The sequence below is a fragment of the Labrus mixtus genome, chromosome 18, assembly GCF_963584025.1.
Source record: "Labrus mixtus chromosome 18, fLabMix1.1, whole genome shotgun sequence".
Lineage (NCBI taxonomy): Eukaryota > Metazoa > Chordata > Actinopteri > Labriformes > Labridae > Labrus > Labrus mixtus.
Genome location: NC_083629.1, coordinates 238,563 through 478,588, shown reverse-complemented (window position 1 = coordinate 478,588; position 240,026 = coordinate 238,563). Strand labels below are relative to the sequence as shown.

The window sequence follows — 240,026 nt, the reverse complement described above, 5'->3', positions numbered from 1 at the left end:
AAGACATCTTTCCCATCATCCATCTCTTATTAGTTAAATTTATAGATTTATAATGTATAGTAAAAAAAAAGGCAGAGTTACAAAGTATGAGTATCTGCCAGACAGGCAGGATCCACAAATACTACCCGGTGTTTTAGATCTTCACACACATGTCAGTTTTGACATTTTTCTTTATTTGTCCCTTTTGAAAACCTATTGAAGAGCGATAGGGTATCATTTTGATTTTATTTACATGCTGCTCTTGTCCTTAGAAAATGCATGACTATGTGTGACTGTCTGGCTGTGACATTCAAACAAAGCTTTAATGGACAGCAGCATTTTCTTCTGGCTGTGATCACCTTTTGGATATTTTAATGTGTGCATGTGTTTGCTTCACTTAGTCATGTGTTTAATCTTTTAAATATCAGAATACAATCCAAACCATCTTATGTCTTAACTGTGTGTGTGTGTGTGTGCGTGCGCGCGTGCGCGTGTACGTGTGTACGTGTGTGTGTGTGTGTACTCACCATGAACTATGTTCTACTTTTGGTTCCATGCTAAGGTTTTGCATTTTTTATGTTTTGGCTGGAAAGGAAGAGCATATTGGCTGAGTGAAGAAGCAGAGAGCAGCACGTTTCCTTTGTGATGTCTGCAGTTAGAGTACAGCAGTGTCACCTGAGGAAGCCCCGACAGCACAGTGTGAGAGCCCCACTCAACTCTTTGCTTCTGCTTGCCTGGGCCGTTCATCAATTCTTATTTTTATTCCGCCTGCTGCACAAACTTGTCTTTGAAGTGATTTCTATTCCACATGTGACCACATTGTATTCACTATACAGAACCACGCGACATTAACATGAAAGCTGAATGAGTGACCAGTAGATGGGGTCAAAAACCTGTAACCCTTAAAATCAGATCCCAACAGCAAGATGTCCTGCTACTGAATTATAAAATAGACACGAGTAGAAAACATGTAATGTCATGAATAAACCAGAGATACTGAACAGCTTAAATTTCCTGTCTGTGCAAGCCCAGTGTGATTCAAGCTAATTCTTTCAAATCAACTGAATTTGAGATTGAGTAAATGAGTCAATGTGCATGTTAAATAAATATCTTGATGGATAGCTTAGTGTAGTTTAAATGCATAAAACGAGCAAACAGTTAAATTGACTCTGTCAAAAGCGCACTTTTAATCACTCTCATTAGTGTAAGTTGTGGTAACAGCTGCGCTTAGCTGAGAAATAGTCCAGCAACGGCAACATATGAATGCATTAAACAGTTGAGATAAAACTGGTTTATTATTGAGCTTTGGTGCTGTTAAGGACATTTGGTTAACCAGTCTTGCTATCTTTTTTTTCTTCTGAAAAGCAAAACTAAATGGCTGTTTGCTTCTTTGGTAGTGAGTTACGGTAAAGTATAAATGGACTGGTGCTTGCCGCTGGCTATGCCATCAAGAGACATTTAGGATTTAGTGTATTGCCCAAGGAGGGTTTGACTTCTTCAGAAGAGGATTGGCTCTGAAAAAAATTAATTTGGTTCTGACTATTTTTTTAGGATTCTGACTTTAATCAGGAGCTGGGGATTGAACCCTCGACCTTGCAGTTGAGTGACGACTCTACCAACTGAGCCACAGCCGCCCCCACCATTTAACTCCACATGAAAAAGTAAAGAAGCATATTTTCCAAAATGTTAAACAATGCTTTCACATATTGAACTGTAGAGTTGTGTATTACAAACATTTGGGCTCTATTCATCATTCCAAGTAGGAAACATTCAATATGCCTGTTCAATTTCAAAGAATCCAGTAATACTTAAAAAGGAATTCTCTTATCTTGATATTTGATTAATTTAGTAGAACTGACACGAATGTAACAAGTTAATTTTTCTTTCTTCCATTTCAAACAATTTCTTTGTAGGAATACAACAACACTCAAACCCTTTCGAAATATCAACTTGTTGTGAAAATCTCGATGAGCAGTATAATAGATATCAAGAACAAATGATACAAGTGTTCAAACCTCTGCCAGTCTAAGCATTGCCTCACAAAACTGCAATATGCCAACGCAGGACAACAGAGACTTGACTCCAATGGGTTAAATTGAGGACAAAGTTGTTTTTTAAAGATTAAATTTGACTTCTGAGAAGTGAAATATGGGGTTCACCAAATGGTCACAGGTCAGAAGTGAAACCAGGAAACAGAGCATGAGCTAAACCAACGCTCCAGAGATTTGTGTTACTTTTTAATTGAGTTTCTAATTGCTTGTCACACTCCATTAGCTTTACCTCAATTTAATAATGTTTTTCAAGTATATGACTGAAGTCCTGAAATGAGAATCTGGTAGCTACCATGTAGAATGGACCTCCTCCTCTGATATCGCTGCTGCTGCTCTGTTATGTATGATAGCAGTGTAGCAGGTTGGTTAACAATACAGGATGTTCAAAGCTGTCAAATCTTTTTAAAATACATCTTGTCGAGTAGGACTGTGAAAATAAATTGTTTCGTCTAGATCTGTGACTGTCAAATAATCCATGTAAAAAAACATGTATCAACACTGATTGATTGTGTGTAATTTTGTAGGATTATTGCTAACTACACACTAAAACATAGTCCTACAGTTTCATTCACTATCAGGGGCTTTCAGCCCATTGGTCTGCTTTTCTTGCAAAGGGAACCTGCACTCTTTTTTGCCACATGAAGGCACTCAAACACTGACTTTATTACACATGGTAGCATGTGTGAAGCTAATTTACCCGTCAAGCTTCACAAGACTCATGCTAAGTCGATCATCTCTCAACCAGAAGGTCAGGGTTTAGATCCCCAGCCCCTGTAGGTCCTCCTAACATGTCAAAGTGTCCTTGGGCAAGAGCTGTTTCGTCGACTGTGTATAAATGTTAATGAATGGGAGGAGTTAATACTGATGGCCGCTTTACAGCAGCCTCTACCATCAGTGTGTGAATGTGTATGAATGGATGAGTTAATACTGATGGCTGCTTTACAGCAGCCTCTACCATCAGTGTGTGAATGTGTATGAATGGATGAGTTAATACTGATGGACTCTTTACTCAGCAGCCTCTACCATCGGTGTGTGAATGTGTATGAATGGATGAGTTAATACTGATGGACTCTACTCAGCAGCCTCTACCACCAGTGTGTGATTGTGTATGAATGGATGAGTTAATACTGATGGACTCTTTACTCAGCAGCCTCTACCACCAGTGTGTGATTGTGTATGAATGGATGAGTTAATACTGATGGACTCTTTACTCAGCAGCCTCTACTATCAGTGTGTGAATGTGTATGAATGGATGAGTTAATACTGATGGACTCTACTCAGCAGCCTCTACCATCAGTGTGTGAATGTGTATGAATGGATGAATTAATACTGATGGACTCTTTACACAGCAGCCTCTACCATCAGTGTGTGAATGTGTATGAATGGATGAGTTAATACTGATGGACTCTTTACTCAGCAGCCTCTACCATCGGTGTGTGAATGTGTTGAATGGATGAGTTAATACTGATGGACTCTTTACTCAGCAGCCTCTACCATCGGTGTGTGAATGTGTATGAATGGATGAGTTAATACTGATGGACTCTTTACTCAGCAGCCTCTACCATCGGTGTGTGAATGTGTATGAATGGATGAGTTAATACTGATGGACTCTTTACTCAGCAGCCTCTACCACCGGTGTGTGATTGTGTATGAATGGATGAGTTAATACTGATGAACTCTTTACTCAGCAGCCTCTACCATCGGTGTGTGAATGTGTATGAATGGATGAGTTAATACTGATGGACTCTTTACTCAGCAGCCTCTACTATCGGTGTGTGAATGTGTATGAATGGATGAGTTAATACTGATGGACTCTTTACTCAGCAGCCTCTACCATCGGTGTGTGAATGTGTATGAATGGATGAGTTAATACTGATGGACTCTTTACTCAGCAGCCTCTACCATCAGTGTGTGAATGTGTATGAATGGATGAGTTAATACTGATGGACTCTACTCAGCAGCCTCTACTATCAGTGTGTGAATGTGTATGAATGGATGAGTTAATACTGATGGACTCTACTCAGCAGCCTCTACCACCAGTGTGTGATTGTGTATGAATAGATGAGTTAATACTGATGGACTCTTTACTCAGCAGCCTCTACCACCAGTGTGTGAATGTGTATGAATGGATGAGTTAATACTGATGGACTCTTTACTCAGCAGCCTCTACTATCGGTGTGTGAATGTGTATGAATGGATGAGTTAATACTGATGGACTCTTTACTCAGCAGCCTCTACCATCGGTGTGTGAATGTGTATGAATGGATGAGTTAATACTGATGGACTCTTTACTCAGCAGCCTCTACCATCAGTGTGTGAATGTGTATGAATGGATGAGTTAATACTGATGGACTCTTTACTCAGCAGCCTCTACCATCGGTGTGTGAATGTGTATGAATGGATGAGTTAATACTGATGGACTCTTTACTCAGCAGCCTCTACTATCAGTGTGTGAATGTGTATGAATGGATGAGTTAATACTGATGGACTCTACTCAGCAGCCTCTACCACCAGTGTGTGATTGTGTATGAATAGATGAGTTAATACTGATGGACTCTTTACTCAGCAGCCTCTACCATCAGTGTGTGAATGTGTATGAATGGATGAGTTAATACTGATGGTCTCTTTACACAGCAGCCTCTACCATCAGTGTGTGAATGTGTTGAATGGATGAGTTAATACTGATGGACTCTTTACTCAGCAGCCTCTACCATCAGTGTGTGATTGTGTATGAATGGATGAGTTAATACTAATGGACTCTTTACTCAGCAGCCTCTACCATCAGTGTGTGAATGTGTTGAATGGATGAGTTAATACTGATGGACACTTTACAGCAGCCTCTACCATCAGTGTGTGAATGTGTTGAATGGATGAGTTAATACTGATGGACACTTTACAGCAGCCTCTACCATCAGTGTGTGAATGTGTGACCTGAGGTGTATAAAGCGCTTTTAGTTGGAAGATTAGAAAAGCTCTAAACACACACAGCAATATCATTTAGTCTGAGTTATGACCACCTAACTAATGTAATTTAAAACAGTCTGTACTTTTAAACCAGCGTGGGTTTATCTGAATGTTTCAATGCATCTGTTTGAATTCAAAGCACGAGCCTAATTACTTGTTTTCATTCAAAAATGTCTGTAAAGGCAAATATCTACAGAGAATTGATCCCTTTGTTTTTTAGAGCCCTCAATTCTTTCATTTTTTAAAGTTTGCAGACACAGGAAGCAGATCCAGATGTTTCCCTCATGAGCAAGCGGAGATGAAAACTGATTTTCTTTTTAAAGGTGAATTTTCACTCACATTCAACGTGTATCCAACATCAATGTGTATATTGGCAGATACTGTTCCAATCCAGTCAATTCTTTCATCACCTTTCACCCAGGAGAATTGTAAAATGGTTTCACTGAAGTCATATGTTCACTCATTTCTGTTCCATTTGATTATGGCAGTTATATGTAATACAATCTTTATCTTTATATCAAGACAACTGCAGTTCCAGCCTCCCTTTGATTTATTCATAGAGACTAGTGTTTTAATAAAAAATAAAAGGTGTACTTCATGTCTGCTATCTCACAGCTTCTTTATTGATCCATCATAGTTAAGACTTATTTTAGAAATATAAGATGATTTTTCAAGCCAGCTATGTACCTTTTATAAGAGGGATACAAATAGACCGATTGAAATGCACCTTGGTGTGTGTGTTTTAAATTATTATTTATTCTCTACTTTTGACCAAACACCATCAGCTAAATGAACCCTAAATACAGGTATGTATGGCGAGTTAGAGGGCCCTATAATCATGATATGAATGGCTATAAGGCCTGTGTAACGGGTGTGCCTGTCCTGCTGAAGTTCTAAACTTCACTGGATGCACATCTGTTACTGGTCGTGATATCTGCGTTGTGTTCTGGTGTTGCGTTGAAAGAAGAAGTACTCGGACCACGATCTGCAACTGGTTTCTCATTTATTGTGAACCGTGCTGGCTGCTGCATCTGCACAAGTCAAAAAGAAATACAAAAGTCTCAGTAACATGCAGTCTCTCTCACACACACACGGGTCTCCAGTCCCCTTCTCTCAGTGAGCTTAGCGCGGACTGCCTTTTAATTTATACATGCAAATAATGCATTTTTAACAAATGTCAAATTCTGTTTTAAACATCATTAATGTCTTTAAATAAAATGTAACACTAAATGAAATGAAATTATTTCAATGCTAAATGCATTTGCAGCACATGAATTACAACCAGCATAATTATTTATGCAAACAGTGAACATATAAAACACACATAAAATGCACATACCTGCACAAGTCAAAAAGAAATACAAAAGTCTCAGTAACATGCAGTCTCTCTCTCACACGCGGGTCTCCAGTCCCCTGTTAGCAGATAAACACAAGGGAAACCCTGTAGAAACATGTGTCTGCTAATAAACTTCATAAAGTTAATTTACAAGTCTACATTTAAAACACAACTCTTCTGCATGTTCACCAACTTAAAGAGTAACCTCCAATTGCAAACTGCTGCATTTTACATTGTCTATAACAAGAAATAGTGCTAAACCATGAGCAGAACAAACTATCCTTACCTTCTCTCAGTGAGTTTAGCGTGGACTGAGAGAAGCACAACACATGACGTCACGCACACTGCGACCTCTTAAAGTGACAGTACAGGTATTAACAGTTGAACTTCAGTGAGCCACAAAACACACATTAAACATGTTAAAACGAATATTTCTTCAATGTTTATCAGGATTTGGTGAAGTTTCAAATATAAAATAATAATAATAATTTTAACCTGGTTACACCTGCTTGTCAACAAACTTAAATGATGTTTATAAAAATGACATAATGACATAACTGATGTTACAAATGATTATATACATTTTTGTGTAGAGCTGGTTGTTCCAACAAAGGAAATTTAAATTTACCCTAATAATAAATCATATGTCACTAGTGACATAAAGGCAGTCATAAATACAAGAAAAGTGGCTTTTAAAAATAAAAATCCTGGAGCACTAAAACTTGCAGAAAAAGAGTTGAGAATCAGACTGAGAGAAGCAAAAGTGGCACACAGACAGCTTCTTGAACAAGCCTTTAAAGCTAAAAACTCTAAAAGAGTGTGGGACACCATGAAAGCTATGACGGGCATGTCAACTCCAATCAAATCAATTGCGACAGACAATGAACTTAAATTTTCCAATGACCTTAACTCTTTTTTTACTAGATTTGAATCACAAGACGACCCTGCAAAATTCCCTGAAATACTCAGAACCATCATACCTGCAGCTTCAGACAGAATTATTATCACTGTTGAAGATGTAAGGAAAACATTTCAGGGTACAAATACAAAGAAAGCAGCGGGACCTGATAAGTGTAGCGGTTTTCTGCTAAAAAAAACTTTGCAGCTGAGTTGGCTCCAGTATGGCAACCAATTTTTCAGTCTTCAGTTGACACACACGAGGTCCCTATGTCATGGAAAACTTTGTACATAAACCCTTTACCTAAGATTCCATGTCCAAGGGATCATAAAGACTTCAGACCAATAGCTCTTACCTCAGTGATCATGAAATCTCTAGAAAGAATACTCCTCAAACATCTTGTTAGCGAAACAAATCACACACTTGATCCATACCAATTTGCTTATAAGCAAGGCTGTGGAACAGAGGATGCTGTTACCACTCTGGCCCATATCATCACCAAACATTTAGATAAGCCAAATACAAGAGCCCTCTTTCTAGACTTTTCATCAGCATCTTAGTATCAAAAATGATTCAACAAAAACTTAACCCCTACTTGACTCTTTGGTATGCTTCTTTTCTCACTAACAGAATCCAGTTTGTGAAGGTGAATAACACCCTTTCATCTGCTATCACAACTAATGTTGGCGCTCCCCAGGGTTGTGTGAGCTCAGCTGTGCTTTTCACTTTTTATACAGATGACTGTCGGTCTGATACACAAAATCAGTACACTCTGAAGTACTCTGACGATACAGCTCTGATTTCTCTGTTAAGTAACTCTGACGACCCTGGACTGCACCAACATGCTGTGAACAAAATGGTTATGTGGAGTGATAAACACGCTCTAGAGATCAATGCAAAGAAAACAGAGGAAATTGTATTTGGTTCACCGTCTGATGCTCATAAAGCTCCTATTCTCATTCATGATTAAAAAAATCAAGCAAGTGTCATCTTATAAATATCTGGGTATAATGATCGACCATCTGTTGTCCTGGAAAGATCACATCGATTACATCTGTAAAAAGACAAAACAAAGAATTGATTTCCTCCGCCGTCTGAGATCTTTTGGGGCGAGTCGACAGATTCTTCTTTTGTTCGTTACCTCTGTGATTCTAAGTGTCCTACAGTATTGTAACACCTCATGGTATATGTGTCTGTCCGCCACTCTGAAGTCTAAACTGCTCCAGCAGTTGAACATCTGCTCTAAGATTGTAGGCCAACCCATGCAAAGACTCTATGAATCGGCCTACAACAAAAGCATTTTAAGACTGGCTAACTGCATCGCCTCTGACCCTGACCACGCCCTGAACACAGAGTATGAACTATTACCATCAAACCGGAGATACAGGGTCCCACGTTTTAAGAAGGTCAGACTGAAACACTCTTTTGTTCACCAATCAATCCTAAAATTGAATGTGGAGCTGAATCCTCGACCAAAGCATGTTTAGGGCCTCTGGGCATTTGTTTGGCGTTTGAGTGTTGTTTCAAATGTTTGTATCTTGAGTGTTGTGCTGTGTCAAATGTTTGTATCTTTGTTTCCTGTCTTAATTGTTGTGACGCAAGGCAAATTTCAGACTACGTCTGACAATAAAGTATTATCTATCTATCTATCTATCTATCTATCAACCAGGAGATTGTTAAGTCTTACATATTTTAGACCTTAGTGCAGCTTTGAGATTTGATCATGAATTTTTAATCAACTCACAGAAACACTAAGGTGGATATCAATCAATCAATCAATCAATCAATTTTTATTTGTATAGCGTCAACTCATAACAAGTGTTATCTCGAGACACTTTACAAGAAGCAGGTAAAATACCTTACTCTTTTTCTGTTAACATTACAAAAGAGCAGGTAAAAAGACCTTACTCATTGTTATGTTACAAAAGAGCAGGTAAAAGACCTTACTCATTGTTATGTTACAAAGATCCGGCCTATCCATCATGAGCACTTTAGCAAAGCAGCAAAAGTTACAGTGGTAAGAAGAAAATTGCACTCAGTAGGCTACTGTGCTGTCTTAGAACTCACCTTTCTATTAGACCTTTGTCTTTGTCAATCCACCTCTCACAGGCAGACTGCTCATGAAAAGTCTGACAGCTCTCAATACACCATCCCATACATTTTTCTCTCTAAACTGTGCAGGCTCCCACTTAGACTTGTGTCTGAATAACTCTGCATTTCTCTCTATTGTAGGATAAACCATTGCTCTATTTAAGCTGCTACAATAAGGGTAAATGGACTTTAGCTTATTTAGCACTGTTCTAGTCTTTTGTATGGTAGCCGGTAGGGGTCACAAGCTCAGCAACTGATGGTGACCCCTACCGGCCACCGTACTTTTGACTACTCAAAGCACTTTTACACCGCATGTCACAACTACCCGTTCACACACTGATGTCAGAGGTTGATATTTCATTCCCAAACTCTCTCTCTTCTCATTTTCAGACTCTCCACTGTCCTCTCTGAACAAAAGCAATGAGCCCAAAATGAAATCTTAAAAAAAAAGGTGAAACATGTTTTTGTGACCTAAATGATCAGATAAAGAGTGCATGAGAGCCTCCCTTAAATTTGTATCAGGAATTAGCTTAGCTTAAAAAAGCTTGAATGCAGAGTGTGGAAGAAAGTTGTTATGATTGCAGTTTGTGAAAATGGGAGAAAATGGATTTTGAAGCCATGCTAGCAGCGTAGCCCAGGGTGCAGTTAACTCTGTTTCATGAAGTACAATAAGACACCAATAAGTCAGATTATTATTAATATGAATGTTTGCAGTGCTATTGTACCTGGAATAGGTGGGGAATAAGTCAAAATACCTACCTAGTTGTAGCAACATATATACAATACAGGAACAGATTCAGAAGACTTTACCAATCCAACACAGTTTTGTAAAGAACTTGGATCAGTCCATCTTCTTTTTCAAGATTCTGTTTTTGTAATGACCTCGTTTCTACTTGAGTAAATTATGTGTGTTATGCTATTTTCTAGAGTGGCAGAAGACTTTTAGTCTTAATTTGATCTATTTAAAAATAGTTTTTTAAGTAGTTTTTGTTTAAGTTAAGTAGTAATTAGATGTTGTGATCAATTAATCATTTAGCATCTGGACAGACAAATTCAATTATTCATGCACCCAATCCCCGTCTGGCAGTTTTTTTTTTGCCATCTAAAACAAGCCATGGTGTATCAGACATTCTGCTTTTCTGAAGAGCTATTTTTTTTTTGTAAGAAAATCCTCAGCAAAAAAGTGGTGTGCCAATTTGCAAAGACAGTCTGAAAAAAATCTAAGAAAGTATTCTGTAAAACCTTCGCTGAATTTAAGAGGAACCTTGCCCTCTAATTGTCTGCAGAGGATTACTTTCTGATGAGTTAACAACTTTAACAAAAAAAGGTTGTAAAGTCAGAGAAAGATAGACGCTGAATGAATCTGCAGCAGTGTCTTTAATGCACAGCAAAGAATTCAGCCACATAAAGGCTATATGCAAATATATAGAGGATTTTAAAAAGGGAGTTTGACAACTTGAACTAGGATAGCCCCTTAATTCTGGGTATTGTTCAAAATCCAGATTATTTAAAAAATGTATTAACTCACGTCCTCTAGAGGAAAACTTTAAAAATGACCTATATGTAAAATGTTTCCAGTTTGCTCTAAAGAACTCTGGCCTTGAAACAAATCTGGTATGTAACACAAAATCCTGGAAAAGTTAGCATTTTCAGATAACATGAGAATTTTTTTTTTTTTAAAGCATCACAGAAGTTCAAAATAAAAGAGAGTGAGGTCTAGTAATCTATCAACATGATACAAGTTTATGTTACACAAACTGATATGTTGCTGGTGTAACTAAAAGCTAATCTTCCTCATCTTGCCCCTAGTTTTATCTTACAACAAAGTTCAGACAGACAGAAGCGTGGAGGTACTATTCAGCATGAAGTGAGACAGTGAACAAGTCTGAGTTTTTTAAACTAATTTTCTTGAGTTGGCCCGATCACATAATCCCTTGAACTTTATTATAAGCCTTTGTCAAAAACGTATCAAAGCATTTACTGGTAATACTTTTTTAACCAATACAATACAATGAGGAAGGAGTGTCTGTCTCTTTCATGGTAAACAGCACTGAGTTTAGTATTTACAACAGAGATAATTACATAGGTTGCAATAAGGTCCTTGTTGTGAATTGCAGATGATGTGTTGCAATGTTAAGTCGGCAGACTATTTGACTTATCTTGTAAAAGCAAATTAAATAATTTGAAGTTCATTGAAAAGTAGCTCCCTTTATTAAAAGTACTTTTGATCAAAAATGCTGCCTCAGTCTACTGGTTCTGTTTAGTATAGCTTTTTAAATGAAGACAGAAGTGAACTTAAAAATGCAGGTTAAAAAAGATGATCACTATTCACTGGATGCACCTCTGTATAGGCTTTAAACAAGTTTTTTTTTTTAAAGTATGTGTAGTAATCATAAATGGAGGCATATGTTTTCTATGGCATTATACAAATGTGTTGTCTTCATTCTTTGAGTGGATAGTGTGTGGTAAACAATGTTTGCTTCTTGCTGTGGCTGTTTTTGCCTTTACGGCTCATTGCAGCTCTGCTCTGCCTCTGGAACTGTTAGATGAACTTAAACTCAAGGCTACACACTACATTCAACAATAAAAAATACATCAAAAGTACATCAATGATTAAAAATAAAACCACCTCTCAGGTGTTTGAGAGCAACTTTTTATAACCTCAGTTTATTAGAAACATATTTTGAACACGTCTATAGGCTGCATCTAAAAGCAAACTTCTGATGGTTGCAAAGCCTCAGACCACTTGTGTCAGTGGTAGAACTTGCTCACAAAATCTTTTCTGACACATCTGCCCTCCTTTAGGAAATATCCCATGTCCACATAACTCAATGTGTGCCAGGTTCCAAAGATGTACATGCTCAAGGAGGTAGCAATTTATAACTCCAAGATGTTCATGCTGATATTTTGTTTCTGCCAGAGGAAGCACTGACTCCATGGCAATGTTCTACATCCCACCTCTCCAGTGCTGCAAATGACAAGTTATGATACACAAACAAATAAACAAAAAAATATCCACACCTCATGCTGATACTGCCGTTCTAAGGTTTTAGGATTATAATAACAGAGCAGTGAATAGTTCATGTCCTGTGGTTTGACGCAGGAATGGTTAATAAGAGGACAGGCAGCAGGTGGAGAGACAGATGAGCAGCAGCAGAGGAGCCACTGAGCTGACAGGCTGAGACATCCAGAGAAGAATTACAACGATCGCCGTTTCTATTTCTGCCCTCTTATCAGGCAACATTGTTCATTTCATCATATAGGGGATATTTTAAAGTCATGGTTTCTCAGCCTTCCTCCCCCGTTTACTGGGATGCCGGCGACAAACACTTGCAGTCTGTGGCTGGGTGAAGGACTTGAGAAACTCCCCGTCGAAGTCAGCGGACAGAGCAAGCGGTTTAACGGGAAATGAATGAAACCGGGGAACATCAACCGGAGCTGATCGAGCGAGTCGACAGCCTTAAGGGTTCAACTTCGGCAAGTAAAGCATTCATTAAACATGAAATAGCATGGATGTAGCCTGGATCAGGTCACTTCACCACCATCCAATGCAGTGTTATATGCGTAGTGGCAGGTAGGCTATGAGAGCACATCATAGGCTGCATGCAGTTTGTTATTTGATGAAGAAGATACAGACTCTTTAAAAACGGAATGTTCACATTATGACTCATGATAAGTTTAGGGATAGGCTATATATTTTAAGATAGATGGGGTTTCTGCGCATGTCACAATATTAATAGCAACATTTGGTGTTTGTAACTGAAAATACGTTGCCTATAACTTTGAATAAAGGGCGCATAGCCTACTCTATCATTTGTAATTTGCTTCTTTATCGACCTACGTGTGCTTAGCTGCAAGTTTAGAACAATATTTGCTGAAAAAACGGCGTTGCTTAGTTTATCATTTTCCATTACGTATGCCGAATCCAATGGGGGACTTTACGAATTCCCCAAAACCCCTTTGTCCTGCTGACAAATGCATTTAAACTGACATAGAAGCAGGTTCAATTAAACTTATTGGTTTTTTGATTGCATACGCGTATTGCGTGGGCCAGTTGTATTAATTGAAGCGTGGTTTGATGGTTTGAGTGGTTGATCTTGATAGGCTACCTTTGTGATAGGCTATGCTTATTATTGTTTGTAGGCTACCATTATTTTCAGTTGACAGGGCATTCAGTTGATCTGGGATTTCTTAAGGAATTGTTTTTTATCAATTGATGTAACAAAAAAGACAGAAATTAAACACACATTTTGTTAGTTTTCTGAATAGCCTTGATTCAGTTTTCTATGTTTATGTGAAATTGTGGTTTTGTTGGAACATATATCCACCTGGGATTTAGCCCTGATATTTCCTCCATGCCAGCACCTTGAATTTCATCACTTCTGTGAGTCTTGCTTTGTGAGCACTTTTTGTTCAGAAAGCATTTCTTTCAAAACGGGATACCTACGCCTTGGGGGAGAGACGTCTGCTTGAATTTACTCAGTGTTCAGTTTTCACACTTCTCCATTTACCAGACTGAGCGCTAAAACTATACAGTAAGCAGAGTTTCTTTGTTTCAATAGGTTCTGTGGATAAATCAGTATCTGCATGGCTTTGAATCAACCCTGAGTGTTAAGTTAGTTTCTGTTTGCAAGTCCTTGACCAATAGTTAACCCGAAAGGCTTTAGTTATGCAAGTTAGAGGGTTGAATAAACATATACAAGATAAAACTGGTGGGTCATCAGTAGCCTATTGGTTAGAGTGCGTGTGATGTTTGTAAATCTGTTTCTTGATGACCCTGATGAACGCCACGAGTCGAAACGCGTCGGTCTAAATTGTTAATAAAGTTGATCTTCATACTACAAGTGTTGCTGGAACATTTTGACCTCTTCTGTGCGTGCCCCATATGCAGAAGCTGTGGACCTCCAAGCGGGTGGCCCGGGTTCAAATCCGACCTAAGGCTCCTTTCCCTTATGCCATTCCCCACTCTCTCTCCCTGATTTCTGACTCTATCTGCTGTCCTATCTCAAAGTAAAGGCTCATAAAGCCCCCAAATAAACCTTTGAAAAAGATAAAAAATGGTTAAATATTGATTTGTCTTGCTGTCGAATCTTCATGTATTGTATTTGCACTGCACACCCACCTCATGCTTTTTTTCCCCAAAGGATGTCTTGTAGTTTTAAGGGCAGAATTTCTGTATTCTTGACTTCCTGCTTTCAGTCTTCAAATTTATGTCAACTCTCATTTACTGGTTGTACTGGCCTCATGTTTTAGTCTGTTGCCCTTGGAATTGGCTTGTAGTCAAATTGTGTTAGCATAAAACCCTTTTAAATGGATCCTCAGTTTGGCTCTTTTAATGCAGATGAACTGAGATTTCAATAAGAAGGCAGCAGTAGAAACATATATCTGTCTACAGCATAAGCAATAGTGTGCAATGTGTTTGAATTTTATGTCATTGTATACTGTAAGTGAACCAGACAGGCATCATTTCTACCTTCCCTTTTGTAACTTATTGTAAATCTGTTACCAAGTGTGTTAAGATATCCCTAAGTTGGTATTGACTCTAACTAGGTTACACAATTTAGTTGTACATTAATACTTAGTTTGCACATTAATACTTAGTTTGCTTAATTTATTTATTTGGGATAATTTGCACGGTGGCCCACAAGAGAGTAAGAAAAAGTGGGCAGCTAATTCATAAATAATGCAAATTTAAAAAACTGAATTCATTAACAGCAAACATGCTGCTAGTCAATGTCACACAAAAATTCAACAAACATTAGAGGAAACTAAAGGCTCGCTCACACTAGCAAAGTTTAGATCAAGCACGATTGCACCCCCTCCCCATTCCCCGCTGGCCTGCACTCACACTGCTCCAGGACTAACCGGGCCTCAGCATGGTTACCTCTTAAGGTCGTAAAACAACACATGTCTGTACGTAGCCTAGTTACTGCATGAAGTGTGCTTAGTTTACAAGACAGGCGGACTCGAAAAAATATAAAGAACAAAAAAAAGACAGGCTGTCAGGTCCACGTCCACACCTCGGAGAAAAAGAAAGCTGACTTTGTGTCTTATATTGTGTCATGTTAGTCAGATACAGCCATAAAACTTCTGGATTTCTCCATAATGAAAGCTGTCCATGCTGTGTACCCGTGCTTGTGCTCCTGCATGAACTGTACCGTGCTGAAGCACACCTCTTTGAAGCGTGTCAGGGCGGAGGAAGTGTACCGTGCCTGAGCACTCACACTAGTCATAGAACTGGACTTTAGGGGTGAAGTGTGCTTGGGCACAGTACAGATTGCCTATAGTTTGAGTGCGCCCTAAGAGGAAAAGCTTTCTATAAGACATGAGAGAGAGAGGCAAAACATGCTGTGAATACTGACTGATCGGACCAGGTAATAATAGACTTTGCTAAACGATGAGATTTTAGGTTTGAAGTGTTCAAGTTTCTGTTTGTGCCAATTTGAACTGTGACAGCTGTTTGAGATTTAGTCTTAGTCTTTGGACGGAAATGTTCATTAGTTTAGTCACAATTCAGTCATTTTTACCCTCCAGTGTTTTGTTCTAGTTTATGTCGACAATAACTCAACATTTTTTATTCCAGTTTAGTCAATTAAAAGTAGGGCCAAATCGATATGAGGGGGCCAACATTGATATTGGGGAGAGGAAAAATGATCCATCGATATCCTTTTAGATCTATGTTCAATCTGTAGGGATAGGTAGATCTGCAGAACGAACACTTGTGGAAAAAGATATATGATGAAGACATGAGGGTCACACAACTGGAAAGTAACTTCACATGTATGTGCATCACTGCTTCACACTGGAGAGTGATGCTTGTTGTAATCCATATAGCGCCCTCTGCTGGTGAAAGAGAACTGCTAGTGTTATACAATGATGCCCAAATGAAATGCTGTTTGACTGGTGAATAAATCTAGTGATATCAGTGATATTTCTGCAACAACATTTGCTGATACTGATAGGCCTGGATATGCTAATATTGGCCGATATTATCGGCTGGCCCATTAATCGGTAGGGCTCTAATAAAAGTAATCATTAAGCCTTTTTCGCTCTTTTAAAATTATTCAATTTGCCTAATACAGGTATCAGAAACTGATGAGAGGTCTTATTAGCGTTTTTTCTAAACTCATAAACGCATTAAAAAAAACTTAAACACTTAAAGCATTCAAATGTAACATATTGTTAATGCAGTCTTTTATTCTGAAACACCCAAGGAACATATTACTGCATTATAATTACTTGAAGTATTTAAAACATATTGATATACTTTGAATTGACTTATACTTGTTGGAATATTTTCACAGTGCTGTAAGGGTACGTCTACCCCTGTCATGTTATCTAAAGATTGATGTAGTTTGACACAGTTAAACAATTTCTTCCTTTACTTTTTTCAATTTTTAGAAAGAATAAACTAAATCATTATGTACAGGTATCATTACTTGTCAGATGGCTTGACCGTAATCTCCATATGGCAAATTAACTAATGCCTGGAAGTCTGGGAACCCATGAGGGCTGTTAACAGACTCCAATGTTTTATCATAGATCAAGCTTTTTTAAAGCTCATAATGAGTCCCAGTAGGAAGTGCAAGGACACATAAGTTATACAGTATTATGCACAGTCATATTCAATTATTCAGCTACAAAACCAGGCAGTAATTAGAGGTTTATGTGGATGGCTTTGAATGTGTCATGAGAGTGTATAGTAACATACATTCTGATACATCAAAATAAGGTTGCAACTGTCAGTCTGGGATCTCAACTGAAATGTTTCCTAATTCAGTAGAAGGATACTCTGCATTTTAATAACCCCAATGTGTCATTAGCATATTTATTTAGATCCAAAGCAGAACACTTGTGCATTTTAATGACCCCATTTATTTCCATGTCTGATATGATTGTGAAGCTTGTCCCATTACCGGATTGTTGTGAACACTTTCATCAGACACTGAACGTAAACAAGATTAATCCTTCAAATTGGAATAAAAAGATTCATGGAAATATTGAATGTCTTAAAGTTGTTCCTACATTCGCCCCAAATCATGAAGTACTAACAAGAACACAAAATCACTGCTTATACCCAATATCATTCATTATTTGATTTTGTCTGTATGTGGTATGTTTGAGAGAGAGACACACAAACAATGAAAATAATATGCATTATAAGCAAATGTATTTTTTTTAACTGTGGCATTAGTATCCAGCAGTTCAAATGATTCACAGGCTGTCTGTTTTAGTTGAGACACTGACATGAATGTGTTGTTTCTGGCTGTGGCTCAGTTGGCAGAGTCGTTGTCGTCTCTCAATCAGAAAGTTGGGGGTTTGATCCCCAGCTCCTGCAGCCACATGTCTGGTGTGTCCTTTGGAAGGCTAAGTTACTCCTCCACAGTATTGGTGTTTACAGTATATGTTTTTTGGGAGTTGTTGGCCTACTCAGAGATTGTATGCACCAATGATTTTTTATGATACTTAAAATGCAGAAAAAATTGCAGAAAATCCTTTAAAATGTAATAAGCTGAAAATATAAAATAATTTCAATATTTGCAAATGTAATACATACAAATCTGCTTTTCCACAAGTTGAATGAACAAAAATAATATGTTTTGCTATCTAATTAATATTCCCGAAATTCCATATTAGAATATGCAGAAACACAAAGGCAGTCCTAAACATGGAACATTTTTTATCTGACAACTGCGTTCTTTTTTCTGTATTCAAAGCCAACAGTCTTGTCCTGTTTCTTAACTTTTGAGTGTCACTTTATGTAAAGCTATGCAGTTCAAAGCATGCAATCATTTTTTTTTCAATTACACACAAATTCAGACTCTCATAATGTCAAGCAAAACTAATGAACCAAAACATTGAGAAAAGAGGATTAACATGTTCATTGAGTACAGAATCGCTCAGCTTTGTAAATGCTCCTCTCACTTCTTACAGACAAAATCTGGGATTGCTTTGATGTACAATGAGGAGACCAACAATACCTATGATGTCTGCCTAAAACTGACCAAAGAGGTATTAACCATTCAGAAGATGGATGTGGTTTGCACAAGTGGAAGTGAACCCCAAGTAAATGTAAGTTTGCCAGAGACTTGCATTTACTCCAGAATACTGTTTCAATGTTCATGATTTCTTTTTGCCAATAAGAAACTCCCACTTTCTAAAGCACAGAACTGTTGTACTACGAAGACAGGCTTCTGGCAGTCTGGGCTTAAGCATCAAAGTAAGCAGATACTACTTTTATTATGGAGAGAATAAAGTGGATATGAAAAGGTTCTGGGTTACAGAGATGAGAAATCAGTTTTTCCAGAGAATTTCACAACAGACTTTCAACAATGTGGTTTTTTTTCTGTTTTATCTCTCCTTCTTCTCAGGGAGGGGCAGAGCACAAAGTGCCTGTGGTTATTTCAAAGATTTTCAAAGATCAAGTAGGTAAGAAAGTGTACTTTCAAACTACTCCAATTTGGTATTTGGGAAATATTTTGAATCCAACATGAAATGCAATTAACCAGGTTATTACTGACTTTGTGTCTTATTTTGAGTCATGTTAGTCAGATACAGCCATAAAACTTCTGGATTTCTCCATAATGAAGGCTGTCCACACTGTGTACCCGTGCTTGTGCTCCTGCATGAACTGTACCGTGCTGAAGCACACCATTTGAATGTTCAGCTTTTTCATTTTGTTATTCAATTATCTCTGAGTTAAAAAGAAAAAGACAAAAATAACGTAAAGCTGTAGAGCTACTTCTTTTCCCATTAATTAATTGTAGGTGTTGGTTTTAGATTTGTGGTCTAAAATAACCCTAAAGGCATCACCCATGCTGTTTTTTTAGCTGTTTGAAACACAGGAGATATAAACTATACTGAGTACTTCTCAGTATGATTAAAGCAGACTTCACTGGCACATGCACCAAAAACTGAGCTGATAAGATCTCTTTTATGTGAAATGATTAAACTAAATGAAACACTGCATTGAACAGTGGCTGGAGGGGCTTTACAAACTAGAAAGCCTTGCAGATGAGAAGTGAAGGGTCTTCAAAAAGTTCAACCAGGTCATGTCACCTTTTTGACACAAACGTAATACATATACCATTATGCACACTCAGGGGTAACTGATGGACTTAGAAGCTAAAGGTTTGAAATCTAATGCATTGTTTTCTATAATCCTTACTTTGTTAATAGGTGTGCAAGTTTCTTTCCCTCAGTAAAGAAACCAAAGTGGTAAACAGTGATTGGATTTAATAATGTGACCATTCTGCCAGCTAGATGGAGGAGAGTGTGCACACATATCTCTTGATACCTCCTCTAAAATTAGACTTTATATCTGTCTTTATATCCCTTGGGAAAAGAGCTTTCATTGTTTCCCCTGCAAATTAGTTTGTATCCCGATTAGATTTATGTTCTTCCTCTGAACTGTAGGATGTTGTCAGGGACATTGATTGCTATTTCGTCACCAGTACCAAGTTTGAAATGATCAATTATTTCCCAGTGTTGTCATTAACCTCTGATACTTGACATCTGACCCCTGCAGCCGATCAGACTGGGAAGCTATTCGTTGGGGATGCTGTGTTGCAGGTTGGTACATCAGTTTGTGACTTGCATGATTTGAAGTTGACTCAAGTCAATGCCAAGAGAAGAAACTTTTGAATCTTTATTTCACATTCCTACTCCAATTAAAATTCCTGTGGTAGTTAATTTATGAAGTCACCAAAAAAGAACAATTTCTGTTCATTAAAATACTAATACAGCACATCAGCCTTTCCCAAACTTAAGACTGTCGCGGCCCGCTTTGAAATACAAAATTATTTTGGGGTCCATAATTTTTTTTTTATGACTACAGCTATAACTTTCAGTAAGGGTAAATGATTGGACATTACAGCATGATATTATAGACACAAAGTTTACTGAACAATATACCATGAATAGTCATGACACGCCTTACTAATCACTTAGAGGGTTGACTCATGGTAAATCATCATTATTGTGATATTTCTTTTATTTTTAAAATTGGTGGAGGGCTTTTTGCGGCCCACCTGCAGTACCCACACGGCCCACCAGGGGGGCGCGGCCCACACTTTGGGAAGCACTGCAATACATAAATACAAAGATCCTATTAGTTGGAAATTGTTGAGGTAATTAGTAACAACTTGACTTCACACAAGAAATATTCAGAAGACTGATATGTCTTAAGTTGAAGAAAGTTTATATGTACAAGAATGCTCTGGAGGAGAGATGGAGTAACAAAACATGTCTGGTAGGGTGTCTTGCCATCCCAATTCTGCCAAACTCTTCCTCAGGCTCTTCATATACAAAATACGTTATTGATGCCTGGGTCATATTGACCCCCCTAAACTAGTCTGTGACGGCTAGGACACTAAGGCTGCCAAACATGCAGATATGAGGGACCCTTGGCACACTAAGCTGTCCTTGCTTCTCTAGTCACAGCTGAACTCTATCAGGTCTGACTGACATCAGAGAACAGTGAATAAAGAAAATGATGTCTGTACATTTCAATCTAAACAGGGACAGACATTCCACCACAGAAATTATACAAAGTTCAATTGAAGTTATCCGTTAGGTTTATTGGATTTTTAGAAAATAATATCAAGTGGATTCATTGGAAGCCAAGCAATATTATTGATCATAAGCTAAGATATTATGAATTATGTTATTATTTGAATAACTTCTGATTCAAACAAAAAATAATCCAATAGTTCACTATTGGATTATTTTTTGCCATGACCTGTTTGAATCGTCACGCTGCAGAGGATTGCATTCATTTTGAGCCATTGCAGGCAAATCAAGGGTTGGTTAAAATGCTTTCTTTTTTAATGTGAATAAAATCAATAGATAACAGCTATAACCTCAGCCCCTGAGAAGTTTAACACAAGACGCAGACATGCAAACCACCCCACCCCTACCCCAAAGGAGTCGGTCGTTTTGTGGGTCTTTTCTTTGTGATTGTTTGTTGTGTTAAAGGTATCGGGCATACGACTTTTTGTCGTAAAATGTATGACCTTGTTGTAGTTTTCTGTGTATTTGTGTTGTCTCTATTGAGTTCCTTTAAATGCCTCTGTTGTTTTTTAAATCTTTTATTGAAAAGCAATGTTTAGATATGAATTAAGTGTACACTTCTCCGCAATATATTTATGTTCTTGCCTTTCCATTCTCTCTGTTGATTTCTTTAGGTCAATGGCATAAATGTAGAGCCTTGTACTCATGACGAAGTTGTGAGTATATTTGTTATTAGCTGTTGTAAAAGCCAATACCCTCTTTATCCATCCATTGCTGTTCCATCCTTCTTCCCGGTATACCAGCAAATCCCAGAGGCTTTCAAAATGAAGATTCTATTTTCTGTGTTGTTTTCTTGGCAGGTTGCTGTTTTTGTTCCAAGTTGAAGCAATGACAAATCAAAAAATATTGAGAAGAAGGAGATTTGTACCAAATGTGACACAAAAAGGAGCTAATGGTTGACAGCAGTTTTATTCATGTCCCGTTTTAACAACTCAATTTTATTTTCAAATAATGTTTCTTGCTTTGTTGTGTATCCCTTCAGCCCCCCTGCACACACCCATACCCACAATCTTGCCTAGTCTGTCATTTCTTTCTCCTTGTGAAGCCTCATCAGCCGTTCCCTACATTCACCTCAGGAGCGTCAACACACATAATGAGCTGTTTCTCTTCAGAACTAAATGCAGTGCTTTTAATGAAAGGCTGTCACGCTCACACCAGATGCTAAGGCTAAAGTGACAAGGGCTACTACAAATGTTGGAGAGGATATTTAAGGATCAGATCTGAGGCTGGGATGCATTTGGGGTTGTTAGAGGTGACAGATTTGCTTTTTCATTAGACCTTGCCTTACATGAAATTAAAAAGGGTACAATTAGTACTTAAATCTTTTACTTCTCTGAAGGAACAATATGGCATATCTCAGAATCAATTCTGGCAGTATCTCCAAATAAGACATTTACTCAACCAGGCTGTTCCAGACCCTCGGGTGACTCTCTCAAAACCTGATATTCTTAAGGAGATACTTTATGCCTTTGGTAAGGGTAAGGAAGCCTCGAAATACTACTCTGCTTTGCTGGACAGGTCGGGAGATCACACAGGGAGCCTCAGGCAGACATGGGAGACTGACCTTAATAAGTTATTTAGTGATGATGAATGGAGTTCTATTCTGCAAAATCCCCCAAAATCTTCTGGAGATTAAGACCAGGTTAATACAATTTAAAATTCTAAATAGAGTTTATTGGACCCCTGCAAAATTAAATAAAGCGGGGTTAATGTAATGGTGGACAGCAATCCATGAGAACATTAAATCGGTCGTGGGGCAGGACATTCCATTCATACCTAGCCTATACATACTGGGGGACTCTACACCTTTAAGCGGGATCCCTCGATCTCAGGCGGGGTGGATCCATACGGCCATCATGCTGGGCTGGAAGCTCCTAGTTAGAGAATGGAAGGCGGCAGAACTCCCTCCGTCCAGCCTTTGGTTCAGTCAATTAAGTATAGTGGCAGCCTTTGATGAATTAACATATAGGATGGTAGACCGATTAGACTTATTCATTGCTAAATGGGGAAAATATATTAATGTTGTCACAGGATCTTAACTTCTCTGCTAAACAGCAGTCATCACTTCTCTCTTTTGACTGGAAATTATTAGCAGCGTGCCGCTGATCCACTAAGCCTAGCAGGCTTGACACATCTTGGTTTGGTGATGTAGGCTGACAGACCCCTGTAAATCTTATGGAAACACAATTTTCTGTAAAAGGTGGACAACTTAACACTTCCATGCAGCATAATCTGAAACAATCATGTTGTGGTTGTGGAATTTTGTTATTTTTAATTTTTACGTTTTTATTTATTTACATATATTTTATTCATCCTGCTTTATTCCTGCATTTAATTTAAGTTAATTATAATTTTTGTTTGACAGGTCTGTTTTTTTTTTGTCTTGCATTGATAGTATTACCCTTGTTGGGTATTGTTCTATATCATTTGTTGCCTGATATTGTACTGTTGTAAAACAATTTGAAAAACAATAAAAATGTTGGTCATAAAAAAAAAAATAAAAAAAAAGGGTACAATTAAAAGCAATCCTAGATACCTTTTCAGCACTGTAGCCAGGCTGACAGAGAGTCATGGCTCCATTGAGCCTTGTATTCCTTTAGCCCTCAGCAGTAATGATTTCCTGAGCTTTTTCAACAACAAAGTTCTAGACATCAGAGACAAAATTGGTAACCTCCTGCCCTTACCTGGTGCAGATACGTCTGATACGGCAGAGACAGTTCCAGGACCAGATATTAGTCTCGACTGTTTTTCTCCAATCGACCTTTCAGAGCTATATTCCATTTTTTCTGCATCAAAACCGTCAACCTGTCTTTTAGACCCAATCCCAACCAAGCTGTTTAAGGAGGTCTTTCCCTTAGTTAGCAACTCTATATTAGATATGATCAATTCGTCTATACTGACAAGCTACGTACCACAGGCATTTAAAGTAGTGGTAATCAAACCTCTACTTAAAAAGCCTACTCTAGATTCAGGAACTCTAGCTAACTATAGGCCTATATCCAACCTTCCTTTTATCTCAAAGATCCTGGAGAAGGTGGTAGCTAAACAGCTGTGTGACTTTCTCCATGACAACAGTTTATTTGAAGAGTTCCAGTCAGGATTTAGAGTCCACCATAGCACTGAGACTGCACTAGTTAAAGTTACAAACGATCTACTTCTAGCCTCAGACAGGGGACTTCTGTCTGTGCTCGTCTTGTTAGATCTTAGTGCTGCTTTTGACACCATTGACCATCAGATCCTATAATACAGACTAGAACATTTACTTGGAATTACAGGGACTGCTTTAAGTTGGTTTGAATCCTACTTATCAGACCGATCTCAGTTTGTACATGTTAATGATACAGTGTTTCCCCTAGGTTTACAGCGTTGGGGGGGGGGTACAAGCCGACATGCCGACACGATGACACAAACACTTGAAGGAATCTTGGTGTTCATGTGTTACTTTTAATGACAGCTGTCCTTTTCTATCGGAAAGGTATCCTTAAATGACTTCTTTCCCTGATTTCCAACTCTATCCACTATCCTATCTCTACAATAAAGGCACAAAAAGCCCAAAAATAAATCTTAAAAAAAAAAAAACCTTACTTATTTGTATAGCGTCAACTCATAGGATTGTTCTGGCAGGCCGTCAACCAACGATCTTGAGGAGCCTATATGGTAGGGGAAACACTCTGATAAGTCCTCTATGCACTCCAAAGGTTCAGTGCTTGGACCGATTCTCTTTACATTATACAGTATATGCTTCCTCTGGGTAATATAGAGAACAAACCATATGACGTATTTTTGTAGGCCAACCCGGAATTAGCATTGCCATGGGGTCTAACGAGAATTCGCCTATGGTTTTTTGCATTGGATTTTGGATCATTGCAGAAAATAAGCTCTGTGGTAAGCTCTTATATTGTCGGCTTTTTGTTTTGTCAGCCATCACTTTTCTGCAGCATGATAAAATTGAAACAATGGATTTTAAATTCTGTCTTTTATTACTCATGCATCTATATTGCTGTTTATCCATGTCTACTGCAAATGTCAGTTTTGATGTCTGTTTTACAGTGTTTTTGTATCACATGTATTATTTCCAAAAAGCCTAAACAGGGTCAAGGACTGCAAATTAGCCATGGCTAGAAGTCCATACATTTTGGCATATGTAACAATGCCAACATGTATGGTCCTCGACAAATAAACTGAAAATAAATAAAAGGCACTTCTATTATGCTTTACCGTATCATTATCCTCTTTAATCATCTTGTGATATTTTGTATATTTTCATGTGGCTTATTTTATTTATATTAGATTAAAATGTGTAATACATCATGTCTCATGATATTTCTCTCTTTTTCCCCCAAAGGTTCACCTGCTGCGCACTGCTGGAGATGAGGTCACCATCACTGTTCGGTACCTGCGAGAAGTTCCATCTTTCCTAAAATTGCCTCTAGGTTAGAGTTCAATAGTGTTAACACTAACAATTAATGCAATTTAATCAAGCGATAAAGCAATTTTATCATGCAGAGTTGCCTGAGCCAAGCAGAGTAAGTGTTGTGATCCCCTGCTAGTGACCATCAGCAGCTTGAAAAGATGAAAGAAAGACTCTGAAAAAAAGAACATCCCTGGGTTGCACCAGCTTTATGTAAGATCACACAAGAAGCCTAGTTTGAACATCATTTATAAATTAGGAAAGGGTTTACACCCAACTATCATTGAGGGTGTTGCACAAACTGAGATTGTTCCAACGTAGGCAGAATTCAAAACTCAAATCTTACTCCGAGCTCTTAGTAGAAGCAAAGTCCTCTGTAAAATATAGGTTTCACAGTGGATCTTAAAAGATCCCACTGTTTGGAATGGGCAATGAATACTCTGTGTTAATTTACATCCCCCAGAAATATATAATGACTTTGTTTTTAATTGTTTTTTTCTCCATAAGCAGAGGTACTGTAACTTCATCTGTTAAATGAAGGGTACAGTTAAATTAACTTGGTAGTCAATTTAATTTGACTAATTTAACTTTTTAGTTGAAGATTTCACCACTCAATGTCACTTGATGTTTTACTCTGGCTGTAGATTAAGGAAGTTGGCTTTATCACCTAACCATAAAGCTTTGTCATATTAAACATACATTTTCATATATAGCAGTTTAAATAAATCCAGCCTTGAAAATTGGACAATGAATATTATTTTGTTGCCTGTTGTTCCACTGGTTCAAGTCCATTTGTCTTTGAGCCATCCTTTGTTCTTTCATGACAGAAATCACAAACAGGACCTGCTTATTGATGGTAACCAAATCAGGAAGCAGGTCTTCTATCATCAAGCCAATTTCATATCAATGCAGAAGCATTTTGTTTGTTTTGGATGCTGTATATCTTGAAAACAAAGCACTAGAATGAAGTAAAAAAAAAAAAACCTCCAATTTTACACTTTGGATGCAACCATGGCTTGGTTGTTACTCTAATTCATTTTGATCCATTCATAAAAATCAGACACATGTAATGAAGGTCTAACTAAATGTAAAGTTATTACTCAGGACCTTTGAATAATGCAGTGATTCTATTTATCAGGTTCTCCTGGACTGTCCACTGATCACAGCCGGGTGTCCTGTCCTCTTTATGACATGGGCCTACACTTAAATGGAAATGGAAACTGCATAGTAAGAAAAAACTATTTGATTAATGTATAATGTTGATTTAATTGTGTTTGAATTATTTACAATATAGGGTTGTGCTTGTAAAACATCACAACTATGCCGTATACCTTTGTTAAACAGCTGTACTGAATTAAATCATTTACACATTCTGTGCAGACATATGAGCCTAATGGGCTGTCTGGACTTTGTAGCGTATTCTTTTACACATGTTAAAATCTCACTGGAGTGATGGATGTATTTATTGACTTTGTGTATTGTGATTGTTTTGTCTATATTGTTTGTTGTGTGTATGAATTGACCTGGGGGGTATTCCATCAACGTAGCTAAAGAAAGTCAAGCTCACTTGAAAATGTCTGACTGAAACTAACTCCATCTCCTGATTAAGCCTCAAGTCATTCCATGAACACAATCCAGCCTTAATGAATCAGGACTGACTCAAGTCAGACTTGCATAGTCTCGCTTTGTGCACGCACCCGAGGTTTACAAGAATCCCAAATGAATGGATGAATGAAAAGACGATCAAATGAGTCACGCAGAGGGGAGAGTTAGAGCGCCGTTTTTTTCAACAGCTAAACCGACGCTGCTGATTGAGCTGTTCGAAAAATGTACAGATTGTATTACTTAAAAAAAAGAACTGCAGATAATCCAGAGAGATGGCATGGTAGAAACATGCAGACAGACTAAATGTGCAAGTTATGCATGTTTCAGGTTTATGTGCATTTGACTTAATGCTAGATACTTAATTTAATTCTTTAAAAACCGGAAAGAAGTTGAAGCATCCAATAGCTGCTTATAAGATCTAACACCTGCAACAGCTCTCACACTCATGGTTTAATGATCATGAACTGATTTCACATCCTCTATCACAGTGGAACATTAAACATGCACAATTACCAATGATTACAACCTCATTACTGAACATTGACTTTAACGTTATTAACACACTTTTCTTAACTGGACACGAAACTTCCCATGAGCCTTTGCTCCACAATCAGATCTCAGAGCGACTATCCATTTGGGGTCTCTACAGTATAAAACCTTTACACAGATTAAAATGACATGTCCAATATCAGACCTCTGTTACAGCTGCACAGCATCAAGGTACAGCAGTGTCTGAATGGAGGTGGTGCACATTGAGTCTGTGCATAGCCTGCTTTAAGGTAACTGTTGTAATATATTATTATTAAGTATGCAACAACAGACTGTCTCTTTAAAACAGATGTGCAGCTGAAAATGATAGAAGTCCTTACCTATGTGAGTTTTTATGTAAAATAAAATGTTAAATTCCAATATTTATCAAAATAATAAATAAAAGGAGATGCCATTTATACGTGGGGTCCTTGTGGGATGTGAATTATTTATTAGTCTTTTTATAAAATCATGTTCTTTAAAGGCCTTTTTAAAAATGTTTTCTCACGTGTAGTTTCATTAGATGTGTGACTTTTACGATACAATTAATGTTTTTATTCATGATAGATTTTGAATAAAGCTGAGAGTTTTATGATCTTTATTATTATTATAACATGACATGAGTGATGTGAGCGCTGAAATTCACCAGACTGAACCATCTTTTATGAGTCTTTTTCTACACTTCGGACATTCTTTGACACACGGCTAAACTAAGTTTGACTGTTAGCCTGGTCCGGAGCACACTTGTTCACCAGCATAAGTTACCATGGTAACTCAGATAGGATTCATATAAGCTACGGTGATGGATCCAAACTCCCACTTAAATGAGCCAGATTTGAAGAAATAAGCAAGGATTCAGCTTATCCTGCTTCATGGAATGACCCCCTGGTGGCAAAAGAGTTTCCCCACTGGGGATTAATAAAGTTTTCTCATCTAACATTAGAATGCATTATTCATTGGCTGACTGATGCTAAGAAGAACATTTTGGTTTCAATCAATGTGGGCCTATTCCAGGTATTTAATAGAGGCAGGTGTTGGTGTAATCATTCAGGCAGTATCCTCATCAACCTCTATCCAGAGTTCCACTTAAGTATTAGTTTGTTATAGGGTGACATAAATGGAGCAAGTTATAAGAATTTTAGAATAGAAATGTAATAATTAGTGGTGAGAAATTGACTTGAATCAGCAATGACGTGTTCTACGCAATTTTTTTCTGCTGGTGATTTTTGAAATACATTTCATCCAGTGGCTTTTTTAAAACTCTGGAAATATGTTACCCTATTTTGATCTGAGGGAAAGGCAGTTGATTTTGTATATAATGAAACAGTAGCTACTGTACATGTTTGCCATCTTTTGGAGGAGTTCTGGGTTATTGTGGTGACAGATCGTCTCTCAGGAAGGATAACCTGTTGTTAAAGCTTTACTCATTTGAATGTTTTGTAACTCACTAGAATAGATAACATTTAATGTATCTTTTCTTCATCAAGTGATGTCATTTGAATTCAAATGTGGCCCAGTCAACACAATATGCCTCTGGAAAATGAGTGCTCAGGAGTCTCACTGGGACTTTGTTTAAATCAATTGTGAAGTATGAAATATATTAATTGTTTTTGCAACAATCCTGGCTTTCATACCAAAATAAATATAATGGAAATCAGTCATTGCTTCTTAGTAATATACACTACCACACTTTCCAAAAGTTTGAGTGTTTCATATAGCCGTGGTTATTCTAAATGCGGTTAAGCAATGTGCTCTTAAGTGACACTTAGTGACTTGATGTTGTTTTAGGCTGATTTCCATTATTTCAGTAAAGAACTGAAGTGACTTCACAATAGAAACAGTGTTTCTTTAAACCCTTCATAGACAAAACATATCAAGAGGGGCTGCAAGCTGCTGTCCACAATACCTTAGCTTGCTCTAGGTATTTTGCTCCTTTTAAAGAGGACATATCATCCCCCTCCTCCACCTTTTCAAACAGTCCCCTGTGGTCTAAATGAAACATCTGTGCTGTGCTTTGGTCAAAACATAACATGAATCAAGCACCAGAGGAGGTTTGTGACCCTGTATAAACCAGCTCTCTCAGAACGCTCCGTTTTGGTGTGTGTGTCTCTTTAAATGTAATAACTAAAAATAGCTCCTAAAAGATTCTTAATACTCTTACAAAAGGTGTTCACTGAAGCCCTGTAAATGGTTAATTGTAATCTATTACAACGTATACACCATGTATTTTAAACAGAGCCAATATGAATGAAACATATTAATATTCAAATGAATTTCATGTCTTTTAACAAAACAACTCGATTAAAATAGAGTGCTACAGCGAAGCAACTTATAATTAAATAATAAGTCACCTTTGAACCCAAGTCCTCATAAAATGTATTTCCAACCTTAACATTTATACACCCAAATATTATGAATACAAATGTAAACTGGTTAAAAACTTGTCACATATATTTAAAATATCCTGAATGCCATCCATGTATCTTTCAATGAGCATCAGTGGGAGGGATTTCAGAACAGCTACTGTGTTCTCTTTTTTAGATACTGTATATTGATTTATCAGTGGATGTGTAATGTGTTGTGTTAAACATGCACACACACAAGCACAAGCACACACACACACACACACACGCGCACACACACACACACACACACACACACACACACACATACAAGTGTACCTTACTTAAAGGGGACTATAAGTGTACACTGTTCAAGTGTGGCCTTGTCTTTCTGGTCATTTTAAAAATACAAAAAAGTAATACTACATTTACTTGTGATGTTTCCAACCATAATATTACTTCAAATTATTTTTTTTAAAGGAAGTTGCCAAGAGGGGCCTTGCAGGATTGAGCCATGTCTACATATCTAAGAGGGGTCAGTCATTCACTGCAGGGGGGGTTGTTCACTGCAAATCCACAAACACACACACATACACACACACACACACACACACACACACACACAGACAGACACACAGACACACACACACACACACACACACACACACACACACACACACACACACACACACACACACACACACACACACACAGACACACAGACACACACACACACACACACACACACACACACACACACACACAGACACACACACACACACACACACACACACACACACACACACACACACACACACACTGCCTCAGTAATTTAAGGCAGCAGCAATCAAAGAAAACGTGTAGATAATCCTGGAGGGTATACTATTTGTTGCAACATATTTCTTTGTTTACTTCCATGAACATGTTTTCTGTATTTGTACATGAAGTTTTGTGCCATGAGCTATATTCAACTTTCTATAGGGGAACATATTTGAGTGATAAGTTGGCACTTGGCTCAGTTGAGTCCTTTCAGTTCAGGTTTATGCACCTCAGTTTAACACACTACAGGTGCTGCTGTTGTGATATCAGCTTTCACTGAAAGCGTGCAGAGCCAGACTAACCTCTCTAAAGGAGACATCATTTTAGTTTGCAGAATATATTTTGTGGTATAATAAAACTTCTATGAGGGAATTATTATCATTATTTTCTAACAATTGAAATCTGTAAAGACATTTAACTTGAAATAGATCCAGTGAGTTTACCTCATTCTTATTAAAATGTGTTCAAGATGAGCAAATGTATAGATATGTTTTACAGCTCATAATATGATCTGATTTCTCTCCAGATTTTCAGTATTCATTGTATGTGAATCGTTAAGCTTTAACATGAAAACTGTTGCTCAAATTTGTAGGACTTAAACCTGGAACATAACAGTAAAACAAGATAACAACACTTGTGCTTCCCACATTAAGTGTGATGTCACTGCAACATGGCCACCATGGGAAAATGGTCTATAGCAACAATTGCAACAACATTGCTGCACAAAGCGTTATGCACTAGTGTCAAAGCAGCATACAGTTTAAAGTAATAAGACTGATTGCAACAAAGAGAAATGCGTCAGTTATGGAATCTTTTTATTATGTAAGTTGTTACAGTAAATTTAGCTGGCCTTATGAGTTTGTGGCCATATTGATGATATTGAGTGTTACAATACACTGTCACTGACTCTGTTTCTAAACTTTGTTAACTTTACAGAATTGATTATAGTTTATAGATTTATAAGATTTAAAAAACAGCATAAGCTGTATTATCAGTGAGCAGGTGAATTAAATCTAACTAAGGGACAGAGTGCAAACAGTAACCAATCAAGGGGGAGGGGAGAAAGGGGGAAACCAGGAAGTGTACTAAAGGAGGTGCAGTAGGCAAAGAGAGGAAGTGAAAGCAAACAAAATAGTGATCTTTACTTCAACATATCTGGATGGAAGCTATTCTTGGCTGTCTGTTCCATTATGAAACGATGTGCTTTTTTGTGCAAAAAACCCATGAGATAAAGGAAAGGAACTAAGCATATTGCTCAATAAATTAAGTTTTAGGATTATTTGATAGTTTATGTCACATAGAGAATTTCTTCATCGGTTTGATAAAAACGTTGAGGCTGCTGATGGTGCCATGAATTAGACATACCTTGCCACTGCTATTTGCCCTTTATCAAGGTCAGTTTCACAAAGCATATTGCAATACTCATATTTCAGAGCAAAAACATCCATAATATTTGCAGCTGGATTCAATTGCTTTCTGTCTGATTGTGGAGAAGTACTGTAAGCATCTAAACACTCAACTGAGGGACTTCTTTTAAAATATGAGCCCTAAGGGAGGGGCAGCTGTTTATTTAAAAATGTTTTTTTTTTATGGACCCCATATTTTGATATTCACAATGTATTTTTTAACAAGATGGATTTGTTGTGTATCACTGGAAAGTCTTGACATGACACCACTTAGAAATACTCTTCTTCAGATACCATGCACGCTCTGAAGATTCACATAATTTAATTTAACTGTGTCTGGCTATAAGTGCTTTCACAATTAAGCTCATTTTGGTCCAATTTTGCCCAAAATGTCTGCTTTGTTTTTCTGTCGTCAGTGTCATTGAAATGAAATCTTTGTTCATATTCATCATGCAAGTGTTGCATCAAGACCAGAACCTCTATCATAAATAGGACTTGAAGAGCTAATCGTCCTGTTCATATATTCCATGCAGGCTTCATCCCCTCCTTCGCCCTCAGCTAATGAACCAAAGTATGAGAAGCGCTGGCTGGATGCCATCTCCATACCCTTGATGATAGCAAGAGTCTCGAGATACAAAGCTGGCACAGATAAATTAAGGTAAGGGTTGTCAAGAATGATAAAACTCACCTCTTAGGTGCACAGTTCACCGACACATTTGTTGGCTAAGCAAGTACTTTTCATTTCCATGGAAGATTATAATGCCAATATCAGTGAACAGACAAATGTCTTAAAATGCAACTTTATGCAACCAATATTTATGTCCTGTGAAAATCCCTCCTGGAAAGCCAATGTGTCAGGACACTGGCAGCGGAACATGAGTTTGATAAGCATATTAGAAATACAGTATGGTCTTCACCAGAAGACCTTATCAATTTTTTTTGTTTGAGTAAAACACTGTCATTAACACAAGGTACACAAAGGAGATGATAGAATTATCTGCTTTTGTAAATGTTTAAAGCTGTGTTTTGATTGTATCTTTTAAAGGGATACTTTCAAATTCTTCATTCATTTCCTGGAGAAAAGAAGGTCGGAGGACAGTAACAACACTCAAATCTGTCTGATTGCCATTAGGAATTTGGCTTTGAACAAAAAAAAAAGCACAATTTCACAGCTGGCTCCATTCAGAAGAACATGTTTTTCCTACATGCTGGATTCTACTTTTCTGTGGCCCTCAATGTAATGGTCTTCTTAAACTTCTTTGTATGAATATGTTATAACAAGTCTACCTCTTTGTCCCACTATGCTCCTTAAACAGTCATACATTTAAACTTAAATGTAAAAGAGAGAAGTAGGGCCTTTTTTTAAACTATTCACAAGTAAACTAATACTAACTTTAAACCATCATTCTCAATTTTTGTGCATTGTGTGTCGTAGTGTCACTACTCACTAGGCCTGTCCTGATGATACCGCAACACTTTCTAAAGTCACAGTAGCATCCTGGGAGAAAGAATGAAAGATTGCTGAAAGGATATGTAAACAATGGCTGACGCTCATTCAGGCGTGAGCTTCCTTTCTCAGAAATGCCAGCATTACTTTCCCTCCTCAAAGTAAAGGACAACAATATACTTGTGAGTTGTAGTCTATATGATGGAAAGAAAACTTTTCCAACAGCAGAACAGTACTTCTAATCTCATAAAGGCCCTAACGAAACAACATTCTTAGAATAAACTAGTGGCTAGGTCACCTTTCGCTGCAAACGCTGGTGAAACCAGATGCAGCTCACATGAGCTCTGCCATCCGAGGAGGAGCCAATCCAGCCCCACAACCAAGGCTTGATTTGAAATGACAGAGAATGACTCTTTCTACTGCAGTGTTAAGCCTAGCTTTGATGCTAGTACTCTGTTACTTTTTCTCAACAAAGGGAGCCATGCTGACCGCCATATCCTGTGGAAAATACAGGTATTATTGACAGGTACCTTGTAAGGATGTCCGAGTGGCTCAAAAATGAGGAAAATTCGAAAATGTAGTCCAAGTGAATTTATTTAGAGGTAAACAAATCAAGTGCAGCAATAAGTAGAGTGCAGGCCTGGAGGAAAATGTAAAAATGTAAAATAATACTACAAAATGCAAAAAGTGACAAAAAATGTAAGAGACTGAGCTCCAGACAATATCAGTCTGGGCCCTTGCAGCTCTGTACACTCTTTGATAATTGTTAACAAATTGTCTAACACTGTGCCACTCCAACTCCAACCTCCAACAACCTGCAAGGCTCCTGCCAAAAGGGGTTGGAAATCAATTAACTCTCAGGAGAGTATTACATTCTGCATCAACACAAAATATCTGCAATGAGGCTAAAATCATATCAAAATACATTTTAGTTGAGTAAATAATTAAACAGTTATTTAAATAAGATATTTCATCTCAACAACCTTAACACCCCTCTACCTCTACCAAACACGGCGCTTTCCACTTTGCACACCCCCATATAAGCCCAAGGCAATGTTCAGCTCTATTTGACAGTTCCTGGTTGAGAAAGAGGAATGCAAGCAAGGCTGTGGAGCAATAGGTTACTAACAAAGCTACATATTGATGTGTAACAATGGATGAAATGCTTTAATGTAAAAATAGTCGATTTGTGTTTTCTTTGGCTTGAAAATACAATGAAGTCATTTGTCAGTGAGTTATTTTTTAATTATGTCAAAAGTCATTCACCCAAATATTATTTGCTAGTCATGCTAAGCTAACATTAGCACAGGCCTCTCAGCCGGCTTAATGTTACTTCAAGAGTGTCTGTTTAAACTGTCAATATGAATGGACAAAGCCTGAGTGACGTCAGCCCTCTGTTACTGCAGGGGTCTCCGGAGGCTCATCGCCAGCCTTCACGATGCTTGAAATCCTGTCTCAGCCTAACTTTCAGTCAGCCTAATGTCAGGCTTTGAGCCGGAGCTGAGGCGGGTTTTAAGCCTCTTGATGAACCGTTACATAAGCGCCCACCTGTCAATCATGTACGCTACGTGCCTTACTATGGATAACACGTATCGTTTTCAAAATCTTTGTCAAAGTATTTTGTCAAAGTATGCTTTAGGTAGAAAGTATTTGTGTAGTTATTTAAAACATACATCCCTAAAAAGGTACATTCCCTCTGAAAGGCCAAGCAGCAGGGCCCCTTCAAGGCATGCAAGTAGATGCACAGGTCTCTGTAATACTGCAAATTGGATTGGTTCATATCACTATAAAACTGTAAGGCTGAGTTTGCCAAGGCTCGCAGTACAAGGTTAAAATAATCTGGTAAAATTGGGAGGGCTCAGAGTAAGTTTCTGTGGCCTTAGGCCATGGAAAATGTTTATCCCTGATAATGGTGGTGTCTATGTTCTCATCTGTCTTGCAGAAGCATAAAATATTAGTTTCCCATTTTGTCAAACTTGCCCCTAACCATTTGAATGGAGCCAAGGTAGAATATACATGTCCTCTCTAACACTGTCAAAAACACTACATCTGTCAATGTTTCCATTTAATTAAAGCCATTAGCTGAGCCCTGCTATCTTGAAGAGAAATTAAGGTGTATAAAACAGTTGAAACCTTCAAAAATAGAATAAGGTTAGAGAATGATTGTCATGCAAATATGATGAGCATTCACACGATATGTAGGGGCTCATAATGTTCTTCTCCAGACTCTCTGTTTTGGAGGTAATTTGATAGGTGTAAAATGTTTGTCAAGATATTGAAAGAAAGAAACTGCTTCTTGAAATAAAGTACAAGTCTTCTTAAAGGGTATGACCCCAGAGTTTTGGTGCATCTGCCCTGGAATTTCAAAAAATACATACAGTACCACAACTGCCTTGTGATCAGAGTTTCAAACCTGTAGAGAGCAGTGTGTATTTCACTGTGTATATTTACAACACACAATGTATCATTTAAATACGTTACTCAAATGTCAAGAGTCTGACACTAATTGGTCAAAAACACTAGTAAATACCCATATTTGTATGGTTTCAGCTGGAAAAAAGTGTTCTCAGGGTTTAGTTTCTCTCAGAAAGAACTAACAGCTTCACTTTGTGCGATGTTGCCTGTCATCGTCTGCACATCTCATGTCTAATTTTGACCTCTCTGCTCCTCTAGGTCCAACTGTTTTGAAGTTTATGTCTTGGATGAAGACAGCACCAATATTCTTCAATTTTGTTCTGCAGCAGAAAGCACTGACTGGCTTCAAGCAATATCTACTAATATCAATGAGTTGAAACACGAGAATGTAAGTCCGTCTCTGAACATTAAAGGTTTGGTTGGGTTTCTCTGTCTGAAAGTCTGAAAATAAGGGGTACACAAAAAACTGAGAAAGGAGTCAGGGGATCAAAATAAGTGGAGTATTATTGACATCTTCCTTCAGATTTTCAGTTTTATTCAGCTTCCAGACCATAATGCAATAGTAGTGGTTTGTTATAATTGAAGCATGGGGCCCCTCCAAACATGTTATCTGTCACTGCCTGTAGGCATTCATTCTGGGTAAATATATTTCCTGGTGGAAGGGCGCTGACCATGTAGAAGTAAAAGGACTGAAAGGACCAGTAGGTGACCTGAGGTTTCTCCTTAATTGGTTTGTCTAAAATGTCCCACAGGATGCCTCCCCGGACACCTCCACTTTCATATGCAACACATTGGTATAATTGTAATTCAACTAGCCCATAAATGTAAATCAAGCTAACAAACTAAGATGTACAGATGGACCGGGGATTGTCTCTGGGAGAATAATGCAATGGGTACCAAAGGTCATCTTTTTAAAAAATAAATATGGATTTCAACCTAAGGTTGTTTTAATTGAACATGTTGATTAAAAACAATCACACAATTTCAGCTAGTGGCTTATATTATATTGTAGTGTGTCTAACATACAGTTCATATGTGTTGCTCCTTGTTTTTACCTTTGTATGCTAAAATTTAATTTTCATAGCCAGATGGAATACAGAGTGCTTTAGTGTTAATAGTCCTTTTCTGACAAACGATCATAAATGCACAGCAGTACTACTCATTTGCATTTCTCTCTAATTTCCTCTGATTCTCACACTGATGACTCTGTGCCTTTTTTATTAGGATGCAGAAATACTGAAGGCCAGTGCTCTTTGATAGTACAGCTGTCTTAAAAGTATGAATAATAAATTCCTCCATAACCTATTTAGAGGGGGAGTATAATAGCTAGCTAAATATAATATAATATATAAGTTATTGTTTTAGTTAGTTTAGTATTACCTAGAACCTTTGACTCTTTGAAACCCTATAGGGCCAACATATGTTTTGAAGCGTTCATCCAGTATGGTGGAGGATCACTTCATGCTATTTTGTAAGAGACACTAAATATATACAATAAGGATGCTTGTTGTTGTTTAATGCTTTTTAAGATTTAATGAGAAAGGATGTTGATAAGAACTTCCATTTGTTTGATTTAAGTATAGCCTCATTTCTGGATGTTGTTTTGTTTACTGACAAGGTTCAGACTCTTTTCCTCAGTCCCAGGGGGAGGGAAGCTTAGCAGTAACGAAGGTGTAGATGATAAAGAAATCCAGTTTGCTTTCTGGCCACACCATAAATCAATGTTTTGCCCTGAACAAAAGCAATATGTTTAAAAAAGCAGTTAATCTGCTGAAAACAGAATCTTTGCCCAGTAAGCTACCCTTGCCCACTCAGGATATTTCAGTTAAATATGATCTTGATGTGTATGCTCCTTTTGTCATGAAAGGTTTCCCTGTCAGAGGGGAACCTCACAGTCCATTTTTCTGGAAGGCATGCTGCTGTTTACTCTAAATCCTTGGTTTGTGGGTTATTTGTTATGCTGTTTGCGGGGGTACCATTACATGCTTTTCACCTTAAACCTGATTTGGTAAAGAGGCATATAGTGGCAGGAGTTAATCCACAGTGTCCCATTTTGGACAACTATTGGGCTAGAGGTTGTAGTGATTTAAAGCTGATCAAATATGAAAATAAGAAAACACAACATTTCCTCCTACCAAAATAATATGTTGTGTAAAAATATGCTTCTAATCAATGATTAACGATTTTGCATCGTTAGTAGTCCCACCTCCGTTGAGGAGGGAATCAAAGAAATGATCATTTGTTAATAATCAATCTCATTACCTTTGGTTGCTGTTTTGAAAAGTAATATCCAGAAAATGTCTTTGGTGATAGTGGAGAAGGTAGTAAAGTCTCTGGAGTTTAACTTTATATATAGGCAGGAGTGCAGGCACTGCTCCAGATGCTGGTTTTCAAAAGCTGTAGTTGGATGAACAGAAATCTTTACTAGAGTTGTCTGAGTGCCTCCAAAGTAATGCAGTTTGGCCTAACTTGCAGGTGCAAAAGATAAAAAAAAAACTGCTTGCGTTTCTGGTTCGTTTCACTGGAAGAAAAGTCCAAAACTAGTTCAAAAATAACAAAAAGGAAGATGTTTGAGCAGTGAAAAATGTGTCATAGAAAAATAGGAAAAATATCAAAGTTGCAAAAGTAAAACATAAGAGCTCAAACTTAAGAATTTATGAAAATATAAAAAGAAAAAGAAAAGAATGATATGAAGATAGAAAAGAAGAGGAGGTCAAGCAGACACTAGAATAGAGGAAGATGAGCACACCAGTTTATCTGAGACCTAAAAGGGGAGTTGCTGTTTCAGGTTGCATGTCTTCCATGTCTTCTGTGTCCATATGTTCATAGTTATATCAAATATCAAATCCATCCAATTGGGCTGTCATCACAAACACAATCACATTTCTTCACCACTATTAATGATTGTTTAATTACTAGTGATCAACATGAGAATACCCAACATTTCACTTCTCCGAACTATATAGAAGAAAGCATAAACACATCTTGATCTTTTTTTGTTTTGAAATGTATTCATTTGAATCATCACTGTTAATTATTCACTCAGAGTCTGATCATACTTCTGTAAAGTTCCCTTTGTGTTTAAGGGAGTTTAAGGGAGAAAAAAACATTTTTTGTTTTGCGCTCCTTTCGACTAGTTACCTTTAAATATCCATTCTTTGTTATCATTTTGCTTATTTGTTTTGTTCTAAATCAGATATGACTCCAGTAATGCCAGCACTGTTTATTTCCTGTTCGTATAGACTGACCCTAGTTTAGGGTTGTAATTCTTATTTTATTGTTGTCTCTTGTTCTTTTGGTTGGTCCTCTGTTTTTTTGTTGTTGTTTTATCTCTAGTGTGTTATGTATTGTCTTTTGTATTGCTGTGTTGAACTCTTTAGATGTTTGTTTGGGTGACACACCTCAATGGCTTTATCATGATATAATAAATTACATTTCAGATACATTCTCAGAGATTGTTCTCAGGGTGTGGCCCTCATTATTTCAACTGCAGAAAAGCTTATTTTAGACTTTGTATATTTTTGACAATCAGCTGTTGTGGGCTACTTATTCATCCTGGGAAACCACACACATGACAATTGTTCAAGTCTGAGTTAGTTTTGTCGAGACACGGGTTCTTTGGACAGGTTGAGGTTTAAGTGAGAGTTCCAATCCAATCCAATCCACTTTATTTATATAGCACAAGTTTAAACAAACACAAGGTTTCCAAAGTGCTGCACAAGAGAGTAAAATAGAGATAACAAATAAATAAAAATATATAAAAATATGCATGTGTACACATAAAACAAATACAGTCACATAAAACACATAAAATCAACATCATCAAAATCAAAAGAGTTGAAGCTAGTTGAAGCCAGCTTACTGAAGTCAGCTCAGTCTTTGTGAGCTGCTTTGATGGAGTAGGTTAGTCTACACATATCCAGTATGTTTGAGGCTGTCAGGAGTCCTTTGGCTTGAAACCTTGGGGAAGATGTAACAGTCAATAGTTTAAGTATTTGATGAAATAAAGGTTATTATTTGATTAAATGTCTGCGATTGGCAAAAATATAATGTCTGGTTTAACTAAAGTGATGAGTAAAGATTATTGTATATACATATTGTATGTTTGGTTGATTGAGAATATTTATATCTTTAATATCCTGATATTTGAAGGATATTTATATTAGTCTGGCAACCCATGTCTTGTTCAACTCTTATTTTTTCTTTTAGGGGGTCAGGATACCTTTTTGTTGTAGTATAATGTATATGATTGTGTTTTGCGATTATGTAACACTGATTTCTTTTTCTCTCATAGATACAATTAATCAACAAATACTGCTCATCAGATGATCAGGTGTGTCTACACTCACTCCACCTCATGAAATACCCCAAGCACAACAGTCATCTTATAGTATGTGTTAGATACATAAATAGCAGCAGGCCGTCCACACCAATGATCTAGGGGTGCATCCAGATTGTCCCTCCTATCTCCTTTCACTATCCACTTTACCTTAACCCCGGGGAAAACATCATGAGGTTAAGGAAAGATGTTAGGAGAATTCATAAAGGACTTAGGGAAAGGCGATCTCGTTGTTTTGATAATCCGACCGCATTTTCCACTAGGCCACGTCATTAAATGTGACGGGCCGGCGGAGGTTAATGACGTGGGTCCGCCGTGTTGAAACTACAATGTTCAGAAAATGGACTACAGAAAGCACATCTAAAAAACTTTCCCCTGTGTCTTCTTACCGGTGAAATAATCCTAATCACCACAAGGTTGGGATTGAAATAAAAGCTATATAGACTACCAGGCTACAAGTAAGAAAAGTGAAACCATCAGCTTCCTGTCCACTCAGAAATCAACATCAGAATAAATATGATTGTATGAAATTCATTGTTACATTTATAAAAGATATACATAATGTTTTATAAAAATGTACAACTGCACAAAGCATCCTTAAGTGAATGAAATATGTTGAATAAAACATCATCTGGTTTAAAATGTCTCTTATCTTTTTATCCCTTACATGATCTGTGTCACTTTACGATCATCGTTATTGTTCATGAACAGTCGGATGCGCGACTCGCTTTAAATGTTGCGGCCGCAAGGAATTGTGGGGCGGCATATCTCATCTCCTTTGGTAAAGGATGGTCCAGTGTATCCTATGCTAAAGGAGGTTATAAAGGAAGCATTCATCCACCTTTCCTTAGCTTTTAGAGAATTCGTACGGCTCTTATCATGGCCGCCACTTAAATGCTTCATTTCACTCAGTTAGGAACTTTGAAAAGTTGACAATTGGGACGCACCCCAGGACTTCCCAGGAAGATATTCAGTTTGTAACTTTAATGGTACATAAAGACTTACAGAAATTGACATGCAGTAATTTAACACCACAGGTCACACCCATTTACACCACATTCACACAAGGATGGCAGAGGCTGCTATGTAAAGTGTACTATAGTCCATGGATACATATTCACACACCAGCGAGGAAGAAGCGGGCCAGACTTGGAGGCTTGCCTAAGGACACATCAACATGTGGTTGAAGTAGCTGAGCATCAAACTCCTGACACACTGGTTGAGAGATGACTTACTTTACCACTGAGCTAAACAGAAAGGTAGTGCCTTGGTCTACTTAAAGACAACACATCTTCATTTGCTTTTTGGTATGACATGCAGAGCACCCATCTACACAATCCATTTTTAGGCACAGGGAACTCCTGCTCTGATGGTTGCATATTTGACAGCTATATGCTTTTCCCTCCTTGGTTACTTATTTGACCATTACATTTATCTTGGGTTTCCATTCACCTGTTTTTTCAGCATTCTCAATTCAAGTCTTTAAAATTGAAAATAGTAATTCTGAAAATTGGCAAAAAGTTGTTAAAAAGTCCATCATTTGGTTAAGTTGTTGGCCAGGAAAAATACAGGCTATCTTTGGTCAAATTCTTAAGCTTCCTTTTTCGTTTGTATTACAAACAACTATGTTTAAAAAATAATCTCTAAATAAAACTATAGAGTGTACTGGCTGACTCAGGTTTATTGAAGCTATATTCAGTGTGAGGGTGCTGGTACACAATCCATCTTTAGGTACTGCCGTCATTTGAAACTCAGCAGCCTTGTTCAATAAAGCTGCTGTAAGAAGTTATTTGCTTCAGTTTCTCAATTTAACCAATTGGGACATCAATTTGCAAAATGTATGTACTATGTTTAAAGGCTTTATATGTAGTATTTGTCACACTTAAATGTAATATAAATCAAGTATATCCTCTGAAAATAACTCTGTGAGTCATGACTGTCTACAATGGGTGTAACACCCGAGTCCCACTGTCTGTGATGTTTTCAGAGTTTTCAGAGTCCTATCTTCACTTTGTTTACATCGCCAGCACAGCCGGCTGACTCCTCCCCTCGTGTATAAAAGTTGTTTAATTGAGGGACTAGAGAAAAGAAGAATAACATACTGTACTCACTGCTTAACTGTGTTTCTAGATCACGATCATTTCAGGTAAATTTACATGCAGTGTGAAGATACGAGCATAATAAAGATCACTAGCATTAGCATGCTAACACAACAATGCAGCGCAAGTTGTTTTGGTTTCATGCTGGTGCTCAAGGGCGACATCTACTGGATCAAAAAAATCACATATTCTGCCTTTAAGAGTCCTCAACACCTTGCTTATGACCATGCATATTTTGCTGTTCAGGTCTGTTGATTGAGATCAGATTTCATATATGTATACTTTTTTAATCAAATAGTAAAATTGTGTAAAGGTGTTCCTCACATCTCTGCAGATTATTCACATGGGCTGGGCATGTGAAAGCCCAGAGGGTAGCGCCGCCAGAAGAACCTTGACATTCAAGTTCCTGGCGCTGAGAGGACCATATTTTCATATCTTCAGAAGACCACCGGTAATTTTTAATTTCATGATTAATTATACTTTAAATGTATCATTGTAATTTCTTTAAAACTTTTTAAAGAAATGAAAAGGAAATAAATGAAATAGGTGGGTTGAAAATATGAGGAACTAGTTTCACCCCCTCTAACCAAAGCAGCCTCCGATGACGCAAAATGATTTTTGCGTCATCGGAGGCTCCTTTTCAGAAAATAAATACAGATCTTTCCCATCTCAGGGGAAAACGAGGGCGGGATGCATGTGATGTTAAAAAAAAGATGTGGTAGTAGCGCTTGAAGCAACAGAGATCGCAATAATATGCCCTAATGACAATATTTACCTTTATATCAATGCTACATGTAGTTCAAGGGAATCACACTATCAACACAACAGAAAACCTAATGTTGTCATTAATGATGTGCACTGAGATCGTAGCGCTCACATGTATACACTTGGGACTGAGCAGCAGTCACAGTATATAAACGTCACTCCCACCTCACATTGGCGTGAGGTGAATTCTCCAGATGAATATCCTGCTCTGTTCTAACATCAGTGGTCTGGCAGGAGGAACTCAGGGTGAAGTCCTCCTACAAATATCAGGAGTTTTTCAGGAGTTTTATGCAAGTGTGAAAGCCTTATTCCTGTAGTTTGCTGCTTTGGCAGTTTCATCACATATATTACATGGCTGATGTTATTTACATTGTCAAGGTGTGGTGTTCACTGTCTATTGGCTCTTCCTGTCTGCTCTTTTAGACCTTCATCACCCTTTAACACTACTCTTCTCACCCTGTATTTTTGGGAGGAAGCTCAGTGGGCTTAATTCCTACTTGACCTAATTTTAGGTTCAGATTCCTAACAAACCAACATAGCAGATGGAAGACTACAGTATTTTATTAGACAGTATACGGAGCAATATACACAAGCAAAAGTCGATTTTAGAAATCAAAATCATTCAGTCCAACTCTTGATTGACCTGTGTGTCTGACTTACAGTAGTGAAGCCTGTTTCAGTAGAATTCTAGATTAAACAAGATTAAATGAAGCCCGTATAACACAATCCTATTCTAGGGGTTTTGTTCGGCATCTTGTCCACTGTCATGGCGGGATATTTAAATCAGTGTCTGCCCTGTCCCTACAAATTCAAAAATAATTCAACACTGCAGTATTTTTTCTTTGCTTTTAAACAATGCATATTATGCATGCCCATAAATGAATACGCTGCTCTGACTCCTGTTCTGCATTTGCCCTCTGGATCTGCTTTCCTCAGTTAAAATGAAATCTGGACACACTTATGAACACAATAACCAGTGAGGAGAAAATAATATTGCCCTTTGATATGGAGATAGAGGGTTTACCTTTACCAAGGCAAGAAATGGAGATACAGTTCACACCATTGTTTCTGCTGTTTCTGTTTTCAGAGTGAAAAAACAGCTGCTTCAGTGGGTCAGTCAGCAACAGCTGACTTTGTTTCTACAGTTCATGAAGACAAGAAAACAAAACACATGCCCAATGAGAAACTGCAACACCCAAACTGTTATGATCTCTCAGTAACAGAGGGATAGTAATAATGTCTTCTCATGCTTCTCCCTACTAATAGGTCCCTCCTCTTTAAACAGGAAAGCGTAGAAAGATGGCAAATATAATGAGAAAATGATTTGTCTCCAAAGATCCATCCATCCATTATCTTGTGCTTATCTGAGGCGAGGTCACATTGACTGCAGGGTAAGAAAGTTGCTCAAGACTTCCCTCTCGCCAGGGATCCCTAGGCCTTTCCAGGGCAGAATAAGCCCTCCAGAGAGCTCTGGGTCTACTCAAGGAAGCCTCCAAAAGGTGGCATCCTAATCAGATGCCTGAAACACCTTACTGTACTGTAATAGGATACTTTCGATGCGAAAGGAAAGTCATTTCAGTCACTTGTATCTGCGATCTCGCTCTTTTGGTCACTACCCACAAATTATGACAATAGATGAGGGTTGGAACGAAGATTGACTGGTAAATTGAAAGCAAACCGTCCAGCATCCCTCTGGCTATACTGCTCATGCTGCACCAATCCATCTGTTAATCTATGCAGATTTTAAACACAATTGTCATGATCCTGACCTTTAACTGTCTATTAGTAAAAGCCAACCCACCACTTGCAGACTAATAGCTAAACTAAAAGCAGGGCACAGTAGCTCCATGATGTATCTTATTGTTGCTGGGAAACCTCTTAGGAATGACAGAAAGCAAAACATAGCACATAAGGAAATGCCCTCTCATAAAACCTTGTTTGCTTCATTCTACCATATGGATAATTCTTCAAATTAAACCTTCTTCTCCATGCTTAAACAGTAGTAGGCGAACATGGTCTGCTGTGGACTAATGCAATGCATCTGCAGCTCTGTATTCCCCAGTTGACTCAAGTCTGTGGCCCACTAGGGATTTCCTTTGTGTACCATACTGTCAGAATGGCAGTTTGTGAGATTGGAGATGTTACTGCAGCTGTTTGTATTCATTAAAGAAACAAGTGTCAGGTATTGTAACAGCAGAAAGTGTCAAACTGAACTTGAAGATAGCAACAAGCAGGTATGGCAAGCTGAAAGAAAAATATCAATGTTACAGATCTTTCAACAGCATTATGGGCAATGCCTGCACTCTTTAAGGTAACAGATAGTCCTTCTTGTAAACTATCACCAACCTCCCTGAAAGGCAAAGGTTGAAATAAAGAAATGAACTTGCTATTGTACAAAGCTATTTATGAATGTTACAGTATCTAAATACCACCAAGAGGTTTTTAGTGCTCTAGATTTTCTTGAGAAAACAGTCAAACAACAAATGGAATTAAATAATAAACAAAATAAGTACATTAAGATTAAAATCAGTTCGCCCTCAACCAAGTCTGCTAGTCAGACAAACCATGCAGGATGTACTTTTGCCTTAGTTTCTTCAGAAAATTTTCAAAGTTGTACTTTCAATCTTTTAATTTGGGACACTTACATGGAATTAAATGTTTTTGTAGTTAAGTTCCAGATGTTTTCCTTCATAGCTGTATGGAAAACGTATTTCATATGCAGCCCTCTATTTAGGCACTTTAGTTTGTTTTGTTCCACAGAAATGCTACATAACTATTTCTTTACCTGTTATACTATTGGGACACCTGCATCTTTGTGGATAATACTGGTGTAACTTCCAGCACTGGTGTAACTGGTGCTTTCTCCATTTGCATTTAGTCTTTTTATTAGGAGGTGCTGCAAACAAGTGAAAGAGCTTGTTTTGATATGCTGTGTCTAACATTCCTTGATGGTTATTTCTCAGATAAGTGCTGCTGACTGGGGACAAGCTGAAACAACATATAACCTCTACGAGGTACTTTTCAAAGTCCACAAGGTAGGTTAAAGCAGCATGCTGATACTTTGCATATAAGCTGTTTAAAATTAGAGTTTTTCTCGTAGTATACATGGCTGTTTGTTTTTCTTATCTTTCTGGCAAATAGAAAATGTTTGTGTGAGACGACCTTTTTTTTCATTTAAACTGAGAACACCCACTGAATTAATCATTAAAATGTGGAGGGACAGAACATGTAATAATGAACATTTTTTGTGTTACAGCTGTGGTTGGTAGAGGACTGCTGGCTCCAGGCTAGGCTCTACTTGGGGCTCGAGCAATCCTCAGAGCAGCAGGACAATGAGTCTCTTTGCTTCAGTATCCTGGTCGGCCACGGCCAGAGCCACACCTTCAGGGTAGAGCTGGCCACTGACCTCGCTATCTGGGAGAAGTCCTTCCAAAGAGCTGTCTTCTTGGAAGTGCAGCGAATACAAGTGAGTATGTCCATATGTAACATGCCACATTTTTGACTTTTGCTAATTTAAATGCTTACCTAGCTGTTACACTACTCTTTGTGCTTTGTTTGGTTTAAGGCAGATAAGAAGTGCCAACAGGCCTTCGAGCTATAATGTATCGAAGGTCCCAAAATAGAAAATTATAAATTCATAATTTTTACAAATAATTTTAGACCTATTGTAGTGTATTTTATTTAGCTTTGCAGTAAGTTGTATATGGGGTCAAGACCAATGTCAACGTTTTGAAGTTATCAATGACAACACATCACACAATAGTTTCTTTAACATAGTCAATAACATACATAGATGTTATTATACTATAATTGCATTTACTCAATATGACAATGTATACAACATTTGATACAACAAAAAAACATATAATAACACTAATGCATGTATAATGTTCAAAATGATTTAAATAAAAAATGTCTTAAGGTCTTGGATATATTTGCATTGTTTGACATTGGAATGAATTTCATTGACAACTTAGCCGATATTTACATTAGCTTCCTTTTGTTGCTTTGTTTTATTATTAAAATGCATTAATATGCATGTGAGTAAAACAAAGAAATTAGTCCATACATCAATGAGCCACTAAATTGCCGTCCACTGGCCAAACCAACCCGCTCACTATAATTTCACCTGCTTATTACACGGCTTCTTACTTGAGAAATCACAAAATACTGATTTGGAAATTGTTTTATTGGTTTTAAAATGTTTGTTTCCTCTGCTAATCAAATAGTTAGAATCCACAGTTTGAGCTGGGACCATAGCATCTGTTAACTCTTTAGCCTTCTTTCTGCTGTTAGAGCCTCTTTTCTCCCTTACACATGAAACAGATAGACGTCAACCCAACCAAACTTCTGTCAGATGATATTAGTAAAGTAAGCCCTACAGAGGCTGCCATTGGAGCCATGTCCCTAGCAACTGCCTGCTCTGCATAGTTACTGTTTATGCCTCTAAGCAGTGGTCTAGTATCTCTTGATAGCAGACCATTGCTATGCATACTTGGCCAATCAGAATGAAGAATTAAATGAAGCTGTGTTATGGATTATGCTCAGGGTCTAAAATGTTTACTTTTGTTTTCGAAAAGTACCAGTGACATTCATTGGCCACTTTGGTCAGGCTGAAACAGAACTAAGTCATTAAGATGTTTTTATTGTAGCATTAGATAATAGTTAGCCCTGATGAGTCTGGAAGCCATTTTAAAGTTTAAAGACTGGTTTTCTAACTCCTAGCATTACCTGAAAATCTGTGATGAACAAAGAAGAATGTAACAAGTATGTGAAATGAAATTGTTGAAAACCCCTGTTAATCTGAGTGAAACCGAAGCTGACATCCACTTATCTTTGTAATTCTTGTTGTTTACTACTTTAGCTGCCATGAGTCAAATTGTTGAATTCAACTGAAACTACTTTAAGTAAATACCAGTTCTCTAAATGTACATCCTTGCATTAATGGTGAATTATTGTGATTAATTCAAAGCCTCCATGTTGGCTTAGCAGGCATACAAAATATATACTTTATGTGTTACTACAACACACTACATGGAATCCAGCAAAGTGGATAGCCTGAGGTCAGGTAAATCATTTGAGCCAAGCTGAACAACAAATATTCCCTATTCATTATATTAACATACGGACAAATGGATGTTTGCTTTTCTAAACCAAAAAACTGGTGAAGTAAATAACAGTAAAAAAAGGTCATAAAGCATATTTAACTTAGTCTTACTACTGTAGGAGAGATGAGTTGTTTTTTTACTGTGTATGTGTATTCAACAGCAGTACTGTGAAGACTGAGACACTCAATCATTATAGTTATACTTTAACAGAATAATATTATATTAATAATTCAAATGATCCTTTCAACAGAGTATATTAATAATTTAATCAATTAGTCATATTCATTTCTAGTCAACAGAGCAGTCAGCATGTCGACTGCAGGAGCAGGGGATTGGCTATAAAATAAAATTACATTCACTGTCGAACTGAATCATTTTCAGAGAGAGTGTGGGGGTGGGTGATCAGGGCTTCACTAACACTGTTATATTTCTTTTTTTCCACAGATTTCACCACTAAAATAAAGTGAAAGGTTTCATTTGTTTAACTTTAGACATGGATGAAACATTTAGGCTTTCAAATTTTGAAACAAGGGTGAACTTCTGTAAGTAATCTGAATCATGAACGTGGATGTGGGACCCTCCTTTGAGCTTTTAGAGCCTTAAGATATTCTCTCATTTCAAGATTTGAAAAAGTAAAAAAAAAGTATGGCACACACATTTCCACTCTCGACCAACCAACTAAAAAAAAAAAAAAATGCATCCAGCCTGAGGTCTTTGAGTAGTGACATTTGTAAATATTGTAAATCAAAGTACCTGTCAGAAGATATTTGTGTCACTGGCAGAGTGAATTCCTATATGGGTCAACATGGGGACCAAATATAATTAAATGTGTCCTATTTTTACCAGTTATTCTTCAAAGAGTGTATGAGTATTACAAGCATGCCTTGGTTGATTCTGGTGTAGTACACTGGATCTAGCAATGTCATCACCACTGCAACTTCTCCCTGTAGCCATAATGATACATAGAGGTGTTTGGGGTTTAATTGATAGTTAAACCAATCTTTGGAAAGATTATGTCATTTGTAAATTTGTTTGGGGACTGGTGAAAGTCTTCTGCCACTTGTAAATGTGTCTCAGCGTCTCTAGTTAAGTCTCGTTTGTTTCACAGACATTATCTGTCACTTTGCATCTTACTCTCATTTTGACTTGTCAAAAAACAGTGGATGTGTTTTTACTATATTTCAAACACGGGCCCCTGCTTTTCTTGATTTTAGCATTAGAGACTTTGTGAAAAATAATAATTTCATGTTACTTGGTCCCCCCAATAGTCACTACTCACTACAGTCCTACATGAAGTGACAGGAAGAAGTGGCTGGCCTACAACTGTTTTGTGAAATCCTACCTTTCCTTATTCACAGCACATTGCACTCTTGCTACAACCACTCATCATTATCTAAGTCAATATAAACACATTGGCTATTGTAAGCCTATGAGCCATATGCTCTTTATGATGTTTATGGTGTTGTTTAGAGGCTTTGATATTGTTTAAATAATTCTCCCTCCATTGCGTATTTTGAAGGACTAAATGCCAGTTTTGATGGTTTTTACAGAACAGTATACATGGCTAGGTTTTCTCGCTTACACTGAAAAATGCACCACAGTGATTTTATTCAAAAACAGTTATGTAAAAGAGAATATACGACTATCTTTTCTCTGTCAACAGTCCAAAAGCTACATGTGTAGCAGCCAAGGGACCATACTTTGCTTCACCATAGATTTTGGATCAGGCTTCACCTGTTCAGATGGCAGTTCAAAGGTGAAGTATTACAACATTCAAAATTGCTGTAGACATCCTAGTCATGTGTTGTTTTACTACATTATGTTTAATTATTATACATGATATATTGTCCTTATTCAATGTACTCTATAAAAGGTTCATTTGAGGTTATTTTTGTAACCTTGCTACGTGTTTAGTAAATGTCATTATCATTACAAGAGTGGTAAAGCACTGATTTAAAGGGTGCAGTCACACTGGCCATCCGTACCGTGCCATACTCAAGCACAATTTGGCCCCCCCACTGCGCCATTCCCACGCTGGCCGGCACGTCCCGTGGTCACACTACACAGGACTATCTGTGTTTAAGCACGATTACCTCTTGTACATAACGTCTTAATACAACACAGAGAACATGACAGCTACTTTGTGTCTTATATTGAGTCATGTTATTCAGATACAGACATGAAACTCTGGATTTCTCCATAATGAAGGCTGTCAGCGTTGTGTCTGCATGCTTGTGCTCGTGCATGAAGTGTACCGTGCTGAAGCACACCTCTCTGAAGTGTGCCAAAGCCAAGGAAGTGTACCGTGCCTGAGCACGATACGGAGCGGTCACACTGGTCAAACGAACTGGAGTTTAGGGTTGAAGCGTGCTTGGGCACGGTACGGATGGCCAGTGTGACCGCGCCCTCAAAGTACTTTTTTAATTGACTGTTTTTCCAGTTAATGGTATTCAAATGTTGTGTTTGTCTGTCCTCTCTCCTTTGAAGACTGTACTGTGGCAATATAAGTTCTCCCAACTTAAAGGCTCCTCTGATGATGGGAAAACCAGGGTCAAACTTATTTTCAAGAATGCTGAAAGCAAGCAAATAGAAATGAAGGTAAAATAGTTTTAAATTAGTTTTCATGATTAAATATGAAAAATATGGGATAACTTGAAGTTAAAGTGAAATGTCTTGTTAATTTCTAGACGACCTTGATGTTCTAATATCTCTCTCACTCATACTTCTGTCCTTGACTTGTTTTCTTTTAGGAACTAGAGTTTGCTAATCTAACAGCCGTCCTTCACTGTATACATTCATTCATCGCCGCCAAAGTGGCCTCAATGGACCCTCTCACTTCAGGCTGTCAAATTTTCCCTGGAAATAACATGGATGGTTGAAAGGACTCTTCCTTAACCTCATGTTTATACAGATTTATATATGTAAATCTGCATTTTGTGCACAGTGCCAATGGCTAAGTATATCGTGTTCTTCCTATTTTTGTATGAACTTCTGAACAATAAATATTTATAGAAGACAGTAGAGAGGTACATAGTGTATGAATCGTAATGTTTTTCTAAATGTATGGACTTATGGTTATACTGTGTCTTCAACATACCGCTACACCAACATGTAGTGAATATGAATATGACCACCGACCTTTGACAGATATTTTCTTCCCTTTCATTTCAAAGTTGAAAAGTAATAAAAATGTAAACCTCCTCTGTTTCCATTAAAATTTTTGAATTTAAGTAGTCATATTGGCATAAAATTATGAGTGATAGGGATTTCACGTGTCCCTTATATCGTCCAATGAAAGGGTTCCAGGCAGAATTTGCTGAATGGCTAATGTTTTATCCCCTGGTATGATGATTTAGTAATTGTGTCCTACCTTTGTGTCAAAAAAGGCAAATGTCCTGAAAGGTTTAGTGTAGCTCTATCTCAAATATCTGTTGCTGCAGAAAACAAAGTTGCTTGTGCAAAGGTCTTGGTTGTCTGGTTCATTTAAAGCCTGATCCAGTCATCAGTGATATTTGTAAAATTTGTTGAGCTCCAGTGCAAAACTCAACTTTTTTTTTTTTTTTTCAAATTTTATTTATTTGCATTTTTCAGAGAGGTTGTGGGTTCAACAAAGAGTTTGTGGAGTCCTTTTGCTCTCAACTGTCACTATTTATGGAGAAAATATTATTTTTCCCAAACTCCACATAGGCAGCCTGATGTTGGTGGTGATGTTGTTAGTGTTCCACAAAGATCTCAGCAGCTTGCTAAAAAAAACATCATGTTTTGTTACCAAATAATTAAACTTTGAAACTATTAACTGTGTGTCATTGTCAGTGTTTTTAAATTGTGTAGCATGGAAGCATGAACCTTTATGTCATAAATTACACAAGATGTGGCAAAAGAGATTATCATAACATTGCATTTTATTGTTCCGACAGTACTTTGAACAATGTTGGTGTCATCACAGTTTCTGTAAAATCAAAAATTGACACCACGTGATGTAATAGATAGTTGTATTTTTCTTTAGCGGTCACTTGCTTTAATTTTTATTCTGACATTTGTTAAAAAGTTTTAATTAGGTGCTGTGACGACAGGAGCACACAAAGAGATAAAACTTTTAGGACCTTTTGTACTGCCAGCGGCTCAAACAAAGCGTCATGAAGTTTCAAGCACCTGCTTAAGTATCAATGGTCCTTGACCCTTTACACACTGATGGCATTAGACTCTGAATGCTAACTTTCCAGGTGTCTTCAATCCTGCTGTCATTGTCTTTCTCAATGTTACTAAAGTCCAGAGTCTGAATCCAAAAGCAGTAAGAAGGGGGGAGGTCCCCAACAGGGTTGGCAGGGTGGGTTAAGACAGCCATAACAAAAATAATAAAACGTTTGTTACTGATATTAAAAGGCACATTATGGAATCTAACAGTATATGACTAATTAAAAAACTGTCTTAATTCATTACTTCTCTTGTTTATACTCTTCTTGTGTTAACAGAAGAACAGTAAACTTTAAACTTGCACATGTAAAACTCAACATCTTTTTAAGTAATGACAGGAATCCCATTAAACAGCTTAACACTTTTTCACACAGCATATTGATTAACAGCAGGCAAACACTTTTACCATTTAATATGCTACAGCAACCGATTCTATTTCTGTCTCAAATGATTTGGAATGGATCTATGTCAGCTACAAGGAAATTGGCCCTAATTAATTATTGCTGTTCAAATTTAACTTTTGTATGTTTAACAAAATGGGTTTTACTGTTAGAAGTGAGCTAGCCTCTCATGGCTTTGTACAGTCCACCAGTGTGTAGCTTAGTCCATGGCTTCTAAAACAAGTTTGACAGTTATTTCAGAACTGCAGTTCATTTGTTTGTATGATAAAAATAAAGAGGGACAATATACATACTGGACCACATTGTTTGGTGTTGACCAATTCATGTCCTAGTCTAAATATTGGAAGTCATGATGTATTATTAACATTTCTCTACAGGCATTTGGCATCAGGTTAAATAGTCATATGAACATAAAATATGAATGTGACAAACAGAAGGTTATCTTATGAACAGTTTGTCAAAGTCTGTCTTAGATAATAATAATAATAATAATAATAAATTAGATTTATATAGCGCTTTTCTAAATAATCAAAGACGCTTTGACAGGAAACAACAAAACAAACAAAGCAAAAACTAAGAGAACAATAGAACATAGAAATAGTGTCAAGGGAAGAGGATGAGAGTCAGTGGTTGTAGGCGGTGATGAAAAGATTAGTTTTTAGGGATTTCTTGTAGGAAGTGAGTGTGGGGGAGTCTCTGATGTTTTTAGGGAGAGAGTTCCAGAGGGTGGGAGCTGCAATGGAGAAAGCCCTGTCCCCCCAGGACCGAAGGTTGGTCCTGCAGGGGGGGGGACAGGAGGTTTGCATCCGCAGACCTGAGAGTGCGGGTGGGAGTGTGTCGGTGGAGGAGCTCAGACAGGTAGGGGGGAGCCAGGTTGTGGAGGGCTTTGTAGGTGATGATGAGGAGTTTGAAGTGGATACGCTGGGGGATGGGGAGACAGTGGAGGTCATGAAGAACAGGGGTGACGTGATCTCGGGTGTGGGAGTGTGTGAGGAGACGAGCAGCGGAGTTTTGAATGTATTGAAGTTTCTTGAGTGATTTGGATGGTGAACCATAGAGGAGACTGTTGCAATAGTCTAATCTGGAGGTGATGAATGCATGGGTGAGGGTCTCGGCAGCTGAGAATGAGAATGATGGGCGGAGGTGGAAAAAGGCTGTTTTGGTGATTTGTTTAATGTGTTTGTCGTGGGAGAGGGTTTGGTCCAAGATGACACCAAGGTTACGGATGTGGGGGGAAGGGAGCACTGTGGAGCCATCGATGGTTAGGGAGAAGTTGTTGGTGGATTTGATGAGGGATTTGGGGCCGATGATAATGACTTCTGATTTGTCGCAGTTGAGTTTGAGAAAGTTGATTTGAAGCTTTGCTAAAGTGCTCATGGTGGATAGGCCGGATCTTTGTAACATAACAATAAGTAAGGTCTTTTACCTGCTTTTTGTAACATAACAAAGAGTAAGGTCTTTGACCTGCTCTTTTGTAATGTTAACATAACAATAAGTAAGGTATTTTACCTGCTCTTTGTAACATAACAATAAGTAAGGTATTTTACCTGCTTTTTGTAACATAACAAAGAGTAAGGTCTTTTACCTGCTCTTTTGTAATGTTAACAGACAAAGAGTAAGGTATTTTACCTGCTAAGTGTCTCGAGATAACACTTGTTATGAGTTGACACTATACAAATAAAAATTGATTGATTGATTGATTGATTGATATCACTCCTGGTCACATTGACCCTACGGACTGGCAATTCAGTTGTTTTGTTAAGTTGTATGCTCTGGGCCATTATGGTCAGCCTACATCCCTGAAAGGATTTGATTTGAGTTGAAATGGTAAATGGACTTGAACTTGTGTAGCACCTTTCTGTCATCTAACCACTCAAAGTACTTTTCCATACACATTACATTCACACACTGATGGCAGATCAATATTCCATTTCCAGACTTTCATGAACTGCTGGCATAGCAGCGGTGGCAATTTGGGGTTCCATGTCTTGCCCAAGGACACTTCAACACGGACTGCAGAATCGGACCCCAAACTTTCGGGTGACGACTGACTCTACCACTTATCCACATCTGCTCCTATAAAAGTCAAATGGCTTTCTCATTCAATAGAAGCAAGATATACTATTGTACTGTGTTCTCTTTTTCTCTGGAACTGGAACTCCAGAGGGGGGGATGTGTTTTTTTTAACCAGTCAACCAAGGATAAGAGAAACCCTAAGAGTCTCTGAGATACTGTGAGCTTTTCTTAGTGTAGTGGGACAGGTCACACATCACTTGATTCTTTAACTAGCATGATCTTTGTGTTGTCTGAAAACTGCTCACAGAAATGTCTTCTTGTTTAAATGATTTTCTTCTTCTTATGCTTCTCTGTATTTTTGTTCCAAGTTTTCCAACAGATGAAGCCAAACATTTGAACTGTAAGTATATTTTCTTTCATGACTTTTTTAAGTGAGAAATTTTGATGTTAAATGTTTGAAAACTTACAGTAGTTTGTTTTTTTCAAAAAAGCAGTCATGATTTAATGCTGCAGGAGAAAGCATTTACTCAAACAATTCATTTAAACCTTAGTGAAATGTATTACTCATTTGCATTAATTCATAGAATCGAGAAAAAAAGATTAAAACATGTAAACTTCAGCAGGAAATTGAAAAGAAAAATTGCCATAACTTTTTTCAGCCCCTTTTAGAGCTTAGGTCATTCATCTTTTTATAACATGACTTAATGCATAAAATAATGAACTTGCTCAGAAAAACAATAATTACAATAACAATAAATTATGAACCATAATTTTAGATATCTTATTTTTTTAAAGCATTTTCCATAAAGAAATGTTCTTCAGCCAATGCTCTCCTATTTTTTTTTCTAGTTCTATTTTGCTTCAAAGCAACATATTTAAAACTAAAACTAATATTGTGATATACAAGTGAAAGTGTTACATATGAAGCCAAAGACACTCTGGCTCCTAAGGTTGTGTACTGCAACAACTGCTTCCTAGATACATTACAAATTAGTAACTTATTTGTGTACTTTCAGGTCATTTTGGTATAAAACACACATTCAATACAAAGTAAAAGAAAATGGCAAAACACTTGATTTAGATTAAAAGCTCTCTTCATTCAAAACCTTGTTCATATAAAAGCCAATATGATGTTACTCAATGGCTTAAGAAGTTTGATTTAATTAATTAATTAAACTAATGATATATCATGGACTTCTAAGTCATGCAATAATGGAAAAAGCATTTAGATATTTAACTTTTGTAAAAGAAGCAATACAAGATTCTCTACCAGTAAAAATCCTGCTTACAAGTAAAAGTGTTAGCTATAGGCATTTAACTGTATAGAGCTAAAAAGATCGCTTATCATGCAAGGGCATCAATTGAAAACATATAACATTACATCATCAGTTTACAAATTGTGATACATTAATGTGCAAATTACTTGATGTTGGTAATGAGAAGCTAATTCTATCACTTTTTATGCTGCTGGTTTGATTGTTAAATTCCAATGTGAATCTATTTTTTTAAATTCTAATTAGTTTTGAATGATTGATCAATATCTGCACAGAAAAATCATACTATACTGTATACTTATGGTGAAATAGACTTTATTTACTTCTGAAATGTAGTGCAGATAAAGCATAAAGTAATAGAATATGGAAATACTCAAGGAAAATACAATTACCTCATAGTTGTACTTAGGCATAGTTATGATTACATGTACTAATTTAATTTTACGTGACTAGAAAACACATGCTATGGGATCCTGATTAAAGTGTCAAAAGCAAAACTGATTGGGCTTTATACATTATTGGCTTGATAATGAAAATAAATTGTCATTCATCAAATTGTATCAAATTGTCAAGTGCTGTAAGAAACTAATAAAGTACATTAAACAATACTTTAATGAAAGCTTTAAGTACATTCCATCATGTTATACAGATGGTTCCAGTCTAATGAAAATATAATTGATTTGTATGATGATATATTATATTGTCTATATGTTCCAGCAACAACAGTTGGAGAACTACTTCTCCACTCATATGAAGAAAGCCTTCAGATTGTAAATGCAGCCGCGGTCCATTCCAGGCTACGGTAACAAATAGTCATGAAGTTAACAAATAACCTTTCTGTCTTCAAATCAACAGTTTATGTCCAGGAGAGGACATGAGATACCAAAATGTTTTTATGTGTATGGATCTCTCTGTGCCCAGGCAAAACACTCCCAGGCCTTCAAAAACCCTGTTTACATTCCATCGACAAACTGAGGCTGAAACCCTGAAGAGTTCACGAGCTGCAGAGATCTTTCAAACCACTCTGCAAGTCCTAAAAAGAAAAGCAAGACAAATACATACAAGGGATGTAATGAGATCAGGTAGGATTGTTTTCTACCATTAAATTCAGATAATATGACCCTGAGAGGAAAACTAGGTAAACAGACACCACGCAGTCACAACTTGACAAAATGTCTGGTCACCTCTCCTACCATTGTAATAGTATAGCACTATGCCAGATTATGTAGAATTCTTGCCTCCCTTGTACTCTTCAAAGATGGCATGATTCAATTCAAAGTTTATTCAAAGTTTTCTTTGAATAACTTTACTGTCACCATGCCAGGATTGCTCTCGTGGGAGGATGTGCAGCTGATTGCAGAGTTGTCTAAGTGTCCTCCTGCAACCCATCCATCCATCTGTCAGCACAGTCATCTCAACAAATACCGTTCAATATCTGGCCTCTGCAACAACAGGTACAGTAGCTAACTTCAACCTTTAAAATGTCAGAAAGGATCATATTTTCATGTTATCATTAACAGTTTTAGAACAAAGATTCCAAGCAGAGTTATTCAGCTTTTTGAAATATTTCATAAAATGGTTTAATTAGAAAAGAAAATGCAACATTTCTTTAGAGGTACAGCTGTTTCTTCTTGTTTTTGTCTCACTACAACAACTGCCAGCTGGTCTTGAATTTTAAATAAGACAAAAGTTAAGTGTATTATTCTAAACTAAAATTAAAGTTTCATCTTGGTGGTTAGGAGGTGGTTAGGAGGTATAACTTATGCGGTGTTTCCTTCTTAATTTGAGCAGAAATCATTTAATTTTAAAGATGATGAAAAAATGATGAAACCTGTCCCATTAGATTGTTAAATACTGTATACCACCAACTTGCAACAGAAAATACATTTTTAGAGGAAAAACTATGGAAGTGATTTTAATTACCTTTTCTGGCATCTCAAAAATGTATTCTGAACTTGGTAAAAAACTTCTTTGATGCTTTTGGTTTGTCATCATTTTTTTTGTTGCAACTTGTTTATTATGTAAAGATCATTGTCCACGGTGACATGGAGCAGAAGACAAGGAAGTGTTATGACATGAAATAGACCAAAATCATCTGTAACTTAGCTAGATGATTAACATTTAAATGATGGAATATGAAACCTGGGCACCTGTGTCATATTCCTACTTAGTGGCCTGTGTGGTTAAAAATGTGAACTGAGTTTGTCCTAAGAGGTAATGACTACTGACCGCACCTCTTAACCCCTTTACTATCAGTCATGATAAAGAGTAGCAGAGCTTTGTTGCAAAATCATAAATAAAAAATGTAGTATTTAAAACTCCTATGAACCTGAAGGAAATAAAATGATGGCCTCCCGGAGATATCCTATCTTGCACTGCAGTACTTTGGACACACTCCATTCATATTTTTGTCAGGCAAAATCCTCTCTGGGGAGCAAGCAACACTCCTTTGGTCAGATGGCTTCCAGCTGAATATGAAGATGGAGAAAGAGAACCAAAGGGTTGGAACAGAGGACTGCTTTATAATGGATACCAACTTCCCCAGGTAATCTGCAAGATGCTTGTCCGAAGAGTACAAAAGTCTTGATGAAAAAAAAGGATGAAGCAGCTTCAAGTTAATAAAGCTTTCCATTCATTTTTCTAACCCATCTTACAATATGTAAAAAAAAGGTGCCCATGCATACTTCAGGCAGGTAGACCACAAAGCTTCTGAAGACGTAACCTGCACCATCTCCCTTTATTTAATTTTTTACAAAATGGGACAAGTCTTGCTACTTTATGTAACACATTTGTTTTAATCATACAGTACTATAAAACAGTAATACGTGCTAACTCATCCCAGCCCCTTTTTGAGCTAAGGCCATTCATCTATTTATGTTCAGCTCCCAATGGGCAATTTTATTTAAACAAGGCAATGTTTGGATCAGATCTTGTAGACCAACATATTGCTCTGTTTAATTCATTGTCCTTTGGGAGCGGAACAGTGTGCAATCCTTTTTCAATTTTTTTTCCGGAGTTAGTCAAAGACCATTTTGCCTGGATGTACTCACACTAGTTTTCTCCCACTAATCTATTTATACCATGACTGAATTAATAAATGAATTAATAAGCTTAAAAAACATCAAAGCTATTCTCTTAACAGGACTGCATGATGGGTTTCAGGTGATATGAAATTAACATGTTTGATATTACACATAGTTTTACTATAATTACTGAAATTGTAGCTATTATCTTATCTATTGTTGTTGCTCGTGTTGCTCTGTTTGTCCCAATCCTTCTTCCTGCATCTCTCTGTTCCATTGTTCAAGCCCAACACAGTTCAGCAGATGGCTGTTCATCATCAGTCTGGTTCTGCTCGAGGTTTCTGCCTCTTAAAGGAACTTTTTTCCTTGCCACTGTAACTTTGCTAAAAGTGGCTTAGTGCTGTACTCATGGTAGATTAATGTTTAGTCTTTGTAGATAATATAACAATGAGTTAGGTCTTTTTCCTGCTTATTGTAAAGCGTCCTGAGATAACATTTTTCATTAATTGGCAATACAACTAATAAAGATTGATTGATTAATTTATCTGTTAATAATTAAATCCTAAACATTGACATGTCACTGTGGAGATTGGGGGTTGAAATAAAATTGCATATTCTAGTACTCATTGTAATTGAAAGTAACAAAGCACTCTGTTTCAACAGCCACGGGATGTCAGCAAAAGAATACTGAGGAGCACTTCTAAAGCGAAAGATGAAGACTATTCAAGCCTGCTGGTGGCATGGGGACAGTATATTGACCATGATATGACCTTTACCCCTCAAAGTACTGGAAGTGCTGCTTTTTGGACTGGCACAGACTGTTCGGATACTTGTGAAAATATGCATCCATGCTTTCCCATAATGGAGGTAAACTAGACACAAAACCGTCTTTGTGCATACTTTCTGAAGTATTTCTTAAGTATTGATGAATTATCGTGCTCCCCCCCACACTTTTTCCAACATAAATGCTTATCTAAGGTTACTGTCCACCAACATCATCATCATTGTATAGAGATTCCTTCAATCTTTTCATGTCTTTGATCATGAAAGCTGAAAACCACAACTCTCAAAATATCAGACTCCACTGTACTAAAATTAGTAAAAAAAGTTGTTGTTTTTTTTATCAAAAAAGTATCTGAAGCCTTTAATACAAAAATATATCTTCATATCTACATTTTATCTTCTTTTATCTACAGACTGGTAAACAGGACTGCAAGCCTTTCTTTCGCTCCCTTGCTGCCTGCTTTGTCAATTTTCGGTCTGATATTAGAGTCACCCTGCAGCGACAGCAGATGAATTCAATCACATCATTCATGGATGCTTCACAAGTGTATGGCCACAGCCCAAAACTGGAGAGAAATCTTCGTGACCTCTCTGGCCGTAATGGAAAACTTGCTGTCAACAAACAAGTCCAAGATGCCAATGGAAGAGCCTACCTCCCGTATGTCAGCACTCTGCCATCATCCTGCTTTCAGCATCCAGACGGAGAGAGAGTTGAATGTTTCAGTGCTGGAGACAATCGGGTCAATGAGGGTCTGCCCCTGACCACTTTACAGACACTCTGGCTTAGAGAACACAATCGGATTGCAGCGGCACTGAAACACATCAATGATCACTGGAGCCCAGAGACTATATACCAAGAAACTCGCAAGATAGTCGGAGCTCTGCACCAGGTATTTGACCATTGCTATATTTGATTAATTATAATTTGCATGTCAGAAATACACAGTAAACAAATATGATAATGGTATATTTGAACTTCTCTCCCGCTGGTATCCAGTTCAAACAGTCTTTCTGCTACAGTAAATGTTGTTATAGTTCTGCTGTGGTGAAGTGTGAGTTTTGCCTTCTATGATGATCCTCCTGAGCCACTGTACCTGACAGAGTGTGTTGTTGTTCATGCCGTGTGTGAGCAGCAGAATAAAGTCACACAGTTCACATTGTCTGGTTCATTAAGTTCTTTAGGTGGCACACACTCTTGGAGTTAAATGAGGTGCAGGGCGCACAGAGCTTGGATTAAGGCAATTGAATATACAGAGGTGTCTTTTGGACATAAAATGAATCAAACCAACCAGAGTGTTAGCTTCCGTTCCTTTGAAAAGCCACTTTGCTTTCACCTCCTTCAGTCTGGGAAAGGCAAAGTTACCTGTTGCTCCGTTTCTCTGAGAAAAAGACATGGGCACACACATATGCAGTAGGGTATCAGTATTTGAGTGTTTGCCCCTAAACATGCAGAACACACATAGGCCACAGCAAAATATATGATCACATATTGAAGCTGTATTGGCTGAAAAATTCTGCTATCAGAAGCAACACAACAGCATAAGACACAAAAGCGTAACTTAATTGATTAATATCTCCAGACAAGGAGACAGTATACTTTACAGGATATTCAGTGTGCTTAACATCAAAGACTGTTAACGTAACTAATCCAAAAGCATTTTCTTAACCACACCATATCGGCCTTATACAAGTAAAGATATAGAAATGTAAAATTGTCAGATGGAGAAAGCCCGCCAGCTCCTCGGCCTCTGTCCTTTAGAAACATATTTTAAATGTACTGGCTATGCTCTGATATCTTTTAAAACTACACCATGGGATACAATGAAATGAGCTATTTATTTTCAATGTAGGCACTGGGTTTGAAAATGACAACTGTGTTGGACAGACAAGTGCACTTTGCACTTTGTGCCAGGTGTAAGTTTTTGCCAAAAGAGTTGTAAATTCTAGACTCAAGCCCACCCCTTATCAGTCTGCAGACTAATCAGTATTTACTTTTATCAAAAGATGTTGAGTCTATCCTAGCCTCATCAAGTTCACATTGCACTAAAGGCAGACATTGTAACGTTGATATTTTCATAGCAGCACTGAAGTGTACTATGTACTATGTCTGGGGAGGATGTTGCTCAGTTGGTAAGTCAGTTGTCTCTAAACCGGAAGGTTCAATCCCCAGCTCCTGCAGCAACATATCCCATGTGTCCTTGGGCAAGAACACACCATCAGTGTGTGAATGTGTAGGTGTGAAAACACTTTGAGTAGTCAGAAGACTAGAAAAGTGTTGTACAAAGTCAAGTCCATTTACCATTACTGCTATGTGTGTTGAGTGTGTTTGGGCTAGTATGCATTTTTGCAGTGTTTTAGGATTGATGTAGTGAACCAAAGACTTTGTAAATGTTGCTGAGATCAGATTAATCTGCACCTCCTTTAAGCACCCCTCACCTCCTTTAAACATTCAAACGTGCATTCTAAGATCTGGGAAGGAGAGGACGCTGGCGTTGGCTGTTCGCCGCTTCTCCACCAGAAAAACCTAAGTATTACCTGGTTTTAGTACGGAATTTAATCCGCTCATGTTGTATAAAGTTTAAACATTTATACACGTTTTTAACTTCGAGCCTTTTTTGCACGGTTTGTACTGATCTGACGGTGGCTTTCCGACCCACTGTCATCTTTTTCAACACCGGCAAACTGCGAGTAAATCTTCTGCTGTCGGTAGACAACCCGGACCTTCCAGTTTCTGTTTAGAGCTACTTCTGTGAGGTTTCTCCCGAACAGCCTCGCAGATGGTTCCCCGAAGCAGATAGGCTCGCTACCTCGGACCGCTACCTCCACTGCCAGCTAGCCGAAAGCTACCAGTCAACGAGTGGCCGGTGGCTACGCGCTGACTCCAGGCTAACACCACCGGCGACCGGCATGAATCGCATGATGTTGACATATTCCATCCCGCAACTGTTGACACTCAACAATTGGACCACTCCAACATGCATCACAGCCATTAAACAACTTGGACTTCTGCGTCGGCCCCGTTACATCCACAGAAGCTCCCGTCAAAAGTTTGTGTACTTCAAGCCCGGTCACTCCATTCCATCCATCTGGTCCTCAGCCGAGTGCACCGTCACACGTGGAGATATCAATATCCACGTCAACACCCCCTCCAGCCACCCTGTAGCTGAGTTCTTAGAACTACTGGACTGTCTCAACCTAACACAACATGTTGATGTCCCCACTCACACCAGGAGGCACACGCTTGATCTGGTGATCACTCACTCTGCACCCATTACAAACGTATTAGCATACAAGCATGGAGCTGCCAGATTCACTTCAGAAATCTAAAAAACATTAACCTGGACTCACTAACACTAGACCTTCAACATCTCTCCTCTGCTAACTTCTCATCAACCAGTGAATCAGTGGAATTTTACAACAAATTCCTAAACAGTCTCCTGGATCTCCACGCCCCTCTCAAAACCAGAACAGTCACGTTCCCACACTCAGCCCCCTGGTACACCTCCGAGCTGCGGAATATGAAGGCGACTTGTCGTGTCCTTGAACGGCGTCTCAAGGTCTCAGGACTCACTGTGCACAGGCTAGCATATCGGGAACACCAAAAAGCCTACGCAAAGTCCCTCAGAAATTCCCGGTCACAGTTCTACTCAAATATCATAAATAATAGCCCCGGTAACTCAAAGCAACTTTTCTCTATCATAAACCATCTCCTAAATCCACCAATCCCCTTCCTCTCAGACCCCACAGAGGAGTGGTGCAATGATTGCATCGACTTTTTCAGAACAAAAGTTGACACCATCCGCTCTCTCCTCTTCAGCTCCGCCTCTCCACCTGTCCCGACTGCCGACCCACAGCCGGGGACCACCCAGCCTCTCTGCTGCCTCTCTGCAATTACACAGCGAGAGACTGAGGAGATCATCAAAAAATGAAACCTTCCACTTGCACCCTGGATCCCTTTCCCACAGCCCTGGTCAAATCAAACATCTCTGCCATAAGTCCCCTCATCACCAAAGTCGTAAATCACTCCATACAGACTGGCCATGTTCCATCTGCCTTGAAAACTGCTGTCATATCACCACTTCTCAACCGCCTTCACTCTGTCATCAGTCTTTCTGACTCAGCCCTAGACTGGTTCTGTTACCTCACTGGAAGAACCGAACATGTCTCCCTTGGAGTCAAAAAATCCTGGACTCACCTTGTCACCTGCGGTGTCCCTCAAGGATCAGTCCTCGGCCCCACCCTGTTCAATATCTACATGCTACCCCTTGGCCGCGTCATCAGCCAACATGGAATTTCATTCCATTGTTATGCTGATGACACTCAAATATACCTAAAAACAAATCAAATCCCCTCTGCACCCCTGCCATCATCAACACTGGCCACCTGCCTGGAGGAGATAGAGGTGTGGATGAAGAACAACTTTCTCAAGTTAAACAGCTCCAAAACAGAAGCTATTCTACTTGGCACCCCACACCAGATCACGTCATCCCCCATAACCACCATCACCTTTTCTGGCCAAGTCATCCACCTCTTTCCAACCGTCACAAATCTCGGCATCAAAATGGACCCTCAACTGAACTTTGAAGCCCACATTAAACATCTGTGCAAAAACTCATTCTACCACCTCAGAAACATTGCCAAACTCTGTCCTACACTCTCCCTGTCAGATGCTGAGAAACTTGTCCACGCCTTTGTCTCGTCCAGGCTGGACTACTGCAATGCACTCCTCATCGGGATCCCTAGCAAGAGCCTCCAGAAGCTCCAACATGTCCAGAACAGCGCTGCTAGGGTCCTGATGACAGTGAGTAAATATGAACACATCACACCCATCCTTCAGACACTACACTGGCTCCCTATTTCATTCAGGATTCAATACAAAGTCACCCTTCTCACCTACCAGTGCACCCATGGAAATGCCTCCCTCTATCTCAAAGAACTCCTCACCCCACAATCCTCCACACGAAGCCTCCGCTCTGGAAACACCAACCTCCTCCATCCCCCCAGGACTAAACTCCACACCATGGGTGACCGGGCCTTCTGCTCCTCTGCTCCCAGTCTGTGGAACGCTCTCCCCGAGCAGCTGAGGGCTCCACAGTCTGCTGACGCTTTTAAAAGGGCCCTAAAAACCCACCTTTTTAACAAAGCCTTCTGCTTGTGCTTTTAGTTTCGTTAGTTGATTAGTTGATTAAATTTGTTTTTATTTCTATTTTTTTTTTCCTGTAGCACTTTGACATTTTTTTGCAAAAATGTAAAGTGCGTTACAAATTAAATGTATTATTATTATTATTAGTAGTAGTAGTAGTAGTATTATTAGTATTATTATTATTAATAAACTGTTATGGATCAAATATGGAAAACATGTCCAAAGCACAGGATATTACAAAATACTAATCTCACTGGAAATTCTGCAACTTTGTACTGTAAGCTATGTACACATATTCAAAAGAAATTGAGAATCATTTCTGAGTAAAATATGCTGTGGTAAACTTTATTTTTCATTTAAATTGATACTTGTGTTCAAAGAGCATTCGTGTGATGCAAAAAACTCTCAAAAATGGCCGTCAAACTAATGAGATGTTCTGCTTGTTTATGATCCCTCTCTCTTCTTTAACTTTCAGATTATAACTATGAGAGATTATATTCCAAAAATAATCGGCACAGAATCTTTTGAACACTACATTGGACCCTATGGGGGATATGATCCAACTACTGACCCTTCAGCCTCCAATGTGTTTGCCACTGCTGCATTCAGGTTTGGCCACGGTACCATCACTCCCATTATCAGGAGACTTAATGAGAGCTTCCAGGAACATGAACTCTTCCCCTCATTGAAACTACATAACACGTTCTTCAGTCCATGGATAATAGTCAAAGGAGGTAAGTTCATTCTATTGAAGCTATTCTGTAAGCACAATAAAACACTATTCAAAGAATAATAATGATTATTGAAGGGTCTATAGCTTATCAAAATGTTGACCAAACTGGACACAGTTCTACTCCTTGTGCTTCTCAGTATTGCCCCCCAAGGCTGCTACATCTCTAGTCACTGACCATCTCACTCAATGGGCCTAACATCCTTTCTGAGAAATATGATTTACAGCACAGAATAAATATTACAAATAAAAAAATTATTTGTTCCGCACATGTCAAAACACACAACCTTCACAAAAAACAATTCACAAGTTTTTATCCCAATCCATGTTCAGAAAGGAGCAGGGAGAATAATAAATCTTATCTTGCCCCTCACTCAAAAAGAAAACAAGAAATATTGAGCTTGTCTGTTCAATTACAATCACTTGGCGACCAATACCACTGCAAAGGAAAAGGAGTCTTTGACTTCAGTCCCACATGGGAGGACACTGGCCTGTGAAGCTGCGTTTGTCTCCTGTTTTAAAAAGCGGAATAATATAAAAAATGTTCTAAATTCTTTTAAAATTTTGCATATTTTTGTGGAGCATTAAATCTTACCCCCAGCATGCACAGGCATTGTTTTTTTCTATGATTAAAAAACAAGAAGATTATTAAAAGAAATCACAGGATGACATAAAAACATGGTTGGTGATATCAAACGGAACAACATAAGCAAAGGCTAGAGAGAGCATCAGAAGTTTACCAAGTACTTGATTCTTGGAGTTCATTCTAGTACTACACCCTACTCAGTACCACTAATCTTGGGTAGATATTGCTCTCTTTATAAACATTGCCTCGCCAAGCATAGTAACCCTGAGCTCCTGAGGTCCTACCAATCCCTACTTCAATTCTCATCCCTGCTGCATTCTCTCTGTTATGTAGTCACAGAAAATAAGCATCTTCCTGCCTTTATACATTAACTATTGCATCCTCAGTAGTAGAAATATGAACTCCTTTCCCTGTTAGAAGTCAACCCAGAGCAGCCATTGGCTGTTAGCTGTAGTGCATTTTTTTTTCATCCTCCAGGCTGTAAAAAGCATTTTCCTAGCAGCTTATGCATTTTTCCTGATCCAACAACTGTGCCTCAATAAATAACACCTTCAATGCAGTTCACCTGAAGGGTCTATAGCTCGTCAAAATTTTGACCAAACTGGACACAGTTCTACTCCTTGTGCTTCTCAGTATTTTTTTTTTTTTTTTAATACTTTATTTTTCATTTTTGTTTTACAAGAAACACAGAACAAGTGAGGACTTGGGCAAGACAGTATGAATAAGATCAAATACAAGAATGTAAAAGGCACAGGTACAGTACATAATGTATGGTACATTCTAATGAAACAAGATATATTTACGAGTCTTTATCTTTGTATGAATCCCACTTTCTCCAATATTCTTCTCCCTTCTCCTTTTGAAGTCGCAGGACAAAAGTCATTTTTTCCATAAAGCTGATGGAATTCACAATGTTCCTCAAGAGTCTCATGGTAGGAGGGTTCCTCTGAAGCCAACATTTAGTAATCGCTTTTTTACTTGCCACCATAAGAATCTTTAAAAGGTATATGTCCTTTTTACCAAGACCTTCTGGAATTTTCCCGAGGTAGAGGGATGTGAAAGAGAAATCCAATGTAATGTTCAGAGTCTCTGCGATTAACAGTTTCACATCTTTCCAGAAGGGCTCAAGACCAAAAAACATGTACACAGTCTGCCAAGACCACTCCACATTCCCTCCAGCAAGAGGCTGGAGAACCACTAAATTTTGACTTCTGATTTGGGGTAATAAAAAATCTTATCAGATTTTTCCAGCAGAAGTCTCGTCAAAAAAAAGAATTTGTTGAAGTGTATTGATTTCTCCAAATCTGAAGCCATGCTTCTTGTGATATTAATACATTGGTCTCTTTTTCCCAGCGCTGTCTAACATAACCTGTTGTATCTTTGTTCATTAAGGTAAAACCTTTATAGAATTTGTCAGTTATGCCTTTGGTACTATTTGAATCATAAGCATCAATAAATATTTGTGTTATTATAGTGGGTTCGGCTAAATCTGGGATCTTTATTTCCTTCAGAAAAAAGTGTCGAATCTGTAGGTATCGGTAAAAATCCTCTTTACCCAACTCATAAGACTGATGCAGATCCTCAAAATTCTTTAGGTTTCCTTTTTGTATTATTCTACAGAAGGAGGTGATGCCTCGTTTAGTCCATTGTTTGTACTTATGGTCCTGTAATGTCGGGAGGAAGTGTGGATGGAATGCCGGCCAGCTTAATAGACCGATCTCCCTGCGAAGCTGAAATCTCTTAACTACTTCTGACCATATTTTCAAAGAGAAGCTTACACAGTGATTTTGTAGCTGGATCACTTCTTTAAATCTGTCAGGACAGCCCAACACTGACTGAATAGGTATATCTATTAAAGATAGCTCAATGTCTTTCCATTTAGCCTCATAGGTTGGGTTACACCAACACACCAAAGGTCTCAACTGAGCGGACACATAATAATCCTTAAGACAAGGTAGAGCCATGCCCCCCCTCTCCCCCGGCTGCTGCAGAGTGGAATATCTCACTCTTGGTCGTTTATTATTCCATATGAATCTTGAAAGGTGTTTATCCCACTCCCTAAATTGTTTAGCGGGGACCTCTATTGGCAGTGCTGTGAATAAGTATAGTAACCGTGGAAGAATGTTCATTTTGATTGTACGGATTCTACTGCCAAGGTCGAGGGGGAGCAGGCTCCACCTCCCCAGATCGTCATATATCCTCCTATTTAGCTGTTTGTAATTAACATCATATAGTTGTGAAAGATTTTTTGTTAAGAGGATACCAAGATATTTTATTTGCGGTTGATACCAATTCAATTGGTGCCTGTCCATCAATTGCTTTGAGGGAGCAAAGTGGAAGGTCAAAACTTGTGTTTTTTGGATGTTGAGCGTATAACCAGAGTATTGACCATATTTCTTCAGGATGTCCATAAGCAACGGAATACCAGATTCAGGATTTTTCATTGTTACAAGAACATCATCTGCGTACAGGCAAATTTTGTTTTCAACTCCACCTATGGTTATACCCTCCAGAGCGGTCTCCTCTCTAATAGCCTGGGCAAGCGGCTCTATAAAGAAATTAAATAGTAAGGGACTTAGTGGGCAGCATTGCCTACATCCTCATTGCAGAACTATTCGGTTCGAGAGACACCCGTTAACTTTTATCCTCGCCGTCGGAGAAGAATAGAGCATTCTTATGCATTGTATAAATATATCATTAAAACCAAATCTTTTCAAAACCTGAAATAGGAAGTCCCATCCTACAGAATCAAACGCCTTCTCAGCATCGAGGCTGAGAATGACTGCACTTAATGATTGATTGGAGATTTGATTAATGATATGGAGGGCTTAAAGCTAATTTGAAAATTCAAATGCATTAACAGAAATTCTTTTTAACTTTCAGAATATTAGTGTATTATTTGACTCAAAAATAAAATGATGATTAATTTATCTAATTTGAATTTTAGTTTTCAACTTTAAAAATGCACATTCTTTGACTAAATTAAAATGAAGAAAATGACATTTGCTTCATCATTTTCAAAAAATACCCCGCTAAATCTGTATCATAATTCAAATGAAAAAGCTATTTTTAAAATGAAAATACAGTAACAAAAACATGTTTAAATTTTCAGATCATAGGTGCATTATTTGACCTATATTTAAATCTACCCTCTTTGTCTTTATGTTCTGAGATTAGTTCAAAGCAAACTGAATTTGAAATAAGAATAGCTACTCCTCTTTTCTTCCCCGTACTGTGTGAGGAAAAAAAATAATTTCTAAAGCCCATTTTCTTTAACTTCTCATGTTCTGTGTTAGACAAATGGGTTTCCTGCAAAAAATCAACATTGATGTTTTCTCTTTTTAGTTTTGCAGCAATTTTGCTTCTTTTGATGGGATTGTTTATACCATTCACATTCAGAGACTGTATATTATAGTACTGCATGTGTATCATTCACCATAAACATATTTACCTGTACCTGTGAAAATCCAGTGCCAGTCCTCACACGAAAAACAAAACAAGATAAAACATTCACTGAACTTGTGAACAGAACCATCCTAATACCAAACAGGTCTTCCAGTTCAGAGGATTCCTTGCGACCTCTTTATGTGGAGGGGGGAAGGTCTCGTTGTCCGTCCTGTCACCATTATCACCTGTGCGCGTTTCGCTAGCATTGCCTTCGTGTCGAGTTTCGGGCTCGACGTAGCCCCGAGTCGTTGTTCTCCCCTTCTTAGTTTTGTCCCCACTCATCGTTCTTTGAGTTTAAATTACTTCAACCGTGTTAGAAACTTGAATTAAGAGGTATTATTACTCTCAATGCAGGAGCTCCTTCTTATGCTGCCATACTACTCGCCGGGCCACCGGAAGTCGTGCTTCTCAGTATTGCCCCCCAAGGTTGCTACATCTCTAGTCACTGACCATCTCACTCAATGGGCCTAACATCCTTTCTGAGAAATATGATTCATAGCACAGAATAAATAGACTAACAATGATTCCTGAGAAAGCAGCAAACCTTTGCCTGGAAGTGACTTAAATAAATTTATACTCAGTTTCACAAAACATTAAGGAAGACTGGTGAAAATTAGCAATTTTGTTGAAATTCAATTGTTTTCAAAAATCTATATTAGCTTGAAAATTATATTATATTATTATATTATATTATTATTATTATATCTTTCCGATATTGACTAAATAAAAGTAAGCTGTATTGCTTTTGTTTAAGGTGGAATTGAACCAATTCTGAGGGGTGTAATTGGAACCGCAGCCCGAACTGTAACTCCAGATAAGCTGTTGACAGAAGAGGTGACGGAGAGGCTGGTGGTCCTTAACGTTCCAAAACAAATGGACCTCGCATCACTGAACCTGCAAAGAGGACGAGATCACGCTCTTCCAGGTAAGTCCTGCACGTCAAGTTAGAGACAATACATTTAGAGCAGTTCCTTTGTCCTCTGCTTGATCAAAGCCCTCATGTTCATGATTCCAATTATAAACAATCTATCAAATATGGTATTAAAACATTTAAAATCTAAAAGCACAACACAATACATTACCACTATACAGCAGCATCACCATCCTCCACAATGACATAAACAATACATTATAAACCAATAAAAAGCTACAAAAACAGCTATACAACAAATCACTGTAAAGGAACATCATATGGAAGATAATTGTAAAAAGAATCCCAACGTGACAGAGGGATCTGCATCAAATCAGACAAACTGCTATCAGTGAAACTCATTACTCCCAACAAAAAAACAAATGTGAATGTGATCATATTATTTTTCAGGATACAATGATTGGAGAGCCTTCTGTGGACTGACATCAATTAACACACTTGATGATTTCACGAAGGTTATAAGGGTTTCCAGGATTGCTAAGAGGATACTGAAACTATACAAACATCCTGATAATATCGATGTGTGGCTTGGAGGACTGGTGGAAAGTTTGTTGCCAGGCTCAAGAACTGGTCCTCTCTTTGCCTGCCTGATCGGAAAGCAGATGAAAGCACTTCGTGATGGGGATAGGTACACTCAAATGAACTCAAATCAAAATATGTGTATCAGTATTATGTTCCTAACCGTTTGACCAAAATTCCAAATGTCTACTGAGATAAAAATGTCTTGGTGTACCTACAAAGATTTACAAATTTTCTGCGTTTTAAATAATCGATTGTCCATTGTTTTAGGTTCTGGTGGGAGGCTGAAGGAATATTCAGTCAACAACAGAAGGTTGAGCTTTTAAAAGGGTCTCTGTCTCGGATTATCTGTGACAACAGCAACATAAAGGAAGTCCTTGTTGATTCTTTTAGGTTCAGGAAATATCCCTCTGGTTACATCCCGTGTGAACATATACCATCAATGAACTTTGAAGCTTGGAGAGAGAAGAAGAGCCCAGGTATGTTTCAAACTCTGTCACATGTAGTCTATCTTCAAATGAACCCTTACAGCTTTTATTATTCAATTACAGAACTAAGGCGATGTGGCACTCCACGGGAGATACAGAATGGGGATTTTATTTTATCCTCTATGACTGGAAAACTTGTCGCTCTCTACTCCTGCTACCATGGTTTCAAGTTAAAGGGTGCTGCTGCAATTACCTGTGAAGGAAATCAATGGAGTGATCATCCCCCACAATGCACAGGTACATTAACTCTTCTCCTGTGGATGTGTTTTATAACATTTACTTCTTTGTTATATCTATGGGAACCTTGTTAGCATGGAAAGGAGATTCTGCTTACAACTAATCAATAGCATAAAAGCCTCATTAAATGAATTACTATGAATAGTTTATGGATCACCCTTTATGTGACCCACAGTAGTGGACATACACAACATGTCCGACTGGGATTAACTGCTGCTAGTGGTTCAAATGTTCAATCCGTTAATATAATTTAAATTCTGCTACTTTAGGACTCATAAAAGCTGCCAGAGAGTCCACGCCTCAGTAAAGTCATTTAATGGTATCTCCCAAATCTCACCCACATCAAACAGCACAAAGTCAGTCACACTTCATATGATGTACAGTATACTAGTTTCAAGCATCAATTGAAAAGAATAAGGCCTGGGATTTACTTGTTTTAACTTCAACTTTAAGTGCGCCTGACGGCTGTTTCACATCCCCTGCTTCTGTCAAAAGAAAAAGAGAAAAAAAAACACAAGATGCAGTATGGGCATGACTGGTAGGGGCAGTGTTTAGGCAGAGGGGGTGTGACAGGTTCAACAAGGTTCAAGGTTTTGAAGACAAGCCGATAGTATAAGTCTATAATTATCTACATCATGTGTCATTACCACAGCACAGCTCCATGTTAGTAGTTGATATGAAAACCTTCTAAATGGAAACAAGCACAGGACTGTTAGTGTGTGCAAAGAGGAAAATGGAGTATGTTATGTTATTAGCAGCTTCAATTTAGGGAAGAGGGAAATATGAATTTAAGATAGAATCAAAACTGTCAACAGGAAGTCTTGAAGAACATGGGATGCCTCAGGGGAATTTGACGAGACCAACTTCATTTTCTATAAAATACATTTTTGTAGATATTCCAATAAATACGGGGAGTTTTGGTTAAAGAGGGAGAAATGTTAAACACATAGGTGGAATAACTCAAGGTGTATAAAGGGAGGGGGGAATTGGAGCTGTGTTCTTTACTCACACTAAAACAAAGGAACAAAAAAAAGACTGGGCAGAAATAACTTAGTTATATATATGTTATATCAACTAATAGAAAGCATGTAATGTAAGTAGTCAAGTAATAAATATCATGAGGCTGTGTGAAACGGTTTTATGTTTTGCAAAATATATATTTATCAGTGGCAAAATCAGTTGTAACAGAACTTCTTGTTGTACAAAGTAAGGCTCTTAGAGAGTGTGTATAGTCTGTGCAATCAGAGTCAAGGCAGGTGAAATGTCTTAAAGCGTAATCAGGGCTAGTGTAAGCTGACAAGTAGAGAGCCACCTGAAAGAGGTGTTGTACAGTTTTGGAGACCAGGCAAAAAAATAATTGATGAAGGAGTTGTGCCCCCCAAGATTAAACAAAGTAATAAAAGATGTTATTTGTTGCTGCTTCAGACTCAGACACCTGGGGACAGACTATACCCAGACCATTCAGACATTTACACACAAACAGCAGACAAATGGGGGAGTGGGCAAGTGTCCAGGGCCCTGGTGAATGGGAGTCTTAACTTAATATTTATTATTATACCTTTATTCTTTATGTAAAGTAAAATATTGGACTAAATATTCTTAGCTCTCTTGCTTTCGTGGTTTTTCAGTAAAGGGAAGAGACAGTCAGAGAGAAAGAGAGAGGAATCTGAAAGCAGCAAACAACTCATTCTATGTGAACTATAATCTATTTTATACAAAAGGAATGAAGGGACAATAACTGTAATTTATAATATACAATAGGCTAAAGAATTTCCACATTTTGTTGACTGTTTTACCATAACATTGTGCTTCAAGTTAAAGTTTAACCACAGACAGCCATTATAGAATGATTCAACATTCAATTACAAAGGAATTCATGTGTTGCCCTGTGTTATTGTGTAACTAAACTATGCTTGGGGAGGACACACTGTGAGTATAATGTTTGTGTTATGTAGGTAGAGGTCCAAGGCAAGGGTCTGTGGTCATGATAACTGGTCCAGGAGCAGACAGGAATATGTCAGAGACAGTTATTTAATAAATCAGTACAAGAAGCTCACTGGCACCATGGCAGCATGTTGCCCCTCGATCAATGACACACATGTGCTGTTACTGATTTGACATTTCATTTGAATTTGACAAGTTGAATAACAGTATTAAGATAAAAAAGTGGACTGAACATCAGAAAGGTATAATGACACTAGTACTGTCAATGCCCTCCTGGCCCCCCATTGAAACTTTAAACACAGAACTAAAACTTAGACTATAAAGGCAGAGTATGGAAGCTAACAGAACAGTCTTTTTCATAAAATTAAATGCAATTGACTTGCTTCTTCTTCTTCTTCTTCTAAAAAATGAAAAATAACCATGTTTTGTTTTGTTTTTGTTTTGTTTATTTCTATTCTTTTTTTTTACAGGGAATAATCCTTAAGGCTTTGAAGTGTGACAGATCCTGAAATGAAGAAAAAGCACAAAGGAACATCGCCTAATTTCTGGAATTTGTTGCGTTTTTAATTTCTAACATGGAAACATTTCCTTTAAAATGAAATGTTTTGAGACTCTGTCTCTCTGAGACATTTATAAAAGAAATTATTTGTTGAATATTTTTCTTTATTATTTTTTAAATAAATGAGTCGACTAAGCTGTGAATCAAAGAACTTTTGTGATTCTTTCATTGAAAAAGAAAACATGCTACAAACCTTTCCAGGCTCATTTCAGTATGAAATGTAAACAAAATAGAAGAATTTTCGATGATACTGCTGTTTTTATTGCAAAGTGTTGTGTAAAGCATTATGTTTACCTCAGCAAAAATATTTGTAATGATATACAGTAGTAGCAACATGTGCTACTAAACCTGCAACAAAGATGAATGACCTTTTCCTCTTTAGAGCTGACTCATTCTCCTTCTGAAATTCTCACTTTAAACACGACTCCCCTCTTTTGCATTGCAGATTTGATAATTAACATACTGTTATTTTCTGTATTAAATATGTCTCTTTAAAGACGGACACAGACTAACAGGGGGTTGCTCCTGCACCTGTTGTATGGTTCATTTGGTTTGGAATGAGGGACATTTTGATCAGACATTAATTTATTTGAAATACTGGTTTAGACTACAACCTGAAACTAACATTGTCAATTTACCAAATGTAGTTTGATTGTACTGAAAGTGGAGCTGCACAGCATTTATAGAAACAACAAGTGATGGGATAAGGGTTTAACAATGTGGGAACTTAAACTAAATGATTATTTTATATACTTTATTAATCCCCAAGAGGATATTCTTGTTTTACACACATTATTATCAGAATGGGGCTGCTACACAGGGAACCAACCAGGGCTGTTGAAGGTTCAGTGCACTGCCCTTGGGCACATCAGCAATACTTGAAAAGTGCCCAGACCAACTTCAACACCTGGTCTGCAAAGGGATTTGAACAGGCAACCCTCCAGTCCTCAATCCAAATCCCTACAGACTGAGCTACTGCTAGATATCATACCAACTGTAATGTTTTTATTTTAGAGAAAAATAAAGTGTGCACATTATGGCAAAATACAGACAGGAGCAGGACAAGAAATTAAGTAACTGCAGAAAAAAGGGAACACTGTCTGGTGCTGAATTTTTTAAACAGGGCAATCTTTCGATCTATAAGATCTTCCTCAGGCAGATGTGGTAGGAGTGGAGTCTAGTGGGTAGCAATGATCAGAATTCATTATTACAGTACCTATTGAACAAAGAAAAAAAGGGACAATAAATATAAGCACCACAAGAGGGTGACATATAGCCTACCTAGGGAAGCAGATTAAACAGTAAAAATTTCTTAATCCTCTTTATTTTTTACAATGTAGCAAAAATATTTAAAAGAAATGTTTGAACTTGCAGACACATCTTATTCATCCACATACTGGTACAATACTCAAGGATAATGATCTGGGTTTTGACAAGAGAGAATCTCACAGGAAAAACAATACTCACAGGAGAACATAAGGTTTTTACTTTAGCCATGACCTTCATTGAGAGCCTTGCTGGCTGGTGTCACCACATTGAGAGAGAGCGAGAGAGTGGAATTGGCTTATTCTACTTACCATTAGATACACAATGACCTTAACCTTCAGGGTTGAAAAATGAAGCTGATGCAGAAGTGCAAAATTCCACAAACTCGAGTGTCAGCTTGAGGCAGGCTGCAGAAGCACCAGAAGTCATAAACACACATAACAACAGTTTTTACAGAAGAAATATTATTGTTTACAGCCTGGTTCCAAAGACTAAATGGGTCTGATCAGCTCATATCTGGATCAGCACACACAGTACGGGATCATTCATATATTGAATTTAACACACAGTAGATTAGAAACAGAAAACCAGTTTTTGAACAATGAAAACAAACAATATCAGTATACACATAGAACACAGAGTTTGGCTCAATTCAGCTTTTTAATGACGGTAACCTACCGCATGATTCTGTTCTTTTGAAGCGTTTGTTACCTTTTGGCCTGCTGCTTCTGTAGAGTTGTAAACTTGTTAATGGACCCAGTGGGGATTTGAGTGGGGCCCCTTGGGTGAAATTATTTGGGGGGCCATCCTACCAGTGTTCATTACCATTATGTCTGCAAGTGTCCGAATGCTTACTCCTCTTCCTCCTTTTTCCTGTTTTTTTTCTCTCTCCTATAGACGGATAATTCCTCTTCATTTTTCTTAGTTTAAAGATTACATGAAACAGATGACACAAACTTTGGTTTTCACTGCAATACTGCACACAACGCTTACCAGGGCAATGAGAGTGAGTGCTGTCAGATGGGGCCCCTTAGAGATCTCCTACTGTCATTGGAAAATGTGTTCATTTTGGGCCACTGCTTTGGTTTTAGTTTGTCAGCTTTCGGGGCCCCCTACTGGTCTGGGGTGCCCAGCAGTCATCTGACATGCTTGTTTACGACCAGCCCTGAATGGACCACAAACTCCAATTTTGACTTGACATCTTTAGTGGTGTATCTTCAAATACATCAATCATGCAAAGTTGATCTCATAATAAAATTTAAATTATTAAAATAAACAAACAAAAAAAAACATGAATTGAAAAAGACAAATGAAAGAGGGCGGTGCGCAGTTATCTCCTTTGATAATGGACCTGAGTAAGTCAAAGCTAGTTTTGGTTGTAATTTGCCACTATCTTGTGGAAACATTTTAGAATTACATCCCTTGGTCCTGCCTGCTAAATACACACCAGTGGGAAATACAAATAAGTAGTTTAAGCATCATAAAATTAGTAGCTTTAACACCATACAGCCTAAATATCTGGATAAATAAATGATGTTCCAACCTGAAACTAAACCTGCCATTACTCACCAATAAGCCTACTTCTTGCCTGCTTTTAAAAGTAGGCTAGGCAAGTTTTTAAAATCTGTACTTCTACTTAAGTAGGTTTCTTGTTAAGTATTGTAGGCCAACTTCACAACATTTTTAATCACATCTGTTACTGAGTAAAAGAATAGGCCTGCTCCTCTCCTGCTCTCAATGATTTCACCTCATCACACTGCTGAGAGGCAGAGGCCATTTTCTCTCTGTGCCACTTCAGCTAGTGCAGCAAGGATAAACTCCTCCATTACAGCGGGATTACCTGCTGAAGGTGTGTTTAAACTGATGTGTAATTTTCTTAAGTCCAAGATGATTAAACTAAGCAGGCTGTGACTCTGTGACTGCTGTTTCTCAACAGAGTTATCGAGAATCACCACTAAGTGCAGCTCCGCTGAAGCTCAGAGCAACAAATACATTTAATTCCAGAAAGTTCTTCACAATAAAAATCCCTTATTGTCATCTCTTTGAGGTGCTTTTATTTTGAAGCAGACGTATCAGGACATTAGGCGTTTTAAGCTGTAGCAATTTAATAGAACTCAGGCGTCTGAAAATCAAAACTTCAAACACAGATTCAGTTAGAAGCTTCAGCACACAGTGACTAAAAACATCTCATATAAACTCATACAGGCTCAATTTAAAACAATACATGGATTATTTTGCCTCTCAGGTTTAGTTGCAGCTAAATCAGCCTTTGAGGACACAGCTGCATTTGAAACTAACCAGCCTCAAAATAATGAACTAAAATCACTAACACAGTTTAAAGTGTGACTTTGTATTATCTTCAATTGTTGAGACACTTCACTTCATAAAACAGCCTACTACTTGAATTATACGTCTTCATTATTATACATCAGTAAACAATGCTGTTGGTTTAAAAAATGTATAATGTCTATGTTTATGTCCTATGGGCAAATAAAGAAAATATTTAATATATTTAATAATAACACTGTGCACAGTTTCTTGTTAAGTTTTGATGTTTTGTATTCAACATTAATTTGTTTTGTAAGTCACAACCTGTTTAACTGATAAACTGAACTACTAACCATTTTTAGAGTTTTAAAAGACGTTTTTGTAAATCGGCTACAACTTTTTGTCTTGTGCTACAAAACTGTCAACCTTTGCAGCACCAGCGCTATGAGCAAAAAAATGTATCCTTGACCTAAAGAAAAAAGTAAATAAAAAAATGACACATTATACCTCTCTAAGAGTATTAAATGTCCTGTGTCCACTTGTTCTATTTTATTATTTCACTTTAATTTGTGAATATTTGCCTTTAATTTGAAACAACCATTGAGATTTAAATCCTTGTGTCCTATTTGCACTACAGAGAGATCTATTGTTAAAAAAGTATTTAAGTCATTTTTAATTCAAGTCAATTTTAAACAAACTTATTTTTACTTTTACTTGAGTACATTTTGAAACTTGTACTTTTACTCATACATAAGTAAACGTTATCAAAGTAATAGTACTTTTACTTTAGTACTCTTTCCTCTGCTAGCACTAACGGTTGTGGAATTTCTTAAAATCTGGTTAATTTGTAAGAAGCTGTCCAGGAGACTTTGTTAAGCACACTTATTTATTGAAGCTTGGTGAAGGAAAACTGACATGTCAAACAGCAAAGTGATTCTCGTAATAAAGTCACCTCGATCTGGAAGACTCTCTTTATGTTGTCAGTTATTTAACCTGCTCTATGACATATGCAATGATCTTTAATGTGTGTAAGATAATTTTGTCAAAAGCATCTGGTACAGTTGTCTGCACCACTTTGACCCTGTTTCCTTGGAAACAGAGCTTTACTTTAGTCAAAATAAAAAAGATAGCGGAGACACCAGCCAGCAACAGAGGAGCCAGTGTCGGAGAAAATCTAAAATCCCCATCAGCCAGTATAATGATAGTGTTGTATAAAATAATGGAAAACCAAAGTGATTACATTTTGAGAAACATTGACGTGTAAACACAGTTTCAAGGTCTAATTCCAAAACTCTGGAGAACAACATCATGGTAATCTATACAGGGTTGATTATTGTAAAATGAGTTGGCTTAATTCCCTTGAATATATCTTTACTCCACATCCATATCCATGAGATATTTTTTGAGATACTTTAGCTTATGGAGGGACCAACCCCTGCATGGCTTATCAATGATAATTTCCACACAACAATAAAAGGATAAACGCTGGAACCCACATGAAATCAATGAAGCATCAGAGAGATTTAAAGTTGAGAAAGCCCTGTACCATAAGCTATACTTTCAGATGACTTGTTATAGTACACTTCATTAACTAGGGCTGTGACAACACATCATTAATGATTTGACAAAGTTTGTGTTTCTGATCTACTTCAGTGTTTAGGACAGCACTACACTCTCTATTCTCCTTCCAGCTTTGGGATTCAGGAAAGATTACATGAAACAGATGACACAGGTTTTGCTACACCCTTAACATGTGCCAAGACAGAAATCATTGCATACAAAAGCACATGCAAAAAATGCTTTCTTTGGAATCAATCCTGCAGATCATCTTCTGTGTGCCAGGTTAAGTGTACATCGAGAGGTACAGCCACTGAAAATAAATCATAAGTAGATTATTAACATGTTGAAATGTAGCTGTAGCACCAGTTCAAAAATTAATCACAGATAATCTAAAAGAAATCAAAAGATCCCACTGAACACACAAACAACAGACATTTGGCTTTAAGTTACAAATGCAAATGAGATACCTGCTCCCCCAGATATAAAGATTATCAAAAGATAAAACCTTAGGCTTTAACAAAATGTAGGAAATCAACACCAGCTCAGAATATTACCTCTGTTTCACTAAGATTCAAGGTCATGCCATCTGACAGCTGGCTGAAGATTTCTTTGGAGAAGGACACCAATGGTTAGAAAGGAAAATGTACATATGAAAGGTATTTTGTTGTAAAAGAAATATATATATTAGTTGGACCTGACCACGATGGACCACCAAAGTGATTTAAATGTCTCCCCGAGGGGAAGGGAATGTTAATGTGTGTACAACGCTGTGGATAATGGTTTGATCCTTGAGCCACAGTAACAACTAAAGTTTATCTAAAAAAGTAAGCAGACTTAATAAAAAAAAAAAATGTAGGATTATAATATATTTATTTTATTTTGTGCTTTAGTTCAATCAAATGTTTCTGCCAGCAGCAGCGTCCTGTTTGCAAGTAACACATTTTCAACGTGCACTTTCAGAACCTAAATCTTTCTATTTCAATTTCTTTACATCATGCCAATCATATTTCTTATGGGGAAAAATAATCCATACACTAATGCTAGAAGTTTTATTTTATTAACATGTCAGTGATTGCAGAAACATATATTTGATGTATATTTGTGTATTTGATGAGTTGAATCACCAAATCAGCTGGGGCATCCTGTTGCAACCTTGCATGGATTTTGTGTCTGATGAATGATCATAATAAATAATGCTCTGAACTGGATGAAAGTCAAGCTTGCACTCATACATATTGATTGTCTCAAAATAAATATCTTGAAGGAGTGCATGTGTAGGTATGAATGGGACAAGCATGTTAGCACAAAAACAACAAAAGAATGAATTATCCAAAGTATCTGAACTTGGCCAGTTCACCTTCTGCAGATGTGCATAAAACATTTAAAACATTTTTTAAACAAGGGACAAAAAATATTTGCTGACCACAGGAAAAAGACACAAACTCAACATTATTTATCAAATGAATATTTATATGTACTTTAATCATCTGCTTTCAAAATGTACTCTACTTACGGTTCATGCAGTCGAATCGCAGGACTAGACTGATGAAACTCTCCAGAGTCATGTGTCGAGAGGAGGAGCCATAACGCAGAGCCATCAAATTAAGCATCTCATCACTAAGCTTCTTTCCTAAACAATAAATGTAGGACAACAGATAAGGTATGATTTCAGAGTCATGTCCTTTTTGATTTATCTTCAGATTATTTTTCATCTCTTGAAACAATGACACTCTTTAACTCTTTATTGCTTATTGGAACATAAGAATAGGACAAAGTAGTTGTTAACATTCTATTTGTTATTATTGTATTTATCCTGATAATGTTATAGATTTCCTGTTTCATTTAGGTGATACAATGTGGAACCTTTTCTCTAATCTGTTTATCATTTTAACACAAAAAAACAGAAATACATCACAAAAGTATTCTTTAGGCTACAGACAATCAAGTTGTGCTATAAGTACTACTAGAATGAAATGCACAGGTAAGTACAGGTAATAAACTCCAAGCCAACAATACCTAACATGTCTTGAATGTATTTTGGCACGCTTGCAAAACTATTTTTTTGGCATACATCAGTAAAACAAAAACTTTTTCATAGGTGTATACTGCAGGCACAGATTGTATCTTGGGAGGAGCGGGATATTTGGCTTCAGGGTCTAATCGGCCAGCTGTGAGAAGTCAAAGAGATGAGCACGCAAACATTGTATAACCTGTTTGGGTTATTGTGCTTGGCGAGTTGCCATAGTATTTGTTATTATGTTTTTTTATTATTGCCGTACTGTGACTGCAGCGCTTGGTAGAATCTTACTTCATAGCGGCCCTTGCTTTTTGGTATAATACAGAATGGTATATGAAGGTGAATAAACAATGTGTTATACTGGTTTGTAGCGACTGGTTTAACTGACTGTTAAATGTAGAACTAGGGACAAAGTTAGCCTTCACAAATTCATGTGGAGGCCTGGGATGTAGTTAAACACCTTGATTCATGATCCCAGTCTGCCCCTGGGACACTGAAAACACAAAAGCAGTCTTTTTGCCAATCTTTTAATTTATATCATATATGTAATCACGTACTGTATACACATGCAGTCATCCCTCAAACTAATAGTTTTAAAACAAATACTCACTGTCTGTTTTTGTTTGACACTTAAATGTAAATGTTAATATAGTTGCTGTCTACCAGGCTCAGCTGTAATTACAGTCATTATGCCATGCTGGTATTATTGTATTGGCAGCACTATGGCATGTCGTCTGTTGGCTTACAACACTTCTATGTGTACATTTAAAGGAACATCAGGGACAATAATGTTTGTTTATTTTTTACCACCATTTATCACAAATGGAAAAAGGAACTTGGAAAGATTGTTCATTTTTTTCTTTCCCTCCTAACACAGGATGGTCGATCATAGCATGGACAAAAATAAACGGTTTATTATTTACCTGAAGCAGTAATTGCATTCCGGAGCTCACTCAGTGAGAGTGTTCCTGTTTGTGAAACATCCGTGCTAAAGAAAATGTCCTGGTTACAAAGAAGACAGTAATGTGAAACTTAAAACACACAAACAATGAAAACACAAGATCAAAATCTTTCATTAGGATGAACGCTCATCTGTCACTTTTAGTAAGTCATCCGTAATCTTTGTTTTATTTGAACATGCTTAACCTTCACTTGTTTTCTCTCACCTTGAATGTGCTGATCTTCTTCCACAAACGGACAAATTCCTCCCCGTTCAGTTTGCCAGTGATAGATGTCTGTAACCCATAATTAAGGGATTGAAGCAGTACATGTCATGAGATGTTCATGACCTTTAAATCATTCCAGAGTATTAACTCCATTAAAGGGCAGGCAGATTCTGGCATGTGTACAACTTACATGTTTTTATGTAACTTGATAACTGTGAAAAAAATCCTCCTCTTTCAATACTTGCACAAATACATTGAGACTTCCAGATAAGAGGATACATCCATCAGAGCAACCATGCTGCGACATGCGTCAATGCTGAAGCCTCCAGTTTTCAAGTCTCCTAAGTAACAATATAAAAAACACCTGGATCATTAGTTTGGGCTGAACAAATCAACATTGTAGTCCTAATCAAGATGAGTGTTTTATAAGCTCATTTAGCCTGTTTGAAATTTTACAATCCAAACCTTTCAGGATTTGCTGATTGAGAATTGTCTGGAGCTTTTCAGCATCAACCTCTTCATACTGTTGTAGAAAAGAGAATAAAGATTATTTTGGTATCTATGTAGTTGGTAATAACAGTAAGTTAGTGTAGCTGAACAACAACAACAAGAAATAACATTTGCCATACACTCTTTTCGATCTGCAGAGTCCCTCTTCACCTTTAAGAAAAAGCTAAAGACCCAGCTCTTTCATGAATACCTACTAACTTAATGATGATGGTCTCCATATCATTGATGATGATGATGGTAAAGACGATGGTTTTTGTTTGATAACGACGACTTACAAGATGGTTTCTATACTGATTAGAGCTCTCAAGAACTGCCCTCAATGTTGTGCTTTGCCTCTGGTCACTTCCTGTCAGCACCTGTGTGTCCAATCAGACTCAAAGCTGATCGTTTGCTCTTACTGACATTGTTCCCTTTTTTCTAGATCCTTGCTTGTGTTGTACTTACTCTCTGATGTACGTCACTTTGGATAAAAGAGTCTGCTAAGTGAATTGTAGAATTGTACCATCACCTCTAAAGCTCTCCTGTTTTGTGTGATTAATACAGAAACTAATTGTATCTAGATATAGCAGTTCTTAGTTGTGTAGGTGGTTGTGTGCATGACTCTTTCTGGGTCAGGAGCAGTAACCTCCTGAAGTCTACAAAGGTGGAGCCTTTAGCAGAACACATAAGTATATCATAAGTACGTTTAATATGTTGCACTATTCCTTAAAGGCAATTACCTTGTCAGAGTATTGACGGAACAATGTTCTCTTATTTTCTTCATCTGGTTCTTTTTTTGCTTTCATGGGCTGCAAAAAAATGGAGTGCTTTCAGATCCACAGATGAATGAATACACTGCACCATAGGTGTCATAAGTTTAACACACAGTTATCAACATGTATCTAGCAGTAATACCATGAAAATATGAACACTGATAATATGCTTCAATACATTACCTCTTCCACTTCCATATGTTCATGGTCATGGCCACTTGAGTTTTCACTGAGAAAAAAAAGACAAATGACATTAGTGACTTGTAGTCATTGTGTTATCTCTATAGTGGGATTTGAAATTTAGTAATGACATTCAAATTCCATTGTAAAAGTAAGCAAAATGGTGAGCTAATATAATTTTTGAACATCAATGGTTTTTGTCGACAACATTTATTTAATACATTTGATGGCTTACTATTCATGCTGAGATTAAAAAATAAAAAATATATATACATAATTAAATTGAACCCAGTATTAACTAGGAATGTGCACGATTAGCCGACATAATGTTTTAACTTCACCCTTCCTACAATGCACCAGAACTACTAGTTGGTTAAACAAATTAATATTATTTCTATATTGGCCCTCAATACAAATGTAAATGTAAACTAGGATAGTGACTTGAAGGCATCAACATAAGAGTCGTGCAACTGAGCAGGGTTTTGATCTAGAAAATTGCTTTAAGGCTGTCAGGTGAAATATGTAGCACAAATAGATAAACCCACGGCTGACATTGTTGAGCCATGCACACTGGTATCCTGCTCAATTTAAAAAGATCACAGATCAGCATAATAATAATAATAATAATGACTGACTGAGTCCCCTCAGCTTGAATATATTGTGTTGAATGTTGACAGTTTCCTAAGCGGTTTCATACCTTTAGACTAGTCAACTAATCTGAATCTAAATTTCCATTTAATCGACTAAGACTTTAGTGGCTATCCCTAACGATAAAGGCTGTGACTTAAAGGGGGCCCTATACATTTCTAGCAGTTGGAAGTAAGTTGGTTAAATTCAAATAATATTCAGAAAATGGAAACAAATCTGTGAATCAGGACAGTTCTTTCTACTTTGGTCTCACATTATTCCCTCAGAATTGTCTTATTAAGGTGGTCTCTCCAATACATTTAGAACAACTGCACTCAACTTGCTACAGATAAAATAAATTAAAATCCCAATGTGGCAACCACTACAGCATGAATTGTTACTATTCCTAAAAAGTGATTACAGTAATATTTTACAATTTTCATTAAGCTTGCTCAACACCACAAGTGTACTTTAGAAAAAGTGCTTTTAAAGGCTGGTCAGAGTGAGCTGGTCAGAGTGAGCTGGTCAGAGTGAGCTGGTCGGGGTGAGGTGGTCAGAGTGAGCAGGTCAGAGTGAGCTGGTCAGAGTGAGCTGGTCAGAGTGAGCTGGGTAGAGTGAGCTGGGTAGAGTGAGTTGGTCAGAGTGAGCTGGTCAGAGTGAGCTGGTCAGAGTGAGCTGGTCAGAGTGAGCTGGGTAGAGTGAGCTGGTCAGAGTGAGCTGGTCGGAGTGAGTCGGTCGGGGTGAGCTGGTCAGAGTGAGCTGGTCAGAGTGAGCTGGGTCGAGTGAGCCGGTCAGAGTGAGCTGGGTCGAGTGAACTGGTTAGAGTGAGCTGGTCAGAGTGAGCTGGTCAGAGTGAGCTGGGTAGAGTGAGCTGGTCAGAGTGAGTTGGTCAGAGTGAGCTGGTCAGAGTGAGCTGGTCAGAGTGAGCTGGTCAGAGTGAGCTGGTCAGAGTGAGTTGGTTGGGGTGAGCTGGGTAGAGTGAGCTGGGTCGAGTGAGCCGGTCAGAGTGAGCTGGGTCGAGTGAGCCGGTCAGAGTGAGCTGGTCAGAGTGAGCTGGGTCGAGTGAGCTGGTCAGAGTGAGCTGGTCAGAGTGAGTTGGTTGGGGTGAGTTGGTTGGGGTGAGCTGGGTAGAGTGAGCTGGGTCGAGTGAGCTGGTCAGAGTGAGCTGGTCAGAGTGAGTTGGTTGGGGTGAGCTGGGTAGAGTGAGCTGGGTCGAGTGAGCCGGTCAGAGTGAGCTGGGTCGAGTGAGCCGGTCAGAGTGAGCTGGGTCGAGTGAGCTGGTTAGAGTGAGCTGGTCGGGGTGAGTCACTTACTTGCCGTGGGTCTCTGCCTTGGAGAGAATGGTCAGGATGAAGGATGCTGTCTCATTGGGAGTGAAGGTAGACGGCACAATCAGGTATTCACCAGGCTCCAGACTCATCATCTCCATCACCTCACGAGCATTCATATAGCTCTTTGTTTGAGCCACAGCTTTGTTTCTGCTGAAGAAGGAGGCTGGGAACTTCCCCTTGTATGTTTCATGCTGTAAAACCATGACAAACAGATCATTTAAGTTCAAATCTATTTCCATAGCTACACTTGATGGGCTTATACTGTGCCTAAAGATTGTGTCAAAATGCTACTTACTTCTTTGGTCAGCTTTGAAGATGAGAAACGGGTAACAAAGGAGACAGATGAATATAACTCTGATTAATATGTCAAAATGAACACATATATACACAATGCAAATAAAAATCATGGAATTTACTGATCTTTAAAGGGGCTTAATAAAATATTTAATTTGATAAAATCTAGTTTAAGAAATCATCTTAAGGTGTCTTGTGAAAAAGAAATTGTTATACAGAAATATTCAGAAATCATAATTTAAAAACTGGAAGAACAACAAGAATAGCCACGTAGTCAGCCACGTAAAAAAATAATGGCGTTGTTGTTTTTTTCTTACCTTAAATATGGAGAATCCAATGTGGAGATTTTGGACCAGGCGTCTATTTCTCTTGTCAGGCTTTTGCATGAGAGACACGAGCATGCTGTTTTCCCCTTGTTTGGCAGAACACTCACCGAATAACTTCTCAACTGTGACCCGATACTGAGGATTAGTCCAGAAGCTCTCTACAAGGCAAAAAGGGTCGCAAATGTGAAAAGCAATATATGAACCAACAATCATTGGCTAGATGTATCATTTTGTCTATTTCTGTTTTCTCTTAAGGCTGTATGTCAGAATATACAATACTGTTCACATTTTTCATTAAAATATATCATTTGATTTGTATATAAAGTGTCCCATTACTTATTCCTTCTAAAATCATCAATCAATAATTAATGGTTCAGTTCAATCACTAAATTCATTTTTTAGAGGTTTTGAAAATTGTAACAGTGGTTTCTTGAAAGTCTTTCAGAGTTTTCTTTATCAGAGGTTTAGAAACATTAAAGTGCAGCTCCAGTAGTGGAAAAAGAGTTGAAGGAGAGGTGCAGAGGTGTTGTAATAAAGGGTAGTCGTGAAGATCTTTCAGAGTTATTCTTTTTCCTTTAATAAAGCTGTTATAAATCAAATGTTAATTGGATTAATTGAATGTGTAACAATCTATACATTTTGAATTTTTAGCAGTCAACAAATAGAGCTAGAAATATTTTGTAGATTTATAAATCCTGACAGTACCGAGGTTATTCATGCATCCTCCAGCAGTGGTTCCTGCAACCCATCTGCCATCGTAGAAAGAGGTTTTCCAGTGGCATGAAGAGGTTCCATCAAGGAAGTCAGGACAAAGGCAGCAGATGTCAAGATCTGAGTAAAACCTACAGAAGTCTTCCAGAGTCATCCTGTTGAAATTTATAATCAATTTAGACAATGCTTTTTAAAATTTGAGATGCATTGATCCATCAAAATTAATTTTACATACATAGATTTAATACATGTGTGATACATATAACTGTTATCAGGTGTTTCTGGAATAAAAACCAAAGTAATTTCAAATTAAGAAAAAATTAATAAATCCGCCGCACACTGTAACTGACTTTACTGCCACTTATTGTGAGTGATCAACCAATTTCTGCATGTAGCTCAGGTTTCCTCGCATATATTTAAATTACATTAAATCATTAACTGCATGTATTTTATATTTTAAATTGGGTTTTAAATGAAGAAAGTATTCAACCTGTTTAAAGAAGTAGAAATAGAGGAACATATACTTTATTAATCCAGCGAGGGGAAATTCACTTTTATACTCTTGCTACATGCTACACACACACACATAGTCTGAAATACACACACATGTACAAACAGGATCCTGTGGACATGCACTAATGAAGAGATGACAGAGTGAGGGGGCTGCCCACAGTGAGTGCTCCTGTGAGGGGTTTTGGTGCCTTGCTCAAGGGCACCTCGGCAGTGCTCAGGAAGTGAACTGGCACCTCTCCAGCTACCAGACCAACTTCCAGACTTGGTCTGCACCAGGACTTGAGCCGACAACCCTCCAGTTCCCAACCCAAGTCCCTACAGACTGAGCTACTGCAGTAGAATATGAATGATTAATTATGTTCTTACCAAAACTCCCCGTCATCAGCCACAGACAGACACATCTCACGATCTTCAGGACTAACGGTTTGCCAGAAAGGGGACCTGTAGAATGCAAATGTGTTATTATATGATGAGACAAGTTACATAGGCTAAAAGACATTTCATATAGTACCATGCATTCTGCACAAGACAAAAAGTATGCATGCATTTTTTACAATCATAAACCAACTTTGTTTGTTCTTACTTATCACTCCAGTCTCCTTTCCACTCCCCTTGACCCCAGGGGTTCCATACACGCACCAGGTTTACTGGTGTCCCTTGGCTCATCACCTGTTTCACACCAGTGACAGTGTAGGCATGGCCTTGGACCAATCCATTTGGTAGCACAGTGTTTTCAGACGTCTTCTAAAAGATTTAGATGGAATAAATATAGTCCATGAACATATAAATGAAGTTTAACAGAAGACAAAAACTATTCATTTATGTATTTTTGTTAGCCTACTTCCTCACCAAATGGAATCAGTTGACTCTATATGTAAGTACAACTGTACATAAAAAGGTGTCAAATAAACAATTGATAAGACCAAAGAGTTCAAACAGGGATCTAAATTGATTGTATTGTGTTGCACCTTGACATGCAATGCATTCACATCTGCTTTCTTGACCATAAAAAAACAAACTTTTCTTTACCTATCATAAAAAAAAATTCCAAGGTAGAACTGCATTCCAAGGTGAAGTGTAGTTAGTTTTGATTTACTTCTATACTACTACTTCTGGCATGTAAACTCAAACTAGTTATTTCATTCACAAACAGCTCCGACCGGGTAATTCTTTTTTGTTACTGCCAGAGAAGATAAATCAAATTAAAGCAGTTGTTAGTTTGTCTATTTTAATTACAATTCAAAGAAAATGTGCCTGTAGTTTTAAACTCAGCTGTCTTGTTAATCAAAGAGTAATGAATCAGTGGCAACCTGACATGTTGAAACTTCTCCAGCATTTCATTTCAAGAACAGAGAGACCTACATCTATTTTTAGTTTCCTGATTTAAAAACAAGAGTTGGCAGCTCAAAGGTTATTACATCTGTCATCAATCAATTCAGTAAGAAATATGGAGGCTGCTACTCGGGGGTAAAATATCAGAAATGTTTTTATCTCTTATTCTGCCTTTATTTATGAAGCTGACCTCCAAGTAGCATGATGCACATAAAATACATTGATCCAGCTAGTTTTGTATTTTTTTTCGTGATAAATCAATGCTTACATACCCCCTGGGGTGTACCGCAACCCATCAGTGACTTAGATTGACCAGCTCTGCACATCAGCTCCCACAGATTGGGGGGGGGGTCTGCCAGCTGGACACATACGTGAACACCACCAGTGAAGTCCACCATAGCCTCAGCAGGAGTTCCAGCATTCATGTCAGCGTAGGAACCACACACTCTATCACAAGTAGTTGTACATTTTACACATAATGTCAAAAAAAAAGTACAAATAAATTCTCAAATATGTGTGAGAAATAAAATACTATGTTACATACTTTGCATAGGCTTTCTCCAGCAAAGCAGGCCAGAACTCAGTCGGGTCCGTGGAGTGAACGAAGATTAGTCTGCCATCAATTGTTGGTAGCTTGTCGTCAATGACAACATCCACCCATCTTCCAAATCTCCAGAACTGTACTCATTAGCAATAATATGATACCAGTTTAATATCTAAGTGAGATATTGTGTGTAGCATTCATCAGAATGATTTATTCATTGGTAATAATTGCTGGTTCACCTTAAAGTGGAACAGGCCACAGTAGTCCTCTTCATACCTTTGCTGAAGAGGAACAACTTGCTCAAAGATATGAGTCTGGAATGTAAGTGCTCCAATAGATGCAAGAAACCAACAGTTACCTGGTAGGAAAAAATAGTTTCTTATGAGAAACTTATACTGAGGAAGATTAGTGATAAAAAATAAATGACAATTAGAATTCTAGGAGAGCCAACAGGGTAAAACACATATCTCTAATGTCTACTGTGCAGCGTGAAACTGTTATTATTATCAATGAAGTACATTTCTTACCAACTAGGCCTTGACCAAAGTCAAACCTGGAAACCCCATCAACAGTAAAAGATGGATTTGGAACAAGTTTCTAAAACAGAAATATACAATACAGAAATTGTCAAAGTCAAAGTCTCACCCCAGATATAACGTAAAGCACAGTAAAAAAAATCCATCAAAAAATCCCATCTTCAAAAATATATGAGGAAATATTTTATCATAAAATAGTATGGTTATGTGTGGTTGGTAGTTCTGTAACTGGGAATAGGCACCATACTGTGTAACACTAGTTAACAGTACATACGCTAAATACATTTACAAGGATCAAAACTATTGAGAGTTGAAAGTGTTTAATCATTTGCACCCAAAATATCCCAACAGTACAACCCAGAACTACAGCAAAAGAACATTTAATGGCTGACTTTTCCCTTTGTTTGCTTCATGTGTAATTAGCAATGAGGCAAAAAGGACTTGATGTGAGTTTTCGTATATTTCAAAAAACAGAAATGCTGGTTTACCACAGAAATCATTTCCAACTTAATACATTTAGATTTCTGCTGGTTTAGGATTATTAAAACAAAATGTAACCATTAACTCAAAGTAACAGCCAAAACTTACCCCCGGTCTCAGCCACACTACTCGAGCCATGTCAGTAGAGCTCAGTAGCCCTTCACCAATTGAGTTTCTATCGGGTGGGAACATATCATCAACAAATCTTACACGCCGGATGAGACAGTACTGTTTCAGCTGCTGGAAGTCTTGGTTGAGAAACTTCTCAGGGTTAACAGTAGTCCCATAACCGTCTTTCTTGCGACGTGCATTGATGATGTTCATACACACACCTGGAGGAGGCATGGCTGCAATGTTTCAGCTCTGTTCAGAAAAGGAGCAGAAAATAATCATGTATTTAAAAGATTTGTTTTTATTAAGTACAGAGTGTGAGAAAAACCAGCATGTACACATTCCATCATTAACAAATAACTCGCCTTGTGATGTGTTGCAGCTTTACTAGAGTTCAAATAACTAAAAGGAAATGTATGATGTGTGTTGATTTTTGTAAATTTAATAGTTTCTTATTTCCTTATTTAAATGTATTATCTTTCCTGAACATCACTTAATTTCCAACCAGTTCCATTCAGCCAAAGAGAGTAAACATTTTAGGTTCTACTAATACATTTTGCATAAAATATAGGCTCTCTCTTGACAATATTCTAGTTATTGGTATAGTTCATTGACATTTTTCAGCCCCTGAGATGTCTGCTCAGTTTCCCATGGAGTCTGTGGGTTTTTTTAAGAAGTCAACTCTAGGGCTTGCCTGGACAAGCTAGTGTCTCATAAAAACAAAATCTCACATGCTGATAACATGGGGTTTACTACTTCTTTACTTTTAAACAAATACAGCCCCTTTCCACTTATGCAACCATATGAAAGTGGCAGGAAGATGCCGTTATAACACGTTGCCTACCCAAGACTTAAAGTGTTAAAGTTTCTTACATTTAACACTGAGGCTTTTATACAATCAGTTTGTGTAGTTTTAATTAAAAAAAACAGATTAATTAAGCAATAGCAATCACACACACACACACACACACACACACACACACACACACACACTTATATGCATGCAGTTAATCAGGGTCATTCAAAGTTTGCAGTAACAGTAGTTTCCAGGGTCTCAAATCGTACACCCCCTTGGCCCCCTCCTCCCTAGAGTCCATATTGAGGACACTGAAGCTTCAGTGTTCAGCCAGCTCTGCATCGTCTTGAAACCTTTCTGCATTCTAACCTCTGTTCTTTTAAAAAAAATCCATCTCCAATGTTTATCTTTGTTTTACCACGTTGTTGGTCCTGAAACTTGCCGAGGCTTTTTTAGTTAGAATCAATTATCTGATCAAGTTGGCTTGCCCACTTCCATTGCTGTTGTATCACTCATTTCCAACCTGTTGATTTGCAATAATTACTGGTCTAATATCTTGAAAACCCAGGGGTTTTCAAGATATTAGACCAGTAATTAACAAATGGCTGTGTGGGTGTGCCTTAAACCTTTAACAAGTGAAAATACAGACCATTCTTTGTAACATAGCAATAAGTAAGGTCTTTTACCTGCTTTTTGTAACATAACAATAAGTAAGGTCTTTTACCTGCTTTTTGTAACATAACAATGAGTAAGGTCTTTTTACCTGCTCTTTTGTAACATAACAATGAGTAAGGTCTTTTTACCTGCTCTTTTGTAATGTTAACAGACAAAGAGTAAGCTCTTTTACCTGCTTTCTGTAAAGTGTCTCGAGATAACACTTGTTATGAGTTGATGCTATACAGATAAAAATTGATTGATTGATTGATTGATTGACCATTCTGGTTTGGACATATCGGGTTGCTTCGTTGTTGCCAGAGAAGCCAGTTATATCAACATAGCAAGTTTCCTTAATGTCTGAAGATATAGTAAAGTAATTTAAAGATTCAATTCAGTATGTTTTACATTTTGTTCTTTAAGTCAAAGTTAAGATTGATCTGTTGAAAATGTGTCATATAAAGAGGTTAATCTTACCTCCAGCCAGAGAGAGAAGTTGATGATGATGGGTCGATCCCAGTTATTTTATAATGCCTGCATGCCCCTCAGGCTAATACAGTGAGCAGAGGATGTTCCTTTATGAACATGTATCACAGGTAACCTGAGATTGTTTCTCTCACTCCTGAGAAATATGGAGCAAGGCGGGGACATGTTACATAAGAACACTGTGTGAGTTCCCAAACACAGGACCAGCTCAAGACATAGGCGATGATTGGCGATGGCCTTGGGCGTCAAGTTCAAGTATGCTGCTCCCTCTTCTTGGAATCGGTTGCAAGATAAATCTTGGGGAGCTGGTTTCCTTGAATGTTTTTAAAGGTCGTCTTAATGATCTGGAGGCAGAAATATCTGACTGTAGATGTTTTAGCTAACTCGTATTGCCCTTTTTGATCACTTTGTTGCTGATGACTTATGACAGATTCAGCTCAATGGTTCTTTTTGTGATTCCTGTATTTAAGTGTTTTATGTCTGAAACTCTGTAATTGTGCTGCTGCCTGTCTTGGCCAGGATGCTCTTGTAAAAGAGATTTTTAATCTCAATGAGACTTTTTCCTGGTTAAATAAAGGTTAAATAAAATAAAATAAAAGTTCTGAAAGGGGTGGTTCCTTAAACCCTGAATGTGTATTATTGTTAATGTATCTCCCCATATGATCTGTGTCACTTACAATCACACAGCCAGTTTGACAACTTCCCTGCTCTACTGCCCCTTCTCTCTCGCTCAGCCCAGCCCTGTGCATGATCCATATCTACTCTAGATGTTTATTTACATTGTTTTCAAAGATTCATAGGTTGCAAGAACTTTTAGACACTAAAACTTTGGGAAAAGAAAAATCCAACCAAAGGTTAGCTTCTCATGCCCATAATAATGAGTCATTCAAATGACATAGAATAAAAGCGGTTCAAACAAAGACTCACAACACTATGGCTCCCCAATATAAACTTGTTTTTTTGTTATGTGTAGTTAAGGAAAACAACGTTTCGAGCCCGACTTTCCATTCTCCGGTGCTGGGCTCGAAGACTTGTTTTCCTTAAATGCACATAACAAATAAAGAATCATGTATTTGGGAGCCATAATGTTGCAAGTCTTTGTTTGCATCATAACTAGTATTTTTAATTACTCAGCACCTAATCAAGTGATGTGTGTGTTTTTTTTTTTACCTTTTCTGGAGGTGCCCATAGAAAACTATAACCCTTCACATGTACATACCTGCTACAGATGCATCCTTTTTCAATTCTCTACATTCTTATGGGAGATCAAATAAGCCCATTTAATAATCAGAAATGTTTTTGAACAATTTATTTATTTTAAAATGCTCAAAGTAAAGTGGTGTAAAAATGCAGCAACCATGACAAGACAATTTCATCTTCGGCACAACATCAAAAGGGTCTGGTGAAGGGTTTTGGCTTCATATCGTGTTCACATTATAATTCAACTAAAAGTTAAAAACAGAATGTAGCTAGTTATTCATTCTATGTTCTCAGTTGTTGACGAATGCATCCATGATTTCTTCTGCACTTTTTCTCCTTGGATTAAGTGTACATTGAAATGTAAATCCACTGAAAATAAAAAAGACAGTTTATTAATGCAGTGCTTTGTATACAAAAGAACTCCAATCACAGAAAGCATACACATGTTCCTTTCCTCTGTTTTTCAGAGAAACTAACTTCAACAGTATTTTCATTACCTCGGATGCTTGCAGACTTATGGCTTTTCCGTCTGACAACTCTTTGAAGATTTCTGTTGAACAACACAAAGAAGCTGCGTTCTTTAAAGAGTAAGGGTAGAGGAAGAACACTTTTCAAAAAGGCTTCTCTACTGTTATCATTGGTTTCACTCTACTTACTGCACATGCAGTCCCAACGCAGAATGAGACTGATGAAGCTCTCCAGTGTCATGTGTCGAGTGGAGTCACTGTAACGCACAGCCATCAGGTTGAGCATGTCATCGCTGACACTCATACCTGTTCAACATACAGAGCTTAGTGTCAAATTACACCATCATCATCATCATCATTCACTTTTTTTTTTTAATTATCTGCATTCAAAAAATATTCAAAGCTGAAGTAAATTACCAAATAACTGTAGTTTTGTGTAGACATATAGTTATAATTATTCAATTGATATATCATTGAACTTTTTCAGTGGCCATAAGAAACATAAGCAGTCATTTGGAGTCATTTTTGTTACCACCTTTTTCCAAAGAAGATATCTGGCTCTTCAGCTTGTATTTGCTCCATTTTTTATACTTAACAAAAGCTTGGTTTCTTAATAAAGTTGTTATTTACCTTTCTATGAGAAAGATGAACCAAAACATGAATCTAGCAGAATGTAAAAACTAAACAACAAGCTAAATGAAAAGCTGATTAGGAGAGAAACCTTTCTGTTGCTATATAACATTCAATGAAAGTTTTATCAGTCAAAAGAATGAATACTAAGTTGGTCTACCTGAGGCCATGAATGCATTCCTCAGTTCACTGAGTGACAGTGTTCCTGTGCGTGAAACATCAGTGAGGAAGAAAATATCCTGGTAAAAGAGACAAAAAGCACAAAGTTTAGGAAAACATCCTACTTAGATGCATATATATTAAAGGTTGAACGCAAATATCACAGAAAAACAATGTGTTCCTGATGAAATTATTCTATTTACCTTGTACGTGACAACCTTCTTCCACAAACGAAGGAATTCTTCACCATTCAGTTTTCCAGTGATCGATGTCTTTTCAATCCATCGTTAAGGTAAATAAATGTCAAAAGTTTTGTCTGACCTTGAACAAGACATTCATGTTTAGTACTGTGAGTTATGCCAACTCAAAGTGTATCAGTGGTAGAGTTGGCTCCTGCAGCTTTAATGTGAGTGAATGGGATTAGTTATTACAGATGGACACTTAACACAGCAGCCTCTGCAGCATCAGTTTGTGAATGTGGTGTTAGTGTGACCTACAATGTAAGACGTGCTTTGAGTAGTCAGAAGAAAAGCACAGTACAAGCCTCACCCATTCACCATAAAGGAAATGCCTAAGGCACTATTTTGAAGTGAAGTACTACTACTTATTCATAATCTTGTTCTTGTTCTTTTTCATCTTAATATGCTTTACAACAGGATACATCCATCAGAGCCACCATGCTGCGACAGGCATCAAGGCTGAATCCTCCAAACTTTAGGTCGCCTATAATATCAAAAGAAGACATGAAGACACCCCTTTCAACATATAAGAGTATATACCATTCAAAAAATGTGTAATGTATGTCGACGTTAGGTTAGCTACTATTCTTTGTTTGCTATTATTTTCAGTCCAGACCTTTCAGGATTCTGTCATTCAGAAGTCTCTGAAGCTGCTCAGCATCCACTTCTTCATACTAGAAATAAAATAAAAACAAAATTTAGTCAAGAACAAAAGCTTAAGCGAAAGTTTAAAGACTCCTGGATGTTAATTGAAAAAAACACTAACTGTCATTGTATATGACAAACATATGGGGGACAACCAGAGTCATTCTGGTACCTGTATCAGTCTACAATCCCTGTCACATATCAAGTAAACACATCTGTGATAAAACTTCCTTTATTTATTAGCCAAAGAATAAACTCAACTTATCTTATAGAAAATCTTTTAATCTTTTGCAATCCTACCAAAAGCATTTGTTATGGCTACCACTAAAAGTTCAGTTTGAGAGCAGCAAAGACAAGTACGTTATCTTTTTTTTGTGATCAATTTTTTATTTAGAAATGTACAAAGAAATTACATCTTATATTACAACAGTTTTTCCCCTTTACCCCCCCACCCACCCCCCTAGAGCACATACATGTATAAAAGTGCATATGTGAAAACATCAGGATCAATCAAACATTCAAACCTTACCCCCACCCCATCCACTCCGTGGCGACCCCACATACATCCCCAACCCAGATCTCTCAAGGAAAACATATTTCAGGTCAAGCACGCCACACCCTTTCCTTAACTATATTGTAGGCTGCATCCCATACTTTGAGGGTCTTGGGCTGGCCCCATGCATTCGGGCCACAGACCATTCCATCTGAACAATTTCAAGAAGAGAGTTGGCCCAATGTCGCCAGGTCAAGGAATGTGGCGGTTGCCATCTTAATGCCGACATTTTCTTTGCTGCAGTGAGACCAGCCCATAAAATGTGCCTATGCTGCAAAGACAAGTTTGAACCGGAATCATCATTAAGAAGGAGCAAAGTCAGTGAAAGCAGGATCTTAGCTTTAAGCATGTCACTTAGAGTTGAAGTTATTTGCTTCCAGAATGTGACCACATCAGGGCATTCCCAGTACATGTGCATAAACCACCCCAGCATGCTGAGTGAACATAAGTCACAGTTGGGGGATGTAATAATCTTCCTAGAGTGCCATTTCCTAGGGGTGAGGTACATCCTATGAATGAATGTGTAATGTATTAATTGGTGATCAGGATTTTTAGATGTAGCACACAGGTTTTTCCACACTGTGTTCCAGCTAATCTGTTTAGCGCTTATCATAGATAAGTCCCTATTCCATGTAGCCTCCACTGGTAATGAGTTGTTAGACTCTGAAATAAATTTGTAAAGTCTAGAAACCATTCCTTGTGTGGGTCCTAGTGTGTGCAACAGTTTGTGAAGTGGGTGTGTGGGCAACGCTGATCCCCATGGGACACCATATGTCTTCATGGCCGATCTTAGCTGTAAATAAAAAAAAGGATTATCCTGGTAGATTATATGCAGCTTGTAATCATTAAAGGCTCGCAACCCGTTGTTGTTATACAAGTCTTTTAAAACATGAATACCCCTGCTCCTCCAACATGGGAAAGAGAAAGGTATATTACCAGTAAGAAGCGAGAAATTTTTGAATATAGGTGAATGATTGTGCCACTTAAGGTCTGAGTGGACATGTCTCATGACAGTACGGCAGGTTGTAAGCATAAATTAAATTATAGGTCCAAGATGCAATTTGGCTTTTTTCAAAGGTATGTTGGAATACACTAGGTCCTGCAACCTATGAGGTAGCGAAATATTCTCCTCAATTGGTCTCCAAGCGACAGAGGAGCTAGGATTGGACCATTTACAAAGGACGTAACACAAAGGACCAAAAGTACACCTTAAAATTTGGCAGGGCCAGCCCTCCCTGTATCTTCTCACGCTGGAGAGTTGTGAATTTCAAACGGGGCCTCTTCGCTTTCCATATAAATTTGGAGACTAATGAGTGAAGCCTTTCCCAATACCTATTGGGGCAGCAAGAGGGACCATAGACGAGTAAAAGTTAAGACGAGGTAGTACATCATTATGTATTAATTTTATCAGATGTACTTCTAAATGGGTTGCTAGAACTTTAGCATACAATTTAATATCTACGTTCAAGAGTGAAAGAGGTAGATAATTACTGCATTGAGTCAGATCTTTGTTTGGTTTGGGCAGAACTGTAATTATGGCTGTGTTGGCACTTGAATTGAATGCACCCTTATCAATGGCTGCATTGATCATATCTAGCAGAGGTGGACCCAACTCGTCCCAAAAGAAAATATATAACTCTGGAGGAATTCCGTCCCACCCGGGGGCCTAACCTTTCTTCATATTAACTAGATCTTTAGTTCTTCTAGTGAAATAGGAGTACTGAGCAACTCTGATTCATTGTCAGACAGAGAAGGCAGGTCGAGTCCCTATAGAAAGCGTGAGCATGTATCAGTATTGAGTGAAATTTCAGATTTATATAGAGTAGAATAAAAAGTTTTGAATTTGGTGTTGATATCACGAGGATCGCTCAAAATACGTAAAGGTGTTTTAATGGCCATTATATTTGAATATTTTTCATTACTTTTTAGTCGTAGGGCTAAAAGATGGCTTGGTCTGGCTCTGTTAAAGGTCCCATATTCTGCCCTTTTTGGGGTTTGTATATTTAATCTATGTACCTACTTTTGTACGTTCACAATAGCTAAAGTCTGAAAAAAGTGTCTGTTTTCATGTACTGCTCCTCCTTGCTCCCTCTCCGCTCTGAGTCCGTCAGCTACACTCTGCTGAGCCCACACTGTTAGACCCCACGTGGGCCAAGTCTGCTCTGATTGGTCTGCCGATCTGCTCTGTCGTTATTGGTCAGTTGCTCAGCACGCGTCTCGGAAATTTCAACATGAGCTGCAGGGCTTGCCACAACGAGCCAATGGGCTTAGATCAGTGATCTCACACTGACAATGACGTCGGACTGACAAATTTTTATCGAGGGGGGCTAGAACCGAGCGTTAGATGCTGCTAATGCTACAGCTAACAGGAGGACGTAGGAGAAGCCGCGTTTCCGCAGACTTTGAATTTTTGCACATAGATGTGCCTAAACATGCACAGGACACTTGGAAAACACACTAAAGGGCATATAAAACCAGAAAAAGAAGAATATGGGACCTTTAAAGTAGTATGTTCTTCTGGTTCTGTGCATCAGAAACTCTGCTCTACGTCTCAGCAAAGAGTTCAATTCCGTCTTTGTCACTGCTATTCTCCCTTGTAAGGCCTGCGAGTATGTGGCTTGCTGTTGTACCTCAAGCTGGGTGAGAGTATTCTCCAGCTCAGTTATTTTGCTCAGTCTTTTTTTAATAAGGTGAGAAGAAAATGTGATTGAGGAGTCCCTAATACAGCCTTTTATGGCATCCCATAAAAACCTGGGGTCATCCACTGAGCCTTCTTTTAAATCTATAAAGGTGTTCAGTTTTTCTTTAAGAAAGACGCAGAAATCTTCATTTTTGAGAAGTGAAGCATTAAATCGCCAATGCGATGCTCTAGATGGCATGCCTAAGAGTATCAAATGTGTCGAGACAATACTGTGATCCGATAGAGAACAGGGTTTAATTACTACAGTATGTATCTCAGAAAAAGACGCAGGCGAAGCTAATATGTAATCTATTCGTGAAAAACGTTGATGTCTTGAAGAGTAAAAAGTGTATTGTTTAGATGTGGGGTTAATTGTGCGATATAGGTCTATTAAACTAAGTGCCAACAACAGATTCAGAAGGTCCTTAGATGCTCGTAACTGATTAGCTGTAGAGCGCCTAACAGATTTATCCAATGTCAAGTCAACAACTGTATTCATGTCTGCGCCCAAAACAAGTGAGAACTCCTGGAGATTCAGTAATATTGTCGTTAAATTCAGGATCATATTGTGACGGAGCGTAAACAGAAATAAAAGCAAACTTGCGCCCAGATATAATGGTTTTGATATAAGAGATCCTACCATCCTCACTGCCAAATTGCGCCAATATATTCATTGAAATACTACGTTTCAGTACCACCAGCGAACCCCTGGTTTTGGTGTCCAGTGCTGCAGATGCAGCCACATAATAGTGCTTATTCGAAAAACGACGAACGTCTACAGTCCTGAAATGAGATTCTTGTATAAAGGCAACATCCACGCGTTGTCTGTTTAAGAGGTCTAAGCAGGCTGTATGCTTAATTTGGCCATTCAGCCCATTAACATTCCAGCTGATTAAATGTATCCTATTCATGTGAGCTAACAATACCTAACATGTGTTGTAATATATTTTAAACAAGATAAGAAGAAATAGCGCAACAGCCTGACTGAAAAACAAATGTAGAGTAACAAGAGAGATCCAAACCACCCCTAAAACCCCAGTCGCCGTAAACCCACCACTCTCCAAGGAATGGGAGAGAGCATAGAAATAATATACATAAACCCAAAAAACCAACAGGAACAACAACAAAGATCCCTGACTTCCCCTAGAGAGTCTAACTTTCCCCTACAAGTTGGACCCGTGACCATCGAGCGGCGTGCAACCCTCCCACTCACGCCGCACCCCCCCCATTATAAACACAATTGTATCATGCCATTTAAAGAGCCCATATTATGCCCTTTTTGGGGTTCATATATTTAATCTATGTACCTACTAAAGTATGTTCACAATAGCTAAAGTTTAAATAAAGTGTCTGTTTTCATGTACTGTCGCTCCATGCACCGGCTCGTTTCTGACTCTCTCTCTAAGGCTCTGAAGTGCCCATGTTCAGAGTCCCCATGTGTGCCAAGTCTGATCTGATTGGTCGGCCTGTCAGCTCTGCCGTAATTGGTCAGTCACTCAGCACGGTTCTCGGAAATATCCCACCCCTTTTACCATATTGGGAATGCAGCCACTGGCTCCGTCCGAGGGTAGCATAAAACATTAGCACCTTAGTACTACTGTGCTATCGCACACAATATAACAGAGTGATGAAAACAAACAATAAAGTAAATAAATGAGAAGAAAGAAAGAAAAAGGGTCTATACAGTGGCATCGTGCTAATAACATCAGCCTTTTTTAATAAAACAGTAACTTAAAGGCTTCAGGCATCTTGTTAGGTTTGCTCATTAATGCAAATGCTAAATATTGAGGTCAGCAATTCTTAAAAAATAAATAGAAATATTAATAATGAATAAAATAAAAAAATAAAAAAATAGATATATACATATATATAAAAACACAGGCCAATAACTACCTGTATATAACCTACTGTATATAGCCTATATAGTCAACAACAACATAAATAGTGCAGAATCAGCCTACTGAAGTATAAACATTTAAGCCAGCAGTATTATTGAAACCAACAAGGCCATCTAAACAAACAAATATAGAAGAAAATAAATGAATAGACATACTAAGTGGAAGTTAGGCTACTTGATATGATTTTTGCTTGTTATTTGCTAGTCCAGAACAAGTACAGTAACCTATCAGGATTGCATATTAATGCAAATCAAACAGCTGGCTAAATTACCTGAAAGGATAAAGACCCTATTCGAGGGTGTCAATGAAATCCTTCGCCTCTTGTGGGGTGTTGAAGATATGGCTCACTCCATTGCGTGTCGCCTTGACTTCCGCAGGATAAAGGAGAAAAGTACGATAGCCGAGCTTCTGCAGGGTATCCATGGCAACGGAGAAAGCCAGTCGTCGCTTGAAGGTGTGCGGGCTGCAGTCAGGAGCGAAATGGATGGTCGAAATGGAGTGCTCTGCGCAGCTTTAAGGATCTTGTCTCTGTCCGTGAAACGTAGCAGCTTCAGAATAAGAGAACGGGGAATGGGCTTTCCATTTGCATTGACCCTGGGAGCACCTAAGCGGTGTGCGCGCATAATTTCAACAGAACCCAAATCTGGAAACCATTGTGGAATGGCATCCGACATGTAAGCAAGAGCATGAGATGACTCTGCGTTTTCAGGGACGCCGTGCACACGTACATTATCTCTGCGCGACCATGTCAGCAATCTTGTCCTCAAGTCCGGCGTGTTGCGCAGCAAGCTTGTTTACAGACGCACTGAGTCTGCTGTCCACCTTCCTCCATGTGTTCAACACATTTAGAAACATCGGCCTGCATGGCAACCATCAACCATCAAGGATAGCATCCTTGATAGCTTCTGCAACTGCTAGCTTAACTAGCTCGGCAAGTTCCTCGTTGTCTGTTGCACGAGAAGTTAACTTATTGCCAGAACCCTTTCTTCCACCTGTTGCGATCACAGTGACTAATTCGCTAATTCAAATAGAGAAAAACATTGGATAGAGCAAAAGCAGTCACACATGTGTTCAAACACTTATGTTCTCCACACTCTTATTCCCCAAATAAAGAATTGATTTTCTTTTTCAGTTCTGACTCTTAAAACTCCAGAGTAAGTGTGTACTAATAACTTGTCACTTTCATGTCATGTATTGTGCTTTGACCTATTTTTCATGTAGAAACACTCTAGTTTTAAACTTCTCTTTATGATTTTATGTTTTTTATTAAAGAGTTAAATAATAGGACCCAAGTTGTAATCCTCAGTCAACAGTTAACATGCAATAAGGTCAAATGTGAGAGTGACAACTGTTACCTTGTCAGAGTGTTGGCGGAATAATTTTTTCTTGTTTTCATCATCCTGCACATTTGAGACGTTTTTGAACTGAAAAACAAAAGTAGGGAAAAATATGAAGGAACTTGAAAACTTCTTTTAAAAGGTAATGAGTATAGTGTAAAATATCAGATTGACTTGGACCTCATTACTGTTAAATAATTCATATATATACCCACCTTTCCAACTGGCTCATGTTTGTGGTCACCAGAGTTCTCACTGTCGGAAAATACCAAGAACATTCCAAATAGGATTAATGCGTTGAATTTTCCCCCAACATACAACACCAGGATTTTGTGACATACGCAATGCACGTTTGCTTTGCATGACTGTGAATCATTATGTCTGATATATTTGTCATTTCTGGATTATTTGTATTTAAACTGCGATACACAGTAGAATAAGAAAGGAAACATACTAGCCGTGGGTCTCTGCTTTGGAGAGAATGGTCAGGATGAAGGATGCAGTCTCATTGGGTTTGAAGGTGGACGGCACAATCAGATATTCACCAGTCTTCAGCGTAAAAAGCTCCATCACCTCACGAGCATTCATATAGCTTTTACTTTGCACAACAGGTGTGTTGTTACTGAAGAACGAGGCTGGGAATTTACCCGTCTGCGACTTGTTCTGTGATTATAAACGCATGTATCAATTCACTGCAGTTTATTCAAATACTGGAGAATTTTAATATGAATAAAATTGTTTCTTACTTGTCCAGTCACCTTCAGATAAAACAGCAGAAGAGAATGGGACAGAGGGCAAGATTTAACACAGTATTATGTTTTTATGAATATACAGTAACTCAGAATTAAAGGCAGAATCTGACCAAAAGTCAAGTTCTATATTGGAAGAAAAGTGTGTGATGTGAATCATTTTCAAAATATAATGATGTTGTGTTGTTGTTTTTGGGTTTCTGACAATAAAGCTACAAACATGTAAGCTGTAGATTCAATCTGAACATTTTCTTTACCAGCTAGTAAACAGGTAGGCCCGTCTAAAAAAATCTTCGTTAAAATCAACAAATAGAAGTTTTTTTTTACATTTTAGGGAAGATGTTTATTTTCTACAACTAAAGAAGAAATATTGTTACCTTACCTGGCAAGTCACAAAAATGTGGACACCTTGTGCTTATGAGCCAAAAACACTGATGTAGTAAAAAAACACAAAAAAATTCATATTACCTCAAATACAGAAAATCCAATATGCAGGTTCTGGACCAGGCGCCTGTTCCTCTTGTCAGATTTTTGCATGAGAGACACCAACATGTTTTTTTCACCATGTTTCTCTGAATATTCACTGTCGATTCTGACTCGGTACTGTGGATTAGTCCAGAAACTGTCTTGAATTGACATTAAAATCCAAATGTTAGTGTGAGTAATGGAACAGATAATGAAATAAAAAGACAAGGCGAGCTGAAAAACGTTCAATGTTGCTGATTTGGATATATAAATATATTTATTACAGAATGAACACTTCATTACAGTACAGCATTAAAACAGATGAGAACTGTATTCTGTAGCATCTTATGTGGAAAATGTGTATTAAAGTTAGGGTAGCATGATCTTTATTATAACTATTATTTGTCTTATTTTTAAAGGGATACTTCACCCATTTGCATTAAGCTTTGTATCATTAGAAACCTGGTAGTATTTTTGAATGGTCGTGCATCCCGCCCTCAATTGAGACGGGAAAGTTCTGTATTTCTAAGTCTGAAAAGGAGCTTCCAGTGACGCAAATATCGTCATATTGCGTCACTGGAAGCTGTTGCGGTTAGTGGTGTGAAACTACAACGCTAGTTCCTCATATTTTCGACCACAGAAGCTACAGACCAATCACAGATCAGTGGGTGGGAACTCACTCCCAGAATCGAAACTCCCGGGGCTGTCGCTGGCCGTCGCTGGCCGCCGCTAGCCGCAGGGACCGACGCGACACAAGACCGGCCTGTCGGCAGCAACCGTCTCGCTGCTATATTGCTATATTGCTGGCCGAGGATGAGGAGCCGGGGCCGGCTCGAGCTGGGGCGGACTGGTAGTGTCGGTGCTCTCACTGTTTGTCTATGGACACAGACATAGAGTCTGTTTTCTGCCAGGAATTTTCAAGATCAATTCTAGAAGAAATCTCTGAATCAGATGAGGAAATGGTCTTATGTGTTGAAGTAAATATGTCTTTAAATGTTTTTATTTCTATATTTCTACTGCTATACTTTATAGTTTGGAGAAACTGTAACGATCGAATTTCCCTCTGGGATTAATAAAGTATTTCTGATTCTGAAATAGAGGACCTTAGTGGGAGTGGCCTGCGGTGCTGTGCATTCTGGGATTTGGTGTCTTTCATCAACATGAGTCAAAAAGACACTTTCTGCCTTTTCTCGGCCAAGAAGGCACCAACTTCAAAATGTATTTCACATTTCTAATACATATATGACCCAATGTCAATACAGATTCATGTTTCAACAGGTCAAGTATCCCTTTAATATTGAACTGTTATGTTAGGTATTTCTATTGATAGCTTGCAGGGAGTTAAGAGTGTGAAGAAGATCAGTGAAATCACTCAAACAACATCCAGCTTTTTATTTGTAGAATGCTTTTCTGCTGCCTTGAAGACAGTTTGAGATCATGAGCTGGGTAATGGAAGAAAAAAAAAGAGCTTGAAATACCTCGATTATTCATGCATCCTCCAGCAGTGGTTCCTGCAACCCATCTTCCCTCATATAAAGAACTCTTCCAGTGAGAGGAGTGATTTCCATCAAGGAAGTCAGGACACAAGGAGCAAATGTCAAGATTTGAGTAAAACGTACAAAAGTCCTTCAGGGTCATCCTGTTGACATCAGAGACATATGCAGATGAAATAAAAGACATATTTTACATTGAGGGGGGAACAAGACAACTAGTTGTATAAGAGGCTTGGCAACTTAAAAAAAAGCCCTCATATATTTCAAACACAGTATTAATATTAACTGCTTTAAGTCACACACATATTCTTACCACAAGACTATATTTGTTTAAAAAAAGAGTTATAGTATGGCTGGATGCTCTGCAGCTTGTTCTTACCAAAACTCTCCATCATCCACCACTGAAAGGCACATTTCACAATCTTCAGTACTCACAGTTTTCCACAGGGATGACCTTGGAGAAATTTCAAGAAGTAGGAGAGAAGGAATTGTTCGATTATCAAGTGTTTTAAGAGGCCAGCTTTAACATATGTCACTGTCAGTGGGGCATGCAGTGCAGATGTTAAGACAATCTTTTAAGCTGCCTTCAGGGCAAGATAACACAGGAGATCTTTTCACTGTAGCTGGAAAAAACATATCCTAATAACCGGAGGGAGATTTTCTAAAGACAGTTTGTATAGGCTCCTCAAAGCCCCTTTCTAAAATGACCTTTATAATCCTTTCATGGCCTACATACAGAAAGTACAGTGAACACCCCTTAAAGGAGTATGAGAAAAGATCAAGATCCCTGTTAGTAGCGACCTTTTGTGTTTGCAGTTAAAAGTAGTGATGAAAAGTGGTGAAAAGCATTCTTACAGTTCCTGTTAGGTTTTTTTGTTTGTTTATTTTTTGACATGAAACAGATTGTGAACCGACTTAACAGTTTACAGTAAGTGATTCATTTGACTGCTTAAAGACATAGGGGATGCAAACCAAAGCAAACCAAACAATTCCTCACAGGAGTTTTAAAGACAGTTGAGTACAAGTGTGTGTTACAGTGAATAGATGCAATAAGTCCTCTTATTTTGCCACTAAAAATTCTCCGTATTCATCTGCAACTTTTAATTACAGACATGTTTTTGTGAGACAGTCAAGTGTAAGTTAGTACTACCGATCACTCCAGTCTCCCTTCCACTCTCCTTTGCCCCAGGGGTTCCACAAACGCACAAGCTCGACCAGTTTCTCTTGGCTCCTCAACTGAAAAGTATTATCATGACAGAGCCATTGTTATGAACATCATTACAATAATAATTCCAGAAATAAGTTTGCTTCTTGTCAATAACCGTTATGAATAAGTCCTCACCTGTTTAACACCAGTCACAGTGTATGCATGGCCTTGGACTAATCCATTTAACAGTATGGTATTGTCAGATGTTTCCTAAAAGCCAAAGACAACTTCATTAATAAAAAAGACAAATGTGTGTTTAAAAAACCAGAACAGTGTCTATGTTAGGTCAAAAATAAAAGGGAAGTCTGAAAAGGACTAGTGTGAGAGCAGCCTCTATAAACATTTAACAACAATCAGCTAATACATTATGAATAAAAGATGGGTGTACTTAAAGTCATTTTAATACATTAATCCACTCTTTCCCCAAGAGGGAGGTAAGAAGTTGGACACCACATTCGTGACTATTTCTAGTTTTTGTGCTAAGCTAAGCACTGGGCTATTGCTTCATATGGGATTACAGTAGGTGAAGTAAATATGGTGGAGGAAATTTTCAAAAAAAGAAAGAAAAACAAGTGAAGTGAAGTTTGGAAACGGTATGGTATATGGTAGGGGTCTCCAACAGATAGCTCGGGAGCTACTTGTAGCTCGCGGGCAGGTTTTCAGTAGCTTGCCTATAGGTTGACCGACTGTGTTAAAAATAAAAATAAAAATCTGACGACGGTAAATGCACCTCTTCCCACTATTTATATATTTGGCCCATAAAAACTAGTATGAAGTACTAATGTTTTCTTGGACATTGATGTGAATTTAAGATTAATGATAAGCATTGGTTTATTGTAATTTCACACATGTACAAACAGTAGTTTAATTCAGCTGATGTGAGCTATGTAAATAAATGCAAGCGATTTGATGCAAGTAGCCCTTGGCCATTTTCATTTTTTGAAAGTAGCTCTCAGATGAAAAAAGGTTGGAGACCCCTGGTATATGGTATTGTCATCAGGAGAAGAATTAAACTCACCCCTTGAAATGTACCACAGCCCATCAAGGTCTTGGATTGGCTAGCCCTGTACATCAGCTCCCAAAGGTTTTGAGGGGGATCTGACAGCTGGATGCACATGTGAACACCACCAGTGAAGTCCATCATGGCTTCTGCAGGAGTTCCAGCGTTCATATCGGTATAAGAACCACACACCCTAAAAAACACAAGGTTGTGTTATATTAATATGATGGATAAAGAAATTGGACAAAAATAACAAAATAAAATGAATTCAAGTCTGGAAAATATAACTGTTCTTTACTTGGCATATGCTTTTTCCATCAAAGCAGGCCAGAACTCGTTTTGGTCTTTGGAGTGAACAAAGATAAGTCTTCCATTGATTGTTGGAAGCTTGTCATCAATGACGACATCCACCCAACTCCCAAATCTCCAGAACTGAAATGTCAAAAGAAAAGGGAATAAAGATCCTCTTTACATTAGATCCATTTATGAATCAATGGCAGTTAACCCGAAACAAAAAAGTCACTGTATGTGTCATTTGTCACCAGTGTTATGCTTAGATTATCACAACATTTATTTCTCATATTGTTACACATAATGATGGATGAGTAAGGGTGTTTGTTTTTAAATATTTTCTATATTTCAAAAGAAATTGTACAGCTCAGTCTTAAAACCATTGGGAAAGTCTTTCAAGTATTCCAAAGGAGTATTTCAAGTAAATTTCAATGGATTCCAAAGTACTGAATGCATTTAATGCTAAAAAAGGTACTTGTGAGGTATGTTTCTTTTGTGAGCTCATAGTGATAACTGTCACTTGTTACGAATCATACAAAGTGGTTGATGGTCCTTTTTGAGATTAATCTACGTTTTTGTGACTATAAATTAAATCATTATTGCAGAATGTGAATGTTCAGTCAGTGTTTAATGAAATGATCCCACTCAAAAATAACAACCAGGTTTGCTTCTCGTATTTACCCTGAAGTGGAACAGCCCACAATAGTTTTCCTCAAACGTTTGCTCAAGGGGGACAACTTGCCCAAGGATCTTTTCCTGGAATGTCAGAGCTCCAATAGATGCAAGGAACCAGCAGTTTCCTGAGGAAATATGGTCATTGAGTTGTCAGAAAACAAAAATGCACAACAGTTCATTCTTACAAATAATAAACTACTTTACCTATAAGCCCTTGACCAAAGTCAAACCTTGACAATCCATCAACTACAAAAGCTGGATTTGGAGCAATTTTCTGAAATAAAGACAGTGTAAACAAATCAGAACAGAATAAAAAAACTCTTTCAAGGTTTAAAGTAGTTTGATTAGATACTAACAGGCACACAGCAATACTGAAGTATTACACATGTAAATAAATTATTCTTATTAAACATAATGGCCATTAAACTATTTCATAGTCAAATTCTAAAATTCCATTCAAAACAACTGCTTTCCTAAATTCAGCTTTACAAACTGTGGGACTGAGCCTTAGACTCTAACCAGTTTTCCATATCAAGAAACAATCCTCTAACATTATCCATACCCTGCAGCACATCCAGGACATGAGCTAACCTAACTGCAAAGAATATTGGCCATAAAGGGTTAACTACTGGAAGAATAAAAATGTGTTTAGCCCCTTAAATAGTTTCAAACAGTGTCACAAGGCATGATGAGAATTGTAAGAATATTCACTAGAGACCTGAAAACAAACCTGACTACAAGCAGCTTGTATGACATTAAAAAACTATACTATGAATATTACCATAGTCAATTTATTACTAGTTACAAAGACAAAACATTTCAGTCTAGCCAGGTAGGGATTGGGTGCAGAGCCTGGCGATTATTCTAAAATGCAAAACATCGAATCATGTGATCAGTTTTAGCTCAACATACGGTAATTAATTTACTGTCAGTTACAGAATACAACAAGCTATTGCATCAGTGATACACGGCCTCTTCTGCTGTTAAAACATTTTTTTTAATACTCACTGATGGTCTCAACCACATCACTCGGCCCATGTCAGAGGGACTCAGTATCCCTTCACCGATGGAGTTCCTGTCAGGGGGGAACATCTCATCTATGTATCTCACTCCTTGGATGAGGCAGTATTGTTTCAGCTGCTGATAGTCTTGGTTGAGAAACTTCTCAGGGTTGTCAGCACTTCCATAACCTTCTTTCTTCTGACGAGCCTCCATAATGTTCAGACACACACCGGGGGGAGGCATTGTAACACTTTTTGGCTCAGCTAAGAAAAATGAGATCCAGGACCATTTTTGAGGTAATGAAAACATTCAAAGAATCTTTTAAATACAAAATGAAGTACATATGCATTTCTTAATTCTAAATCAAGAAGTGCATATGCATATCTTAATGGAAGATGAGCTGTATCCAGTAGGTTATACAAGTCTGTGGATCTCTGCTTGATCATTTTCTACAAAACCTTTCCAGTTTCCAGACAATATTTATTGAACTTTTAAAAAATAAAATAGAAGCAAAAGCCAATTCAGGATTGTTAAAGGTTCCTAGCCCCATTGGGATTGTAACCTTTTTTAAATTGTTTTTAATTCCTCACATTTGCAGAAAACTAATTCGGCTGTAGTAAATGAAGCCCTATATTGAAAAGAGCAGACAGTCATGATTGAGCAAGAAGACAGAGAGAGAGACATAGAGAGAGAGAGAGTGAGATAGAGCATCCATAAAGCACAGTACTGCTACATGCCAATACCAAACACACTGACAGAACATTCAAATCTCAATCAACTGGTTTAAAACTTGGCTTTGGAAGACCTTACCTCAGCGTCTGGAGTCAGAAATAGTGGGTGGATATACAGGTGAGCGGAGCTGCTTTGTCACTTATATATTAGGCTCTGTGAAAAGGTTAAGGGGAGGGGGAAATGTGAAAAGGTTCTCCCATACCTTTCACCTGCCCCCACCTTCCCTACACTGACTGCAGTTTCCAGAGTGATTTCGGTGAGTGACTTACAATCAGTAATGTTACAGGCTCCTATAGCGAGGGAAAGACAAAAAGAGATAGAGACTTGATTGACTGACCCTGCAGTGACCCCAAAGTTTTTTTCAGCCCAGAACATCCTTGACCTTGTTTGTTCATAGGTTTATTACATTCTTAGAAATTCCCCTGTTAAAAAACGGTAACGGTATTGCTGTTGCTGAAATTTACAGTTTTCTACCGTTTTTGTAAATACAGCAACAAACTGTTATTTTAAACCTTAACAGGAAAATACTGTTGGAAGGATTAACTGTTTAATACTGTTTATTTACACTTCTTCACAAGAGGTATATTTGCAGATTTTTACTGTGAATTGTAAATACTACACCTAGCTATAGATTCATTTCCTTCTATCAAAATGGACACAATATATTTATTTTCTAAACCTAGTGATTTGATAAATTAATTGCATGTCATGTTATAAAACACCATGTTTTTAAAAAATAAATAAACAGTGCCTTGAAAATTGCAACTTAAAATGTTAAGACAAATAATAAAACTTCAAATTGTCTTCTCAAACCACATCTGTCTTTATTGAAACGCTGACAAAAACAAAGAAAATACACTTTAAAGGCTTTATATGCGTTTTTGTGATCCAGTAGATGTCGCCCTTGAGCACCAGCATGAAATCAAAACAAACGGCTGTTTGGCCACACCTCCTCCATGCTGTAGCCTCCCTCTCTACTCCAGCAACACACCTCCGAGTCCAACCCCCCTCAACTCGTGTTTGCACGAAGGAGTCAAGCTCCAGCGGTGGATAACATTTCCATTGTAAAAGCTTTCTTACGGAAAAATGTCAAGTGATGAGGTAAGTAAGACGTTTTTAGTAATGTCATTGTTAAAGCGTTATTTTTTATATCCCAAAGATATGCACCTGTGTTAGGAGCTATTTTTTGTATTCTACTCCGGAGTAGGCGAAAGTAATTTGTAGTTTGCAGTTTGCACTGCTACTGCTAGTTAGCCATCTTTTACCATTAGAATAATTTTGGTGATTGTAAAATGCTAGAAACAGCAATGAATAAGTGTTTTCACTTGAATCCCTCTGAATGTTTGCCATTTCTTTACAGTCGGATGTCGGTATGGCTGCTGAAGCAGGCTGCAGCGAGGGGCCGGTCGCGGGGCCGGTCGAGGGTCTGAGGCCATTGCTTCAGCCGTTTGGCATCATTCGCCCTTTACTACCTTGATACAGGTGTTTTGCGGGTCCACAGGAACTTCAGGGAGGACATCACCCTACTTGGCAGGGTAAGGGAGCCAGCGCAAGACAACCGGGAGTACCGCTTTGCTATACAGAAGCTTTATATATTGGAAACCGGTTGGTAATTCCCAGCTGCTGTGTGTGGAGGATTACAAGTGGCCTGATCCCTATGCTCAGTATACTGGATATATTCCTGGCCACTAGCAAAACTGTGTGGCTACATGCACATTTGGGGCATCAAATGCCAACACCAACTTGTTTGAAGTGCTTTGTATTCCGTTAGAATTATTTAATGTTGCATTTTTTTTAATAAATCTAATTTTGTGATGTAAAAGCTCTGATCAATTGCATTTGCATATCCTATTCATGATCTGTGAAAACCACATACACATTTTCTAGTAGGAAGTAAAAGGTTTCCTCTTCTATGCATTAGCTAGTGAAAATGCACAAGTAAGCCACAGTGTTCTTGCTTATAATTACATGACAGTGAGCTGTTAATATTTACAAAGCAGAAGCGTGTATGCATATTTTTGACATGTCTACACAGACACGTATAGTCATTACAGCATGTGACTATCATACTGTAATTGAGTTCGATTTTTTGGGGGACAAAAAAAGACATTTGAAGCAGTCTTCTAAAAATAAAAGATCATCATTTACAGATACAGACTAAATAAGCCAACAAATTTACAGAAAAAAACAATTAAAAAGCTGTTGATAAGTATTTCTTTATTGAAATAATGCTCTGAACATTTAGACAAAAAATGCAAAATGTGTTCGTACATCTTGAAAAGAAAAAATAGACCATGCTGATATTATTGAATTTAGCGCCATTGGTGCAAAATGGCTATTTGTTTGACAAAGTCCATAAAGTCATAGTGCATTAAAAAAAAAGGTGCGTTTGAAATTATTGGTTCGAGGGTCGTAGCAAAAGGCACTTTTGTTTTGATGTGGGACGCTGGTCCCTTGTCAGGGGCATCCCTGCTCCTGAACAGAGCCTCCTCGACACAATCCTGGCCTACAATCCTGGCCTGCAGGACCCTTTTCAAATCTGAAAGAAATAACAGCACACATGAATTCAATTATCCTTAGGCAAACCGTCCATCAACTAGTATGACTAGTCACTAGTAGCTCCTTAAGATAAGATGGTGCCTGGCCATTTAGAGCTTTGTAAGTGATAAGAAGGATCTTGAATTCTATTCTAGATTGTATAGGGAGCCAGTGCAGAGAAGCCAACACAGGAGTAATGTGGTCCCTTTTCCTAGTTCTAGTCAGTACACGAGCTGCAGCGTTCTGGACTAGTTGAAGAGTCTTTAGAGACTTACCAGAGCACCCTGACAAAAGAGAATTACAATAATCCAACCTGGAGGTAACAAATGCATGAACTATTTTTTCTGCATCATTTTGCGACAGGATATTCCTGATCTTGGATATATTACGAAGGTGAAAATAGGCTGTTCTTGAAATTTGCCTGATGTGAGAGGTAAAGGACCTATCTTGATCAAATAGAACTCCTAGATTCCTAACAGTGGTGCTAGATGCCAGGCTGATGTCATTAAGGACAGTCACATCTCTAGAAAAAGTCTCTCTGAGGTTTTTAGGGCCTAGCACAATAACTTCAGTCTTGTCTGAGTTAAGTAGCAAAAAATATCTGGTCATCCAGGTCCTAACGTCTTTAAGGCACGTTTCTAGTGTAGCCGTTATCAGCAGCCACGTTTTACAACCTCTCTTCCCGCAGGACTCAGGACTGTGGATTAACATTACTTTTACCAAGGAACAAAGGAACTGATCAATGATTTAAGTCTCCCTCTCAAACAGGATATTATGAACTTTTACAACACCTGGAATAAACAACCGAGCGGAAACGGAACACTCTGCTATCTACGAATTGACCCCAAAGACATGAACTGTGACCAAAACCAGTCTCTGCAAAGTCGTAAAATTGACTGTTGATGGACTGCTGAAAAACTGAATTAAACCACAGCTTTCAATTCTGCATCAAATGAACATTTATGTCTTTCTTCATCTAGATATTTGTAATTGTCACATTGAATGTATTATAATTATATTATGTTTAATAGGAATTTGACGTGGAGCGCTATTGCCATCTAGTGTTAGAATATCCATGAATACGTAACCTTCATAATTATACATTTAGATGTGTTATAAAGCATACTCTTTGATATTAGCTATAGAAGGTGTTATTTAGAGACACCAATTTCTTTTCCTACTTTATTGATAAGTCTTATTAAGAATGCTGACTGTATAACATGGTTTTGTTCAACTACAGGCTGGGATTAACTGAGAATGTTCCCAGATGGTTTGATTTTCATCTCAACATGAATCTGATAGAAATGTTTGTCTAAATATATGACGTGAACCTACATCAACGTGGATCTGATAGAAATAATATCGAAATGAATGTATGGTGACGTATATATGTTTATATTCTTATTCTTAATCTTCAGATCAGAATGGGAGTGACCCTTCTCATGCAGGTCCACCTCCTTCTCCCGCAGCTGAAAAGAGTTCACACTCAGCTCAGCTCTCCAGTTTTAGTTTTGTTTTTGGTTTGTGAAGTTTAGAGCTTCAGCTCTTGCTCGCTTCTCTTCGGACTTTGGTCCGAATCACTTCTTTTAAGTTTGTGCCGTAGAGGCGAGTCTCTGCCGAACTTTCTTTTGCACGCACAATTTTTGGAAACATCAATTCTTTCTGGCTCAAGCAAAGTTTTTTTTAACTTTCTTCTCTAAAGTCTTTGCTCTTCAATTTTGAACGCCAATTCCTTAGTTTCTGAATTGGAAATCGACGTATCAAAAGACTCTTTAATACTTTTCCTGTTGGATCCTCTTGGAGCTTCTGAGACGAAGGCTGAACCGACGTACAATCTCCATCCCAGCTGCAGACTCCGACCAAGTTGTCAAGGCATCTAATCTGGCCTGTGGACCGCTCTGGGCCTGAAAAGAACCGCTTGCCAGAGACTGAAACGCGGGACCAGCCGGCAGAGTTCAATTGAACACATCTCATAGTAAGACTGCTGGTGGCAAGGGGTGTTGGAAGATTGAGTCTTGAGTCGTGTCTATTCAGAGCCCTCCTTTAAATCCAAATAGAATCCCAAAATTCCTTTATCAACTTTTTCTTTTTGACCATTTTCTGATCAAGTCATTCAAACAATACCGCGTCTTATCTCATTACTAAATATATAATGTCACCATACATTATAATTGCATTATCCTGATCATAATAATCATATTCTTTATCTGTTTCATCTATACATTATTGTTTACCCCTTTTTATATTAAATTTTACACATAAAATTCAGGACTTTTTCTTGTTTTAACATTTCCAGAACTTACTTCTTGAAATTGAACACTATGTTGCAAGAACATGTAGTTGTTTGAAACAAAAGACACCAAGCAAAGAAACTCGAGCACCGATGACCAGCATTGTAACCACACAGCCATTTGAACTAGTGTCGATAGATTTTCTCCACTTAGACAAATGTGCAGGAGGCTACGAGTATATATTAGTGATTGTTGATCACTTCACTCGTTTTGCACAGGTTTATCCAACAACCTCCAAGTCTGCCAAAACAGTCGCTGACCGAATATTCAATGATTATGCTTTAAAGTTTGGGCTACCAACAAGAATACATCACGATCAAGGCGGCGAATTTGAGAACCAGCTCTTCGCTCAGCTGAAAAAGAACTGTGGTGTACTGGGATCGCGCACTACACCTTATCGACCACAAGGAAATGGACAAGTAGAACGTTTTAATCGTACGTTGCTACAAATGCTAAAGACATTAACTGACAAACAGAAGACAAACTGGAAAGACTCTTTGAACAAGTTGATCTATGCATACAACTGCACTAAGTGCGAGGTCACAGGTTTTTCGCCTTTTTATCTTCTTTTCGGAAGATCCCCAAGGTTACCTATTGATCTACTGTTTGGTCTGACCACGGAAACAGGAAAAGCAGATCATCGGACATACATGGAGAAATGGAAAAGAGAAATGCAAGACGCATATGTAATCGTCAGAGAAAATGCAAAGAAATCATCAGAGAGAAGTAAAAAACACTATGATGGAAAAGTGAGAAGTTCAGTACTGCACCCTGGTGATCGTGTTCTTGTGAGAAACCTGACACCTAGAGGAGGCACTGGAAAGCTCCGCAATCATTGGGAAGAACATATTCATGTTGTGGTACGTCAGGTTGGAGAAGATATCCCAGTCTATGAAGTTAAGCCTGAACAAGGAAGAGGAAGATCAAGAACCCTGCATCGCAATTTGTTGCTGCCATGTGATCACTTACCCTTGGAAATCCAGCCAAAGACAGCACCCAAGCTAAACAAAAAGATAACAAAGACGACGACAAACAACACAGAACCGGATGAGGACAATGATGAAGGTGAATGTTTGTTCTACTACAGGCCAGTAACACAGTTTCAAATGCCAAGTGTAGATCAAACCATTGAGCATGCAGATACAGAAAACGACAGTGACCAAGAAACACCAGTGTTGTGTGATGATGGACAAGTGAATGAACAAGTTCCCATAACACACATGGATGAATCTGATACAGAGCAGGAAAATATGCTGTTGGAAAACGAGAATCAGTGCGACAATGGACAACCAGTTGAAGAAGCACAGGATGAGATTCAACCCCAGCATCCACATTCAGATAATGATGACAGAGAACTGAGACATGAGCTACCAAGACGAGAAAGAAGAGCTCCTAAAACCTTTACCTATGACAAACTAGGGACCCCAACATGCTATAGTACAGCTCTAGCAAATGAAACATATTACCAGTATCAACCTGTACTGTACAGAGAAGTTCAGCCAGTGACAATGTGGACTAACCCATATCAGGTTTACCAACCCTTATTCATGCAGGGATACTAAGTACAAAAGTTTATCGAGCACAGTAAGAGACTGTTTGACTAAAAAGACCTTTCAGTTGAGTTTTGTTATGAATGCAGTATATTAAGTACTTGGTTATAATAAAAGCTGTTAATTTAGACACCCCTTTGAGAACTAGTTAAGAAAACTAGAGGAAAATTAGTTTGAGAGTTTGAGAAACTTTAATTCATAGATCTAGTGATGTCGGGACGACATCTATTTTTGCAGGGGAGTGTGTGATAGGTGTAATTTATTTGAAATAACTGATAAGTTATAAATAAATTCATGGAGAAATAAATATGATTTTAGTGACATAAAACAGCGAATTCTTGTAAAAAATGTCATAAAACAATTGTAGAAGTTCATTTAAGTTTAATAATTTGTAAAAGATATCAGTGTTAAAACAGATTCAGTCTGAAGGATTTAAAACACTTTAAAACTTATTTTTTTGTTAAAAACCTTTGAAATATACAGATATGTCTGCCAAGATTTATGAATCTGTCATCTACCTGTAATGTCTATCAAGAGATAATGCATGTGATTGATTAGTGATGCCTGCCGAGGCCGGAAGGGGGAGCTCTCAGCCGCGATGCCTCATTCTGTATGACGCTGACAGAGGAAGCATCGTGTCTTGAGTCCATTTATTCATTTTACCCTTTTTCAGGTAAAAAGATAATATATATCTGTGTTTATCTACAAAGGATGTTTCTAGAGATGTTTTCGTGTTTATTGTTAGGAACTTACAGAAAGGTTGATGTTTAAAATGTTGTATTTACATTTTATGAAAGTTCAGTGAGACACTAAGCTAGGTTAGCTCCGTGTTGTATGTCGTCCACATGTCACCACACGAGGTCAGTGTTGGCATGAGCGCGTGTGTAGGTCTGGACGTGTGTGTATATTAAGATTAAGAATCTGAAAGTGTTTATAAGAATAGTCATGGTTGAGAATATTCATGTTTAATCGTGTCAGTGAGCACATATATTTTTTTGTTAGGAAGAAATTGTTCAACAGAAGAAATATGAAGTAAAGTGATAGACAGGATATTTTTGTTTGTATTTTCAACACTGTTGATTATTTTATTCTATTGTACTTACCTGTTATGTTTCATATTTGCCTGTGAAAAGAAAGCACCATTGTGACTATGTGGATCATTTTGAAAAAGATAAATTAAATCATTCTGCATGACGCTGACAGAGGAAGCATCGTGTCTTGAGTCCATTTATTCATTTTACCCTTTTTCAGGGCACAACAGCTACAATGCTGAAAAGGTGTCTAGGATTGCTTTTCTTTTCCTCGATTAGAGAGGAGTAGTAGGCAGCTCGAGCGTGACGTAGAGCCTTCATATATTTATTATGACTATCCTGCCAGAATAAACAAGATTCTACCGTTTTGGTGGAGCGCCATATTCTTTCAAAATTTTGTGACGTTTGTTTTAGAGTACGGGTTTCTGAGTTGAACCATGGAGCTAATCTATGCCGTTTGATAACCTTCTGTTTTAGGGGAGCAATCGAATCGCAGCAAATCCACTGCACTATCAACAAACTGATCTAGCTGAGAGGGACTAAAGTTATCATAAGAGTTTTCAACTGGGTTGAAACACGGTACTGAATCAAAAGCAGCTGAAATAGCTTCCTTAAATCTAGCTACAGCACTATCAGAAAACCTTCTAGAGAGCACATTTTTATTAAGTAGAGATAATTCTGGTAGGACAAAGTCAAAAGTAATAAGGAAATGGTCTGATAGAAGAGGATTTTCTAGGAAAACTTTAAGATTATGGATTTCAATGCCATAAGCTAAAACAAGATCCAGGGTGTGGTTAAAACGATGAGTAGTTTCGTTTACACCCTGGGTGAAACCAATAGAGTCTAATAATGAAAGCTGTGCTAAGGCTATCATTATCAACATCCACATGGATATTGAAGTCACCTACAACAATTATTCTATCACTGCTAAGGACTAAATTTGATAAAAATTCTGCAAATTCAGATAGAAATTCAGAATAGGGGCGATAGGAGGGCGGTAAACTACAACAACTAGAACTGGCTGAAAGGTTCTTGAGGCTGGATGTGAAACTCTAAGAACAAGGCTTTCAAAAGAAGAAAAATTCAGCTTTGGTCAAGGGTTAACTAGAAGACTAGAATTAAAAATAGCTGCTACTCCACCACCTAGTCCAGTGTCTCGAGGTATATGAGTACTAAAATGACTGGGAGGAGTGGATTCATTTAAACTTACATATTCATCTCGACACAGCCAAGTTTCAGTCAAACAAAGTAAATCAATATGCTGATCTGATATCAGATCATTCATTAAAAGAGATTTGGTTGCTAAGGACCTAATGTTCAAAAGTCTGCAGTGAATTTTCTGAATTTTTTTGCAAAATCGTATTTGTAGTTTTTATTCTAATGAGATTTTGACGATTTAGGCCTTTTTTTCTACGTTTGGATGACTTATAAAAACGGGTCTGGACCGGGGGACAGACACAGTACCTATAGTATAACTACAGTTAGATTCAGAATTACAGCTATAGTGACTGGGAGACAGATCTAAGGGAGGCGCAGAGAAACGTGTAAGACTGGCGCTCGACCAAAACGGTAGAATCTCGTTTATTCTGGCAGGATAGTCATAGAAAATATATAAAGGCTCAACGTCACGCTCAAGCTGCCTACTACTCCTCTCTAATCGAGGAAAACAAAAGCAATCCTAGACACCTTTTCAGCACTGTAGCCAGGCTGACAGAGAGTCATAGCTCCATTGAGCCTTGTATTCCTTTAGCCCTTAGCAGTAATGATTTCCTGAGCTTTTTCAACAACAAAATTCTAGACATCAGAGACAAAATTGGTAACCTCCTGCCCTTACCTGGTGCAGATACGTCTGATATGGCAGAGACAGTTCCAGGACCAGATATTAGTCTAGACTGTTTTTCTCCAATCAACCTTTCACAGCTAAATTCAATTATTTCTGCGTCGAAACCGTCAACCTGTCTTTTAGACCCAATCCCAACCAAGCTGTTTAAGGAAGTATTTCCCTTAGTTAGCAACTCTATATTAGATATGATCAATATGTCTTTACTGGCAGGCTGTGTACCACAGTCATTTAAAGTAGCGGTAATCAAACCTCTACTCAAAAAACCTACTCTAGATTCAGGAACTGTAGCTAACTATAGGCCTATATCCAACCTTCCTTTTATCTCAAAGATCCTGGAGAAAGTGGTAACTAATCAGCTGTGTGACTTTCTCCATGACAACAGTTTCTTTAAGGAGTTTCAGTCAGGATTTAGAGTCCACCATAGCACTGAGACTGCACTAGTTAAAGTTACAAACAATCTACTTTTAGCTTCATTCAGGGGACTTCTCTCTGTGCTCGTCTTGTTAGATCTTAGTGCTGCTTTTGACACCATTAACCATCAGATCCTATAATACAGACTAGAACATTTACTTGGAATTACAGGGACTGATTTAAGTTGGTTTGAATCCTACTCATCAGACCGATCTCAGTTTGTACATGTTAATGATAAGTCCTCTATGCACACCAAAGTTAGTCATGGAGTGCCACAAGGTTCATTGCTTGGACCAATTCTCTTTACATTATATATGCTTCCTCTGGGAAATATTATGAGGAAACATGCCATACAGATTCATTGTTATGCAGATGATACTCAGCTTTATGTATCAATGAAGCCCGATGGCACCAGTCAGTTATGTAAGCTAGAAACGTGCCTTAAGGACATTAGGACCTGGATGACCAGAAATGTTTTGCTACTTAACTCAGACTAGACTGAAGTTATTGTGCTAGGCCCTAAAAACCTCAGAGAGACTTTTTCTAGTGATTTGACTGTCCTTAATGACATCACCCTGGCATCTAGCCCCACTGTTAGGAATCTAGGAGTTCTATTTGATCAAGATATGTTCTTTAGCGCTCACATCAGGCAAATTTCAAGAACAGCCTATTTTCACCTTCGTAATATATCCAAGATCAGGAATATCCTGTCGCAAAATGATGCAGAAAGACTAGTTCATGCATTTGTTACCTCCAGATTGGATTATTGTAATTCTCTTTTGTCGGGGTGCTATGGTGCGTCTCTAAAGACTCTTCAACTAGTCCAGAACGCTGCAGCTCGTGTAATGACTAGAACTAGGAAAAGGGACCACATTACTCCTCTTGGCTTCTCTGCACTGGCTCCCTATACAGTCTAGAATAGAATTCAAGATCCTTCTTCTCATCTTCTCTTAAAAAACTCTAAATGGCCAGGCACCATCTTATGCAGGCCTGCTAGTGGTACCTACAGTCTCTAAGTGTACTATGGGAGTTAAAGCCTTCAGTTATCGGGCTCCTCTCCTCTGGAATCATCTTCCAGCCGTGGTCCGGGAGGCAGACACAGTCTGTATTTTTAAGAATAGACTTAAAACTTTCCTTTTTGATAAATCTTATAGTTAGGGCTGGTGCTGGTGTAGACCAGCTCCTAGACCAGCTCCTAGTTAGCTCCTAGTTATGTTGCTATAACAACCCCCCTCACCCCACCGGATTGTTGATGGAAGGCTTACCAGAACAACCCCCTCCCCACCGGATTGGTGATGGACGGCTTGCCTCCCCCCACCCCCTTGCTCCCTATCCCTCTTGAGATGAGATGAGATTCAACTTTATTGTCATTACACATATACAAGTATAGAGTAACGAAATGAGGTTTGGCATCTCACCAGAAGTGCAAATAAGCAGAAAGTGCAAGAATCTGTGCTATGTACAGTAATTACAAAATTTACAGAAATAAAGTGAATTATTCGGGATATATGGCTGGATTAATGGGATGCTATAAATATAAATAAATGCTATAAATATAAGTATATTTTTCAGAATATAATATACAGATTAAGGTGCAGTGAGCATGCTATTACTAGTTTACAGATAATATACAGAATATGGACATATTTTACAGGTCGATAACTTATTGAGGTTATATGAACATACTATAATACAATAATACAGGTGGATGAGAGATGTGTGTGTATGACCAGGAGGAGTGGTGGGGGGATGATGGGTGTGAGGTGATGTGCAGGGGAAGGGGGGTCAGCGGGGGGCAGAGTTCGGGAGGGAGAGAGAGAGAGAGACAGAGTTCAGAGTTCGGGGGGTAGAGTTCAGATGAGAGACAGCTCTGGGGAAAAAGCTGTTCCTCAGTCTGCTGGTTCTGGTCCGGAGGCTTCTGAAGCGCCTACCGTAGGGCAGGAGGGTAAACAATCTGTGGGCAGGATGGGAGGAGTCTTTAAGGATGCCGTGAGCTCACCGCAGACAGCGTTTTCTTTGGACATCCTCAGTGGCAGGAAGTGGACACCTTGTGATGCGCTGGGCGGTCTTTACCACCCGCTGTAGCGCCTTACGGTCTGTGACAGAGCAGTTTTCGTACCAGACTGTGACACTGCTGGTCAGTATGCTCTCGATCACACAGCGGTAGAAGTTCCTCAGTACAGCTGAAGACAGGTGGTGTCTCTTCAGAGGCGTTGATGAGCCTTCTTAACCAGACTGGAGGTGTTAGTGGACCAGGAGAGGTCCTCTGTGATGTGGGTCCCCAGGAACTTGAAGCTGGAGACACGTTCAACAGCCATCCCGTTGATGTGGATGGGGTTGTGCGTGCTTCCTCTTTCTCTCCTGAAGTCCACGATGAGCTCCTTCGTCTTGCTGGTGTTGAGAAGCAGGTTGTTGTCAGCACACCAGGCGGCCAGATGCTGTACCTCCTCCCTGTAGGCTGTGTCAACGTTGTTGCTGATGAGGCCAATCACCGCCGTACGTCCGCAAACTTGATGATGGTGTTGAATCCATGTACAGGTCTGCAGTCGTGGGTGAAGAGGGAGTAGAGGAATGGGCTCAGCACACAGCCCTGTGGTACGCCTGTGTTGAGTGTGATGGTGGTGGAGCAGGTGTGTCCTGACCTAACATACTGGGGTCTGTTGGTCAGAAAGTCCATTATCCAGTGACGGAGGGAGGTGTTGAAGCCCAGTTCTCCGAGTTTAGTGTTGGAGGGGATGACAGTGTTGAATACTGAGCTAAAATCAACAAACAGCATTCGTGCGTATGTGTTGTTATTGTCCAGATGTGTGAGCACAGAGTGCAGCGCAGTGGAAACTGCATCCTCTGTACTCCTATTGCTGCGGTAGGCAAACTGGTATGGGTCCAGTGTGGGTGGGAGGCAGTTTTTCAGGTGTGCTAGGACCAGTCGCTCAAAGCACTTCATTATGATGGGTGTGAGTGCTACAGGGCGGTAGTCATTCAGGCCTGTTGGGCTGGAGTGTTTCGGCACTGGGACAATGGAGGTGGCTTTGAAGCATGCTGGCACAGCTGCTTGGGCGAGGGACAGGTTGAAGATGTCCGTAAAAACCCCAGTGAGCTGCTCCGCACATGCTCTAAGCATGCGCCCGGGGGTGCCATCTGGACCAGCAGCCTTTCGAGCGTTGATCCGGCTCAGTGTAGCGTGGACGTCTGTGGAGGTGAGTGAGAGGGGCTGGTTGTCTGCAGGAGGTCTGGTCGTGGTCTGCGTCTCCCTGTTGTCTCTATCGAAGCGAGCATAAAAGTGATTTAGCTCATTCAGGAAGGAGACATCTGTGGTTATCGGGGTGGAGTTGCTGGGTTTATAATCACTGATGGCCTGGATGCCCTGCCACATGCGTCTGGGGTCGGAGTTGGAGAAGTGTTCCTCTACCTTCAGCTTGTAGCAGTGCTTGGCCTTGATGATGCCCCTCCTCAGGTTTGCCCTGGATACGCTGTAGGCCATTGCGTCATCTGATCTGAAGGCGGTGTTGCGGGCCTTCAGCAGGAGCCGCACCTCCTTGTTCATCCATGGCTTCTGATTTGGGTACGTGGTGATCTGCTTCCATGTTGTAACACTGTCGATGGTGGTATTGATATAATCCAGCACAGAAGAAGTGTAGATGTCAATGTCTGCGTGAGAGCCCCAGGTAGCCTGAGAAGCAAACATACTCCAGTCTGTGTGATGGAACTTGTCCTGAAGTACAGAGTCTGTCCCCGCTGGCCATACTTTAATCGTTGTCACTGATGGCTTCACACATTGGATGAGTGGGGAGTACTTGGGATGAGGAACAAAGAAAGGTGGTCTGACTGTCCCAGGTGGGGGAGGGGGGTCGTGGTGTAGGCTCCTGCGATGTTTGTGTAAACCAGAGTTTTGTTTCCTCTTGTATTACAGGAAACATGCTGGTGAAATTTAGGGAGCACTGTCTTTAAGTTTGAGTGATTAAAATCACCTGCAACTATAAATGCAGCCTCCGGGTGAGCTGTCCGTTGTTTACTGATGTAAAGTTCCTTCATCATGCAGGTTTTGCATCGGCATCCGTAGGGGATGTAGGCTGCAGTTACAATAGTGGAGCTGAGCTCCCTTGGCTGATAGAAAGGTCTGCATTTAACCATGAGAAACTCAATATTAGCTGAGCAGTGTCTCCCAACAATGACAGAGTCTGTACACCAAGCTTTGTTAATATAAATTTACAGCCCTCCTCCTCTGGTCTTACCGGAGTCCTCTGCATCTTATCCCATCTCTCCCCCTATCCCTTTCCAAGCCCGGCACAGTCTAGACCTGTGAAGGCTGTTTCATCATGAGCCGGGGATCCGGCCGAAGATTTCTGCCTTTTAATAAGGCAGTTTTTTCTTACCACTGTAACTTTTGCTGCTTTGCTGAAGTGCTCATGATGGATAGGCTGGATCTTTGTAACATAGCAATAAGTAAGATCTTTTACCTGCTTTTTGTAACATAACAATGAGTAAGGTCTTTTTACCTGCTCTTTTGTAATGTTAACAGACAATGAGTAAGGTATTTTACCTGCTTTTTGTAAAGTGTCTCGAGATAACACTTGTTGTGAGTTGACGCTATACAAATAAAAATTGACTGATTGATTGATTATTACCAATCTTAACATGTTGGAGTGCTACACCATATACTGTTTATATTTGCGCTAATTAATTCACTAATTTGCCGTATGATTTCCTTCCCCATCCTCTTATAGATAGCTACAGTAAATATACAGTATATATATATAAAATGCCATATTTCATTATATATGTTATTTGACCTTTTCTTACAAAATATTGTTTAATTTTTTTTCTCCAGTCTAGATAGCTTTACTGCACAGAGAGTTAACGCACACAGTTGAATTATTTACTAAAAGAAAAATAACTAAAAAAACTGCTTTGGACATGGTTAATCCAGACATGTTGAAACAAGTCAGATTTCTTCTGTGTGAAAATCAGGCACCCTTAAAAAATTCGAGCAGTCATCACATATGTAATTAACTGAAAAAGTCATGCAAGCTCAATCTTGGCTGGCACTTAAAGGCATTTTGAACATATGGTGAACTTTAAGGCTGTAATTAGTTTTGAATGACAGTAAGCAGCAATCATCCCCTCTACGGTATGCATTATGATATCAATGGGTGTTAGAAAATGTTATGGTGTTTTTCCTACTTAAGATTGGACATTATAACATTTTTAAATCTATTTATTAATTTAAAGTTTGTTGCCTTGAGGCCACATTGTACCATAACGGACAAATTTTAAATGTTTTAAATGTATTACACATTTCATATTAAATAAAAAAGTAGCAATCCAGCTGCTGCTCTCAGGCAACATTGTACCATCATGGAACACAAATAGGACCAAATCATCATTAAATGATCATATCAAATCATTACAATCCATGTTGTTTCAATGTAAAACATTTACAAAATATACAATATAGCAGTAGAAATATAGTAATAAAAACATTTACAGACATATTTACTTCAACACATAAGGCCATTTCCTCAACTGATTCAGAGATTTCTTCCAGAATTGATCTTGGGAATTCCTGGCAGAAAACAGACTCTATGTCTGTGTCCATAGGCAAACAGTGAGAGCACCGACACTACCAGTCTGCCCCAGCTCGAGCTGGCCCCGGCTCATTCAATGTCACTCACTCAAATGGCTTTATTGCATGACAAGCTTAATTTTGTCTCTTTGTCTCTCCATCTCCCTCTCTTAGGGCACAATGGCAGATCCAGCTCTTGTTCGATTGCTGGTCATCGTGAACAAAGACAATATTGTGAGAGTAGAGCTAAGCAATGGGATTCCTAACTCTGTGGACAAGCTAATTGAGGAAGTCCAGAATGCTTGTGGATTAGGGGGATACATGAGGCTGCAGTACAAGGACACTGATTTTGGAAACATTTTTGTGAATCTAACATCTACAACTGTCATTAAGGACCCTACAGTTATCAAAGTTGTCCAGTTAGACCCCAATTCGACAACTATTGTCTTGTGTCCAGTTGATCTCCCATTAAGTAGCAGTATTCCAGTTGAACCAGGCAGTGACGACTCCTCCCTCGGATCGTCAAATACAGATGACACTATACTGCTTAGCAGCCCTTCCCCCGACTCACTAAGAACACAGCAGTGGCCAACAGCATTTCCCATCCCAACATTTTCCTATGACACAGAATGTCAACTACAGAAGGGAAATGCAAAGTACACAAGAAGCCATTCTAGACTGACACTCTGCTCAAGAATGCTGTCTGACATACTGGAGAAACTAGCTGAAAGAGTCTACACATACAAAGCGTACCGTACAGATGCAGACTTCAGTGAAGTTGCTTTGGCACTGACAAAGAAGCACTCCTGCTTGAGAGAACCAGGGTCTTACAATGAGAGCTATGGCTGGAAACAAAGACTGAAAGTAAAAATGGCCAACTACCGGACTCTGCTTAAGGCACATGGGGCACATCTGCTGAACTCACTGTTAATTCTTCCAAATCCAAGTCTCAAGAAGAGGCCCACCCTGCAAAGAATTTGAAGAGACCAAGACGAGCCGAGGTTAACCATTTTCCACCCTTACCTAGTGGTGAGACTCAAGAAAGCCTGGAACAAGAGAGGATTTTCCTATTGACGGAAAACCAGAAAAGAAACAACCGTCCAACATTAAAGGACAAGATGGCAAAGACATTTGGTTACAGAAGACAAGAAATCGTGCACAAGATGCCGAGCGTTGACAACATCCTGGAAAGATGGCCTGCGCTTTTTCAGATGGATGAGGTATGGTTTTTGTGTGTCTACCAGTTGGTGTTTACTTCAAGCTTTATGTTCTGGCTTTAATAAATAGAGGAGAATGTATTGTTTTGCACAAAATGCAGGGTCTTTCAATAAATCTATTGCATCCCCAATATTGATGTCTCATTTAAAATGTAAAATCTATTAAAGGTGATTTTTGTGCAGTTGGATCAAACCTTTGATCAAACCTTTGATATATATAAAAAAGTTGTGTTGAACTATAGGAACAACTAACTGACACACTTAAAAGCTTCACAAACATTACACAACTATTTTGGGATTAAAATTTAAGAGGGGAATGGGAGACACAATTTCAAGAACTATATCAACAATATCACATCAAATAAAGGAGTTTAATGGCAGAAAAGTACTATCCAGGTCTCCATGAAGGCCTGCCTGGAGGTACATTAACTGATTGGTTTTATCTTGCTATATTGATAATGATGTTATTCTCCAATTTGTTTTTATGCTCTATGTTGTTTTCTAGATCAGTGCTGAGTTCCTAAGAATTACCACAGTTCCCTTGGAGACAAAGTTCTTGGCGCAGTTGAACAAACATACCCCGAAACTGCTGGAGGTCATCAGGAGCAAGGGGGGACTTATAAAAGAAAAGGCTGCAAGGATTTTGCAGGCTTTCGATGAGGTATGTATGGATGAAGTGTGGGGTATATGGCAAAATTGTCCTTGAGTGGCAGTAATTTTCATTGGAAGTAACTGTTTTTTTTCCCAGACTGTGGACAACAACACCAGAAAGGAATGTATCCTCAAACTGGTGATGATCCACCTTGGTGAACCTGTTTACCAGCTTATCAAAGATCTCCAGGTAAAGCCTGAGTCCTGACACAATAATGTTCAAACTATTTGAACCCCACTGCCACTGCTACACAATCACAAAAAGGTTCATTACTTAATTTTACTGTTTTATTAAGCTATGAACAGCAGTAGCACAACATAACAGAAATATAAGCCCAATATAATATAAATGTATCACGAGAAATACAAGTCTATCAACTTGAGCTAGATCTAGTGCAGCTGTTTCTTAATTACAATAATATTTTGCCATTACAGTGTACGACGTAAAATTTAATATTTTCACACAGTCCTCCACAATCCAGATGATTTAGTGTAGTGATTGTCCCCTCGTGATGGCTCAGCTTGCTCACGTCCTCCATTTTTTGAGGAAACTGTCTGAATTAACTGAGGGCATGAGGGTATGTAATGGTCAAGTTATGCTGATAAACTGTATGCTTAAACTTTTAACACAAACTTTCCATCTCACTCTCAAATGAATGTTCGAACCTCTAATAAAAAGTGACAGCCTCATGCACCCTTAACTAGTGCTACACGATTTAATGAAATCACAACCTTGATTTTACTGACACATCCTTTATAATTTACTATTGTATCCCATATTTTATTGGCTTCCTTGAAAATATTTCTCGGAAACATTTATGAGGGAGGAACTACCTCATCGGTTTCCAGGATTTGTCAGTCTCAATGTAAAATGTTTTTTTAGCTATAAAACCTCACAGCGATTCTTAGCAGAGGCAGCGCCTGTCACTGTGAATGAGATCGATAAAGTAAAAGTGAAAAAAAGTTGTCTGATTTTAACCTGGGTGAAAGGTAAGTCCATTTCTTTCTCTTGGTGTCCCATTTTTCTGCTGCTGGACAAAGCCAGGTGAAGTGCCTGAAAGTGTATAAGTCTTAACGAGTAGGGCTGACTCCAGGCTTTTTAGTTGTGGAAATAAAACTTTATATGTTTTTGTGTTTTTATGTTTTATGAATTTTTAGAGTAATTTAAAAAAAAGTACTTTAGAAGCTTTATTCTTTTGTAATTTTTTTGTAAGTTTAAATGTGATTACTTAATATTTGTATGTGTTAGAAGAGAAGTACGTATTTCAAAACCACCAGTATTACTGCACGTCCCTTGATAAACAAGCATGTAGACTCTTAACAAAATGTATTTTATTGCAGTCATAATTGCAAGTCAACTATATTTGCAATCCCACAGATTTTACAAATCCTGCAGCTCTAGTTCTAACATACTGATTTTTTTTCTGAATATGCAGAACAATGAGGCTGAAGAACTGGAGCAGTCGACCATGGCAATTTTCATCATTGAGAAAGAGGATCCTTTCCATCAACCCAAGGAAATTAAGATTGTTATTGAAGGAATAACAGTCCTGAACGACCTGCCCTCCATTCCAGTAGCTTTTGCCAAGCTGTTTGGCCTGATATATGCACTCAACCTGAAGTATCCAAAAACACTTCAATTCACCTTTGAATTTGTGCAGAAAGTCATGATGGAACTTGACATGAAAAAAATGTCGCCAAAAATCCACAGACTAAGCACCCTGATGTACAGCCCTGAGTAGAGTAATCTTCATGCACTGACACAGTTAGGAGTTTTGCAGATTTTGATGTTCGGAGGTTACACTTGAGACTTTGTGCATTTTCACTGCAGTATTACCAAATAAGCTGATGCCGAATTTCAGAGACATCAGCTTGATGGGCCAAATGTTCACCCAAAAAAAGGTTCAAAGTTCACATTTTAGAATTTGTATGCTTTAAAGTCTTTATATGCGATTTTTTGATCCAGCAGATGTCGCCCTTGAGCACCAGCATGAAACCAAAACAACTTGCGGTGCATTGTTGTGTTAGCATGCTAATGCTCCTTTCTCGCATGTCATTCCCCACTCTCTCTCCCTGATTTCAGACTCTATCCACTGTCCTATCTCTAAAGGTACAAAAGCCCAAAAAAACTTTTTTTTTTTACCTGAAATGAGCGTGATCTAGAAACGCAGTTAAGCAGTGAGTACAGTATGTTATTCTTATTTTCTCTAGTCCCTCAATTAAACAACTTTTATACACGAGGGGAGGAGTCAGCCGGCCGTCCTGGCGATGTAAACAAAGTGAAGATAGGACTCTGAAAACTCTGAAAACATCACAGACAGTGGGACTCGGGTGTTACATCCATTGTAGACAGTCATGACTCACAGAGTTATTTTCAGAGGAGATACTTGATTTCTATTACATTTAAGTGTGAAAAATCGCATATAAAGCCTTGAAAGAGATTGATGCTGAGTTTATATGCATGACTTAATTTCACTACAATAATAAGATTAATTTTTACAGAGACCTACCATTATCACTGGCCAATAGGATATGTTTACTTGGAAAAGTTTCTGAAGTTAACGTTTAAGACTTTGGACTTTGTAAGAGGTAGATTTTTTTTAAAAGGTTCTTCTTAAACTGATTAATTGTCACTGCTGTATATTCGAAGCTTGATCCAAAGGCATCTGGACTGGTTGAAGATCTTGAAGATGTTTCAATTCTCCTCCCAAAGGCTTCTTCAGATGTAAACTTTCTTAACGACTCAGCTAGCGACTCTGATGCAAGTCATCCACAGAGGCTTACATTTTTTAGCTCTGTCCAGCAATCGAGCAAGTTCCATGACACTCTCAAGGATCGCCTAGAGAGGTAGGACACGAACCAGCAGAGGGCAGATCCTGAGATGTTCAGAGAGCGTGGATAGGAGGATTTGATGGTTGACTGTGTCAAAGGCAGCAGTCAGGTCTAGACCTCATCTAATAGAACTGATGACTGACCCGCAGCTCTGGCAGCTCGTAGCAATTCTGTTACTGACACCACCTCATACACCACCACTGAAGCAGTGGGAGCAATTCAGGCTTAAGTGTCTTGCCCAAGGACACATCACTCATGTTGCTCAGCTGGGGATTGAACCCTCAACCTTCTGGTTGAGAGGCGACAACTCTACCAACTGAGCCACAGCCGCCCAGAATGAGAGAAGTCTGGTCATTAAGGTCAGCGGACTGTTTGGATTTTTGCCATTTTCTCTCTGCTGACCTCAGCCCTGGTCTTTGCTCTCTTATGACTTCAGTGAGCCATGGACTAGGGTGGGTTTTACGAGCGGGTTTGGACACCAGAGTGCAGAGCTTGTTCAGAGATGAGGCTAGTGTGGAGCAGAGTATGTCTTAAGCCTCGTCTGTAGAGAGTGCAGTAAAGACCTTATGGGCAGGCATGGCAGCCATTCACATTCTGCAATAATGATTTAATTTATAGTCACAAAAACGTAGATGAATCTCAAAAAGGACCATCAACCACTTTGTATGATTCGTAACAAGTGACAGTTATCACTATGAGCTCACAAAAGAAACATACCTCACAAGTACCTTTTTTAGCATTAAATGCATTCAGTACTTTGGAATCCATTGAAATTTACTTGAAATACTCCTTTGGAATACTTGAAAGACTTTCCCAATGGTTTTAAGACTGAGCTGTACAATTTCTTTTGAAATATAGAAAATATTTAAAAACAAACACCCTTACTCATCCATCATTATGTGTAACAATATGAGAAATAAATGTTGTGATAATCTAAGCATAACACTGGTGACAAATGACACATACAGTGACTTTTTTGTTTCGGGTTAACTGCCATTGATTCATAAATGGATCTAATGTAAAGAGGAACTTTATTCCCTTTTCTTTTGACATTTCAGTTCTGGAGATTTGGGAGTTGGGTGGATGTCGTCATTGATGACAAGCTTCCAACAATCAATGGAAGACTTATCTTTGTTCACTCCAAAGACCAAAACGAGTTCTGGCCTGCTTTGATGGAAAAAGCATATGCCAAGTAAAGAACAGTTATATTTTCCAGACTTGAATTCATTTTATTTTGTTATTTTTGTCCAATTTCTTTATCCATCATATTAATATAACACAACCTTGTGTTTTTTAGGGTGTGTGGTTCTTATACCGATATGAACGCTGGAACTCCTGCAGAAGCCATGATGGACTTCACTGGTGGTGTTCACATGTGCATCCAGCTGTCAGATCCCCCTCAAAACCTTTGGGAGCTGATGTACAGGGCTAGCCAATCCAAGACCTTGATGGGCTGTGGTACATTTCAAGGGGTGAGTTTAATTCTTCTCCTGATGACAATACCATATACCAGGGGTCTCCAACCTTTTTTCATCTGAGAGCTACTTTCAAAAAATGAAAATGGCCAAGGGCTACTTGCATCAAATCGCTTGCATTTATTTACATAGCTCACATCAGCTGAATTAAACTACTGTTTGTACATGTGTGAAATTACAATAAACCAATGCTTATCATTAATCTTAAATTCACATCAATGTCCAAGAAAACATTAGTACTTCATACTAGTTTTTATGGGCCAAATATATAAATAGTGGGAAGAGGTGCATTTACCGTCGTCAGATTTTTATTTTTATTTTTAACACAGTCGGTCAACCTATAGGCAAGCTACTGAAAACCTGCCCGCGAGCTACAAGTAGCTCCCGAGCTATCTGTTGGAGACCCCTACCATATACCATACCGTTTCCAAACTTCACTTCACTTGTTTTTCTTTCTTTTTTTGAAAATTTCCTCCACCATATTTACTTCACCTACTGTAATCCCATATGAAGCAATAGCCCAGTGCTTAGCTTAGCACAAAAACTAGAAATAGTCACGAATGTGGTGTCCAACTTCTTACCTCCCTCTTGGGGAAAGAGTGGATTAATGTATTAAAATGACTTTAAGTACACCCATCTTTTATTCATAATGTATTAGCTGATTGTTGTTAAATGTTTATAGAGGCTGCTCTCACACTAGTCCTTTTCAGACTTCCCTTTTATTTTTGACCTAACATAGACACTGTTCTGGTTTTTTAAACACACATTTGTCTTTTTTATTAATGAAGTTGTCTTTGGCTTTTAGGAAACATCTGACAATACCATACTGTTAAATGGATTAGTCCAAGGCCATGCATACACTGTGACTGGTGTTAAACAGGTGAGGACTTATTCATAACGGTTATTGACAAGAAGCAAACTTATTTCTGGAATTATTATTGTAATGATGTTCATAACAATGGCTCTGTCATGATAATACTTTTCAGTTGAGGAGCCAAGAGAAACTGGTCGAGCTTGTGCGTTTGTGGAACCCCTGGGGCAAAGGAGAGTGGAAGGGAGACTGGAGTGATCGGTAGTACTAACTTACACTTGACTGTCTCACAAAAACATGTCTGTAATTAAAAGTTGCAGATGAATACAGAGAATTTTTAGTGGCAAAATAAGAGGACTTATTGCATCTATTCACTGTAACACACACTTGTACTCAACTGTCTTTAAAACTCCTGTGAGGAATTGTTTGGTTTGCTTTGGTTTGCATCCCCTATGTCTTTAAGCAGTCAAATGAATCACTTACTGTAAACTGTTAAGTCGGTTCACAATCTGTTTCATGTCAAAAAATAAACAAACAAAAAAACCTAACAGGAACTGTAAGAATGCTTTTCACCACTTTTCATCACTACTTTTAACTGCAAACACAAAAGGTCGCTACTAACAGGGATCTTGATCTTTTCTCATACTCCTTTAAGGGGTGTTCACTGTACTTTCTGTATGTAGGCCATGAAAGGATTATAAAGGTCATTTTAGAAAGGGGCTTTGAGGAGCCTATACAAACTGTCTTTAGAAAATCTCCCTCCGGTTATTAGGATATGTTTTTTCCAGCTACAGTGAAAAGATCTCCTGTGTTATCTTGCCCTGAAGGCAGCTTAAAAGATTGTCTTAACATCTGCACTGCATGCCCCACTGACAGTGACATATGTTAAAGCTGGCCTCTTAAAACACTTGATAATCGAACAATTCCTTCTCTCCTACTTCTTGAAATTTCTCCAAGGTCATCCCTGTGGAAAACTGTGAGTACTGAAGATTGTGAAATGTGCCTTTCAGTGGTGGATGATGGAGAGTTTTGGTAAGAACAAGCTGCAGAGCATCCAGCCATACTATAACTCTTTTTTTAAACAAATATAGTCTTGTGGTAAGAATATGTGTGTGACTTAAAGCAGTTAATATTAATACTGTGTTTGAAATATATGAGGGCTTTTTTTAAGTCGCCAAGCCTCTTATACAACTAGTTGTCTTGTTCCCCCCTCAATGTAAAATATGTCTTTTATTTCATCTGCATATGTCTCTGATGTCAACAGGATGACCCTGAAGGACTTTTGTACGTTTTACTCAAATCTTGACATTTGCTCCTTGTGTCCTGACTTCCTTGATGGAAATCACTCCTCTCACTGGAAGAGTTCTTTATATGAGGGAAGATGGGTTGCAGGAACCACTGCTGGAGGATGCATGAATAATCGAGGTATTTCAAGCTCTTTTTTTTTCTTCCATTACCCAGCTCATGATCTCAAACTGTCTTCAAGGCAGCAGAAAAGCATTCTACAAATAAAAAGCTGGATGTTGTTTGAGTGATTTCACTGATCTTCTTCACACTCTTAACTCCCTGCAAGCTATCAATAGAAATATCTAACATAACAGTTCAATATTAAAGGGATACTTGACCTGTTGAAACATGAATCTGTATTGACATTGGGTCATATATGTATTAGAAATGTGAAATACATTTTGAAGTTGGTGCCTTCTTGGCCGAGAAAAGGCAGAAAGTGTCTTTTTGACTCATGTTGATGAATGACACCAAATCCCAGAATGCACAGCACCGCAGGCCACTCCCACTAAGGTCATCTAGTTCAGAATCAGAAATACTTTATTAATCCCAGAGGGAAATTCGATCGTTACAGTTTCTCCAAACTATAAAGTATAGCAGTAGAAATATAGAAATAAAAACATTTACAGACATATTTACTTCAACACATAAGACCATTTCCTCAACTGATTCAGAGATTTCTTCCAGAATTGATCTTGAAAATTCCTGGCAGAAAACAGACTCTATGTCTGTGTCCATAGACAAACAGTGAGAGCACAGACACTACCAGTCCGCCCCAGCTCGAGCCGGCCCCGGCTCCTCGTCCTCACCGCCGCCGACAGGCAGGCCTTATGTCTCGGCTGCTGAGCTGGCGGCGGCAATATAGCAATATAGTAGTGAGACAGTTGCTGCCGACAGGCCAGTCTTTTGTCGCGGCGGCCCCTGCGGCCAGCGTTGGCGGCCAGCGCTAGCGGCCCCAGCGGCCAGCTGCGGCCAGCGATGGCCAGCGACGGCCCCGGCAGCTAAAACACAAGACCGGCCTGTCGGCAGCAGCCATCTCGCCGCTATATTTATATTTTTTCGCCATTATCAGCTTTCTCCATAGAGCCTGTTAGCATAGCTTCCAAGCAATATGGCGGACATTAAGTTTCGATTCTGGGAGTGAGTTCCCACCCACTGATCTGTGATTGGTCTGTAGCTTCTGTGGTCGAAAATATGAGGAACTAGCGTTGTAGTTTCACACCACTAACCGCAACAGCTTCCAGTGACGCAATATGACGATATTTGCGTCACTGGAAGCTCCTTTTCAGACTTAGAAATACAGAACTTTCCCGTCTCAATTGAGGGCGGGATGCACGACCATTCAAAAATACTACCAGGTTTCTAATGATACAAAGCTTAATGCAAATGGGTGAAGTATCCCTTTAAAAATAAGACAAATAATAGTTATAATAAAGATCATGCTACCCTAACTTTAATACACATTTTCCACATAAGATGCTACAGAATACAGTTCTCATCTGTTTTAATGCTGTACTGTAATGAAGTGTTCATTCTGTAATAAATATATTTATATATCCAAATCAGCAACATTGAACGTTTTTCAGCTCGCCTTGTCTTTTTATTTCATTATCTGTTCCATTACTCACACTAACATTTGGATTTTAATGTCAATTCAAGACAGTTTCTGGACTAATCCACAGTACCGAGTCAGAATCGACAGTGAATATTCAGAGAAACATGGTGAAAAAAACATGTTGGTGTCTCTCATGCAAAAATCTGACAAGAGGAACAGGCGCCTGGTCCAGAACCTGCATATTGGATTTTCTGTATTTGAGGTAATATGAATTTTTTTGTGTTTTTTTACTACATCAGTGTTTTTGGCTCATAAGCACAAGGTGTCCACATTTTTGTGACTTGCCAGGTAAGGTAACAATATTTCTTCTTTAGTTGTAGAAAATAAACATCTTCCCTAAAATGTAAAAAAAAACTTCTATTTGTTGATTTTAACGAAGATTTTTTTAGACGGGCCTACCTGTTTACTAGCTGGTAAAGAAAATGTTCAGATTGAATCTACAGCTTACATGTTTGTAGCTTTATTGTCAGAAACCCAAAAACAACAACACAACATCATTATATTTTGAAAATGATTCACATCACACACTTTTCTTCCAATATAGAACTTGACTTTTGGTCAGATTCTGCCTTTAATTCTGAGTTACTGTATATTCATAAAAACATAATACTGTGTTAAATCTTGCCCTCTGTCCCATTCTCTTCTGCTGTTTTATCTGAAGGTGACTGGACAAGTAAGAAACAATTTTATTCATATTAAAATTCTCCAGTATTTGAATAAACTGCAGTGAATTGATACATGCGTTTATAATCACAGAACAAGTCGCAGACGGGTAAATTCCCAGCCTCGTTCTTCAGTAACAACACACCTGTTGTGCAAAGTAAAAGCTATATGAATGCTCGTGAGGTGATGGAGCTTTTTACGCTGAAGACTGGTGAATATCTGATTGTGCCGTCCACCTTCAAACCCAATGAGACTGCATCCTTCATCCTGACCATTCTCTCCAAAGCAGAGACCCACGGCTAGTATGTTTCCTTTCTTATTCTACTGTGTATCGCAGTTTAAATACAAATAATCCAGAAATGACAAATATATCAGACATAATGATTCACAGTCATGCAAAGCAAACGTGCATTGCGTATGTCACAAAATCCTGGTGTTGTATGTTGGGGGAAAATTCAACGCATTAATCCTATTTGGAATGTTCTTGGTATTTTCCGACAGTGAGAACTCTGGTGACCACAAACATGAGCCAGTTGGAAAGGTGGGTATATATATGAATTATTTAACAGTAATGAGGTCCAAGTCAATCTGATATTTTACACTATACTCATTACCTTTTAAAAGAAGTTTTCAAGTTCCTTCATATTTTTCCCTACTTTTGTTTTTCAGTTCAAAAACGTCTCAAATGTGCAGGATGATGAAAACAAGAAAAAATGATTCCATCAACACTCTGACAAGGTAACAGTTGTCACTCTCACATTTGACCTTATTGCATGTTAACTGTTGACTGAGGATTACAACTTGGGTCCTATTATTATATAGTTATTTGAAATTCTCTGTTGGCACTTCTTTGTTGTTGTTTGCACTCATCTTCAGATAACGTACTTGTCTTTGCTGCTCTCAAACTGAACTTTTAGTGGTAGCCATAACAAATGCTTTTGGTAGGATTGCAAAAGATTAAAAGATTTTCTATAAGATAAGTTGAGTTTATTCTTTGGCTAATAAATAAAGGAAGTTTTATCACAGATGTGTTTACTTGATATGTGACAGGGATTGTAGACTGATACAGGTACCAGAATGACTCTGGTTGTCCCCCATATGTTTGTCATATACAATGACAGTTAGTGTTTTTTTCAATTAACATCCAGGAGTCTTTAAACTTTCGCTTAAGCTTTTGTTCTTGACTAAATTTTGTTTTTATTTTATTTCTAGTATGAAGAAGTGGATGCTGAGCAGCTTCAGAGACTTCTGAATGACAGAATCCTGAAAGGTCTGGACTGAAAATAATAGCAAACAAAGAATAGTAGCTAACCTAACGTCGACATACATTACACATTTTTTGAATGGTATATACTCTTATATGTTGAAAGGGGTGTCTTCATGTCTTCTTTTGATATTATAGGCGACCTAAAGTTTGGAGGATTCAGCCTTGATGCCTGTCGCAGCATGGTGGCTCTGATGGATGTATCCTGTTGTAAAGCATATTAAGATGAAAAAGAACAAGAACAAGATTATGAATAAGTAGTAGTACTTCACTTCAAAATAGTGCCTTAGGCATTTCCTTTATGGTGAATGGGTGAGGCTTGTACTGTGCTTTTCTTCTGACTACTCAAAGCACGTCTTACATTGTAGGTCACACTAACACCACATTCACAAACTGATGCTGCAGAGGCTGCTGGGTTAAGTGTCCATCTGTAATAACTAATCCCATTCACTCACATTAAAGCTGCAGGAGCCAACTCTACCACTGATACACTTTGAGTTGGCATAACTCACAGTACTAAACATGAATGTCTTGTTCAAGGTCAGACAAAACTTTTGACATTTATTTACCTTAACGATGGATTGAAAAGACATCGATCACTGGAAAACTGAATGGTGAAGAATTCCTTCGTTTGTGGAAGAAGGTTGTCACGTACAAGGTAAATAGAATAATTTCATCAGGAACACATTGTTTTTCTGTGATATTTGCGTTCAACCTTTAATATATATGCATCTAAGTAGGATGTTTTCCTAAACTTTGTGCTTTTTGTCTCTTTTACCAGGATATTTTCTTCCTCACTGATGTTTCACGCACAGGAACACTGTCACTCAGTGAACTGAGGAATGCATTCATGGCCTCAGGTAGACCAACTTAGTATTCATTCTTTTGACTGATAAAACTTTCATTGAATGTTATATAGCAACAGAAAGGTTTCTCTCCTAATCAGCTTTTCATTTAGCTTGTTGTTTAGTTTTTACATTCTGCTAGATTCATGTTTTGGTTCATCTTTCTCATAGAAAGGTAAATAACAACTTTATTAAGAAACCAAGCTTTTGTTAAGTATAAAAAATGGAGCAAATACAAGCTGAAGAGCCAGATATCTTCTTTGGAAAAAGGTGGTAACAAAAATGACTCCAAATGACTGCTTATGTTTCTTATGGCCACTGAAAAAGTTCAATGATATATCAATTGAATAATTATAACTATATGTCTACACAAAACTACAGTTATTTGGTAATTTACTTCAGCTTTGAATATTTTTTGAATGCAGATAATTAAAAAAAAAAAGTGAATGATGATGATGATGATGGTGTAATTTGACACTAAGCTCTGTATGTTGAACAGGTATGAGTGTCAGCGATGACATGCTCAACCTGATGGCTGTGCGTTACAGTGACTCCACTCGACACATGACACTGGAGAGCTTCATCAGTCTCATTCTGCGTTGGGACTGCATGTGCAGTAAGTAGAGTGAAACCAATGATAACAGTAGAGAAGCCTTTTTGAAAAGTGTTCTTCCTCTACCCTTACTCTTTAAAGAACGCAGCTTCTTTGTGTTGTTCAACAGAAATCTTCAAAGAGTTGTCAGACGGAAAAGCCATAAGTCTGCAAGCATCCGAGGTAATGAAAATACTGTTGAAGTTAGTTTCTCTGAAAAACAGAGGAAAGGAACATGTGTATGCTTTCTGTGATTGGAGTTCTTTTGTATACAAAGCACTGCATTAATAAACTGTCTTTTTTATTTTCAGTGGATTTACATTTCAATGTACACTTAATCCAAGGAGAAAAAGTGCAGAAGAAATCATGGATGCATTCGTCAACAACTGAGAACATAGAATGAATAACTAGCTACATTCTGTTTTTAACTTTTAGTTGAATTATAATGTGAACACGATATGAAGCCAAAACCCTTCACCAGACCCTTTTGATGTTGTGCCGAAGATGAAATTGTCTTGTCATGGTTGCTGCATTTTTACACCACTTTACTTTGAGCATTTTAAAATAAATAAATTGTTCAAAAACATTTCTGATTATTAAATGGGCTTATTTGATCTCCCATAAGAATGTAGAGAATTGAAAAAGGATGCATCTGTAGCAGGTATGTACATGTGAAGGGTTATAGTTTTCTATGGGCACCTCCAGAAAAGGTAAAAAAAAAACACACACACATCACTTGATTAGGTGCTGAGTAATTAAAAATACTAGTTATGATGCAAACAAAGACTTGCAACATTATGGCTCCCAAATACATGATTCTTTATTTGTTATGTGCATTTAAGGAAAACAAGTCTTCGAGCCCAGCACCGGAGAATGGAAAGTCGGGCTCGAAACGTTGTTTTCCTTAACTACACATAACAAAAAAACAAGTTTATATTGGGGAGCCATAGTGTTGTGAGTCTTTGTTTGAACCGCTTTTATTCTATGTCATTTGAATGACTCATTATTATGGGCCTGAGAAGCTAACCTTTGGTTGGATTTTTCTTTTCCCAAAGTTTTAGTGTCTAAAAGTTCTTGCAACCTATGAATCTTTGAAAACAATGTAAATAAACATCTAGAGTAGATATGGATCATGCACAGGGCTGGGCTGAGCGAGAGAGAAGGGGCAGTAGAGCAGGGAAGTTGTCAAACTGGCTGTGTGATTGTAAGTGACACAGATCATATGGGGAGATACATTAACAATAATACACATTCAGGGTTTAAGGAACCACCCCTTTCAGAACTTTTATTTTATTTTATTTAACCTTTATTTAACCAGGAAAAAGTCTCATTGAGATTAAAAATCTCTTTTACAAGAGCATCCTGGCCAAGACAGGCAGCAGCACAATTACAGAGTTTCAGACATAAAACACTTAAATACAGGAATCACAAAAAGAACCATTGAGCTGAATCTGTCATAAGTCATCAGCAACAAAGTGATCAAAAAGGGCAATACGAGTTAGCTAAAACATCTACAGTCAGATATTTCTGCCTCCAGATCATTAAGACGACCTTTAAAAACATTCAAGGAAACCAGCTCCCCAAGATTTATCTTGCAACCGATTCCAAGAAGAGGGAGCAGCATACTTGAACTTGACGCCCAAGGCCATCGCCAATCATCGCCTATGTCTTGAGCTGGTCCTGTGTTTGGGAACTCACACAGTGTTCTTATGTAACATGTCCCCGCCTTGCTCCATATTTCTCAGGAGTGAGAGAAACAATCTCAGGTTACCTGTGATACATGTTCATAAAGGAACATCCTCTGCTCACTGTATTAGCCTGAGGGGCATGCAGGCATTATAAAATAACTGGGATCGACCCATCATCATCAACTTCTCTCTCTGGCTGGAGGTAAGATTAACCTCTTTATATGACACATTTTCAACAGATCAATCTTAACTTTGACTTAAAGAACAAAATGTAAAACATACTGAATTGAATCTTTAAATTACTTTACTATATCTTCAGACATTAAGGAAACTTGCTATGTTGATATAACTGGCTTCTCTGGCAACAACGAAGCAACCCGATATGTCCGAACCAGAATGGTCAATCAATCAATCAATCAATCAATTTTTATCTGTATAGCATCAACTCATAACAAGTGTTATCTCGAGACACTTTACAGAAAGCAGGTAAAAGAGCTTACTCTTTGTCTGTTAACATTACAAAAGAGCAGGTAAAAAGACCTTACTCATTGTTATGTTACAAAAGAGCAGGTAAAAAGACCTTACTCATTGTTATGTTACAAAAAGCAGGTAAAAGACCTTACTTATTGTTATGTTACAAAAAGCAGGTAAAAGACCTTACTTATTGCTATGTTACAAAGAATGGTCTGTATTTTCACTTGTTAAAGGTTTAAGGCACACCCACACAGCCATTTGTTAATTACTGGTCTAATATCTTGAAAACCCCTGGGTTTTCAAGATATTAGACCAGTAATTATTGCAAATCAACAGGTTGGAAATGAGTGATACAACAGCAATGGAAGTGGGCAAGCCAACTTGATCAGATAATTGATTCTAACTAAAAAAGCCTCGGCAAGTTTCAGGACCAACAACGTGGTAAAACAAAGATAAACATTGGAGATGGATTTTTTTTAAAAGAACAGAGGTTAGAATGCAGAAAGGTTTCAAGACGATGCAGAGCTGGCTGAACACTGAAGCTTCAGTGTCCTCAATATGGACTCTAGGGAGGAGGGGGCCAAGGGGGTGTACGATTTGAGACCCTGGAAACTACTGTTACTGCAAACTTTGAATGACCCTGATTAACTGCATGCATATAAGTGTGTGTGTGTGTGTGTGTGTGTGTGTGTGTGTGATTGCTATTGCTTAATTAATCTGTTTTTTTTAATTAAAACTACACAAACTGATTGTATAAAAGCCTCAGTGTTAAATGTAAGAAACTTTAACACTTTAAGTCTTGGGTAGGCAACGTGTTATAACGGCATCTTCCTGCCACTTTCATATGGTTGCATAAGTGGAAAGGGGCTGTATTTGTTTAAAAGTAAAGAAGTAGTAAACCCCATGTTATCAGCATGTGAGATTTTGTCTTTATGAGACACTAGCTGAAAAATGTCAATGAACTATACCAATAACTAGAATATTGTCAAGAGAGAGCCTATATTTTATGCAAAATGTATTAGTAGAACCTAAAATGTTTACTCTCTTTGGCTGAATGGAACTGGTTGGAAATTAAGTGATGTTCAGGAAAGATAATACATTTAAATAAGGAAATAAGAAACTATTAAATTTACAAAAATCAACACACATCATACATTTCCTTTTAGTTATTTGAACTCTAGTAAAGCTGCAACACATCACAAGGCGAGTTATTTGTTAATGATGGAATGTGTACATGCTGGTTTTTCTCACACTCTGTACTTAATAAAAACAAATCTTTTAAATACATGATTATTTTCTGCTCCTTTTCTGAACAGAGCTGAAACATTGCAGCCATGCCTCCTCCAGGTGTGTGTATGAACATCATCAATGCACGTCGCAAGAAAGACGGTTATGGGACTACTGTTAACCCTGAGAAGTTTCTCAACCAAGACTTCCAGCAGCTGAAACAGTACTGTCTCATCCGGCGTGTAAGATTTGTTGATGATATGTTCCCACCCGATAGAAACTCAATTGGTGAAGGGCTACTGAGCTCTACTGACATGGCTCGAGTAGTGTGGCTGAGACCGGGGGTAAGTTTTGGCTGTTACTTTGAGTTAATGGTTACATTTTGTTTTAATAATCCTAAACCAGCAGAAATCTAAATGTATTAAGTTGGAAATGATTTCTGTGGTAAACCAGCATTTCTGTTTTTTGAAATATACGAAAACTCACATCAAGTCCTTTTTGCCTCATTGCTAATTACACATGAAGCAAACAAAGGGAAAAGTCAGCCATTAAATGTTCTTTTGCTGTAGTTCTGGGTTGTACTGTTGGGATATTTTGGGTGCAAATGATTAAACACTTTCAACTCTCAATAGTTTTGATCCTTGTAAATGTATTTAGCGTATGTACTGTTAACTAGTGTTACACAGTATGGTGCCTATTCCCAGTTACAGAACTACCAACCACACATAACCATACTATTTTATGATAAAATATTTCCTCATATATTTTTGAAGATGGGATTTTTTGATGGATTTTTTTTACTGTGCTTTACGTTATATCTGGGGTGAGACTTTGACTTTGACAATTTCTGTATTGTATATTTCTGTTTTAGAAACTTGTTCCAAATCCATCTTTTACTGTTGATGGGGTTTCCAGGTTTGACTTTGGTCAAGGCCTAGTTGGTAAGAAATGTACTTCATTGATAATAATAACAGTTTCACGCTGCACAGTAGACATTAGAGATATGTGTTTTACCCTGTTGGCTCTCCTAGAATTCTAATTGTCATTTATTTTTTATCACTAATCTTCCTCAGTATAAGTTTCTCATAAGAAACTATTTTTTCCTACCAGGTAACTGTTGGTTTCTTGCATCTATTGGAGCACTTACATTCCAGACTCATATCTTTGAGCAAGTTGTTCCTCTTCAGCAAAGGTATGAAGAGGACTACTGTGGCCTGTTCCACTTTAAGGTGAACCAGCAATTATTACCAATGAATAAATCATTCTGATGAATGCTACACACAATATCTCACTTAGATATTAAACTGGTATCATATTATTGCTAATGAGTACAGTTCTGGAGATTTGGAAGATGGGTGGATGTTGTCATTGACGACAAGCTACCAACAATTGATGGCAGACTAATCTTCGTTCACTCCACGGACCCGACTGAGTTCTGGCCTGCTTTGCTGGAGAAAGCCTATGCAAAGTATGTAACATAGTATTTTATTTCTCACACATATTTGAGAATTTATTTGTACTTTTTTTTTGACATTATGTGTAAAATGTACAACTACTTGTGATAGAGTGTGTGGTTCCTACGCTGACATGAATGCTGGAACTCCTGCTGAGGCTATGGTGGACTTCACTGGTGGTGTTCACGTATGTGTCCAGCTGGCAGACCCCCCCCCCCAATCTGTGGGAGCTGATGTGCAGAGCTGGTCAATCTAAGTCACTGATGGGTTGCGGTACACCCCAGGGGGTATGTAAGCATTGATTTATCACGAAAAAAAATACAAAACTAGCTGGATCAATGTATTTTATGTGCATCATGCTACTTGGAGGTCAGCTTCATAAATAAAGGCAGAATAAGAGATAAAAACATTTCTGATATTTTACCCCCGAGTAGCAGCCTCCATATTTCTTACTGAATTGATTGATGACAGATGTAATAACCTTTGAGCTGCCAACTCTTGTTTTTAAATCAGGAAACTAAAAATAGATGTAGGTCTCTCTGTTCTTGAAATGAAATGCTGGAGAAGTTTCAACATGTCAGGTTGCCACTGATTCATTACTCTTTGATTAACAAGACAGCTGAGTTTAAAACTACAGGCACATTTTCTTTGAATTGTAATTAAAATAGACAAACTAACAACTGCTTTAATTTGATTTATCTTCTCTGGCAGTAACAAAAAAGAATTACCCGGTCGGAGCTGTTTGTGAATGAAATAACTAGTTTGAGTTTACATGCCAGAAGTAGTAGTATAGAAGTAAATCAAAACTAACTACACTTCACCTTGGAATGCAGTTCTACCTTGGAATTTTTTTTTATGATAGGTAAAGAAAAGTTTGTTTTTTTATGGTCAAGAAAGCAGATGTGAATGCATTGCATGTCAAGGTGCAACACAATACAATCAATTTAGATCCCTGTTTGAACTCTTTGGTCTTATCAATTGTTTATTTGACACCTTTTTATGTACAGTTGTACTTACATATAGAGTCAACTGATTCCATTTGGTGAGGAAGTAGGCTAACAAAAATACATAAATGAATAGTTTTTGTCTTCTGTTAAACTTCATTTATATGTTCATGGACTATATTTATTCCATCTAAATCTTTTAGAAGACGTCTGAAAACACTGTGCTACCAAATGGATTGGTCCAAGGCCATGCCTACACTGTCACTGGTGTGAAACAGGTGATGAGCCAAGGGACACCAGTAAACCTGGTGCGTGTATGGAACCCCTGGGGTCAAGGGGAGTGGAAAGGAGACTGGAGTGATAAGTAAGAACAAACAAAGTTGGTTTATGATTGTAAAAAATGCATGCATACTTTTTGTCTTGTGCAGAATGCATGGTACTATATGAAATGTCTTTTAGCCTATGTAACTTGTCTCATCATATAATAACACATTTGCATTCTACAGGTCCCCTTTCTGGCAAACCGTTAGTCCTGAAGATCGTGAGATGTGTCTGTCTGTGGCTGATGACGGGGAGTTTTGGTAAGAACATAATTAATCATTCATATTCTACTGCAGTAGCTCAGTCTGTAGGGACTTGGGTTGGGAACTGGAGGGTTGTCGGCTCAAGTCCTGGTGCAGACCAAGTCTGGAAGTTGGTCTGGTAGCTGGAGAGGTGCCAGTTCACTTCCTGAGCACTGCCGAGGTGCCCTTGAGCAAGGCACCAAAACCCCTCACAGGAGCACTCACTGTGGGCAGCCCCCTCACTCTGTCATCTCTTCATTAGTGCATGTCCACAGGATCCTGTTTGTACATGTGTGTGTATTTCAGACTATGTGTGTGTGTGTAGCATGTAGCAAGAGTATAAAAGTGAATTTCCCCTCGCTGGATTAATAAAGTATATGTTCCTCTATTTCTACTTCTTTAAACAGGTTGAATACTTTCTTCATTTAAAACCCAATTTAAAATATAAAATACATGCAGTTAATGATTTAATGTAATTTAAATATATGCGAGGAAACCTGAGCTACATGCAGAAATTGGTTGATCACTCACAATAAGTGGCAGTAAAGTCAGTTACAGTGTGCGGCGGATTTATTAATTTTTTCTTAATTTGAAATTACTTTGGTTTTTATTCCAGAAACACCTGATAACAGTTATATGTATCACACATGTATTAAATCTATGTATGTAAAATTAATTTTGATGGATCAATGCATCTCAAATTTTAAAAAGCATTGTCTAAATTGATTATAAATTTCAACAGGATGACTCTGGAAGACTTCTGTAGGTTTTACTCAGATCTTGACATCTGCTGCCTTTGTCCTGACTTCCTTGATGGAACCTCTTCATGCCACTGGAAAACCTCTTTCTACGATGGCAGATGGGTTGCAGGAACCACTGCTGGAGGATGCATGAATAACCTCGGTACTGTCAGGATTTATAAATCTACAAAATATTTCTAGCTCTATTTGTTGACTGCTAAAAATTCAAAATGTATAGATTGTTACACATTCAATTAATCCAATTAACATTTGATTTATAACAGCTTTATTAAAGGAAAAAGAATAACTCTGAAAGATCTTCACGACTACCCTTTATTACAACACCTCTGCACCTCTCCTTCAACTCTTTTTCCACTACTGGAGCTGCACTTTAATGTTTCTAAACCTCTGATAAAGAAAACTCTGAAAGACTTTCAAGAAACCACTGTTACAATTTTCAAAACCTCTAAAAAATGAATTTAGTGATTGAACTGAACCATTAATTATTGATTGATGATTTTAGAAGGAATAAGTAATGGGACACTTTATATACAAATCAAATGATATATTTTAATGAAAAATGTGAACAGTATTGTATATTCTGACATACAGCCTTAAGAGAAAACAGAAATAGACAAAATGATACATCTAGCCAATGATTGTTGGTTCATATATTGCTTTTCACATTTGCGACCCTTTTTGCCTTGTAGAGAGCTTCTGGACTAATCCTCAGTATCGGGTCACAGTTGAGAAGTTATTCGGTGAGTGTTCTGCCAAACAAGGGGAAAACAGCATGCTCATGTCTCTCATGCAAAAGCCTGACAAGAGAAATAGACGCCTGGTCCAAAATCTCCACATTGGATTCTCCATATTTAAGGTAAGAAAAAAACAACAACGCCATTATTTTTTTACGTGGCTGACTACGTGGCTATTCTTGTTGTTCTTCCAGTTTTTAAATTATGATTTCTGAATATTTCTGTATAACAATTTCTTTTTCACAAGACACCTTAAGATGATTTCTTAAACTAGATTTTATCAAATTAAATATTTTATTAAGCCCCTTTAAAGATCAGTAAATTCCATGATTTTTATTTGCATTGTGTATATATGTGTTCATTTTGACATATTAATCAGAGTTATATTCATCTGTCTCCTTTGTTACCCGTTTCTCATCTTCAAAGCTGACCAAAGAAGTAAGTAGCATTTTGACACAATCTTTAGGCACAGTATAAGCCCATCAAGTGTAGCTATGGAAACGACTCTGATGTGAGGCTTACATTTTTTAGCTCTGTCCACCAGAAAGTTTACATCTGAAGAAGCCTTTGGGAGGAGAGGTGAAACATCTTCAAGATCTTCAACCAGTCCAGACGCCTTTGGATCAAGCTTCAAATTTACCTCGATGACTGAGAACCTGCAGAAATCATTCCTGTATTGACAAACAAGTGTCCCTATACAGGACTAAGTAAGTGCTAAAATCTTAAATTGAATCTTAAGATTTTGGACTTATTCATGAGCTCCATGTTTGGAGGTTGCAATTCTTTCTAGTATGGTTTTTCAGAGATGTATTTGTAATAATTTGTAAATTTACAAATAAATGTAAATGTTTGAGTACTCAATCAAAATGTATTTAATGCATTGTTTTAATTTCAATTAGCATAAACATTTTAAATAATGTCAATTGGCATTTTTTAATTGAGCCAACTTAAAATTATTAGTTTGCTCCAACTGCCAAAAATGATTTTGGTGGAGTTCAAATTTAAGGTTGTACTAATTTAATTATTTACATTAAGTCAGTAAAAGCTAATCAATTATTTAATTGGGCACTATTTGAAATAATTGGTTTGCTCAAATTAAAATAATAGTTTGCATTAAATTAAAAAATGTAGGTTGAAGGAAGTTACTTCATCACATTGAATCAATGGAACTTACTTCAATTTTTTTAGGTTCATCCAATGTTTTATTTTTTTCAGTGTAGAACATTCAAATCTCAATCAACTGATCATTAAATGATCATATCAAATCATTCCAATCCATGTTGTTTCAATGTAAAACATTTAATGTCACCATGACCTCATGCTAATATGCACCTTATCCTAACAAGCATGCACATTCACACACAAGGACCTGCATGTACACAAGGTTATGGTGGTTAAAGGGATACTTTAATACGTTGAAACATGAATCTGTATTGACATTGGGTCATATATGTATTAGAAATGTGAAATACATTTTGAAGTTGGTGCCTTCTTGACAGAAAAGGCAGAAAGTGTATTTTTGGCTCATGTTGATGAAAGACACCAAATCCCAGAATGCACAGCACCGCAGGCCACTCCCACTAAGGTCCTCTAATTCAGAATCAGAAATACTTTATTAATCCCAGAGGGAAATTCGATCGTTACAGTTTCACCAAAATATACAGTATAGCAGTAGAAATATAGAAATAAAAACATTTACAGACATATTTACTTCAACACATAAGACCATTTCCTCATCTGATTCAGAGATTTCTTCCAGAATTGATCTTGGGAATTCCTGGCAGAAAACAGACTCTATGTCTGTGTCCATCATCAGCTTTCTCCATAGAGCCTGTTAGCATATCTTCCAAGCAATATGGCGGACGTTAAATTTCAATTCTGGGAGTGAGTTCCCACTGATCTGTGATTGGTCTGTAGCTTCAGTGGTCGAATGAGGAACTAGCGTTGTAGTTTCACCCTGCTAACCGCAACAGCTTCCAGTCATTTTGCGTCACTGGAAGCTCCTTTTCAGACTTAGAAATACAAAGATTTCTGTATTTCCTGTAACACTTAGCTTGGTCCCCCCTGTGGCCACCCCTCCAAAAGGAAGAGCTCCCCTAATAACACATACACAGCATTTGACTCAACAACCGGACTCACAATCTAGTATTAAATTCTGTTACTGAAACAAATATATATCATAGTGTTTAATGTTGTGGTATTTAATGATGTGAGCTATTATTTGGTATAATGTTTTTTTTTAAGGGATCATCTTTGTGTTTTTTTCACCTTGGTTTAATGTTCCCCTCTGACAAAACAACTGGCCCCAGTTTGGCCCCTTCGGCAAAAGTGGTCTAGAACCACCATTGGTCATCTCTCAACTGGGAGATTGGAGGTTTGCAGCCCAGCTCCTATACGAACATGTGGAAATGTCCTTGGGAAAGACAAGTTGCTCTTGCTGCTGCATCATCTTAATGTGTACCAATGGGATTAGTTCATCCTGTGATCACCTTACATAGCAGTCTCTGCCATTTCAGTGTTACAGTAATGTAGTGTGAATGGGTAAATGTGACCTGCGGTGTAAAAAGTGCTTTGATAAGTCAAAAGACTAGAAAAGTGATATTATCATTTACCATACAAATACAATCAACTTAAAATACAGGAGTGAATGCATTTTCAAGTATCAATAGTAAAATGATTGATCCTGCACAAAAATGGGAAGTGGGAATATTAAAGTTGACATTCTGTTATCCATAGTGTAATAATACCTGGGTCTCTTATAGAAGATCTGACATCAGGTCTACAGGTTTGCTGTTTAACAGTGTTGCTCCAGTTTGATTTAGAGAGCATATTCTCTTTCTTTTAGGACATTCCTAAAACAGGTTTTAATCAATACTATGATTCTAAAAATGAAATAATGGGTCAATAGGGAGGTCTTTAAAGTGGACTCCATACATGTGTGGAGGGGTGTTTAACTCAATTTCCTGTGGTTCTACTTGTGGCACTTCCTGCATTTAAACAAAAACAGGAAATGTTGCCTAGATACCCATCAATGTCCTGGGCCTTAAGTACTCTGAAACAGTACATCTAGGATTCTTAAACACAGACATCTGATGAAACAAGAGGCTGGATATGAGTAAGAAAAGAACAATGAAAAACAGCTTTTAATATGTGGCCCTTTTTTTCTCTTAATACCTGAAATTATCTGAGCCAATTACATCAGGAGATTTTGATTCAATTTAAGAGAATAAAAAAAAATGTCCTCTTGGTCACTTTGATGTTTTTGTAATTTGTATAATGAATATATTAAAGATATCTGCCCTTGTACAGCACCTTAACCTGTTGGTTTGTCCAGTTGTAGTGTGCTGTCCGTATTTGACTGATTATATTGTTTGTGTTTTTGTTGTAACAATAATAGTGATTCTCTAATGGCCAGGTACACATCTGAATGCAAATAGTAAGCTAAGTATTTATGGCACTAAATTATAAAAAAAATGTAACTAAACTATAAATACAATGTTGATCAACTCTAGTCCTGCAGGGTGGGCGCTGCAGCTATTGTCTATCCATCGACACATCTATTGTCAAAGTGCCTCAGAACTGCAGACCCCTGCATGTTCATGTATTGTATGGCTTCACAATTTAGGGAGTCAGCTTGAATGCCTGAAAGCTATTGAGGCCGGAGACATCTGGAGAAGCAATCAAAACACAGCAGAGTCTTCCATTGTTTTCTATTTCAAACCGGAAGTGGTCAGCAGGGTTGAAGGGGAAAGGACCCCAAACTGCTACTAAACATGGTTTCCGTCCTCAGTTTGTGTCCCAGAGAGGATACAAAGGCATGGATGTTAGTTTCAGACCCACAACACTTGTTTTTGGAAACGGATTGACATCCACATATTGGACACATTTTCTCCTCAAACTCCTGGGAACCTTGCTGGACAGTTACTCATTTGCTGATGTTGAAGGCAATAATGTTGTTGGTTTTTGTACTCCAGCTAATGAGAAGCTTTGAAGGTTTATCAGGAGCGGAACATGAGACGCTGTGTGGCTCCGATGTCTGCTTCACACTGAATATGGACAGGGTCAACTTTGAAATGGCTAAGCAGAGCTGTGTCCACAACGGAGGTTATCTGATGACCATCAGAGACAAAGAAGAAGAAGACATGCTGCGCTCACTCCTCTTACAGGTCGAAAGACGTCAGGACAGGATACCTACATTTTGGATTGGATTAAAACTGCGCAGAGGGGACTGTGTGTTGGCAGATAAGACTCTCAAAGGGTTTAAGTGGATATCTGGGAAGGAAGAATCCCACTACTCCAACTGGGAAAGAGAACCTGTTCCCACATGCACAGAGGAAAGATGTGTGAGCATTCATTACTCTTCATTAGGTCAAAAACATTTGAAATGGACTGATGGAGCTTGCAGAAGCCCTGCCTTTTATGTGTGTAAGTTTTATTTTAAGGGAATGTGTAAACCTTTGGATGCGGGGCTTGGACAAATCACCTACACAGCACCCTTCTCAACTGAGCCACAAAGAAGTGAAATGCAGTTACTTCCACTTGGAACATATGCTGAAATTAAATGCAGTGACCAACAGTCTCACATCTCCATGTGCAAAGACCAGATATATGGTTGGACAGTCGCTGGTCCATTTTGCAAAACCGGAAAGCGAAATTGCATGATCAACAATGGTGAATGTGAACATTTGTGCCGTCAGGATGCAGGTGAGGTTCAATGCAGTTGTAAAGAAGGTTACAACCTGGACAAAGACGGACTTACTTGCAGCATGAAAGACCTGTGTAGCGTTGACACCTGTGAGCATCACTGTGTAATGGGGGAGTCTGGATATTCTTGCAAATGTCAAGATGGCTTTATAGTGAATGTAAACCAGCACAACTGCTCTGACATTGATGAGTGCCAGTCACAGATCTGTGAGCACCATGTCTGCATAAATAGTCCTGGCAGTTACACCTGTCTGTGTAAAGAGGGTTACAAAATGGTTCAGGGTAAGTGCAGTGATATTGATGAGTGTCTGCATTCAAGATGTGAGCACAGCTGCTCCAACAGTATGGGATCCTTTTCTTGTAACTGCAATGAGGGCTTTACTTTATCTGAGGATGGCCACTCGTGTGCAGACATAAATGAATGTGCCAGTAATCTCTGCGACTATAAATGCATCAATACTGAAGGCAGCTTTTTGTGCACCTGCCACCAAGGCTTCCACACGGAGACCAATGGATCTACTTGTGTTCCAGACATAACAAAGACATCAACTGCTTCATCAGGTAACCAAACTGTAACAAAGGAACACTTCACAGATGTTTTAACCAGTCCCACAGATGAACCCCAACACCAGTACCACCACACTAAGACACCATTTTCAGGCCTTGTCAATGTCACATACAGTGATCAGCAGAGCAACACATCCTTAGTGACAAGTTTATCTAAGACAGTTTATTCCAGGGTGATCATTTGTGTCCTTGGTTCACTCATTCCTTTGCTTCTTTTGGTCGCAATGACTGTAGCTATTGCAATTTTTAGATGCAGTCACTCGCAAAAAGAAGCCAAGAAAAATACAACTACAGATGGCTATTGTTGGGTATCCTCTGGTTTTGATCCACGTTTAGAGAAACTATATGAGTCTATTCTGACTGATGACCTATGACATGTTTATGATGAAAAAGACTATTGTCATAATGTTATATGTTTATTTATGCTGTTATTGCAATGTCTAGTAAGGCTATGTGTTGTACAGATATAACATAAAAAAAGTTTTTTTTACATGTCTAACAGGGAAAAATGCACAGGAAATGTATATTTCAGAAACACAGCAGATCAAATGGTTAAAAAATACAAGTCTTGATTGTATGGGTCTAATTCTCTAAATGTCAGATGTTTCCAAAAGTTTTTGACATATTCTTATTTAAAAGTCTTTAGGTCTGCTTACTTTCTCACAACTTCATCAGACAGAAGGGGTTATGGTTCAATGTTTTTGAAAGTGACCAGTTAAATAAAAGCACAAGTTAAGTTGTTTTTGTAACATAACAATAAGTAAGGTCTTTTACCTGCTTTTTGTAAAGTGTCTCGAGATAACACTTGTTATGAGTTGACACTATACAAATAAAAATTGATTGATTGATTGAAATAAAAGTAATAATTCTATACCATTGCCAAAAACCCTCCAAACAAACTTTACTTTTGGTCAGTCTTTTTCTTAACATCTGATGGGTGTGTAATTATGATGTGTTGATAAGCACATGCAGTGTATTTAATCAATAAACCTCTATGTAATATGATATATGTATGTCAAGCTCTTAGATTAAACCAAAATAAATGTTTTGAGTTTGAAAAAGTTGTTGTTTCTTTGTTGGCATCCTGCTGAATGTTGGAAACATGGAAACCATGGAAACAAGGCCGTCCAGCTTTATCTCATTTCCTTCCTCTCTTGTCATTGTGCTTTGGGGTGTTGCTTCCGGAGTAGATCCCCACTGACTCTAAATTCTCCATAACTTTTTTTAACCAACATTGTAAGTCACTTGTTCAAGACATCATGACCTACTTGCAACTGACAGTGTTTTTGCCAGTGAAGATTGTTTTCTTTTTTCTTGAGACAGGGTTTTGCCAGGAGCAGGTAGGCACATGTAGACCTTTTTGTACTGGGAGTGAGTGCATTTCTTTAAACCAAGAAAGGGTGGACTTTAAAACAGCCAAGGAAGCTTGCCATGAAAGGAATGGAGAACTGATGACATTTCAGACTGAGACAGATGAGAACATCCTCAACATATTGGTTCAAGAATTGTATGGAAACTTCTGGATCGGACTCTGTTTACCAGATGGCGCCTGCAGCAACCTATCAGCTCCACTAAGAGGTTATGAGTGGACCTCTGGTAGTAAAAGCAGCTTTATTCCATCTGTCTGTACCTGGAATGACAGTTTTAGAGTCTGCTCCCAACACTGTGTGTCTCTTTCTAATAACCGAAGGTTGATGGAGAGGTTGTGCACTGAAATGACTGATGGGTATCTATGCAAAATGAAGCACAAAGATTCATGCAAAATGCAGAAAATATCAGATCGATCTGTTTTCAAAAGCTCTAAAGGCTGCTCGGTTGGCCCTTGTCAACACGTCTGCAAAGAAGTACAAGGCGGGTATAGATGTTTTTGTTTCGAGGGATATATCCAGGACAGCAATGACCCCAGGCAATGCAAAATGTATTGTGGACAAGAGAAATGTCCTGCAATATGTGAGAAAGACACATGTTCCTGTCCTGACGGATATCTTCTTCTGACGGAGAACGTTTGTGAGGACATTAATGAATGTTCAATGGACTGGTGTGCTCAAGATTGTAAAAATACTTTTGGAAGTTTTGTTTGTTCCTGTCGAGAAGGATATGTACTGAAAGATCAAGTCAAATGCATCAAAGCAGCGTACGATAAAGATCTTTTGGTCACAACTCCTATCGCCATAGGATCTGCCAAACCAGCTGCCAATAATAATACGTCTAAGGATTCTTCTGTTGCTGCTGGTGGTTTCCTCTGGATATGGATTTTACTAGTTTTGGCTGTAGTTGGGTTTGTTATTGTCATTAGGTTCTATGCAGTTAAGCATCAGAGGGGCAGAGAACAGAACTTAAATCAAGCATCTATGACCCCTGAGGACAATATAGAGTGTTGAAAAGAAATACCACCTGCTGTTCCCTTTACCATTTTCATTTTGACTTTACATTTCTCAGAAGGCTTCACTACAAAAGGGAATGAGTATACATTCTGAACTTTTGTATCCAGCTTTTGTATTAGTACTTGTACTTGTATTAATTCATTATTATATCATTTGGAATTTCAGCTATCAAGTTCTTGTAGGAGAGGAAATAGGCCACTCAGTGCCTGTACCCTGTATATTCACGGTAAGAAGAAGCAGTAAAGGGAAAATGTGTCATCAAACATAAGTTCAAACTTGAATTTTCTGAGACAATTGGGTTGAAATATAAGGACTGTAATTGTTTTCAGGAACACCTTTTTTGGAACATTACAGTATTGGAAACATTTGCATGATGTTTTTGTCACAGGTGGAGGTGAGAGTTTACTTTTTGATATATTGCTTGGTAGTCTATAGTTTGAACTCTTCTCAATTCATGACATTGATTTATGTTTCATGAGTATTAATGTACGTTTGAGTATATGAGTCTGAACAGATTGATGGGGTTAAACTGACAATTCACTCCAAAATGGAAATCTAAGCAAAAGAATATAGCTCATTAAAGTGCAGTTTCTTTATGTTACTTTAGTTAAGACATTGTTTGCAATCGTTCATGTATCCTATAGGAGTTTTGAAGACCATGTGTGAATTGATGTTTTATTTTATTCCTTTTCAACTTATTTGTGGTGGAATTCAAACCTAAATTTTTCAATCATTCATTGTCATCATCATTCGTATTGTTAAAGTGCCACCTGGTGTTCATATAAACACATTACAGGACAGGGGGAAGAACCAGCAACACAAGTCACACATGGCATCACCATGACCTGACAAATCTTTTTCATTATTTAAGATAAGATGGTGAGCTTTACACATGAAGAGTTACAATTCTCTTCTGGATTTTTTAAGGAGCCAGTGCAGAGAAGTCAGTACACGAGCTGCTGTGTTCTGGACTAGTTGAAGAGTCTTTAGAGACTCAATCCGGCACCCTGGTTAAAGAGAATTACAATAATCCAACCTGGAGGTAACAAATGCGTGAACTAGTTTTTCTGCATCATTATGCGAGGAGATATGCCTGATCTTAGATATATTACAAAGGTGAAAATAGGCTGTTCTTGAAAGTTGAGTTTTGTGTGAGTTAAAGGACATATCTTGATCAAATAGAACTCCATAACAGCTGGGTGCTGGATGCCAGGCTGATGCTATCTTGGACAGTTATATCATTACAGTATATCATTCTCTCTTTTTTTATTTTTGCATTTTCTAAAAAAAAATATTTCTGAAGTGTTTAGGACCGAGCACAATAACTTCAGTCTTGTGTAAGTTAGGCAGCAACATTAAAAAGAATCTAACCATCCAAAATGTTTTCAATAACACCTCTGTTCTTTTTATGAAGATAAGTCATATTTTTTATTTCTTCTGCAAAAGGAAAAAACAAACGTACTGTATAATATAACCATGTTGTTAATTAATAAAACTTTGAATTATAGCTCAGATAGTCATTAATGTCCTAGGTAAAAAAGGTATTCACTTTTACAGTTTAAAGTTAATAAGTAACTTGTACTTTTAAAACCTTGTGTTAAATGCCAAACCTTCAGGATGTATTTTCATACTGTGCACGCTGAGTCTCACCTGTAGTCACTTCAGTTTATGCTGCGTTTTGATATGGTGGATTCAGTTAATTATCCAATAGAATGAATGGTGCTGATGAACAATTTATCAAGTTGCTATTTTAATTTTTGAAAATCTTATATTCAGCAATGCCTATGTGCTGGGCAGTGGTACCTTCATATCTTTGGAGTCATTTTACCGAGAAAAGCATTTAGAAAGAAAGCGCTTCCTTGCTTATTGAATTATCTAAATCCTAAAATACCTTTTCTATCGTTCCTATTTCATAGAACACAGCAGCACCAGTATTATTTCAAGGCTTTGTGGGTACTTATTCCCACCTTATGATACTTGTGTATGCTACGCTGTAGCCCTGTTCAGACTGATTGGATGCATGCTACTGGATTTCTAAAAAAAACTGATTCTTGTTGACATTGATTTCTGTCTTTTACAATTCAGCACACTTTCTCAGACAATAATTTTCTTATGACAATAATTAAATTGAAAGAAAGAGCTGATTAAAACAGGAAATGACAGTTTAAAAAGTGAAAATGCTCCTTATTACCCTGCCAGCCTATAAGTTTAAGGTACACAAAGTCGTGTATTTGTATGTAGCTTGGACAGATATCATGAGTACTGAAGGCCTGTTGATAAGACAGGTGAGTGGTGAGTGCTCCTGACCTTGATAGCACCGGTTCTGACTGACATTACCTCACATCAGCTGGTTTGATCTTTGTGGAGTAATAGCCAATCACAACAGGAGGAGTTCACTTTTAGGGAGGAAACAAAAACAGGGACATAGGCCTATAAAAAAAAAAATCCTAAACGATTCAATAAGGACAAACTTGAATCACTGATGATTATGTCTATGCATTAAACTGATAATAACGATGGAAGAGGCTATTTTAAACAAAGAAAGTTCTTAACATTTCGAGACTGAAGTCGTAATTGTTCAAGGATAAGGTCGTATACAATATTAGATTTGAAAGGTTGTATCAGAAGAGCACAAAACAGACTCATTTCTCCAAGCCAGTGTTGTTCAGTATCTGCAGTATCTTTTCAGGTCCTGCAGGCTACTTATTATAGCAATAGAATATTGTCATGCCTAAAGATTCCTATTCCTTATTTGTGGAATCTAAAGTCTCCTAAAGTAGATAACTTTACAAGATCCTCCACCTTCCTAATGTTCGTACAGGCTGCTGCTCTGTGATAAAACTATAGATTGAAATAACGACTTTGACCCGTTTGGATAATAGCCCTTACATTTCTTCAAAACTTATTCTGACTGTTATAACTTTAACAAGTGATGATCCGAGGAGCTTATGTGTGGTTAAAACAAACGTCTTTTAACGTCAGATACGTCTGGCAGCGTAAACACGGAAGCAGGGCTCTACCAACAGCCCATCCTATCAGAAAGAAGGCGTCAGGAAATACTGGAGCGTCATTGGGTTAAAGTTTGCCCCCCTCCCCCCCCCCCCTCCCTTTCGTTGCTCCGATAAATAAGAACCAACATCTGCACTAGCATGTGGAGACAAGTCCTGTAGCTGGTGTGAAACACATTTAGCCTACAATAGCCATCCTGCTCATTTCCTTTTGAATCTCCTTTGTAAACAGAAGCAGCATGTCTGTGGACAGCGTGTTCAGGACCCGATCTCTCGGGGTGGCCGCTGAGGGTCTTCCTGATCAGTATGCCGACGGCAAAGCAGCCAAAGTGTGGGAGCTGTACATCGGAGACACGCAGAGCAGGACGCAGGAATACAAAAGCTGGGTGGTGTCTTTGCTCAAAGAACACGGGGTGCGGAGAGTGCTGGACGTGGCGTGCGGAACTGGGTAATGTGGATCCGTGTGGGTGGGCAGACTGTGACTCAGACTAGACTGTGCAGGCGTGGCAGCACGTCTCACCAACAACAGACAAGCCAAATGGAGCTTATTTACAGTATCTGATCATGCACCACTTCATGTAAACACACTGTGTGGTTCATTTTAAAGAAGTGTCAAATCGAGTATTAAAGAAACCACGGTAGTATAGCCTATCATATGCAACCTGTGCCCTACGTACAAATAAGAAAATACATAATGATTAACCCATGCAGCGCCATGTTAAGAGGCTTGACTATTAATGTGAATCTCTCAACTGTAAAATATCTTGGACTTGATGGAGCAATAACTAAATAAAAGATGCATGAATCAGTTCATTTCACGTTGTCCCATAGACCTTCTGAAATTGCCCTAATATTTATCAGGTGCTATGATAAAACATCACTACAATTAGTTGTATTTAGTAAATAATCAGGGTAATTTGAATATCCTGGAATGTCAATCTGCTGACCCTGGACAAAAACCTGGATTAGGCTGGAGTGCAGGCCTAGTGAATGGAAATGCAGAGTTGCACTGTCCTACCTCCAGCAGCAATATGAGTCCTAGAGCTTAAACCTTTTTACATTACAACTCATTTGGCTCTTTTGGTCTGGTTTTTGCTCAGGTGCATCTGACCCAGGTGTATCATAGCTAGTGGTTCAATGGTTGTAACACATTTGAGGAGGTTAATAAAATGGTTGGCGGTTGCATGTGGTTAGTTTTGACTGGTTCCCTGCACCCTGTTGACCTCTGCTGATAGTGTATCTTTGTTTAGGGAAAGCAGCAAGGACACTCACTGAACTCACACAAAAACACACCTTTTTTAATACTTTATATTATTAAATTATCCTAATCTCACACAGTAGATTCAAGAAATGACTGTTCTGTTAAAAAACAGTGCTAGTCTTTATCATAACCTCCCCTCATGAACAGTGCAATCCTCTTTTGTTGTGAAAGTAAATGTTGTTCCTGTTGGTCTGCTATGGAGGTGTAGTGAGCACATAGACTCTGACCACATTCCATAGTATGTCTCAGTAACCAGCTGAATGAGGTTTCAAATAGCCTCACTATTTTTGGCTTTCTAAATGTGCAAGCTTTTCAGTGGTTCTGTTTCTGAGTTATTTGTTGCTTACTTGCAAGTAAACAAACTACTCCTTCAAAATAAAGTTTAAAAATTCACCATGGCTAAACTTTTAAGAAAGGTGTGAATCACTTATCTTGTAATAAGACATGCTATCATAAGAGGCTTTCTTTATGTGAACTTTAAAGCTAAGAATATCTATTTTTTTCTTCTGTAGAGTTGACTCCATCATGTTGGTGGAGGAGGGTTTTAATATGGTGAGCGTGGATGCCAGCGATAAAATGCTTAAGTATGCACTTAAGTCAAGATGGGAGAGACGAAAAGAAGCAGCTTTTGACCAGTGGGGTAAGGCATTTCCATGTGGTTAATTAACTTTCCTCTCGCATTAATAAAGTACATCTTCTTTATTTGACATCTGATAATACACTGAACTTCAACTTGTGTAGTGTTCATCGATGACTGTGATTTATTTTCTGTTTTCTTCTCTGCTTTCCTCTCAGTTATTGAAGAGGCCAACTGGTTGACGTTACCAGAAGATATTCAGAAACCAGGGGATGGCTTTGATGCTGTTATCTGCCTGGGCAACTCATTTGCCCACTTACCGGACTTTAAAGGTAAAGACAAAGTCTCAGACCCGATCCAACTAAAGTACATCATTCATCTTCCTATAGTTGTACTTCTTCAAGCTAAGTCATTTAACTGAAGAGTGTTTTTATTGTAAATAATCCTCTACATGATGTTGTATTGCTCTCAGGGGACCAGAGTGACCAAAAGTTGGCCCTACAGAACATTGCTAGTATGGTCAGACCGGGTGGCATCCTGATCATCGACCACCGCAACTATGACTACATCCTGGAGACTGGCCGGGCACCACAAGGCAAAAACATCTACTATAAGGTACTCCCATATCTGAATGGGGATAGAGATAGTTTGTTAGAGGCAGTGCAAATTGACATGCAGATGAATTGTTTCACACCCACCCTTTCACACATTGATGGTAGTGATCACTATGTAGTATCATCCATCAGAAGTAACTAATCCCATTCATACACCACCACTGAAGCTGAGGGAGCAATTCAAGGTTAAGTGTCTTGCCCAAGGACACATCGGACATGTTGCCCAGCTGGGGATCGAACCCTCGTCCTTCCAGTTGAGAGACAACGACTCTACCAACTGCCTTTTCCATTCTAGTTTCCAAATGTTGTACGAGTGTCAGCCGCCTGCTTAGTACTCTTAAGTTCTTGGCAATACAGAGTTGCCTCTCATATTTTTGTGAAGGTTAAATCATTTCAGTGTATGACATCTCAGACAATAAATACAGAAGGAAATATTCATGCAATGGACTTGCCATGAGCTAAATCCTACGTTCCTCATGTTCCCCTACACACAGAGCCTGCTCAATAACAAGTGAGAGCTATCCTTTGTTTAATCCCATGGTGTAGTTCTCTTTTCTTTTACTGATGGAAGAGGAGACGCTTTGAGAAGTGTTTTTCTGTCTTATACTATCCACTATGTTTTCCACTGTCACTGCATGTGTGTGTGTGTGTTTCAGAGTGATCTAACTCAGGACATCTCCACCTCTGTGCTGTGGGTCAACAATAAGCCCCATATGATCACTCTGGATTACACCATCCATGTTCCAAAGGCCGTGCTCCACAATCTTCCTGAAGTCAGGTAAAGTCAACAGCAGTATAGGATAACACTTTTCATGGTCTCCTTTTATGATACGACTGTTCAACATGAAATAACAAATATAACACCCTCTCCTAATTACCAGTGTCGGACAGTATGCAGAAAACAATCATTTTAGAATTTGATGGCTTGATTGAATGATGGATTTATCATTTTGTTATGTAATTAACAACAAATCATAACACAGGTTATTTCATGGCCCGTTCAGTAAGCAGGTTTAGTGCAAACACAGTCTGTTAACCCTGAATCGAGGGAATCTCTGGGCTTTCCGTTTCAGAAAGGGAAGTCAGTCAAACCCGAGAAAGAGGGGTAACTCTAGCTCTGAGTCAGTTACTATGGTAACGGAGTCTGTGAACCTAACCTGGGGCCTGTACTACGACTTGAGTTCAACATACCCAGGGTACCTTTGGGTTATCTGGATACACTAACCCTAACATAAGAGACCCTGATTAACAGTCATATGAAGCTGGTTATCAACCTGATAAGTTCCCCCGAGTTTCCAAGAGCGCGTTCACATAAAAGGGGCGGAGGTAGCTTCATCTAACCTATCACAATCATAACTGCGTCTGCCGTCAGCAGATCTACATATCCAGCGGTGTAATGGTGCCAAAAGTAGTATGTACACTCATTTTTACCCACAATGTTTTTCTTTAATAGTCCCGTCCAACAGAGGATCAACAGCCTCTGTTATGAACATATTTAGTTAGTGCGTATTAGAGACAGAGTAAGGAGGGTCATCCCTTCACCATCCTAAGAAAAAATGCAGCATTCTGAATATTGTCAATCAGTCAATGGTGTAAATCAGAGGAGATTTAGAAGTCTCCCTATGGAGACTGAACAATAAGTAGGTATAATCTGTATACCCTGCACTACACCACTGATCATATCTAACTCTGAACAAATTATTAAGAATATAAAGATGTTTCAAACAAACAGACTCCCAGAGACTGAAGTTACAGACGGACAACTTCCTATTAATGTGCAAACTACGGCTTATTATATTTTTCCTGTCGTTAGTTCACCTTGAAAAAGACGATAATAACTCCTGTTTCTTCTCTTAACTGGATGTGTTGCTCCCACTCTTTCATGTGGCGAGTATAACAGTTTGAGAAGTTATATTTCAGCTCTGATGATAACAGACAGAGCGGCATGGAGACAATAAACATTAATATAAAGATATAATTCAAAGACATCAGAAGATATTTGTCATTTAACATCATAAAAACACAACTCAAAGGCTCCAGCGCTGCTTTTTTTTAAGTCTCTGTTGAAGGATGAAGGATGATATCAGTTCAAAATAATCATTCACTTTACGACTATAATGTAAAATCATAGGGGACACATGAAGTGTCCTCCCCCCTCTCCATCAGCTCCGGAGCAGGTTATGTGTGCAGTGTTAGTTACCGTGGCGATATACCCAGGTAAGAAGTGAAAGATCTTCGTAGGATTGAAAACCCAGGGTTAACCCTGAAGTGACCTCACTACCCTCAAATCCTGCTTCATAGTACAGGCCCCAGGTCGGGAGCAGGTTCTCTCCATCTCCTCCCTCTTTCAGAGCCAGAAACAACATTTCATTTCCTCCTTCTTTTATGAAGTCACGCGTGATACAGATGAGAGGACGTGTGAAAGCAGCATGAAGTTAGGCTGTAGGCCTCATGCACATTAAATAAAGTCAACTTCATTCAGTGTTTATGTCAAATGGAAATACCTTTGTTCTTGTATTCATTTTGAGCTGCTGGATCGTATCTTAATGAAGATACATTTCAGGTTAAACACCATTCCACCAGTTTTGACTCAAATATAATAATTCTAAAGATAATAGAATAGACTACACGAGCAGGGCTCTGTCTTATCCCTCTTCTCTCTCCTTTGTCGCTTCAGCAGTGTTACTTCTTAGAATCTGTTCATATTCTCTGTATGTCTGCATGAAGGTGAAGCCTTGTTATATTTAGAGAGGGATAAAGTGGGAGGATCTTTTTTTGTCACCTGTTGCCATGGTGAATCGTAGTATCGGGGCTCCATTCATGTTTTCTTTTATCATCGTGGTGCACACGCTGAACACCCAGTGGACCTACTCAGAGTTGATTTAACTTAAATCTGCTGATCTGGAACCAAAAACTCAGAGTTTCCCACCTGAGAGTAAATCAGCTCAGAGCTCAGAGCTCAGAGTTAGACTGAGGGTTTGTTCAACCTTCTTTCTGAAACGGGCCCCAGGTCTAGACTGTATTCTTTGTATATTATTTATAGAGATCCAACACCAATCCACCAATAGGAAAGCACTTGGAAACCAAGATGAGGAAAATATTTTTTTTTGGAAGAAATCTTTGTTTAAAAATAGACTTAATTATAGATGGTCATTACAATTTATGATATAGAGGGGGCCATTGCCACTTTTGTCAGTACGAGTGCTGCAGTTGTTTGAAACAGCTGAAGGGTCTGTAGAGACCCAGTATGATAATCGTGTAAAGCAATAATCAATTCAAAAAATGGTTCAACAGAACTACCTGTTGTTGTTTGGAGGAATTCTAATGTGTGCATCCTTTGTTTGTCTTCCACAGTAAATTCCGTCTGTCCTATTATCCTCATTGCCTGGAAAGCTTCAAAAGTTTGCTGAAAGAGGCCTTCCACAGCAAAATGGAGCACAGTGTCTACGGGGATTTTAAGACATATGTCCCTGAGCAGACCCAGGCCCCGTGCTACTTCATCCATGTCTGTAAGAAGACAGCTTGAGCGCCAAATTCACCAACACACAGCTAGACCAATAAAAAGCTCTCAGGGTCTCATCATGCTTCTACAGTTCCCCAATCTTTGTAAAATGGTTTTCAAATAAAGTGTTTTAGAATGTACCCCACAGGTTGCTTGTAAAAAAAAAAGAAGAAAAGAAGCAATAATCTTTTTCAGGATGCCAGAAAATCAGATTTTCATCAAATGTATCTTTTTTTAATACTTTACCTTTATTGAGGATAAATATTAAAGCCCTTTAAAACATCCTTATAGCTGGCTTTATGAAAATACAAGGATTATTTTTCAATTGCTTTTTTTTTTGATAGCGCAGTAAAAATTCATAAAATGAGCTTAATGTTCCATAATGTTTGAAAGTGCTGTGTGCGTAAATGAAGCCATTTTGGTCCCATATAAAGAAATGAGCAGACAATCAAAAGAGAGATGTAATACAACAGAAAACCTAGTTTGAAAAATATAAAGCAAATGTATTGGATCATAGTTTCTCTCATAACTTGTATCTTCTAAATGTGCTGTATGTTTCCTGCTCTCTATTCTCTCTCTGCTCTTCTGAACTTAGACTTACAACTTGACAATGTGCATTAGTGATATTACCCATGATGGCAGACTTAGATGGATTGCCAGTTTATTCTTAGACAATTGTATTTTTAAGTTTACCACACAAGTCTTAAAAACGTAGATAAATCATCTATGGTAGTTTGTTCAGATAATACTTTCCAAGAACCAGCTCACTAACGTTACAGGTTGTCACGCCTGAATCCGCCTCGGAGTTGTTTACCTCAACAAATATTTCAGTTTTAGAGCTCAATAACCTCTGACCTCTCTTAAGCGGAAAAAGAAGAAAACATGTGTTGAGCTTCTTCTTAAGGCGTCTTCTAATAGTTGAGTTTCATTTTCACAATTATTTTCCTTTATTAGTTTCATTTAAGTTGTTTTTTTTTCTTGGGTATTGTGTTGTGTGCTGTGATGAAGACACACATTGCACCACACAATTTTTCATTTGAGCCACAAACTGCCCGTACATGTTCTGGTAGCTACCACCAAGGGACCTGTTACAGGCAGATGGTCCTTAAACGCTGCCTCCTCCTGCAGGATCTACCTGAGAGATTAACCAAAGAGTAGTAAAGGAAATGTTCAAACGATGAGAGAGGTACATTACACACAATAACTTTGACGGTGTTATCCAGTTCCACATATGTTGTGCTCAGACACCAAATTAGAAGTTTTTTTTTCCATCTGAATGAAAGAATGAAAAATAAGTTTCATGCTTTGTATTGAAATTATGTTAAATTGAATTGTCCCTATTAAAATAAAAAAATTCAAATTCAAATACTTTTAGCACCCTTCCTGTTTGCCTTAACTTGAATTTGTCTAGCTTTCAAATGTTGTGCCAGCAGACGATAGACTGTGGGAGTGGGTTTGAGATTTGAAACAATTTTAGAACAGATTTGTAATGTTGCAAATTCAAATAAAATTGGACATGGGAAAATGTTGATCATTTGCATGAAGCCTATAAAAATACAGTGGTCTGTTTTTGTTGTACATTTTTGCTTACAATTGACAGAGAAAAAGTTTTTTTTATAGGCCTTCATTTTTAAATGATTTGGTTTTAACACTCCTATGTAGAAGTACTTGTTTGTAATTTGCTGTATGTCATATTAATTAGAGTTGCCTAGCTGTAGGTGTCTGCACCAGATCCTAAGACTTTGATTCCTCGGTTCATTTTGATGCATAACTTTCACTTCAATCAGGAGAGACAAGCGAATGAAGAAATTGTTATCTATTTATAAAATAGTGTAAAATCATGATTTGGCTTCACTGTTCTAACACTTTGGACCTTTAGTTTATACATCTATATACAGTCTATGGTATTTATGTTTGATTGATGTTGCCCAAGTCATTGATAGTCTTCTGTTCTCTAAAAGTGATGAAAGTGAGACGATAACACACAAGACATTAAGAGGTTAATTATGAAGACAAAAATATTACACATAGTAGAAGAATTTGAAATGTGTTTAATGCGGAAATATTATTTTGTACTGATGATTGGAGAAAACGATTTTGATGCGATGGTCCAAACTTTTAGAACAACCCCATTCTTTCAGTGTTATTGAAAATGAACGAAGGTAAGAGGTAAACTTACCAGAGGTTAAAGAAAACGTTTAGGTCACAAAACATGTCAAGATTATACAACTGTCAGAGTTCTCCAAAATGTTGTTTTCTGCGAACAAAGAATGGCTTCACAACTTGCAGCTTTTCTGCAGAAATTGAAGTATATATGTATACATATATATATATAAATATATGTATATATATATATATATATATACATATATATATATACATATGCAATATTCCCTTTAATCCATAAATGATTGACTCACTCTATAATGTAATAAAAACATTATACTATTAGGAGTCCTGCCCCATGATGTAATAACTGAGGTGATGGAAGCAGCTGGTACTGAGTCAGAGCAGATAATCCAGTGAGAAGCAGACGTAGGGTAAAGCAGAAACAGAGAGAACACAGATGAGTTTGATGACACGTCATTTTCACATTTGGATGGGGTCTGGATGTTCACCTAGGATTACCACAAGGTTGGTATAGGTACAAGTCAAGCACGAGGGCTGCACAATGATAATAATAATAATAATAATAATAATATAATTATGTAATGTCTTTTTTTTACAACTGCAAAAACTAGCCAACAACTCAAAGATCTAGCTTAAAGGTGTAAATTCACAAGTTTCTGCAAAGTGGGACAAAAACCTACTGGAAAATTTTTTTTTTTGACAATGAATAAATATATTAAACAACGGTTCAGTACACAGGAGAATTAAAAACAAAAAGAATAAGCCTTCCCTTGTACCAACAAGTCAATCTCTGTGTTGCAGGTAGTGTGGTTTCAAACACTAATGTTGTAGCTATTGTTCTTTAATTCAGATTTTCCAAATAAATAGAAGCAGTGATGTGAGTAATACTTACCTGGTTGAATGGGTGATGGTGAAGTGAAAGGATTTTATTTACCGTCACAGAACAGAGTTGAATGTATAATTCAAAACATGCTAGTCCAAAACCTTAAAGTAAAAGTGCACAAGACAAATATAAGTAAAATCACAACTAGTGTGGGCCATTTGAGTGCAAAGAAAAAACAGCCACACGCAGCCATGTTTTAAAAGTTATTTTTAAACAACATTATCACATGTAAATTTTATCTATCATAAACCATTCTTATAAATCAACCTCAGCCGGAAATACAGAATCAAAGTAGATTTACAGAATTAAGACACTGTGACACGAGTCGGCTGAGTAAAGAACAGTAAGGCACATATGCCCTCCATGAAAAAGGTAGTTTCAACATTCAAATAATAAATCTCACCCATTTACAGCTATAGTTGCTATAGCATTGACAACTAAACATTTCAAAAGCCTTAGAAGTATAACATGGTGGAATCTAAATACAGATTAAAACAAAGTGCTGGGGATTATTGAACATGAACCAGTTTTTTATATGTACTTCATGAAGTTACTTGATTTTAAAGTAAAATTACTTGACTTAATCTTATATTGACTTATTAAGTTGCTTGTAATATAGCCTTATTTCTGTAGCATGACCTGTTTTTTTATAAACAGAAAAACAAGTGACGCATGTATCACATAAATAACTGAGTTCATCTCTTCAGTAGGTTGTCATGACAATGGAGCAGCCATCAGAAGCATACTTTAATGAGCTCATCATGTTCCATTCACTATTTTCAATCAGCAACATCTTTCTTTTTTCCTACAGGTTGTGGAATGGTGAGAATAAGAATTTAATTATTAAAATAAAATCTATTTATTCAGGTTGATCTCAAGACACATGATTTTCAAAGGTGGATTCTTTTTATTTTTACCATGCTCAGCTTTATGAGAAGTTCCCCCATGTATCATGGATCCATTGTCAAGGTATCAAGGTATTAAGAATGTTGTTTTTCACAATTGTGCTGTAAAGGCTGTGCTTTTGTTACACACCAATTTAAAAGCATCTTTCTCAGATAGCTGACCCAGTCTCCAGCACACCCTTCTCTTATTTTCAATAAGGGGAGGTAAAGAGGACTGCAGCTACTTTTACAAGACATAAATGTGCTAGTTTATTTCCATAAAACAAAAAAACAAACAAAACAAAATGTAAACAGTAGTTGCAAGCGATCCATAAATTACTAATTATAGGATTCACTATGTAACATACATTTTTACCATTACAGATATAAAACAATAAAAATGATAAGAAAAGAAAACAATATGTCAAAACAATCAAATAGATAAGGATAAGGATTGGCATATGCAACAAGAAATTCAAGTCACCTCTCATTCTCACTCCACACACACACATTCACTTTGTAAACAGAGCTATGTTTCACCATAACCACAGGCACTGTGAAGATGTATATTCTTCTATGAATAAAATGAAATGTGAAAGTGGCCACAGATAACAATACAATCCATTCTCCTCTAAACAACCTTCCAGTTTGTCTTTCATGAAAACATCTGAATTCCCTTATTTCAGCCTGATTGGTGCTGCACAACATCCTGTCTCAATCAGAGGTGTGTTTTAGAAATTTGATGGATGCAGGTCTGTCTTTTTGAACCAGTTCACTTATCAATGAAGTGAAATTAAAAGGCTTCTGTACGTTCAGCTATATCACTTAAAAGCACCAGAGTATAGGCAGAAGTCAGTAAAAAGGTATTTTTTTCTTTTAACATTTTTGCTTTACTGCTGTGGTGTATCGCAAGAAAATTATTATCAAGAGATACTGAAGTTTCTATGAAATGCAATTTAGTAGAGGATGGACTTCATGCAAGCTCCATCACACCACCTTTACAACCACAAACTTTAATATAAAGCATATCTCAGCAAGTCAGTCATGTGACATTCCAGTGTTATTTGACCTCTAAAATCCTGAACTGGGGCCGGTATCACAAAACCTTCTTAAGAAAAGAAACTTCTTAAGTAATGATTTCTTCTTAACTTCAGTCTTAAGACAAAAATTCAAAATATTCATATTCTTGAAAAAAGTTTGTATTTATTACTTAACTTTCTTCTTATGTTTCTTCCTAAGAAAAACTTCAGAATAAAGAAGATTCTTGAAAACAAAGTTCCTTAAATTTCTTCCTAATTTTCTTCTTCATTTTAAGATCACACTACACTTGTCCTAAAAATGTTGGAGTGGAAAGGTAAGCCTCTAAATGATTACATTTAAACCCATTTTAGACAATCAGTTTTGTTTTTCAGTTTTACAAAATGTGTCTTTACATTAATCATTAATGTTAGCTTGTTGTTTTTGGTGTAAGTCTCATGTCTCTGGTACTCCTGAAAAGAAGCTAGCACATTTGACAGTTCATTTTAAACTAATTTTACTTTACCCAAAGCAACTAACTAATGTTTACTCAGTTATTTATTTAAGTAAATCATAAATATGGTTGTCAATAAAAAAATGACCCAACTGTTTTCTACAGCAATAATGTTGACAAACATTCTTATTATAATGTATTGAAATAACATTTCAGTCCTTTAGTCAATGATGTTACACCCCATGTATAGGAATAGGCATATGCCTGTTATATATATATATATAAATATATATATGCCTGTCCTACAGCATCTGAGAAGTTCAATCAGGAATTACACTTAAGAACATTCTTAAGAACTTCCTAACTTTTTTATTAAGAAAATGTTTGTGAATCTGGCCCCTTCACTCTAATGTCATATTCTAGACTAAAGTGTCAAAAATGATGAAAGTTGATTTCTTTTCATAAACTGAGTGGTGGTATTTCTTTGGCAGTGCAGACTAAAGTGAGTTCATCATAATTTGGTCCTATATCCAACAAACCTATCCAACATAAAAAAGTTATAAAAGCTTCAAACACCCCTTCATTGTTGAATGGAACTGATCAATTATATGAATTGGCATACATATTTTGATCTAGTAAAGTCAACTTATACAAACTGCAACACTATCTATACATTTTGATTTGACTTGTTTAATAAATTTATTCCGAAGGTATTTGCATATTTTTGTTTCTAGCCCCAAATACAGAAATCATTTGGACCAATACATAATAAGTTGGGTGCATGAGCAGTGATCGTAAAAAAAAGTTACTATAAATGCTCATGAACCCAAAATAGTTGTTTAAGCCCCACCTCCGTCCTACAGAAGTGATATGTGAAACATTCCCCACATTAAAACAGTGAGAAGTACATGGAGCTAAAACACACATATAGACATCTCTCATGTGACACAAGCTGTCATAACCTTATTCTACATGTAGGACAAATAGATTTTAAAGACCTTTAACAATTGGTTGCAGTGAATGACAGAGAAGAAAATATCTATGTATACGCTCGTTCTTTTCCTAGATCTAGATTCTAAAAGAAAACTTCCCTTAAACCTAAAGTTAAGTCTAAAATGTATTGCAAACAGGCAGAAAAGTAGAAGAGGGGTCGTTTTTTTTGTGGAGAATCTTGGCAGCAGTCCCAGCTCAACAAGTTTAAAAGATAAAAGTGCTCGCGATAGAAATTTGAAGATTGTTACAGGGACATCACATCGTAAGCTGAACGTCAAATCAATATGCAATACTGATGCAATGCCAACATGGACAACTCTGACTGCAGACTTACTGTAGTTCTGGCTGTCCTTTTATTGACACCCTGGACATGTGTCTCCTTCCTCTATCTATTGCTCTGAGTAGTTATCCTATACATATCATTCTCTTCGTTTTCTTTTGCTAGGACTTCAACAAGCTGTGCCAGCGACAAACCTGCTGTCCTTTAGATTCCTTCATCTGAGTCCAGTGGGCTAGCTCCTCCTCTCCGGAGCTGTTGAGTCCAAGCGAAATCCAGCCAATCATTTCCTTGCGCTTCATGCTGCGCTTGTTGTAGACAGAAAAGATGAGTGTGACATCGGAAAGCTGGAAAAGAGCCACCTGGAAGATGAATGTCTCTTTGTAAGTCGGGTTGGGCTGACCCCGACAGATGGAGGTCTTACACTTGGACATCTCGTGGCCCATGGAGTTCAGCAGGGTCAGTTTAACAAACGTATCTAAGAAACATGCAAAGTAGACAATTAGATCTTTGTTTTTTTTGTAGACAGGAGACTGATTTTTAGTAATGGAGCATTTGTGCAAAGTCCTTGTTTCTTTAGTGTATTATCTTTGAAATAAGCATTACTACCGGCTGCACACACATTTTCCCCACAGCCTATTTCTTCTTCTGAAGTTGATGTACAAGGTAAATAAACTATGCTGCTATGTATCCACTAAAGGTCTAAAATAGAGTATGGGATGGAGAGAAGCAGTTAGACCTACTTCTGCATGGGCATTGAGGATAAGGTTCTTCTTTTAAAACAGATAATATATCATCATGAAAGCACTGCAGGAGCCATTCTTTTCTCTGACTTTAAGGAACTTTCCATCATAGAAATTTTCAAAATGCCCTTTGTTAAAAAAATGTTGCATATTTAAGAGAGATGCAAATTAAAGAATGAAAACACAATACACGACTAGTGAATCACATTTGTGCTTCACAGCAAAGGTATGAACTTTTTACATGTAGAACATAAATAATATATATGTTCCTCAGGAATATTTCATATTGGCTGTGTTGATTCACAAAAAGACAAGCGAAAGCACTGTCTTCATCCATCAATTTGGTATTCACAATTTCCTTAAAGTAAATGAGGCACGTGTTTCATCCCACATCTACCAACACACTCGATAATAATGCAGATGATATTCCTGTTTAAGAAAAGAGTATAAGGAATGAAATGAGAATTCTTACATAATGTCAGGCGCTGGATGCCTTCCTTGGCATCTTAAACCACACGTGCTCTCACCAAAAGACTTACCGGTATTCATAATCAACCAGTATGTGTGCTCAGGATTTAAGTTGATAAGGCAAATCTGATTTTGACAACCTCAGAGCGGCCCCCACTAAAGACCTTTGGCACCCTCCCTAGGGCGGCCTAGACCCCAGGTCGGGAATCAAAGGGCTTCAAGAATAGAAGAACCACAGCAGTAACCATTGTAGCAACTTTAAGATAATTGTGTTGTAATCATAGAAGCCTGACATTGTTTTATGTATGCAAGAACCAAAAATAAAATCAAAATACACCTACAGCATGCTGATTTGTACTGTTTAACATTTAAAATAACATTCTGTGCAACATTGACTGATGGTGTAATCAGCCATTAATCAGACCAATCTGTGCAAGCCAGGCATCACTGACATTAAACACAACACAGGTTTCAGAGCGTGGCTACTGGGCTGCATGCAAAAAAGACATACTGTGTACATACACACATTAGGGTAGCAGGATTTACAACAGGCAACTATCTTCATGGATTGAATTTCAGTTTGTCTGAAAGAGTAACTACGGAAAATGCAAGCGTGATTTAATTGCTATGTTTTTTATCACTTCTTTTTACAAGAAATTTGGAAAACCAATCAAAACAATGCTTTTTGCAATGGGTTAGGGGAGAAGATGGATACTACTGTCATATCTGTTGGCTATATATGAAGCGGAAGCCAGGAGACTGTTAGTATAAAATCTGAAAGAAGGGGAGAAATAGCTTTATTAAAATCATGCAGAACTGAAGTGTAAAAATGTCAAGCTGCATTTAACAAGGGTTATGTTCACACTGTATTGTTGCTGTTTGCCCCAACAGTCAGGTCATTAGCAGAGATTTAATCCATTAATATTGTTCCCTATATAGGCAGAACAGCTGTTCTCACCTGTTCCCAGTCTTCTCAAGACCACTTTCCTCACATAACACTCAGTGACTCTTAGCAATAGCTAGTATTCTCCTTATTGCTTTGGTTGCCACATCCTTTTCTTATTAATTATTAATCATTATTTTCAAATGTTACTTGAGAACGAGTCACAGATCCTAATAACTCAGATCAAATAAATCAAGTAGATTAAATAGTTATAAAAGATACAAACATAAATCACAAATGTCAAGCAATGGAATGTGCTTGAACATTTACTATATCCATGGAGATAGTCTAAAAATACAAATCATGTAACAGTTATTCACACATTTCTTTATGTCAGAGACAGAGACTCACCTCTGATAATATAAACCTGTCCACCTATCAAGTGTTTTAGACAACAGAAAAGCCCATCTGACAACAGGGATTGGACAGCAGTAAGAAAAAACAATGGATCAAGATGTTGAGAATGTTTAAGGGTGAGATCATTGTATGTGCAGACAGAACAGAAGATGCAGGATCAGGAGGTCGAAAGAAGCAGCACAAAGTTCAACAAGAATCCCTTTTTGTTTGAACTTGCTTAGTTGATCCCTTCAAAGTGACTGAGGAGGCTGACCAGGAGATAAAGGGAGCAAGCCAGGGATCAAAGAAAGGGGAAATGACTGGCAGGAACTGCAGTTGTGATAGATGAGAGTATCTTGTTTATCTTCATCTGCAACTGAGTCAGAGATACACTAGACAGTTTGTACCCTCTCAGGAATAAAAAACTAAATGACTTCATATGTAAAGTCATGTCTTTCACATCAATATTAATCCTACTTATCTTTAATAAGACAGTCTTTTTGTTCTTAACTCCCATTTACAATTACTATTAATTATTTGGAAGTGTAGGTCTGTGTAAGTAGAAGTAGGTCTGTATGGCTTACTAATGTGTCGAAGAAGGAAAATCTACATATTTAGAAGTTTGTTCTAAAAGAACATTATTGGTTGCTGTTGAAGCTACTAAAGTGACTTATGATCACAAGATATATTTAAGGCTATCAAGATCCCTATCCACAGGCTAAATGGGCCTCATTCACCAATATCTTTGTAAGATTTGTTTTAATTTGTTCTTCAGTGTGAGTACAGTAATGGCTACACAGGAAGAAAAAAAAAGATGCAATAAACATAATTAATGTATGCCATGTAAGACAACCCGGATTAGTATGATCACAAAAAAATGATTCAATACTGTATTAATTATGAAACAAAACACTAATGTAAACCCTGTAATATTATACAACTGTAGATTTAAATTAAATGCTATAGCCTGTCAGCACTCAAATGTTCAAGTGTTCCTCATTTCTGTTCTTCCTTAAAGTCTTTATATGTGATTTTTTGATCCAGCAGATGTCGCCCTTGAGCACCAGCATGAAACCAAAACAACTCGCGCTGCATTGCTGTGTTAGCATGCTAATGCTAGCGATCTTTATTATGCTCGTATCTTCACACTGCATGTAAATTTACCTGAAATGAGCGTGATCTAGAAACACAGTTAAGCAGTGAGTACAGTATGTTATTCTTCTTTTCTCTAGTCCCAGAATTAAACAACTTTTATACACGAGGGGAGGAGTCAGCCGGCCGTCCTGGCGATGTAAACAAAGTGAAGATAGGACTCTGAAAACTCTGAAAACATCACAGACAGTGGGACTCGGGTGTTACACCCATTGTAGACAGTCATGACTCAGAGTTATTTTCATAGAAAGCCTTTAAGAACAAATCCCACGTAAGAAAATATTGGTGAATCCAGACTCTTCTTAAAACGTATGTAGGTAGGATTTAAGAACAATTTGTTCTCATGAACAGGCAGTGAGTGAGGCCCAACGTCCTTCTCTCATCTGAAACAAGCTCAAAATTATTTCAACACTTTTTTTCTCCTTTGGCAAGTAACAAAGTTAAAACGCTTAAAAACACTTACTGGGTGGCTTGTTGGCAGCCAGATTTTTGAAATGGATACCTTTGATGACCTCAACAGAGAGACGTCCTGTTGTGGCATTATACAGCAGGCCAACAAGGATCTCTGGTGTGGAAATCTGACTAACTGACTGGAATGATGAGGCGCTTTCGCTGCACGTCATATCTGAAAGGCTGACCTGCGATTCACCACCCTAAAAATGTTGAAGACAAGCAGAAAAGTGTTCACTGAAAGATGTCGTGGTCATTATTGTTTTGTGAAATATCTATATAATTGTTTTATAATTGTATTATCCCTTACTATTTTATAACACTTTCAATATCATTTGTAAAAGCAGTTTTCTAAATGCATTATAACACAGGTGGAAGCTGTGTGCTACACCTGTGAGCTACTACCTGTAGGTCTAGATCTTCTCCATTTGCAAAGGGGGATCATTGGGATTTACAATTATTTATACAATACATTTGCTTGCCAAACAAACAAATTGGTTAGGGGGCGGGCCTTTAACTATTTTCATTAAATTTTCAATCTGTAACAAGTTCCTTTTTCCGTGCATCAGTTAATGTCAAAATGTAGAGTTCCTTATTTATTTAAAAATAAAAGCAGGTTTGTATTCAAAAAGGTAGTTACGTACCACTCGTTTAAGACAATAAACGCCTAACAAAAACATTTTCAAATGCAAATTCATGGAACTCCAAACATGCGATTAACAACTGAAAGACATATCTGCTTTAGAGTTTTTTTGAATGGGGTGTTGATGTTAACATTCAGCTCAGCTAGCCATGACAAAGATGTTTAACTGGACACTCTTTGTTTTAGTAGCCAAGAATGCATTATCATAAGACTAGTTAAGTTTGATTTCAGTCTGTGTTTTTCACAGCACTTCAGACCCTGTATCTGATCTAAGGTGTACTACATCACACACAACATGCGCAGGAACACCAAACCGGAGTTTGGATAAAAACATATTGCAAAAGAAGTGGGCTGTCTGATCAAATCTATGGTTTGTTTTACAAGTAGGATTTTTTTAAGTGACTTAAATGTGCGTTTCTCGTGAACCTCTTGCTCAGTGGTACATACTGTAGCGTGGCTACTCGTATAGTACTCTGCTCGGCTCCTCCAAACCAGGGCAGTGTTGACTGTAGAATCTTGGCTTTTTAAAGAACTCTTACTCAATCCCACTCTAAAAAGCCTGAAATGGCCCTTTGAGCTAATATTAGCTAAAAAGTTGGTAAGAATTACTGTCTTTAGGGTTGTGTCAAAAAGGATTTTCCCCTCCACCTTATTTAAGCCCAAACTTACACCAAACCCCATCAAACAAGTAATTCTCTGCAATGCTTAACTCCAACACCCTGTAGTAATACCATTCATCAACATAATAATAGTTCTGGAAGATTACAGTATAGTTGTATCTCAGGGTGGAAAAGCCTGTTTCCCAACAGCTCTTTAGCCAAAACCAATCTAAAAGAATCCTTGATGTATTTAGGTGGGCTTTTTTGTAGTTTGAGATTTGCCCCAACTCAAAGGCTGCTTTGCTTTTTAGAATTTCAAATCTATTTAAATGACATTTTTATTGTTAGAAAAGGGAAAAAAAACACAATTTCCTTTCTATATTCATTATAGAAATGATGATAACCACAAAACAAAGAGCAGAAGTGGGTTAGTAAAAACAGGACATTTATGTTATATGCTGTATAAATGTAATTCTGCAGATCAATCAATCAATCATTATTTGTATAGCTCTATTCATAACAAATGTTATCTGGAGACGCTTTTCAAAAAGCAGGTCAATTATCTTCCTGTTAGTTATTTAATATTACATAACATACATCCTAACAATTAAAGACAATCAGTCAATGTACTGTAGAAGAACATATAGTTAGGTATTTCAAAAGGGCTTGAAAGCCAATATCTGCTAACTACTTACCAGAAGAGCACAGCATGGGTCCAATATGACGGGCACGGACATTCTGCCCTGAAGGTTGAGCTTGGTGAGGTAAAAGACCTTTTCCCCAAGCACCTTCTCTTTTTTCATCCGCTGCAAACTATAAAGACGGAATCGGATGGCATAATTGCTAATCATCTCTGACTCCACATGGCTAAATCTGAAGGTCTCTGTGAAGATTGGACACGGGCCTCTCTGGATTCCTGTCCATGCCCTCTGCTTCTTGGTGGGCAGCAGCACTAGATGGACCTTCCAAGAGATGTTTCCAGTGTGTTTAAGGGAAGGAAGGTCTGATACTGCCATGATTGTGACTGCTAGCTGCTGCTCCTCACATTCATAATCAAACACAACATCCAGAGTGCCATATTTTGCAAGTGGATCTAGATCATAAGCTTTGGGTAGCTGAGCGGCTGATCCACTGGCTGACAAGTCCTAAAGAAACAAAGGAGATGTTCAATGTTTATTATACACCAAAATATGCATCTCCAGCCATATCTTTTATTACTACTCTGTAGTTACCTCTGGGCTGAGGACAGCTGTACTGTCACTTGGTACATCCTCCTCATAGCCCTTGTTGAGGTAACTCTCAGTCTCATGGCATTCGCTGCCTTCACTTGGGCATTTGCCAAAGGACAAGTGGGGACTTCCGCTGGTGTAGGATAGATAACACTTAGCGTCTCCCAGGTCCGACAGCGTACAGGACATCCTCGGAGAGCCATTCTCATCCTGATAAGGAGGTGGCTGAAGCTCATCCAACGGGGGGGTTTGTCTCATCCTCTGAATGCAGTTGGCTGTGGTTGGTAGAGAAGTCAGAAAAGTGATCAAGAATCATGAAAAGTTCACATATTTTTGTATCATTTGGTATTTTATTATTCAAACCATGTTGCAAAAGTAAACTGTGGTTTTGCTTCTTTTCCCGCCAACAACCTTGCACTTCTGACTACACTGTTAAATGGACTTGAGCTTATATAGTGCTTTTCTAGTCTTCCGACTACTCAAAGCGCTTTTACACCACATGTCACACCCACCCATTCATACCCTTTCACACACTGATGGTAGTGATCGCTATGTAGTATCATCCATCAGAAGTCACTAATGCCATTCATACACCGCCACCGAAGCAGCGGGAGCAATTCGGGGTTAAGTGTCTTGCCCAAGGACACATCGGACATGTTGCCCAGCTGGGGATCTAACCCTTGACTTTCCGGTTGAGAGCTCTACCAACTGAGCCACAGCCGCCCGTTAGTCAGCTACTTCGTCGGTTTGGCGGGTCAACTTCTGGTAATGTGGGTGAAATTTCTTGTTGAAGAAATTTTTGACTTTAAAGCCTTTTGACTTTGTTGATTCATTGACTTTTACAAGTACTATTACAAGTCAAGATTCACAAACCTTGTCAAATATCTCCAAGATTAGTTTGTACATACAAACTAATTCCTATAGTTACTACATGAAGTATGGCTTGGTTCTTATGAGTTCCACTCTCCCTGTCAGATGCTGAGAAACTCGTCCACGCCTTTGTCTCCTCCAGGCTGGACTACTGCAACACACACCTCATCAGGATCCCTAACAAGAGCCTCCAGAAGCGCCAACATGTTCAGAACAGCGCTGCTAGGATCTTGATGAGAGTGTGTAAATATGAACACATCACACCCATCCTTCAGACACTACACTGGCTCCCCATCTCATACAAAGTCACCCTTCTCACCTACCAGTGCACCCATGGAAATGTCCACCCTACCTCAAAGAACTCCTCACCCCACAATCCTCCACACTAAGCCTCCGCTCTGGAAACACCAACCTCCTCCATCCCCCCAGGACTAAACTCCACACCATTGGAGACCAGGCCTTCTGCTCCCAGTCTGTGGAACGCTCTCCCCGACCAGCTGAGGGCGCCACAGTCTGCTGACGCTTTTAAAAGGGCTCTAAAACCCTTTTTAACAGAGCCTTCTGCTAGTGTTTTTAGTATACAGAGATGCCTTTCTTGTTTTTAAACCCATGATTTATTATTTTATTGATTAAATTTGTTTTTCATTTTATTTTTAATCTCTTAACATTTTTTTTCCAAAAATATAAAGTCAATACAAATAGAATGTATTATTATTATTCCTTTAACATCTGCAGAACATTTTTGTGCACCCTATATCAAACGGTAGATAAATATGCACACACACACGAACACATCAATTACAATAACATACATACCAGATAAAAAACAAAAAAAACAACAATATCACAATGATAAGTGTCCCTTCCTTCTTACAAAGTACCCACACATTTTTATATAGAGCATCAACTGTGCTGTAGTGTCTTTCATTTGGTTATAGAATTGGTCACAGGGCGATAGATAAGATTCAAATGTTTCAGATGATCTCCTCAAGTTGTACTTCATTTTCTCCAGATTTAAGAACATCATGAGGTCCTTTAACCAGTGCCATGCTTTGGGGGGAAATGGTGACTTCCGTTCCAATAATATTCTTCTACGAGCTAAAAGAGATGCAAAGGTAATACAGTCCTTTATTTTTCTACTGATTATTTGATGAACTGGTAGTACTCCTAAAATAGCCTTTTTTGGACATGGTGTCAATGACCTGTTTAAAACTGTGGCAACGTTTAAAGAAATAGTTGTCCAGTAGCCATGCAGGACCAAAACATGTGTCATGTTTGCTGTTGACATGTGGCATCAATTACAAGTATCTGAGACATGGGCGTAGATTTTGGAGAGTTTAGAGTTAGTATAAAATAGGAGCGATGGACAACCTTAAATTGTATCAGATTAAGTCTGGAACAAGACGTGTTGTTATTCACACGGGATAAAACACTACACCAGTCATTGTCATGTTTACCAAGTTCCTCCTCCCAGTCTTTTTTAATAATGTCCACAACAGTTTCTCTGAGCTGGGATATTACAGTGTAGATTTTTGAGATGAGGCCTTTCTGATTCGTGGTCATGTCCATGATTGAGTCGATTCTAGAGTTAGGAGGAGTATTTGGGTATGAGGCGTCATTGGCTTTGACAAAATTATAGACGTGGAAGTATCGAAAGAGATGGGAATGTGTTAAGTGTGTATCACCCAGTTCACTAAAGCTTCAGAAGACATTGTCAGAGTAAAGGTCCTTTAGTCTGACAAGTTACTGACCTCTGACATTAAGAAAAGGCCGTATCGGTGTTGTGGATCGGGCTACGGTTAGATAAACCCTGGAGCCCAAAGGCCAGTCTAAATTGAGTGCAGAGTGGAAGTGATGATTGGGTTACACTTGAGTTGGGTTGATCGTATCGGGATGCTTTTTTTGATTTTGATGCTAGCATAGCAAAGAGTTTGGTAGTAGGGCAGGATTTGGCTTCAAGCTCACACTGTCACCATGTGTTGAATACAAGGGAGGTGGACCCAAGTGCAGAATAACCAAAAATATTTATTTAAACAGAAAGGCCAAAAGGCAAACAAAACTTAGTTCAAAAATCACAAAGGTAAAGACCACAAAGAGCCACGAGGCGATACGGGTAACAACAACTACACTCAACATACAATAACAATGATCTGACAACACGAGGGAAGGTACACAGAGACTAAGGGTGCGTTCGAATTGTCCCTCCTATCTCCTTTCACTATCCACTTTACCTTAATCCTGGAAGCATTTAAGTGGCGGCCATGATAAGAGCTGTTCGAATTCTCTAAAAGCTAAGGAAAGGTGGATGAATGCTTCCTTTATAACCTCCTTTAGCATAGGATACACTGGACCATCCTTTACGAAAGGAGATGAGATATGCCGCCCCACAATTCCTTGCAGCCGCAACATTTAAAGCGAGTCGCGCATCCGACCGTTCACGAACATTAACGATGATCGTAAAGTGACACAGATCATGTAAGGGATAAAAGATAAGAGACATTTTTATCCAGATGATGTTTTATTAAACATATTTCATTCACTTAAGGATGCTTTGTACAGTTGTACATTTGTATGTTTAAAACATTATGTGTAGGTTATATCTTCCATAAATGTAACAATGAATTTCATACAATCATATTTATTTTGATGTTGATTTCTGAGTGGACAGGAAGCTGATGGTTTCACTTTTCTTACTTGTAGCCTGGTAGTCTATATAGCTTTTATTTCAATCCCAACCTTGTGGTGATTAGGATTATTTCACCGGTAAGAAGGCACAGGGGAAAGTTTTTTAGATGCGTTTTTTGTAGTCCATTTTCTGAACATTGTAGTTTCAACACGGCAGACCCACGTCATTAACCTCCGCCGGCCCGTCACATTTAATGACGTGGCCTAGTGGAAAATGTGGTCGGATTGTCAGAGCAACGAGATCGTCTTTCCCTAAATCCTTTATGAATTCTCCTAACATCTTTCCTTGACTTCATGATGTTTTCGCGGGGTTAAGGTAAAGTGGATAGTGAAAGGAGATAGGAGGGACAATTCGAACGCACCCTATATAGACACAGAGGTAATCAAACACGTGAGACTAATAACACAGGTGAAGACAATCAGGGCAATCAAGACAGGGAGAAAACACAAGAGCAGAAACACTGAGGACAATACAAAATAAAAACACAGAACTCAAGAATGTAACAACCACTACAACACGCTAGAATATGAAGATACAAAATAACACGAAACACTAAAGACTAAACTATGAAACATTAAGACAAAAACACACAAGGGAAACACTAAAGACTAAACTATGAAACATTAAGACAAAAACACACAAGGGAAACACTAAAGACTAAACTATGAAACATTAAGACAAAAACACACAAGGGAAACACTAAAGACTAAACTATGAAACATTAAGACAAAAACACACAAGGGAAACACTAAAGACTAAACTATGAAACATTAAGACAAAAACACACAAAGGAAACACTAAAGACTAAACTATGAAACATTAAGACAAAAACACACAAGGGAAACACTAAAGACTAAACTATGAAACATTAAGACAAAAACACACAAGGGAAACACTAAAGACTAAACTATGAAACATTAAGACAAAAACACACAAGGGAAACACTAAAGACTAAACTATGAAACATTAAGACAAAAACACTAAAGACTAAACTATGAAACATTAAGACAAAAACACACAAGGGAAACACTAAAGACTAAACTATGAAACATTAAGACAAAAACACACAAAGGAAACACTAAAGACTAAACTATGAAACATTAAGACAAAAACACACAAGGGAAACACTAAAGACTAAACTATGAAACATTAAGACAAAAACACACAAGGGAAACACTAAAGACTAAACTATGAAACATTAAGACAAAAACACACAAGGGAAAAACTAAAGACTAAACTATGAAACATTAAGACAAAAACACACAAGGGAAACACTAAAGACTAAACTATGAAACATTAAGACAAAAACACACAAAGGAAACACTAAAGACTAAACTATGAAACATTAAGACAAAAACACACAAGGGAAACACTAAAGACTAAACTATGAAACATTAAGACAAAAACACACAAGGGAAACACTAAAGACTAAACTATGAAACATTAAGACAAAAACACACAAGGGAAACACTAAAGACTAAACTATGAAACATTAAGACAAAAACACACAAGGGAAACACTAAAGACTAAACTATGAAACATTAAGACAAAAACACACAAGGGAAACACTAAAGACTAAACTATGAAACATTAAGACAAAAACACACAAGGGAAACACTAAAGACTAAACTATGAAACATTAAGACAAAAACACTAAAGACTAAACTATGAAACATTAAGACAAAAACACACAAGGGAAACACTAAAGACTAAACTATGAAACATTAAGACAAAAACACACAAGGGAAACACTAAAGACTAAACTATGAAACATTAAGACAAAAACACTAAAGACTAAACTATGAAACATTAAGACAAAAACACACAAGGGAAACACTAAAGACTAAACTATGAAACATTAAGACAAAAACACACAAAGGAAACGCTAAAGACTAAACTATGAAACATTAAGACAAAAACACTAAAGACTAAACTATGAAACATTAAGACAAAAACACACAAGGGAAACACTAAAGACTAAACTATGAAACATTAAGACAAAAACACACAAGGGAAACACTAAAGACTAAACTATGAAACATTAAGACAAAAACACACAAAGGAAACACTAAAGACTAAACTATGAAACATTAAGACAAAAACACACAAAGGAAACACTAAAGACTAAACTATGAAACATTAAGACAAAAACACACAAAGGAAACACTAAAGACTAAACTATGAAACATTAAGACAAAAACACACAAGGGAAACACTAAAGACTAAACTATGAAACATTAAGACAAAAACACACAAAGGAAACACTAAAGACTAAACTATGAAACATTAAGACAAAAACACACAAAGGAAACACTAAAGACTAAACTATGAAACATTAAGACAAAAACACACAAGGGAAACACTAAAGACTAAACTATGAAACATTAAGACAAAAACACACAAAGGAAACACTAAAGACTAAACTATGAAACATTAAGACAAAAACACACAAAGGAAACACTAAAGACTAAACTATGAAACATTAAGACAAAAACACACAAAGGAAACACTAAAGACTAAACTATGAAACATTAAGACAAAAACACACAAGGGAAACACTAAAGACTAAACTATGAAACATTAAGACAAAAACACTAAAGACTAAACTATGAAACATTAAGACAAAAACACACAAAGGAAACACTAAAGACTAAACTATGAAACATTAAGACAAAAACACACAAAGGAAACACTAAAGACTAAACTATGAAACATTAAGACAAAAACACACAAGGGAAACACTAAAGACTAAACTATGAAACATTAAGACAAAAACACACAAAGGAAACACTAAAGACTAAACTATGAAACATTAAGACAAAAACACACAAAGGAAACACTAAAGACTAAACTATGAAACATTAAGACAAAAACACACAAAGGAAACACTAAAGACTAAACTATGAAACATTAAGACAAAAACGCACAAGGGAAACACTAAAGGAAAGATTCACAGAGGGAAAAATAAACTACAAAATATAACAGGAAACACTAAAGACAGAGAACTCAATTTACCAAGAACAATACACACTAGGACAAAGAAACACAGGTATAGGAAATACAAAATAAAAACACTAGAAACTAAGCTAGGAAACGAGAACTACTAAAACAGGAAATATAAACTGAAAATACAAAACTACATAAGACCAAATCATGACACACACCAGCTTAATGTCGGTTCCTGGACCCAAAGGGACATTTTGTGTATATTAGTTGCCCAGTAATAGTTTCTTAAATGAGGTAGTTCCAATCCAGATCTCTGTCTTTGTAAGAACTCTCTCCTGATCCTGGGGGTCTTGCCTTTCCAAAGGAAGGAGGTCATTAGTTTATCTTTTGTACAAAATGATTTAGGTAAACCAGTTTGAAGTTAGTTGCCTTAGGTGTAAGATAGGGCACAAGATGGTAATGTGTCAGCATCAATATATTTGTACGTAAGGTTTTTTAAATTGTACATTTTGGACACAGTAAGACTTGCTGTTTATGCTAGGCTAAGCTAAGTGCATCTGCTTCAGGTGTACAGACCCTATCTTTTAAAAAAAGAGAAAACTTGTTTTTCCCGAAATGTTGAATTACTTCTTTTAACTACTCTCAGCCTCTTGTTCATTTTAACACCATCCCATTCATATCCATGAATCCAGTATGACAAATACTAGCAGTGTACCATATACAGTATATACCAGTAATTTGCCAAAACCTAATTGATGATTTACTTTCAGGTCACAGATGGAAGTCTGAATGGCTCTTTCAGAATGCAAAATAAATCAACGGCATACACTTCAGATAAGTTTTGTGACTGATGAGTGACAGACTCATTGTAAGAGGTCAGTGTTATCCTTTAGCTGTTCATGCTTAAATACAACAAAACTGCTTGCAATATATCATGCTACACCCCTTATGATAGTGAGTGTTGTAATTGGAAGAGAGATAATTGAAAAAAAAAAGAAAAAAGAAAAGTGTTGAGGAGAGGCTGTGCAGAATATGCAGACTGTTGACTGTTTCACAACATTCCCACAGAGAGTGTGCTGAGTGGGAGCTTCATGTTGATTACCTCTCTGGATTCATTCAGTGTGATTATTGCATTGATACTGTATCTGTGGTCATTTGCAACAAAAGTGCAACTTTTCATTGTATAATGACAATGAACTAAGGCCTTGATAATGTTCTTGGAAAAACAAACCAAATATATTGTAAATAACAATATTATGAATATAAAAAAATCAATAAATGAATACTAGCACAAAAGTCTTAAATCAAAAGAGATAGAAAACATACCATTGTCTGCTGAGGCTTCGCTGCTGTAGCCATCATAATCAGCAGTAACAGGGCTGTACTTGTGCCGACAATGCCAGCTGAAACCATCTGTATGTTTCTCATTAGCAGCTGGCCTGGCTCCTCCTCTGTGGCCTTGAGAACGGCTTATAGCTTCTTGATACTGAGCCATTAGTTCATCCTCACTATCCGAAGATGAGCCCTGAAGATCAGCATCGTTGGCCTTGCCTGTTCAGGTTGAAGACAGTTAGGTTGGTTACTGTGCAACACACTTCAACCATTTAGGCATATGCACTACTGAGAATGTCAGGAAGAATGCCCTGAAATCATTCTGATCTCTTTATTATTCACACATGCACCTCACAGCATAAACGTCACCAACCCCTCCTACCACAAGGAACTCTGGGTAATGTCCCAGTAAAAAATGTGACTGATTGTTTTGAGTCCTTTGTTGTGCTTTTCAGGTTGTTCAGACAGGCCGTCCACCAACGATCCCGATCCATCTGCCCAGCTGTCCTAAGAGTCAGCCGACACTGAGACACTTTAATGGTGTATATCACAAAAGATATATTAGCACCTTTAAAATTTGCAGAGGCTGTTTCTTCAAGACTGTTTTTATAAATTGCACTACTTCTTTCTAACACTGCTGTACATACATAAATAACATGACGCAGTCTAGGCCTGTGAAGGCTGTTTCATCATGAGCCGCAGAGCCAACCGAAGATTTCTGCCTTTTAATAAGACAGTTTTTTCTTACCACTGTAACTTTTGCTGCTTTGCTAAAGTGCTCATGATGGATAGGCCAGATCTTTGTAACATAGCAATAAGTAAGATCTTTTACCTGCTTTTTGTAACATAACAATGAGTAAAGTCTTTTACCTGCTTTTTGTAACATAACAATGAGTAAGGTCTGTTACCTGCTTCTTGTAAAGTGTCTCGAGATAACACTTGTTATGAGTTGACGCTATACAAATAAAAATTGATTGATTGATTGATGATAACCTTTCAGGAGTTCTACACTATTTATGTACAAGTCTAATTTACCGGTGTTTTCTAAACTGTTTGGGGTTTCGTTTGAATTGCACAGCTACTGTATTTGTATCCCTGCACAGGTTATGTCAATTTCTTTTCTATTTTTTGCATAGGTTTCATTTTGATTCATGTAGGGGCTTCTTTAAATCTTTGTTCGGTTAATATATACGTATGGCAGGGGGGACAGCGGCTGTTTAGATGTAAGAATATCATGAATGTCTTTATAATCTGCGACTGGATGCTTTAAATTTCCCTTGGGATCAATAAAGTATCTATCTATCTATGCAAGATGAAACAAGAGTGGTGCACATTCTCTCATCAACACAAGTCACGGCATATCCAGCTATATATTTAGAACGTGACACCATGGCCACGCGTCATCTTTTACAGCCGACAGCAAGACAGCAGAATGTGATGCTGCTACACAGCAAACCTCTAATAAACAGCAACAACCATGGCTGTATCTCCTAAAGTAATTTGCTTTTGAAGGCCCAGGATGGAGTGTCTACTGCATCTGCCAAGAAGAAGGAAATAATTGCGTTTCAAAATTCTATATCTAATCTGGTCCACTGCTCAAGTGAATCTGTTAACTGCAACCAGTATCATTAAAAGAAACAATATTATTATTGATATGATTATTAAGAGATTTACTCAATAGCCTAGTGAGGGAAAGATGGAGGGAGAAAGGAAAGAGGTGTTACTGTTGTGGAAAATTGTTATGTTATAAAAACAATATGTTTGACATGCTGTAGTGTGTGTGTGTGTGTGTGTGTGTGTGTGTGTGTGTGTGTGTCTCCCTCTCTTGTGATCTCTCCAGGTGTTGCCCCTTGCCTCACTGCAGTCACTGATGGAGGACAGTCCTGTGCCCACCCTGTAATCAGTGAGACGACCAGTTCTGTTGAAGGAGGCTGTTTTTTAATAACTTTGTGCTCATTGTTTACCTTGGGGTTTTTGGTTAAAAGGTATTTTGTTGAAGATTGTTAGACTTCTCTTTAGCTGTTTTTTGTTAAGTTTTCCTGATTTTGTAATTTTTGCCTATACTTAGTTCCTCTTTCTTTTCCATGGTTTTTATTTTATTGTTACTTCCCGTGGAGGAAGGACGGTTTTGCTATTGTTGTGAAAAAATCTTTGTTTATGAAGTCATCTGTATTTGCACAGTGTACTTGTAAGTTCGGCTACTAGATTTAAGTACCTTTAACATCAGATACTTTGAAAGGGAGTAAGGAATGTTTTTTCTATTCAGAAGAGTCTTTAAAGTGTTTTTATATCATATTAAAATATGTCTGTCTTTGTACTTCTACAAGTACATTCTGTTACTTTACACAAGTACCTTAAACTCCAAAGACTTTGGATACTTAAGTACATTTATAGTTGGCTACTTTAAGACTTTGACTTTAACTTTTAGCTAAGTAAATATCATGCAGAGGTTAGGCATCATGGAGCCACAAACTTATTGGTCCTCATTCACAAACATGTTCGTAGAAATGTTCTTTCTCTGCACATAAAATAAGTGCATACAAAAAATCACCGTCTGATTCATGACACGTGTGTACCAGCATATTTTGTTCTCACCACCAGGTGTATGTTCGTGAATCAGAATGATTCTATATTAACAGGCTTGTGCTCGCAACCTGCAGTCAGCATACTACCACACCCCCATCTCTCCACATAAGAACATCCGATTGGTGTATCAGGACGAGAGCGGAGAGGTGGAGACACGTAGAAGTGTTTAGGAGATGGCCCCAAAAGGTGAAAAAGGTGTGTCTGGGGGTTTAGATGATGTTACAGTGAATTACAGAGTTGCAGCAGTACGTGTATTGGCAGACAGAATCAGCTGATCAGTCATTCATCACACTGTTCAAACTTTTTGATAGTCTGATGCGCTCTCTTCTGAAGGCACCGGCTGCTATTTGTTTTTATTTTCTTTACACATTCTTAGACATAAATCATAATCATGTATGTTCCCTGCATGCTCTTAAATATTCTCAGATTAATCAGCTGGTTTTGGTATCAGATGTGATATTTCATTTAATACATTTAGTCAATGCATCAGTTAAATCACTTTTTTAATGCTTGTTCTTTAAATATATATATATATATATATAAATATTTTTTTACTGAATGTATTTTTAATATGTCATGCATTTAGTTAAAAGAGTGTATGTTAACATTTTCTGAGAAAGCTGGTCAATCCTTTGTACGGTCTCAGGAATTCAAACGATTTCAGTAGATATTGGTGCGTACGCACTGTTAGTGAATGAGGCCAATTGAGTCTATATATTTTGGAGCCAAGAGGGAGAGAACGTTGGTAGAGGTCCCTATCTGTTCCATAAGGTCCATAACACATACACATGAATGCTTGGCTTACTCTGCTGCTCTGCTTTTTTCCTGAATTCATCAAGGCACTGAAGTCTTCCTGAGTTCTCCAGGGCCAACTTGTTGTTGAGGTACCAGAAGACGAGAGTCATGAGCATGATGAAGAGTCCGATTGTAGTCAGAAACCCAAGCACCTCTGGAGACACTGTGACAAAGACATAAAAGTGAGATTAGTCGTTGTTGGGCATTTTGAATATCAGCAAACTATTGCTTTAGTTAACAAGACTAGGGCAGGTTAAAACAATCCATTCATCAATGCACTGCAATTATTATTTTCTCAATTCAATATCAATTCAGGGAAATCCTGAGATCGATTTTTTTTCCCGTTGTAATGACGCCCCTCTCCACTGGGGGCACTGTGGGTGCTGTGAAATCTGGTCAGGCACATACTGTACTTTAGATCATACTGTATTTCATTTATTTTATTTTTTACATTTTTAAGTCAGTTTGTTTTAAACAAATACAAACACATAATTATTTAACAAATATAAGAAGGTACTGTGAGTAGTTATCTAGGTATTTCTCTCATCTATGTGTAATATTGAATCAATATCGAATCGAAATCGATATCGAATCATGACCCAAATTGAATTGTGAGGTTGTGGACAATACCCAGCAAGTAAGACCAAGGCCAACATGACTGTAGCTTTGATCTAATATAAATGCTATTGCTAATCAATGATTCTCCAAATGAAGACAACTCACCCTTTCCTGATTTGATAATAATACACTCTCATATCTGTTTGCCACTTGTATATCTTTTTCTTAAACAGTTACAATATCGTGGTGGTTTATTAGCCTAATGCTCAAAACCAGCCTCTCAAAACATTTGCTGGCTATAGGGTTGAGTGTTATGCAAAGCCATTTGTAGAGGCTGACCACCCTCTGTAACACAATGAAAACTTACACCAACTCTCTCACCTAAAGCAGTAGCAGCCCCCATACATTGATGAGATTAATGTACAAAAAGATTGACATACATCCGTGAGACGTTTACTGAATTTCACCAAAGGGAAAAGTAGTAATTAGCCCTTTTCTACAGCAAGAACTTTCCCCCGGAACAAGTAAACTTTTGAGGAAATATGCTTATTTCGACCTCAACAACCATGGTCTAAATTTGAGTTTTGGGGTAATAGATCGACACCTAAAAAAGACCCTACTCAGGTGTATACTTTCCCAAGGTCCAGGGACCTTGATGGGCAGAGCCTGTAGCATCTGCAGGGCTGAATGTCTCTGATTAGTCAGGCACTCGCAGGGTTTAAGATGAACCACCATGTTTTCAACATGCAGCTAATAAAGGACAAGAAGAAGAGCATCCATATGAGTACAAGTAAAATGATAGGAATAAAATTAAAATAAAGATAAAGCTACAATGAATTTACAAGTATTATTAGCAAGTATTAAGTTAACTATACAATGAAGATCTTAAATATACGCAAAAAACTATATCGGAAATTAGGGCTGGTTTAAATCGATTCATCAATGCATTGCAATTATTATTTTCCTAATTCAATATCGATTCAGGGAAACCCTGAGATTGATTGTTTTCATTGTAATAACACCCCTCTCCACTGGGGGCACTGTGGGTGCTGTGAATTCAGGTCAGGCACAATTGAGCACTTTACATAACAGTTTTTGTCCGTGTTTTTGTCCGTGCCATTACAGCACTGTTTTCTTTCACTAATGTGCACTTATAGATCATACTGTACTTTAATGTTTTATTATTTGTTTATTAAAGAATAATGCAACGATAAAATATATTTCTGAGTCAGTTTGTTTCTAAACCTATACAAACAATGTACACATAATTATTTAACAAATATCAGAAGGTACTGTGATGAGTTTTCTGGGTATTCCTGTCATCTGTGTGTATTATTAAATTAATATTGAAGCATATTGATCTATATCGAATCGAAACGTGACCCAAAGAATTGAATTGAATTGAATTGAATTGTGAGGTTGTGGACAATACCCAGCTCTACTAATTTAAATTTCATTCAATTTAATTCAAACAACTTGATTTATCCATTATGAACTTCAGATATGTAAAAAGCATCAGTGCACACACAGCACAAAAACAAACCACACATACGTATCACATATCAAAATCCAAAGTGCAATCAGAGAGAGTCCTGAGACTTGTGAGTCCTTGAGCTTGTAAGCTATAACACATAATGCATGACATATCAGCAATAAATAATGCTAAAGATTCTAGGTTAAAAGGAAGTCAGACTTTTTCTTGCTTTATGCGCCACTAAACAGCTTTCATAGGACTGCACAGGGTTCCACCTCCAATGCTGTATCCATTCTATAAAACATGTTTCAAGAAGTTGTGAAAGAAGATCTTCACTGCCAACTGAGGCTCTGACTGAGAAGTCTTTGCTTTGACCAAGCAAAGTGCTGCTCACTCCCTGAGAAAGTTTGTCTCAACTGCATTGAGCAAAGAATGTGAGCAGACAGAGCTCATGTTTGTTGAGTTTGCTGCCAACCTGAAAAGCTCCGAAACAGACAACTCCAATGACATGGATTGGGTACTCAGGGAAATTCAACTGGAGAACCACAGCAGAAGGAACACTTTATGTGTGGAAGACACAGAGGGCGGGGACTGAATGGATACCCAGTGTCCTGGGAGAGGAGCCCGGGTCAGAGAGCCCACAGAACCTTCAATTCTAAATCAAAGACATCTCAGACCCCCAGGCCTGTTTTGATTCATCTAATTCGATTCCAGGACCGAGAAGAAAACCTTCAGTTTGCCAAGGCAAAAGGAAGCATCACTGTCAACGACAAAATAAAACCAGATTTTTTGCCAACATGAGGATCTGGCCAGACGCCGCAAACAGCTTATTCCAGCCTTTAAAGCCATAACAAGAGAGAGGCATCACCTGTTAACTCATCTATCCTGCATGACTGAAGGTCCAGTCCAGAGATGGACCAATCTGTCTCTTCCATACAGCGGGGGATGTGCGAACCTGAACCGAGAAGCACCGCTAATGGCTATGTTTAGTCGGCTCAATTACTGGATTATTTATTTAAACGGAGAGTCGGTGAATAAATCCAAACCTGCCCACCTTTCCTTCCATTATCCTCTAACCTTTTCTTAAAAAAACATAGATGTGTAAATGATTAAGGAGTGAGAGAGACTGTTGCAGGATTTGAAACACAATTCCGTGTGTAACTGACTACCTGACAGTAATTTGGCCTGTCCTCTCCTTTTTTAAACAAGATCATTAAATATGACCTCATAACCTGTGTTTTTGACATGTCTATATATACCGCCTGGGAACGCATTGGAATCTCCCAAGAGGAGCAGGAAAACGTTATTGGAGAGAGGGAAGGGTTGACTTACTGCGCCTGCTGCCACCGTGAGCCGACCTCACATAAGAGGAAGAAAAGGGATGGATGGAGATCATTAAACATCTGACCACCCCTCTTTAATTTGTTAATTAGTTCATTAAGAAGGGGACATTTATGAGATCCTAATTGTGGGCATTTAGAAAATACCTATTAGGCTATACTGTATGTTTGAGTTGCATACAAATTGACGTATAATGACTTATGAAGTTATGAGTATCCTTGTGGAATTGTACACACAAGTGAATATAAATATATAGTTGTTTACTTGCATTCGTCACTTCCTTTTTTCTTCTCGTTGACTAATTTTCTTAGCTGAACAGCCAATCAGAGTCATTCCTCTCACCAACTGCGCCGACCGATTTCTGAGGAAGGGCATGTTGGCTCAAAATGTCACTTGTTAATAAATCCTTCAAACGAGAGCTTCTTTGTGTGCAGATTCTGTTTTGCTTCTCTTAACAAAATTGTTCATTGACATTTGACTGATTTGAACCTCCCTTCTCAAAGGGTTTTGTGAGCCTGGCCATTACAGCTGCTAAAACTGCATCTAAGTGAAATCATGAAGATACCCCTTATATCACTTGACTTAGATCAATGAGGTTATATTTAATTCAGGCACCCCTTTAGAGAAAATAAGATGCCATACATATGAAAAAGCCCACGGCTAGTTTCATTAGACATTGGGACCTTGGATGGCCTATATAGATTCATGTCAGTACACTGCATAATTTAATATCTATTCTTTTACTTTTTATTAGTTTTATTAATTTCTTTTTTTTTCATAAACCTTTATTCTGTTGATTAGGAGAAGGGTGGAGGATCAGTGAACATGTGGGAGGGGAAAGGTACATCTGTATTTTATGTTGCAAATAGAAGGTACAGAGTCTCTTGTCATGGCATTGGCTCTATGTTATGTTCTATTGTAGTTTGCTATGCTTTGCTATGGTCTCCCCTACTCTAGAATATTAAAATAACTTGGTCTTATTATGAGGACAAGTAATAAACGAGTGACAGCTGTCCAGCACTACTTTACGCACAATGCTCATTTACACAATAGGGTACATGCAGGTAATGAAGATGTTCCATACGAGAAGGCAGAATGTGTGAAGCAGCCATTGTCGTGTCTCCAGTGAACTGGTAAATGGACTTGAGCTTGTTTAGCACTTTTGTAGTCTTCTGACTAATCTAAGCAGTTCCAACACAGCAGGTCACACCGAACCATTCACACACTGAAAGTCTACTGAGTAAAGAGTCCATCAGTATTAACTCATCCATTCATACACATTCACACACTGATGGTAGAAGCTGCTGTGTAAAGAGACCATCAGTATTAACTCATCCATTCATACACATTCACACACTGAGAGTCTGCTGTGTAAAGAGTCCATCAGTATTAACTCATCCATTCATACACATTCACACACTGATGGTAGAGGCTGCTGTGTAAAGAGTCCATCAGTATTAACTCATCCATTCATACACATTCACACACTGATGGCTGCTGTGTAAAGAGTCCATCAGTATTAACTCACTCATTCATATAAATGTCTACACTGATGGTAGAGGCTGCTGAGTAAAGAGTCCATCAGTATTAACTCATCCATTCATACACATTCACACACTGATGGTAGAGGCTGCTGTGTAAACAGTCCATCAGTATTAACTCACCCATTCATATACATGTCTACACTGATGGTAGAGGCTGCTGAGTAAAGAGTCCATCAGTATTAACTCATCCATTCATACACATTCACACACTGATGGTAGAGGCTGCTGTGTAAAGAGTCCATCAGTATTAACTCATCCATTCATACACATTCACACACTGATGGTAGAGGCTGCTGCGTAAAGAGTCCATCATTATTAACTCATCCATTCATACACATTCACACACTGATGGTAGAGGCTGCTGCGTAAAGAGTCCATCCGTATTAACTCATCCATTCATACACATTCACACACGGATGGTAGAGGCTGCTGAGTAAAGAGTCCATCAGTATTAACTCATCCATTCATACACATTCACACACTGGTGGTAGAGGCTGCTGAGTAAAGAGTCCATCAGTATTAACTCATCTATTCATACACATTCACACACTGGTGGTAGAGGCTGCTGAGTAAAGAGTCCATCAGTATTAACTCATCCATTCATACACATTCACACACTGATAGTAGAGGCTGCTGAGTAAAGAGTCCATCAGTATTAACTCATCCATTCATACACATTCACACACTGGTGGTAGAGGCTGCTGAGTAGAGTCCATCAGTATTAACTCATCCATTCATACACATTAACACACTGATGGTAGAGGCTGCTGTGTAAAGAGTCCATCAGTATTAACTCATCCATTCATACACATTCACACACTGATGGTAGAGGCTGCTGTGTAAAGAGTCCATCAGTATTAACTCACCCATTCATATACATGTCTACACTGATGGTAGAGGCTGCTGTGTAAAGAGTCCATCAGTATTAACTCATCCATTCATACACATTCACACACTGATGGTAGAGGCTGCTGTGTAAAGAGTCCATCAGTATTAACTCATCCATTCATACACATTCACACACTGATGGTAGAGGCTGCTGTGTAAAGAGTCCATCAGTATTAACTCATCCATTCATACACATTCACACACTGGTGGTAGAGGCTGCTGAGTAAAGAGTCCATCAGTATTAAATCATCCATTCATACACATTCACACACTGATGGTAGAGGCTGCTGTGTAAAGAGTCCATCAGTATTAACTCATCCATTCATACACATTTACACACTGATGGTAGAGGCTGCTGTGTAAACAGTCCATCAGTATTAACTCATCCATTCATACACATTCACACACTGGTGGTAGAGGCTGCTGTGTAACGAGTCCATCAGTATTAACTCATCCATTCATACACATTCACACACTGATGGTAGAGGCTGCTGTGTAAAGAGTCCATCAGTATTAACTCACCCATTCATAAACATTCACACACTGATAGTAGAGGCTGCTGAGTAAAGAGTCCATCAGTATTAACTCATCCATTCATACACATTGACACACTGATGGTAGAGGCTGCTGAGTAAAGAGTCCATCAGTATTAACTCATCCATTCATACACATTCACACACTGATGGTAGAGGCTGCTGAGTAAAGAGTCCATCAGTATTAACTCATCCATTCATACACATTCACACACTGATGGTAGAGGCTGCTGAGTAAAGAGTCCATCAGTATTAACTCACCCATTCATAAACATTCACACACTGATGGTAGAGGCTGCTGAGTAAAGAGTCCATCAGTATTAACTCATCCATTCATACACATTCACATACTGATGGTAGAGGCTGCTGAGTAAAGAGTCCATCAGTATTAACTCATCCATTCATACACATTCACATACTGATGGTAGAGGCTGCTGAGTAAAGAGTCCATCAGTATTAACTCATCCATTCATACATCATCTCAGAGCAGCGATACACATTGACACGTGACTGCAGGAGCTGGGTATCCATCTGCAACCTTCTGATTGGGAGACGACCAACTCAAACATTGACCCACAGCTCTAGTTATTTTGGTTACATGGGTGAGATTAGAGAAATGGGACCAACAGGGGCCAGTACCCACCAGAATACACTGACCAGAAAGTATCGGCAACTTCCTACGGCTAATCCTTTTTGTCGCCCAGCCTGTGCCAAATAGATTCCCTTTAAGTATCTAATAATTAAATGAAATTACAAAATATGAAACTGTAATTGGCTTAAGTGTTACCATATTGTTAATCTACCAACAGTAATATCACAATTATAAATGATTTAAAATAAGCTATCTGCCTGACAACAGTGTAGACAAACAAAAAAAATGTGTATATTAGACAAAATTCTCAAAGCCAAAAATGTTATTTTCTTTTTTTTTTAAATATGACACAAATTAAGGTGCATGGAAGGCTCATTTTAATATTTTCCGTCAACTGTACTTGAAAACAATGAATGCCAGCAGTTAGCACTTGACAACAGCATAGGCCAACAACAGTAACTATACCCCAACCCCAGGACAGTGGAACAGAAGAATGAGGACATGTAAAAACTGATAAATGGTGATGAAGAAAGTGGAGTAGGAGGAGCCATGTTAGGTCAAAAGCCAACTTTCAAGAGCTCTGATAGGCCCTACCTTTTCTGACGCAGATCAGCTCATGTACTCCACAGTTTCGCTCGCCACCTGGAAACACAATTTGATTTCATGAGAGCTGCTGTAAGGGGGGGAAGGGGGGAAGGGGGGAGGGGTGGATACATAAGAAAAATGGAAACACATTGAAATATGGTGGAACATTTGAACAACTTTGTATATAAGGACAAAAACAACACAGATCTAAGACAGATAATATATGGTACTGGTAAGGTGCTGCTTTGGCTAAGAAACACTTAATTTATTGCACCTCAGATATTGAATACTTAATGAAATGACATCATGTACTTGTTGCTGCTCCATGGTCATAAGCAACTGATTACATGTATGTCATTTCCAGCTTGATTGGAGTTTTACAGTGTGCAGAGGCTTGTTATGCTTCTACACACTAACATTGATGTGTCTTTTGACTGCCCAAAGTACTCTTGAGTTGGTGATTTATCAGCACTGAATAGGTTTGGGTCTGAAAACCGTGCATGGGGGAGTCTGGGACTCCTGACTAAAGACCTTCGCCCTGTTCCTTTTAATTAAGGACAGTTTGGAAAATTGCGAGGCCAGTGTCTGCTGGAGGGAAGACCAGGGTGACGAGATCCAAGAACCAAAAACAACAGGAATCGATTCAGGGCAGTGTTAAACAATATTTTGCTTAGGATCTAGATCACTGAGGATCAAAATAAAGTCTGTAGGAAGACCTTAAACCACCAAGTTATAGATCGCTGAGGATCAAAACTAGGGAACGTTGTTGTTATTTATTATTAATTATAATAAACAGAAAATAAACATGGGAAACAGTATATAGTTATACAGTTATAGTTGTTCTTGTGGTTAAGAGGGACCAACATATGAGGGAGATGTGAAGTACATGAAAGACAAGGAGAATGTGAAATATCTCAAAATAAAGTATGGTTTTAAGGGACCTTGGAAGACACATGCTAGACTGGTTGTGAACATAAAAAGTCAGTGTAAGGACAGTAAGAAACGTAAGAAAAAGAATGGTTAGAATGAAGCACAAAACTGGCTAGATGAAGCAAAGAGACGCCCGGCAGGAAAGGACAGAGAGAAAGAAGAAGAGATGAAAACTAAACTGTGTTCTCTGAATCTTTGCGAGAAACATGACTCCAACTGGGACGAGGTCATTGTCAGACCACAAGGAGGAAATGATGACTTGGGACCGAGAACGGATCCCCCCCCACCAGCCCGTTCTCCCAGACAACCCCTCGATGCCATCGGCATCACTTTGTTTTTATAGACATATTACTGACCCCGGGGCATAAGGTGGACGGTATATCAGATACAATTACCACTGCATCTACAAAAACCCCTACTGGTACCAGCACCCCTTTGGCAAAACCAACATGGCTGAGCAGGAAGAGGACACATAGCAACAAGAGCAACATGATGGAGGCCTTTTTAAGCATGCAAAATATCTGTTTGCTGCCATGGTGCAGAGGTCCTCACATCCACATTCCACTCCAATAACCCCTTCTCTTGAGGACACACCAGACATTCACAACCTTTAAGGTGTCTGTTTGCCCATATATAGCATATTCTAGTAATTTATCATATTACCAGCTCTTTTTTTGTATTTCTTTGTTGTATTATGGCATTTAATAGTATAAACTATGATAATTCCCCCCTTTCAGTCTACTTGTTTTCAGGAGTTTGTTTTAAATAAATATATTTGAATGTCTTTAACAGTGTCAAAAGGCCCCTGCTCAGTAGCGACCCCATCAGTTGGCCCCCTCCGCAGGATCTGGGGGCAACTGAAACAGGGGCACCCCTGCATCACACAATGACTTAAGTAATAAAAATGATAATATATATAGAAAGAAAGAGTTGAAGGAAAAGAGGAAAGGGGGAAAAAATAAAAAGGAGGAAAAAAAATAAAAAGTAAAAAAATACAAATATAGCATACACTTGAATTCTACACACACACACACACACACACACACACACACACACACACACACACACACACACACAAGCAGGGCTCTTCAACACCCTCAACATACAAAGTTGCTAAACGTTATTATTACTCCCTGCTTGCCTGTTTTGTCTTTGTCTATGCTGTGCATTGTATCGTCGAGTCTTCCCTGTCTCCTACATACTATTGCTCTTGTCATGTCAGTCACTCGTCTTGTATTGTTCTGCATCACCTAATAAATATAACAAATTAAAAAATTAAAAAGGCCCCTGGTCCTCAGCGGAAGTTTAGCTGCTAAATGACGAGACTGTCAGAAAAACTTTCCTGCCAAACTCAGAGCTGAAAAGCAAGTTGTTTTGAAGCAGATCTATCCAGCAGCTGTGTGTGGGAGAAAGCCCTTGGTGCTCTTTCACTCCTCTCACACTTACCACACACAATACTTGTTAAAAAAAAACATTTTCTCTTATCTGATCTTGAGCACATTTGAGGGAAAAGCTTTTTAAGACTTTAGTAGCGTCATACCTAAACATAGACCCAGGATGAGAAAAAAACAGGAATGCCTATAAACTTGTAAAGATAAGCCTTACTTTCATCTCTAATTGCTACTTTGTGTACTTAACAGGTCTGTTCATTCACGAGACAAGAGCAACTAAAATGATTTTATTTACAGAACATCATGATTTGCAGGCCTGTCCCCAACTGCACAATTTACATAGTCAAACCTGATTGGTCAGATTTGACCCACCGCTGACCGGTCGTCAATTGTTTTGTTGTTTTTCTGCTCTCACTGATCCGCATTCTCATGTTCAACCACATAATTATGTCTTGTAGACTTGGAACAAATGTTATTATTTGACAGGACTTGATCCATCATTTGTCACAAAAACCCTTTTCACACATATAGAAATCTCCTGAAAAACTCTGGAGATTAGTCTACCCAGAGGTTCTTTAGGCTATGTGTGAACGCAAACAGACGCATTTTTCACAGACTTTACCCGGAGTTTCTCCTCCAGACCCCTAGTATTTTATCCGTATTAGTATTTATGTCTGAACGCGGCCGCATATACTCCGGAGATTTCACCTCGAGCCAATAGAAAGAGAATGACGTTTATATAGTGACTGTTTAAAGTGTCTGCACGCGACCACTACAATCTCCGTGCACGCAATTAAACGTCTGCATTCTGTTTTCTGTTCATCAGTATGTTGTTCTCCTCTCTTTTGTGGATGTTGTCATTCCATTGGATTACACATAGCATTGATAGAAAGACAAATATTCTCATTATAACGTCATGTAGCGGACTCTGTTGCTTCAGCCGCTACTTCCGTGTTGTTTTTTTACGTCACGTCTCCTGATCATAATAATCCACCAGATCAGGTCCCCACCGTTCAAATCCAGTGAGAGATTTGATCCCAAACACAAAATATCCATGAAGATCCATGAACATGGTCATTTCTTCATGCACACACTAAGAAGAAACATTTAAAGTAGAAGTGGAGAAAAAAAGATGCTTTAGAAATGATTATAGAGCTGGGTATTGTCCACTACCTCACAATTCAATTCCATATCGATTCGATTCGATATAGATCAATATGCTTCAATATTAATTTAATAATACACACAGATGACAGGAATACCCAGAAAACTCATCACAGTACCTTCTGATATTTGTTAAATAATTATGTGTACATTGTTTGTATAGGTTTAGAAACAAACTGACTCAGAAATATATTTTATCGTTGCATTATTCTTTAACAAACAAATAATAAAACAAATAAAATAAAAAGTACAGTATGATCTAAAGGGCACATTGGTGCCAGAGCTGAATTTGCAGCAAAATCATAATAAAGAAAACAGTACTGTAATTTGATGGACAAAAACTGTTGTGTAAAGTGCACAATTGTGCCTGACCTGAATTCACAGCACCCACAGTGCCCCCAGTGGAGAGGGGTGTCATTACAATGAAAACAATCAATTCAGGGAAATCCTGAGATGGATTTTTTTTTCAGGATTTCCCTGAATCGATATCGAATTGGGAAAATAATAATTGCAATGCATTGATGAATCGATTTTTTTAACCAGCCCTAAATGATGAAACACACCATGTCCAAATAGCAGAGGCAAAAATACAAATGTACTTTTAGAATGACTTTTAGGAGTGTTGAGACAGTAGGCTATTTGTCACACAGAGAGAGAATGACACATATGTCTGTTTTCAAATGCAGTAATCACTTCCATAATCATGCCATCTACTACGTCACCGTGGGGGAAGGTCCTAACACAGACCCAGTACGGTGCGTTCAAGGTCCCATGGAAATAGGGGAAGTTTTAGGTGGCTGTATCTGTACTATAATATCAGCCTTATATCTATTATCATTATTATAAATATTAATGTGAATCTTAGAGCTTCTCAATTTCATACGTGATAATATACATACTTAGTTGTTACTGCTACACATACTTTTACCATACTTACTGACATTATAAATCTATCTTCATCATGTTGTTGTTGCTCGGCTTCTGCCGTTGTTTGCTCAAGTTTCTGCCTGTTAAAATGACTTTTTTCCATGCCATTGCTTTGCCAGTCCTAAGTCCATTACTGCCATGCACGAGTGGTGATAACTATGTGACTGCACACTTAATAAATATTGTCTATTAATACAGTCAATTTGATTTTGTATGTTTTTTTCTGTCTTGTCATTATGGACCCCATGAAGAATAGTGTTTACTGAGGTAACAATTAATGGGGATCCAATGTAGAATAAAATAATCACAAAGATGATACATCCTCCCAAAGGCATGTATTTTATTTTGTTGCATATTAGACAAATACAATCAGGTGTTGTGTTACTTATTTTCATAGAAATATTATTTATTTCTATGTTGCTCTTTATTTACCTGAGCTCGCTTAATAAACATCCAACAAGATGCAACATTATAAGAAGTCATAACTTAAGCTAGCATGGCAGAGGTCTGAATGAATAGGGAATGGTTAATATCATTAGCATGGGCAAAATCATGTAGGCTATAGAAGATGAGTATCAAGTCAAAGACTTAAGACTTCACATGGACTTGTGCACATCTCTGATATTAAGATGTGCAAAATTCTATCAGGTTCTAAAAATGATGGTGGGGCTCGAGCCCCCCAGCTTGAATGGGCCGGATGAATCTAGATGTGAATAGGTCTTTCATCCCATCTGCCATCAGACTGTTTAATCAGACTCTTTAACAGCATCACCACCTCATGCTACACATTGTGTGTGTTTTTAATAACAATAACTCTTTCCAGCGTAGTTACTGTGTAATTTTACATTATTGTATTTTTTTATTTAACTGATGTAAATATGTTGATTTGATTTTTAACTTCTATTTTTATTTTTAATAATTATATTCCCGTCCCGTTTTCTTGAGCTGCTGTAATGCACAAATTTCCCCCACGGGGGATCAATAAAGTTTATCTTTAACTTTATCTTTATATCTTTGAGAGGGATTTTCCATGCTCACCTTATTGTTATCATTAATCATTGTCTGCTAAAGTCATTATTAAGCTACAGTATAAAGACAGTCATACATGAGTAGTCACTAGGGCTGGGCGATATGTCCTCTAATCAATATCACCATTCATTGAACATTTTACCTTGATTATGATTAATGAACAATGATTTTGTTCGTATATATGGGATAATGAAAACATGAAAATAATTCATATTAATTAACAATATTATTAAGCAGAAAATAAACCATTGAGGTTTAAGATGTCTGTTTTCAAGTCAAAGTGTGTGACAAAAATCAAGGAAGCATCGAAATACTGAGACAGAATTAAAGTTAGGATATGACAAGAGAAGAAAGGAGATGAGCAAAAAGACATAGGCCTACTCACCGAATAGGATAGAAGGATAGTTAAAAATACAACTAGCTGGAGGGGCAAGCCAAGATATAAACAAGAAATGATTCATTTCAAATCACCTGTATTCTTCATTTGGTGATTATTTCACAAAGCTGACTTCATCTTCACATGAATCAACTGGACGTTATTCCTCCCACACCTTGTCAAATTCAACATGCTTTTTAAATAGGCCAACAAACAGAAGGACCAGCCCACTTCAACGATAACCACATTTTACAGGAACGTAAAAATATATCTAGGCCAATCCCAGTTTGAGCCGAGCTGCACACAGGGTCTGTCCTTTCAGCATCTCTGAGAGAAACACAGACAGCAAACCCGGATTCGGGATATATTTGTCTCTCCACTATAACACAGCAACCGAAAAAAAAACCTTGATATTAATAAAAGGAAAACATTTCAATCGATTCCAGCAAAAGCATCCACCGTTCTCTTGAAATGACATTCACCGTGCTCCTTTAGTTTTAAACGGTACGTATCATTTCCAGTACAAGTTAATTACAGCGAATAGATAGACATAATCGGCCTACTTACCATCAATCGCCATGATGTTCTGTTCGGCTCCCACCAAAGCCGCCAGTGGGGGGGGGGGGGGGCTTTGCAATGATAGATGGAGGGGCGTTCACAGTGTGGTACAGTCCATAAGGCACTATCGAGTCTGCCTGCTGCTTGAATATCTATAGGCTACTGTATCTGTTAGGTTGTTTCATGTGTGGTATAGCCTTTCTATTTCATGAAATAAAAGATAAAAAAATATGCAAGAAAAATGCATAAATGTGCCATTGACTGCACAACGTTAATATTCAAATAGAATAACGGTGTATTTTAGAGCAACCAACACCGCAGGGAAAGGAAATGTATGTATTTATATAGAAGTTGTGCATTTATAATTTATTTATCAGGATAAACCCACTGAGATAAAGGCTACCATCCCATTTCAGAGGGGGTCCGAACATTTTCTAGATGCTAATGGTGCAATTTTACATACGACTGAAAAAAAAGTCTCTCTTTATGGTTCAAAGTCAAAGTCATCTTCATTGTCCATTTTTTCCAAAGGTGCTGGACATCGAGAAAAATCGGAAAAATAAACCACGGTGCAAGCTACGTATACGATTTTTTTAAAATAATACAAAAATAGCAATTATAAGGATTAAAAAAACAGATATACAAAAGAAGAAGATAATGTGCAAAATATATGCATTAAAACAGCAACAACAAATGTGCATGGATATGAAATTAACAAATAAATAAATATAAGGCATTTACTAATTCTTTTTGTCTTTTTAATTCAAATGACTGATGCTTCTGTGTTGCTGATGAGGGGTTATAAAGTGATAGCAGTTGGTGTCCGGTGCTTTTTATTTGGGTTAGGGTTAGGGTTACGCATTTTATGCCGTAGAAGGAGCACATGATGTGTTCTTGTCCAGAAGAGGTCCTCACTGATGGGCAGAAATGTAGTGCCGCTCTCTCCACAGCAGAGCCGCTGATGGTTAGTGGTGGGTGCTGCGTGTGGCCCTTCCCAAAGTCGACAACACTCTCTTTGGTTTTGCCCACATTAAGCAGGAGATGGTTGTCTCTGCACCACATTGTCAGATGGCTGATTGTCTCGTAATTGTTAGAAATCAATCAATCAATCAATCAATAAATTTTTATTTGTATAGCGTCAACTCATAACAGGTGTTATTTCGAGACACTTTACAAAAGAGCAGGTAAAAAGACCTTACTCATTGTTATGTTAGAAAAAGCAGGTAAAAGATCTTACTTATTGCTATGTTACAAAGATCCGGCCTATCCATCATGAGCACTTTAGCAAAGCAGCAAAAGTTACAGTGGTAAGAAAAAACTGTCTTATTAAAAGGCAGAAATCTTTGGCCGGATCCCCGACTCATGACGAAACAGTCTTCACAGGCCTAGACTGCGCCGGGCTTGGAAAGGGATAGGGGGAGAGATGGGATGAGATGCAGGAAGAGGGATAGAGAGCAAGGGGGTGGGGGGAGGTAGACCGTCCATCAGCAATCCGGTGGGGAGGGGAGGGGGTGTGGGGGGTTGTTCTGGCAGGCCGCCAACCCACGATCCGGTGGGGAGGGGGTAGTGGTGGGGTGGGGGTTGTTCTGGCAAGCCGTCAACTATAAGATTTATCAAAAAGGAAAGTTTTAAGTCTATTCTTAAAAATACAGACTGTATCTGCCTCCCGGACCCCGGCTGGAAGACAATTCCAGAGGAGAGGAGCCCGATAACTGAAGGCTTTACCCCCCATAGTACACTTGGATACTGTAGGTACCACTAGTAGACCTGCATTCTGGGACCGTAATGTTCTCGAGGGACAGTACGGCACTAGTAGCTCCTGAAGATAAGATGGTGCCTGGCCATTTAGAGCTTTGTAGGTGAGAAGAAGGATCTTGAATTCTATTCTAGACTGTATAGGGAGCCAGTACAGAGAAGCCAACACAGGAGTAATGTGGTCCCTTTTCCTAGTTCTAGTCAGTACACGAGCTGCAGCGTTCTGGACTAGTTGAAGAGTCTTTAGAGACTTACCAGAGCACCCTGACAAAAGAGAATTACAATAATCCAGTCTGGAGGTAACAAATGCATGAACTAGTTTTTCTGCATCATTTTGCGACAGGATATTCCTGATCTTGGATATATTACGAAGGTGAAAGTAGGCTGTTCTTGAAACTTGACTGATGTGAGAGCTAAAGGACATATCTTGATCAAAAAGAACTCCTAGATTCCTAACAGTGGTGCTAGATGCCAGGCTGAGGTCATTGAGGACAGTCACATCACTAGAAAAAGTCTCTCTGAGGTTCTTAGGGCCTAGCACAATAACTTCAGTCTTGTCTGAGTTAAGTAGCAAAACATTTCTGGTCATCCAGGTCCTAATGTCCTTAAGGCACATTTCTAGCTGACATAACTGACTGGTACCATTGGGCTTCATTGATACATAAAGCTGAGTATCATCTGCATAACAATGAAACTGTATGGAGTGTTTCCTCATAATATTTCTCAGAGGAAGCATATATAATGTAAAAAGAATTGGTCCAAGCACTGAACCTTGTGGGACTCCATGGCAAACTTTTGTGTGCATAGAGGACTCATCATTAACATGTACAAACTGAGATCGGTCTGATAAGTAGGATTCAAACCAACTTAAAGCAGGTTTGAGACCCACTACAGTTGTTTTATCCACAAACTTTACAATATTAAACTGAAGGTTGCTGTGCAGTCATGGGTCAGCAGGGGGCAGAGCAGGGGACTGACTGACAAACTTTCAAAGAAGTCTCTCTTCAAACAGTGTATTGAGATGAATGTTCCTTTGGGGAAAGGTGTGTTATAGTGTTTGTAAAGAAAAGTTAGTGTCAGTGCAGAGAGAATGGGATGAAGAGCGGAAGGGCAGGCATTTTTTCTCTCTGCAACCAAAAATAAAAAGAAAGAGGCTACTGCTAAAATGTTGTAGAAAGGATAATGAGGTTTTATCTAGGCTGAGGTTAGGACATAGTGGTCTGTCCAGTTATTTAAAGGTCATCAGTAAACACCCTGATGGTCTGTGTCAGTGTGGAAATGAGGAAACAGTCCGTCATGTTGTCTTTGTGTTACATATAGGAATGAAAGAAGATAGTTATTCAGGGAGTTATCTGACCTGGGACTCTCATCTTTCTCCTTTAACTCTATATTTTCTTTGGGATACAAACTTTCAATCTGTTGGGAGAGCAGTTCTAGCCTACACGCTACTGGCCTGTAACATGTAGTACACACTCCTAGACTGTGGGGGGCAGCATTGCACTCTACAGTGTACAGCCTGCCGGAAATTGATTAGAAGAAGAAGAAAAATAAAGGAAAAGAGGACTGTTTTTACTCTGGCACTACTGTCATCTCTTTTCCTCACATCGTAACTAAACGTGGCTCGACCCGGTTTCTTTAAAGAACCGGTTTGTTGGACGTAACCAAGCTGTATACTTCTTCGTCAGATCCTTATCAAAGATCCAGGACGTTTCGTGTGGTGTGGGACAAGTTACATACAGGTAAAATGACACAAACTGGTGGTTCAGCAACTCCAGTTATATTAGCCTACTTCTTAAGCCCTCAATCTAATACGCACAACAGTTATGTCGTGACTCGTGAACACAAATTAGTTTTTCAGATGTTGAATTCTATGTCAGACTACGGGTGCCCATAAGTAGGCTATAGGCTATGTTTTCTTCGATAGCTGTAGGTTCCCATCACCAAAGTAGGTCCGTGTCAGGGGCATAGACTCTATGTTAACATGTTAGTCTCCAACAATGTTGACTTACCACTGAATTCTCCCCACCCATGTTTTTGAACATGTTTGACACTGAATTAAAATAATTGTCATTATTCCTCCTAAAATATTTATCATATGTCTTTAATAACTAGAGTTAAATGTTTTCTTTTGGTCAAGTGTCACAGGTTCACATGTATTCACATGCAGTCAGGATGTGTCGTGAAGCATTTACTGCTCACTGCTCATTAGTGTTACTGAGGAAACCCGTTAACTACACGCCTCAACTTCATAACGTCAAGCTCGCTGCAAAAACACAGCGCAGGTTATTTCTTGGGACTTCAAAATAAAAGCATTTTATGTCAATACCAAAATATCACGGAATCGTAACCACAAAGAGGTTAATTCACATATATGACTTTAAATAATGTCAATAGTATGTTCGAATATTTCATACATTAACCGATTTAACTAGATAAAAAATAGCACAGTATTGTGATAGATTTTAAACAAATCACAACCTCTATGGTCAATCATGTAAACAGTTTGACATTTTCTAAAACTATTTTCTGAGCCTGCATTCATGGAATTGAAAATGGCATGTCTGAAATGGACCATCTGACAAAAAACTATAGCTTCTAACTGTGCTTAAAATGTAACATGTATCTCCATATGCTGAATGTTTTGAAACATTTCTTGATGAACATACAAATCTTTCTTAATGTTTAATTCGTCAAATGATTCAGTGCCAAATATTTTGAAGGAACCTATTATTTGTATCAGCATCTGTAGACAGTCAACAGCTGACTGTCATATCAAATACTGATTGTACAGTAGTTAATGACCAAGCCCTGTAACTCAACTTTATCTCAGCAATGGTGCCGCTCAGTTGGGATGACGTTTACATTTTATTCGTCTAACATTTTGTTTTTTGCCATTTTAGCAAAGTAATGGGCACCACGGAGAAGCAATTTCACCTGAACACACCACTGGTTGAAAGTGTCTGCATGTCCAAACTAGTAGGAACAACTGTTTACTTAAAGATGGAAAATTCCCAGCCCTCTGGCTCCTTTAAAATCCGTGGTATTGGACATCTCTGCCAGCAGGTAGGAATCCTGAGTCCATTGCTGGTGCATGGAAACTTTTTTTCTTGACTGTGGTGTTATTAGCAGTGAACCTTACTTAAGACTGTCATTTCTATTTTTTTTTTTTTTTTTAGGTTGCTGGAGAATTAAAAGGAGTTGTCTGCTCTTCAGGTGACATCCCTTTTTTCAGCAGCTTCTTATGTCTACAAATTCAGAAGCATCAAGTGATTTTTTTTAACGTATGTACAATTTTTTTAAGGTGGAAATGCAGGTATGGCTGCAGCCTACGTAGCCCGGAAAATGGGTGTACCAGCCACCATTGTGGTTCCTTCCTCTTCTCCGCAGCTGGTTGTTCAGAGACTCCAGGATCAGGGTGCTACAGTCAAGATTACAGGCAAGGTAAAGAATTGTATTAAATATATGTACTAGAGGTGGGTGGAAAAGATGGATACAGCATAGTATCGCAATATTTTGTGTGGCGATATTTTACCGTCTCATGGCGGGCAAGTATGGATATTTTTAATATGATATTTTTGATTTTTTAATTTTTAACTGCTGAAGGTTTTGCAAAATTCATTTTGAACAAGTTGCACTGGAAGTCAATGTGAGGACTGGGGTTGGTTCATGTGGGTGCTGCAAATAGAATGAATGGGAGAGAAGGTGTGGGAAGGCGGGGAGGGTTAATGGGTTGAGTTGGTTTTGGGGAAAATGTTTAGTCTACTAGTTATGTCATAGGCCTAGCGATGATGTATTGTCAGGTCTAATATGTGTCGTTTACATGCACAAAAGTATGCAGATCGGTCCGGCACACTTAAAGATTTGCCGCTGTAAAAACAGAATCTTCAGTCATAAAGCCTTCATCGTTAAGCGGCTTTATAGTTGTATGATAAACTGATAAATACATTGGTTGAAAGAAGTCTTGATTAGTTGAATTTAAGCTTTTGAATAAATACACATTTTAATTTGCCCTATGGAGAAGAGTATAAATAAATACTTTAATTTGCCTTAATGTGGAGAAGAGTATAAATAAATACTTTAATTTGCCTTAATGTGGAGAAGAGTATAAATAAATACTTTAATTTGCCTTAATGTGGAGAAGAGTATAAATAAATTTAATTTGCCCTAATGTGGAGAAGAGAATAAATAAATACTTTAATTTGCCTTAATGTGGAGAAGAGAATAAATAAATACTTTAATTTGCCTTAATGTGGAGAAGAGTATAAATAAATACTTTAATTTGCCTTAATGTGGAGAAGAGAATAAATACATTTAATTTGCCTTTATGTGGAGAAGAGTATAAATAAATACTTTAATTTGCCTTAATGTGGAGAAGAGTATAAATAAATACTTTAATTTGCCTTAATGTGGAGAAGAGTATAAATAAATTTAATTTGCCCTAATGTGGAGAAGAGAATAAATAAATACTTTAATTTGCCTTAATGTGGAGAAGAGAATAAATACATTTAATTTGCCTTTATGTGGAGAAGAGTATAAATAAATACTTTAATTTGCCTTAATGTGGAGAAGAGAATAAATAAATACTTTAATTTGCCTTAATGTGGAGAAGAGAATAAATAAATACTTTAATTTGCCTTAATGTGGAGAAGAGAATAAATAAATACTTTAATTTGCCTTAATGTGGAGAAGAGAATAAATACATTTAATTTGCCTTTATGTGGAGAAGAGTATAAATAAATACTTTAATTTGCCTTAATGTGGAGAAGAGAATAAATAAATACTTTAATTTGCCTTAATGTGGAGAAGAGTATAAATAAATTTAATTTGCCTTAATGTGGAGAAGAGTATAAATAAATACTTTAATTTGCCTTAATGTGGAGAAGAGAATAAATAAATACTTTAATTTGCCTTAATGTGGAGAAGAGAATAAATACATTTAATTTGCCTTTATGTGGAGAAGAGTATAAATAAATTTAATTTGCCCTAATGTGGAGAAGAGAATAAATAAATACTTTAATTTGCCTTAATGTGGAGAAGAGTATAAATAAATACTTTAATTTGCCTTAATGTGGAGAAGAGAATAAATAAATACTTTAATTTGCCTTAATGTGGAGAAGAGAATAAATAAATACTTTAATTTGCCTTAATGTGGAGAAGAGTATAAATAAATACTTTAATTTGCCTTAATGTGGAGAAGAGAATAAATACATTTAATTTGCCTTTATGTGGAGAAGAGTATAAATAAATACTTTAATTTGCCTTAATGTGGAGAAGAGAATAAATAAATACTTTAATTTGCCTTAATGTGGAGAAGAGTATAAATAAATACTTTAATTTGCCTTAATGTGGAGAAGAGTATAAATAAATACTTTAATTTGCCTTAATGTGGAGAAGAGTATAAATAAATACTTTAATTTGCCTTAATGTGGAGAAGAGAATAAATAAATACTTTAATTTGCCTTAATGTGGAGAAGAGAATAAATAAATACTTTAATTTGCCTTAATGTGGAGAAGAGAATAAATACATTTAATTTGCCTTAATGTGGAGAAGAGTATAAATAAATACTTTAATTTGCCTTAATGTGGAGAAGAGAATAAATAAATACTTTAATTTGCCTTAATGTGGAGAAGAGTATAAATAAATACTTTAATTTGCCTTAATGTGGAGAAGAGTATAAATAAATACTTTAATTTTGCCTTTAATTTGCCTTAATGTGGAGAAGAGAATAAATAAATACTTTAATTTGCCTTAATGTGGAGAAGAGAATAAATAAATACTTTAATTTGCCTTAATGTGGAGAAGAGTATAAATAAATACTTTAATTTGCCTTAATGTGGAGAAGAGAATAAATAAATACTTTAATTTGCCTTAATGTGGAGAAGAGAATAAATAAATACTTTAATTTGCCTTAATGTGGAGAAGAGTATAATTACATTTAATTTGCCTTAATGTGGAGAAGAGTATAATTAAATACTTTAATTTGCCTTAATGTGGAGAAGAGTATAATTACATTTAATTTGCCTTAATGTGGAGAAGAGTATTAATAAATACTTTAATTTGCCTTAATGTGGAGAAGAGTATAATTACATTTAATTTGCCTTAATGTGGAGAAGAGTATAAATAAATACTTTAATTTGCCTTAATGTGGAGAAGAGAATAAATAAATACTTTAATTTGCCCTAATGTGGAGAAGAGTATAATTACATTTAATTTGCCTTAATGTGGAGAAGAGAATAAATACATTTAATTTGCCTTAATGTGGAGAAGAGTATAAATAAATACTTTAATTTGCCTTAATGTGGAGAAGAGAATAAATACATTTAATTTGCCTTAATGTGGAGAAGAGTATAATTAAATTTAATTTGCCTTAATGTGGAGAAGAGAATAAATAAATACTTTAATTTGCCTTAATGTGGAGAAGAGAATAAATACATTTAATTTGCCTTAATGTGGAGAAGAGTATAATTAAATTTAATTTGCCTTAATGTGGAGAAGAGAATAAATAAATACTTTAATTTGCCTTAATGTGGAGAAGAGAATAAATAAATACTTTAATTTGCCTTAATGTGGAGAAGAGTATAAATAAATACTTTAATTTGCCCTAATGTGGAGAAGAGTTTAAATAAATACTTTAATTTGCCCTAATGTGGAGAAGAGTATAAATAAATACTTTAATTTGCCCTAATGTGGAGAAGAGTTTAAATAAATACTTTAATTTGCCCTAATGTGGAGAAGAGTATAAATAAATACTTTAATTTGCCCTAATGTGGAGAAGAGAATAAATAAATACTTTAATTTGCCTTAATGTAGAGAAGAGTATAAATAAATACTTTAATTTGCCTTAATGTGGAGAAGAGAATAAATAAATCCTTTAATTTGCCTTAATGTGGAGAAGAGAATAAATAAATACTTTAATTTGCCTTAATGTGGAGAAGAGAATAAATAAATACTTTAATTTGCCTTAATGTGGAGAAGAGTATAATTACATTTAATTTGCCTTAATGTGGAGAAGAGTATAAATAAATACTTTAATTTGCCTTAATGTGGAGAAGAGTATAATTACATTTAATTTGCCTTAATGTGGAGAAGAGAATAAATAAATACTTTAATTTGCCTTAATGTTGAGAAGAGTATAAATAAATACTTTAATTTGCCTTAATGTGGAGAAGAGTATAAATAAATACTTTAATTTGCCTTAATGTGGAGAAGAGTATAAATAAATACTTTAATTTGCCTTAATGTGGAGAAGAGTATAAATAAATACTTTAATTTGCCTTAATGTGGAGAAGAGTATAAATAAATACTTTAATTTTGCCTTTAATTTGCCTTAATGTGGAGAAGAGAATAAATAAATACTTTAATTTGCCCTAATGTGGAGAAGAGTTTAAATAAATACTTTAATTTGCCCTAATGTGGAGAAGAGTATAAATAAATACTTTAATTTGCCTTAATGTGGAGAAGAGAATAAATAAATACTTTAATTTGCCTTAATGTGGAGAAGAGTATAAATAAATACTTTAATTTGCCCTAATGTGGAGAAGAGTATAAATAAATACTTTAATTTGCCCTAATGTGGAGAAGAGAATAAATAAATACTTTAATTTGCCTTAATGTGGAGAAGAGAATAAATAAATACTTTAATTTGCCTTAATGTGGAGAAGAGTATAAATAAATACTTTAATTTGCCTTAATGTGGAGAAGAGTATAAATAAATACTTTAATTTTGCCTTTAATTTGCCTTAATGTGGAGAAGAGAATAAATAAATACTTTAATTTGCCTTAATGTGGAGAAGAGAATAAATAAATACTTTAATTTGCCTTAATGTGGAGAAGAGTATAAATAAATACTTTAATTTGCCTTAATGTGGAGAAGAGAATAAATAAATACTTTAATTTGCCTTAATGTGGAGAAGAGTATAAATAAATACTTTAATTTGCCTTAATGTGGAGAAGAGTATAAATAAATACTTTAATTTTGCCTTTAATTTGCCTTAATGTGGAGAAGAGAATAAATAAATACTTTAATTTGCCTTAATGTGGAGAAGAGTATAAATAAATACTTTAATTTGCCTTAATGTGGAGAAGAGTATAAATAAATACTTTAATTTGCCTTAATGTGGAGAAGAGTATAAATAAATACTTTAATTTGCCTTAATGTGGAGAAGAGTATAAATAAATACTTTAATTTGCCTTAATGTGGAGAAGAGTATAAATAAATACTTTAATTTGCCTTAATGTGGAGAAGAGTATAAATAAATTTAATTTGCCCTAATGTGGAGAAGAGAATAAATAAATACTTTAATTTGCCTTAATGTGGAGAAGAGAATAAATAAATACTTTAATTTGCCTTAATGTGGAGAAGAGAATAAATAAATACTTTAATTTGCCCTAATGTGGAGAAGAGTATAATTACATTTAATTTGCCTTAATGTGGAGAAGAGAATAAATACATTTAATTTGCCTTAATGTGGAGAAGAGTATAAATAAATACTTTAATTTGCCTTAATGTGGAGAAGAGTATAATTAAATTTAATTTGCCTTAATGTGGAGAAGAGAATAAATAAATACTTTAATTTGCCTTAATGTGGAGAAGAGAATAAATACATTTAATTTGCCTTAATGTGGAGAAGAGTATAATTAAATTTAATTTGCCTTAATGTGGAGAAGAGAATAAATACATTTAATTTGCCTTAATGTGGAGAAGAGTATAATTAAATTTAATTTGCCTTAATGTGGAGAAGAGAATAAATAAATACTTTAATTTGCCTTAATGTGGAGAAGAGAATAAATAAATACTTTAATTTGCCCTAATGTGGAGAAGAGTTTAAATAAATACTTTAATTTGCCCTAATGTGGAGAAGAGTATAAATAAATACTTTAATTTGCCTTAATGTGGAGAAGAGAATAAATAAATACTTTAATTTGCCTTAATGTGGAGAAGAGTATAAATAAATACTTTAATTTGCCCTAATGTGGAGAAGAGTATAAATAAATACTTTAATTTGCCCTAATGTGGAGAAGAGAATAAATAAATACTTTAATTTGCCTTAATGTGGAGAAGAGAATAAATAAATACTTTAATTTGCCTTAATGTGGAGAAGAGTATAAATAAATACTTTAATTTGCCTTAATGTGGAGAAGAGTATAAATAAATACTTTAATTTTGCCTTTAATTTGCCTTAATGTGGAGAAGAGAATAAATAAATACTTTAATTTGCCTTAATGTGGAGAAGAGAATAAATAAATACTTTAATTTGCCTTAATGTGGAGAAGAGTATAAATAAATACTTTAATTTGCCTTAATGTGGAGAAGAGAATAAATAAATACTTTAATTTGCCTTAATGTGGAGAAGAGTATAAATAAATACTTTAATTTGCCTTAATGTGGAGAAGAGTATAAATAAATACTTTAATTTTGCCTTTAATTTGCCTTAATGTGGAGAAGAGAATAAATAAATACTTTAATTTGCCTTAATGTGGAGAAGAGTATAAATAAATACTTTAATTTGCCTTAATGTGGAGAAGAGTATAAATAAATACTTTAATTTGCCTTAATGTGGAGAAGAGTATAAATAAATACTTTAATTTGCCTTAATGTGGAGAAGAGTATAAATAAATACTTTAATTTGCCTTAATGTGGAGAAGAGTATAAATAAATACTTTAATTTGCCTTAATGTGGAGAAGAGTATAAATAAATTTAATTTGCCCTAATGTGGAGAAGAGAATAAATAAATACTTTAATTTGCCTTAATGTGGAGAAGAGAATAAATAAATACTTTAATTTGCCTTAATGTGGAGAAGAGAATAAATAAATACTTTAATTTGCCCTAATGTGGAGAAGAGTATAATTACATTTAATTTGCCTTAATGTGGAGAAGAGAATAAATACATTTAATTTGCCTTAATGTGGAGAAGAGTATAAATAAATACTTTAATTTGCCTTAATGTGGAGAAGAGTATAATTAAATTTAATTTGCCTTAATGTGGAGAAGAGAATAAATAAATACTTTAATTTGCCTTAATGTGGAGAAGAGAATAAATACATTTAATTTGCCTTAATGTGGAGAAGAGTATAATTAAATTTAATTTGCCTTAATGTGGAGAAGAGAATAAATACATTTAATTTGCCTTAATGTGGAGAAGAGTATAATTAAATTTAATTTGCCTTAATGTGGAGAAGAGAATAAATAAATACTTTAATTTGCCTTAATGTGGAGAAGAGAATAAATAAATACTTTAATTTGCCCTAATGTGGAGAAGAGTTTAAATAAATACTTTAATTTGCCCTAATGTGGAGAAGAGTATAAATAAATACTTTAATTTGCCTTAATGTGGAGAAGAGAATAAATAAATACTTTAATTTGCCTTAATGTGGAGAAGAGTATAAATAAATACTTTAATTTGCCCTAATGTGGAGAAGAGTATAAATAAATACTTTAATTTGCCCTAATGTGGAGAAGAGAATAAATAAATACTTTAATTTGCCTTAATGTAGAGAAGAGTATAAATAAATACTTTAATTTGCCTTAATGTGGAGAAGAGAATAAATAAATACTTTAATTTGCCTTAATGTGGAGAAGAGAATAAATAAATACTTTAATTTGCTTTATTGTGGAGAAGAGAATAAATAAATCCTTTAATTTGCCTTAATGTGGAGAAGAGTATAAATAAATCCTTTAATTTGCCTTAATGTGGAGAAGAGAATAAATAAATCCTTTAATTTGCCTTAATGTGGAGAAGAGAATAATTACATTTAATTTGCCTTAATGTGGAGAAGAGAATAAATAAATACTTTAATTTGCCTTAATGTGGAGAAGAGAATAAATAAATACTTTAATTTGCCTTAATGTGGAGAAGAGTATAAATAAATACTTTAATTTGCCCTTGGGCTATGTGGAGAAGAGATAAAGTAAATATATGAATTTGCCTTGAAGTGTAGAAGAGAAAAAATAAATAAGGAAAATGTGTTTTCTGTTGTATTGAACCTGTCCCCTCATTACTTAATTTAAATAGCTTTAAAATAGAGGGGTCAAAAAAGACCGGTAGGGCTGTCACTGATAGATCTGAGTAAGTTTGCTTTAGTTTTTTTTTTTGGAAGGCGACTAATTGTACGCCTTAACAACCATAAGACAATAACATGGTTGATGAAATTCAGACTTTTGGAGCTGACAAGCTTTTTCTTTATTTTTTCAGTTTTTATTTTGTTGGATTAACTTTACTTTATATATGTAGGTTTGTTTTTCCCCCCTTACCAGAACCTTTCCTTCCCCTCTCCATACCTGTACTGTACACTCTACCATTTGTCAGCTGCTTCATAAGTGATTTAAATATAATATCATTGAATGTAAATGGCCTGAATAATATAGTTAAGAGGAAGATGGAGAGAGATAAAGGGGATTTTGTTTTCCTACAGGAAACTCATCTTAGAAGACAGGAACATGAGAAATTAAAGAAAACAACTAATAGTCAGGTATACTGTAGCTCATGTAGCTTAGCACGAAGAGGAGTAGCTATCATTAAATCACATGTAGGTTTTGAAAAGGAAAACTGCACTACAGATAAAGAAGGCAGATATGTGTTGGTAGTGGGGAAAATTGAGAGTGTAGATATTTCTTTTCTGAACGTTTACTATCCTCCAGATACAGGACCAGAGCTTATGAGTAAGCTAATAGATTTACTAATGACAAAGAGTAAGGATGTAGTTATAGTGGGAGGAGATCTTAAGATGATAATGAACACAAAGCTAGATTCCTCCAACGAAAAAAGTCACAGAGCAGAGAAAACTGCAAGTGTCCTGAGGAGAGCATGCTCAGAGATTGACTTAGTAGATAAATGGAGAACTCTCCACCCACATAAGAAAGAAAAAACATGTTTCTCAGGCAGACAGTCAGTCTATAATAGACAAGACTACTTTTTTATGTAAAACAGATGTAACTTTAGCTAAAATGAACCATTGGATCAATAAATAAGTCAGATCATGCTGCGGTTTCTCTTAAAATAACATTAAAAATCAGTAAACGTAAATCTCTTTGGAGAATGAATAATGCACTACTACAGGATAACACATTTGTAGTTAAAATACAGAAGGTGCTGACCGACTATGTAGATATACAGTTGCAATCAAAATTATTCAACCCCATTGCAAATTAAGTTTATTGGCTAAATTTACAAACTTTCTGCTGCTTGCAATGAACAAATCAAAAAGGCACAATTTACATAGCTCAACACAACTAATAATATCAGTGGTTTCTCTAAGTTCAACACAAAATGCCACTTTTAATGCCTGCTGCAGTCTCAAAATTATTCAACCCCTTTATGACAAGCATCTTTAGTACTTCGTAGAGCACTCTTTTGCTGTTATGACCTGCTGCAAACGTGATGCGTAGCCAGACACCAGCCTTTGGCAGTGTTCCTGAGGAATCTTAGCCCATTCCTCCTGGGCGATTTGCTCCAGTTCTCTAATATTCTTTGGTCTGCGTGCTGCAACTGCCTTCTTCATGTCCCACCAGAGATTTTCAATGGGATTCAAGTCAGGCGACTGTGATGGCCACTCCAGAATCTTCCAGGACTTCTTCTGAAACCAAGCCTTGGTGGACTTTGAGGTATGCTTGGGATCATTGTCCTGTTGGAAGGGCCAACGACGACCAACTTTCAACTTCCTCACTGATGGCATGACGTTTTCTCCTAGAATTTCCTGATATTTTATTGAATCCATCTTTCCCTCTACACGCTGAAGGTTGCCAGTGCCAGAGGAAGCAAAGCAGCCCCAGAGCATCACCGAGCCCCCGCCATGCTTCACTGTAGGCAGGGTGTTCTTCTCAGCGTATGCTTCATTCTTCCTTCTTCAGACATACCGCTGATCCATATGCCCAAAAAGTTCCACTTTGGTTTCATCGCTCCACAGAATAGAATCCCAAAACTTCAGTGGCTTATTTATATGGTTTTTAGTATATTGGAACTGGCTTTTTTTGTGCTTTTGGGTCAGTAGTGGTGTACGTCTTGGAGTTCGGGCATGGAGACCTTCAGCGTTTAGTATGCGCCTAACTGTGGAAACGGAAACCTCAGTGCCTGCTGCCACCATGTCTTGCTGCAGGTCTTTTGCAGTCACTCGAGGGTTTTTGATCACTTGCCTTCTCAGGAATCTGGTGGCAGCCATTGATAGCTTCCTCTTTCTGCCACGTCCAGGTAGTGTAGCCACAGTTCCTTTAGCTTTAAACTTGCGAACTATGCTTCCAACTGTATCTCTAGGAACATTCAGTGCCTTTGCTATCTTTTTGTATCCTTTTCCTTGTTTGTGCCAGACAATGATTTCTTCTCTTATCTTTTTGGACAATTCTCTTGATTTAGCCATGTTTCTCACATGCAACCAATTGTCACTGTCAACAAACTCCTTGTCAGACCAGGTATTTGATGTGTTTCAAGCACACCTGATGGAACTAATTGAGCCCTTGATTGGTTGCATCAGGTGTGCTTGAAACAACACTCAATTTGCAAATGTGTGCTTTTATGAGGGTTTCTATTCAGGGGGTTGGATAATTTTGACACTGCAGTATTCTTTAAAAAGTGTCACTTTGTGTTGAATATGGATATGTTGATATTTGCCAATAAACCTAATTTGCAATGGGGGTTGAATAATTTTGATTGCAACTGTAAATGACACAGAGTATATAGATCCAATCATATTGTGGGAAGGAGCCAAAGCTGTCATTAGGGGTCATATCATCTCTTACTCATCTGCAAAAAAAAGGAAGAAGAAACACATCAAAAAAAGTTATTAGAGGAACTAAAACATTTGGAGGTTAAACATAGAGAGACTGGTAGTATGGAAGATGAAATAAACTTAAGGATAAACGTCATAAATTAGATAAAGTACGAACAGTAGAGAGGTTTCTGAGGTTTACGCAACAAGAACGTTCTGATAGCGGACCAAAGTCCCTAAAGATTTTGGCCTTTAAACCTAAAAGACAAATAGAAAAAGGAAGTATAATGAAATTAACTACAGCTCAATCACAAATAATAACGGATAAAGAAGATATTGCAGAGGAGTTATTATTATGAATCTTTATATAAAAATGAAGTACAAGTAGATAGTGACCAAATTAAGAAATATTTGAGTAACATAAAACTACCAAGAGTACAACAGGAAAAAGCCAAGCTCTAAAAGATGAATATGAAATCAAATGGGACACAAAGAAAATAAAATATCTGGGCAAACATATTTGTAAGTTGTTAAAAGTAAATAGTGAATGTGTGTATTTCAGAGAAATCAGACCCTGATTTTAGGACAGATAGCATACTAAACAGCTGGGCGATTAAGGGACTAACAACATACTCTCAATTAATCACAAAAAATACAATAGATTCATTTGAAATGAAAGCTTCAAAACATGAGTTGGATATATATTTTTAAGTATTTACAAGTGAGAAGTTATCTTTCAAAACACATACAGGATGATACATTAACAAATGAGTTTGTGCAGCAGTTGTTCCAAAATAAAAAAATATAGCTAAAGGAAAGCTTTCAAATATAAATAAAATATTGCAAAAGCACACCATTGTAGATACTAATATAAAAGAAAGATGGGAAAAAGAACTACAAATCAATATCACAGCAGAAGACTGGAAGGACAGCTTGAGTAGAAACTTAAGAATAACGCCATCGAAATACTGGAGGGAGTTTGGTTGGAAAGTAAGCATGAGATGTTTTATCACACCATGCCAACACAGTAAATATTCCCCTCTAGCAGGTTCAGACTGTTGGAGAGGCAAACTATGCACATATTTTCTTTAAATGTTTTATTATCATTTTGGGAAGAGGTAAAGAAAGTTTTTATGTTAATCTTTGAGTTAAATACACACCTAGAGAGAGAAAATGATTTGGGCATTAACTTACCGAAGGTAATCAAAGCTGCTGATATTCCTCTTTTTAATATTTTGCGAGTGACGGCCATGAAGCAGATAACGAGAACATGGAAACAACAACATCCACCTAGACTTCAGTCATGGTCTTTAACGATTGAACAAACTTTACACAACGAAGAATGTATAAGACCTACATAAAATATATAAGATGTATCCAAAAAAAAAGACTTGATGGGCTGTACAAGTACATGACATCAAAAGATCAGTAGATGGGCAACACCCCCCCCCCCCCTTATTTTTAAATTATAATTATGAATATGATCTTTCTGTCTAATTTAGCTTTAAATCGAACTTCTGTTGTTTGTTTGTTTTTTTTTCCTTGTCCTGTCTTGTCTTTGTTTTGTTTTTTATCTAAAATATAAAATAAAATAAAAAATGTTGCAATGCATTCTGAAGTCACTGTTGTGAATGAAAACTGTAAACGAACATTGCAATAAAGTGAAAAAAAAAGTTGCATTGTTAAGAATTGATGTTAAAGTTGAATTAGACTGAAATAGCAACAGTTCAGACTGTGAGGTGCATGCAGCCTTTGCAGGGCTGGACTTTGATCACAGTGTTGGTCCATCTGTGGGCTGGACTCACATTGTGTAGAAATATAAAGTGACATACTGAGAATGTTTTCTTATTTGACTTAACAGTTCTTGATTTAGTTTAGTGTAGTGGACATAATATGCAGTTAAAAAAGCTTAATAGAATGGTATTGCGGGGACAAAGGTGATTCCCACCCCTAGTATGTAATTTGTCAATTAGTAACATGGAAACAAGTCTAAGGAAGAAGGCACTGAGAGATGCCAGCCCATAAGAGTGTTCAGTACTTAGATTAAAAATAGTTTATTTTTATATAATAATAAAAAAAAATAATGATAATTGTTGACTTTGATTATGATATTTTTTTATAAAGCTGTTGATGTTATGGATTACTTTACACACTGTGCATTGCTGATTTGCACTGCCTGTCAGCACCTGTGTGTGATGGCACTGATGTTGTACTGACCTTTCTCAATCTATGCTTGTGTGGTACTAACTCTCGGATGTGACGCCTTGGACAAAGGAGCCTGCTAAATGAAATTGTAGAACTGTTTAGCTGAGAAAGCCAAATAAAATCTTCTTCTTCCTAGGTTTGGGATGATGCCAATGCAGAGGCACTAAGGCTGGCTAAAACTGAAGAATTAACTTATGTTCCTCCATTTGATCATCCTCTGCTCTGGTAGAAAAATTAATTCAGCTTCAAGTTTCCAGTTTTCTACCATGCAATGTTAATGGATAACAAAAACTAGCCAACAATATACAATTGTTAACAGGCACTCTCTTTCTGGATCTCCTTACTTTGAACAAAATCCCAGGCAGGGCCACGCCAGTATGATCACAGAGGTTGCTGTCTCTCTTGGTCCGAATATGAAGCCTGGAGCTGTGCTTGTATCTGTGGGGGGAGGCGGCCTTCTCTGTGGAGTGATCCAGGGCCTGAAGGATGTAGGCTGGACAGATGTGCCAATCATCGCCATGGAAACTGAGGGGGCAGACTGTTTCAATGCTGCAGTGAAGGCGGGGAGGGTTATCACTCTGGATGACATCACTAGGTTAGTGGTTAACAGAGTTCAGAGGTTTTCTTTAGTGATGAATAAAACACTTTATCATCATGTGTCTCTCCACAGTGAAGCTAAATGTCTTGGAGCAAGAACTGTTTGCAAGAAGGCTTTTGAATACAGCCAATGCAGTGACTTTACAATCATTTCAGAGCTTGTAACTGACCAACAGGCTCTTCTGGCTGTCGAAACATTCCTAGGTTAGTGATTCAAAATGATAGCACAAGCCTGTAGAGTGAACCTAGCTTAAAGTTGTTGTTTGCCTCATGTTGTAGATGAGGAGCGTGTTTTGGTGGAGATGGCCTGTGGAGCAGCACTGGCAGCTGTCTACAGTGGACTTATTCAAAGACTACAGGGTGAAGGTAACTACTCCTGAGCCATCATCACCTTGAAACATGTTCAACCCAATATGTGTTGATTGAAAAACGACATTCTGTAGAATCAGTCTATTTCTTTAGAACCACTTGTTTTGTGCATCTTTGTTGTTTGGACAATATTTGAGACGTGTTGTAGACACATCACAACATAACTCATATGACACATTTTCTGGTTGACAATTCATTGCATACAAGTTTGAATTGGTCTTTTATTACATTACATTTATATTCCTATGCATTTATAGTAGTAGACATTTTCACCATTTCTTAAGGAATTGTTAAACAATTATATTATGAGTAAACCTACTGTACAATTACTCGTCTGATAAGGATATAAGTTATGTTGCGCCTTTCCTTTTTAGGTCTAAATATTTAGAAAGACGTTCAGAGGGCAATGTTATACAGAATGTTTTTCCAATAGGCAAGACCAGTAGGTGAACCTTTATCTGTGGGGAAGGTAAGGCCAGGGACTTAAGAGCACTATAACACATAAAGAAGTGCAGAGTAGAAAACACAACATTTCAAATTTGAGGTTATTTATATATAATTTATTTTGGCTTAATGTCATATTTCTTTATGTATTTTGGTTATTTTCATATTTAATCTTCTCTGTGATTGCTAATAGTTTGTTTGATGGATTTTGATGGATCTTTATCCCTTTGTCATGATGCTTTTGATGTATTGTGTAAAGCAATTGTCTTGTTGCTTAAATGTGCTATATAAATATGTTTGCCTGACCTTGCCTTTTTTAGGTCGGCTTCCAACTCCCTTGGGCTCCCTGCTTGTGATAGTGTGCGGTGGCAGCAGTATTGACATGAAGCAACTCACCCACCTCAAACTCAAACTGCAGACTTAAACTACTGTATTTGTGCAAATGTGTGTGTACAGCATTGTTTTGTGAGTGATTGGCCAATGCTGAATTGGCTGGAATGATCTTGTGAAGGTATTCATGCTTTTTCTTTTAATATTGGTCTTTAATTTTTAAGTTAAAGTATCAAAAAGAAATACATTTTCTTTGAAAACCAAAAATGCATTTCTTCATGCACACCAAACTAACAGAATGCATTTACTGGGCTTCCCCTATGTTGCAGTTCACCTTTAAGAAATACATGGATCATTAACACAGAGTCTTGGGCTGCTTGAAATTCCCTTAATTTACCTGCTTTGTCTATCCTGAACACTTTTCCTTAACCCCATTGTGAAATGTTATGAAGTAAAAGAATTGTGTGGTGGAAGATCTATGCACATTGTGGTACTCAGGAAATCTGACTGCACTTATACTGGTCGGATGTTACTAATCTCGTGTGTCTGCTGTATAAAAACTGCAATCTATTGCTGATGGATTACATATGGTGTACATATATAAGCCAACTTTTTTCTGACCTTAATTAATGCAAAAAAATATGGCCAATTGGGTAAGAAATATGACCTCATTAAGATGCTACAGTGTATGAACCAGAGAGCACCTCAGGACGAGATATTGGAACACTTGGCAGAGTTCAGAAACCTAAATGCTAAATCTAAACTACTGTTGCTTTTCGTTAGAAAAAGATTGATTTTATTTCTAAACATTTTAATCACTTTTACCAGCTGCTGGGCAAGACACTAAGTTGCTCCCGCTGCTTGGCGGGGAGTGAATGTGTACAAATGGGAGAGGTTAATAAAGGTCTACACCTTACATAGTAGCTTCTGTAGTGTGTGAATGGGTAAATTTGACCTGCGACTAGAAAAGCGCTATACAAGCTCAAGTCCATTTAGGCTATCATTACACTTTATGTTGTAAGATTTTATTCTGTTTTGTTGAATCTGTTCTTTGTAATAAAATCATATTTTGTTCTTTCTTATTGCATCTTGTTATTTTGTATTCATATTTTGGTATACACTTGTTCTGTTACATTTATAAGTAATGTGTAATACACTGTAAACTGCTAACAAAAACACCACATGGTTACAGATAAATATATTAATTTCTCTCTTTTGTAATGTGCAGAACAATGATTGCCTTCAGCCATGAGCCTTCATCAACATCATATGTTGAAGTGAGGTTGGAAGTTTGGGCTGCACTAATCTGATTGATCTGAAAGGTGTAATTGATACAAATACATTTTGAATGATTCATTGATTCACTGATTGAAGGTTGGAAATACTTTTTTAAAAGAAGTCGTCAAAGATAAAGTGAAATAGTTGACATTTTTTTTCTTTTTGAGTTTGTTAGCCTCAAGGCTGTGACTGGCTCTGGCCAGCTTATCAAACTCGGTCAAACCTTTTTCTGCACTATTTACAGGCAAAATTCAGATGATCAAAGTTAATGGGCAGGGAGAAGACCATGCTTGGCTGGCCACAAATGAGAAAAGCATATTTATGGAGAAACAAGAGACTACATCCGGGGGCTGGGCCTAACTTATTTCCATACACAAATACACTATCATGTGCAGAAAATAAAGACCATATCAGGCTTTTGGTTTCTTCTCTGCCATCGTACAGCTACTACGTGGCTACCTACTTACTTCAATTGACCTAATGAGAGGTAACCTGTGAAATTGGTCATAAAATGTGTTCTGATCTTCAAGTCACAACAATAGACAAACAGTCTGCTTAAACTAATACCACACAAACAATTATATGTTTTCATGTTTTTATTGAACACAACATGTAAACATTCACAGTGTGGGGTGGAAAAAGTATGTGAACCCTTGGATTTAATAACTGGTTGACCCTCCTTTGGCAGCAATAACCTCAACCAAACATTTCCTGTAGTTGCAGATCAGACCTGCACAACGGTCAGGAGGAATTTTGGACCATTCCTATTTACAAAACCTTTTCAGTTCAGCAATATTCTTGGGATGTCTGGTGTGAATCACTCTCTTGAGGTCATGCCACAGCATCTCTATCAGGTTGAGGTCAGGACTCTGACTGGGCCACTCCAGAAGGCGTATTTTCTTCTGTTGAAGCCATTCTGTTGTTGATTTACTTCTGTGCTTTGGGTCATTGTCCTGTTGCATCACCCATCTTCTGTTGAGCTTCAGTTGTTGGACAGATGGCCTTAAGTTTTCCTGCAAAATGTCTTGATAAACTTGGGAATTCATTTTTCCGTCGATGATAGCAAACTGTCCAGGCCCTGATGCAGCAAAGCAGCCCAAAACCATGATGCCCCTCCACCATACTTCACAGTTGGGATGAGGTTTTGATGTTGGTGTGCTGTCCCTTTTTTTCTCCACACATAGTGTTTGTGTGTTCCTTCCAAACAACTCAACTTTGGTTTCATCTGTCCACAGGATGTTTTGCCAGTAGTGGTGTGGAACATTCAGGTGCTCTTTTGCAAACTTCAAACGTGCAGCAATGTTTTTTTTGGACAGCAGTGGCTTTCTCCGTGGTGTCCTCCCATGAACTCCATTTTTGTTTAGTGTTTTACGTATCGTAGATTCGTCAACAGAGATATTAGCATGTGCCAGAGATTTGTGTAAGTCTTTAGCTGACACTCTAGGATTCTTCTTCACCTCATTGAGCATTATGTGCTGTGCTCTTGCAGTCATCTTTACAGGACGGCCACTTCTAGGGAGAGTAGCAACAGTGCTGAACTTTCTCCATTTATAGACAATTTGTCTTACCGTGGACTGATGAACATCAAGGCTTTTAGAGATTCTTTTGTAACCCTTTCCAGCTTTATGCAAGTCAACAATTCTTAATCGTAGATCTTCTGAGAGCTCTTTTGTGCGAGGCATGGTTTACATCAGGCAATGCTTCTTGAGAGTAACAAACTCAAAACTGAAGTGTGTTTTTTATAGGGCAGGGCAGCTTTAACCAACACCTCCAATCTCGTCTCATTGATTGGACTCCAGGTTGGCTGACTCCTGACTCCAATTAGCTCTTGGAGAAGTCATTAGCCTAGGGGTTCACATACTTTTTCCACCCTGCACTGTGAATGTTTACATGCTGTGTTCAACAAAAACATGAAAACATATAATTGTTTGTGTGGTATTAGGTTAAGCAGACTGTGTTTGTCTATTGTTGAGACTTAGATGAAGATCAGAAGACATTTTATGACCAATTTAATCAGAAAACTAAGAAATTCCAAAGGGTTCACATACTTTTTCTTACAGCTGTACCTACACACTCATGCATATGTAATATACCTACACACTCATGTATATGTACCTACACACTCATGTATATGTAATATACCTACACACTCATGTATATGCACCTACACACTCATGTATATGCACCTACACACTCATGTATATGTAATATACATACACACTCATGTATATGTAATATACCTACACACTCATGTATATGTAATATACCTACACACTCATGTATATATACCTACACACTCATGTATATGCAATGTACCTACACACTCGTGTATATGTAATATACCTACACACTCATGTATATGCACCTACACACTCATGTATATGTAATATACCTACACACTCATGTAAGTGTAGTATACCTACATACTCATGTATATGTAATATACCTACACACTCATGTATATATACCTACACACTCGTGTATATGCAATATACCTACACACTCATGTATATGTACCTACACACTCATGTATATGTAATATACCTACAAACTCATGTATATGCAATGTACCTACACACTAATGTATATATACCTACACACTCATGTATATATAATATACCTACACACTCATGTAAATGTAATATACCTACACACTCATGTATATGTAATATAACTACACACTCATGTCAATGTAATATACCTACACACTCATGTATATGCAATATACCGACACACTCATGTATATGTAATATACCTACAAACTGATGTATATGCAATGTACCTACACACTCATGTATATGTACCTACACACTCATGTATATGTAATATACCTACACACTCATGTATATGTACCTACACACTCATGTATATGCAATATACCTACACACTCATGTAAATGTAATATACCTACACACTCCTGTATATACAATATACCTACACACTCATATATATGTAATATAACTACACACTCATGTAAATGTAATATACCTACACACTCATGTATATGCAATATACCTACACACTCATGTCAATGTAATATACCTACACACTCATGCATATGTAATATACCTACACACTCATTTATATGTAATATACCTACACACTGATGTATATGCAATATACCTACACACTCATGTAAATGTAATATACCTACACACTCATGTATATGCAATATACCTACACACTCATGTAAATGTAATATACCTACACACTCATGTATATGCAATATACCTACACACTCATGTATATACAATATACCTACACACTCATGTAAATGTAATATACCTACACACTCATGTATATGTAATATACCTACACACTCATGTATATATACCTACACACTCATGTAAATGTAATATACCTACACACTCATGTATATGTAATATACCTACACACTCATGTATATATACCTACACACTCATGTATATGTACCTACACATTCTTGTATATGTAATATACCTACACACTTGTGTGTATGTAATATACCTACACACTCATGTAAATGTCATATACCTACACACTCATGTAAATGTAATATACCTACACACTCATGTATATGTACCTACACACTCATGTATATGCAATATACCGACACACTCATGTATATGTAATATACCTACACACTCATGTATATATACCTACACACTCATGTATATGTACCTACACACTCATGTATATGTAATATACGTACACACTTGTGTATATGTAATATACCTACACACTCGTGTATATGTACCTACACACACATGTATATGTAATATACCTACACAGTCATGTATATATACCTACACACTCATGTATATGTAATATACCTACACACTCATGTATGTGTACCTACACACTCATGTATATGTAATATACCTACACACTCATGTATATGTAATATACCTACACACTCGTGTATATGTAATATACCTACACACTCATGTATATGCACCTACACACTCATGTAAATGTAATATACCTACACACTTTTGTATATACAATATACCTACACACTCATGTAAATGTAATATACCTACACACTCATGTATATACAATATACCTACACACTCATGTATATGCAATATACCTACACACTCATGTCAATGTAATATACCTGCACACTCATGTATATGCAATATACCGACACACTCATGTATATGTAATAAACCTACACACTCATGTAAATGTAATATACCTACACACTCATGTATATGTAACTACACAATCATGTATATGCAATATACCGACACACTCATGTATATGTAATATACCTACACACTCATGTATATATACCTACACACTCTTGTATATGTAATATACCTACACACTCATGTATATATACCTACACACTCATGTATATGTAATATACCTACACAGTCATGTATATATACCTACACACTCATGTATGTGTACCTAAACACTCATGTATATGTAATATACCTACCCACTCATGTATATATACCTACACACTCTTGTATATGTAATATACCTACACACTCATGTATATATACCTACACACTCATGTATATGCAATATACCGACACACTCATGTATATGTAATATACCTACACACTCATGTAAGTGTAGTATACCTACACACTCATGTATATGTAATATACCGACACACTCATGTATATGTAATATACCTACAAACTCATGTAAGTGTAGTATACCTACACACTCATGTAAATATACCTACACACTCGTGTATATGCAATATACCTACACACTCATTTATATGTAATGTACCTACACACTCATGTATATGTAATGTACCTACACACTCATGTATATGTAATATACCTACACACTCATGTATATGTACCTACACACTCATGTATATGTAATATACCTACACACTCATGTCAATGTAATATACCTACACACTCATGTATAAGCAATATACCTACACACTCATGTATATGTAATATACCTACACACTCATGTCAATGTAATATACCTACACAGTCATGTATAAGCAATATACCTACACACTCATGTATATGCAATATACCTACACACTCATGTAAGTGTAGTATACCTACACACTCATGTATATGTAATATACCGACACACTCATGTATATGTAATATACCTACACACTCATGTAAGTGTAGTATACCTACACACTCATGTAAATATACCTACACACTCGTGTATATGCAATATACCTACACACTCATTTATATGTAATGTACCTACACACTCATGTATATGTAATGTACCTACACACTCATGTATATGTAATATACCTACACACTCATGTATATGTACCTACACACTCATGTATATGTAATATACCTACACACTCATGTCAATGTAATATACCTACACACTCATGTATAAGCAATATACCTACACACTCATGTATATGCAATATACCTACACACTCATGTCAATGTAATATACCTACACACTCATGCATATGTAATATACCTACACACTCATTTATATGTAATATACCTACACACTGATGTATATGCAATATACCTACACACTCATGTAAATGTAATATACCTACACACTCATGTATATGCAATATACCTACACACTCATGTAAATGTAATATACCTACACACTCATGTATATGCAATATACCTACACACTCATGTATATACAATATACCTACACACTCATGTAAATGTAATATACCTACACACTCATGTATATGTAATATACCTACACACTCATGTATATATACCTACACACTCATGTAAAAGTAATATACCTACACACTCATGTATATGTAATATACCTACACACTCATGTATATATACCTACACACTCATGTATATGTACCTACACATTCTTGTATATGTAATATACCTACACACTTGTGTATATTTAATATACCTACACACTCATGTAAATGTCATATACCTACACACTCATGTAAATGTAGTATACCTACACACTCATGTATATGTACCTACACACTCATGTATATGCAATATACCGACACACTCATGTATATGTAATATACCTACACACTCATGTATATATACCTACACACTCATGTATATGTACCTACACACTCATGTATATGTAATATACGTACACACTCATGTATATGTACCTACACATTCTTGTATATGTAATATACCTACACACTTGTGTATATGTAATATACCTACACACTCATGTAAATGTCATATACCTACACACTCGTATATATGTACCTACACACACATGTATATGTAATATACCTACACAGTCATGTATATATACCTACACACTCATGTATATGTAATATACCTACACACTCATGTATGTGTACCTACACACTCATGTATATGTAATATACCTACACACTCATGTATATGTAATATACCTACACACTCATGTATATGTAATATACCTACACACTCGTGTATATGTAATATACCTACACACTCATGTATATGCACCTACACACTCATGTAAATGTAATATACCTACACACTTTTGTATATACAATATACCGACACACTCATGTATATGTAATATACCTACAAACTCATGTAAGTGTAGTATACCTACACACTCATGTAAATATACCTACACACTCGTGTATATGCAATATACCTACACACTCATTTATATGTAATGTACCTACACACTCATGTATATGTAATGTACCTACACACTCATGTATATGTAATATACCTACACACTCATGTATATGTACCTACACACTCATGTATATGTAATATACCTACACACTCATGTATATGTAATATACCTACACACTCATGTCAATGTAATATACCTACACAGTCATGTATAAGCAATATACCTACACACTCATGTATATGCAATATACCTACACACTCATGTAAGTGTAGTATACCTACACACTCATGTATATGTACCTACACACTCTTGTATATGTAATATACCTACACACTCGTGTATATGTAATATACATACAAACTCATGTATATGTAATGTACCTACACACTCGTGTATATGTAATATACCTACACACTTATGTATATGTAACTACACACTCATGTATATGTAATATACATACACACTCATGTACATGTAATATACCTACACATTCATGTATATGCAATATACCTACACACTCATGTATATGCACCTACACACTCATGTATATGCACCTACACACTCATGTATATGCAATATACCTACACACTCATGTATATGTAATATACCTACACAGTCATGTATATATACCTACACACTCATGTATATGTAATATACCTACACACTCATGTATATGTACCTACACACTCATGTATATGTAATATACCTACACACTCATGTATATATACCTACACACTCATGTATATGTACCTACACACTCATGTATATGTAATATACGTACACACTCATGTATATGTACCTACACATTCTTGTATATGTAATATACCTACACACTTGTGTATATGTAATATACCTACACACTCATGTAAATGTCATATACCTACACACTCGTATATATGTACCTACACACACATGTATATGTAATATACCTACACAGTCATGTATATATACCTACACACTCATGTATATGTAATATACCTACACACTCATGTATGTGTACCTACACACTCATGTATATGTAATATACCTACACACTCATGTATATGTAATATACCTACACACTCATGTATATGTAATATACCTACACACTCGTGTATATGTAATATACCTACACACTCATGTATATGCACCTACACACTCATGTAAATGTAATATACCTACACACTTTTGTATATACAATATACCGACACACTCATGTATATGTAATATACCTACAAACTCATGTAAGTGTAGTATACCTACACACTCATGTAAATATACCTACACACTCGTGTATATGCAATATACCTACACACTCATGTATATGTAATGTACCTACACACTCATGTATATGTAATGTACCTACACACACATGTATATGTAATATACCTACACACTCATGTATGTGTACCTACACACTCATGTATATGTAATATACCTACACACTCATGTATATGTAATATACCTACACACTCATGTATATGTAATATACCTACACACTCGTGTATATGTAATATACCTACACACTCATGTATATGCACCTACACACTCATGTAAATGTAATATACCTACACACTTTTGTATATACAATATACCGACACACTCATGTATATGTAATATACCTACAAACTCATGTAAGTGTAGTATACCTACACACTCATGTAAATATACCTACACACTCGTGTATATGCAATATACCTACACACTCATTTATATGTAATGTACCTACACACTCATGTATATGTAATGTACCTACACACTCATGTATATGTAATATACCTACACACTCATGTATATGTACCTACACACTCATGTATATGTAATATACCTACACACTCATGTATATGTAATATACCTACACACTCATGTCAATGTAATATACCTACACAGTCATGTATAAGCAATATACCTACACACTCATGTATATGCAATATACCTACACACTCATGTAAGTGTAGTATACCTACACACTCATGTATATGTACCTACACACTCTTGTATATGTAATATACCTACACACTCGTGTATATGTAATATACATACAAACTCATGTATATGTAATGTACCTACACACTCGTGTATATGTAATATACCTACACACTTATGTATATGTAACTACACACTCATGTATATGTAATATACATACACACTCATGTACATGTAATATACCTACACATTCATGTATATGCAATATACCTACACACTCATGTATATGCACCTACACACTCATGTATATGCACCTACACACTCATGTATATGCAATATACCTACACACTCATGTATATGTAATATACCTACACAGTCATGTATATATACCTACACACTCATGTATATGTAATATACCTACACACTCATGTATATGTACCTACACACTCATGTATATGTAATATACCTACACACTTATGTATATGTAATGTACCTACACACTAATGTATATGCACCGACACACTCATGTATATGTAATATACCTACACACTCATGTATATGCAATATACCGACACACTCATGTATATGTAATGTACCTACACACTCGTGTATATGTTATATACCTACACACTTATGTATATGTACCTACACACTCATGTATATGTAATATACATACACACTCATGTACATGTCATATACCTACACATTCATGTATATGCAATATACCTAAAAACTCATGTAAGTGTAGTATACCTACACACGCATGCATATGTAATATACCTACACACTCATGTATATGTACCTACACACTCATGTATATGTAATATAACTACACACTCATGTATATGTACCTACACACTCTTGTATATGTAATATACCTACACACTCGTGTATATGTAATATACATACAAACTCATGTATATGTAATGTATCTACACACTCGTGTATATGTAATATACCTACACACTTATGTATATGTAACTACACACTCATGTATATGTAATATACATACACACTCATGTACATGTAATATACCTACACATTCATGTATATGCAATATACCTACACACTCATGTAAATGTAATATACCTACACACTCATGTATATGTAATATACCTACACACTCATATATATGTACCTACACACTCATGTATATGTAATATACCTACACACTCATGTATATGTACCTACACAGTCATGTATATGTACCTACACATTCTTGTATATGTAATATACCTAAACACTCGTGTATATGTAATATACCTACACACTCATGTAAATGTCATCTACCTACACACTCGTGTATATGTAATATACCAACAGACTCATGTATATGTACCTACACACTCATGTATATGTAATATACCTACACACTCATGTATATGTACCTACACATTCTTGTATATGTAATATACCTACACACTCATGTATATGTACTATACCTACACACTCATGTATATGTAATATACCTACACACTCATGTATATGCACCTACACACTCATGTATATGCACCTACACACTCATGTATATGCAATATACCTACACACTCATGTATATGTAATATACCTACACAGTCATGTATATATACCTACACACTCATGTATATGTAATATACCTACACACTCATGTATATGTACTATACCTACAGACTCATGTATATGCAATATACCTACACACTCATGTATATGTAATATACCTACACAGTCATGTATATATACCTACACACTCATGTATATGTAATATACCTACACACTCATGTATATGCACCTACACACTCATGTATATGCACCTACACACTCATGTATATGCAATATACCTACACACTCATGTATATGTAATATACCTACACAGTCATGTATATATACCTACACACTCATGTATATGTAATATACCTACACACTCATGTATATGTACTATACCTACACACTCATGTATATGTAATATACCTACACACTCATGTATATGCACCTACACAGTCATGTATATGCACCTACACACTCATGTATGTGCAATATACCTACACACTCATGTATATGTAATATACCTACACAGTCATGTATATATACCTACACACTCATGTATATGTAATATACCTACACACTCATGTATATGTACCCACACACTCATGTATATGTAATATACCTACACACTCATGTATATGTAATGTATCTACACACTCGTGTATATGTAATGTACCTACACACTCGTGTATATGCAACTACACACTCATGTATATGTAATATACCTACACACTCATGTATATGCAATATACCGACACACTCATGTATATGTAATGTACCTACACACTCGTGTATATGTAATATACCTACACACTTATGTATATGTACCTACACACTCATGTATATGTAATATACATACACACTCATGTACATGTCATATACCTACACATTCATGTATATGCAATATACCTACACACTCATGTAAGTGTAGTATACCTACACACGCATGTATATGTAATATACCTACACACTCATGTGTATGTACCTACACACTCATGTATATGTAATATACCTACACACTCATGTATATGTACCTACACACTCTTGTATATGTAATATACCTACACACTCGTGTATATGTAATATACCTACAAACTCATGTACATGTAATGTACCTACACACTTGTGTATATGTAATATACCTACACACTTATGTATATGTACCTACACACTCATGTATATGTAATATACATACACACTCATGTACATGTAATATACCTACACATTCATGTATATGTAATATACCTACACACTCATGTATATGTAATATACCTACACAGTCATGTATATATACCTACACACTCATGTATATGTAATATACCTACACACTCATGTATATATACCTACAAACTCATGTATATGTAATATACCTACACACTCATGTATATGTAATATACCTACACACTCATGTATATGCACCTACACACTCATGTATATGCACCTACACACTCATGTATATGCAATATACCTACACACTCATGTATATGTAATATACCTACACAGTCATGTATATATACCTACACACTCATGTATATGTAATATACCTACACACTCATGTATATGTACCTACACACTCATGTATATGTAATATACCTACACACTCATGTATATGTAATGTACCTACACACTAATGTATATGCACCTACACACTCATGTATATGTAATATACCTACACACTCATGTATATGCAATACACCGACACACTCATGTATATGTAATGTACCTACAAACTCGTGTATATGTAATATACCTACACACTTATGTATATGTACCTACACACTCATGTATATGTAATATACATAGACACTCATGTACATGTCATATACCTACACATTCATGTATATGCAATATACCTACAAACTCATGTAAGTGGAGTATACCTACACACGCATGCATATGTAATATACCTAAACACTCATGTATATGTACCTACACACTCATGTATATGTAATATAACTACACACTCATGTATATGTACCTACACACTCTTGTATATGTAATATACCTACACACTCGTGTATATGTAATATACATACAAACTCATGTATATGTAATGTACCTACACACTCGTGTATATGTAATATACCTACACACTTATGTATATGTAACTACACACTCATGTATATGTAATATACATACACACTCATGTACATGTAATATACCTACACATTCATGTATATGCAATATACCTACACACTCATGTAAATGTAATATACCTACACACTCATGTATATGTAATATAGCTACACACTCATATATATGTACCTACACACTCATGTATATGTAATATACCTACACACTCATGTATATGTACCTACACATTCATGTATATGTACCTACACATTCTTGTATATGTAATATACCTACACACTCGTGTATATGTAATATACCTACACACTCATGTAAATGTCATCTACCTACACACTCGTGTATATGTAATATACCAACAGACTCATGTATATGTACCTACACACTCATGTATATGTAATATACCTACACACTCATGTATATGTACCTACACATTCTTGTATATGTAATATACCTACACACTCATGTATATGTACCTACACACTCATGTATATGCAATATACCGACACACTCATGTATATGTAATATACCTACACACTCATGTATATATACCTACACACTCATGTATATGTACCTACACACTCATGTATATGTAATATACGTACACACTTGTGTATATGTAATATACCTACACACTCGTGTATATGTACCTACACACACATGTATATGTAATATACCTACACAGTCATGTATATATACCTACACACTCATGTATATGTAATATACCTACACACTCATGTATGTGTACCTACACACTCATGTATATGTAATATACCTACACACTCATGTATATGTAATATACCTACACACTCGTGTATATGTAATATACCTACACACTCATGTATATGCACCTACACACTCATGTAAATGTAATATACCTACACACTTTTGTATATACAATATACCTACACACTCATGTAAATGTAATATACCTACACACTCATGTATATACAATATACCTACACACTCATGTATATGCAATATACCTACACACTCATGTCAATGTAATATACCTGCACACTCATGTATATGCAATATACCGACACACTCATGTATATGTAATAAACCTACACACTCATGTAAATGTAATATACCTACACACTCATGTATATGTAACTACACAATCATGTATATGCAATATACCGACACACTCATGTATATGTAATATACCTACACACTCATGTATATATACCTACACACTCTTGTATATGTAATATACCTACACACTCATGTATATATACCTACACACTCATGTATATGTAATATACCTACACAGTCATGTATATATACCTACACACTCATGTATATGTAATATACCTACACACTCATGTATGTGTACTTAAACACTCATGTATATGTAATATACCTACCCACTCATGTATATATACCTACACACTCTTGTATATGTAATATACCTACACACTCATGTATATATACCTACACACTCATGTATATGCAATATACCGACACACTCATGTATATGTAATATACCTACACACTCATGTAAGTGTAGTATACCTACACACTCATGTATATGTAATATACCCACACACTCATGTATATGTAATATACCTACAAACTCATGTAAGTGTAGTATACCTACACACTCATGTAAATATACCTACACACTCGTGTATATGCAATATACCTACACACTCATTTATATGTAATGTACCTACACACTCATGTATATGTAATGTACCTACACACTCATGTATATGTAATATACCTACACACTCATGTATATGTACCTACACACTCATGTATATGTAATATACCTACACACTCATGTCAATGTAATATACCTACACACTCATGTATAAGCAATATACCTACACACTCATGTATATGTAATATACCTACACACTCATGTCAATGTAATATACCTACACAGTCATGTATAAGCAATATACCTACACACTCATGTATATGCAATATACCTACACACTCATGTAAGTGTAGTATACCTACACACTCATGTATATGTAATATACCGACACACTCATGTATATGTAATATACCTACACACTCATGTAAGTGTAGTATACCTACACACTCATGTAAATATACCTACACACTCGTGTATATGCAATATACCTACACACTCATTTATATGTAATGTACCTACACACTCATGTATATGTAATGTACCTACACACTCATGTATATGTAATATACCTACACACTCATGTATATGTACCTACACACTCATGTATATGTAATATACCTACACACTCATGTCAATGTAATATACCTACACACTCATGTATAAGCAATATACCTACACACTCATGTATATGCAATATACCTACACACTCATGTCAATGTAATATACCTACACACTCATGCATATGTAATATACCTACACACTCATTTATATGTAATATACCTACACACTGATGTATATGCAATATACCTACACACTCATGTAAATGTAATATACCTACACACTCATGTATATGCAATATACCTACACACTCATGTAAATGTAATATACCTACAGACTCATGTATATGCAATATACCTACACACTCATGTATATACAATATACCTACACACTCATGTAAATGTAATATACCTACACACTCATGTATATGTAATATACCTACACACTCATGTATATATACCTACACACTCATGTAAAAGTAATATACCTACACACTCATGTATATGTAATATACCTACACACTCATGTATATATACCTACACACTCATGTATATGTACCTACACATTCTTGTATATGTAATATACCTACACACTTGTGTATATTTAATATACCTACACACTCATGTAAATGTCATATACCTACACACTCATGTAAATGTAATATACCTACACACTCATGTATATGTACCTACACACTCATGTATATGCAATATACCGACACACTCATGTATATGTAATATACCTACACACTCATGTATATATACCTACACACTCATGTATATGTACCTACACAATCATGTATATGTAATATACGTACACACTCATGTATATGTACCTACACATTCTTGTATATGTAATATACCTACACACTTGTGTATATGTAATATACCTACACACTCATGTAAATGTCATATACCTACACACTCGTATATATGTACCTACACACACATGTATATGTAATATACCTACACAGTCATGTATATATACCTACACACTCATGTATATGTAATATACCTACACACTCATGTATGTGTACCTACACACTCATGTATATGTAATATACCTACACACTCATGTATATGTAATATACCTACACACTCATGTATATGTAATATACCTACACACTCGTGTATATGTAATATACCTACACACTCATGTATATGCACCTACACACTCATGTAAATGTAATATACCTACACACTTTTGTATATACAATATACCGACACACTCATGTATATGTAATATACCTACAAACTCATGTAAGTGTAGTATACCTACACACTCATGTAAATATACCTACACACTCGTGTATATGCAATATACCTACACACTCATGTATATGTAATGTACCTACACACTCATGTATATGTAATGTACCTACACACACATGTATATGTAATATACCTACAAACTCATGTATGTGTACCTACACACTCATGTATATGTAATATACCTACACACTCATGTATATGTAATATACCTACACACTCATGTATATGTAATATACCTACACACTCGTGTATATGTAATATACCTACACACTCATGTATATGCACCTACACACTCATGTAAATGTAATATACCTACACACTTTTGTATATACAATATACCGACACACTCATGTATATGTAATATACCTACAAACTCATGTAAGTGTAGTATACCTACACACTCATGTAAATATACCTACACACTCGTGTATATGCAATATACCTACACACTCATTTATATGTAATGTACCTACACACTCATGTATATGTAATGTACCTACACACTCATGTATATGTGATATACCTACACACTCATGTATATGTACCTACACACTCATGTATATGTAATATACCTACACACTCATGTATATGTAATATACCTACACACTCATGTCAATGTAATATACCTACACAGTCATGTATAAGCAATATACCTACACACTCATGTATATGCAATATACCTACACACTCATGTAAGTGTAGTATACCTACACACTCATGTATATGTACCTACACACTCTTGTATATGTAATATACCTACACACTCGTGTATATGTAATATACATACAAACTCATGTATATGTAATGTACCTACACACTCGTGTATATGTAATATACCTACACACTTATGTATATGTAACTACACACTCATGTATATGTAATATACATACACACTCATGTACATGTAATATACCTACACATTCATGTATATGCAATATACCTACACACTCATGTATATGCACCTACACACTCATGTATATGCACCTACACACTCATGTATATGCAATATACCTACACACTCATGTATATGTAATATACCTACACAGTCATGTATATATAACTACACACTCATGTATATGTAATATACCTACACACTCATGTATATGTACCTACACACTCATGTATATGTAATATACCTACACACTTATGTATATGTAATGTACCTACACACTAATGTATATGCACCGACACACTCATGTATATGTAATATACCTACACACTCATGTATATGCAATATACCGACACACTCATGTATATGTAATGTACCTACACACTCGTGTATATGTTATATACCTACACACTTATGTATATGTACCTACACACTCATGTATATGTAATATACATACACACTCATGTACATGTCATATACCTACACATTCATGTATATGCAATATACCTAAAAACTCATGTAAGTGTAGTATACCTACACACGCATGCATATGTAATATACGTACACACTCATGTATATGTACCTACACACTCATGTATATGTAATATAACTACACACTCATGTATATGTACCTACACACTCTTGTATATGTAATATACCTACACACTCGTGTATATGTAATATACATACAAACTCATGTATATGTAATGTACCTACACACTCGTGTATATGTAATATACCTACACACTTATGTATATGTAACTACACACTCATGTATATGTAATATACATACACACTCATGTACATGTAATATACCTACACATTCATGTATATGCAATATACCTACACACTCATGTAAATGTAATATACCTACACACTCATGTATATGTAATATACCTACACACTCATATATATGTACCTACACACTCATGTATATGTAATATACCTACACACTCATGTATATGTACCTACACAGTCATGTATATGTACCTACACATTCTTGTTTATGTAATATACCTAAACACTCGTGTATATGTAATATACCTACACACTCATGTAAATGTCATCTACCTACACACTCGTGTATATGTAATATACCAACAGACTCATGTATATGTACCTACACACTCATGTATATGTACCTACACATTCTTGTATATGTAATATACCTACACACTCATGTATATGTACTATACCTACACACTCATGTATATGTAATATACCTACACACTCATGTATATGCACCTACACACTCATGTATATGCACCTACACACTCATGTATATGCAATATACCTACACACTCATGTATATGTAATATACCTACACAGTCATGTATATATACCTACACACTCATGTATATGTAATATACCTACACACTCATGTATATGTA

General features: G+C 37.3%; 10 protein-coding genes, 1 long non-coding RNA gene and 1 pseudogene across 13 annotated transcripts; 9 read left to right on the top strand and 3 right to left on the bottom strand.

Moving 5' to 3' along the window:
• The first annotated feature begins 12,478 nt into the window (after positions 1 to 12,478).
• Positions 12,479 to 51,293, top strand: sntg2 (syntrophin, gamma 2). The gene is made up of 17 exons (XM_061062879.1): positions 12,479 to 12,796; positions 18,254 to 18,391; positions 18,483 to 18,539; positions 18,691 to 18,748; positions 19,848 to 19,891; positions 21,505 to 21,546; positions 25,236 to 25,323; positions 26,440 to 26,528; positions 32,535 to 32,659; positions 36,122 to 36,251; positions 40,158 to 40,196; positions 42,636 to 42,752; positions 46,030 to 46,101; positions 46,323 to 46,532; positions 49,838 to 49,930; positions 50,662 to 50,772; positions 50,925 to 51,293. Exons 1-17 carry the CDS (start codon positions 12,728 to 12,730, stop codon positions 51,051 to 51,053), a joined length of 1,611 nt encoding a protein of 536 aa, XP_060918862.1. The 5' UTR covers positions 12,479 to 12,727; the 3' UTR covers positions 51,054 to 51,293.
• A 3,741-nt stretch (positions 51,294 to 55,034) lies between these two features.
• tpo (thyroid peroxidase) lies at positions 55,035 to 74,579 on the top strand. The gene is made up of 13 exons (XM_061062880.1): positions 55,035 to 55,185; positions 56,777 to 56,861; positions 56,981 to 57,141; positions 57,384 to 57,513; positions 58,475 to 58,604; positions 59,746 to 59,949; positions 60,279 to 60,755; positions 65,484 to 65,742; positions 70,526 to 70,696; positions 71,093 to 71,330; positions 71,492 to 71,700; positions 71,773 to 71,946; positions 74,361 to 74,579. Exons 1-13 carry the CDS (start codon positions 55,095 to 55,097, stop codon positions 74,372 to 74,374), a joined length of 2,343 nt encoding a protein of 780 aa, XP_060918863.1. The 5' UTR covers positions 55,035 to 55,094; the 3' UTR covers positions 74,375 to 74,579.
• Positions 74,580 to 78,851: 4,272 nt separating this feature from the next.
• LOC132992774 (calpain-1 catalytic subunit-like) lies at positions 78,852 to 93,036 on the bottom strand. The gene is made up of 22 exons (XM_061062269.1): positions 92,901 to 93,036; positions 90,971 to 91,225; positions 90,374 to 90,443; positions 90,086 to 90,204; positions 89,847 to 89,980; positions 89,575 to 89,749; positions 88,554 to 88,714; positions 88,337 to 88,411; positions 87,452 to 87,612; positions 86,738 to 86,904; positions 86,422 to 86,433; positions 86,109 to 86,317; positions 84,172 to 84,217; positions 83,956 to 84,024; positions 83,192 to 83,249; positions 83,006 to 83,067; positions 82,727 to 82,795; positions 82,484 to 82,562; positions 81,057 to 81,173; positions 80,098 to 80,150; positions 79,755 to 79,853; positions 78,852 to 79,172 (listed from the first exon to the last, which is right to left on the bottom strand). The coding sequence occupies exons 2-21, from the start codon at positions 91,205 to 91,207 to the stop codon at positions 79,827 to 79,829; spliced, it is 2,100 nt and encodes a 699-aa protein (XP_060918252.1). The 5' UTR covers positions 91,208 to 91,225; positions 92,901 to 93,036; the 3' UTR covers positions 78,852 to 79,172; positions 79,755 to 79,826.
• A 1,227-nt stretch (positions 93,037 to 94,263) lies between these two features.
• Positions 94,264 to 110,564, bottom strand: LOC132992773 (calpain-1 catalytic subunit-like). The gene is made up of 22 exons (XM_061062268.1): positions 110,410 to 110,564; positions 109,606 to 109,862; positions 108,802 to 108,871; positions 108,604 to 108,722; positions 107,930 to 108,063; positions 107,650 to 107,824; positions 106,767 to 106,841; positions 106,575 to 106,660; positions 105,804 to 105,878; positions 105,410 to 105,570; positions 103,935 to 104,092; positions 103,464 to 103,475; positions 103,172 to 103,380; positions 102,933 to 102,972; positions 102,736 to 102,804; positions 96,221 to 96,278; positions 96,027 to 96,088; positions 95,569 to 95,637; positions 95,367 to 95,445; positions 94,766 to 94,882; positions 94,607 to 94,659; positions 94,264 to 94,478 (listed from the first exon to the last, which is right to left on the bottom strand). Exons 2-22 carry the CDS (start codon positions 109,840 to 109,842, stop codon positions 94,452 to 94,454), a joined length of 2,085 nt encoding a protein of 694 aa, XP_060918251.1. The 5' UTR covers positions 109,843 to 109,862; positions 110,410 to 110,564; the 3' UTR covers positions 94,264 to 94,451.
• Positions 110,565 to 124,242: 13,678 nt separating this feature from the next.
• On the top strand, positions 124,243 to 152,931 carry LOC132993190 (uncharacterized). The gene is made up of 2 exons (XR_009676433.1): positions 124,243 to 124,481; positions 152,692 to 152,931. It is a non-coding gene; the product is annotated as an uncharacterized LOC132993190 (long non-coding RNA).
• Positions 131,297 to 139,336, top strand: LOC132993026 (calpain-9-like; annotated as a pseudogene).
• On the top strand, positions 140,565 to 147,157 carry LOC132993027 (calpain-1 catalytic subunit-like). The gene is given in 12 exon segments (XM_061062664.1): positions 140,565 to 140,700; positions 142,289 to 142,543; positions 143,071 to 143,140; positions 143,310 to 143,428; positions 143,534 to 143,667; positions 143,765 to 143,855; positions 143,857 to 143,940; positions 144,801 to 144,961; positions 145,104 to 145,178; positions 145,903 to 146,063; positions 146,611 to 146,777; positions 147,082 to 147,157. Coding segments are annotated over 11 exon segments (1,350 nt in total). The 5' UTR covers positions 140,565 to 140,700; positions 142,289 to 142,306; the 3' UTR covers positions 147,133 to 147,157.
• Positions 150,440 to 152,931, top strand: LOC132993186 (complement component C1q receptor). The gene is made up of 2 exons (XM_061062878.1): positions 150,440 to 151,641; positions 151,852 to 152,931. Exons 1-2 carry the CDS (start codon positions 150,591 to 150,593, stop codon positions 152,298 to 152,300), a joined length of 1,500 nt encoding a protein of 499 aa, XP_060918861.1. The 5' UTR covers positions 150,440 to 150,590; the 3' UTR covers positions 152,301 to 152,931.
• Positions 152,932 to 153,003: 72 nt separating this feature from the next.
• On the top strand, positions 153,004 to 155,817 carry LOC132993438 (thrombomodulin). Its single transcript, XM_061063285.1, has one exon. It carries the CDS (start codon positions 153,186 to 153,188, stop codon positions 154,305 to 154,307), a length of 1,122 nt encoding a protein of 373 aa, XP_060919268.1. The 5' UTR covers positions 153,004 to 153,185; the 3' UTR covers positions 154,308 to 155,817.
• A 1,629-nt stretch (positions 155,818 to 157,446) lies between these two features.
• gnmt (glycine N-methyltransferase) lies at positions 157,447 to 164,831 on the top strand. The gene is made up of 6 exons (XM_061062724.1): positions 157,447 to 157,766; positions 159,092 to 159,219; positions 159,375 to 159,488; positions 159,629 to 159,771; positions 160,427 to 160,548; positions 163,125 to 164,831. The coding sequence occupies exons 1-6, from the start codon at positions 157,558 to 157,560 to the stop codon at positions 163,294 to 163,296; spliced, it is 888 nt and encodes a 295-aa protein (XP_060918707.1). The 5' UTR covers positions 157,447 to 157,557; the 3' UTR covers positions 163,297 to 164,831.
• A 4,972-nt stretch (positions 164,832 to 169,803) lies between these two features.
• On the bottom strand, positions 169,804 to 201,629 carry syt14a (synaptotagmin XIVa). 3 transcript variants are annotated; one of them, XM_061062828.1, is made up of 9 exons: positions 201,588 to 201,629; positions 195,213 to 195,260; positions 187,699 to 187,851; positions 184,302 to 184,526; positions 176,477 to 176,748; positions 175,940 to 176,389; positions 174,016 to 174,205; positions 172,416 to 172,472; positions 169,804 to 170,388 (listed from the first exon to the last, which is right to left on the bottom strand). In XM_061062828.1, exons 1-9 carry the CDS (start codon positions 201,598 to 201,600, stop codon positions 170,075 to 170,077), a joined length of 1,722 nt encoding a protein of 573 aa, XP_060918811.1. In that variant the 5' UTR covers positions 201,601 to 201,629; the 3' UTR covers positions 169,804 to 170,074. The 3 variants fall into 3 exon arrangements, with proteins under 3 accessions (XP_060918811.1, XP_060918812.1, XP_060918813.1); XM_061062829.1 differs by lacking the exon at positions 172,416 to 172,472; XM_061062830.1 differs by lacking the exon at positions 184,302 to 184,526.
• A 3,235-nt stretch (positions 201,630 to 204,864) lies between these two features.
• sdsl (serine dehydratase-like) lies at positions 204,865 to 221,554 on the top strand. The gene is made up of 9 exons (XM_061063111.1): positions 204,865 to 205,072; positions 206,234 to 206,396; positions 206,510 to 206,546; positions 206,635 to 206,774; positions 219,376 to 219,464; positions 219,601 to 219,834; positions 219,910 to 220,040; positions 220,116 to 220,202; positions 220,970 to 221,554. The coding sequence occupies exons 2-9, from the start codon at positions 206,241 to 206,243 to the stop codon at positions 221,071 to 221,073; spliced, it is 978 nt and encodes a 325-aa protein (XP_060919094.1). The 5' UTR covers positions 204,865 to 205,072; positions 206,234 to 206,240; the 3' UTR covers positions 221,074 to 221,554.
• Positions 221,555 to 240,026: the final 18,472 nt, after the last annotated feature.

Coding starts and splice junctions, on each gene's coding strand:
- sntg2 (XM_061062879.1), top strand. CDS start 12,728: ATGAATGAAACCGGGGAACATCAACCGGAGCTGATCGAGCGAGTCGAC. Junction 18,392..18,482: donor GAAGTGAACCCCAAGTAAAT/GTAAGTTTGCCA, acceptor CACTTTCTAAAG/CACAGAACTGTTGTACTACG. Junction 21,547..25,235: donor CTTGTACTCATGACGAAGTT/GTGAGTATATTT, acceptor TTTCCCCCAAAG/GTTCACCTGCTGCGCACTGC.
- tpo (XM_061062880.1), top strand. CDS start 55,095: ATGTCTTCTTGTTTAAATGATTTTCTTCTTCTTATGCTTCTCTGTATT. Junction 57,142..57,383: donor AAGGGATGTAATGAGATCAG/GTAGGATTGTTT, acceptor TCACCATGCCAG/GATTGCTCTCGTGGGAGGAT. Junction 60,756..65,483: donor TAGTCGGAGCTCTGCACCAG/GTATTTGACCAT, acceptor TTTAACTTTCAG/ATTATAACTATGAGAGATTA.
- LOC132992774 (XM_061062269.1), bottom strand. CDS start 91,207: ATGCCTCCTCCAGGTGTGTGTATGAACATCATCAATGCACGTCGCAAG. Junction 89,750..89,846: donor CTGGAGAAAGCCTATGCAAA/GTATGTAACATA, acceptor TACTTGTGATAG/AGTGTGTGGTTCCTACGCTG. Junction 81,174..82,483: donor GAATGCAATTACTGCTTCAG/GTAAATAATAAA, acceptor TTTATTGTTTAG/GAAAGAAGCTTAGTGATGAG.
- LOC132992773 (XM_061062268.1), bottom strand. CDS start 109,842: ATGCCTCCCCCCGGTGTGTGTCTGAACATTATGGAGGCTCGTCAGAAG. Junction 108,723..108,801: donor CTTTGGTCAAGGGCTTATAG/GTAAAGTAGTTT, acceptor ATATTTCCTCAG/GAAACTGCTGGTTCCTTGCA. Junction 104,093..105,409: donor AGGATGCATGAATAATCGAG/GTATTTCAAGCT, acceptor TGTCAATTCAAG/ACAGTTTCTGGACTAATCCA.
- LOC132993186 (XM_061062878.1), top strand. CDS start 150,591: ATGTTGAAGGCAATAATGTTGTTGGTTTTTGTACTCCAGCTAATGAGA. Junction 151,642..151,851: donor GGGTTACAAAATGGTTCAGG/GTAAGTGCAGTG, acceptor CCTGCCACCAAG/GCTTCCACACGGAGACCAAT.
- LOC132993438 (XM_061063285.1), top strand. CDS start 153,186: ATGACCTACTTGCAACTGACAGTGTTTTTGCCAGTGAAGATTGTTTTC.
- gnmt (XM_061062724.1), top strand. CDS start 157,558: ATGTCTGTGGACAGCGTGTTCAGGACCCGATCTCTCGGGGTGGCCGCT. Junction 157,767..159,091: donor GACGTGGCGTGCGGAACTGG/GTAATGTGGATC, acceptor TTTCTTCTGTAG/AGTTGACTCCATCATGTTGG. Junction 159,220..159,374: donor AGCAGCTTTTGACCAGTGGG/GTAAGGCATTTC, acceptor CTTTCCTCTCAG/TTATTGAAGAGGCCAACTGG.
- syt14a (XM_061062828.1), bottom strand. Junction 172,473..174,015: donor GGCTGCCAACAAGCCACCCA/GTAAGTGTTTTT, acceptor CCCTGTTGTCAG/ATGGGCTTTTCTGTTGTCTA. Junction 170,389..172,415: donor ACAGGTTTATATTATCAGAG/GTGAGTCTCTGT, acceptor CATGTTTCTTAG/ATACGTTTGTTAAACTGACC.
- sdsl (XM_061063111.1), top strand. CDS start 206,241: ATGGGCACCACGGAGAAGCAATTTCACCTGAACACACCACTGGTTGAA. Junction 220,041..220,115: donor GGCTGTCGAAACATTCCTAG/GTTAGTGATTCA, acceptor CTCATGTTGTAG/ATGAGGAGCGTGTTTTGGTG. Junction 220,203..220,969: donor TCAAAGACTACAGGGTGAAG/GTAACTACTCCT, acceptor TGCCTTTTTTAG/GTCGGCTTCCAACTCCCTTG.